At 39.8% G+C, this 233,179-nt stretch overlaps 11 protein-coding genes and 1 long non-coding RNA gene across 16 annotated transcripts; 7 read left to right on the top strand and 5 right to left on the bottom strand.

Moving 5' to 3' along the window:
* Positions 1-5,562: 5,562 nt before the first annotated feature.
* On the top strand, positions 5,563-14,818 carry LOC131332198 (uncharacterized). The gene is made up of 6 exons (XM_058366277.1): positions 5,563-5,834; positions 5,965-6,021; positions 9,605-9,758; positions 10,946-11,043; positions 11,139-11,204; positions 14,484-14,818. The coding sequence occupies exons 1-6, from the start codon at positions 5,709-5,711 to the stop codon at positions 14,520-14,522; spliced, it is 540 nt and encodes a 179-aa protein (XP_058222260.1). The 5' UTR covers positions 5,563-5,708; the 3' UTR covers positions 14,523-14,818.
* LOC131332201 (uncharacterized) lies at positions 14,744-15,388 on the bottom strand. The gene is made up of 2 exons (XR_009201615.1): positions 15,168-15,388; positions 14,744-14,897 (listed from the first exon to the last, which is right to left on the bottom strand). It is a non-coding gene; the product is annotated as an uncharacterized LOC131332201 (long non-coding RNA).
* Positions 15,389-22,462: 7,074 nt separating this feature from the next.
* Positions 22,463-26,494, top strand: LOC131332197 (ubiquitin C-terminal hydrolase 22). Its single transcript, XM_058366276.1, has 3 exons — positions 22,463-23,624; positions 24,568-24,686; positions 25,008-26,494. The coding sequence occupies exons 1-3, from the start codon at positions 22,837-22,839 to the stop codon at positions 25,730-25,732; spliced, it is 1,632 nt and encodes a 543-aa protein (XP_058222259.1). The 5' UTR covers positions 22,463-22,836; the 3' UTR covers positions 25,733-26,494.
* A 5,953-nt stretch (positions 26,495-32,447) lies between these two features.
* Positions 32,448-95,781, top strand: LOC131332199 (uncharacterized). Of its 2 annotated transcripts, none has more exons than XM_058366279.1 (5): positions 32,448-32,719; positions 34,750-34,833; positions 93,120-93,239; positions 94,787-94,838; positions 95,276-95,781. In XM_058366279.1, exons 3-5 carry the CDS (start codon positions 93,171-93,173, stop codon positions 95,494-95,496), a joined length of 342 nt encoding a protein of 113 aa, XP_058222262.1. In that variant the 5' UTR covers positions 32,448-32,719; positions 34,750-34,833; positions 93,120-93,170; the 3' UTR covers positions 95,497-95,781. The 2 variants fall into 2 exon arrangements, with proteins under 2 accessions (XP_058222262.1, XP_058222261.1); XM_058366278.1 differs by having other exon boundaries at positions 32,450-32,719; positions 34,633-34,833.
* A 13,119-nt stretch (positions 95,782-108,900) lies between these two features.
* Positions 108,901-111,422, bottom strand: LOC131332874 (uncharacterized). Its single transcript, XM_058367184.1, has 2 exons — positions 111,338-111,422; positions 108,901-110,168 (listed from the first exon to the last, which is right to left on the bottom strand). Exons 1-2 carry the CDS (start codon positions 111,420-111,422, stop codon positions 108,901-108,903), a joined length of 1,353 nt encoding a protein of 450 aa, XP_058223167.1.
* Positions 111,423-113,689: 2,267 nt separating this feature from the next.
* On the top strand, positions 113,690-124,234 carry LOC131332196 (uncharacterized). Of its 2 annotated transcripts, none has more exons than XM_058366275.1 (5): positions 113,690-114,961; positions 117,254-117,450; positions 122,007-122,117; positions 123,335-123,386; positions 123,717-124,234. In XM_058366275.1, the coding sequence occupies exons 1-5, from the start codon at positions 114,604-114,606 to the stop codon at positions 123,935-123,937; spliced, it is 939 nt and encodes a 312-aa protein (XP_058222258.1). In that variant the 5' UTR covers positions 113,690-114,603; the 3' UTR covers positions 123,938-124,234. The 2 variants fall into 2 exon arrangements, with proteins under 2 accessions (XP_058222258.1, XP_058222257.1); XM_058366274.1 differs by having other exon boundaries at positions 113,695-114,961; positions 121,917-122,117; positions 123,717-124,231.
* A 9,725-nt stretch (positions 124,235-133,959) lies between these two features.
* LOC131332873 (uncharacterized) lies at positions 133,960-137,338 on the top strand. Its single transcript, XM_058367182.1, has 3 exons — positions 133,960-135,309; positions 135,585-136,567; positions 137,294-137,338. The coding sequence occupies exons 1-3, from the start codon at positions 134,220-134,222 to the stop codon at positions 137,336-137,338; spliced, it is 2,118 nt and encodes a 705-aa protein (XP_058223165.1). The 5' UTR covers positions 133,960-134,219.
* Positions 137,339-140,858: 3,520 nt separating this feature from the next.
* LOC131332872 (uncharacterized) lies at positions 140,859-141,573 on the bottom strand. Its single transcript, XM_058367181.1, has 2 exons — positions 140,998-141,573; positions 140,859-140,927 (listed from the first exon to the last, which is right to left on the bottom strand). The coding sequence occupies exons 1-2, from the start codon at positions 141,571-141,573 to the stop codon at positions 140,859-140,861; spliced, it is 645 nt and encodes a 214-aa protein (XP_058223164.1).
* Positions 141,574-148,155: 6,582 nt separating this feature from the next.
* Positions 148,156-152,060, top strand: LOC131332195 (uncharacterized). The gene is made up of 5 exons (XM_058366273.1): positions 148,156-148,973; positions 149,572-149,768; positions 150,197-150,385; positions 150,901-150,952; positions 151,666-152,060. Exons 1-5 carry the CDS (start codon positions 148,355-148,357, stop codon positions 151,836-151,838), a joined length of 1,230 nt encoding a protein of 409 aa, XP_058222256.1. The 5' UTR covers positions 148,156-148,354; the 3' UTR covers positions 151,839-152,060.
* A 2,600-nt stretch (positions 152,061-154,660) lies between these two features.
* On the bottom strand, positions 154,661-161,315 carry LOC131332194 (probable folate-biopterin transporter 6). The gene is made up of 5 exons (XM_058366271.1): positions 160,963-161,315; positions 160,373-160,765; positions 159,980-160,087; positions 156,242-156,424; positions 154,661-155,398 (listed from the first exon to the last, which is right to left on the bottom strand). Exons 1-5 carry the CDS (start codon positions 161,254-161,256, stop codon positions 154,799-154,801), a joined length of 1,578 nt encoding a protein of 525 aa, XP_058222254.1. The 5' UTR covers positions 161,257-161,315; the 3' UTR covers positions 154,661-154,798.
* Positions 161,316-183,206: 21,891 nt separating this feature from the next.
* LOC131332193 (uncharacterized) lies at positions 183,207-189,505 on the top strand. Of its 3 annotated transcripts, none has more exons than XM_058366270.1 (5): positions 183,207-183,508; positions 183,610-184,079; positions 185,109-185,199; positions 185,319-185,800; positions 188,491-189,505. In XM_058366270.1, exons 1-5 carry the CDS (start codon positions 183,412-183,414, stop codon positions 189,175-189,177), a joined length of 1,827 nt encoding a protein of 608 aa, XP_058222253.1. In that variant the 5' UTR covers positions 183,207-183,411; the 3' UTR covers positions 189,178-189,505. The 3 variants fall into 3 exon arrangements, with proteins under 3 accessions (XP_058222253.1, XP_058222251.1, XP_058222252.1); XM_058366268.1 differs by having other exon boundaries at positions 183,209-183,508; positions 185,319-185,812; XM_058366269.1 differs by having other exon boundaries at positions 183,210-183,508; positions 183,610-184,067; positions 185,319-185,812.
* A 6,977-nt stretch (positions 189,506-196,482) lies between these two features.
* LOC131332191 (NADH dehydrogenase [ubiquinone] 1 alpha subcomplex subunit 2) lies at positions 196,483-202,785 on the bottom strand. Its single transcript, XM_058366267.1, has 3 exons — positions 202,470-202,785; positions 202,258-202,364; positions 196,483-196,812 (listed from the first exon to the last, which is right to left on the bottom strand). The coding sequence occupies exons 1-3, from the start codon at positions 202,553-202,555 to the stop codon at positions 196,709-196,711; spliced, it is 297 nt and encodes a 98-aa protein (XP_058222250.1). The 5' UTR covers positions 202,556-202,785; the 3' UTR covers positions 196,483-196,708.
* Between the last annotated feature and the right edge of the window lie 30,394 nt (positions 202,786-233,179).

Genomic DNA, 233,179 nt, shown 5'->3' with positions numbered 1-233,179 from the left:
GGTTTTCAATCACTTTCAACCCATTCTAATACCTCCCGAATGATTCTTAAACTCGATTACTCGTACCTAATGACTTCGTTGAACGTACCCATAGCCTTAATGTTCATTTGAACTTGATTTCACGAAAATCATTTTATAAATCATCGTTGGATGTGAAAGAGATGAACACATTGATAAAAGGATTTTGAAACTTGCAGACATGAGGAGAACATTTCAGGACATCCCGAATGGGTAAAGAGCCTGGCAGAGGACATCGGGGTCCTTTAATTGGCTCGGCACGAGCTATATGCTTGTATTTGATACTTTAGGGCATCCCGAATGGGTAAAGAGCCTGGCAGAGGACATTGGGGTCCTTTAATTGGCCCAGTAAGAGCTTCGGCTCATGACACATGTACGAGACACGTTTGACGTATGGGGTTTTCAAAGTTTGTTCAGTAAGACACATGATTGGTTTTGAAAATGAAAGATTGGATTTGATTACTATTGTTGCCCTTGTTCATCTCGTGACCGTCCCTGCTTTCCATCTGCATACATTGTTAGATTAGAGCTTTCTACTGGGTTAGTGTAGCTCAAACCTTACATTATATTTCAAGTATTAACCTTGGGCAGTAGTTGCATACTTGGAGTGCTTGGGCGTGGACACTCTTTTGAAAGCTAACTTGAAGAAATTATATACTCATCTTTGTAAATCACCTTTTGAAAGATGTATTTGTAACTTCATTTGATACTTTTGTTGATTTTGGGGGCGTTGAGCCGATGATGTACCTTTTGTAAACAGTTGGATGTTGAAGTGTAATTTATGAAAATGGGGATGTTAAATCCTTTTGGGTTGTGGTACGGATAATTGTGAGGTTTTATTTATGAAAATCCTTTATATTGGTGTTGAAAAATTGAGGGCGTGACAGAAAGAGAGAGATGGGAATTGCAGTGAGAGAAGGGTGGCATGGGTGGTGGCCAGCGGCGTGGTGGTTGCAGAGAGAAGGGTGGCGGCGGCGCGGTCGGTGGTGGTCTGGGATGCTGCTATGGTTTGCTGGGAGGAAGGAAGGATTGAGGGAAGAATGGAAACATGATTGAGGGTAATATTGGAACATTTTATTACTTTTGAAATAATTTCAGAAAAAAAATTAACAGAACTTGACGGAACTCTAACGGAAGGGGTGTACGGGACAAAAAAACTTTAATGAAGGGGTCTTGCCATAGCGAGAATTCGTGGAGGGGGTGTCCATAAAAAAACGGGTAAATGTGGAGGGATGTTACCCTTATTTGAATGGTATGTGAAGAATAATGTAAGCTTGAATGTGTGTAGCCAAGAGGCATCGGATAAAGTAGATTTGGATGGACTTGAAATGGACATTGGTAATCATAAATCTTTGAAATCTCCATTTAAGATGCACTTACAAAAGGAAACCAACATGGCAAGCAAATCGGAATTGGAAAAATATCTTGCAGAAGCTAGTGAAGATGATAGTGATGAGTTTGATATATTGCGTTGGTGGAAGTTAAACTCCTTTAAGTATCTAATTGTCTCTAAAATGGCACGAGATGTGCTAACTATTCTCGTGTCCACGTTTGCCTCCGAATCCGCTTTTAGCACGGGTGAATGTGTGATTGATCCATAACGAAGTTCTCTCTCTCCGAAGACTGTGGAGGCTCTTATTTGCACACAATAATGGATAAGGAAACCAACTAAAATCAATATTAAAGAACAACTTGATGAGTTGGAGCAATTAGATTCGGGTACTACTCTTACTTTTAGTTCTTGTTTTCTTTATGTTATGGTTCTAAATTCCTTTTATGTTGAATGTCTTAGATGTTTGTTTTTTTTCTTCTATGTTTTTAGTTATCTTGAAATCAACTGATAAGAACTAAGAAGTTGGTGCAATTGTTTATTTTATGGTTGAGGTAAATCCTAATCACATATCTATTTTGTTTGTTGTAATTTCTTATGAAATTACATACTCTGTTTTTGTTTTCTGAAAATTTTAAGTTGTTTTTCCTATTTATTTCAGGTCTTGTACGGTGGGGTGTTGGATGGATGGTACTGAAGTTGTTGGTTTTCATTTTGGAGACTTGTGGTTGATGCATAGACCTTTTGTGTCTATTTGTAATGTTTTCTATTTACTAGTTGGATTGTTGGCATTCGTATTTTGAACTTGGTAAACTTTGAAGTTGCTGGTCTTGTAATTCTCTGCAGTTTGAGACTTTGAGTATGGTTGGTAACTTGCTATGTACTTGTAATTCTTTGAGTATGTCTGTTAGTATCTTCTTTTGAATTGGTGTTTGAAAAAAAAATAGGTGGAAGAGTACTTGTTATTTCTTTTGAGTATGCTTGTTAATGTTTCTTTTTAAATTGGTGTATGAAAAAAAAAGGTGGAAGAGTACTTGTAATTCTTTGAGTATGCCTATTATTAGTGTTTTCTTTTGAATAGGTGTTTGAAAAAAATAAAAGCAAGTGGAAGAATTTTTTTTGTTCGGCAACAGGTGGAAGAATGGCCCAAAAATGGGTGATTGTTAAGGTTGAAAATGGCCCAATTATGAGTAAAAAAATGGCCCACAATCCACTGTTAGGTTTTAGAAATGGCCCAACTAAAAGGCCCATTTCGGGCGGACGAAAATGAGATAATGACCAGCCGATCCTGCTTTTCAAGTTCATAGCCTACTAAGACCCTTGCCCTGTAAGTACAATGCCTTATAAGTCCTGTGAGGTATAATTTTACAAATTTACCCTGATTTGATAACAACCAGCAAAACACCCTCTCTCTATCTCTTAAAAAGCTCAACCTCAACAGATAAGATTTGAGCACCACTGCCCCCGTCCCCTCCACCACCGCCGCCCTTTACTCATGAGCTCTCGACAAAAACCTCAATCATTGCTGCATCACTCATCCTCCTCACCATTATCCTTTCCTATCTCTACTTCTCCTCTTTGTAGACACCTCCTAAACGGGGCATCACCAGACAGATTAATCATTGCTTATTTGCTTTCCACTCCATAAACCAGGATCGTGGATATTCTCATGACTAGGAACATCACCACACGATAACGGTTATCATCAAAATAGAGTCGTCACCTAGTTTAAAAAAACTAGGAAAAGAGATAGAGATTCCGAGTATGGGAGCCAAAAGTACAATAAGTGGATGGTGTTAGGCACCCCTCTTTGCCCAGTCGTGAAACTGGCCCATAATTGTTCGACATATGATTAGTATTTGCTTTATTTAATTCTAAACACATAGTCTAGTTATTTAGCCTTTAACAGTTGATAGGGTGAACCAAAACAGTAATGAAAACATGCATCAAAATAGAAAACAAAACTGTCCCAGAGAATGGATCTCTCGGCTGGTGAATGGATGCCACGGTCGAGGAATCCTTCTGGATCGATGTACCGGCCAAAGGATTGAAGACCCAGCTGATGTTCTTCCTCACACCAGACTTCATCGATTAACAGAAATTAAAATACTATTATTAATGTACAAAAATGTAAAAAAGATCAATTCATAGGTCCCTGGGCCTCACCACCTTGATCCCTCAGTGCACAATTACTTCAGATTGAGGGTGATTGACTGAATTCTTTCTCGAAAAACCCTAGGGTTAGGGTTTGAATTTCGGGGTTTGGATCGTTGGATCGCGGCTGCCTTCGGAAGATTGAGGCTTTTGCAGAGGGGATTTGAGAGTGTATATTGACAGAGTTTCGTGGCTTGAGAGGTTGTGTTGGTATATTAATTTCGAAACCCAAGGGCTCCTTTATATAGGCATAGGGATGACACACCTCAACCAATCAAAATCGATCGATTGAATTGGAGTTATAAGGCAACATGAACTCCTCATGATAATCTCCTTATGTAGCCCGAACACATCAGGATTTGGCTGCTAGGGTTTTGTGAACGGATCAAACGATTGACAAAACATTCAAGAATCGGGTAAATAGACGATCTGGAGGCCGAGCAATAGATCTAGCGGCCGAGTGAACGATTAAGTGGCCGAAGGATAGACCTAGCGGCTGAAAGATCAATCTCTCAGGGAGATTTTCAAGCAACAAGTTTCACAGGTGAAGAAATGATGTTGAGGCCGTGAGATTGATGTTACGGCCGAAAGATGGATTTTCTTAGGATACTGTATTTCTGTCTGAAAGGCTATATGGCTCTAGATTGGGTTCTCTAAGTGGCTAGAAGTTCTCACCATAAGTCCTAAGGTTTACAAAAAGTCAATCAGCAATTACTGTATCCATATCATCATCGGGATGGTCCCCAATGTGGGACTTGAAATAATCGTTAGGCGAAATTGGGGTGTCTACACTCTTCCCCCCACAGGCGCCACCCCAATCTCCTCTGCTATCACAAATCCACTAAGCTCTTCCATCACCTCAAGTCCCAAACTCCCCCACGGCCATGTGTCCGTTATGCCTGTTGTACCACATGAGATTGTGTCCAAAGATGCCGCACAGTCCACAAACCAAATCCCGACGCCGTAGATCCTTCTCCCCACCACACTAGGATGTCATTCGTGATTTGCAGCTTGCCATATGTAACTTCTCTCTCTCTCTCTCCCTCCCTCTCTCTCTCTCTGACAGAAAAACGCAGAAGTTGAGTTTTGTTTTTCAGAACAGAGCACAAGTTGATTAGGATGAGAGACCACCTTGCTTGGTTCTCATTTTTGAAAGTTATTTTTTGATGTAATGAGTGGAGAGAGATAGAGAAAAGTGTATTGAGAAACGTGTAGAGAGAAAAAATGAGATGAGAACCAAATAAGGTGACGTGTTCATTGTGTACAAGTGTTCAATTTTCATGGTGTACAATTGTTCATGGTGTACTACTCTTTTGTGAGATTCGCTGTTTGAGTACTTGTAATTGTTTGGTGTTTAAATTTTAAATTAACAATTTAAACTAACATAATTAATTGTAAATTTTGACAAAAATTACTGTTAATTTACATTATTAACATTGTTAATTATTAAATTAAAATTGTTAATTTTAAAATTAGACAAAATTAACGCTGTTAATTACTAATTTAATACTGTTAATTAACATTTAGATATAAAAAAATTTGTATTCAATATTGATCTCATTAAAAAATAAGTATGTAGAATTAAAGATATGAATTTTAAAATTTATTAAAAATAAAAAAGAGGGAGGAGAGAGAGAGAATATGTAGTCAATGACAACCAAATAAATGAAGGGAGAGAGAGGGTGCCGAAAGGATAAGAGAGACAAGAGAAAGAGAGAGGAGAGAAGAAATGAGAAAAGAACATCAGTAGCGCATGGGCGCACACATTATATGCACGTCTTTTAAGGGCATTTTTGGAAGGAAATAATGAACAGGACCCAATGGGCTATGCGATTTTTTTGAAATTAGTTGCTAGGACTATTGGGTCATTGTTCACCTATATAGGACCGGCTCAGAAATAGTCCAATCGAAATCCTCGCGAAATCCCCACCTACACCAACTCACCCCGAATCGAATCGAACCAAAATCAACTATAGGTGGTATTGGTCTCAGAAATATATACCCGAACCGAATCGGCCTTCCAAAATTTCACCCCAAGCCGACACCCCTAGCTCCGTTTTTTTCTAAATGAATAGGGGGATATTTTCGGGTTGTATGTAGCAAATTCTTGGGTTTGCTCGGTTTATAGGTGGATGATTTTTTTGAGTTGTACGTAGCAAATTTCTAACTAAACCAGAGACAGAAGCACATCCATAAGAGTGTTCGAATGGAGAAAGGGAAAGGAGTGGCGATGGGTCGAAAATGGGCCGTCGATTTCACAGACAACTCAACGGCTTCTTCCTCTCGCGACATCCCTGATCCACCTGGTTTCTCTCGCACTTCCGCCGATCAGGTCTCTCTCTCTCTCTCTCTCTCTGTGTATGTTTCTGTGCATATATGTATGTGTGTATGTAAGCATGTTTGCGTTCTGGTTAAATTCGATTAGGTGATATTGCTCATCCGGTGTATTTGACTTGTCGTAGGACGATTCAACAGTTAGTCGCCAAAAGAAGGACGCTGAAGCTAATTGGAAATCTCAGGTAATTCCAGTCTTCCTGAACAGCCGCGGTTTAGGGTTTCATCGTGTATTTCCATTATGAATAGACTATAGTTATTCCCTTTTTTTTTTTTAGGTAAGTAGTTAGTTAGTACTTTTTGCTCTGAGGAAAGTATGAAAAAGGAGGAAAATAATTGAATCTTGTCCTATGGAATGTACAGTCATAACTCATAATTCTGTCATTGCGGCGTATGGTAAGATCTGATATTCCTTCCTGATGTTGCGTCTAGCATATTGATTTCCAATCTGTTACTGGCTTCGAGGTGGGGCAACACACGGAGTTGATTAGGGTCAAGGATTTTTTACTATGTTGATACTGCTTAGTTTATACGTAATCCTCTTCCTTAATTCATTGGCATTCTATTGAACTTTGGTGTTGTGTAAGGTATCCATACATGTAATAAAGCTCTTTATAGCTTGCTAAATTATACTGAGGCCGCTGGAATTTCGTATCGCATATTGACGCTTCCCAAATAAGATGTAGCTCCTCCACTTATTTTTTTTTTCATGTGCTTAAATATGTGTAGCTTTTTTCCCTCCGTAAGCTACAGGTTATTTGCTAATTAGAAGAAACCGAGATGCATAAGGATTCCTAGGACAAGAAGACCATCACGTGGTGGAAATTAAGAAAAATTTGTGGGGATTGTCACATTTCGAATTGCTAGAAGTAAAAACTGTAAAATAGTAGGAGAATCTTCACAAGAGAAATCCTTGAATCCTGAAAGGAAAGTTGTCCTTGTTATACTATTTCTTGTAGAAGTTGATCTGATGAGCTAGCTGTTGGAAGTAACGATGCATTCATGCTTGTTTGCTGTGCATTACTTCTATGTTTAGGTTATGGGAGACTTCACTCCACACCCTACCTTAGGCAATGTGTTCACTTTACATCACCTGATGTTTGTATGCTGGGGACATACACTCTATCCATTGGCACTTGGACTTTGTTTCGGTTTTGGACAGAACTCAACCCTAAAAGCTAGCTCTTAAGGGTGCTTTCATGCTGATATCACATGACTTTCGTGCCCATCAGATTTTGTTTTGCTTCAGACCCCCTGCCCCCCGGCAGTGTGCTCGCTGGACAGCGCCTTCCACATGTTGGCTAGGTATGCTCTAACATATCTGGAAGTGGTCATTTGCTCTGAAAGCTTCAGCTTTTAGGGTTTAGGGTATCAAACTACTTGACAGTCCCACATCGCTTTAATCTTGTTGACACTTTCGTAAAAGCTGTAGTGTTTCAGCAACATACCAATAATTTGCACAAAATGAACAACTTGAAAGTTCTCTAGTCTTGTATGAAATAAGAATCCTCCATGATAAACTTTTAAACAATTGCACGTACAAAGCCAAAATTACCCAGTCAATGTCCACCAACCTTAACAATTTGTACCATAGGTCCGTAAGGCCATTGATATAGGGCAATGCGAACATAGATGAATCCTAGATTCAAAAAAAAAAAAAAAAAAATACATCGATGAATCCTAGATGCAAAAAAGAAGAAGAAATACATCATTTGTGGGATATGGTGTTCTTCGCTTGCTCAAATGGAAATAAAACAAGATTCACTAGTCCTACCTTACTATAATCAATAATAAGGTTGTATTCACAATTACGTTTAAGCCAGTCTTTTTGACTTTAAAGCAACAAATAAGTTAAACTGCAGGGTTTCTCAAATATCCTACTAATTGCCTGAGCTTTTTAGCTTTCTTTTGTTCTACTTTCATCTAAAAAATGCAAACAATGAAATTTCTACTGGGCAACGCAGATTTAGATGAATCCTATATGCAATAAAACCTAGGAAGCAGGGGCGTGAATGCTCAATACGTGTACGACAATATGGTATATGTAGAAAACTAGCAAACAGATAGGACACGCTGGGGACACGTTATAATTATTGTAGTTTTACATTTTAGAGATCTAAGCCTGATTTTAATAAATATAACTTATTTATTTCTTTAATATTTACAGTAAGTGGGCAATGGTAAGGCTAGTGTTGCATGAAGAATGGATGTGAATTGGTAACATGTATGAATCTATGATACATGAAGGAGACATGCCAATTTTGTAAAGCTTGCTAAGGTAGTGTTGAGTTTTGTGATACCCGATTAGTATTGGTTCTACTGGACTAGGCCCTAGGGTCCATGACTTCGGTGATACAACTCAATGGTGGGTTCGCAAGGGGTTTTGGGGGACTAGCCTTGTGCTCGAAGGTGGGGTTCAAGGGCTTTGTTCCCGTCCCAAATTGTTGTAAGAGTACTAATGGTATTTTGGTTTTTGGTTGTGTGGATAACTCTAGCAGTGCATAATGAATTTAACCCCGGCTGCCTCGTACTATGGTTTTTGTCTACCTCCTGGCATAAGAACACAGTGAAATCTCGTGGGAGCCATGGACATAGCATTTCTTGCCGAACCACCTAAGTCCTTGTGTTGTCCTTTCGTGTTGTGATTGCTTGATTCTTCTTCATAGACTTCATGGTATTGTGTGTGTATGTTTGGTTGGATCTCTAACAAGTAGTACTATCTCATTCTGTCCTTGTTGCTTCTTCAGTAGCCTGTAGTTCAACAACATTCTCTAATTCTCTTTTAGTTCTTTGTTTTTATACGAAGAACTACTATTTACTCAAAGGTGTCTGGAGTCATCGTAAGAATCTAAGAGAGAATATTTCCCATGGGAAAACGTAGGAATTGGTGAATCATAAGTATTGCCTTCAGTCAGGTTATCCGGGATAATGTAGAGAGCATCCTGCTACGAAGCACAAACATTCATTTGATGGTGCCGTGTCCTTGTAGGAATACTTGAAGAAGTTACGATCCAATGTTGTAGTTGCATGATTGAAGTCTCATGGGAAAGTCAAGTGGTATATAACAAATCGCGAGTATCTACTGTATAACTTGAGGTTAACCTTTTAAGTCACGTGGTTAGGCTAAGAGTTAGCAGGTCAACTGGCACGGGTTGTTATAGTTCGTTTCAGAGTAGTCTACATGGTGGGGGCCACCTCTAAGATCTGGTACAAGCATGATGACGTGCTGTACAGAGAGCTAAGTGACACATCGTGACTACTAGGGGAAGGTTGATGGGCCAATGCAATGGGGATGATAAAAGGAAAATTGATTTGATAGACTCCCTCCGTCCCGATTTGTTTGTCCATTTTTTGGACTGGAGTTATTATAAGGGAGAGGAACTTTCCCATGGGAAAAACATTGAACAGAGAATTCCTACTATTACTTTCGTTAGGTGAAGAATGCTGTTAGCAGCCAGAAAGGCAATCTGCCATGTTGATGATAATCTAAGTGACGGGGTCTCTCAAAGTTTTCTTGTTTCTTTTCTATTTATCATTGTATTAGGTGTAGGTTAGTGGAGAGCAATCCAATTGAAGTGCACTGATATGGTTTAATTGAGGCCTGAGGGACAACATTTTTGTCTAATTGCACTCATTCCACAGGCTTGTTTCCCATGGAATTGTTTTCTTCTAACAATTACTTTTTGGTTCCATAATCCGGATTTACAACTGAGTCCTGGCAGATGTTCCTTTGAATTATTAACTTAATATTTGTTTCTATTTGAGCAGAAAGCTTGGGAAGTGGCGCAAGCCCCTTTCAAGAATTTGCTCATGATGGGTTTCATGATGTGGATGGCTGGAAGTACAGTGCATTTGTTCAGCATTGGTATCACATTTTCAGCTCTTTGGCAACCTTTAAGTGCTCTTCAAGGAGTAGGGAAAGGTAAGCTACGAGATTATCTATCTATAACTTCCTAGTTCTTCCATTTCGTTATGTGTTTGACAACACAGGTCTATTACTGTCAATGGGGTTGGGATGGGGGGTGGTTCATGTGGGTATATTAGAGAACTTAAGGCTGCCTGTTGAGGCCCTGGTTCCCCATGACTGAAAACCTCAATTTGTTTTCTTCTTGATATTAGTATGGACTTGTTGTCGGTACCAACCATGTGAAGGAAGAGAAAAAAACATGAAAGTGTATGCGGAAAAATTTAAGGTGCTGATCCAGTGGGCAAGTTGCTGCATTATTGCTGAGGCAGGGTACAAGAGGGTTATGCTTAATGGATGATAGTAGAATGGCAGGTGGTGCTTGCAAGGAAGAAGTGGAAACAAACTTTTGGTCCCACGTTTTTTTTTGTTTTTTTGGTTGGGGATTGAGGAGTGTACAGTGTACTTGCCCACAATAATGAAGTGAGTGTATTCCAAAAGAGTGCATTCTAGAAGTTTTTCATGGTTTATCTCCAGAAAGTTGATGAAACTGTATGGTTTTTCAGTAGTGAATAGCTCGTTCTCCCATATGTAGCTGGTCTGCATAAAACAATGTGATTTCCATGCATTCTATATGTCTACTACACTCCTGTCTTCGTTTTGCGCCTAAAAGTTATACCCTGGTCTGTATTAGTTGCCAGTTAGCAGAAATTACGAGGTTAAGGATGCTGACTTGCCTGTGTTTAGACATAACTAATCTATGTGCTATTGATGTAGAAGGGTAAGATATAATTGAGGATTATGCTTGGTAGTGAAAGATTGTGTTCAGATATGGGAAATCTGTAATTTGGTTTTTGAGTTCTAGTTCAATTAGGATGTTTAGATTTGTTAGGATTATTTTTTCATTTCCTTATTGGATTAGAGTGGTTTGGTTTGGTTTGCCTTTATATGTATAGCCATACGTAGTAAAGTGTTTTGGTCTGTATGTATTGAATTATAGGGATATTGATTAGAACTGTTCCTGTTCTCCTTCCTTTTCCTAAGTAAATTGATGCATAGACAGATTTCCCCTATCCAAACACAATGTTTTGTCGCCAAGCATAATCCGAGTTTTATCTCTCATTTGCATCAGCTATCCTTCACCTTGCGACAGTTGTCCTTGTTTTCTAAACAATGTCTGTTGACCATGAGTTTTTTCCCTGCAGTTTTTGCACCTTACAAGGACAGTAAAGTAGACCTTCTTGCGCCCAAGCTACTGTTCATCGCCCTTAATTTGGGGGGCTTAGCACTTGGTGTATGGAAGGTAAGATGCATTTTCTATTGTTAGCATAGGAGAGAATTTTTTAAAATCATCTTATGGTGTTTGTCACTTAATCAAACTCGGTTTGTAATTGACAGCTTAATACGTTGGGTCTTCTTCCAACCCATGCGTCAGACTGGGTTTCATCCTTACCTCCTGCTCAGGTTCAATCCTTGAACCCACTGGCGTGCACTATGTCCTAATTTTAGAAAAAGAATATGAATGCTTTTGGTGTATTTTCTACTCATCTTAATTAGTGGATTTAAAAAGATTTGACATGACTAGTGATTGAAGGATGTTTGCAATCTCCTTTATGTCCCCCTTTTTGTTGAATTCTACAGAAGATTGCAAATACAATTACTTCACGGGACCTTTAGAGCATCCGTAGTGCAATAACCAAAAGTGGATAGTCCAAAGCTGTCACATCATCTTTTGGTTATTCATTTAATGGGTTACTAAGGTTAGCAATGTAAAGGTTCACAATGGCATAATCAGAATTGAATAACAAAAACTTGCCACATCACCTTTTCAAACTATAAAAATCTAAAAATTTTGAACATAAAATTGTTTTCAAACTAATAAAAATAGGTTAATAGAAATGAAAATAGTTTTTTGGATTTTTTTTAAAAAAAAAAGTTTTCAGAAAAAATTTTAAAATCAAAACAATTTTTGAAAAAAAAAAAAGTTTTTGATAAAAGAACAGTGGAAAAAAAAACAGTTTTTGCAAAAAAAGAAACTGTTTTTTAAAAAAGAACAGTTTTTTGAAAAAATAAATAAAAACAGTTTCTTGGGAAAAAAAACCAGTTTTTGCAAAAAAATAAAAAACTATTTTTTAAAATATTTTTTTTAGAAACGTTGTTGAGAGAGAGAGAGAGAGAGAGAGAGAGAGAGAGTTGAAGAGAAAGAAGGTTTTTGTGTAATGATGAGTGTACTTGATTGAAAAAATGTGGGGATCATTATTTGGTTATTGGCAAAAGGTTGCTAGTTTTGAATATTCAAAGGCCAAATTTGGTGAGTTGCTAAGAGGTTGCTAAGTTTGATTATTCCAATGTGAGTTCTTTTTTGAGCAAATATTGCTAACCTTAGCAACCTTTTGGTTTTGATTATTCCACTCTGGATGCTCTAATGGTGTCACAGCTTTAATTTTGCGACAAAATTAGTATTTTGTGCCAGGTCAATCTGGTATCTCTTGCTTTTCTTCATTCTATTTCTTTTTTCGCCCAACAAATTTGTATGATGAGTGATTTGTTTCCATAACCCAAACTTCTTTGAAATCTAGTTCCATCTTTTGTCAAAACAGTTGCAGCATAGTCAAAAGATTGTCTTATATTTTCTATAAGAAAGTGCATGAAGCAAACTTTTGAAGGTGGATTTGTGTTCTATAATGATTCAAAGTTGAAGTGCTCATTTCTTGGTCTTCTAAAAAATGTTGTCGGCATAAAGAAAATACTATATATATTTTCCCCTTTGTTCAAGTTGGTCGAATTGTTATTCTGCATTTTTTAAGTTTCCATGGAAATTCAGGGCACTAGTACTCAGTATACACCATAAACCAAGTTCTACCGACCTCAATTGTGCACATTATGAATCGGTTATGCGCGGGAAAGTAGTAATAAATTGTTTGAGAAATTAGTTTCTGGTGACCCAAAAATTAGAAATCCTGTTACATAGAGTTGAGCGAGAAGAAGCTGTAATTCAGAAACAGATTTCATGGTTTCTTACCAATGGTGTTCGTATTTTGAGGTGAGAATATTTTTCCAATTTACAGGAATTATTATAATTTAAAAGTAGAAGGGAACTTGTGAATTAATGGTCCGCCTGGGGAGGTTCTGTTTTTAGTTGAATGCGGTACTTTCATATGCTATTTCCTTCTTGAGATGTACTCTGAATCTCTGATACCTGAGATAATGAGATTCATGCAATTAGAAGGATTGCAGCTATGGGCTTGTTATACTTCCCTAAGCAATTTACTGTCTTCTCATTATCATTTCTAAATTCTTAATTTGATTAACCGGTGGTTGAGTTTGTATCTACAAGACTTTAGTGTAACTATGCTAGGACTAAGCATGAGCTTCCTTTCCTTGCCTGGTAGTTGATCAAGCTACCTTCGAAACCTGGAATTAATACCCGGCCCGAATCGGATAGAAAATTCCTTACGGGATAACATCTGATAGGTGGATTCCGCTGCTCCAGTTCCTATTAGTGCATAAGCATCACCCGCATCAGTAGAGGTAGCTAAGGCATACACAGCCTCCAGCCCAGTCGTTTATGTTGGTTCATATCTCGGTCCTAACTAGAGCCTATAGCAGCATACCAAAGAGCACCGGTACCTTGTGTTGAAGCATCCTTTACAGTCCCTGGTTTCTACCCAACATAAGGAGTTAAAGGCCCTTATGAGTTCATATCCCATGCCAGTTTACCCAGTAGCTTATACGGTTTCACCCCAATACGTTAACTTGCTTTAGTCCAAACAATTACTTATATTATAAGTCTTTCTAACTCAATTTATTGGGAGAAACATCTGTCCCTAGTAGCAGAGGTTGTGACTCCTCTTACACATTTTAATGATAGCACCAACTTGATGTGGCTGCCCTAGCCCTCCAATGTAAATTGATTCTGTAATGGCCATTCTCTAGGTGTTTGGCATGGTGCATCTTGGCTCTCTGCTATTAAACTCAAATCAACTCCTTGCGTGAGTTATTCCAAATTTCCGAGTGATTCGGTGAAGTTCATTGATTCAGATCCTGTTCTAAACAGACCTTATTTATTTTCACCTTCTTGATTCTTAGTGCCTAAGTTGGAAGAGTTCTTGACACTAATTCCAAGGCATGAGTTGTTTCCTCTATATAATTTCATCTTTGTAGATCTATTTGTCTAAGTTGCATGTAGACATACCATAAGTTACTCCACATGGTTGGGTATAACTTTGGAGTCTTATGGTCCTGGCATGAATTCTACTATTCCCGGGGAGTAGTCATGACCTATGTTACTATCTAGAGAAGTGCTAAATACTGATGTTTACTTCTCTAAGTAATCTCTCTCTCTCTCTCTCTCTCTCTCACTGTCTTTGTATCTGTCTCTGTCATGGTCCCAAGTGGTTTGGGACTTGTATGAGTCTGTTCACGTGGTTGGGTTGAAACCCAGCCGCCCACTCCACATTGGGTTGTATCTGAAGATCTTGAATGTATCCACACGCACAACCCCCGCGTGCGACAACACAAATTTATGTATATACTTGCACCAACACAAACTTATGTATCTGAAGATCTTGAATGTAAATATGTGTGGATCAGAAACTTGTGTATTTCCAGGTGATGTATGAGACACATATTACTACATATATTTAAAGTTGCTGCTTTATAGTGTTCCTTTTGCATTCAAGAGCTTCTTCCATGTTCTTTCACTGGTCCAAATATTTGATGGCTTCCTTTACTTTTTTTCAGGAAGTTGAGTATTCAGGTGGGGGTGTGCCTTTGCGTTAAAGGATTTCTCAGCTCAACCGTCAGAGGAGGTAATGGAACGTCAAAATAATTGAATTATTTAACCAGAACGAAAGCTTCACTAGGTGGTTGGAGCTGACGACTCCAACGTGCGCATGACACGGCATGGTTTGATCATTATGAGTTCAGAAACAGTAGACCTGTGATAATATTTACATGTAATAGCTTGTAGCAGCTTCCAATTGCCTGTGGTTTATTGTTTATTTTATGTGTTTATACTTCTTAATCAACAATTCTTGGAGACAAGGTAATTCTGTTGTTTAAACCAACTTGAACTATGCGGGATTGTGTGTGAAAAACGTTTTGTTACTGGACAGGAAGTTTGGAAACACCAAGGATGGAAACATTATGTACTCCCTCCGTTCCTTTTTAAGTGTCCTGCTTTGTAACTCCAACTTATTAAAAAGACATCATCATTATACCTTTCACATCAACTTTTTCCTCCACTTTCTCTACTTACCCATTATCATTACTCTTTTACCCACTAACTTTTCAAAATGAAATCTACTTTTAGAGACAAAATAGACAATGCATCAATTTTTACCCATTAACTTTACAAAATGGACACTTATTAAGGAACAGCTCAAAATGGAATACTGGACAATAAATAAGGGACGGAGGGAGTACTATCTTGGGGTTCTTGTGGAGAAAAAATACTTATGAAAAAAAATCATACTCCGTATGTAGAATTATCACATTTTAAACCAGTCGAGGTCAATTGTGAACATACATAATTTTGATAAACTTTTGTGTTTTGTAATGAATGTCATTGTGGCATTGTAAGAAAACTAGGTTATGGAGTAGTTGATTAGGTGCCTCCTTTTCTTTGTCTCTCACTACAGGATTCATTGCGGTCTTCCTTCACTATTAAATCCTCTGACCTAGTTCCACAATGATGCGGATAAAAAAAAAAAGGTTCCACAATGACACCTTTAAACTGGTCCTGGGAAACCTGGACCAAGCTCCCATCCAGGGTTGTTACCCTCCATTAGATTTAAGTTCCAGCAACACTTGCACAGCGGAAAACCCGTCTGAATGATTATGGAGCACCGATACACACGTGACATATATAGGTACAACAATGATGCGCTGGCAAGTAAATTTCGGGAAAAAAAAAAAAATAGAGGACATGATACGCAGTGAACGCCGTTAGTTTTGTACGTATGTAATATTCATGAAATATAGAGATTTTAGTAAGACTTATTTATCGATAAAAGTTTAATTTTATCATAAGATAACTCTGCATTTTTACTAATACAGTGTTCCACATTTCGGGTTTCATCACTAAAGCGCGTCACAAAAACATTTCACATTTTCTACAAATATTCTCGTTGAAATAAGAGAATGAAAGAGAGACAATAGGAAGGAAGGAGAGAGAGAGAGAGAGAGAGAGAGAGAGAGAGAGAGAGAGAGAGTTGAACTACCATAGTAAATATTCACTGCACTTAAAACGCATTGCGGTTCTTATAATTTTAACCTAGTTCATTTTTTTTGAGTTGAACTACCATAGTAAATATTCACTGCACTTAAAACGCATTGCGGTTCTTATAATTTTAACCTAGTTCATTTTTTTTTATAATTTTATCCCAAAGTTGTGGTTCTTATTATCTTATCCCAATAAAAATACATTCATAATTTTGTCCCAAAGTGTCCAAAAAGTGTTTTGAACAAGTTGTTGGGGATATGAGGCAGGGGAGGCCCAAGCACTAGGCTATTAAGATTAGTACGTAGCGCCTATGACATCCAATTTTGAGAGACCACAGTTTCATATATATATATATATGTGTGTGTGTGTGTGTGTGTGTGTGTGTTTGAGTTTTCAAAAATCTTTTTAATTGATTGAAAAGCCTTGATCGAATCATTTTTCATGGTTTTTGCGACTTGCGGAAGAGCATAAGTTTAAGGTTTCTCTTCGTTGCTGTCTCCTGGGTACTACTTGATATGCTGCCCGTATGAAACTTTTTATTGGCCTTACTTATTCTTGCCCTATATATATATACACACACACTACTATGTATAACACCCACCATACTAGTTGAATTGTCTTTCAAATGATTTATGAACATTTGCATGAGTTTGTTCATGCATGTGCACAGTACTGTTCTTAATTGCGTTCTTTCTTCTATTATTTAATTAAAGTTTAAACCTTATCTTTTTTTTCCTGCTCACTGGACAGAATTTAATTAGTAAGTATTGGGTTCCCTTCCTATTCCTAATAAGAAGTTTAAAATATATTCGATCAGTTTCGTAAAGGCTTTATGTGCATATAAGATCGATATACTCCGGCCAGTAGTTTTCTCATGTGATATAAGCTGCTATATATGTTTATTAGGGCTTCAACTTGTCATACGAGTTTGAGATGATAAGCATTTTTCTGTCAAGTGCATGCATGAGTAAAGGGTACTGGACAAATTAAGGAGTAAACTAGCTAGCTAGGGCTAGGTGGTAATTTATGCCATTCAACAAGTACATGTGCTTCGAGTTTTTGCCAGTAGATCGACAACAAGCCAAACCCCCATGTCCTTAGTTCCGGGGGAAGAAAAAAGTGTTGGGAGGCAAGCGATCGAATTATTATTGAAATGAATTTGTGATTGTCGGTTGAAAAGGTGGCCAAATGTTAATCTGAAAGGACTACCCCGAATAGCTGCAGTTGTGTTTCAATTAAAGGAAAAAAAAAAACAAGTAAAATGCAGTCTGCGTTACGTGCTCTGGGGTTTTACTTCTCTAAAAGTTAAATTATACTTGAACCTTAGCTTGCTTTACCAAAATAATAATCAAGAGAAAAATGTTTAACATACTATAATTTGGGAGGGCGAACTTACACATTCTTTAATATTTTAACCAAGTTCTATAATATAACAGAGTCCGTTGAACCCTCCCTGCGCGTCCGTTCAACTATTTCGGCTAGCCAAATGCTCCTCTCTTTCCTTTACTTATTGGTTAAATCCATACGCTTGAGATGATATACTTAACCCCTCCATTTCACCGGAGATATTTACCACAGGTAAGGATCAGTTGAGGTTTCTAGAACTAGGCCGCGGAAAGGTTGTGAAACCCTAGGGGAGGGAGGAGAAGGAAGGCGGCAGCTACTGTTTTTTTCCCCTAGAGAGAGATGCTGAAGACTTAAGAGAGTTTTTTTTTTATATAATCTTTTAATAGGTTGAATGGTGCAATTTTGTTCATCCAACTTGAAACCTAGACGAACACCTGAAACCATAAAACGTAGTTAAGGACTATGTAATTCAAAAGCTAAGGTTTTTTCTTTTTTTTCTATTCAAAAGCCAAGTTATAGAGGCCCAAGATTGGCACTCAATACTTTACGTTCACGTCCCACTCTTGTGTTTCTTGTACACTATATGCACCATCGCATCTCCAATATGTATTTATTTTACCTGTCTAATCTGACAATAACAAACAAAGCCTGTGGGAGAAAGAAAGAAAGGAATCTATTGGCGTTATCACAACAGCAGTGCTACAGTCACCGACCGGGGTCGGTGACCGGCCACCGACCGCGTGTGGGGTCCACTCCGGGCCCCGCACGAATGATCCGAGCCGCTCAATAATTTAAAAAAAAAAAACCGAGTGGGCCACATGAAAAATAAGCTCAATCCGATGTGTGTACGTGCTCGTTCCAAACTTTTATTTTTGAACGGCTCAGATCATCTGATTTTGGAACGACTCGGATCGAGTACGTACACAGATCGGATTGAGCTTATTTCTCAATTGGCCCACTCAGTTTTTTTTTTAAAATTATTGAGCGGCTCAGATCATTCGTGCGGGGCCCGGAGTGGACCCCACACAGGGTCGGTGGCCGGTCACCGACCCTCCCGGTCGGTGACTGTAGTGTTGTGTGATCACAATCCACAAGAGACACACTTATGGATTATGGGTAATTAATCAATTCGGGAGTCAACTGGAGTAGTATTTATGGGTTATGCTAATCAATTCGGCTTTGAACGGCAATGAAAGAAGATTTGTTCACAAACTAGTGGTAACATTTTTTAGACTTCGCATTTCAATATCATATCCGTATTTCGTTAAGAAAAATTCTATCATTACGATTTATTTATTTTTAATTTGGTAATGGATGCATTTTATAACCAACTAACCAACCAAAATCAACATGGATAACCCTCTACACAAGTGAACTGTACAAAGCAAAACTACTACAGACTAAAAAAAGGATCAATTCCTCTAAGTAATAGTACTTCCCAAATCCTTGGAGAGAGATCTCAAAGATGGCAAGATCTTTGGTTCTCTGTTAAATTTGAGAGATGTCGCCAAGCGCAGATGCAAAAATGCCATCAGGACTCTTAGGCTGGGTTTCAGAACCCAAATAAGTTCTTAGTTTTTGTTTAATAATAAGGGTTGTTTCACAAAAATAAGAAGGTACTACCTTTCTCAGAATTTATATAGGTACTAATGGGCGTCGGGGAGGGAAATCGTACCGACGGCCGCGCCGGGCCGTCTTCAGCCACCGGACGGCTGATCCGAGCCGTTCAAAAATTCTATAAAAAAAACCAAGGGGGCCTACGCGAGAATCAACGGCATCCGAGGTGTGTAGGGTGTGTAGAGACCCGTAAATTCATTTTATAATTTTATTGTTTTATAAATGGAAAAGTGATGGATTAATGAGAATATTGTAGTTGGGGGTCAAAGTGTAAGGAGTTGAAAGTTATGGGTGCTAGTGTAATTTGTGCATGTGTGTGCCGTGTATATGCCTGGGAAATTTTTTTCCCTTTTCACTTTTTTTTTCATCTCTCTCCCAGCTCTCTCTCGGCTCTCTCCCTCTCTCTTGCCCTCTCACCAAATTTCACTCCAATAACCCAAAATCCACTCAACACAACCTTCAAACATTCATCCTCTACGCGTATTGTGGTCCGTATTTCGCCGGTTGGAGCTCGGTGGAGTCGTATAGCTCTCGGTTTCGATTTTCGGAAGCTAGGGCTTGAAATTCTTGTGGGTTTCGTTCTTCGGCCTCGAGGTAGGGATTCTACCTCTCAATATATGTAATAGAAGTGCTCTCCTTGCTTGAAATCGTGTCTATTGTTGTTGTTGTTGTTGTTGTTGTTGTTGTGGTTGGATTTCTTGAAATCTGCAGAAAATCTGCTCGAACACCCATTTGTATCGATACTGCTCTTCTCAGTATCGATACAGGAATCTCTGGAACGACTTAGGTTACTGTCGTATCGATACTGATTAAATCAGTATCGATACAATCGGTCTCTGGAAGTTTTTAAGGCCTGTTGTATAGATACTGAAATTCATAGTATCTATACTTCAATGCCTTAAGGCTAAGTTTTGTTTCTTGTTCCGACTCCATTGTCTTGACCCCCGATCGCTTCTAACTTGTTCCAAACGTCACCATATCACTCCATAACACTATCGATCATATTCGTTGAGTTCGTTGAGTATCTTTGCAACCCTCGCCCCTTGTTTGGTATAATTGGACGTTGATTTCCATATGGACTTTGATTAAATTGAAATGACACGTTATGTGAGTAAGAGATTTTTGGACACTTATCGACACAACGAGAACATTTGGGGCCCATCGACGGGTGGGTGCCTGGCAGGGGATATCAGGGTCCCATAATTAGCCTGGCAGGAGCTTATGCTCATAATGATCACTCAAGGCCTAACCTTCTCGGTGGGCGCTTGGCAGGGGATATCGGGGTCCCATAATTAGCCCGGCAGGAGCTTCGGCTCATGACACTTAACGTGAAGCGATATTGGATACATGGAGAGTGAAACGGTTAAAGATTGAGATGTATACCAAATTTCATACTGAGTTTGTCGGATTGTTAAGCCTTGGTTATTGCCTATTGTGTGGTCTGTATCTCGTTCTTCCTTGTGATCATCCTTGCATTTCTCTTGCATATAATGTTAGCGTAGAATTTCCTACTGGGCTAGTGTAGCTCAAGCCTATTATCATTTTAAGGTACTAACACAGGACAATAGCGTGCATGCTTGGAATGCTTGGATGTGATCATTATTTTGAAAGCTATCGATTGAGGAGTTACTTAGGCATCTTTGTAAATCTCTTTGAAGATGTATTTGTAACTTTATAGTAAATCTTTTGACTATGGAATATTGTAACCTTTAACTCTTGAATATTCAGTACTTGCGTTAATTTAGGCCTCGGAGCCAAAGATGTAATATTTTGGGAACGCTACTTCATTTTGGTTATCGTACAAATTATGGCGAGATTTTATTTATGGAAATCATTTATATTTATGTTAAAAATCGAGGGTGTGACAGGGTGCTTGATCCGAGCACCCCTTTTTCGTGTATATGAGATGCCGGAGATGGCCCGGCATGGCCGTCGGTATGATTTTCCTCTCCGGCGCCCATTACTCATAGCACAACTCCTTATTTTTAAAGAGAGCAGTGCTATGTGCACTGCAGCTTATACACAGCAGCTGTGCACAGATGCCATTTTCTCCCGGCTCGGGTCGCACAAAGATAATCGGAGCCGCTCATTTTGTTCTAAATATGTCGTTTAAGGTCTCTGTAAAAAATGAGCTTCGTTCGATATCGTTAGAGGCGTTAACAAAACACCCAAAGTCACTACAGAATTTAGGCATTTAGAACAAAATGAGCGGCTCCGATTATCTTTGTGCGACCCGAGCCGAGAGAAAATGGCATCTGTGCACAGCTGCTGTGTATAAGCTGCAGTGCACATAGCTTTTCTGTTTTAAAGAAGGCAATTTCAAACTAAAAAATCACGTGCTTACGCAAATAATTTTCTTATTAATTTGGATCTTGTTTGATAGATTTCATTGAGATCTTTAATACGGTGCAAAAAAAATTGAATTTTTTTTTCATTTACATTATTTTTGAGTTTGAAAATGTGAAATAAATTTTTTATTTGGGTTTTGTGGAATGATCATTCTAATTTTTTTTATAAAATTCAAAATAAGTATTTATTTTTTAAAAAGATTTTCGGAATGGGGCCTTAAGACTACCACCAAAAACTTTGGAATTTCTCCCAAGCCATATATAATATACCCCGCAGCAAATGACATCTTGAATAGAACAACTCTGAAAAAGTTGACCGAACACTCTCATTGACAAATAAATGAATCAAAACAATAGTTATTCATCTCAATTGTGCTCCAATTGAGAATCATAGGATATATATTCCACTAAAAATTAATTCAATAGAAAGTTTATTTGGAGTAACTCTTTTTAATCTCAAAAGGTTGGCCAAGTAATCTTAACTTAGGACTTAAGTTTCAGTTTTAATTCTTTTTGCTAATAATTTTTGGGCTCACCTTGCTCTCAGGTATATTTGCATATGAAATGGTTGTGAGAGAAATTGTAGAGACTAATCGAAGTTGCATGTAAGAGCATCCATAATGTAATAATCAAAACTAAAAGGTTGCTAAAGTTAGCAATATTTGCTTAAAAAAGTGCTCACATTGTAATAACCAAACTTAACAACCTCTTAGCAACTCATCAAATTTTGAACTTTGAATAACTAAACTTAACAACTTTTATCAATAACCAAAATTCAATAACCAAACCCAATAACCAAATTCAAAACTAAAAAATTAAAAAAAACCTCACATTAGAATCGTCTCATCAAAACGAATAATTTGGTGTGGTCGGGTTCGTGATTGGAACTCGTTTGCAATTGGACATAGATGCATTGCGTATTGTGAGGTTTTTTTTATAGGGATACAAAAATAACCAATGTGGAGATCAAGTTTATTAGGTTTGATTATGTTTTGATTATCGATTTTGATTATTCCCATTGCGGATGCTCTAAGTTAACACTTCAACCCTATATTAAAAAAAAAAAAAAAAGCAAAAGAAATTTATAGTATACACTGTTTATGTTTTGTACTGTTTCTCAAAGGTTGATTAATCATCCAGCCAGTCAGATCAAGATTGACGGTCCAGATCTCTTATTGAGAAAAGAAGTCTTCTGTCCCACACCACACAGGAACAGTGAGTCGGTCTCGTCTTGCTAAGCAAACTCGCCTCGTTCTTCCCTTCTCCAAGAAGCCTTCGTTTCCTTCTCTCCTCAAATCCAGAAAAAAACCTTTCAAAATTTATCTAAAAATTTCTGTTTATACGTCAAATCCTTCAAAACCAATCTGAAACCACTCCGATTATAATATACGGAGTATATATCTTCACTAACTTCATTTGTTTGTGATTACTGGTTTTTTTTTTGGGTTCGTATTGCTACTGCTATTACTGATATTGCTTTATTCTTTCTAACCAATATAAATCGGTTAGATTTGCAACAAACCCAGAAAAAAAAAGGCATCTTTCAATCCCTATCACCATGTCCTCAAGAAACCCCTCCTACACAAACCCAAAACCCTGCAAGCACCTCTCAGATTACAAGCGCAAGCACGGCCTCAACGGCTACAACCTGATCCAAAACCACATCAAGACCAGCCCCCACGGTAAAACAACGATCGACACGTGCGAATCCAAGGCACCCACGTGCAGTTTCTGTTCTGGGTACCAGGGTAGACTCTACATATGCCTGATCTGCTCCTCAGTGTCGTGTTTTTTGTCACCTGATTCGAACCCATGTGCCCTTTTCCACGCCCGATCTCATGTGGGTCATGAGATTTCTGTAGATATAGAAAGGGCCGAGCTTTATTGCTTCGTGTGCTGTGATCAGGTCTATGATCCTGATTTTGATAAAGCCGTGATGTGTAAACACGTCATGGGATTGGGGAGAAATGAGAATGGGGTGGTGGGTTATGGGTTGAGGTCGAGCAAGAGGAAGAGGTTGGGTTTTGTTGGGGGGATAGTAGATTTGGATTCGAAGAGCGCGAAACGGTTGGTTTCGATGAGGGATCGGGGGTCGAAATCGTGCTTTCCCTTGGGTTTGAGGGGATTGAACAATCTGGGGAACACTTGTTTTATGAATTCCGTGTTGCAAGCCTTGCTTCACGCACCCCCGTTGAGGAACTACTTCCTCAGTGATAACCACAACCACGAAACTTGCCGGAGAAGGTCTCCGGACCAGCTCTGTTTGCCTTGTGACATTGATGTGATCTTCTCTGCTGTGTTTTCGGGCGAACGGACCCCTTACAGTCCAGCTCAGTTTCTTTACAGGTTTGCCATTTTTGTCGAATTGGTCTTTTTTATCCAAGCATATGTTGGTTGATAGTGATTATTGACTTTGGTTCAGATGTGTTTGAACTAAGTAAAATGCAAGTGTATGCTGTTTCATTTGCTTGGTTTTCTTCAAAGATACGTACTTGTGGAGATTCTTTTGAAAGTAGATATGATCTTGAATTGCTGCGTAAGGCTCCACTATCGTGCCATAGAATGCAAAATGTTTCGGATTCATTTTTTGATGGGTTGGATTATGGGGATTAGTAGTCCGGTAACTATTGGCCCGTTTTGTATTATTGAAGCATATCTTGGTTCTAGTGGTCCTGGACTTTGGTTATTTATGTCATCTATGTGAATGCCTGTGTGCTATTTATTTCCAATGCTTCTGTTCAAAGATACAAATTTCTGGAAGTCACTTGTGGAATTGAAAACAGGGTTACATTGTAGACCCTCCTTAGGCTGTGGGGTCATGGATCAGTGAAGGGCTTTAAAGTGGGAAAGAAAATATACAGGAAATAGAAGGGTAGACATCGAAGTGAAGAAGATTTGTGCTTTTGTTTCCTCATCATCTTCCTTGCCTTGGCAATGGATCTGCGAATCTATTATCAAACTTAGCTTTAAACAATCCAAAATGGAATTCGAAAGAATCGAAACCCCAAGACCTAAAAGTAGCAAAGAATTTCATGGTACAAAATGTCATGCACTGGATAGACCTTGGACAGGTTTCGGATTATTTTGTTCTATTGTAGTCAGTAGGACTGTGTACTTGTATTCAATAGAAAGTTCAAAAGAATCTGTTGAATGATTGAACTGTTTTTGAGTTTGATAATTTAATTTGCTTTCCAAGTCCTTTCTTTTTCCGCCCTTAACAGATGTCATGGAATCATTGAACCGTAATCCGGAAAATTGAACTGATCAAGACTTCTGTCTCTATTTGCAGTTGGTGGCAGCATTCAGAGAACCTTGCTTGTTATGAGCAGCAGGATGCTCATGAATTCTTCATTGCAATGCTGGACAGGATCCATGAGAAAGAAGGAAAAGCATGGAACACTATCAGAGGTAACTAGATACTGGGTTTTGGTTTTATCTTGTTACAAGTTATGCAGCATCAGCAAGGGTGTTAAATAAAGTGATAATTCATGGTTTTCCCTCCCACGTGCTGGCCAATTGCACAGTGACAAGTTTCGGATTCTAGATTTGTTTTTCCGAGGATCACTTTGGATTTTTTGGGAATAAGTATTTAGCATTTCATGGCTATATAGGTAAATTCAAGGGAAAGTAGAGGAAAAGTAACATTTTATAATTTATGATATTGGGGAATCTCATGTTGGTGTCTACTAATTTTGGTTACTGATGCAAACAGCATTTTATTTTCTGCAGAAAATGGAGATTGTCAATGCATTGCTCATAGAGTATTTTCTGGGCTGTTGAGATCAGATGTCACTTGTATGTCGTGCGGATTTACCTCCACAACTTATGATCCTTGTGTGGATATTTCCCTTGACTTGAATTCAAATACTCCTTCTACTCTTGTGGGCTGTTTGGATCTCTTTACAAGACCAGAAAAGTTGGGTTCAGACCTGAAATTCTTTTGCCAAGATTGTCAAGAAAGGCGAGATTCCTTGAAGCAAATGTCAATAAGAAGGCTTCCGTCGGTATTGTGTTTGCATATAAAACGATTCGAACACTCTTCAATCAGAAAAATGTCAAGAAAAATCGATCGACATTTGCAGTTTCCTTTCTCCTTAGACATGAGCCCGTACTTATCGTCTTCAATTGTGAGGAAAAGGTTTGGAAACAGAATCTTTTCTTTTGAAGGCGATGAAACTGACATTTCTACGGATTTTGAGGTTTTCGCAGTGGTTACTCATTCAGGCATGCTGGAATCTGGGCATTACGTGACATATCTGCGTTTGAAAAACCAATGGTACAAGTGTGATGATGCATGGATTAATGAAGTTGATGAGGAGGTCGTGAGAGCATCACAGAGCTATTTGATATACTATGTGCAGAAAGTGCTTTCCCACAGAGTTAGTGAGGACCTAAGTTGTCTGCTAGTCTCCCCACGCGGCGACACATTTGTTCCAATTGCCGGATGTTGCTGAACCGAATTTCAAGATCTTGAACTGGTAGAATTGGCAAAATGCGAGTTTGGCTCTCTCTATGGAATTTGTGACCAGATATCAGGAGCCATTTCTGCATTAAGCCAAGAAGGACCTCAAAGTACTGGTTTGTGAAGGTTGACTTTACATCTGATATCAGGTCTCAGTCACATATGTTCCAACTGATCGAACTGGTGAATTTGTAGGTAAGAGGAACATTGGCTATGGACCGTGACATCTGAGATCCCTGAAATATATCGATGGCATACACTTCTTGTACATTGCAGGTCTTTTTATTTAAATGACCGGATGATTCATTTGAGGATCTCATCAATTACAACAGGCACAGGTTGTAGTTGTACAGTGTGAAGAGGCACATAGAGATCCACAAATCACTAAGGCAGCAAAGTGATGCCTTCGGTCACAAAGAGAGGGTGGCAGAGCAAAGGGGCAATTGACGAGGACGAGCTTGGATTTTGACATGACCATCCAGCTATATTGGGGTTCATATGTACGGCAACAATGATTGTGATTCCTAGGATGGTTGACTTGGATATACGAGTTTCATTCATTTTTAATTTACTATGTGGCTTTGCTGTACGGTTGTATCTGAATCAATCGACAGGCATCAAATTTGGAATTTTTGGAACTCTCGTAAACTTTTGGTGGACTGGTCATGCCAAGGATCCTTCTCGGTCCAACTCTTCAGCACCGCTCCTTGCCTTTGCTTGTGCAATAACTATATATTCTTCTGCATTAACTCCATCTCGTATGACCAACGACGTCGCTCTTGGTGCCGTTGTGGTTTGTGAAGCTCTCTGTGCTTCCTGGCCTCCCGTGTCTGTGGTTGAGTGTGACGGTTTGGGAGATCTTTTATGCACTAAATTGGTTTTATTCAAAATCCTGTTCAAGGCAAGTAAGTGTTTTTGGGAATCAACCCCACGATCCAGCAGTTACGCTTGCTTGCTTCTTATCGCTTATTTAATTGCTAGCAGTTTTTTATTTTTTTTGGCAAAAGCGTAGGAAATTCTATTAATGGAGAAAAGTACAACTGTGCTATCGCCGTAAGATAGAGGGTGCCGGTAACGGGCGAAGACCAAAATACAAAATACAAAGGCCTGAGGAACAGAGCAAGCTAAACACAAATCTATGCTATCGCTAGCAACAGAAGACCTTAGGAACAAAGCAGCGTGTGTGTGACAAAAACTAGAAATTCAACATAAACAAAAAACCTACAACAAATGCATCTGACTTTTTTTTTGGTTGATGGGCAAATGCATCTGACTAAGAATCACAGCCGTAAAGAAGGCTCTCGCCATTGAAGCCCAGAAACGCAGTCGAGGACAGCGTGAAATCCGCCAAACAACTTGCATCCAAAAAACTTTGAACACCCAACTCTAGCGTGAAAGGTAAACCTCTGCCAAACAACCTGCATCCAAAAAACTTCGAACACCCAACTCTAGAATGCGGCCACTCATGGGAAATTTCTGATTAGATTTGACGGGGAAGGGGAGTCGGATCCAGCTGGAAGGGGGAAGAAAAAGGAGACTGATTGGACGGGAAGGGGAAATCAGAAAGGGGGAGCCGATTGGAGCAATTGATCCAGCCGATCAGACTGGGAAAGGGGAGAACGGGGAGGGAGCCGATTGGCTGGGTGAAAGAGAAAGAACGGCCCTGCTGCTCGACGGGGAGGTGGGAAATGGAGGGGGAAGTCGAGCAAGCAAGGAAATATGGGTGCAAGGTCTTGGAGGAGTTTTTAGAGGCACAATTTGAGAATTGTCCGGGAGGAGTTTTTGTATTCTCATTTTGCATTATGAGTTTCCTTTAGGGGTAAGACCTAATTACCTCTTTCTTTTTATCATTATCTATTTTGACTACAATAAATAACCAAGGACGATATGGTAAAAAGTCAATTCATAATCTATTTTGACTATTATCCTTTAAAATATTACTTTGTTGCAAAATCTAGTTTGACCACAATTCAAAAATCTACAATTCACAATTCAAAATGCTAAACGCAAATTAGGCTCTCAAACGGGTCCAGGGCTACAATAATACAAAGGGAAGTTAAGGCTAAAATACACCCCCCTATTTTTTTTTCCGAGAAGAATAAGAAATTTCATTAACTTTAGTAAAGAGATATAACAAGCTAAAAAAAGAGAGAGAATATACCCTCATTTGGGTGTGCACAACATGCACCCCTTTAAATCACTTTGAAATTGCAAAATTTTGTATTGTAATTCACAATGATTTCTATTATCTTCTTTTTTTTTTTTAAAAAGAAACATGTTTTCTATAAAATTCATAACATTTGTGTAAAGTTTCATAACATTTGCATAGAAATTCATAATATTCAACATCAAGATGCAAATTCATAAAATAGAAATGTTCTGAATTGGTATACAAAAATTATGAATTAAATGCTAATGTTGTGGATTTTTTTTTATGAAAAATGTAAAATGTTTTGAATGTTAGGCACTTCAAGGGGTGCATACCTATAGACATTGTAACATTTTCCAAATACAAACATCAACTTTAAATTAGGCGCCATTGTTATCCTTATAAGAACGTTATAGGAAGGAATGCTAGTGGCGGTATGCATAAACTGACCCGGGCACCTTGAGATACCTACATAATAAGGGAGAATGGTTTTTGAATTTTATCTCTCTATAAATTCTAACCATTGATTTGCTCCATAAATCCTACGGCTCTCTCTCTCTCTCTCTCTCTCAAACAATATTAATTACACAATTGGCACTAATTAGATCTCACGTTGCGTCGTGCCTTCAGGCACGGGCAAACCTTAGTATATAGAAGTATAAAGAAAGACATTATAGGATAAGAGCGCTAGATTCAAATTTTGTTGACCTTCTCAACATATCATGAAAGCCGAATTTTGAGAGAGAGAGAGAGAGAGAGAGAGAGAGAGAGAGAGAGAGAGAAATTTGTGGATTTTACATGGGGTTATACCGAATACAAAAGGAACCAAATTGGGAACCCTCCAATAATTTGAGAGAGAGAGAGAGAGAGAGAGAGAGAGAGAGAGAGAGAGAGAGAGAGAGAGAAATTTGTGGATTTTACATGGGGTTATACCGAATACAAAAGGAACCAAATTGGGAACCCTCCAATAATTTTGATAAAGATAAACAACATGTAAAGAGAGGGGAAAAAATGGAGAACCGTGATTTTTTTAGTTGAACAAATACTTTCAAGAACCTAATTGCCTATGAGGAAACATTACGCTACACACGTCTACTTGGTGGTGTATGATGTACCTCTAAATTATCTTCAATTCATAATAGTTTACGAAAAAAATTTGATGTACATCAATCATGAATTCTTAACTTTAAATTTCATAATAGTAGCACGTAAGTTCAAAATATCAAGGGAGGCTTAATTATTCGTCCTAAAAGCCCTCCAGACTTATGGTTTCGTCCTCCCATTCTAATCTATTTATGATTTCGTCTTCCTACTGTTATTTATACCGTGAATGCCCTTTTATTGTTGGTATATATATATATATATATATAGCGTGGAAATAGGGGACGAAATCATAATCTCTTTCGTCCTCGCGAGAAACCCGTTGCCTCTGGCTACCAGTTCTGCATAATTCTCGTGTGCACATCCCGAGATTGTCGTTGTTGATACTAATCGTCCATATCCATCTTAAATGGAATCCATCAATTTGATTTTGGAGCTCAAAATTTTCCAAAAACCGTAGTCTGTATAAACCCAAACCAGTTGAAGAACCCAATCTCGTCCGTCATCCGTTTTTTTGAATACCGGCGGCACACAACGGCGAATGCATTCCCCCGTCCTTTCCGAATGAGGTTTTTTTGCAGAAAAGTTCGCGACACCCAAAATCAATCGTACGTGTTTGAAGCCACCAGCGGAGAAGAAAGTGACGAAACCGACATGGCCAGATTTTGTAAGTCTATCCCTTAAACCCCCTTATCTTCTTCCGTTTTTTTGTTTGGATTTGCCAGTTGGACCTAGGTTATGCGTATAAAACTGATTTGTTTATGCCCATTGTGCTAAATTTGTTGCTGTGTGTCGCAATAAGGCATGAAATCAGTGGGGTAATCGGCTGGATGTCATGATTGAGTGCGATTGAACCCAATATTCATCAAATCATGATTTTGTGTTCCTATTTTAGTTTTTTGCTGAGTGTTCTAATTAAGATTCATGCTGATATTCATGAATTCATGATTTCGTCATGAAGTAGATATGTCATGTTTTCCTAAAAATATCGATTCCTTTATTGTGCGTGTTACATTCCATGATTTCAATGTTATATTGTTTATGTCGTGTCTTTTTAAACTTGGTTCGATCTAGACTAGGAACGGTAATGTAACGTTGTAATTGTCATGGTAACTTAACCATTTAATGATGTAACAGTTTGAGTATGTTATTTTTTTGTAATGGTAATTTACTCATATTTGGTGAAACAATATACATGAAAAATATGACTTTTGGTTCCTTGATAGCAAATTTGTTCACCTACGTCCTCGCACACGTCATTCTTGTAATGGGTTTGAATTCTTAAATGAAAAATTATTGGTGAAGTTTTGGGTACCAGTAATTTGTCAGAGAAGCTAGGGTTGATGATAAAGTATGAGTTTTTATTGTACTAGAGACCAGGTTCGGTGGATTTGGTTTGGGATCTATGTTGGATATATTGTGTCCTGTTTGGCCTTCTTGGACAATAAAGAAAAGATGCAAACATGTGGTCATCTTATCATGTTATATTCATAAAAATATCGATTCTGAATGCTATATGGTCATGTTTTTTTTTTTACTCGGTTCGAATCCAGATTAGGAGCGGTAAAGTAGCGTTGTAATCGTCATGGTAATGTAACCATGTAACGCCATGGTAGTTTAACCACTTAACCATGTAGCAGTTTGATTATGTTATGTTATTTCTGATTTTGATGGTAATTTAACCATTTTTTTGAAAACAAAATCAATGGGAAATATGATTTTTTGTTGTATGGTTGACCAACTTGATCAATGAAGAAGTAATGCAAATATGTGATCACGGTATCATGTTATATTCACCAATGACATTTTGGATGCTAGATACACCGTGTTGCATGAAGTAAATTTGACAACATGAATTCATTGTCAAGTGATGCTAGGAGGTGATAAATTTGCCATTTTATATTGGTCAAGACCAGTCTACTTGAAAATTAGCCAATAATTATTTGTCAGTGTTTCATAATATATGGTCACTTTATCATGCACATTATAAACATGGTCACTGTATCATGTCTGGTTGGCAACGTAATCATTTATTTGCAAAATAATCCACGTTATAAGTTTGACCAATACCAGTTTTGAGTGTAAACATTCCATGTTTCATACATTATCCAGTCATGAAACCTTCATGAACAATCACCAAATTTACCTTGCTTTTTCTGACCTAATTGATTGTCCTACATTATTTCAGGAGTTACGCCCAGTAATGTGGAAGGAAGAGCTAGGTTGAAACAAAGAGAAATGGATATAGATGATGCAATAGTTGAAGATACGCCACCTTCGAAGATAAAAGGTATCAGACCACAAGAAAATCATGATGTGGAAGGGTCCTCAAAGATTCACACAAGATTTGAGAGTGTAGCACGAGAGATTAAGGCTAAATAGTCTCGAATTGATGTGGAAGAGTCCGCGCAAAAACGCACAAGGGAGAAATACGTGAGACAGCGTATCGGGCAAGTCTGCATGTTATTTTGATATTTTGCTTGTACCTAACTGGAGTGTCCATTAACTTTTGGATGGATACTTTTCAATTGGTATAATATAATATGTGCAGGTGGTTTTGTGTAGTTGTTTCATTACTATTTTGATTGGCATTAGGAATGCATTAATTTGATTGTGGGCATTTGAGATATGGGCAACTGATTATGAAATATGCTTGGCTCAGGACCATGTATTGGCCAACGTTTCATGGTTAATATACCACAAAAACTTGTAGGTAACAGGGTTAATTTACCATGTAGGTAACCTGGTTAACAATATTCTGCAATGATTGATAATGCTGAAATGTTTATGTACATATTCGATACATGTTGCACAGTGAAATCAACGGAATGATTCATGATGAACAGGGCTTTGGCCATCTGCTTTGTGAAATATAAATGGAACAAGAAATCAGTGAGATTTTTTTAATTTGTTGGAAATTTGAAAATTTGAAAATCCTCATCTTTTCCCCTGTTATATCTCACCTAATTCCATAGGTGCTTCCATATTCAACCCATTTGTTTCCCATAGATTTAGGAAACAGTTTTCAACCCCCCCTCCCCCTATAAATGTGTAAATGTATGTATATTTAATATATGTATATATAATAGAATAAATGGTAATAAAGGTAATTTACATATTGCAAGGATGAAAACATAAGCATGAAAAGGGGGGGGGGGGGGGGGGGGTGGGGAATTCTTACATAGCATGAAAAAAGAGGATGGATATTTAAATATTCCAAATATCAACGCTAAATTCGTAATATTTTAATGATTCGAGATTTTGTCTTGATATTAATTTTCCATATATTCTTAAGAAAATTTTATAAAATATTAAATAAGTGTTATGAATTGTTGTGCAAATAATCTTTATTTCTATGTAAGTGTCACGAATTTAGGCGATCAATTTAAAGGAGTACATATCATATAAACTCAAATAGGGGGTGTACGTACGGTAGCATTTCCCATGTCTATTTATAGAGAGGAATGACAGAATCATTGTGCCTAGGGATTTGGTTGCCGGGGGAAAAAATGGAGGCCCCTGCAACCAATGAGGTTCGACGGAGGAAGAAAAAGGTTAGAGAAAATTCATTTGAGAGCGAGAAAGAAATCCATCTGAGTGAGAGAGAAAAAGAAACCCCTCCTGATGCTAAGAGAGGGAGAGATACACCTCCTGATGATGATATCTGCCCCATTTGTTTTGGAAACTACAACATTCCATGCAAGACAAATTGCGGACATTGGTTTTGCGGTTCGTATTTTAATTTGAGTCAAATTAGTTTTGTATTTTGATTTTGATTCCTTTTTTTAATTGATGTGTATACGTTAATGTACTTCGTGAAAGCCAAACCCTAGAATTGGTTGCTCAGAATATGTGAAAAACAAGAACAAAACAAATTGTTAAACGTAGATTCTGAACTATGTGGCTGATATTTTCTTGTCCTCATTTTAAACACAAATTATGTTGAAATTCAAAACAACTCGTCGTTTTATGTCGATAACATTTTCATGAGAAAATATTGTTGGAAAGGCTGGAAAATAAGTACACAAAACATAAAGGAGAAAAAAATTGATACCAAGAGGATTTGCCCCTCTTTTTTTTTTTTTTTGTTTGGTAGTTGAGGGGTTTGGTCCCTTATTTGAAACTATGAAAAGTTTTACGTATTTTAAACAAAATATGACAAGTTTTCTCGTAAAACTACATTTCGTTTATAAAATTTGTTGAATCAATGATAAGTAAGGATATGCTTATCCATTTAAAATCCTTTCCAATTATTTTATCCCATAAATTATTGTAATTGTTGACTTGGGAAATGTTACAATACACCCCGTATTATAGTGTGTATGGTATGCACCATCTTGAGTCACTATAAACTTATACAGTAATATTTTCATTTTTGGTGTCGAAATTCCATATCTTTTTTGTATGAAAGCATAACATTTATATAAAGATTCATAACAATTGCGCATAAATCTATAACATTTGTTTTAAAATTCATAATACCAAAGAAAAAAAACTTAAAATATAAAAATATTATGAATTGTTATCCAAAAGTTATAAATCCAATGCTAATGATCTTGATTTTCATGAAAAATATTATGAATTTTTATGCGTAGTGTTATGAATCTTGATATAAATGTTATGCACGCTCTTCATTACCGGCGCAATTTAAAGGCAAAGACACCAGGGCTCCGCTTGTTTAGATATAAAATGTTTTACAATGTAAAATATTTTCTATGTAAAATATTATTTCAGAAAACAAACTTCAAACTTTTATTTTTTCGTCTTTGGTTGGCACTTGAAAATATAAGGGGGGGGGGGGGGGGGGGGGGGTTGTGCTTAAACGGTGAAGAGATAGGAGTTTATTGGAATTGAACGTAGGTCAGAACTGACGATCGAAGAAAATGAGCAGTGAGAATTGCAGTAGAAGATATCGAGTTCATTTAGGAAAATAACTTATAGAAGATTTAAGGGTAAGTCATTTTCATCCAATTAATGAAAAATATTTTATATGTAAAATGTTTTCCTCTTTTTTTACACAACCAAATACTAGAAAATAGGTAAAATATTTTACCAGAAAATATTTTACATCCAAACATATGGAGCCTAGGTTGAAAATTCGCCCCAATTTTTTCATCAAAAATGCTAGGGGTACATATGAAATGTACATATCAGTTTTGTGGGGCCCACCTCGGGTCCCACAAAGATGATTCAAACCACCCATTATTTTTCAATCATTTTTTTATGGAGCTCTGTAAAAAATCAGCATAACCTGATATCGGTAAGTATTTTTTCTTAATTTGTGGAGGCAAAATTACTCAACTGCTTAGTTTCGCCCCTACAAATTTAGAAAAAATCCTTACCGATATCGGATTGAACTGATTTTTTTACAGGGCTCTATAAAAAGATGTTTTAAAAATAATGAGCGGTTCGGATCATTTTTGTGGGACCCGAATTGAACCCCACAAAATCTATATGTACATATTTTATGTACCAATAAGAGCACTCTTTTTTCATTGTATTTCTAATACAACTGGGTGTGTACTTATATTTGGGGAGTTTTTTTTATCATTATATTTGGAGATTTTGGCTTCTCTATTATTTGTTAATATCTAGAAACAAATTAAATTTTGTATTTTCTTTTGTTTACTTATTTGGCACAGCAAATTGTTTTATCACATTTTGGGCCCATGGTAGCAAACTTGTGCATTGCAAGTGCCCCATTTGCTCTAAAACCATCAACAAATTGACTCCCGAGGCATCTCTGATCCTTTGTACAGACGATGAAGTTGTTGAGGTCTTAAAGAAAGTTCAGGGGTACATACAATCTTCTTTTTGAACCCGGCATCCATGGCTTGATTTTGGTAAGTTTATATTTTACACATCGTTTGACAGAAATGTTATTTTTTTTAATTATAAATATCCAGCCAATGGCCTTCCAATCCAATGGTTTTTTTAGGCTTTGCTTAGCTAATCTCTTTATTTTATCAAAAAAGTATGTAACAGGTTACACAAAAACGTAAGCTAAGGGAATTATCACTTTTTAACTTCTTGCAGTCCATTGTATTATGAAGGAAAAAAAGGATGGAAAGCAACAATCGGAGAACATGAAGTAAATTAAAAGACAAGAAAAATATAAAAAGGAGAGACTTATTTTCTTGTTGAAAGTGTATTCTAGGCATCTTTTTAATTAAGGCATAGATTAGGCGTATCTTTTTCTATATCCTTTCAAGGGTTAGGTTTTTCCCTATTTAAACGTTTGTTAACATTGTATTTTGCATCTCATCTCAACTATAGTAATACAATCGTTTTGTTTTCTTCTTTTTTGTAAAGTCACATGGTATCAGAGCCAGGTTAATTAACCTTGGTCGTACCTTAGTTCTCTGTCTCAGCATCTTTCTCTGCCATTAAACGCTTCTTTCAGCAAACCCTCTTTCCTCTTAGTCGTTCCCCCCACTTTTCAAACCACCATCGATATCGAAGCATAGCCAGATCGGATTGTGATTGATTTTCATTTGACCAGTCTTCTCTTCTCAATTGACCAGTTCTCTCCCCTCAGAAAACCCTTCTCATCTTCAGTCAACATCCACCTCCTCTATTTTTAGCAAAGACCAGTCTATATCTCAACAGACCCATCTCTCTCGATATCTCAAGTGTTCACCCACTCTTCGGCGACCTTCAATCTGCATCTGAACCAATCTGCATTTGTTCAAATCAGCGTCTACTCTACCCCAATCGACAACCATTCATGCACGTTACAACCAGTTTCCAACTCCAACAACCGTCGACTGATCCTTCCCTCATTTTGATGACCGTCACTATCCTTTGCCAGGACCTCGTCGACCTACAACCAAAGTTTGACAACTTCTCCCAATCTTCGACGACACTCCACAACCTACTAAAGACTTGTCGACGCCTTTCCGATAGCTTTCCAACATCATTCAACCTCACCAGAGACTTGCCGACCTTTGATGGAGCCTTTCCGACCTCCGTCGATCCTTCACGACCTCCGACAAAGCATCTAGGATCTCTGTTACTGCTCTGTGATTAGATCTGTTCATCTCCCTTGAGTAGATTTGTGGGTTTTTGAACCAGACTTGTATTAGATGCTGAAGTCCGACAACCCTTCTTTGCTCTCTGTTAGTGTGCTACCAGATCTGTTCATCTCCAGCAAACCCCTCTCTGCGTTAGACAACTTCTTGAAGTCCCTTAGTGTCACGCCCTCGATTTTCAACACAAATAAATAATCCTTTTCAATAAAAGAACTTCACATAATATAGATAGTCCCAAAGAGAGTTCCCATGTGATCACTTACAAAACCAAGTCCCCAAGTTCTAAGATCTACAATATTGGCACAAAGGCCCAAAATTTCATAGTTAGCCAATGACTGTAAATTTAAAGGGTACATGATATCTAAAGTTAAAAGAGTTCAAATAAATTTACAATTACATCTTTTCAAGAGATCAAACAAAAGATGATTGAACCACTTCTTAATGATGACTTTCGAAAAGATATAAGGTCAAGCATGCACACCATGCACTTTGCGTCAAGATTCTTGAGATGTACCTGAAATTGATAAAAGGTTGAGCTACACCAGCCTAATAGAGAAATCTATACTCAAGTTATATGAAAATGCGATGAAGCATGCAACTAGAGTGAATGAATTTCAACAAACGAACGTGAGATACAAGAGCTACCACTACGAATAGACGGACTAGGACTGGAGAATCCTGGACATCCTACAAATATTCCTAACCATTCATACGTCAACTAGAAGCAACATTTAAACTCATACCATTCACCATAGAGTCTCATTTCATAAAACTTTACATTTTGATTTCCAAAACAATTTAGAAAAAACTCAAGACCATTACAAGTCAAATTCCGCTGATTCGAGCTTGAATACCGGAGTTCGATGATTTGTGTCCAAATACCGGATCCATTGATTCGCTCAAGAATACTGGAGGATTTTTGATAAAAATCCTCTTTTCAAAATTCAAATTTATTTCTTTAATAAAACCTTGATAAAACCAACATTTCATTCTCTTTTTCGACAACCACAATCCCAAGCAACAAACAATCCCAACATCAACGTAGACTTCTAAAGTCAATCAAAATTCTCTTCATTATGCAAGACATTCGACTGTGTTACCACCCTTTGAGTCAAATTGAATTCTCTCCACTTGGATTTCCGCATTACCACACCTTGCGTTCCAGGACCCTCTATTCAAAATTCATAACTCACGTAAACACAAATGCATTATCAATCCGTATATAAGCAAACATCACTTTCCAAGTTTACATTCGTTCTTACATCATTAACAATGTACACAAACTCAGAAGCACTCCTCATTGTACATTGATAAATACCTTGAGTCCACGTTATTCCTTTAAGTCTATCATTACGCCCTACGTCACAAACCGAACCCACAACAACTCCACGACACATCACCGACTAGGCTCTAAACGAGAATCTTATAGAACGAATGCCAAGGGAACCTAGAGAGCTCAACAAGACGAGGCACGAGGATACGAGTCATTAGGACACAAGAAATCATACTCGAGAGTGACTTAAATACGTTCTAATTATATAGGGAGTCATAACACGGAACAAAAACAACTTAGGAATAGCCAGCAGACCTTGGTAGACCGATACACCTCCACTCAAATGATCATAACTTTCTGTGTACTAAGAGTTTTGAGTTGATTCTAGTGGAAAATGAAAGCTGACTTCAAGACCTTTGAATCGATATAAATTTTGCATGAAATGAATATCGAACGAAGAAGTTATGGCCATTTGAAGTTAGGTTGGGAACCAGAAAATGAGTTAAATTCCCAGATTTGATCGAAACACAAAACACAACCTCAAGCAGGAAACAAATCACAATCCAGGTACATAAACATCATATAAATGTATAACAAGAGTAAGAAATCCCTACCACAATGGGTTTTGAGTAAAACCCTAAGTACACCAAGTGCTACAAGCTTGAATCTACCAAAAACAAGCTCCTGATTCCAAACTTTACTACAAAAGCTAGAGTGTATATAACCCAAAAACAAAATAAACAAGCACGGATCAACAAGTGATTGAGAGGAGAGAGAGAAAAACATGATGAAGGGCCAAGGAATGAGAACAAGAACACAAAACTTACCATTTATTCACCAAATGTGAGAATCAAGTGAGCTTGAGGTAGAAAACCCTTGAATCTTGAAGATTTGAGGTAGAAATCAAAGGATTTGATTGACATTGGAGTGGTGTAGGTGATAGGGGATGTTTCTAGGTTTATTTTGTGGGTTTGGATGTGAAAAATGGTAAAAGGGTGTATTTATAGTAGTTTGAATTGCGTGTTGAAATTTCAAAATTTTTACAGGATGTACCGGTACAGGTACCCAGAAGATTCAATATTCGTTTCTGGTCGAGGTGTACCTGTACTGGGAAAAGCTGTACCTGTACACCATGGACAGATTTGAAGTTTTTTTGCCAACGTTTATCGAATCAAACCCCGATTGCTACTAACACTTCCAAACATCATTTCAACACCGAAACTCAAAGTTCAACTATTCTCTAAATGTCCGGTACACAATGGTAGGCATATCCGAATAGACTCATTAATGAACATATAATTTAATGTAAATACGATCTTTTACATATTAAACGATTAAAGAAAATAGAAAAAATTTACGGGTCTCTGTAGGGAGGTATTCCCGAACAGATAGAATTAAGGCACATGGTATGAGGCACCGTGGTAAAGATCTAAAAAGAGAAGTAACATGCGAAGTCATTGCTCCAAATAGTCTGTTCGGCCTAGAGTAGGGCCGAACAGACTAAGAGCCCATGAGAGCTCTTAATAAGGCAATGGTCCCAATAATTGATAAAGGACCAGTTACATGTGAAGTAACTGGTCCAGACAGTCTGTTCGGCAAGGAGACAGCCGAACAAGGAAAGAGCTCCAATCAGTTGCTAAGGCAAGAAGAACGCTCTGAAAAGGTCCAGAAGCTGTGTTATTCCGTTAAGGAATGAAATCCCGAGGAAATAGGATCTAGAATAGATACCCAATGAAAGTGGGATGTTTGGTCAAGCTATGGAAAAGAATCCTAAAAGGACTCTTTTATGTTAAACTGATAAGGGAATGAGAATCCAAGATATTCTGGTTTCCTATACGAGGTAGGAAACCTAGTGCAACACGGATACTTGGGCAACAAGCATCTATGAATCTATAAATATGAGGTAAACCTAGAGGAAAAGGTACGTAATATGTTGCATTCTCATATTCTCCTACTAATAATTAGGGTTTATTGATTAGTACATGATATTAACTTTGGCATCGGAGGGCCTTTGCCACGAGAGGCAGATGTGCACTCACCCCTTGTCTGTTGTGCAGATTAGGGTTCCGACGACGAATTAGGGTTCCGGTGAAAAGACATGAATAAGCCATTGCAAAACAATTGATCCAAAGCATCAATTGTATTCATCCCCCTACAATTGGCGCCGTCTGTGGGAAACGAACCCAATTTTCTTAAAAATAATCATGATGGAAGAAGATCCAGTTACACCGTTTAGTCCAAAGGACCAGTCGGGTGGGGGAAGAGATAAATCCCCACCAGGTGCTCCAAGGAAGACCACTGGTAGACATGACAGAGATAACTCCAAAGAAAAAGGAGACAAAACTGTCACTGGCTCCACGAGAAGGAGTAAGTCTCATCGAAGAGAGGAATCAGTCACCCATTCAAGAAGTATACACAATGACAGCGATGTCCTCGATAAAAAGAGAAGGGAAATCGAGGAGTACGCTCGTTTGATTAGAAAATGAGAGTACGAGATACAAGAATTACAACGGGTACGAGAGCACCCAGAAGATTCTGGACTTTCACGAAGGAATTCCCAGAAATACAGACGGACCTTGGTAGTCCATAAGCAGGCTCATTCACGAGGGAGAAATAGCAGGAGTCCTATCATAGGGCGATACGAAGCTTCTCCACGAAAAAGGAAAAGCAGAAGTAAAAGCCGAACACCAGAAAGACGAAGGGCTTCTTCACGAAAAAGAAGGAGCAGAAACCGAAGTTCCACCCCAGAAGAGGAGGAAACAAGGAAGCATCACCGGGACAGGTACGAGAGGCCTGATGCTAATTGGGTCAAGGCTACAACTCACAAGTCGAAGGAGCTTGAAGATGAAACCATAACTGCACGAGAAGCAGCACGGAAGGCCCTGAGTAATATAGCAGCCTCCCCATTTGCAAGAAGGCTACAAGAGGCTAGGTTGCCGAGCAGAGTGAAGCATGGTACGTTCGTACTTTACGAGACAAATACGAACCCCATGGCTCACATACAGCACTATTAGCAGGCTATGTTCATGCACGACGGGGATGATGCCATCTTGTGCAAAATGTTCCCTTTGAGTCTCAGAAAGGTGGCCCTATCTTGGTTCCATAAATTGGCCCCACGATCCATACGAGGATGGAGGCAGTTGGTCGAGGAATTCACTGCCCGGTTCTTGACAAGCAGAAGAGCCCCGAAGACGTTCGAAAGTCTTTCCACTATGAAACAAGCGGAAAGTGAGCCGATCAGAGATTACGCTAAAAAGTACCGGGAGACTTTCAACGAGATAGAGAGCTGTAGTGAAGAATATGCGATTGCAACCTTCAAGACAGGCTTGCCTGTTCGGGGAGAGTTGCGCCAGTCTTTGAATATGCATCCGGTAGCAACGTTGGCCAAACTAATGGAGCGAATTGAACAACACGCAAGAATGGAGGATGACATACTCTGGGAGGACGGCAGGGTTGTTGCCGAACAGACAAAGGCACCTATCTAGAAAATGGATAAAATAGAGCCTAAGACTTACAGAGAGAGAAAGGAGCACGGGCAGGCTAAAAGAGAGCCATATAAAGATAAGCAAGCTCCTGACCCTAAAACTTTCTTTTCTATCACTACGGTTTGGAAAGAACCAATTTATAGAATTCTTTATCGAATAAAGAATCAGCCATACTTCAAATGGCCCCCAAGTCTAGGCAGGGATAAAGACGCAAAACGTGCTACGAATCAGCACTGCAGCTACCATAAAGATTGGGGCCATATGACTGAAGATTGTGAGATGTACAATAGACACCTTGATAATTTGGTCTCTCGGGGCTATCTCAAGGAATTTATCCAAGAAGATCCCAAGGACAAAGGGAAAGCCATGGAATTGGGTTACGAGCAAAATCCTAAAGGGATAATCCATATGATACATGGGTTGGCCACACCTTATACGAGAAATGAGGTCAGGCTATTACAAAGGCAAGTCAGGCACAATCAGCACGTGATGCGATTGGGTAACAAGAGAGGGCGAGAGAATGATGTGTGCAATGAAAGCATAGCATTCACAGATGATGATCTGAAAGAAGTCCAAATACCCCACAACGATGCTTTGGTCATAACCCTACGAGTTGGGGAATACGACATTGAGAGGATTCTAGTGGACTTAGGGAGTTGTACAGAGGTAATGTACTACGATGCGTTCAAAAAGCTGGGGCTGGCCCAAACAGACTTAGAGCAGTCTACAACACCCATGATTGGGTTCGGTGCGGGAGCAGTCTGGCCTCTTAGAAAGGTAACACTACCTGTTCGAACTGGATCAGTGGTGTTGAGGACAAATTTCTTAATTGTTGATGTTCCTTCTTCCTATAATGCGATTATAGGGAGGACATGGATGCACAAAATGAGAGCTGTCTCCTCGACTTATCACCAGATGGTGAAATTCCCAGGATCGAATGGGGTTGAAGTAATTAGAGGCAATCAGAAAATGGCCCAACAGTGTCTAATCTCCATCATTAAAAGAACTCCAAAGGCCCACCACGTTCATACATTAGAAGTATCAGATCAACCAACTATTGAGGATGTTGGGAGAAGTCCGGCAGAAAAGGTGGTCGAAGGCCTGGAGAAAATTCAGATCAACGAGACTGATCCTGAAAGACATTTCTTAGTTGGAGAATCATTGCCAGCAGACAAAAAGGCTGAGTTGATAAGATTTCTGAAGGAATATGTTGATGTATTTGCATGGGTGCCAGAAGAAATGCCCGGAGTAGATGCAGGTGTGATTTGTCACCATCTAAATGTTGATCCTCAGCATAAGCCGGTCATTTAAAAAAAACGGAGAGCAGCCGTGCAGCATGTGGATGCTATAATTGAAGAGGTTGGTCGTTTGCTAGAGGCCAAAGCAATACGTGAAGTTTACTACCCAGAGTGGTTATCCAACACCGTGGTGGTAAAGAAAAAGAATGGGAAGTGGCGTGTCTGCGTAGACTTCACAGACCTAAACAAGGCGTGTCCAAAAGACAATTTTCCTCTTCCAAGGATAGACCAGTTGGTTGACGCAACTGCTGGTTACGAACGAATGAGTTTCCCCGACGCATATCGAGGATATCATCAGATTGCTATGTTTGGGCCTGATCAAGAGAAGACTTCTTTTCTCACACCACGAGGGTTGTACTGCTATAGCGTCATGCCATTTGGGCTAAGAAATGCTGGGGCAACGTACCAAAGACTCGCAACCATCATGTTCAAAAAGTTGCTTGGCAAGACTATGGAGATTTATATTGATGATATGGTGGTGAAAAGTGAAGATAAACAGGGACACATAGCAGATTTGAAAGAAGCTTTCGGTATCCTGAGAGAATATAAACTGAAGCTCGACGCCTCGAAATGTGCGTTTGGAGTTGGTTCAAGAAAGTTCCTGGGCCATTTGGTGACCATGAGAGGGATTGAGGCTAACCCTGATCAAATTGCAGCCTTACAAAGGCTACAAAGTCCCAAAACCACTAAAGAAGTCCAGAGGTTGACTGGAATGGCTGCAGCACTTAATAGATTTATCAACAGGTTAAGTGACAAGTGCAGACCATTTTTTCAATTATTGAAAAAGAGGGAGGGATTCAAATGGGGAGCAGAGTGCGAACAGGCCTTCCAGGACCTGAAGAAGTATCTGGCCGAGCCCCCACTTTTGTCAACTCTACAGCTAGGTGAGTCTTTAGTTTTGTACTTAGCTGTTTCTGAGCATGCAGTTAGTGCAATCCTATTAAGGGATTTGAGAATCGAGCAAATCCCTATTTATTATGTTAGCAAGACACTGCTAGATGCAGAGACGAGATATCTGCCCTTAGAGAAACTTGTCCTGGCACTTAGGACAGCCACAAGGAAATTGCCACACTACTTCCAAAGCCACAAGGTTGTGGTTTATATTGAGTTTCTGTGGGCACGCTACCCGAAAATCTTGTTTGTAAAATTGGGTGCGGCCCTTTTTATTGGAAGAGCGCGGCGAAACGCCTCGATTCAGAGTCGCCACTCGGGTTTTAGCGGTGAAAGCACCCAAGGAACCAAACTCGAAAACGTTTGCCACGTTTGTTTGAGTTTGAAAAAGGCATAGACCGGTCCGTCGTCACCTTCGATATCTGAGGTTCGGGAGCCAGGTTACGAGAGGGGAAGGGTTTTATGGCACCGCTCTCGCCCAATCCGGAGATCGGTCTCTACTCGGGCATCTTGTAAAAGTGCTTGCATTTTTCTCTCATTTGATCATTTTTTAACCAGTTAGGGCGGGGGAACAGTTAATGGGGGTTAAAACTTTAACAAGTTGTGATTTATGACAAAAATGCTTATGAATGGCTTGATTGCAATGCTAAAATATAGATTGAGAACAAGCACTGAGCAAACTGGACAAATTGCAGTACGCTGCCCCGCAAGGGTGTGAGCAAGTTCTACCAGCATGCACTGGCCGAGCCACTGCATGTTGATATGACCTGCACACGCCACAGGGAGACTGGTGTACTCCACTCATCTGGTTTCACAGTCCTTGTTTGCAACCCTCTGGGCTCTGGAAAAGGACCAGCGCACACCCAGGACAAACCATGCAGTTAAATAAGCAGGATATATACATTTACAGACAGATGAGATGGCTTGAAACCATGAAAATAGACAAGAAACCCCTTAAACAATGTGGGGACAGGAAGGAGGCCAAGACTGAACTAAGATGCAAAGGGCCAGCCACTGGATCCTAGCTTTAACTGCCGTACGCTAGTCATGGACTGTCGTACGCACGTTGGACCCTAATCCAGTGCTTGGCTTTTGCATCATCTGGGCTCTGGAGCATGACCAGAAGGATCCCAGGGGCCTTTTAAGCAGATAAGAAGCGAGTATTAACTACTACATCTAAACAGTTCTAAATATACAGAAAGCGGTAAACTGGTTATTTAGCATGCAAGGGTGACTGACAGCAAGATAAAACGACAGAAATGGTAGTCCATGTTCCCCACGCCAGTAGTGCTCGTTCTACCATGACTGGCGTACGACATATGGTTACTGGCGTGCGCCATATATCACCTCATACGTTTGTCGTATTTTGCCAGTTTGAGGCCAGGACTAGTATTACTTACTAGCCTGGGCCTCACTGGTTCCCCTCAGGGGCCAAAAACAGAAAGGGTCACAAAGGTGGTATACCTTTTTTGTTTGAGGATTGAAGGTGGTATTGAACTTTAAAGCTTGGAGATGGAAGCTTAGATGGTGACTGGATGTCAGCAAGGTGTGTGGAAGTGGGCTGTTTTCTTTTCTCTTTCAATGGAAGAAAATAGGATAGAGAGCAAGAAAGGAGGAAGGATAGAGTTTCTACTTCTTAATGAGGCCAACCCCTTGCAAATGAATGCAAGGGGGGTATTTATAGGGGGGGAAGACTGAGATCAGTTAGGTGCTAAGGCCTGTTTGGCTGGCTAAGGCAAGGTTGGAGCCTCCCATGCATAAAATGCATGGGACTTGCCTTGATGGGGGGTGTAGGAGAGAGAGGGAACGTCTCTGCCGAAAGTAATCATCAGGGACGCTGTAGCCGATGTCAGGGTGGCACAAAAGTCCCGCCCAAGTTGCTGAATAAAGTTGATTTGACTGGGTTTGACTAGCGTGCGCCAGTAAAAGATGGGCCACTGATCGATGACTGACACGTGGCAGATGACTGGCGTACGCCTTCAGGACGCTGGCGTATGCCAATTGGGTTTTGCTGGGGCTGTTTGGCTCTGGTTTGAAGGGTTTGAAAGGGGTTTTGAGAGAGGTTCGGGACGCTCAAAGCTCAACCACACCTTTGTCCTCAAACTGTTTTCGACTAAGATCATCATTGGGGAAATAAAAGATCGACAAATAATGCTATCTGGACAGTCCAGAATGGGGTGTCTACAGAAGCCCCCCTTTGACGGCACTTGATGCACCATTGACTGGAGACAAGTAACGTCAAAGGTTTCCTAGACACCCTCTTCAAGGCTATTCAGAATGCAAGAACTTTGAAGAACCTGTTTGATTCGACGTCGGGACGGATAGACCGCTGCTTTGCTGTCTTTTGATAGATCACAGAATGCGGGCTCTCCTGGGGAATGATCCTTTTGCCAAAAGCATCGACTCTGTTGGGGAAAGCAAATTTGTGGGACGGGTAGATCGTCTTTGATTTTGAAATTGGACGGGTGGACCGTCGCTGGTTTAAAATTGGACAGATGGATCGTCGTTGATTTGAAATTGGACGGATAGATCGTCTTTGATTTGAATTTGTATCGTCTTTGATTTGAATTTGTATCGTCTTTGATTTGAATTGGACGGATAGATCGTTGTTGATTTGAATTTGGACGGATAGATCGTCGTTGATTTGAATTTGGACGGATAGATCGATGCTGATTTGAAATTGGACGGATAGATCGTCTTTGATTTGAATTTGGACGGGCCTCTGCTTGGGGATGGGTCCAGAGCTTCCCAGAACAAGTCGGGCTTTCATTTGAGGACGAATTCTCAGTATGGGATATGGATTGGGCCTGAGGCCCACAATTTCCTGGCGTACGGTAGTAACAACTGGCGTGCGCCACTTATGGGAAAAGACCCGAACCCAGACCCGGCCCAGATCCGGCCCAACTGCTCCATACGTCGTATAAACTTCTGTATGGGTGCAGAAAACCGCTCTCAGTCGGTTTTGAAACTCTGAAATCCTCCCGAGTCTCCCAAAAACTCCTCAATCTCACTCAAACTTCGATTTCTTTCCAAAACCCACGATCTCTTACTCATCAATGGCAGAACCCAGTGGTGGAGGCGGCAATGGCGGTGACAGAGGCGGTGGTGACGAGGTTCGGCAAAGGGGCGAGCCCGAGAGCCCTCAAATCGACGATCAAACGCTAGGCGAAGCCCCGTCGGCGATCAGTGCAGAGGCTCCTGGGGGTTTGAGCGGTGGCGATGGCCATGCAGCGGAGGTTGGCGGTGGCGATGAGGGGCGTACGCCGGCTGTGGTGGTGCGTACGCCAGGTGTCCTGGGCACAGGGGGTCCACGGGTTGAGCGATTGGACGCACGAAGTGGAGTAGAGGGCGTCGTGATCACGGGTATAGGCTCGGTTGGGGCCGGCAGTAGCAGTAGGGGTAGTGGCGATGATGGTGAGCGGCCGGAGACGCCGGTGAGAGATCCGGCGAGGGGCAAGGGTCCCGTGGTTGAGGAGGGCGCATCCGGAGGGGTACCCGTGGAAGAGGTGGAGTTCAGGCCTGCAGTAGGGTCCTCGGTGCACGTACCCATCACTCGGGGTGACTTTGCGGAGTTCGTATCTGAGGAAGAACTCGGCCGGTTGCTCCGGGAGAACTCGGGGGTGGTGGCTGCAGTGCTGGCAGCAAGGGAGGATAGAGCCCGGCAAGTTGAGAGAGCGCAGGAGGAGGAGCGCTTGAGGGAAGAGGCCGAGGAGGGCCAGGGCCGAGGAGGAGGCCTTTGTGAGCGAGGCTGAGGCAGCCGAGGAGGCTCAGGGGGAGGTGTGGTCCTTTGAGCGGGCAGTGACGCTCGCAGAGTCCATACGGCTGGCACCCCGTGCTAAGTTTGACGCGGCCACCTATGCCTTGCCCGAGCCACACGTGTTCATTCCGTCTGGGGTTGATAGCCTGGCACCTTTGAGGGAGAGCTACGATGCAGAGCTTGTTCTGAGAGACCCTCAGAGACACCTGTCCGTGAACTGGGCGCAGGTATTCCTTTGAACTTTTTCTTTGATATGCATGTCTTGTCATTTGAATTCAAATGTAGCTTTGAACTGTCATAGCGTAGTTCGCAATGCCTGTTGACTATAACCCTGAACTGTAACTTGATAGAGAAAGTAGAACCTCGAATAGCGTACCTCGACTTTTTGAAACTTAACTTGAATGATAGAACACTCGAAGTAGTTGAATCGACTTGCAGGATGCCCAATGACTTCGACAAAATGGTTAGTGCTAAACTCGAATCGACCATAAGTGGCTTTGCCTTGATAGGGTTGTCTTTTGAACTTGAGCTCGATTGGATAAACTTGAGAAAAGAGAGGCCCTGTAGCTCGGAACCTGACTAAGAAGTACCTCTGAATTGGTTCGACTGATAGCAGAACTGGATAGGAGAATACAAGTGCTCGGTAGCTTTGTTCGACCTTTATGATACCTGTTTCGACTGTAGAATTACTCTTTGATATTCTGAATTCGACTAACCGTTTGGATTGCAATTACTGATGAAACTCTTTTCACTGCCTGTCTTTGTTGTGCAGAGGGGGGCGGCCAGCACTCGGGGCCACGGAGGTCCAGCGAGCTCGCTTGAGTTGTACAGGAGCTTGCCTGAGCGTGTCAGGGCTTTGGTTGACGCGGTAGGGTTCCGGCCGTTTATCCTTACTCTGACGGCCGTGAAGAGCGATCACGCTCTGCTGACAGCGTTGGCCGAGAGGTGGTGGGATTCCTCAAATACCTTCCACTTGCCGATTGGGGAGATGACGGTGACCCCGTCTGACTTTGCAGCGCTCACGGGCTTGAGGGTAGGTGGAGAGCCTATCCCGTTTGACTCAGAGATTTACAGGGATCCTGAGGCTCTGGCGTGGTTTTTGGGGCAGGCGCCGGCGGGTGAGGCGGAGACCGTCCATTATGACCAGTTTAAGCGGTATTTGCACGGGAGGGAGCCGGAGTCAGACTTGGAGGCGGAGCAGATGGCGAGGGCCTACTTGTTGTACTTGTTCGGGGCTACCTTGTACCCGAACAAACGATCCACGGTGCACCTGTCCTACTTACCGGCCCTCCATGATTTAGGCGCAGCTTCGAGGTTTGACTGGGGAGGAGCAGCTCTGGGTGCCTGCTATAGTTTCATGGGAGAGTTCTCGCGCGGAAAGAAGGCGACGGCCGGCTACTGGAGAGTGTGGGAGGTAGGAAACAAAGCTTGTCATTTACTTCCCGTTTTTCTATTTCTTGCACTTGTCTTTAATTTGCCTATGAACTGTATTCTGACGCTTTGATTGCCTGACCGTTTGCAGCTGTGGGCCTATGAAGTGCTGAAGATGTACCCGCCGGAGAATAAGTGCCCGAATCTGAGGATGCTCCCTCGTGCCATGATCTGGGGTCCCATGTATAGCGGCAAGAAGAAGTCGAGAGGGAGCCTCCTAGCCTTCCGATCGTACCTGGACGAGCTGTCGAGTACCCAGGTACGTAACATGCCAAACTGATTATCCTGCCTTTTAGAATTGCTTTAATGCTGTCGCTGATGCTTCAAAATCTGTGCCATTGTCCTGCAGGTAGATTGGAACCCGTGGAGTAGCACCGAGCCTGAGCCTGAGTACCTAGCACGGAGCAGGGTGGTGACAGCGAGCCGGGTGTTGTTGGAGTCTGCTTTCGGGTGGCGGTGGTACTTGGGTGACCGGGTGACACGGCAGTCACTGGGCTCTCTTGAGTACCAGGTGCCCGGGCCACTGCCTCTTCACGCTTCTCATACGGACAGGTACACGCTGGGCGAGCTGAGGCGTTTCACTGTTCCGGCCGGGCTTGCTACCTTCCTGAGGCCTGGGCGTGACTATGCTGTCTACCGAAGGCAGCGCTTGGCTAGGCCGCTTGGAGTGCTGGAGCATGTTGCCGTGCAGAGCGAGGCGCTTGAGGCTGGCGAGGAGAGGCGGAGCCGGGAGAGCAGGACAGCCCAGCCGAGAGAGAGAGGAGCGACTATGCTACAGCGACGGGGCTGCCTCGGCTTTCTTGGACCCTAGCTGTGTGGGACACGGCAGGAGAGGAGGGTGTAGTTTGGTTCGAGCCTGCCAGGACAGACCCAGCAGAGATCACAGGGCCGGTAAGACATTCCTTTACCCTTTTGTAGTTCCCGTATTTCGCTCTCAGTATGTACATTTGGCTTGCATTCTGATTCTGTCCCGAAATATGTCGCAGGCTCCGATAGAATGGGTACGGGAGGCAGCTCGCCTGATGAAGGCCATGGAGAAAGAGTTCCACAGGATAGCCGGCGGCGCCTCTTTGCAGTTGGAGTACCCACCACCAGCTCCAGCTCCCGTTGAGCAGCCTCAGGTATAATTTTTCCTTTTACTTTTGACCAGAATTGCTTTTGATGTTTCCTGCACTCAGTATTTCAATATATACAATATGCACAATGTATGTTAACTGAATTGAATGACTATGCAGGGACATGCTAGGGCGGCTCCTAAGAGGAAGAGCGTGCGGCCTCCCCCAGCAAAGAAAGCAGCTTCGAGCTCCTCCCGGCCAGCGGCAAGGGTGGAACAGGGAGTGCAAATCACTCCGGCCAGCGAGGAGCTCCAGTTCTGCCGGGAGCTGAGGAAGAGGCCTGCAGAGAAGAGGCCTGCCGAGGGACCCTCGCAGAAGAAAAGGAGAGAAGAGGAAGAGGCAGAGGAAGAAGAGGAAGAGGGGACGTCCCTTAGCAGCGGCTCTGACTCAGCGAGCGACCCCAGGTTCCGGATAGACCCTCGAGAGGTAGAGGACAGTGAGAACGACGACGACGAGGAGGACCTTTTTGACGACTGAGGGCCATCACCGAGCCTTAGTCTATTTTGCCGGTACTTTGATACTTGGAGACATTTGGATACTTTGGATGGGGCCTGCGTGCCTTTTGACCTTTGGGCGAGTGTGCCTTGATACATTTAGCTCTGCTCGGGCCGTTGTGCCGTTTTGATACTTGATACATTTCCACCGTTAGCTTTGACACAGTAGTATATAACATATGCATTTTCTGTTTTATCGCTTTCCCATTACTTTGGTGAGACTTGGTAAAGGAAAAGAACAAAACATCCGCTAATATCTAACATGCATTGATGAATACTTCGAGTCGACAACAGACACTTGTATACGCACATAATTGACTTAGCTCGAAGAAAATATGGGCAGAAGAGTCCTAGGATACGACACGTATCCCAGACACGCGGGGGATACGGGAGTTTTGGGCGCCGGTAGGCCAAACTCCAAGATTCTCCCCGGGGAAAGAAACTGACCCTTTTGAAAGGTAACATAGGTGTATAATGACTTGCACGAGCCATCAAAACCGGTAAAATTGCCCCGGTGCAAGGAAAAAAACTAAGAAAAAGCTAAAAATGCCGCAAAAATGGACATAAGACGCCAAAGATGACTCGTTATGGTCCCGGACTGAAACCGACACCCCCACACAGTCACACAAGGCCTATGTAACATGTATGGTATGACAAAACTTGGCAAAAGCCCCGGAAATGAGTTTTGACCTCCCGTATCCTTGATTTTAGCTTGAAACGGGCCACCGGGGGTCCAAGATCTTTATCGGGCATGGCTTTTAGAATCCGACGCACTGCCATAGCCTTAAATGATGTTTGTGACTTGTATGAATCCTCAAATGGCAAAAACCAAACCCCGGAATCAAAAACGAACATGCGGAGGCAGTAGCTGCTGCAAATTGGTTTCTGGTGAAACCTACTGGCGTACGCCAGGAGTTGAGGGCCGTACGCCAGTAAGTGGGGGACACGGACACGCCAGTTATAAACTGGCGTACGCCAGGTTCTTGAACGCCAGATCCACTTGACTAACCAACTGTCCTTTTTCAGGGGCCACTTTGTTTTTACTCCCACACGGTTTGCACATGGTTTCTGGGTTCTCAAGGGGCAGTGTCCTTTGCAGAGGGGAGGCTTGGAAGTTAGCATGATGCCTTGGTGGCTTATTGGTGATGAAAGAGCAAGGCTAAGGCCTATAAAGCAGAGGCATGAGTATTGTAGTTTTCAGGACTGCATTGCTTCCCCTTTTCCCCAGTATATTTCAGCATTTGCCATGGATAACCCCCTCCCCACTTTACTTAGGCCCTGGTTAGCGCAATTTCTAAGCGTTGACTGGCTCAATTTTCAATATCACGGCCTTGCCTCGTTCCGTTTTCTGCGGCATGTGCCACTCCGCCCAGCGCTCCTGCAGGCTGCTCTCAAATTCTGGGATCCGGACGTCCATGTCTTTCGCTTTGGCGACGACGAGATGTGCCCCATTGTTGAGGAATTCCAGGCGTATCTTCGGACCTTCTCGTCCCCTACGCTTGTAGTTCCGCCCTACCAAGCGAGCATGCCTAAACTGTTGGCCAATTCACTCAACATTTCCTGGGGCTTGGCGAATGCTATCCTCGAGGGCGGCCAATTGAATACCATGCGGCTGATCGAAATGTACAGCCCGGACGGCGATTTGGATAGTGATGACGCTCAGGCGCGCCGCCGCTTCGCCTTGGTAATTTGCTTACTGGCCGCCTATTTGCTCGTGCCGGCCCATGGGCAGGTCAGCCCTTCGCTTGTGAGCGTTGCTGCACAGATGGGGGCGCGAAGGAATGTGGTCCCTTTGGTCCTGGCCGAAACTCTCCTGGGTTTGGATTTGGTGTATACGGGCCAGTCGGCCGTTTTCAGCGGCAGCCCTCTCTTGCTTCAGGTAATCTCACTCAGCTCACCTTTTTCCGGTTTTTCTCACGTTCTCATTTTACCTCGACGCTCGGCTTAGGCTGCTCCCTAGCTCCTTACTTGTCTTTTCGCTCAGGTTTTATCTGGCTTCTTACTTGTCTTTTCCTCTCATGCAGTTGTGGCTGTCGGACAAATTGAATCTACTGCACCCTCCGGTGGCGGGTTGGAATCTCTTTCCGAAGAGGATTCATCAGAGGGAGATGCGCTACCCTGACATGGACACAGAAGGCTGGTACGAGTTCATGCGGCAAATGCAGCCTGACGAGGTTGCCTGGAGGTGCCCCTGGCTGGATCTCCCGGACATGGCCGCTTACTCCGATGGGTTCGACAGGGTGGTGATCGCGGGACTGTTGAGCTTTACTTTCTACATGCCCGGCCGTGTTCTTCGACAGTTGGGCGCTTCTCAAGAGAACCACCGCATCAGCATTGGGGACTTCCGTGTCCCGAATTTCAACGCTCAAACACTCAACGGTTACCAGCGGCGCTGGGGCTTTAGAGCCCTTCAGGCTGAGATGCCGGATTTTGTAACAGGGCTAAAGAGCCGCTATAGACAGTGGCTGAGAGCAGATGTGCAAGCAAGGGAAAATATTGACTGACTCCGGGTCACTCTGCTATGCTTAGAATAAACTGCGAGCCGTTATGCTTCTTAAGCATTTTGTTCTGTTTTTCATGCTCCAACTGTTTTTTTAAGGCTTTTATGCTCAGCTTATGTATTAGAAGTAGTAATTTTCAATAAAGTTGAAAGACAACGGGTTTCCCCCTTTTTGATTCGCTTCAGTGCTGCCTTTGACTTGTGATCGACCTCCTCAAACTGCGATGTGGACCCAAAAATGTCAAACCTGGATCGAAATTTTGATGGAATGTGACCGAATCTCAAGGTGAGATTGCCTACGTATCCCTTTTTCAGGGAATCAGGTCAGAACGTAGTTCAGGCAAAGGTTCACTCGTGTATTTTACCTCTCCTTTTACGCTCTAACTTTTGCCTAGCACCGCCTTTTCAGGTTTTCGGTCTAGCGAGCTTTCGACTCTTGCCTATTTATTTTTGCCTAGAACCGCCTCCTTAGGTTTTCGGTCTAGCAGGCTGCTCTAATTTTTGCTTGGAATCGCCCACCCTTGTGGTTTTCGACCCAACGAGCATCTCTCAGGGAAAATAACGTTTGAGCTGATCCAGGTTGATCAGGGTGTTGAATTCATTGCCGTCGAGGTCGATGAGCTTAGCAGCACCCCCGGATAGGATGGTCTTGATGATGTATGGCCCGGATCGCTTCGGCCTGAATTTCCCGCGGGGATCAAACACCGGAGCCCGGATCTCCTTTGTGACCATGTCTCCTTCGACCAAGCCCCTGGACTTCACCTTTTTGTTGAATGCTCGAGCAACTCGACGCTGATAACCTTGAACATGATACAAAGCCCGGAGTCTTCTCTCATCAAACAACATCAACTCGATAAACCTTCCGCTTAACCAGTCAGATTCCTCAAGACCGCTTTCGACCATGATTCTCAGCGACGGTACCTCAAGCTCGATGGGAAGTACTGCCTCCATCCCATAGACTAAAGAGAAAGGAGTTGCACCAGTTGAAGTGCGGATAGATGTTCGGTACCCCCAGAGGGCGAGAGGCAGCTGCTCGTGCCAATCCCTTGCAGACTCGGCAGTCTTCTTGATGATCATCTCGACATTCTTGTTCGCAGCTTCGACCGCCCCATTTGTTTGCGGGCGATAGGTCGTTGAATGGTGGATCTCGATGCCAAATTCCTCGAAGAGCTCCAGAACCCTCCCTTTGAAATAACTTCGGTTATCGGATACGAACGCCTGAGGAACTCCGTACCGGTAAATGATGTTCTTTCGAATGAACTGAGCAACCTGAACCGTTGTCAGTGTCTTGTAAGACTCAGCCTCGACCCATTTGGTGAAATAGTCTATCGCCACTAGTATGAACTTATGGCCGTTTGAAGCAGACGGTCTGATCATCCCGATAACATCGATACCCCAAACAGAGAACGGCCATGGTGAAGTCATGCCATACAGCTTAGATGGAGGGACATGTTGCAAGTTTGCGTGGATTTGGCATTTGTAACAGCGTCGGACATAGTCGATGCACTGCGTCTCCATTGTAGACCAGTAGTAACCCTGCCTGAGGATTTTCCTAGCGAGCATGACGCCACTCATGTGAGGCCCGCAGACTCCTTCGTGAACCTCCTCCATTATCCTTGTTGCCTCGACGCCGTTGACACAGAGCTTGTGCATCCCGCAATGCGACCTTCGATACAGCTTCCCCCCACAGATGATGTACTGAGAAGCCAACCTCTGCAAAGCAATCCGATCCTTTTTCGTGGCCTCAGTAGGAAACTCCCCACGCTCCACAAAGTTCCAAATGTCATGGTACCATGGTAGGCCATCATCGACATCATCAATGGCGTTGATATACTCGTAAGCGGGCAAGTCCCTCTGTTCAATCACGATTGGCCGCAACTTAACACCTATTGGAAGCTCGATCATTGAAGCCAAAGTCGCCAAGGCATCGGCGAACTGATTCTTCAAGCATGGGACATGGGTGAAAGTCACCTTATTGAAGCGAGGAATCAGTTCTTCCAAATCTTGGTGATACGGCTTCAGCTTTTCTTCACGAACCTTCCAATCCCCATTGGCTTGGGAAACCACCAAGTTCGAATCGCCAATTACTTCCAACTTCTCGACTCCTAAAGCGATAGCAGCTTCCATTCCGACGATGCAGGTCTCATACTCGGCTTGATTGTTGGTGACATCGAAATTCAGCTTGAAGGCGAGCGGAATGTGAGCACCGGCGGGCGTGATCAACAACACTCCAATCCCAAACCCCGTCTGGTTAGCAGCCCCATCAAAATAGAGCGTTCATACTTCCTCGACCACTGTTAGAACCTCTTCGTCGGGGAATGTGAAATCCACGTCTTCCGGGCCGTCGATCGGGTGATCGGCTAGAAATTCGGCCACAGCGCGCCCCTTTACAGACTTCCTCGTGACATGTTGGAGTTCGAACTCAGCCAGCAGAAGCAACCAACGTGCTAGCTTATGGGTGAGTGCAGGCTTCTCGAACAGATACTTGATAGGATCCATCCGAGAAATCAGTCTCACCGAATAGGCTAGCATGTAGTGTCTAAGCTTTCTCGTAGCCCAAACTAGCGCCCAACACATCTTTTCCAGAGGGGTATAGCGCTCCTCAGATCCGACCATCTTCTTGCTTAGGTAGTACACAGCCTTCTCGACCCCATTGCTTCCTTCCTGTGCTAGCAGACATCCCATGGCTGTTGAAGAAACAGACAGATAGAGAATCAGAGGCCGACCCGGCGTTGGCCGCATCAGTACCGGGGGGCTCTTCAAATACCTCTGAATAGACTCGAAAGCGGCCTGGCATTTTTCTGTCCATTCGAATGGGACCCCCTTTTTGAGCAAATGGAATAACGGCCCGCAGGTTAGAGTCAACTTGGAGATAAACCTGCTGATGAACTGGACCTTCCCTAGAAAACTTCGCACACCTTTTTCAGACTTGGGCGGCTCCATCTCAAGAATTGCTTTGATTTTGGAAGGATCCACTTCAATTCCCCTTGCGGTGATCAGGAACCCCAACATTTTTCCAGACGTGACCCCAAACGTGCACTTTTGTGGGTTCAGGCGCACATTATATTTGCGGAGCCTTTCGAGATATTGCCTGAGTGTCGGAAGATAGTCTTTTTCCTCCTTTGCCTTCACGATCATGTCATCGACGTAGATCTCGACGGTCTTATGGATAAAATCGTGAAACAAGGTTGTTTGAGCCCGTTGGAAAGTGCACCCGGCGTTCTTCAGTCCAAGCGGCATTTTTACATAGCAGTAAGTGCCCCATTTTGTGACAAACGTTGTTTTCTCTTGGTCCTCGGGTGCCACAGAGATCTGGTTGTATCCGGAGAATCCGTCGACAAAAGAGAGCAAAGCATGCCCCGCCGTGTTGTCCACAAGCACGTCAATGTGTGGCAAGGGAAAACTGTCTTTGGGGCTTGCCTTGTTTAAGTCCCGGAAGTCGACACAGACTCGGATCTTTCCATCCTTCTTAGGAACGGGCACGATGTTGGCCACCCATTTGGGGTATTCTGCAACCCTTATGAACCCTGCATCAATCTGTTTGGTAACCTCTTCCTTGATCTTCTGAACCCAATCCGGCCTCATCCTGCGGAGCTTCTGTTTGACGGGGACAGCCCCAGGTTCCAACGGGATCCGATGCTGCACTATTTCAGGATCGATGCCGGGCATATCCCTGTGAGACCACGCGAAAACCTCGGGAAATTCCTTGAGGAGCTCGATCGTTCCGGCATGATTTTCCGGGGATAGATTTGCACCGATTTGCATCATGCGGGGATCATCCTCGTCTTTCAAATTTACAAAAATTACTTCTTCCTTTAGAGGCTGAGCACGCCTTTCGTCTTCCTTTTCGATGAGGGAACGCAACTCAGCCGGGATGTCCCCGTCGAAGTCTGTTCCTTCATCGTCAGGGTCGACACAGTTTATATAGAAGCTAGCAAAGTAGTCAGAAGTAGGATCATGCATTTCATAAAACCCCACAGGGTTGCTAAGTACAACAGACTCGAACTCGAAGTAAAAGCTACGACGTGGAGGGCCAAGAGGCACAAACTCCGACTCTGAGCTAGACTTAGACTTGACAGACTCCGTGTCAGACTCAGACTCATCGTCAATGCATGTTAGACGCGGAGTGAAAATGCAGTTATTGAGACTTCCCTGTGCCTTCACGATGAGAGAGGTAGGATCCTCGAGAGCATCTGAGGAGTCGGGCCCGAGCATCAGCACTTCAGCCTCCTCGCCCTTGCCAACCAAACCTACTTGGGAGAACAGCATCTCCAGATCCCCTTGATCAAAAGCCTTCAGCCAGTCAAACTCTCCCTTGGTCTGACCCAACTGCTTCTCGAACTCCTGTTTGGCCAGTTTTTCTTCGGCCGTCTCCTCATCGGGCCAGGTGTCCGCAGCGAAGATTTCAAATCCTGGCAGCCAAGTGGAAGTCTCCGGATCCCAAAACGGCTCTATTTGTCCCGAATAAGCAGAGCCTCCTCCCTCTCGTACAAAGTAGCTGTCGGGGTTACCAAAAAGGGTTCGAGGTTTTCCCGTGTCTTTCCTCCTTTTGGCGTCTTTGGCCGGCGGAGTGTAACCGAGACCAAAACGACCTTTGTTGGAAGGAAAGACAGGGAACTAGGCGATCCCTTGTTGGTTGACCCCGAGTCCTAGGCCCGGCATGAATGACATCTTCCTCATCATTTCGAGGACAGTTGAGCTTATGGTGAAGTCATCATCCATGGCAATGGCGAGGACTGAGCCAGATGTGTCGAAAGAGAAACCCCCGAAGTCCGAGTCTTCTTCCCCGTGCATAATGCCCAAGACAGGTGTGCCGTCATCCGTGAGCGGGCGGATCCCAGAGTCCGCGCAGATTGTCAATGTTCCGGTAGGCAGCCCCAGCATGACTTTTTGGTGCAGGGTTGAAGGTACAGCCATAATGTCGGCCCTATGAAGCCAAGGCTTGCCCAGCAGCAGGTTAAAGGTGGCGGGGACGTCGACCACATGGAACTCTACATTCATTTCGAAGCCCTCAGCATCCAGTTTCAGCATCAGAGTTCCTTCCACCATGCGGCGAGTGCTGTCGTATGCCTTGACGGCCAGATTGGATGGTGTTAGGTCACTTTTGGAGAATCCCAAACGATAGGCAACCCTCATCGGGCAAACATTGATGGCCGAGCCGTTGTCAATCAGCACGGTTGGCACCCAATGTCCCCGGCACTTGACGGTGATGTGCAGTGGGTGGTTGTGAGCGGTTCCTTCGACGGGCAGATCCCTCTCGGTGAAAGTGACGGAGTGCTTAGAGAGAAGTGGCAGCACGAGAGCAATCATGGCCTCGGGGGTGATGTCGATTGGTACAGTGAGCCGGGCCAAAGCGGAGGATAGTTTCTCGCGATGCTCCTTTGATGACGAAATTAGGCCCCAGATAGAGACGGCGGCCGGGATCCGCTCGAGCTGTTTCAAAATGGCGTCTTCTTCTGGAACCCCGTTTGGAAAGAGCGGATCAGTCCTCTGAGCAGCGGAAACAGTGGCTTTCTGACCGGGCGGATTGGACGAGCTCCCAGCCTGGAGGTTGGACGGCTGAAACACTCGGCCACTCCTAGTGACGTTGGCCACATCCCACCAAGATGATGAGTCAATAGAATCCCACAGATCGGCCGGTACTTCTTCCAGCTTGTGCTTCCCTCTGTCCGTTGATGCCACCGTTGCAGACGTGTCTGTCCCCAGAGCAGTATCCCATTCCAAGTCCTCCATCACTAGGCCTTCCCAAAAGGCAGGATCCTGTGCAGCCTCTTCTTCAAATGGCGCTCCTGGGTTAGTGACGAATGGAACGTCCCAAAATCCTCCATCGACGAGAGCAGTATTGACGGTCCACACTTCGTTCCCCATGTTCAGGTCGACAATGTTGTCGACGTTCCAAATATCAGCGGGTGGTGAGGTCTTAACGGCCTCTCCCTCATCCCAGAGGTCGGCCGGAAGCGCGTCTAGAACCATGATTGAGCAGTCGTCCCCGGGAGCAGAAACAATAGGGCAAGGCTGTTCCACAGAGACGAAGTCGAGAGTAGGATCGAATTCATGGATGCGACGGTCAAGCGTGTCAGCAATAGCATTTACCAAGGGTAATATAGCGCCTAGTGGGCGACGAACGTTGGGCACAATCTCCCCCTCTTGGAACTGGTTCCAGTACTTCTCATCGAAGTCGTTTTGGTCCACATCAGTCTCGAGACCTTGACCCAATTGCCATCCACCAGGCTGTGGATCCCACACGTATTCCTCGGCTTCCACTTCGACTGGGTTTAATTCGGGCTGGTAAAAGAGCGCGAACAAAGAGAGACCATCCAGAGGGTCAGCCTGCGTCGCGTTCCATTCTACCTGCCACTGGTCTAGCCATATTTGATTGACCCGAGGGTGCGCGGGGAACCCCATGTTATACTGTTCAGTCCAATCACTGCAAAGCTCTTCCCATTCCTTGGCTCTGTCTTCCATGGCCCAACCGGCCGCCATCATGTTAATGCTTGGTTCGGAGGGAAAGGGTACAACTGGTCTTGGGTTGAAGGTTGAGGTAATATGGTCGGTGGGGTTGAATATGGTGGAGCTAAGGTTTATCTGGTTCACTTGAGGGTTAGGGTCATGTTTGGGCAAGGAGTTAGAGATGACATTGGGCTTTGTGGGCGGAGTCGGAAGGGTGCCATTGTCCACCAAATCCTGTATCGCATGACGGAGGCGATAGCAGGAATCGGTGTAATGGCCAGGCATTTGGTGATACGCACAGAAAGCGTTAGGGTTATGGCTAGGGGGTGGATTTTGAGGAAGCGGAGTTGGGGCTAGAGGCCTGAGGTGCCCGGTTTTGATTAGCTTCTCCAACACCGAGGAGAGAGGCGCCTCGAAGTTGGCGAAGCTACGAGGTTGGTTGCGGTTTCGGGGTCTTTGAGGGGTTTGAACTTGGTTAATGTCGGCAATGTGGTTAGAGCTTTGGGCAAAGGGGTTGTTGGCAGAGTTCGCGTTGGCGTAGCTGTTGCCACCGAACAAAGCAGTGCTGTTCCCGGTGTATGTACGGGGCTTTGATTTTGAGGCTGAGGTGGAGGAGGAATTGTCACTCCTAGGCAGAACGCCGGTTTGAAGGGCTTCTTCGATGGCCAGCCCGGAGTCATAGAAGGTTTCGAAGTTTGCGCCCTGAACCAACACGAGGTTTTTGGCGAAGTCGGGCTGCAGATTACGGGAGATGATGCGGATCTGATCCTTCTCGCTTGGGCGGTCGGGCATGAGAGCGGCCTTGGCTCTCCATCTTTGGATAAAGTCTGCAAAGGACTCCTTTGCAGTCATCTTGGTGGATTCCAACTCCCGAGTGGTCATTTTGAGTTGGGCGTTATAGCTATACTGGGCATTGAAGGCCGTGCCAATGTCCTCCCATGTCCGTCTCTTGGAGATGTCGAGCGACAGGAACCATTGGAAGGCGGGACCGGCAAGAGTTTGGGGAAATAGCTGAGCCATGGCATCCTCCTCGACGCCATGCAATTTCATGGCTCCATGATAGGCCAACAAGTGAGTTTTCGGATCTCCAGTACCGTCGAACTTTGCAAAGTCGGGCATTTTGAAACGGTCGGGCAGCCGGGCATTCGGAAATGGGCAGAGGCGGTCCATGTCTAGTACTCCCGACCCTTTTCTTTCAGATTTGGCGACGGCTTCTTCCAACTTGGCCATTTTGGCGACCAAAGCTGCCACTTCTGGGCTTGGAGCAGGATTCTCAACCAGCGGTTCCTCCTGGCCGGCGGCTCCCTGTTTATGCCTTTCACCTCCTTCCCCTCCTGCTACCAGGGGAAGTCGCTCCTCGATTAGGGTTTGAAGATTGGCCATAGAGGCGTCGGCCTGGTCGGCTCTTTGTTGCATGATGGCCAGGTTGCGCTGTAGATCGGCTAGGACGGTTGCAAGATTCGGAGGTGGGACATCCGCCATGGTTAGTACTTCTGTTTTAACAAGCTTGGGAGATGCTGGCGGAGATGGAGTAGACGGAGGAGACTCGTGCGGGGTAGTCGGTGGCGAATCCTCCCGTGACACAGTGCAGGCCAGAGCTTCCGTTGCGGTCGACTGAAAGACGAACCCCAAAACAGATCCTCAAACAGACTCGACGGACAGTCCCAAGTAGGTTCGGCTCTTGATGTCGGAATTCTGCTTTGACATCGGCATGACTAGACGGCAAAGTATAAGAGCTCAGTGACAGCCTGCAGTCATTTTATTTGAAAGAATAGACGGGAATTGAAAAATGATCATGCCAACGTCGTCGGTGTCCTCCTAGACTCTAGAACTAGGGGGAGTCTGCTTCACGCCACTCGGACAGTTGCCATGGAATCCTCGGATTTTCTTTTCGGCGGTGTATCCTTGATTGAATCGAATGTTACTAAGAGATGCCAAAACAGCCTAAGTCTTTGACTTTCTCCTTTCTCGAAGTTTCAAAGTTTGGTTTTGGAACAACTAGGTGTGGATGTCATGATACCGTAACCGAAATGGCGTAAGCAGCACTGTGCCGGAGCCTGGTGTAAGTGATTAGCACTTTTAACCTGAGTGGTGTAAGCATCATGCCATTTTCTCCGTTGTTCCTAGTTTTCGGTTTGAAACCTCGATGGGGTTTTAGACAAGGACTTAGGAAGTATCGATTTCCCGAAGTCTCATTGATTAAGGATTTGAAAATTCTGGTAACGTGCAACATCGAGATGCACGACTCGTCATCAGTCCAAGGCAAACGCCGAGTGGGCGCAAGACAGACTCGACAAAAGACATCCTAAAAGCCGCCCTAGCATGCTCCTACGCAAAACAATCATGGATGTATGTACAAGCATGCGATAGGAAAAGCGGTAACACATAAACAGGATATGGGGTTAGAAACAAGTAATCCTACCCTGCGGGTTCCTGTCTTATGTTGAAAGGTTCTAATGCATTGTACACGCTGTAGAGGCCGGTTTTGGCTTAAAGGGGTTCCTCTGACTAGGGCCGCGATATACCTCCCATTGCAACGCGTAGAGCAAAGCAATGGTCGAACGGTAGTACGACTCATCATCGTCCAAGGTTGTTGGGCGTTCGAGGACCCCGGGCTCCAGTAAACTGTGCCGGTTACCCAAAACACCTCAACGGGGCTGACCAACCATCGATACGAACGGAGAATGCCGGAGAATGATCAAATGAGAGAGAAATGCAACGCTTTTGAAAACAAATGCCTTTTGAAGCTTGGCCCACTTTTGTTAATTGATACTTGTAGAAAACTACACAAGAGAACAATAGTAAAAGCCCCAGTTCGAATTGGTCGGACGCTGAGATCCTGTTACGTTACCATTCCGTTCTTCAGTAGCGCGGAGCGTACTCTTTTGACAAGCTTTTGAAAATTGTTCAATTATGTATTAATCGCCAAATATCAATCAACGCAATAGATCCCCAACAGAGTCGCCACTGTGGGCACGCTACCCGAAAATCTTGTTTGTAAAATTGAGTGCGGCCCTTTTTATTGGAAGAGCGCGGCGAAACGCCTCGATTCAGAGTCGCCACTCGGGTTTTAGCGGTGAAAGCACCCAAGGAACCAAACTCGAAAACGTTTGCCACGTTTGTTTGAGTTTGAAAAAGGCATAGACCGGTCCGTCGTCACCTTCGATATCTGAGGTTCGGGAGCCAGGTTACGAGAGGGGAAGGGTTTTATGGCACCGCTCTCGCCCAATCCGAAGATCGGTCTCTACTCGGGCATCTTGTAAAAGCGCTTGCCTTTTTCTCTCATTTGATCATTTTTTAGCCAGTTAGGGCGGGGGAACAGTTAATGGGGGTTAAAACTTTAACAAGTTGTGATTTATGACAAAAATGCTTATGAATGGCTTGATTGCAATGCTAAAATATAGATTGAGAACAAGCACTGAGCAAACTGGACAAATTGCAGTACGCTGCCCCGCAAGGGTGTGAGCAAGTTCTACCAGCATGCACTGGCCGAGCCACTGCATGTTGATATGACCTGCGCACGCCACAGGGAGACTGGCGTACTCCACTCATCTGGTTTCATAGTCCTTGTTTGCAACCCTCTGGGCTCTGGAAAAGGACCAGCGCACACCCAGGACAAACCATGCAGTTAAATAAGCAGGATATATACATTTACAGACAGATGAGATGGCTTGAAACCATGAAAATAGACAAGAAACCCCTTAAACAATGTGGGGACAGGAAGGAGGCCAAGACTGAACTAAGATGCAAAGGGCCAGCCACTGGATCCTAGCTTTAACTGCCGTACGCCAGTCATGGACTGTCGTACGCACGTTGGACCCTAATCCAGTGCTTGGCTTTTGCATCATCTGGGCTCTGGAGCATGACCAGAAGGATCCCAGGGGCCTTTTAAGCAAATAAGAAGCAAGTATTAACTACTACATCTAAGCAGTTCTAAATATACAGAAAGCGGTAAACTGGTTATTTAGCATGCAAGGGTGACTGACAGCAAGATAAAACGACAGAAATGGTAGTCCATGATCCCCACGCCAGTAGTGCTCGTTCTACCATGACTGGCGTACGGCATATGGTTACTGGCGTGCGCCATATATCACCTCATACGTTTGTCGTATTTTGCCAGTTTGAGGCCAGGACTAGTATTACTTACTAGCCTGGGCCTCACTGGTTCCCCTCAGGGGCCAAAAACAAAAAGGGTCACAAAGGTGGTATACCGTTTTTGTTTGAGGATTGAAGGTGGTATTGAACTTTAAAGCTTGGAGATGGAAGCTTAGATGGTGACTGGATGTCAGCAGGGTGTGTGGAAGTGGGCTGTTTTCTTTTCTCTTTCAATGGAAGAAAAAATGATAGAGAGCAAGAAAGGAGGAAGGATAGAGTTTCTACTTCTTAATGAGGCCAACCCCTTGCAAATGAATGCAAGGGGGGTATTTATAGGGGGGGAAGACTGAGATCAGTTAGGTGCTAAGGCCTGTTTGGCTGGCTAAGGCAAGGTTGGAGCCTCCCATGCATTAAATGCATGGGACTTGCCTTGATGGGGGGTGTAGGAGAGAGAGGGAACGTCTCTGCCGAAAGTAATCATCAGGGACGCTGTAGCCGACGTCAGGGTGGCACAAAAGTCCCGCCCAAGTTGCTGAATAAAGTTGATTTGACTGGGTTTGACTGGCGTGCGCCATTATTAACTGGCGTGCGCCAGTAAAAGATGGGCCACTGGTCGATGACTGACACGTGGCAGATGACTGGCGTACGCCTTCAGGACGCTGGCGTATGCCAATTGGGTTTTGCTGGGGCTGTTTGGCTCTGGTTTGAAGGGTTTGAAAGGGGTTTTGAGAGAGGTTCGGGACGCTCAAAGCTCAACCACACCTTTGTCCTCAAACTGTTTTCGACTAAGATCATCATTGGGGAAATAAAAGATCGACAAATAATGCTATCTGGACAGTCCAGAATGGGGTGTCTACAGTTTCCATTGAAATTACCGCTACGAAAAGCAGACTTCTCGGGAAGGATCTCGACATGGTCCGTCGAATTAAGCCAGTACGATATCGATTATCAGCCGCGTACAGCAATTAAAGGCCAAGTGTTGGTTGATTTTGTGGCAGAGTTTTCTCCTGCAGTAGCCCCCCTGCCTCCTACGAGAAAGGAACAGGAGACTAAAACATTACCCACGAGGAAACAAGTTTCAGCTGAACATGAACCCACGGAATGGAAGTTGTTCGTTGACAGATCAGCATGTAATACTGGATCAGGAATCGGGGTAGTCCTTTTTCTTCTTGAAGGAGTAATGATCGAACTATCTGTTCGGCTTGGTTTTAGTGCGTCAAATAATGTGGCAGAGTACGAGGCACTCTTAACTGGCTTGAGAAGTGCAAAAACCCTAAAAGCAGAATGGGTTAGGGTGTATTGTGATTCACAGCTTGTGGTCAATCAACTGTCCGGGAAATACGAAACCCAGAGTGAAAAGATGGCAGCCTACGTACAGGCAGCCAAAGACCTGCTTGATACCTTCGAGAGGATATATATTGAACAGATAAGTTCTGGACAGAATGCCCATGCAGATTCATTAGCTTGGTTGGCTGCAGCAGTATCAGCTGAGTTTAAAAGGAAAGTGGCAGTAGAGTATCTGAGTGAGCCGAGCATTGGGCAAAGTGTGCAATTGGTCTTGGACGTGAACCAAGGACCAAGTTGGATGGACCCAATCGTAGAGTTTTTACGAGACGAAATACTCCCTTCTGACAAAAAGGAGGCTCATAAGATAAGGACCAAATCTACTAGGTTTTGGCTATCCCCAGAAAGAAAATTATACAGGAAGTTTTTTACAGGTCCCTATTTGCTTTGTGTGCATCTTGAGATGGTGCAAAAATTTCTTCACGAAATTCATGAGGGAACCTATGGAAGCCATGCTGGAGGCAGATCCATAGCCCACCGAGCAATTACCCAAGGTTATTGGTGGCCACAAATGCAAGAAGATGCCAAAGTTTATGTGAAAATTTGTGAGAAATGTCAAAAATTCTCACCAATGATTCGAACACCAGCCGAGGATCTAGTGCCGTTGACAAGTCCTTGGCCGTTTGCTCAATGGGGAATGGACATCGTGGGTCCACTACATAAAGCAACTGGAAATCGAAAATTCCTGCTAGTTGCAGCAGACTATTTTACTAAGTGGATTGAGGCAGAACCACTGGCCAAAATCACCGAACCTATGATAGAAAGGTTCGTGTGGAAGAGCATCATCACTCGCTTTGGAGTCCCTTATTCATCGATTACAGACAATGGATCCCAATTTCAGAAGAAATTCAAGGCTTTTTGTGTTCAGTACGGGATACGAAATTACTACTCAACCCCAGCCTACCCTCAGAGTAATGGGCAGGCAGAAGCTTCTAACAAAACCATTCTTGACGGGATCAAGAAAAGGTTGGATAAAGCAAAGGGAAAGTGACCAGATGAATTACCATTAGTACTATGGGCGCATCGAACGACGCCTAGGAGGTCTACGGGAGAGACCCCCTATTCGTTGGCATATGGGACAGAGGCAGTTATACCCCTAGAAGTTGGCCTTCCGACCAATAGAACTGCATTGGTTGAGAGTGGGGGCAATGACAGGGCACTTGAGATTGAGCTTGACCTTGCCGAAGAAAGAAGGGAAAGGGCTTTGGTTCATTTAGCCTCATATCAGGAGCAGCTGATGAAAAGCTACAACAAAAATGTCCACCCACGAGAGTTTGTTGTTGGAGACCTTGTACTTCGAAAAGTGCTCGGTAACACTAAGGTGGCCAACGAGGGCAAGTTAGGGGCCAATTGGGAAGGCCCGTATCGAGTGACCGAGGTTGTGGGCATAGGGGCTTACAGATTGACAGATTTGGAAGGAAATCCAATACCAAGGCATTGGAATGTCCATAATTTAAGGAAGTTTTTTATTTAAAGTCCTCTAGTCTTATAGGGCTGCATTTCATGATTGTGTGGGAGTTACGAGTAAAACTCTTATGTATTTATTACTTGTTAGTTGCAACGGGTACGAATAACGCCCTATTGAGTTTTACAGATTATGAATAAAATCACTTTTTGCAGTGTAAATATTGCGTTCTTGGTATTTGTCCTAAAAATACGAACTACGGGCTTGGTTTCCCTTATTCGTATTGGGGAGCAGGGAACAGGCACCAACAGGCATCTATACACTAAAGTACGTGAAACTTAACGAGTACAAGTATGAAACACTTGTATAGTTTTTAAGTATGTGAAACTTAACGAATACAAGTATGAAACACTTGTATGGTTTTTAAGTACGTGAAACTTAATGAGTACAAGTATGAAACACTTGTATGGTTTTTAAGTACGTAAAACTTAACGAGTACTAGTATGAAACACTTGTATGGTTTTTAAGTACGTGAAACTTAACGAATACAAGTATGAAACACTTGTATGTTTTTTTAAGTACGTAAAACTTAGAAAGAGGTTTAAAAGTAAAAAAATGATGTTTACAGGATTTGCTAAGTACTGAACACTTATACACAAGTAAACATGTGATTAAAGGATCAAAGTACGAAATACTTAGATAAATCTATTTGCATCCGAACACATACAAAAACGAGAAGAGCCGAGCAAATTGTATAGTTATGCCACAAAGGGCCGAATACCTGTATTACCAAAATATTACCAAAGTAGAGAAAGTACTGGTGCCACGCAGGGCTCGAATATCATGGTCACTTAGGACCAGCCAAAATGTTTTAAAGGTGTTTCACGCAACCTTACCAAGTTAATCCAGGTTCTGGACCTCTGGAGGTGTTTCATCTGGTACCTCTGCGCTGACTTCCATAGTAGTATCACCTTCGGTTGCATTCTCCTCCAGGTTGATGGGTTCAAGGGTTGTATCCCGAACAGGTGATTGAACAGGGTGCGCATCGGTAAGCGTATCTTCCTCAGCATCAGCAAATTCTTCGATCTGCTATTCAATATCATCCTTTGGATGCTCCGCTGGTTCCAGAATGCTCTGAGCACGGGTGCTTGGCAAATCGTTATCCTCCCAAAGGGGAGAATCTTCTGCAACCCCCACTTTTGTCAGGCACGCTTCCCAACACGTAGCCCATATTTGATCTTGAATTACAGGTGTAACAACTCCGATTTTCATTCAATAAAAATCTCGTTGTTATTCGAAATTTCGTAATTTCTCTTAACTGCTCGATAGTTTTACTTATTAAATTCTTAACGGTTGGTCTATATGCAATCGAACGCCTTATCATCTTACTCTTCGACTAGAAACCCTATTTACACTTTAGCCCTCAAGAATCGTTTCTTGACTTTTAAGCCCTACTTAGCAAGCCTAGTTAGCTTCTAACCGATTTGTTGGAGAACCAAACTAGGAAGTCACCTAGTTACTTTTCCCTAACCATAGATGGACCATTTTGCCCATCTTGAACCTTTTGAACCTTTTCAACCATAGACTAGAAATTGTTTAATTGTTTTCTTTTATTGTTTTAACTTTATTTCTTTATCCTTTGGACGATAAATGTTAGGGGAACTATTATCCATTGGATAATAGAAACCCAATTCTTTATAATAAAAGGATTTTTGAAAGATTTGAACAAAGTACTATGATAATTACTTTGAAAGTACTTTTTGATTATTTTACTAATAAAAGTACCCTTGTAGCTATGGACCATTGGACAATAACCATTAGGGTAATCTTTACCCATTGGACAAAAGCCTTTCCTTTATTTTATTTGGTAAGTACATATATATATATAAACACATGTGTAATGACAAAAGGACATGTAGTCTTTTTCAAAAACTTAGTTTAGTATTTAAAGTACTCGTACCTTATTATCCTTTGGTTAATAACCGTTAGGGGTTTTATTATCCATTGGGTAATAGGTTCATCTTCCAACTAAGTACTTAACCCATTAAAATAATATTTTGTTAAGATTTCTGGGAGTACAAAAGTACATTATTATATTAATTAAGTACTCGTACCTTTTTTATTTGTTTAAAGTAGTGAATCTTGACCCTTAAAGACTAAATTGACCCTTTTGGACAAAAGTACCTATTGTTTATTTGTATTCTTGCATTTTAGTACATACATATACATATGTATATAGCTAGTACATGAGAGAGATAGAGAGAGGAGAGAGGAAAGAGAGAGCCGTGAGAGAGAGAGAGATGAGAGAGGCCGAGATAGAGAAAGAGGGAAAGGGAGAGAGAGAGAGAGAGGGAAAGAGGAAGGAAGAAGAAGAAAGATTTGATGTGTACTTGACATTGGTCTTCCAAAAGTACTTCAAATCTTTGGTGATTTCTTTTCCTAAGCCAAATCTTAACCCCATTATCCTCCATTGTACAACTTTCAATTTGTTTAACCAAGAATCTTGTACCCATGTCTCCTCCTTTCCAACATATCTTTCAAAGATTAAATCCAAGGACCAAAGTAGCCATGCAAGCCTACCAAAATTAGCTTCCAACCTTTCAATCAACCTTGACATATGAAAGAAAGTGAGACTTAGAGAGAGAGAGAGGGGGGCCGGCCAAGAGAGGGAGAGCTTGGCCTATAAATAGAAGCCATTCCAAGCTTTGAACTCACACCTTCAACCATTGCTCTCACTTCTCTCTAGAAATTTCAAGAGTTCTTGCTTCCAAAGTTCTTGTTTTCTTATGTTCTTGAGTGTTCTTGAGAGAAACCACCAAACCACCTCCCAAAACCACCGTTAGATCTTTTAAAGTAGCTTAGTTGGTTAGAAAGTTGTTTTTAGGAAAAGAAAGTGCATCTTTTTTCCTTTCGAAGCAAACCGACGCCGTTACGCCGCCGAAATCCAAAACCGACGACCGAATCTTCGTAGCCGACCACTGCCAAGAAGAACGGTAGTTATCCATATCTTCCACCCTAAGTATAAAGTAGTTATCTTTACCTACTATCCCAAATATAAAGTAGTTTTGTATCATAACTCTAAAATAAGTTCATTAGAAAGTGTTGAATAATATATGCATGATAATTTGTTGAAAATTATATGCATTACTATTTATTATTTTGATGATTATTTTGATGAAGTTTTTATTTGGCAAAAGTAAAATTATCAAAAAGTCTTTTCACGGACTAAATATTTTCGTGACCTTGAAAAATAGCATAAAGTCTTGGATTCAATGATTAATAGTCACATAGACTTAGTGAGCTCAATACATGCTTTAACGGATTTATTTAGATGAAATTTTGAGCCACAGGTTGACAAACCGGCTGACAAGCCGGCTGTCTGAACAGAGAGTTGTGACATCTGGAGACCATCGGATGACCCACCGGATGACGGGCCGGTCGACCACCCGGACGATCACTCTGTCAACCGGCCAGTGTAAAATGGCCTCCAACGGCTAGTTCCAACGGCTCAAATCTCCAACGGTTCCATCACTTTACAAACGGCTAATAGGAGATTGAAAGGCTATATAAGGGTTCAAAAACTCATTGATGAGTGGGCATACAAGCTACAACATTCCATATTATTGCAAGAGCAATTTCTCGAAAAAGATCAAATCCAAAAATTCTCCTTGTTCTTCCACTTTCATATTTTTCTTGAGAGAAAATTTGTACAAGTCGTGAGCGATAATTTTCATACCTTCTTCACATACTTGTAATTCCTAAGCGAGTGTTTGAGTCAAACACTTGAAAGCTTAGAAGACCAAATTCGGGTTGGAATTTGGGTGTTATTGTTTTTGAGCGGTTTTCGGAGAAAACTCTTGCGGTTGCACTAGCTCCTCGGGAAAGCTAGGAGATAAGGTCGTTGTAAGCACCCGCAAGACTTACTGCTTGTAATCTTTTTGAAGATTAAAGGAACCTTCAAGTAGTTGCTTGAGGAGAAGTGGACTAGGCCGGACCGTGGACAAATCCGGACCGAACCACTATAATCGGATTCTATCTCTTTAACTCTCTCTCTTTTACCTGCTCATATTATCTTGGATATATTTGTTAGAGATTATTAAGCAACCCGATTCACCCCCCTCTAGGTTGCAATTTTTGGGTAACAGAAAGTAACTTTGATCATTATGTTTAAAGTAGATGAGGTTATCTTTTGTTGAGAATGTATGAGATGCATGATGTTGTTATTATGATTCAAGCATGTTATGTGGTCAAGAGTTGGATAATATTGTTGTATTCATTTTGGAAATTTATAAATACTCGTTTATGTGGAAAGTCCTGCACCACGGAGTCTATGCATGTAACATGACACGAAAACCAAGAGAATAGAGACATGGCACCTAGGGTGTGTTAACGAAGATGAAAAAGTGTGTATCCGAGGGAGGAAATATTTTGAAACTACATAATGACCAGTTTTGAGTGCATTATATGAGTTATGTGTGTGTATGCCAATGGGAACCCGGCGCGGCAGAACTATTGTGAGGATACTCGGGAGACCGGCGCGGCGGAACCGAGGTTGGGTGTGTGCTTGGTTATCCGCGGTACGGAGCCAATGCGGTTGTGTTCCAATGGGAACCAGGCGCGGCGGAACCATTGTGAGGATACTCGGGAGACCGGCGCGGCGGAACCGAGGTTGGGTGAGTTAAAAATGAGTTTTTGGGTAAAAAGGAAAGTGGAATAATAATACGGTCTACGATGAGTCTAAGAAAAAAACACAACGTTAGTTGAGTAAGGAATGTGGATTAGAATACTTGTTGGACTAAATGCATAATCTAAGTGGAATTGTTGTTATTATGTTCTTACGTTCATAAGTTAAGGGTTAGAGGGTTTGGATTATTCTATTGAGCGTTTAAGCTCACGGTGTTGCCTTTTTGGTGACCCTGGCCTATTATATTGGTGGCGACACCGGTATAATATGTCAGGCTTCATAGACGAACAGGGTGAACTATACACCTTGGAGGCCTTCGGAGCCGAGGAGCTAGTTGTGATGGAAGAACAAGCGGAGTTGTAGTTAGGAATCTTAGTTCCCTCCCGTTTGTAATAAAAGTACTACTTTTTAAGTCTTGATGTAATAAAGAGCCGAACTCAGCTTTTATTTCAATAAAATGTTTTATTTAACGTACCCAAAATTCGGGGCGTTACAACAGGCATTTGGTCAACATAGCTGGAGGTGGCAGCATCAAAGCCTTTCTGGTATCCATCTTCATAGGCTGCCTTTTTTGTACTATCAATTTCAGACAGTGCTTGGCTGAGACTCTCCTCAGCAGTTTCAAGTTTTTCCTTGGTTCCTGCTGTTTCCAGTTTTGCCTTGTCTCTCTCTCTCTCTCTCTCCAGCCTTGTCATTGTTTGAAGTTGCCTTGTGTTATCTCTCAAAAGCCTGTTGCACTCTTGCTCGATCTCTTGGAGTTTTTGGCCCAGTACGACCATCTTTTGAATAAACTAAGAAGTACCAAAAGAGTTAATGATCAAATATAGTACAAGAAAGGTTGAAGCTTGATTGAAAGAAAGTTTTTTGTTGTTACCTTAATACCACTGACGAGACCAGTAGCTACAAGACGATCAGGTGGGGATCTGGATTCTTTCTGCATATCGACTGGAAGCAGCAACCCCTGAGCCAGGGCAAGTGCTGTTTCTGACAAACTAGCACTGTCCCCGACGTGAATGGGGTAGTCTCCCCTTGTGAATGGGGGAGTCCAGGTTTGGGGAAGTACTTGAGTAGTTGGTGACGGGGGGCGATGGGATTCTGTATCAGCCAGAGAAGCAGTGCCAGTTGGGTCTTCAGATCTAGGCCTTTTATCTCGATGGGCGTCACGGACATCGCGAGCAGTATCCGCTCCTTGAGTAGATGAAGGGGAGCGGGTAGAACCTCCTCTGTTGCGACGAGGTGCAGGAGGAGCGTTCCCAGTAGAAGCCACCCGGCCAGTTCCACGTCCTCGAGATGTCACAGTCAAAAGAGAGCTCAGATCCATAGGTTGTCGAGTCATCGTACCAGATCTTGGAGGAGATGGGGAGTAACCGGATGAGGATGATTGACTAGTATCACAGTCAACAGCTATCTGTTCGGCTTGACGTTGGGAGGACCTTCTGAGAACAACGCGAGAGAGAGGGATGCCTTCAGAGATTGGAACTTCACCTGGCTGTCCGGCAAAAGTCACGTCGGCTCTGGATCTTGAGTTCCTCGGTTGGGGAGCAGTTGAGGTTGAGGCAGCGCTAGTGGTCGGATTGGCAAGTCTTCTGTAGATAACCCCTCTGTACGCGGGATTGTACCCTAATAGAACGTCCGCGTTGCGGCCCCGACCAGCTGTCGGGGTGCCGGGTTCACCTGTATACTTCAGAACCCTATTAATCTCTGCTGTTCGGACGTAGCTTGGTTCACGTCTTGGACGCCTGTTAGCATTGTCCGCTGCAAGTCAAAGCACAAACAGAAGTTAGAATGAGCAGAAATACAGTAACAAAGGAAAATGCAAGTTGCATAAATAGAAAATCAGGAGCATGCGTGGGTAGCCCCATATGTGGGGGCAATGGAGGCCCACCACTTGACCATCCTCCCCCAGTGGCTCGAAGCCTCCAGTGACGTAGAGAAAATCGATTTCATGATCTCGAGCAGAGTCTGGCAGGTTTAGCACGAGATGCTTTTCTGCCCTTCTACCTTTGAAGTAGTAAGTATTGTATTCAGGATTCAAAACAATACTATACCACCATTGAATGTCCCAAATCCCTAATTGAGTTCCCAGAATCCTGTTTAAAGCTATTACTCCCATTATAAGCCTGAGCACGTTTGTTGAAACTTGCATGGGAGTGAGACGGTACCAGTTTAGGACCTGGCGAAGTAGTGGGTGTAGGGGAAAACGAACCCCGCCTTCAGCAATGGCTACAATTGGGATACACATCCTATCCCATGAACCGCCATCCCTGTTTGCACCTAAAGGGGCGAGTTCGAGCCCCACGTTATTAGGGACGCTATACTCAGTTCTAAAGGCCGCCATGGTAGTTGGGGTTTCACAGAGTTTCCTAAACTTGCTGGGTTTTGGAAGGTTTTCATTATCATCAACCATGGATACGAAAGAAATGAGCAGGACAAAATCAGAAACTAGGTGCAATCGAAACCCTAAAAAGCCAAAATATGGATCGAATCTCATAATAAGACGCAAAAAGGAGCAAGAATAAGAAGTCTTACGAAGCTATTGCAGTGGTTGCCTGAAATGCAATCAAAGTTGTAAACGACGGCAATGGCGGATGAAAGACGGATGATTTTCGCCTGGTTTTAGAGAGAGAAAGGGAGGTTTCAAACTTTGGGTGGAAAACCCAAAAGTATCCCTTTTAGGGGTTTAAAGTGAAAGCAATGGAGACAAAACGTCTCCTTTTGCGCCGTTACATGAGAAGTAACGAGAAAAGACAAGTCTTAACGGATGGCCGTTCGACACCGTTTAAGAAACGTCAGACTGAGTTAAATGCAAAGCGTACGAAATACGCCACGTGGAGTTCCTACCTCGAGACGTCATGATGATTTAAACGCCAAAAAGAATTAATGGCATGTCTGCACAAGATCTAAGAAGCTGAAAGCTTAGTTCAAGGGATAAGTTTTAGTTTTACCAGCTGCCCCCGAATAGAGGCAAAATGGCAAAACTGGGGAGCAATTGTAGGGAGGTATTCCCGAACAGATAGAATTAAGGCACATGGTATGAGGCACCGTGGTAAAGATCTAATAAGAGAAGTAACATGCGAAGTCATTGCTCCAAATAGTCTGTTCGGCCTAGAGTAGGGCCGAACAGACTAAGAGCCCATGAGAGCTCTTAATAAGGCAATGGTCCCAATAATTGATAAAGGACCAGTTACATGTGAAGTAACTGGTCCAGACAGTCTGTTCGGCAATGAGACAGCCGAACAAGGAAAGAGCTCCAATCAGTTGCTAAGGCAAGAAGAACACTCTGGAAAGGTCCAGAAGCTGTGTTATTCCGTTAAGGAATGAAATCCCGAGGAAATAGGATCTAGAATAGATACCCAATGAAAGTGGGATGTTTGGTCAAGCTATGGAAAAGAATCCTAAAAGGACTCTTTTATGATAAACTTGATAAGGGAACGAGAATCCAAGATATTCTGGTTTTCTATACGAGGTAGGAAACCTAGTGCAACACGGATATTTGGGCAACAAGCATCCATGAATCTATAAATATGAGGTACACTTAGAGGAAAAAGTACGTAATATGTTGCATTCTCATATTCTCCTACTGATAATTAGGGTTTATTGATTAGTACGTGATATTAACTTTGGCATCGGAGGGCCTTTGCCACGAGAGGCAGAGGTGCACTCACCCCTTGTCTGTTTTGCAGATTAGGGTTCCGACGACGAATTAGGGTTCCGGTGAAAAGGCACGAATAAGCCGTTGCAAAACAATTGATCCGAAGCATCAATTGTTTTCATCCCCCTACAGTTTCTACATTCTATCATCCTTAAAAAAATTTCGTCCTCGAAATTTAATAAATCAAGTCCTATCATTCCAGGCAACATATTAACATACTCCAATCGTATTGCTATCCATCATACAACAATTCAATAACCGTCAAAACCTATGGCAAAGATTCATAGCAATCAATCCACAACAAACACGAGTACATCTTTCTAACTTCATCCTCCCTTCCCATGTAAACTCGCGCTAACAGCATCGGCTTACCTCTCGACACTTGACTTCACAAATTTAGAATACGTATCGGACTCTCACCATGGGACACGTCGGCTTCTAACTTACGTTCGGACCTTTCTAACTCATGCAATGGATTTGGCTCGTACCTCTTTATTATCCGCATATATATAACGCATATCAAATGCTCAAAAGTTTCGGTGGCACTTCCAAACGATACACTATTTTTAAGCTTCCCTTTATTACGAAATTTCCATATTATCTATCCATGGATAATGATCTTGCTCTAAATGTAACCCGATAGTCTAATTGACTTTCTGAGACTTCCATCTTGAAGGAGCAGTGATCAAGCACCTTTTCTAACTGGATTTCATCGGTTGTTGCTTGGGTATCCGAAAGACACATACCATACCCGACACTCACCCTATCTTTCTAGCGGTGAATGCTTCCCTTTCCGCCCGAAACGAGACAAACTCCAACATGGTAACACTTTATGAGACACACGATTTTCCTTCTGAATGACTATGGATGATGATGGCAGTCGGTGTAATCCTTTGGTCGGCCTCGTGCAGGTAGCAATCTTTAACAAATTAACCTTGCTCTTCGAGTCAAAAGAGTCAGCGATAACACATTGGCAAATGAAAATTTTCAATATTGAGGACAAGCACAGAGTAATGAGACAAATCCCTTGTAAACTAATTGATCGAGAATCACAGCTTTGTCCAATTCTTGAAATGAGTAAAACTTCCAACAAGTTGAGGCCAAGCGTTATAGAACGAATCATCATGTACCTTCAGGAGTGAGGAATCATAACAGAGTTGAACGTTACTAAGAGTAACTATAGCAGGTGATTTCAAATTGAACGGCACCAACCATTAGGTATCGATAGACATGCTACCACAAGATTTGACTCCAATTTCAATATAAGGATTTGAGTAGGGTAACAATTTCCAACAAATAGACTAGTAACTGCTATACTGATGTCCAAATCAATCGGATAGGTCTAGGCAAGCATACAGATACAAAACAAAAATAAGTTCAAATCATGTGACTTCATAGTTAAGAAGTTAGAATAAATGGTGACACCAAAGCATGCAACAATAGCAGCATGTCTTAATTTAATGGTACCTGAGAAGTTGTATATCATAAAGTATATGATCACAGATTGGGTTTTATAGGCCTAAGCTGCAACAGAAGAACTTGCATAGGATAACAGTTACAAGCAAATGACGAAACTGGTAGTCGCAACAGAAGGATCTAAATTGACCAACGAAACTTTATCTCAAGCCAAGTAATGTTAACAATAAGACTTCGAATGGAAAACGAGGAGCATTCGTCATCATCGATAGCCATTGAGTCATTGGATGCTTTGCCACAAGAATTTGATTGTTTTGAAGAAACGCTAAGCACGATTTTGTGATAGTTAACTCAAATGTCAAGAACTACAACAAGTCAACTGTACGACAGACTTATGAAAAATAGTTTTGATACAATTCCAATTAGGTTTCAGCTAGGTCAATGAAAGAAGACAAATAAGGAAGCAATTCTTACGAATTCACATTCAGAATATCATCTAGTGCTATGGATACCATCTATCCCTTTCCAAATCACATCAATCCTCGATATACGTAAACTACAGAGGCCTAAGATAACATATTAATACGAGGTGACTAACGAATAAGTCGAATGCCAAAGGAAAGAAGATACCTTAAACATAAACGTCTTCTGAGAACTAAAGAGTAGTAGGAGGTGGTAGCTTAACGGCGGAACTGCATCTGTTGTCGATTAGGTGTACGATTATACGACTGCATTGAACTCGACTCACCATACACTCCGGATCCCCGAGGACAGTTTCTCGCAAAGTGGCTAGGCTTGCGGCAAACATAACAAAGCCTATCAAGCTATGAGACTCCTCGATTCCCGGACAAAGTAGGCGGTCCAAGATTAATATGCTTTTGCGAAGGTTGATTTGGTTCCTTTTGCCTTTTCCTCTATTGACTTCGAAGATTCCCTGGCGACGTACTCACTCTAACGGTCGATTCCTTTTGTATATTCGGGGGTTGCGGCTGGCTAACAATCTGTGGACAGTTTTTCGTGAAATGGTCAAGCTTCCCACAAGTAAAACAAGATCTTTGACACCACGGACATTGAGCACGAATATGACTAGGCTGACCACAATGATGACACACAATCTGACATTTGAGGAGAACTCCCAGAGTCCCGGTTTGAGAAGGTGGCTTAAGGCCCTGCTGGCCTTGAATAGAGTGAATTGGTCCCCTCAGTTTCTTTCCTTCTGCACTTTGAACACTCCCTAAAGATGAGCTCGCGCTGACGACTTGATATCTAATGTCCCCCACATTGACACCCCTCTACGTACCCTCCAAAATTTCAACACCCTTCGCACACTCAACAATCTCAGGAAACATTGCCTCATCCCTAGTACACTGATTCACCTCATTCTCCCTGTATGCACTACACGACCTTGGTGATCATGATCTCGAGTCTCACCCCACCTAACTTCACGGCTCGATGACATCTTACTATAAGGGCATAAGAAAATACAATTATCGGCATTAATCGTATCGCTACATGATGCAAGTCTCCAACTATCCCAACATGGGTTAACAATTATACTCCATTCTACTGTAATATAAATGCAATGTCACATCAATGCACTAAACCATTCATGCAACACACATGTATTTTGAAAACAATGCAATGATTATTATTTTTGAACACATGAGACTAAAAGTCTCTCCACGGTCTTGAGGTATTCAAACCTAGACGCTCTGATACCAATTTGTCTCGCCATCGATTTTCAACAAAAATAAATAATCCTTTTCAATAAAAGAACTTCGCATAATATAGATAGTCCCAAAGAGAGTTCTCATGTGATCACTTACAAAATCAAGTCCCCAAGTTCTAAGATTTACAATATTGGCACGAAAGCCCAAAATTTCATAGTTAGCCAATGACGATAAATTTAAAGGGTACATGATATCCAAAGTTAAAAGAGTTCAAATAAATTTACAATTACATCTTTTCAAGAGATCAAACAAAAGATGATTGAACCACTTCTTGATGACGGCTTTCGAAAAGATATGAGGTCAAGCATGCACGCCATGCACTCTGCGTCAAGATTCTTGAGATGTACCTGAAATTGATAATAGGTTGAGCTACACTAGCCTAGTAGAGAAATCTATACTTAAGTTAAATGAAAATGCGATGAAGCATGCAATTAGAGTGAATGAATTTCAACAAACGAACGTGAGATACAAGAGCTACCACTACGAATAGACGGACTAAGACTGGAGAATCCTGGACGTCCTACGGATGTCCCTAACCATTCATACGTCAACTAGAAGCAACATTTAAACTCATACCATTCACCATAGAGTCTCATTTCATAAAACTTAACTTTTTGATTTCCAAATCAATTTAGAGAAAACTTAAGACTATTACAGGTCAAACTCTGTTGATTTGAGCTTGAATACCGGAGTCCATTGATTTGTGCCCAAATACCGGATCCGTTGATTCACTCAAGAATACATGAGACATTAATAAAACCTTGATAAAACTAACCTTTCATTTTCTTTTTCGACAACCACAATCCCAAGTAACAAACAATCCAAACATCAACATAGACTTCTAAAGTCAATCAAAATTCTCTTCATCATGTGAGACATTCAACTGTGTTACCAACCCTTGCATCATATTGAATTCTCTCCACCTGGGTTTTCGCATTACCACACCTTGCGTTGCGGGCCCTCTAGAGTCTCCGCATTACCACACATTGGGTTGCAGGACCCTCAATTCAAAATTCATAACTCATGTAAACACAAATGCATTATCAATCCATATATAAGCAAACATCGCTTTCCAAGTTCACATTCGTTCTTACATCATTAACAATGTATACAAACTCACAAACACACCCCATTGCAGATTGATAAACACCTTAAGTCCACATTATTCCTTTAAGTCTATCATTACGCCCTACGTCATGTACCGAACCCATAACGACTCCATGACACATCACCAACTAAGTTCTAAACGAGAATCTTATAGAACGAATGCCAAGGGAACCTAGCGAGCTCAACAAGACGAGGCACAAGGATACGAGTCATTTGGACACAAGCAATCATACTTGAGAGTAACTTAAATACGTTCTAATTATATAAGGAGTCATAACACGGAACGAAAACAACTTAGGAATAGCCAGCAGACCGACATACCTCCACTCAAATGATCATAACTTTCTGTGTACTAAGAGTTTTGGGGTGATTCTGGTGGCAAATAAAAGCTGATTTCAAATTGGGCTGGGACCCAGAAAACGAGTTAAATTCTCAGATTTGACCGAAACACAAAACCTGACCTCAAGCACTAAACAAATCACGACCCAGGTACACAAACATCATATAAATGTATAACAAGAGTAAGAAATCCCTACCACAATGGGTTTTGAGCAAAACCCTAAGTACACCAAGTGCTACAAGCTTGAATCTACCAAAAACAAGCTCCTCCTAAGCTTTGCTACAAAATCTAGAGTGTATATAACCCAAAAAACAAGATAAACAAGCATGGATCAACAAGTGATTGAGAGGAGAGAGAGAAAAACATGATTGAGGGCGAACGAGTGCGAACAAGAACACAAAACTTACTATTTGTTCACCAAATGTGAGAATCAAGTGAGCTTGAGGTAGAAAACCCTTGAATCTTGAAGATTTGAGGTAGAAATTAAAAGATTTGAGTGGGATTGGAGTGGTGTAGGTGAGAGGGGGTATTTCTTGGTTTATTTCGTGGGTTTGGATGTGAAAAATGGTAAATGGGTGTATTTATAGTGGTCTGAAATGCGTGCTGAAATTTCAGAATTTTTGCAGGGTGTACCGGTACTGGGAAATGACAGTATCGGTACAGGTACCCAAAAGATTCAGCATTCGTTTCTAGTCGAGGTGTACCTATACTGAGAAAAGCTTTATCTGTACACCATTGACAGATTTGAAGTTTTTTTGCTAACGTTCATCGAATCAAACCCCGATTTCTACCAACACTTCCAAACATCATTTCAACACCGAAACTCAAAGTTCAACTATTCTCCAAATGTCCGGTACACAACGGTAGGCATATTCGAATAACCTCATCAATAAACAAATAATTTAATGTAAATACGACCTTTTACATATTAAACGATTAAAGAAAATAGAAAAAATTTATGGGTCTCTACACTTAGTCTCTGGCTATACCTCCGGTGACCTTTGCAACCTCCGATAGTCTTGTTCATCGTCCATTAATTTAGGCAGCTCTTTGGCAGTCCGTTATTTGGCCGATTAGTGTACTCTGCCAAGGGTTTTGCACCTCTGTTCGGACTCCACTAACTTTTCAGCTCTGTTTTGGTCTATCTTTAGTCCCTTATTTGAGAAGTTTGAGCAACATCAAGTCTGAATGGCAACCATTCAGAAGGATTCATCGCAATTTTCTTCTTTGGTCACTACTCAGTCAGGTTTACATGATTCTTATACTACAAGTATCTTACCCATCACTTGGATTTTCGTTCTGGTTCCTCCCATCATATGACTTCATAATTTGTCTCTCCTTAGTAACTGCACTTCTCCTGCCTCCCCTATTAGTATTGCCACTGCAAATGGTTCTCCTATGAATGTTGTTTCCATTGGTTCCATTCTCCATACCTTTAACTCTTTCTCATCTATCTCATATGTTTTCTATGTTCCTCAATTGTCTTTAAGTCTTCTTTTTGTTATTTAATTGTCTGATTTTGGGTTTGATATCTTATTCTCCTTTTCTAGTTGTGTTGTGAAAGATCAGGTGTCCAAGAAATATTTTGGGACTGGGCATAAAGTTGGTGAACTCTACATTTTGGAGAGCTTGCACATTCCTTTAGAATCTATCCCCACAGCCATGTCGTCCTTTACCTTAGAGAGTAATTCCTTCTCTTTTTATGTTTGGCATTCTAAGTTAGGACATTTGTCCAGTGAGCGTCTAAAACTTTTGATTAACTTAAGTCTTTTGGAAAATATTTCTGTTAGTGACATCTCTGAGTGCTGTGGTTGTAAGTTTGCAAAAATGTCTGCATTGCCATTTAATAGAAGTGCTTCAACGGTATCTACTTCTCTTTTTTAGGTCGTTCATATTGATTTATGGGGTCCATCCTCAGTTGCCGCTAAAGGTGGTTGATCCATCCTCGGTTGCCACTAAAGGTTCTGTCTATTAGGTATCTTTTGTTGATGACTGTAGTTGGTATTTGTGCGTTTACTTGATGATGCACAAATCTGATTTCTTTCAAATTTATCGTAATTTTCATGCCATGGTTCAAACTCAATTTTCTGCCTCTATTAAAATTCTTCATTCTGATTTGGGTGGGGAATATTAACTCTCTAAGCTAGCTGCATTCTTAGATACATATGAGACCATTCATCAATCATCTTGTACTGACACTCCTTCCCAAAATGGTAGGGTTGAAAGAAAACATTGCATGTCACCTTCTTGATACTGCTATGTCTCTACTATTGTCATCCTCCGTGCCTTCTATTTTCTGGAGCGAAGTTGTAATTACTGCAGCCTATCTTCTGAATCGGATGTCCACTCCCCTTGTCTCTGGTAGTTCCCCTTATGAGCGGCTCTAAGGTCAGGTTTCTAACTATTCTCTCATTCATGTGTTTAGTTTTACTTGTTTTGTCCTCCTCCCTATGAAATATCACACAAAGCTAAGTGCCCGTTGCATCTTATGTTTCTTCTTCGGGTATGGCATTAATCAAAAAGACTATCGGTGTTATGATCCTGTGTCCAAAAAATTGTATGTCTCTACGCATGTCACCTTCTTAGAGCGTCTACCATACTGTACTCTTTCTCCCAGAGCTACTCTTATAGCCAAAGACGATTTGATTCATAGTGACCCATTCCCTATGGATCTACCCACATAAGAATATACCTACACACCTGAGGTGTCTGATATTTCTGCAGCTCCCTTAGTTTCACCTCGTTGGGCTCTTATTTCCCCGTTCCCCAAGGTCTACTCCCGTTGTGCCACTTCTCCACCTTCTTCTCCTAGCTTTCCTGCATCTCAATCTATTTTGGAGGATCCTGATTCACCTCCTTGTGGTATCCTATTCGTGAAAATTACCATCCACCAGTAAAATATGACTTTACTAATACTTATGTCTCATCTTCTTATCGTTCATTTATTTCTCAGATTCACACTTATTTTGAGCCTAGGTCCTATAAAGAAGTTTGTAATGATCCCAATTTGGTGGATGCCATGAATGCCGAGCTCACTACTCTTACTCAAAATCATACTTGGGAGTTGGTTCTGTTACCGGATGGTAATTATTGGTTGCAAATGAGTCTACAAGGTCAAGACTCATTCTGATAGTTCTTTAGAGTGGTATAAAGCCCGATTAGTTGTTAAAGGGTTTTCTCAGCAGTATGAGATTGATTACGAGGAGACCTTCGCTCCTATCTCCAAAATGACCACTGTTCGCACCTTGATCTCTGTTGCTATTATGAACCAGTGGCCTCTTTATCAGTTGGATGTAAAGAATGCTTTTTTCAATGGGTATCTATCTGAAGAGGTTTATATGCATCATCCTCCAGACTTTTCTCATCCTCCTGGTCTTGTTTGTCATTTGCAGTGTACTCTATATGGCTTGAAACAGTCCCTTCGTGCTTAGTATGCATGATTTCAGGATGTGGCTCTTTTCAGATCGATTTTTAGCCTAGTATGCATGACTCTGCTCTCTTTCTCCATCACACGTCTCATGGTCTAGTTCTTCTCTTATTGTATGTTGATGATATGATCATCACTGGTTTTGATCCTGCTACTATTAATGAGGTGAAATGTCATTTATTTTATGAGTTTGAGATGAAAGACTTGGGGCCTCTTTGATATTTTCTAGGCATTGAGGTTAGTTCCTCTTCTAAGGGGTATCTTCTAGGACAGTCTAAGTATGCTACTGATATACTTTACCATGCTCGTCTCACTGATACCAAACTGTCAAGACCTTTCTCGAACTTCATTCCAATTTCTTTACTTCTGATGGTGTTCCTCTTGAGGATCCTATAGAATACCATGAGTTGGTGGGTTGGTTGGTTTATCTTACGGTGACTTGACTTGATGTTGCCTATGCTATTCATATTGTTAGTCAATTTTTTTCTGCTTCTCAATCTACACATTAGGCAGCCTTGTTACGTATACTGTGTTATGTTCATGGAACTCTTCATTAGTATCTTTTGCTTTCTTCTACTTCGAGTTTGACTCTCTAGGCTTATGCTGATTGGGCCAGTGATATCAGTGATCGCAAATCCACCTTTAGCCTTTTTGTCTTTTTGGGAGATTCTTTTATTTTCTAGAAAAGCAAAAAGTAATCTGTTGTTACTCGCTCTACTGCTGAAGCTGAATATCATTTTATGGCTCACGCTACCTCCAAAATAGTGTGGCTTCATTGGCTTCTATTAGATATGGGTGTTTTTATTTCCCCTCCTACACATCTTTATTGTGATAACAAGAGTGCTATTCAAATTGCCCATAACTCGGTCTTCCATGATGCACAAAGCATATTGAAATTGATTGCCATTTTGTTTGTCAACATCTTCAGTCTGACACCATTACCTTACCCTTTGTTCCGTCTACGTTGCAGCTGGCTGACTTTTTTACGAAGACCCACACTGCTGTTTGTTTCCGCTTTATCCTAGATAAACTCTCGATACTCTCTGCTGTCGCATCCTGAGTTTGAGGGGGTGTGTGAAAGTATATTCTATGTATCTTTTTGTATATTTCTATTTAAGGCATAAATTAGGCGTATCTTTTTCTGTATCCATTCTAGGGTTAAATTTTCCTCCATCTAAACGTTTGTCAGCATTGTATTTTGCATTTCAATCATCAATAATATAGTCATTTTGTTCTCTTCTTTTCTGTAAAGTCATCTATAAAGTCATATAGTATATAGTTGACTAACATAGAACATTTAATTTGTAGTAAAGGTTTGCAAATTAAATAAGAATACATAATTTGAATTCAGGGAGAATCGATTTGCTCACTGATGAAGCGGTTTTTGGTCACCTCCAGAGGAGGTGCTCCTCAACTGTCCACCTAATCCTCTAGCGGATGAAACGGCTTCCGGCGTGCTCGATTAACGACCTGCAATACAAAACAGAAAAGCTATGGGCACCGGCGTGGCTGTCGCCATCACCCCTCCGATGCCTAAGTCAGTCGATCTGCTTTAGAAGAGAGTATGGACTGAGTATGAGTTCTGTAGTTTTTGCATTGCCTACCTTTGTGAGGTGGAGATGTGATCTTTATAGAGGCATTCTTGGAGGAATCCCTTGGGACCGGGACTCTTAAGTCTCATCCGCTTGTGGCGGGTATAGATAGGTGTTGGAGTGTCCTCCTTACCTTAGGACTCCCCTGATTCTTATCAGGTTTGAGGAGTCCTTTCACCTTTGGACTCTTATACCTGCTTATCAGGTTAAGAGTCCTTACGGTGCTGGGACCTCTTAGGGTTATCCGTACATGATGGAAATAGGTTAGTGATGAAGTGTCCTCCTCACCTTAGGACTCCCCTGATTCTTATCAGATTTGAGGAGTCCCTTCACCTTTGGACTCTTTTACCTGCTTATCAGGTTAAGAGTCCTTACGGAGCTGGGACTTCTTGAGCTTATCCGTACGTGACGGAAATAGGTTGGTGATGGAGTGTCCTCCTTACTTTAGGACTCTTCTGATCCTTATCAGGTTTGAGGAGTCCCTTCACCTTTGGACTCTGCAATTGTCATCAAGGTTAGGAGTCTTCATGGTGGATGAATCTATGTATTTATCCTCTAAGACTCGTGGCCTATTCTCTTGGGACGAGATAAAGTCCTGGTTGTTCTATGAGTCCCATAGGCTGTACGAACTTCTGCCGTGGAGTGTTTTATAAGTCTCTGGCTGCAGGTTTGTCATATTTGCCGAGCTCACCTGGTGAGCTAAGCTCGGTATCTTTCTATGAGCTGTGCTAGTGAGCTGGCCTCCGTCCTTGGACTGGTTAATGGATGCCAGCTCTTATAAGCTAGGTTCCATGTTCTTGGGACTCTAGTTTGAGCCCTTAGGGTTGTGCCCATGAGCTCTTTGGTATGGGCTGACCTTGGGATGACCTTTGCCCTTAGGCTGGTCCATTGAGCTCAGTTTTTCAAGCTAAGCTCTGCGTCACTCGGTCTTCTAAATGGCCCTTCGTGTTGTGTTGGGCTTCCTGGTCTGAGCTGACATTAGGAGGTTATTTTATACTTATCAGCTACTCCTCTGTTTTCGAGTGAGAACATAAGTGAAGATTTGGAAACATTATTTGCTCTGGAATCGACGACTATGCCTGCCTATCCTGTGTATCAAGCGCGATGTTCATTAGGTTATAGTGTACATAGCCATCACTTGGTTCAGGGAAGTTTTTGTGGATCCTTAGTCCTATGATCACGTTGTCGTGGTTGACTTTTTTGAACAGCTTCTCTGGCCGGCCTTGTTGAATAGCAAACCAATGAGAATTTTCAGGGGCCTAAATAGAGTGCACCTTTTTACTTTGATCTACGCCCATCTATAGTAGTTGTTTCAACCTTGGGGTATCTGGCCTTAGCCTTGCTGAGTAGCAATGCTTGTAGCTGAGTAAAGGAAAAAATATATTTTCGATGTTCGAAGGAGATAAGCTTTAGTAAAGCCTGCTCTTGCTCTAGAGCTTTACATTAGCTTTGTCCTTTGCTAGTTCCCTTAGGAATACCTTGGAATAGCTCAGATGTGAGGGTACTAATTTATTTCAGGTACTCCCCCAATCCTTTGAGCGTGGAGTTGTTGAAAAACAACTTGGTACTTGTGAGTTTGTGTCCTCTTAGGACTAATCTTGTGTTGATATTTTGCCTTAGAGTTTGGCACCTCAATAGCTTTTCGGCCGAGTGGGCTTGTAGGCCACTTCCCTCGGACTTGCTTTCAAAGCTTTTTGAGCTTTGGCCGAGTGGGCCTGTTGGCCACGTCCCTTGGACTTTTAGCATCTTGGGACTCTTTAATGCTTTTAATAAGCAATGGTGCGAGCGGCTTGTGGGCCACTTTTTGAATATTATAGTCTAGAGCTCTTTGAGCTTTGACTCTTCAAGGCTCATTTGATAAGCCCTGGAACGGCGAGCGGCCTCAGGATTGCTGAGTGTCAATGCTTGGCTTAGTGTAGTTATTCTACGCCTTAGCATGAGACTTGGAATAGCACCTCATGCCTTAGCATGAGGATTGCTCAACACCTCATGCCTTTAGCATGAGGTTTGCTCACGCCTTAGCATGAGACTTGGAATAGCACTTCATGCCTTTAGCATGAGGTTTGCTCACGCCTTAACATGAGGTTTGCTCAACACCTCATGCCTTTAGCATGAGGTTTGCTCACGTCTTAGCATGAGACTTAGAATAACATCTCATACCTTAGTATAAGGTTTGCTCATGCCTTAGCGTGAGACTTAGAATAACATCTCATGTCTTAGCATGAGGTTTGCTCACGCCTTAGCATGAGGTTTGCTCACGCCTTAGCATGAGACTTAGAATAACATCTCATGCCTTAGCATGAGATTTGCTCATGCCTTAGTATGAGGTTTGCTCACGCCTAGCATTAGACTTAGAATAACATCTCATGCCTTAGCATGGAACTTAGAATAGCACCTCATGCCTTTAGCGTGAGGATTGCTCAACACCTCATGCCTTTAGCATGAGGTTTATGTCAAAGCTCATCTCTTGCTTTTAGCACGAGGTTTATTTCGTAGCTCGTCTCATGCCTTTAGCATGAGGTCTGGAACAACATCTCATGCCTTTAGCCTGTGGTTTCCCATAGTCTTCATTTTTCAGGGTGTCCTTAGCTGGCCCATGATCTTTTAGATTTACCGGGTCAATGGCTGAGTCCGGGTCTTCACGTACTGAGCAGCTCTCAGCACCTTTTCGAGATTTTATTTCAACTCGGGTTTATTAGTCCACTAGGTGTCCTTGGCCGGCTTTAGAGGTATCGAGTTAGTAATTGAACTCGAGTTTATTAGTCCAGAGCTCTTTTGGTCTAGGTTCAGGAGGCTTGTAGGCTACACTCTCAGGTTTTTAGCCTGAACTCCGTAAGCTCAGGCTCTTCAGTGCCTACGTTGGGGCTGGATCAAGCGGACGTGTTAACACTTTTGAAATTATATGTCAGTCTGAGCTCTGTGAGCTTTGACTCTTTGATAATCAATATGTTGCATAGGCTTAGCTACGTTCTTGAGCTTGAAAATATTTCCTGAGCTCATTTTATTGCATAGTTGTGCTACGTCGTTTGAGCTTGGAAATTTTTCCTGAGCTCATTTTATTGCATAGCTGTGCTACGTCGTTTGAGATTGAAAATTTTTCCTGAGCTCCTTTTATTGCATAGATGTGCTACGTTGTTTGAGCTTGAAAATTTTCCTAAGCTCTTTTTATTGCATAGCCTTAGCTACATCTTTTGAGCTTGGAAATTTTTCCTGAGCTCCTTTTATTGCATAGCTGTGCTACGTCGTTTGAACTTGGAAATTTTTCTAAGCTCTTTTTATTGCATAGCCTTAGCTACGTCTTTTGAGCTTGGAAATTTTTCCTGAGCTCCTTTTATTGCATAGTTGTGCTACACAGAGCTGATACATCAACCCTTTGAGCTTAGCTCTTGTCAGAGCTGTGAGGTTCAAGCTATGTGAGGTTTTCTAAATTGGCTGGCTTTTTAAGAGGTTAGGTTTTTCGTATCTGTCCCCTCGTAGGGTCAACTTTTCTGGGAAGGAGATCCTCTGCTCAGAGGTTTCTCAATCTGACCAAGGTACTATGATACTTGGCCATTATCATCCCCTATTGCTTTAGGACTCTTAATCCCTTTAGGATAATGTCCATGATTAGCATATGGGTTATCTTGCTTATCTTGTAAAATCTTTTAAGCATAACTCGTAGGATTTTTCTGGGAAGTGACTTGTTTGAGTCTTTAGATACGTATATCAAGCTGGCCCTCTTGTGATCGAACTAGTTTAGTGTGCTGAGCTGTACCGTGGTGCTCGCCATGCTTGTCCCTTGGGATGAGCTGGTCTGGTTTATACTCAGCTTCAACTATTCCCCTGTTTCTTTAGACCTGGTCAGGTCAGGAAAAAGGAAACACTTGAGAGGGTGATTACTTTTTATGCTTTTATCTGGCACATCGAATGCGAGCAACATGGGTCATTTTTTGGGCATGTAGCCTTATTGCAACTATTGGTTGTAACCTTGGGCAACCCTGTCCCTTAGGATTGTCTTTACTTGAACTCTTTGTGTTGAGTCGTACAGGATGATCTGCTTGGCCTAACTAAGCTGTGCTTAAGGTGACCATGTCCTTTAGGACTTTTTGTTGAGCTCCTTTGTCATGTGTTATTGTGTTGGCCGAGCTGATTCCTTGAGATGAGCTGGCCTTAATTCTTATCCCTTGGGATTGTTGACGAGCTAGGCTTTGTTGTCCAATTGGGGTACTCTTATTGAGGTACTCTCCTTGTTTATCCCTTATGATATTTTATGTTTGTCACTTCCCGTAGGAGGTGTTTCAGCCACCTTAGACGATCAAGATCCTTTGTTGGAGTAACTTGGTGGTCCACATAGCTGGGCTGATGATGGTGCCATGTCAATCCTCGAAGATGATTAGACGATGTTGCCTTTCATGCGCAACTCTCTGAATGAGTCTGAGCTCTTATCTGCGTATTTCCTTAGAAATTTTCTTAGTTCTGTAGAAGTGAGTTACTCATTCACTATTATTGTCATGACAATTGCGCGCATTTGCTTTATGGAGAACATCACATGCTTTATCAACTATGTTCTTCTGAGCAGACATTGTTTGCTCAATGCTGAACTTTTTGCTTAGTCTAATTTTGGGACCTTGAGCTATGACCGAGTAGGCTTGCTAGTCACACTCAGGTTGCTTTTGATTTCTAGTTGAGGTGCGCGGGCCGTGCCCAATTTTTTTCAGGATTTAATTCCCTTGAGATTGGACTTTACTCATTGGTTGTTCAAGCTCCATAAGCTTTTTATGGCTGGGTAAGCTTTGTCGGTTAAGCTCAGGCTTGCTTCCAAAGCTCTTTGAGCTTTTGAGCTAGCCATACTTCGTACTCCCCCAAGTGTTAAGGTGTTAAAAAAATAGCTTTACACTTGTAGATTGTGTAATTGTTTCTTGTGGGCCGTTAGCCCTATGACTGTTTGCCCCTTTTACCATCGCCTCTTAAGGACTGTCGTCGTTCAGTGCACGTTTGGATTTGCCGTGGCGTTAGAGCGAGGAGTTGTCGAGAGCCGTGGCCCGTTTTTTCTTAGTCAAGCATGGGGAGTGCTATGTATTTGAGCTTTGAAGGCTATGTTATATCTGTGAACTTGGAAAACTCGTGTGCGCGCTTCCCCTTAGTGTGACAAAGGGAGCTTGGCACACGATCTCATCCGGTATTGCTTGGAGATGTGTTAGAGACTTATACGTCTTTGAATGATCCAATGGTCTGCGGTGCCATTGAATGTTTCATCTGTGGCATCTCGAACTCCCTTGGGAGCGGGGACCTTATTATTTTGGCCATGAAGGGAGAATCGATGATTTGGATTAATTTTTCCAAAACAGTGGTAGCTTTCCCTTTAACTTGTTTAATCAGCCCCTCGATTTGGGTTTACCTCCATAGAAGGGCTTCTTGGAAGAGATTTTCGATCTCTCTCAATGCGATTCGACCGCTTCTTTTCGAGATCGGTATTACCGTCCCTTTTTTTGTTCTTCAAGTGGACTGATGAATCAGCTTTGTCTTCTGCTCTGACCTGATCCTGCAAAACAAAGCAAGAGCTCGAGTCATCGGTGTGATGGCTTGCCAACCACCCTCTGATGCCCTTCATTTGAGTTCTAGTGTCGTATTTATAGGCATTTTGATTGGAGGTTGAGTCTTTGTAGGACTGTATCTCGTAGATTCCGAATTACCTCTTTGAGGAATATTGAGTCCTTGTAGGAATGTATCTCGTAGATTCTGAATTTTCTCTTTGAGGAATGAGGGGTCCTGTCTTAGCTAGGAATCCTCATGCGTCCCTGATTACGTATATAAGGGATGTTTCGTGCTTATCTTGTTTGATAGCATTCTTTATCCTTTAGGATTTGGGTCTTTCCTTATCCCGTTGGGATATCTTTATTGGAATGTATTTTCTTCAGATAATTTTAAGAATATTATCCTTCCCTTTATAGCTATGGATTAGAGCTGGTCCTTGGACCTTATGACATCTTCGTCTGAGGAGCGGAGGTGGCATACTCTGACTTTTGCTTTAGATGAGATGATCCAGAGAGGTCCAAGTAAGACTAGTTTCTACTCCCCAGGTCTGTGATTCTCGTAGTGCTGACCTCCTTAGGTATACCATGCTTATCATAGACTTTCGTCCAAATTGGTGTTATTTGTTTAACTCCCCATTCATTCGTGTCGCGTCCGTTAACCCTTGGGTTAAAACTTTCACTTGATGTTGCAAGGGTTCAATTCCTCCTTGCATAGTATCAGCTTGTTTCAGGCGGCGAATGATGCTAAATCCAGTCACCGTGGGGAGGTATCCTTCATCTGAACTTCTGAAGGAGATGGATCGCGACTCTTTGAAAGTGACTGAGTATCACTTTCTAAAGCCGTTAATCGAGTATCCATTGTGGAAACCGTTCACCGTGAAGGGTTGAGAATGATTTTTGTTTCCCACAGACGGCGCCAGCTGATGAAGCGATTTTTGGTCAGCTCCAGAGGAGGTGCTCCTCAACCGTCCACCTAATCCTCCAGCAGATGAAGCAGCTTCCGGCGTGCTCGATTAACGACCTGCAATACAAAAGAGAAAAGCTATATATGGGCACCGGCATGGCTGTCGCCATCATGATGAAGCGGTTTTTGGTCACCTCCAGAGGAGGTGCTCCTCAACCGTCCACCTAATCCTCCAGCAGATGAAGCGACTTCCGGCGTGCTCGATTAACGACCTGCAATACAAAAGAGAAAAGCTATGGGCACCGGCGTGGCTGTCGCCATCACCCCTCCGATGCCTAAGTCAGTCGATTTGCTTTAGAAGAGAGTATGGACTGAGTATGAGTTCTGTAGTTTTTGCATTGCCTACCTTTGTGAGGTGGAGATGTGATCTTTATATAGGCATTTTTGGAGGAATCCCTTAGGACCGGACTCTTAAGTCTCATCCGCTCGTGGCGGGTATAGATAGGTGTTGGAGTGTCCTCCTTACCTTAGGACTCCTCTGATTCTTGTCAGGTTTGAGGAGTCCCTTCACCTTTGGACTCTTATACCTGCTTATCAGGTTAAGAGTCCTTACGGTGCTGGGACCTCTTAGGGTTATCCGTACGTGACAAAAATAGGTTAGTGATGGAGTGTCCTCCTCACCTTAGGACTCCCCTGATTCTTATCAGGTTTGAGGAGTCCCTTCACCTTTGGACTTTTATACCTGCTTATCAGGTTAAGAGTCCTTACGGAGCTGGGACCTCTTGGGCTTATCCGTACGTGACGAAAATAAGTTGGTGATGGAGTGTCCTCCTCACCTTAGGACTCTCTTGATCCTTATTAGGTTTTAGGAGTCCTTTCACCTTTGGACTCTGCGATTGTCATCAAGGTTAGGAGTCTTCATGGTGGATGAATCTATGTATTTATCCTCTAAGACTCGTGGCCTATTCTCTTGGGACGAGATAAAGTCCTGGTTGTTCTATGAGTCCCATAGGCTGTACGAACTTCTGCCGTGGAGTGTTTTATAAGTCTCTGGCTGCAGGTTTGTCATATTTGCCGAGCTCACCTGGTAAGCTGAGCTCGGTATCTTTCTATGAGCTGTGCTCGTGAGCTGGCCTCTGTCCTTGGACTAGTTAATGGATGCCAGCTCTTATAAGCTAGGTTCCATGTTCTTGGGACTCTAGTTTGAGCCCTTAGGGTTGTGCCCGTGAGCTCTTTGGTATGGGCTGACCTTGGGATGACCTTTGCCCTTGGGCTGGTCCATTGAGCTCAGTTTTTCAAGCTAAGTTCTGCGTCACTCGGTCTTCTAAATGGCCTTTCGTGTTGTGCTGGACTTCTTGGTCTGCGCTAACCTTAGGAGGTTATTTTATACTTATCACTCACCGATATCAATATGTATAGAACTTCCTTAGAGTAAGTTGTTGGGAAAGAAAGAGAAAATTTCATTTGTTAAAAATGTCAAAAATTAAATAAAGAACAATAAAAACGAAAAGCATTGAGAGAGTTTCCAAGAGTACAAGGATAAAGGTTGTGTACTTTGTCAACTTTCATCACCCCGTAGGTTTCCCTAGCCAGTACAGCATCCGGAAATTTTGTTTAGAGTGAGCACACAAGGACATAAGAAACTAATATATTTATCGCCAAAGCGAAAAAGTGTGTTAAGTTCGTTGTCACTGGATTTTTAAGAAATGGATACAAAAGTCAAATATTCACCCCAAAATTCGTCATGAATACCTATACAATTGTCCCTCACAGATTTTTATATTTTAAAAGTCTTGTGTTATTGTCAATTTCTGTGGGTTTTGGGTTCAAAATAATGAAATGTGGCATGCTCGGAAAATCTTACAAATACCAAGTGATTTAAAAAAAAAATTAGGGGGCTCTGGTATAAATTCTTGGGAGTTAATTGAAAGATTTTATACCAAAAGAGGGTTACAATTGTGGTCGTTGAAGGTATAAATAATAAATGTTAACAATCTAATATGGTATCGAGCAGACAATAGATCCTATATTCGAACCTCACCACCACCTAATATGAAAATATTTACACGTGTTTAGCCCACTTATGCAGGAAGTCTGGCTATACGTGAAGGGACGTGTTGAAGGTATTACTCCGCAGTGGAATAATCAAAAGTTGCCACAACATCTTTTGGTTATCTATTTAAGGGGTTGCGAAGGTTAGCAATGTAGATGTCTACAATGGTACAATCAAAATTAAATAACCAAAACTTGCCACATCACTTTTTCAACTTATAAAAATCTAAAAATTGTGACATAGAAAGCAATTTTTTAAAAATAGTTTTCAAACTAATAAAAACTAGTTATTAGAAAAATAGAAAATAGTTTTTTGAAACTTTGATTTAAAAAAAAAAATTTGGGAATTTAAAAAAATATGATTTTTGAAAAAAAAAAGTTTGAGTAAAAAGATCAGCTTTTGAATTTTTTTTAATAAAAAACTGTTTTGAAATAAACTAGTTTTACAAAAAAAAAAACAGTTTTAATAAAAAAAATAGTTTTTACAAAAAAATAAAAAGTATTTTTCTTAAAAATATGTTGAAAATGGAAGAGAGAGAAGGTTTTTGTGTAATATTGATGTATTTGATTGAGGAAATGTGGGGACAACTAAATTTAGTTATTGACAAAATGTTGCTAGTTTCAATTATCTAAAGGCCAAAATTTGATGAGTTGCTAAGTTTAGTTATTCCAATATGAACTCTTTTTTGAGCAAATATTGCTAATCTTAGCAACGTTTTGATTTTAAATATACCACTATGGATGCTCTAAAAGGTTAACAATCTAATAGTGGTTATGAAATGTTTAGGGGTCACTTGCCCCCTCTAATTGTAAGCTAGATCCACCACTGTTTGCCATTGAAAGAGCTAACTAGCTGTTTGAGAGTGAAAAAGGATTGCAACAATTTATCTGTAGTAATTGTTGTTTGGAATCAAATTAACAATTACTAAAACTTTACCAAAAGGGTTACCTCGGGCGGAGGTAAACTGCCTTACAAGCTCAAGTCTCTTGTTAATTCGATTCCTTCTAAGAGTACAATACTTTGGATCATCCTCCCCGCAAGCAAAATTATGTGCTAAATAGGTGTCAAAGAAGGCTTCGATTCACACTAATTGTGATTTTTTGTTGACTCCTACGTGGATTTTTGTTTTGCTTTTTCAACAGAGACAACGTCAACTACCTCTGATCTCTCATCAAATACTGTGGTGGTTGAAGATGTTTTATATAGGATTGTATGATCCTGATAATCTCATACTCAACTTTGTCATTGCAAAGGCCATGGGAGTAAGTCCACTCCGTAGTTTAGCATTGCATCTCACGATATCTTCTTTATTATTTTAGTCTTAACGTTATTTCTTTTTCTGTAGAAGTTTACTCTTATGTTTTTTTTTTTTTGGTTATTTTCGTCTCCATTAGTTTTGATTTATGTTTGGATGAAAATTTCTTCTCTACTTTATTTGAACAAGAGGAGTTAGAAAACATGAAAATATGAACCAAATGTGAGGAAAAAATTGACTAATTACAGAAACAACCACGAATATTCATCTTTTTCTTTGAATTTCTTTTACTTTATCTACCATTGGGATTCTTCTCTTCAAGACAAGTTGATAATTTAAGATCTTTACCATGAGCTTAAAAAGTTCACGAATGTGAAATAAGCCGAGAGAAAGGACTAAATATTAAGACATGCCAACAACATGTTAAGTTTGTTTATTTATTCTGTTAATTACAAATTAATTTCATGTAGTTGTATGAATGATTTTTTCTATACCACATTTGTTTGACGATACCTTATGAAGTTAGCTGAAAATTTTCTCACGGTTGTTGATGGATTGGATTTTTTAACAGATCAATTTACAAAATTGGCGCATACTTAATTAACACTCACCAACCACCCCCCCTCCCGCTCTCTCTCTCTCTAAATGCAGAATCTTATAAAAGCCCAAACATTAAATACCTCCTAAACATAGGCATACCTCTAGATGACAAGAGCCTGCAAGGTAGGCCTATCCAAACTCAAGAGCAACAGCCAACATTCAGCAGCCTATGCAGAGCCGTCTTGATTTTTCAGGAGCCTAAAGCAAAATTTAAAAATTGGGTCTTTTTCTAGACCATTATAAAGGGTATAAGAAAAGAAAGGCCCCCTAAAATTTAAATTTTTTTTTGGAACCTAAAGCTGCCGCCTCTTCGTCTTTTAACTCCGGGCTGGCTCCGAGCCTAGGAACAAGGAACAAGGAACAAAACAAAACCCATTTACAGACAAGAAACAAAACAATCACCCCAACCACTTTCACTTTGACGTCATAATTTCCTTGTGATTTTCATTTTATGTTTTCTTAAAAGATTGTGTTTGCATCATAAATAGGAATTAATGTAAAGTGCGTACTTTCTTCATCTTGTTCTTCACTTTTTTGCTCTTCGTTCTCCATTAAATCCTGTTGCATACATGTACTTTGGCTGAATTGCGAGTGGATTTCGGGCAAAATGAATGGAAAATTACTGTTAAACGTATGAAGTTTCAGGATTGCATACTGTTAAATGAAGAACACCTTTGCTGGATTTTCCAAGTGGGTTGGACAGAATGGTTTATGAGGAAATCCAACCCCTTTTTCTTGTTTACGAAACGTACATTATGCATCTGAACATTTTTATTAATTTTATTTTATGGATACTACCAATCGATATAGCACTTGCAACCTAGCAGTTTTTTTTTTGGATAAGCATCAACCTAGCAGTTGCATGTGAAAAATTGAGTTTTGTTAAACAATTAATATTGCCTTAGTGAAGTTTATTGATCAGGAGATCGCTTTGCTTGTTTTCCTTCTTTGCAGTTGGTTCTGTCACTTGCCTATGAATTCTTGGGCTTCAAATTTCATTCTGGAAGTATGTTGTTTCAACTTACTGTGGTATAAGTATAAATCCAAGGACGTATATATATATATATATATATATATATATATATATATATATATATATATATATATATTAAGATGAAGAAGTGAAATCCTACCTACCTACCTACCATTATGACAAGTAATTATTCAGTGGTCTTGAGGTACTGCAAGTGGTGCATGCCCAACACCTTTTGCCACAAATTCATGTGGGGTACATACATTACGTATTAGGCTCAACATAAATATGAGGTGGAAAAAGGAGTTGGGACGCCACTTGTAGCCGTGCCCCAGGACCATCCAATAATCTTGCACGATTTTCTTATGTAGTAGTATATCACATCTTTGGCTTGCCAGTACTGAACTGAAGAAGCTCTTTTCATTTTCTTCCATGTCTACATTCAGAACTAGTAACTATCGTTTCTATAGGTTTCTTGATGACGCAAATTATCTGTCAAGTCTGCACTGTTGTTCCTGTGCTTGTTCTAGCTGCTACTGGTCTCTATTGCAAAATCGTCACCAATCGTCGCCGTCCTCGCCGTCGAAGGCCAAGACCCAATCCTGTTCCTGATGGGCCAAGAACCGATCCCGTCTCGGGGCCGACGGCCCCTCCCGTTCAGGGACAAGTACCTGCCATTCCTGGGCCTTAAATGTAGGCTACTAGGATCCTCTGTCTTCAAATATGCTTATCTCAGCGGCCCAACGTGTTGAAAATTGTACTACATGTTGGAAATTTCAAAACACGCGAATCAGAAGGGTGACAGATTACGTTTTGAACCCAAATAAACAATAGGGGACTCCCAAAGAGTTGGATATCTCTACTAACCAACCTGATACTTTTGATAAATTGCATTAATTAATGTTGTTTATTTATATGTTGAGATGAAAAAACTCACTCTCTCTGATCGTGTCATACCATATCAAACTGATTTTATTAAATCTGAAGTTAAATAGTAGTACTCCTTTAGAATATAGAAAAATAAGACCAGGTATCGTTTCTACAAGGATTGTTTGGCTAATTTACGACAATGAAAATAAGAAGTCGTTTCCAAACGGCAGAGGAGCCGCTTCCTTTTGTCTTTGCAAATGGGATTAATTTAGATTTCCTTGAAGAGTCCCTAGTGCCCAAGGGTTCTCACTTTTCTTCTCAAGTCACGTCCTTAAAGAAGGCTTGTGTTGGTATTGTGTTTTCATATAAAAGGATTTGAAACACTCTTCAATTAGTAAATGTCAAGAAAAAACTATCGACATTTTCAAATCCCTTCCTTCTTGGACACGAACCCGTACAAGTAAGTATTATACTACACACCCCTCTACTTAATTAGGCTCTCTCTCATGTCTATAGTTTATAAGTACCTAAATTAACACTCAAATGTCCCCTGTATAAAATATATATATAATCACTACCTTTAAAAACAACCTAACATTGGTCCCTAACACTCTCGTCCTGTGGCCCAAGTACCGAGTCCCAATAAATAAAAATGCACAAATGATCACACATATAACTGAATGTACGGGTAACAAACAACTATTTTACAACAGTTCAGTGTTTAATTACATGGAATCACAATTTAAAGCAATAAAATAATAAAAGTGAATTCCGGGTCTCTACACTAGGCGTTCCTTTTATAGTTCCAAGGAACCCTAGCACACTAAAACCATAAAAAAATGCGAAAATGGGCATCTATTTCGTGCCCGACAGTCCGAACGGTCCCGAGCGTAGTTCGGATGGGATTTTCAGAACCCAATGTTTTCGTGTTCCTTCAACAGCCATCCGGCCAGACATCACTCTTGTCTAGATGATAATTCATGTGCCTCCAAAATGTGTCTTCACAGCATAACAATAGGGACTACCACAATTTAGTCAAGGAGCGCGTAGTAGTTATTTTTTCTATTTGCCAAGAAAATTTTCTACATCGATAAAGATAACAAAATGAAATCAATACTATAGGAAAACAAACACATGAGAGAGCTTCAAAGACTAACATAGACTCTTCTAATATTGCTACCACTTGCAAAAACTCAACAAATCTGTCGACCTCTCATTTTCTTAAAGAAAACAAAACAACTCCACAAAACAAACTAACAACACTAAACAACATAGTTAACTAGTAGCCAACCAAATAAACATATAGTATAAACAAAGAAAGCTTGAGAGCATCTCCAATCCATGAGTCTCTATAACTCCATTTTAGAGACTCAAAATACTATTTTTAAATCAAAAAGTAAATTCAGAGCTTATTACTATTCATGCATACTCCAACCACAAATCTCCATTTCCATCTCTTTATTCAAAAAACTCATAATTTTTTCAATTTCCCTCCAAAACCTACCAACATTCTTTTAAAATTCAAATTCCTATTTTTTAAAATTCTCACCAAATTATATCTAATATTGGTGTCAAATTAATGACATTTTCATTATCTTTTCAATAGTACAAACTTTATAAGAAATAACATATATAATTTGAAAGTTATCCCATGTTAAAAGTGAAATGTACAAATGGAGACGAGTCTCTATTTTGGTGTTGAGTCTCTATATTTAAAGATCCAAAATGAGGTCTCTATTTTAGAGTTCTAAAATAGAGCTTGGTTGAAGTTTGTTAGAGCATTTCCAATCCAACACTCTCCAAATCTCTATTTAAGAGGATCAAATTAATCTATTTTATTTGAAAAGTAGATTTAGAGAATTGTACTATTTATCTCAACTCCAATTCAACATTGTATTTCTCAACTCCAACACATATTTGGAGGAGATCCTCTATTTTTTCCTTCATTATCTATATTTAGAGGATCAAAGTTCATCCTCCCAAATTGAGGAGAGTTTTAGAGGATGGATTGGAAAATATTTTTTCTCCAAAATGAAGAAATGAAGTATGGGTTGGAGATGCTCTTAGATCTCTATATCTCTCAAAATATAGAGATATAGAGCTTAGTAGGAGATGCTCTGAATCCCAAAAGAAATATCAAACACCAAAAATAAGTCTGTGTAAGCACCAGATTTTGCTTGGTTCTCAAGAGATCCAGTCCCAGCATTAGCACCGACATATGTTTGTGATTTGACATTCTTGATATATGAAAAATCAGGATTCCCTAATAATCACAAAAGACTTATGGATATCATATCCACTGTATAGGATGTTTGGTACATGTCCAACGCGCCTTCTCTCTCCTCTTTCCTCTTGGTTCTTTGCTTTCCTCTTCAATATTCTCATTGTTGCTTTCTCTTTTTGAAGGTCGTCCCGCTCGATCAACGGGAATCCAACTCACCGTTGCTTTCATTTTCCTTGTTTTCCTTTGAATTTCTGATTCCATTTGGGTTGGAGATTGTGAATCCATAGTTTGATTCTCTGTTTCCATTGAAGGATGAAAGAAGACAGAATAGCTAACAATGGTAGTAGGCGTGAATGAAGGGGAAAACAAGGGGACGAAACAGCGGGAAATTTTTTTGGGATGAAATAGGCTTGAATAATTTGGAGGGAAGGACAGCTGGCTTAGTTTTGATTATGGACAAAAAATAACCAGTGTGGGACTTAGCATTGTTAACTTTAACAATCTCTATAATAAATAACCAAAATCTGATGTGACATATTTTGATTATTAATTTTTGCTTATTCCACTGTGGATACTCTAAAGCTGTTTTGGAAACCCAAGAAGAAAAACAAGTCCATATATAGACTCTTTTTCACATTCCTTTTTGTTGAAACTTGGGTGTGTATTTGTAAGAACAGTCAATCCAACAATTTTTCATTAAAAAAATAGATTATGCTGATTGATAACCGGATTGATGTGTCCATTGATCTGTCATTGCCAAAAGCAAAAGTCGACCTTTTTCTTCTTCTTCTTCTTTTAATCCCAAACGCTCACTTTCAGTTACAAATAATAATAATACCTTCCACTCTAATCTTATATAGACTCACAAACTTATAAAAAATAACAAAATTATAGCTTGATATAAAATATGTGTTTTGTCATACAGAATTGCCAATACAAGTGACTCCGGAATTTAGTCCTTACAACATACGTGTTCAAGCCTCGTCAAGATTGAATGATATTTAACCATTGGATCATCCCCATACCTTTGCAGGCACTTGGAAAATAAGTCGATTTGCACACAGAAATATCAAAAATATACCTGCATTCATAAATCCTATCTTGAATAACACCAAACATCCTATACAATGGATATGATATCCATAAGTCTTTCGCCAAGTTTTGCGCGCAACAAAACTCGTTTGCATTAACGGATGCCCGCTTTGATCCAAAACTAGCAGCGTTTGTTGACATAGTTCAGTTTGAAGTCATAACATTTATATTTTACGAGACGTTGTCTAGATTTTATGAATTTTTGTGCAAATGATAAATATTATAAAACTACAATGAAATTTCTATAAAATGTTATCAATTCTTGTAAGAGCATCTCCAACAAGAGATGTCAAAGCTGAGGTGGACAATCAAACGGCTAGTTTTGACATTAAGTCACCATCCAACCATAATGCATTCTATCATGCCAAAAGTGACATGGCTTTGAAGGAAGGTGACGTGGCTTTGAAGGGAAGTCTCAAGTTGTCAACTTTGACATCAATCTTCTAGACTGCCAATTTTCAAAAATTGACCATAAGCTTTCAAAGTAATTTGACATAAGGGTTGGAGAGAGAGAGCTTGATATAAAATTAAAGATGTCAAATTGCCACATAAGCCTTCAATATAATTTGACATCTCCATTTTTGACCGCTGTGGTTGGAGATGCTCTAAGGATACTATGAATTCCAAAAAAAGAAAGATTCAAGAGGTTAGGAGATGCCTAAGAGCATCCACAATGGTATAATCAAAGGCAAAAGGTTGCTAATATTAGCAACATTTGCTTAAAAAATGGCTCACTTTGGAATAACCAAACTTAGCAACTCTTAACAAATCATCCAATTTTGGTCATTGGATAATCAAAACTAGCAATTTTTTGCCAATAATCAAATTTAGTTATCCCCATATTTCTCAATCAAGTACACCATCATTACACAAAAACTTTCTCTCTCTTCCATTTTTAACATGTTTTTAAGAAAAATACTTTTAAAAATAATTTTTATTTTTTTCAAAAAGAGTTTTTCCCAAAACAGTTTTTTTATTAAAACTTTTTTTTACAAAAACTGTTCTTTTGAAAAAAAAAATATTTTTTTCAAAAACATTTTTTATTCAAAAACTGTTTTTTTAAACTTATTCCCGAAGATTTTTTTTAAATTAAAGTTTTCAAAAAACTATTTTCTCTTTTTCTAATAACCTGTTTTTATTAGTTTGAAAACTATTTTTAAAAAATTATTTTCTACAGTATGTCACAATTTCTAGATTTTTATAAGTTGATTGTACCATTGTGGACATCTACATTGCTAACTTTTGCAACCCCTTAAATGGATAATCAAAAGATAATATGATAACTTTCAACAACTTTTGATTATCCACTTTTGATTATTCCATTGTGAATGCTCTAAGAGCATCAATAGTGAAATAAACAAAATTGAATAATCAAAACATGTCATATCAGATTTCGATTATCCATTTAGAGGTTGCTAAAATTAGCAATGTCAAGTCTCACATTGGTTATTCTTTGCTCATAATCAAAACTAATTGGTCCATTGCTTCCTTCCCTGAGTTTTCTCCAAACCTTTCCCCTTCATTTCACGTAAATCTTTTGAAAAACTATTTTTTTGAAAAACTAGTTTATGTTAAAAAAAGTTTTTATAAGAAAAAAAGTATTTGTTCTTGAAAAAAAAATAGTTTATTATTTTGGAAGAAAAAAACAGTTTAAGTTAAAAACAGTTGGATAAAAAAATAGTATATGGAAACAAATGCGTAAAAAAATAGTTTTGTGTAAATACAATTTTTTTTTTTAAAAATAGTTTTAAAAAATTGAAGAAACAGTTTTTATAAAAAAGTTCATATAAAGTCAGTTTTTTTTTTTTTTGAGAATTTTAGAAAAAGTTTATGTTAAAAACAGTTTTTATAAAAAAGAGTATTTGTTCTTGAAAAAAAACAGTTTATTATTTTGGAAGAAAAAAACAGTTTAAGTTAAAAACAGTTGGATAAAAAAAATAGTATATGGAAACAAATGTCTAAAAAAACAGTTTTGTGTAAATACAATTTTTTTAAAAAAATAGTTTTAAAAAATTGAAGAAACAGTTTTTATAAAAAAGTTCATATAAAGATAGTTTTTTTTTTGTTTTTGAGAATTTTAGAAAAAGTTTCTGAAAAGAATAGTAAGAAGAGTTTTTTATAATTATTTTTTGAATACATTGTTGAGAGAGAGAGAGAGAGAGAGAGGGAGTGAGAGAGAGAAGATTTTTGTGTAATAATGGGTGTACTGGATTGACAAAATGTGGTGATCACTAAATTTAGTTATAAGCAAAAGTTTGCTGGTTTAGATTATCCAAAAGCCAAAATTTGATGAATTGCTAAGAGGTTGTTAAGTTTGGTTATTCCAATGTGAACACTTTTTTAAGCAAATATTGCTAACTTTAGCAACATTTTGTTTTGCTTATTCTACTGTGGATGCTCTAAGGGTATTCATTGTAGCATGCAAATAGGTTGTCAGTGGTTTATGCTAATTAGTTTATTTTATTGCTTGTGGTTTCATAACACACTTTGTGGAGTTCTTTGACATGGTAAAGATAGAGAGAAATTTATTCATGAAGGGGCCGTGAATAGACAATGTAACGCTCCAAGGTTTAATCCTAACACGTATCACCAATGCACAAATATCGCGTTGAAAAGTCAAGTTCTCGTCAAACATTGAAAGAGTTGACCAAATAAAATAAAATAAAAAGTTGCTTATGTCGTAAAGATATTTCATCGATCATAACTCCATATTATTAAACCATATAGCTTCATTCTTATAAGTCACAAGAACATATTCCATAGTGCCAAATTAAGTTCCACAAACTATATCATGGGCTTCCCAAAAGATAATTACATAACCTCTAGTTTTACAGTTCCAAAATAATAACAAAAGTTTTTTTTTTTGGTTCCATGATCGTGCTACAAAAGACGTTATAGCAAATCTGGCCTTATGGCCGTACATGTTCTATTCCATAAGCTAAACAAACAATAGTACAAAAGAGACTCCATGTTGCTACATTTCACTTAGTCCGCGGCACCTCATTGTCACCTGAAATGGTTGAACAACATGAGCCGAAGCCCGTAGGAAACAAGACAATACCAAATAATGTGTTCAAATTTAACGTAAATGCCGTGAAACACATACAAGTTAAAAGTCCACATATAATTATCATGCGTCAATAAGTATCACTTAATAATGACCTCGTATGATTTCTCCATCCGATCACCCTTGCCCAAAACCATAACCAAGCGCTAGCTCTAAAATCTAACCGAGGGTAACCGGGTACAAGCACCACCCCTTGAACCGGGGTAATCAGGTACAAGTACCACCCTCACAAAACCAAGGGTAGTCGGGTACAAGTACCACCCCATGAGCCGAGGTAATCGGGTACAAGCACCACCCTTGCACCGGGGTAATCGGGTACGATGTACCACCCCATCAATTTTCGGTCTTTCACCGAGGAGCTCGCCAAGCCTAGCTTATTTTTCCTAAGTGCACCACCTATGTCTAAACTAACATAATCCGAGCACAATCATTTCAACCTTTCTCATCGAACGAGATAATTCATACACAAATCTCATTCGCATAATTCCCATCAAGCATCCTAGCCCCAAGTATTCACTAGACTTCAAACACACATGACCCACTTCAATATTACATGCAACTCCTACTCATTTAGCATCTTTACACCTCAATAACACTTAAATCTCAAGAATTTAACAAACATTAACAAAAACTCATATTCTCCATTTGAGACATTAAAACCCTAACACAAATTTCACATAATCTAAAAAAATTACTCATGCTCTACAAACAATCCACAATATTTACACTAAAAATGAACATATTAAGAAGATTAGTCATGTATCCTACCTCAATAATGCAAATACCAAGCTCTAGCTTTCAATCTCCGACAAACCCACTCCTAGCTCCAAAACTCTTGATTTCTAGGTAAGAAATTAGGCTTCCCCCAATTTAGATCCTCCAAAATCTACTTGATTTATGAGTTTGATTGTGTATGGAATGAGGGAGAGTGAAGGGATCAAGAGATAGAAGAAGGAGATGAAATAAAAAGAAAACCCAAAGTTGGGAAATCTGGGTGCCGATCTCTCCAGGTAAAGTATCTCATGTTTTTAAAACAATTACACTATAGGTCCTTCTAGTTACATAGCTACTCTAATTAATCTCCTAGGTTCGTGAATTAATGGTTCAATCCCCAAAACTCAAATTTTGCCTCAAACATACATCTAATTATACCAAAAAAAAAAGGTCTTAGGATACACACCTGGGTCCTACGTCACTCCGACACATGCACACGTGTCAATTGACAACGAATTAGAATAATAATAATTAAAATCGGGTCTTTACAACCTCCCCACGTTAGGAAATTTCGTCCCCGAAATTTGATACGTACCTCTAGACATAAATAACTCTGGATGCTTAGAACGAACTTCTGACTCTAGCTCCCATGTCGCCTCCTCAATGCCATGATGCTGCCAAAGTACTTTTACCAAAAAGATAATTTTTCCTCGAAGGACTTTCTCTTGAGAATCTATGACTTGGGTAGGTCTCTCCTCATATGTAACATTATCCTCAACACGAAGGTCTTTCCAATTAAGAACGCGAGATGGGTCTGGTTTATAGCTTCTCAACATGGAAACATGAAAAACATTATGAACTCCCTACAACGACGGCGGCAACGCAAGGCGGTACGCTACTTCCCCGAACCTCTCAAGGATCTCAAATGGTCCAATAAACCTTGGAGCTAACTTTCCACTGCATCCGAATCGCATCAAACCCTTCTTCGGAGAAACCTTCAAGAACACATGGTCACCAACCTCGAAGGAAAGTGGTTTTCGTCTTTTATCCGCACAACTCTTTTGGCGGCTTTGAGCTACTAGCAACCGCTTTCGAATTATTGCAACATTCTTCGTAGTTTCCTGCACTAATTCTGGACCTAAAATTGTCATTTCTTCCACCTCCGTCCAACATATAGGTGATCTACATGGTCTTCCATACAAGGCCTCAAATGGAGCCATCCAATACTCGCTTGGTAACTATAGTTGTAAGCAAACTCCGCCGTATCTAAATGGTCTTCCCATGAACCTTGGAAGTCTAACACGCAAGCCCGCAACATATCCTCCAAAATTTGAATGGTGCGCTCTGATTGCCCATCTGTTTGCGGATGAAAAGCCGTACTAAATAGCAAATCTGTGCCCAAGGCCGACTGTAAACTCTGCCAAAATCGTGCTGTGAATCGAGGATCACGATCTGGTACAATGGATACGGGAACACTGTGGAGTCTAACAACTTCCTTAACATATAATCTTCCAAGATAGTCAACTATAGTTGTTATAGAGATAGGAATAAAGTGTGCTGATTTCGTCAAACGATCAACTATGACCCAAACAACATCGTGACCCTTTGGTGATCTCGGAAGTCCCGTAACAAAATCCATAGTCACATGTTCCCATTTCCACTCTGCCACAGGTAATGGTTGTAATAGCCCCGACAGTTTTTGGTGTTCAACCTTAACTTGTTGGCATGTGAAACACCGGGAGACAAATTGAGCCACATCCCTTTTCATTCCATGTCACCAAAATTGACGACGCAAGTCATGATACATTTTGGTGCCTCCGGGGTGCACAGCAAGGCAAGAGTGGTGAAACTCTCGGAGAACATCTTCTCGACAAGGTTCTGGCACGAACACTTTTGTAGACACCCCAATCTGATTTCCCGATCGTTTTACTTTGTTTTTCGGTTTTTTGTTTCCCCGATGATGAATCAGGTCGAAAACAGTTTCGAGAATTTGGAAATTGGCTTGAGCTTGGCGTATGTGGAAACCCATCCTTAGCCCTAAAAACCCTTGAATCAAAACCTGGACCTTGCATTTGACAGTCGCGCGACACACTAGGACCCTCGCGCGATGATTCATTTGCCAGGTGGTGGTCAAAGTCAAAGTTTTGACTATTGACCCTCGCGGGGTTAGTTTGACCCTCGCGCGATGGTCTCACTGTCTCGCGCGATGGTCAACACCTGTCATTTTCACCCGAATTGCGTGGTGGTCAGGGGGCTACAGGCCTATGTGACCCCGTTTCGTCGACTGAACAGCGTTCTGGGGGGCTCCCCTTGCACCACCTCACCCCCCATTCTCCCATCACTTTTGCCACCCCACTTCTCCACCAAGCAATTGTGACCAGCCTTGTTGGCTGGTTACATGGCCTTGGCTAGCCACCAACCAACCCATTCTTCTATAAACCTCCCCCCCCCCCCCCCCCCCCCCCCTGCCCCCCCCACCCCCCCCCATGCTTCATTTCAAAGGGTTACCAATTTTTCTCCAATAAAGAAGAAGGAAAGCTCAAGCACAAACATCCCATATCACACTCACTCCTATATAATCACTCTCCAAGTCTCACCACCTCATTCAAACCATCTCCAAGGCACTCAAGCAAAGGTATAATACCTTTCTGTTCACTGTTCGAACCCCTGAGGGGGGCTGGTAGGGTCAAGGCTGGTAATCAATACCAGTTCTGGCCCTAAAGCTAGCAAGGTTTCAAGAGCCGTTACCGAGCAATCCCTCGCGCGATGGTCCCACACACTCGCGCGACAGTTCTGTCTGCATGAGATTGGACCACGTGGGGAAGGGATGCTGGTCTTTAAGCTTCTTGTTGTGTTCTTAGTCACTTTCAAGTCTTTTAAAAGTATTAGCTTGCTGCTTTGTATGCTAAAAATCACATTTTAACTTAGTTTATAACTTCTCTTGGTTTGGAATGCTCTTGGGACGCTCTTGAATATGTCTCAGAGCCCTAAGTGTGCGAAGCAATTCCTGGAAGTCCAGTCTGAACAATCGCGCGCCTGTATCACTCTGTCGCGCGATGGTTCTCTGTTTTCCAGGGACTGCCCTTGCATGAGCAGCTTGGCCTTGGCCTCTGTTTAGACACCCCCACTGTTTAGGGGTTGTGTTTTCACAATATTTCCATCCGTCTGTTGTAATATTGTTTACTTTCAAGTACTTATAAACTGCTTGGTTTGCACCTGGGTGAGCACTGGTCCTTCCAGAGCCCAGAAGGGGGTGAAATTCAAACCATTGGTGAAGCATCAACACTCGCGCGAGTGTATGGTATTGTCGCGCGACAGTTCGCTTGCATGCAGATGGATTCACGCATGCAAGCTGGCTGTTTGTCCGTGCCAAAATCATACACAGCACTGCCTTGATGTATGATCGACGTTTTGAACTTCATTCCGTTTATTACTTGTTATCTCACCCATCCATGCCATATCTTTTCACATCCTGCAAACTGTTACAGTTTTAATCCCCGATTAACTGTTCCCCCACCCTAATTGGCTAAAAATTGATTAATGAAACATAATCACAAACAAACATTTTTCGCTAATGCCTAAGTAGAGACCGATCTCCGGATCGGGCGAGAGGGGTGCCATAAAACCCTTCCCCTCTCGTAACCTGGCTCCCGAACCCAGATATGGTTATGACGGACTGGTTCCTTAACTTTTTCAAATCAAACAGCGTGACGAGTGCTTCGAAATACGGTTCCTTGGGTGTCGGACCTTTAAAACCCGAGTGGCGACTCTGTATTTTGCGAGCGCTTGCTTCCCCGCTCGCACTCCCTCGATCTGGGCCCTTGCGTCTCAGAATTCGGAAATTCCGACGGGCACGCTGCCCACAACTTTGCCTAGATACCTCAAGCCTTGATCAGGGTGAAGAATCCACCCTTCTACGCTCTCACCATTAAGTATGTGACCTCGGATTTCAAGCGCTTCTTCATCATGTTGTTGTGCTTCGATCACCTTGTTAAGAAGTGTCGGTTGCGCAATCATTGTAAATAAGGTTGTGTGGTCAGCTATCTCACTCAAATGTAAATCAAACTCTCCAATGGCGCCAAGCATTTCCCACTCGTGGATGGCTAAGCTCGCTAAATTTCCAAGGGATTTTCTACTTAAAGCATCGGCCACCACATTAGCCTTCCCAGGATGGTATTGCAAATCAAAGTCATAATCTTCCATGTATTCCATCCATCTTCTCTGACGTAGGTTGAGATCCCTCTGTGTGAACAAGTACCTCAAGCTCTTATGGTCTGAAAACACTTCAAATCGTTCACCGTATAAATAATGCCTTCAGCTCTTCAAGGCAAAAATAACTGCTACAAGCTCCAAGTCATGAGTTGGGTAATTCCGTTCATGATTCTTCAATTGACGAGATCCATAAGCTACTACCTTTTCTAGTTGCATTAATACACATCCCAAACCATCTCGTGAAGCATCACAATATACTGTGTATCCCAGGCCTCTCTCAGGTATCACCAAAATTGGTGCAGTTGTCAGCCTCCGTTTCAACTCTTGAAAAGCAAACTCACAAGCATCATTCCAAATGAACTTAACCCCTTTTCTCGTGAGACACGTCATAGGTGCTGCGAGTCGTGAGAAATCCTTTACAAATCTACGGTAATAACCCGCTAGGCCCAAAAAACTTCGAATCTCAAACACATTCTTCGGTCGCATCCAATCCATAACGGCTTCAACCTTTCCCGGGTCAACCGACACCCCATCCCTAGAGACAACATGTCCGAGAAACTTTACCTCCGATAGCCAAAATTCACACTTCTCATACTTAGCATACAATTTGTGCTCCCTTAAGAGCTGCAATACTATCCTTAAGTGTTCTCCATGCACTTCCTCTGATGGAGAATAAATAAGAATGTCATCCACAAACACCACTACAAATTGATCCAAGTATCGATGAAAAATTTGATTCATTAAATCCATAAAAGCCGCAGGTGCATTTGTCAAGCCAAATGGCATTACTAGAAACTCATAATGTCCATAACGTGTTCGAAAAGCTTTTTTTGCTATATCCTCCTCTTTGATCCTTAATTGATGGTAGCCAAATCTAAGATCTATCTTGGAAAAGCAAGTCGAACCCTTAAGCTGATCAAATAAGTCATCTATCCTTGGCAAAGGGTACTTATTCTTCACAGTCACTCGATTCAGTTTTCGATAGTCTATACATAAACGCAAGGAACCGTCTTTCTTTTTAGCAAATAATGCTGGTGCACCCCATGGTGACGTACTAGGACGTATAAACCCCTTGTCAAGCAATTCTTGAAGTTGTACTTTCAATTCTTGCAACTCACCAGGTGCGAATCGGTATGGTGTCATAGAGATTGGTGATGTTCCCGGTATGAGATCAATGGAGAAGTCAATTTCACGACGTGGTGGCAACTTAAACAAGTCTTCTGGAAACACATCTGGAAATTCACAAACTACCGGTGGCAATTCCCCGTGAACCACTCTACCTTCATCTGCTAGAGTGATTGCAAAGAGATGGCTCAATCCTCCGTTTGTTTGCAAGTCATACAAGGGTGGTATGAGGTAATCACCCTTATCGCCCAGAAAGTAAAAACAATCACCTTCAGACATGCACACTGTTACCCTTCGTTTATGACAATCAATATTGGCTCGGTAAGTAGTTAACCAATCCATTCCAAGGATGACATCAAATCCAGTCATGTCCAAAATAATAAAATCAAACACCAAACAACGATCAGCAATCTCTATCTCACAAGTTTACAAACCCTCCTCAAGACGGTTCTATCCCCTACTGGAGTTTCTATAAGCAATGGTGTATCTAATACATCTATGTTTAGGCCCAACATAGATGCGAATGAAAATGAGATAAATGAATGTGATGCACCAGTATCAATAAGAACACTAGCCCAAGAATTAAACACCAAGAAAGTACCTCTCACAACAGACGTATCAGGAGGTGTAAGATAGTCTGCTAATGCATTAGAAGTACCCGAAGTCACAACTGCATAGGCATGACCCTGAGAAGTCTGACCCTGATAGCCCCCTCTTTGAACTCCCTGTTGCCTCACTGATTGAGAAGACATAGCCCCTTGCTCGGTCCTAGAAGCCTGCGCTGATTGGGTCTACTGAGGTGGCCTATATGGTAGCTGTCCTGGAGCTGCCTGAACTGACTGAGTTTGTTGTGACCTCACTCCACTTTGACCACTACCCCTCCAAAGGCAAAATCGTTGGATGTGTCCGGCCTCCCCACATTGATGGCAAATGATCATGCTTCTATCTTGAACATGGCGTGACTCTTGAGTCTGTAATTGTCCTTGAAACCTCCCTTTTTGAGGACACTCTGACTTGCGATGCCTACGTTGTCCACACTGATAACATATAATGCCTCCTCCAGAAGACCGATTTGAAGTAACCATAAACTGTGCTGGAACTGAGCGAGACTGCTGAGGTGGTCCTTGAAAAGAAGAACTACCACCAGATATTTTATGTTTCTTTGCTTGATGCCCTTCAAACTGAGTGCTTGAACCACCATGTTGAGACCGAGATTCCCTAATCCTCTTTGACTCTAACAACGTATCCTCAATTGCCATGGCTGCCTCTACCAATGTTGAATACTGTTGTAGTCTCATTCCCACAACCCTTTCTTTAATGCCTAATCGAAGCCCATTCTCAAACCTTTTGGCCTTAAGTTCCTCGGTGCTCACTAACTCTGGTGCATAGCCGGATAAAGTTGTGAACCTAGCCTCGTATTGTGATACTGACATATTGCCCTGAATTAAGTTTTGAAACTCCCTCCTCAAAGCATCATTTGCCGTCTCTGGAATATATTTTGCTAAAAACGCTTTCTTGAAGTCATCCCATTTTTCCTCAACCGTAGCCTTCGCATACTTCCACCACTGGTGAGCGTTTTCTCGAAGTTGAAAAGTTGCAAGGTCTACCCTCAAGTCATCATCCTTGACATGAAGAGTATCAAGGAATCGAGTAACTTGCTCTAACCATTCGTTTGCAGCAATCGGATCTGGTTCACCACTATAAGTTGGTGGGCCAAGCCGTTGAAACTCCCTCATTGCTATTGAAGCCTTAGTATCCTCCGCCGACACTTGGTTTTGAGCTATCCTTTGCATCGCACTTAACATCTCTTTCATGAAGTCGGGTCCAAGTACAATCTTGGGATGCGCATTAGCAACTCCCACTTGGGATGCATTAGCAGCCCGTCCATTTACCTCTTGGTCTTCACCCTCCGCTTCCGCTTGGACTCCCAATGAATTATTTCCAACCTCATTTTGGGACTCAACATCGGCCCCCCCTACCGGTAACTCGACCTCGACCACGGCCCCTGCCTTGGTCTTGACCCCGACCTCGGCCTCGGCCTCGGCCTTGGCCCCTACGCCTTCGAGCCATCAATCTATATAAACGAATAACGATGAGCAATTAACAATAAAATTAACTAATTTACAATAACCAAAACTCTCTTAGCAGCAAAAATATCTAGCACACAAAGTATATATTATACATAACCATTACAGCACCTCACACAAGAAAATTTTCACATATGGGATTAACAAACACTGGCAAGCGAACAATTCAAAAGTTACCAAAGAATTCCAATAAAAAGAAACGTTGATCAGGCGTTCTTTGAATTGGATCTCAAAGGTACTCACTCGGTGTCCAAAAGTTGGATATTATCCCGCAACACAATTTACGATAGCACACTTTGCACATCATGTAAAATCATACAAATATATGAGATATAGACATGTTGCTATCAAACTACATCAGCTACTTATCGCATCCAATAACGAAGGCAAAACCATGTCCCACAGTCACTAGGTGTTCGAACCTAGAGCTTTGATACCATTCTGTAACGCCCCAAGGTTTAATCCTAACACGTATCACCAATGCACAAATATCGCATTGAAAAGTCAAGTTCTCGTCAAACATTGAAAGAGTTGACCAAATAAAATAAAATAAAATAAAAAGTTGCTTATGTCGTAAAGATATTTCATCGATCATAACTCCATATTATTAAACCATATAGCTTCATTCTTATAAGTCACAAGAACATATTCCATAGTGCCAAATTAAGTTCCACAAACTATATCATGGGCTTCCCAAAAAATAATTACATAACCTCTAGTTTTACAGTCCCAAAATAATAACATAAGTTTTTTTTTTTGGTTCCATGATCGTGCTACAAAAGACGTTATAGCAAATCTGGCCTTATGGCCGTACATGTTCTATTCCATAAGCTGAACAAACAATAGTACAAAAGAGACTCTATGTTGCTACATTTCACTTAGTCCGCGGTACCTCATTGTCACCTGAAATGGTTGAACAACATGAGCCGAAACCCGTAGGAAACAAGACAATACCAAATAATGTGTTCAAATTTAACGTAAATGCCGTAAAACACATACAAGTTAAAAGTCCACATATAATTATCATGCGTCAATAAGTATCACTTAATAATGACTTCGTATGGTTTCTCCATCCGATCACTCTTGCCCAAAACCATAACCAAGCGCTAGCTCTAAAATCTAACCGAGGGTAACCGGGTACAAGCACCACCCCTTGAACCGGGGTAATCAGGTACAAGTACCACCTTCACAAAACCAAGGGTAGTCGGGTACAAGTACCAGCCCATGAGCCGGGGTAATCGGGTACAAGCACCACCCTTGCACCGGGGTAATTGGGTACGATGTACCACCCCATCAATTTTCGGTCTTTCACCGAGGAGCTCGCCAAGCCTAGCTTATTTTTCTTAAGTGCACCACCTATGTCTAAACTAACATAATCCGAGCACAATCATTTCAACCTTTCTCATCGAACGAGATAATTCATACACAAATCTCATTCGCATAATTCCCATCAAGCATCCTATCCCCAAGTATTCACTAGACTTCAAACACACATGACCCACTTCAATATTACATGCAACTCCTACACATTTAGCATCTTTACACCTCAATAACACATAAATCTCAAGAATTTAACAAAGATCAACAAAAACTCATATTCTCCATTTGAGACATTAAAACCCTAACACAAATTTCACATAATCTAAAAAAATTACTCATGCTCTACAAACAATCCACAATATTTACACTAAAAATGAACATATTAAGAAGATTAGTCATGTATCCTACCTCAATAATGCAAATACCAAGCCCTAGCTTTCAATCTCCAACAAACCCACTCCTAGCTCCAAAACTCTTGATTTCTACGTAAGAAATTAGGCTTTCCCCAATTTAGATCCTCCAAAATCTACTTGATTTATGAGTTTGATTGTGTATAGAATGAGGGAGAGTGAAGGGATCAAGAGATAGAAGAAGGAGATGACAAAAAAAGAAAACCCAAAGTTGGGAAATCTGGGTGCCGATATCTCCAGGTAAAGTATCTCATTTTTTTTAAAAAAATTACACTATAGGTCCTTCTAGTTACATAGCTACTCTAATTAATCTCCTAGGTTCGTGAATTAATGGTTCGATCCCCAAAACTCAAATTTTGCCTCAAACATACATCTAATTATACCAAAAAAAAAAAGGTCTTAGGATACACACCTCGGTCCCACGTCACTCCGACACATGCACACGTGTCAATTGACAACCAATTAGAATAATAATAGTTAAAATCGGGTCTTTACAGGCAATCTCAGTCGTCTATTCGCGTAATTAATGGCTGAGATTCGTTGTCAATTTTGACAGATCACAATAAATTATTATCGGTCACAATTGATTTTCAATCCGGATCATCCAAAAATACTTTGAACGTGCGCAAATTAACCTCCATAAAACCTCCTTTATTGAATAGTCCGCAAATAAGATTTTCTGGGCCAGTAATGATATACTTATAATATGAAGTCCTTTTCACTGCATAGAGAATATTTATCATAAACAAGGAATCTTCTAGCACCATCTAGAATGAAATATAAAAACACAATTTATATATTTTGGTACTTATCATTAAATCTAGGTACATTTAAGATAACAACATTAGTCGAGGAGCGGGTAAGCTTATATATATATATATATATCAGTTCGGTTCCTATCCACACCTCTTCCGGTCCGCACCCGTCCGTCCTCCCCTTTCCCTATCGATTTTCGATGATCTGAACCACTCAATGTGTTCAGAACGTGATTTTAAGGGTACTCGCAAGAAATCGGCAAAAAAAAAAAAAACACCAGGAAGGACTTGATTTGAGCAGCTTTTTATTGAACCGTTCAATAAAATACAAACAAAAATTGTTCAGATGAAGCATTTTCCGATCATTTTTTTTTTCCGATTTCACGCTGGTACTCTTAAAATAATGTTCTGATCACATTGAGCGGTTCGGATCATCGAAATTCGATCAGATAAGTGGAGGTGCAGACGAGAAGGGGTGTGGACTTGATCAGACTGTGTATGTGTGTGTGTGTGTGTGTATATATATATATAGTATACACACAATGCGTTTTAGGTAAGGACACTTGCATTTTAGCCTAAAATGCGGACCACTCAGCTGTCGTTGGATCATGTTTTGAATGGTTCGGATTTTAATTAAACTTTTTCTGAAAGATCTTAATGAGATCTATCAAACAAAATCCATATTAGTAGAAAAATTATTTGCGTAAACATATAATTTTTGAGTTTGAAATTACCATGCTTTTTCTAAAAGTTCTTTTTCCAAGAAACCGGAACACCTCTTTAATTGTGACTGGTCATTAACCATCTGCGAATCGAGATCATTCAAAATACGATGCAACGGCCAACAACTAAGTTCGCATTTTACCTTAAGTTGCGGGGGTCCTTAGGGGAAAACCATTATGTGTGTGTGTGTGTGTGTCTATATATATATATATATATATATAGGATAATGACGGTGGTTTTGAGTTATGTAGACCTTCTCAACATCTGGAAGTTAAGTTGTGATAGAGAAAAACGAAGATGAGAAAATTGTGGATCCTAGACAGAGAGAGGATTGGGGGCATCTTGTTAATTATAAAATGATGAAAGTTTATTTCTTAGTCAACCATTGTATAAGATTCGTACAAAATTAAGGTATGTATTACTAACTACAAAAGTTTTTAAGGCATGCATTACTAATTACAAAAGTTTATAACGCGTACTTTCAGTTAAATAAGGTAAAAATAAGTACAAAATCTCAAACAAAAATTTTTAAGTTAGTTTTAAATGAACATCGACAAATTTTTGAATGATCAAGCTAGTTCTGTCAATGACTTTATTTTAAGATATTTCTCCCCAGACGGTTAAAAAAAAAAAATCAAGACAGAATAGCTCTAACTAGACAAATATCTAGCTCGTATAACAACACGTATAAATGCACCATACGATAAAATTTAAGCATAAAACTAATTCTATATGTGTATTTTCGAGATGTTTATATATAAGCACTTTTTCATAATTATGCTAATATATACAAAAATATAACAATTATTTTAGTCTCAAGTAGGGGCACGTGTCCCACATATGCCCCCACCTAAATCCGTCCTTACCTATGAGGAATTATGGTTTAATAACAGTTGAGCATAAATCCAAAATATCAACTTTGAATTCAACTTTTTGAATTTGTACTATGAGTTTTCATGATATTTTGAAAAAATAAGCCAAAGTTATCAAAGTTTACGAGCGATATGAAAATTTAAGTAAATGCATGTTATGAGTTTTTGTGAAAATAATACAGTATGTTTTATTATACAAAAATTATGAATTCGGGAGATTTTAAAAAGTGCGTGTCATAGAAACCCAAATAGTGGGTGTATCCTAGCATTTTCCATGTCTATTTAGATGAAGGAATGAGAGAATAGGCTAGGTGCCCATTTATTTTAATGGAGGGTAAAAAGATGGAGGCCCCTGCTATCAATGAGCTTCGACAGAGGAAGCAAAAGGACGAGAAGGAAAATTCTTTTGAGAAAGAGAAAGAAATCTCTTTTAATGATAGAGAATATCAGAAAGAAACCCTTTCTGATTCTGAGAGAGAGAAAGAAATCCCTTGTGGTGTAAGAGCCAAAGAAACTCCTCCCGATGTTGAGAGAGATAAAGAAATCGATTCGAATGAGAGAGAAAAGGAAATCTCTCCCAATGATAAGAGGGGGAAAGATAAACCTCCTGATGATGATATCTGCCCTATCTGTTTTGAAGACTTCAAAATTCCATGCCAGACAAATTGTGGACACTGGTTTTGCGGTTTGTATTTTAATTTGTGCAAATTAGTATTACTTTTTTATTTTGATTTTGATTTTGTTATTTTTAATTTTTTTTTTAATTTGTGTATGCAACATACATTCTCAAAGGCTAACCCTCCTCTAATTGGCTGATGAGAAAATGTGGAAAACAAGAAGAAAATGGTTCGTTAAATCAAGATTCTAAATTATTTGACTGGTATTGTCTTATCCTTATTTTTAAAAAAAGACAAGTACGTTGAAATTCGAAAATACTCGTTGTCTTATATCGATATCATTTTTATGAGAAAATTAAATATTGTTGGAAAATGCTGGAAACATTATTTTGGATATTTTTTAAAATCTAAGATGCGAACAGAAACATTTTTTGAAACATGTTGAATCAAGTTTTTGTATTTAATTTGCAAAGATGTTTATTGTGATAATTCAAAAATTAAGTAAAGAAACATGAAGGAGAAAAAACTTATACCAAATGCTATGAGGACTGCGATTATAATGGGATGGAGGATTGGGAATTGGATCAACTGGATTTTCTAGATGGATGATGCACTGACTGCTTGCTTTATTATTTCTACCCTGTTTAGTTAGCTTTGTTTTATTTTGCTAGTTTCTTGCCTTGTCTCGGGTCCTTGAGGCATATAATTGTTGAGAGCTAAGGTATCAACTTTGTTGGAATGTCAGTTTTACCTCGTTGTGATGCCATTATTCTTTAGATTCTTTTAATCGTTGTAACTTATTTCAATGATTAATGAAATTTTGTTTGCCGATAAAAAACCCAAATGCTATGAGAATTGATCTCCAAAGGTTTTTAATTGGTGTCCAAAAGTTATGAAATCAATGTGAATGTTTTAAATTTTTATGCAAAATATTACTACATATTTTTTAGGGAAAATGACCGCCCATGACTTGTTTTGATAATTAATACCCGTCAAGGACATGCTGAAAACATTTGTTAATAATGAAAACGTCATTGGTGGGTATTAATTATCAAACACGTCATTGGCCGTCATTTCCCCTATTTTTTATGCAAAATGTTAAGAATCTTCGTATACTCCATATTTTTATTTGAGATCTTCAATACCCGGGTTGAAGTGAAAAGCGAAGATATTAGTCTTAAAATTTCCCACTATTTTTTTATTAATTTTTGTTTATTTATTCAAGCAGTAGAAGAACACAAATATATAAATTACATGAAACGGGGCACAACCACAATCATACAAAGCCAGACTACCCCATATTTACAAATAGCTGAAAAATGAACCCCAATTTAGGAGAAGAAATTATCAATCTTGCTTTGGCAAGGATTGATCACTATCCTTTCCTATGGAAATGTACATGGGTGGCTGATTGATTTAACCCCAGTTGTTTTCATTTGTATCTAATCTAACTAGTACTATGCCCATTCGATACACAGGGCCAAAAAAAAGTATTAGTGTGAATTTTTCCCCTATTGCTTTATATGCATAAGTGGGTCAGCATGTATGACTCTTAATTGGAATTTACTCCCTCTTATATTTACTCCCCTCCCATTCTTGAAAGAATTAGTTTTCTTGATATTTTATATACATACATATATATATGTGTGTGGGGAAAGTCTTCAATACACACCCTTTTAAGGTGTGTACCATATGCACCTATTGTATGACTCATATTGTGCCACCTCATAAAAAAATTACTTGGAAGACCAATCATTCATAACATTTTATTTCGTATCGTAACTTTTATACTAAAAATTCATAACTTTTCATCATATGATTCGTAACTTTTGATTAATACATTCATAACATTTTGGAAATCATAACATTTTAGTGTATTTCAATGAGGGTGCATATGATACACACCCAAATAAGGGGTGTGTATTGTAGCACTTCCCATGTGTGCGTGTGTGTGTGTGTGTGTGTGATAGGTTTTAAGCAAAATAAAGTAGCATTTGTTATGTTGTTGATTGAACTTAGTTTCCTTTTCAACCGAAATTAAAGTATAGATTTTATGTTTTGCAAAAAGTATAGAATAATGAATAAAACGATGAAAAAAATTAGAAAAATCCATATAAGAGAGAGAATTAAGGAGAGAGTTTTTTTTTTATTTTAGGTAACTACATTTCTACAGTATATAGTATAGAAGTATAGATAGATAGATTACCGTGTGTAGTACTTATCTTCAGGCATTTTTCATAGTTTCTCAATCATTTGTTAAAATTCAGAGTACCTCTCCCGAAAATTTCAGAAACTTATTAAATTTTGTGTTTGGGCATGTAGTTAATTTAAAAGTAAGTTTATTTATTTATTTGGCACAGCGAATTGTGTTATCACGTTTTGGTCCCATGGTAGCAAACTTCTGCGTTGCAAGTGCCCCATTTGCTCTCAAAGCATCAGCAATTTGACTCCCGAGGCATCTCTGACCCTTAGTTTAGATGATGAAGTTGTTGAGGCCTTGGAGAAAGTTCAGGGGTACAATCGTCATTTTGAAGGCGGTGTTCGTTGCTTCATTTTGGTAAGTATGTATTTTACACATTTGTATAACAGAATTTTGATTTTTAAATATCCAGCCAATGGCATTTCCAGTAGTCTTTCGAATCCAATAGAGATATTAGAGAAGTTTCGGGGTCAAGTAGACATAGCATTATTTTATTGACAATCTTCCTAGTAATCTAACATGCTAGTGCTACCCGTAGAAATAACACAGGCATAACCTAGGCAACCAATAGGCAGCCAACGGGCTAATAAGCGCACTTCCTCACCTCTTTTGCATGAAAGGTGATGGTTCAATTTTTGCCATAAGTACGAGTGCTTGGTGTGGTGGTTAATGTCTTTTAGCTTGCCCCATCCATTTACCACCTAGCAGTGCTCCTCTTTCATACCCTTAACCTTAAGAGTAGGCTAGACATTTATTCAGTGATCACAAAAAAAAAAAAAACTAGGCAAGATGTATTTTTTTCCCCTCAATATTTGTTTTTCTAGTATTTGGCTAATCTCTTTGTTCTATTTACAAATGTTTCATGCTAATCTCTCCTTTTCATCTACTTTGCTGTAATTTTTTCTTCGTCAATGTTGGCTCCTTGCCAATCCTGTTTGATGCTTAGTTGCCAATTAACCTTGTGTGAATGTTTGTCCTTCATTTTGATGTCGTTGTGTCCATGTTTCCTTTAATCATTATAAAGACTTCGTCCATAAGATTAATATATTTCTTTTCTTTTTTTTGCTCAACTAAAGAAAAATATGGATCTTTGATAGTTATGAAGATTAAATTAGATCAAGAGGCACGATGACATCACACGCTTAACGAGAATGGCAACAAAGTTGGCCTAATCCAAACTAATGAGGCCCTTAAGCATCCCGGCACTTTACAGACTATTCCCCTGACTCATGCATTTCTGCATCCAACCCCCCTCCTAGATTCTGCTGCTGCAAATTTCAAAGTCATCCAAAATGTAGTATAACTCATCTAGCCATCTGTTGTTTTACCTCTCAGTTGCCTCAGTGTTGTCTGAAAACATAGCCAAAAAGAGAGCTGGCCAAAATCACCATCGTGCATTATCATCCCCTTAGCTGCCTCATTGTTGCCATAAGAAACAACTCCAAGCAGCTACAATAGCATCTTCACTTGCATAAACTGCATCTTAAATAATACAAATCCGAAAACAGCAGCAACAATTACATACCCACTACTGGGCATCATCACATGCAAATAAGAAACATCCTCACCATTATAGGAAACATAACTCAAACCATCTCTTTTTTTTTTCTTAGCTCCAAACCAGAATCAAATAGCGGATTAGGAACACACAGTTCCCCATTCTTCCCCTTCATTCTAAAAGTGTTCATCACTCATACATTGAGAGGCATTTCCTCTACATTGGATCCACACTAATCTTGATAAACTTTTCGCTTATCTGTTCCAAGGTTTCAATTAGAGAGAACCTATTTTTCCCCCTAAACTTTATCACCATAGCATTCCTGATCTCCTTATTTTGAAAGGTACTTCATGTCTAGACACCCATGTATTTAACACTAAAATCTTCCCTCACGTCATTTCTCAGAGCTTCCATTACCAATCTTGTAGTGGCCATGTCGTGTAGCTTTACAATGGCACTCCTAGTAAGCCAGGTGATCCCCCAAGGTCGAACTTTGATTGTCACTCTACAATCCACATCCTTATTACTTCCTACAATTGCTCAAATTTTCCAAGGATCTTGTTTCTATCTTAATTCTCCTCAACAAATGACTTTAGTGTTTAGATTTTTCATATCTCGGCAAAAAAAGACTTTATTAGTCAATGAATGAGTTAACATACAAAGATTAGAAAGAACATGAAAAAATGGCGTCACAATAAAAAAATAATCTCAACGAGTTTGGCATCTTACGCTTGGACAATCATATGCTGGACTGGAACGAAAGAGGGAGTGGGCAATCCAACCAAAAAAAAACTATAAAACCCCAACACTTCCAGAACTAGACCTTGCATGACCTCACAATTCAAGCACCAGCATATAGCCTCATGAAACTGCCTCAAATCCAGATATATAGGAAACTCCTTCTTTGTAAGTACTCTTCTGTTGATGTCCCTCCTGCTGAGTATGGGTCTTTTCATGACTTGCGAAGTTAACCTTCAATCCACGGTTCATTTGTCTTTCCAGTGGCCATATTGGCTGCCTCCCTACTCTCATATCTCACAAATTTGAACATGCATGCAGTCTTTTTGCTTCTTTCGCTAGAGATTAAAACATATCCAACTTGTCTATATATGGAAAAAAAAAAAAATTAAAAACCAGATGACTCCTACATCTTCCGGAAGACAATGCACAAACACATTTGTAACGACCTCCTATTGATGTGGGATTGACCATCAATGTTCGTTGACCACCGGTAGCCACCCTTCATTCTTCCCTTGATCTCTAGCTAGCATAAGCTCTCGCAATAATGTAAGCTAAGGGAATTATCGCTTGTTAACTTCTTGTGTGGTTACGAAGGAGGAAATTGAAATTATCTAATGCACTACAAAGTCCCAGAGGGGGGGTTGAATGGGACGACTGATTTAAAATTAATTCAGCCACCAACTTAAACAACTATCCAATCCCCATGCCATGCAATTCAATTCAACAATATAAGTAAAGAGCAATAAAACTAAAGAACACAAACACCGAGATATACGTGGAAACTACTTAGGGTCAAAAACACTCTAAGCATAAAACCACGGCCTAATCTACTCAAATTTCCATAAATCAAAAGGTTAGGCAAAATACAACAAGTTAGGAATTACCAACTTTTACCCCAAGTTACACCTAACTCCGCTTCTTGCCTAGCACCCCGTGCCCCTTCTTGATTCCATGGACTCCTCGAGCAACACCATCTCGATCTCCGCTCTAAAAAGGCTCCGGTATCATCCGGCCATGTAGATTCATAGGCATGAAAGTATGGATTTTGTAAAGTGAAGATTTTTATGCAAAAGAATCAACCTAGATAAAATACATGGATCAAGAAAGTATTTCTCTAGATTGAACAAAGATGATTGAATGCTAGATTCAAATCATCCAAAAGCAAATGAAGGCACAAGAGTGAAGAAGACAATGCTTTCTCTCTCTAAAGTGGGCTCTTGTATCTCTTGTTGCCCTAGAAAAATGAAAAACAAGCTTATATATGGCCAAGCAAGAAAAATTCTGGAGAGCCCTCTAAAGGCGCTCTTAGCATGCGTACAAGGGCCTTACACGGCTAAGGCACTACTAAGGCTCTCTTAACACGCGTGCAAGGGCCTTAGTCTGGTAAGGCGCTACTAAAGCGCAAGCACTTAAAAAGGCCTTAGACAAAATTTTCCTTCAAATAAAACAAGGCCAATAATATAAGGTTAGTGCATAAATGATATTTCATAAAAGATTAAGACACCGAATAGCTTTAATGATGCATGGAAAAATATTAAGCTAAATGCACATGAGATGCATATACGTTTCCAAGCAAAATGCACGGCATGGCCTTCGTGATCAACTCTTGAACCAACGGGCGGAGTATCTAATCTAGACAAAATAAAATCACCTCCCAACCCAAATGGAAAAAGAATAAATACAGACTCCAACGGTTTGTCGCATCCGGAAATCGCCAATAACATTAACAGAAATGATGGAAAATAAAAATTGAGAGCATGAAGTAGAATAAGGAAAATTAAGACGAGAGACTTATGGTCTTGTATGTAGTTGACCTAGCTAGCATGTAAAATTTGCAGTAACGGATTGAAAATTAGAACCATGTAATTTGAGTCCAAGAAAATTTTATTTGCTTACCAATATATAGCAGTATTTCATACATTCCAAGTAAAGGAACTTCCTTAGAGTAAGTTGTTGGGAAAGAGAAAGAGAAAATTTAATTATTAAAAGATGTAAAACGTAAATCAAGAGCAATAAAAAAGCAAAAAGCATTAAGAGCTAGCTAGAAAAGAGTATATATGCTTGTATACTTTTGCAAACTCCCAGTAGTTTTTCCCTAGCGTACGTAGGGCTGTGTACCAATTATTTGGCATTGAATGAGCTAGTTTAATTACTTTCTTGAGAGTAAGAAAGGATTGCAGCAGTTTCTTCTTTCTAGTACTAATTGCATGGAACCAAATAACTAAAACTTTATCGAAAGGGTTACCTTAATTAAGTGGAAAGGGGGCAGATCGAGGTAATTAAATTGCGTGACAAGCCCAAGACCGTATAGCTAATCCGACTCGTACAAGTAAAATACTACTTTAACTTGGGTCATATCTTCCCCGGCCGCTTGCAAAAACTTGTGCAAACTGGGTGCATGTGGATCGAAGGAGCTAGGCTCCGCTCTACAATGTCGCCACGCGACTTAACACAATTGGGATTGGTCAGATAATTTTAATTACCCAAAAATATAAATATATTACTAGTTAAATTTCATTCTTTTTTTATTTGTTGTTTAATTTGCTCCCGTATGAGCTAACTATTTTTCTTTTTCAACATACAGTTTCTACATCAACTGCTGTTTTACTTGCGAGTCATTTGGGCTGAAACGAATGCCCTTTTGCATAACAACCCACCTATGGATGCTATTCAGCTTTCTAAGTTGATCTATCATCGCATATTGTGGTTGTGGAAGATGTTTTATATAGGATTGTACGATCCTGATAAGCTTATATTCAACTATACCATTGCAAGGACCATAGCGGTAAGTTCACTCTACAGTAATTTAGCATTGCATTTCACCATATCTAATCTTCTTTATATTACTCTTAATCATGTCAATTTTTTGGTTCTTCCAAAAGTTCCTCTAATTTTTTGGTTATTTTTTGTCTCCATTAGATTTTGTCTAAAGTTTGGAACAAAAGTTTTTTCTTTTTTGTTTTGTAACAAGAGGAGTAGGAAAACTAGAAAACATGAACCAAATGTGAAGAAAAAGGAGCAATGAAAGGACAATCACCAATTTCAATCTTTTTTGTCCTTTCTGAATTCTTTTTTCAACTTACTTTGTCGGTCGATCCCCGGCCCCATTGAGACAAGTTGATAATTTTTAAAATCTTGATGATAAGCTTAAAAAGTTGACGAAGATGAAACTAGCTGAGAGAAAGGGCGAAATATAAAGACATGCATGCCAACTGCACAAACACTTTGTTTACGAATGCTATTTTGTAATTGCAAGTAGTTGTATATATGTAGTATTTTGGCTATACCACGTTGGGTTGAAATTTTTTACCACATCAAATGACAAACTAGCTAGCACATGCGTACGTAGCAGTACTCATGCACCGCTTTCACTTTGACATCGCTATTTCCTTTCAATTTTGATTTTATGATTTCTCAAAGATTGTGATGTCATGATAATAAAGTAGTGAAATAGTACGTAATTCATTAAGGGATGAGAAACAGATAGTAAAGTATAAAGTATAGTATATTCTTTCGATCTTCCTCTTGTACTCCAATATTTATCCCATAGCATAAATGTTCTTTGGATGAATAATGGCTAGTAGATATATTCAGGCGAAATGAATGGTAAATTATATGGTTAAGTACGGCATTAAGTTTCAGGATTAATTGCATATTACTATTAAACGAATAATTAGAACGTACACCTTAATTAGGGGGATTTTTCAAGTGGCCGGGTTGGAGAGACAGATTTTACGGAAATCCTACCCTTTAATTCCCTCCTCCTATTAGGAATTAACATATATTAATTATGCATCTGAACAAGCAAGTGTACGTTTTTTGCTACTCCAATATTCATCAAGATACATATATAGCACTTGCATGCATATGCAACCAAGCTAGCTACCTAGCACTTGTATGTATGTGTAGATTGAGTTAATTTCTAAAACTACTGTATTAATTTCTCCTATTCATGAAGTAATTTATTGATGAGGTGAATTTTGCTTGTTTTTCTTCTTCCAGTTGGTTATGACAGAAATTTATGTCTCCTGGGATTTGGACTTCATTCATGGAGGTATTTTGTTTCAACATGTGTATGCATGTTATGGTATAATCATAACAAACGTACGTGTATATATAAGCCCAAGGAAGAAATTACAGTATATAATTAACGAAGAAGTGATCGAAATGTTTAAGTTACTTATTTAAATTATTAAGAGTATCGATCTCATACCAAATCCTATATATATGACATTTCCATGATCAGAACAGAGCCGAAACGTACGGGTCCTATATATCTTCTGATCGATCTTTAATTTCTAGCAACGATACCATCTTTGGCATGCCACTAATTAAAGATGCTAGCTCTTACTATTTTCTATTCATCTACCTTCTTTATCTACAGGGATCTTGCGGGTAAATTGCATCTTCGAACGCTGCACTCTTGGTCCTGTAGTCCTTCTATGCGCTATTGGTGTCTATCGCAGATTTGTCGATAATCGCCGCCGCCCTCCTCGCCGTCGAAGACGAAGACCCAATCCTGTTCCAGGGCCAATAACCCATCCCATCCAGGGGTCGAGTTCCCCTCCCGTTGAGGGGCATGTACCTCCCGTTTTTGGACCTTAATTGCAAGCTAGGGTCCTCTGTCACCAAATATGTTTCTCTTTTTGCCCCGATGCATTAAATTGACTATTCTATTATATCTAGGAAATTTTCAAAACACACGGATCTGAAGGCATTCCGGTGGTGATGCTAATTCATTTAGATAGAGGGCAGATATATTGGAGAAGATCGAGTTGCTTTACCTGGTGACATAATGTAATCTATGCTTATTATCTTAGCTTTTGAACCAAAATAAACTGCACGGGACTCGTAGGAGTTGGATATATATTTATGAACACAACTTTCTTTCGTACTGAAATAACTGGAAAAAAGATATTCTCGTAGATTTTTTTTGCTGAGTCGCATAAATGTTGTTTGTTTGCATATTATTAGAAACTCTGTGTCTAGCTCCGTGGCAAAGTGTTTCCTAGTTTAAACAGCGGAAAGTATCTGAAACACGATGATATATTTTCTGCGAAAGTGGTTTGGTATGTTGCTCCAATATTTAGGTCCTACAAATTATACACATGGTTCATTCAAGGGAAGGTACAATTGTGTTACCTATGCATGCCTAAAATCAATGAATTCTGCCCATGTCACTGGATAAGTACTATGACTTTTGGTGTAGTATTGTCTCTGATGGGCAGATCTTTTTTTTTTGGCTCAGCAAACGAAACATTTTATATTGCTCCAAAGGTAACTGACCGCGTCGTTTCGTGTCAAAAATAAATTTATAAAAATCAAGAATTAACTACTACTCCGTAGAATAGTGGTTAAGACCGAGTATCGTTCCAACGGGAACTGAATGGCTAAGTTACGACAAATTCGATTGATTTTTAGATTAATTCGAAAAAGTAAAGATTGATTGGTTGATTTGTTTTGAAGAGCTAATTAAACTAAAGAACAATTGAATTAAAAGATTTAGAAACGATGGAGGAAAATATCTAGGGTTTCGAATCCACCCCGACCGCGTAACAACAATATGCATAGGCTAGGTTTATTTATTCGAATCAAAAGAAATTATCGCTAGGGCTTGCAAATCCTAACGATAATCATCAAGAAAATAATCAGGTTGTTAAAAGGCATAGACTATCCCATAGCACAGACCGTCTCTCAATAGCACGATCTGGCCACCTAACGGCACGATCCGTCTTACGAGCATAATCTATCTCAGAACTCCAACCACAATAAGTGAAAACCATTGCAAAACTAGGTATTTGAAATCTAGAATACAAATACTCAATCGATAGAAAGAATTAAAATCAATTCATTCAATTGAAACGAAAAGAATTCTGAGTTTTACAATCGATCCGAAAAACAAACCAAAACTTATGCATAAAAGAGGTTACTTGGCACGAAGTTTCATCTTCCCCCTGGACAAGGGGTTTAGCCAGCCATGGGAATGAGAACCATAAAGATATGGATTGAAGAAGTCATGGTCGGAATGCTAGAAAATCCAATGATCCAGTCGAAAGTCCCACGTCCTTGAGCTACCGCCTGATTACGTCGAAGAATAAATTCCGCCTGATTACGTCAGAGGAAAAAAATATCCCCCCCGATCAGTAGCATCCTGTATATACTTTAGGGCGCTGCTATTCGCAGCCCTCTATTTACTCCCATAGCCCGTTAAAAATTTCCAATTATACTCGACAGTTAGTTACCGAAATTGAGATATATTTTCAGCGTCCAATTACCGAAATATAATATTTTTTTCAACAGATGTTTACCGAAAATGCATGTTTGGCAGTTGTTTACCGAAAGTTGAACATATTTTCGACATGTAGTTACCGAAATATAATCTTGTTTTCAATAGCAATTTACCGAAATGTTATTTATGATTTTCAACAATCATTTACCGAAATTTAGTGGGCTACGGGAGTAAATAGAGGGTTGCGAATAGCGCCGCCCTATACTTTATAGTGTAGGGTTTTAACTTTTAAGCCCTAAATTACATTAAGCTCTTTTGGACTCTGGGAAATAATGGATTAATTATGCAACTTTTAGACAATCTGCACTATGACCCCAAGCTTCTTTTAATCTTCTTATTACTTAATCCAATTTGCACGTTTTCGCACTCATCAGTCTTTGAGGCCTGCAAACACCATAAAACACTAAAACGAATCAAGTAATAAGGTAAACGGATAAACAATGCGTAAATTAGAGGGAGTAAATGGGTGCTTTTTAGCACATATCAGGTACATTGAGAAAGGGCATCCTAGCATAAACATCTGATGGGCAGATCTTGAGCTAAATCATTCTCCGTGAATCATTTGACTTTTACTGTACTTCGTTTTTAGATTTTTGAACTTAGTTTTGATGACAAAACTTTGTGGGATCGAGAATGCTATTCTTGATCATGTTATTCTTACTTTTTCGAAAGAATAAAACAAGAAAGCAAATTATGATAACATGTTGAACTCGTTTGATTTAAATCCTTGAAAGAGGAGTGTTGATATAAAAAGATACTACTGTGTCGTTTCTTTTCCCAAAGATAATGATAGGTTTCCTAAATAACAATACGAAACGACATGACATCAAAAAAAGGCTATCATCACACACAAAAGAGTGTCGATAATCGAAATAAGTAGGTTGTCTTTACAAAGAGAAGACCCTGCTTCTCAACAATCTTGGCAGTTGGCATGTTGATCACCTCTAGCTAGCAAATCTCCCTGTGTTATAACCTCTGCCATGCATGTCCACATCCACAACCATCCAAATACCATTCCATAGCTGCATACGCGCTTTTGCTATCAATGCATGCACTTGAGCATCTCAATATATGTACGGCCTGATTTTTGGCATTACGAAGACATGATCATAACCGTACGTCTCTAGCAACATTAATTAATCCCGACGTCACAAGCAATTAACCTTCTCCTTCATTAATTAATGCTTCATCAACATTGAACTTGTGAATTAAACCACTCTTCCACCCGCACAATATTGGTAAGCAAGGTATTTGGCGATACCCTAAATCATTAGCACGGATATAACCTGTTGCATCCTTGACCAAACACTTGCGGAACAGCCTCATCAAGTCTTAGATCATATCCATCAAAATGGGCCTAGCTTGTTGAGACTTTTCCACAAATGCCATAGCACACACGCCGCAGTGGTTTGCTTCACTTCTTTATATATATATATATATATATATATATATATATATATATATATATATATATATATATAGCCCACATAGCATGACCGCTACAATTCCCAATCGAAAATATACATATATGTCGAGCATAAGTACACCATACATGTGAATAGATATTGGAGAGTACTTAGGCTAGGCTATTCACCAAATAGAGGGCATGTTCCATCTATATATATCCATCTTACACTGGCTTAACATCATTCTTTCAAGGATAATTTAGGGGCAACCTTCCAAATAAACTGTCAATTTTTTAGCAGAACCCTCATTTTTAATTTTATTCAAGGATGTACCTCTTCAAGAATCTATTGCTTTTTTTCTTGATATAAATAAGTATCAAGAAACCAATACGCAAGGAAATTTTATCCAAGGATGTACCTCTTCAAGAATCTATTGCTTTTTTTTCCTGATATAAATAAGTATCAAGAAACCAATACGCAAGGAAATTTCATTCAAGGATGTACCTCTTCAAGAATCTATTGCTTTTTTTTTTCCTTATATAAATACGGTAAATTGGGCTAGAGTCCGTTTTAAAGGTGTTTTTGGGTGTTTAGTCCAGCCCAATGTGTAAGAGTTGTGAAGGTCCATTACTGTAACATTTATTAGGTCTACAGTCCGTTTCTAGACCAAAATGCCCTGACTGGTGTGTATATATAATGTGTTATTTTTAAATTTTGTTCCCTGCTGCTTTCAACCCAACGCGCCATTACTGGATAGGGCTTTTGTCACACCCCAAATCCGGGCGCATGACCGGCCGTGTACCATGAAGCAATCATGGGACACGAAGCCTAATTAAAAATATTTTTAGCAACTTGAAACAAATAAAAAAAAACTGGATATTTTATTACAATAAATGTGCGACACGAAACCAATATTTTTCATAGCAAATGACACGATATCTCATATTTTCCAATCCCAAATTTCCTAATGAACTGCTAATAAATAAAAGTGCGGAAGCTAATAAATAAAAGTGCGGAAGCTTTTGACAATAGAAAAGAAATAAGAATGCAGACGTCCTAGAGGTCCAAACAGAAGATCCCAACAATGCCACAGAGTCCACTATAATGCTCCATGAACTAACCTGAAAAATAATGTGGAATAAATCCGTCAGCTGACGAGCTCAGTGAGTAGTTAAGCATGCTAAGGGTAATACAAAGTGGCATACTTTCAACGAAAGATTATTGTGGGCTTCAAAGAAATGGTTTCAAATTAATAATAGAGATCGATGGTTCAACGAATACTATCAACAAACCGAATATTGAACAAAGAGATCAACAACTCAACAAATAGTATCCACAAGATGAATAACGGATTAACGAATAGCAACAACAATAATCGAATCACCACAATAATTATATCAAACAATGAATCCAATAATATCCGAACGACGAACAACAATAACAGAAGTATGAACCAAAGTGAGAACCATAATTACTAATTTCCAAATGCCAAATATTTTCTCAGGGCTTTGCCTGTTGGATCCAACATCGTACTTAAAGTCACCACAGGATGGCGCCTGGGACCTTTTCCATAAGCCGATCCGGAATAGGGTCACAGGGTATTTCACAAGTCTTTTCCCTATCCGTTGAGCACTAGAGTCACAGGGTATTTCACAAGTCTTTTCCCTAGTGGCCAAAGTCACCACGATATCTCACGGGTCTTTTCCTTGGACTTTAATAAATATCAACACAGTCTATGGTCCCAAACACAAATAGAACAACGGCGAGCCGGAGGCACCTGCACCAGGATTATTCTCCGTGCCGTTGCAGAGTCACAATAATATTATGGAGCAACAAGAAAAATATGGGCAATCCAACAATCCTATTAATTTTAATCAATGAACCTTGTATGCCAAAGGGTACGACAATTGCCAATAATTATGAGAGCAACGAATAGGAATAATTATCATCGAATCACAACCAATAACGAACTGTAAAGAATCGATAGGCTCAAGAGGATTCCAAAAGAAGGGATCACATGCTTAACTACTCACTTTAAGTCTGAGAGAATGCAACCAATTGCAATGTTGATAACAATCCACTAGTCTGTATTGCAAACAGAAGAAACAAATAAATTTAAAAGTGTGTGAATGATCTACTGTACTGTAACTAGTCAATGCCTAAACTTATACGACTACTAATAATTAATTCCTAAACCTAAAATCAAGTGCCACCAATCAACAATACTCCAACGTGCAAATCACCAGAAACTTATTTTGCAATTGAATACCACCATTACTTCTCACCTTCACACACGGCATGCACACACGGCTGGCACATGCACGCACACCTCTCTCTCTCTCTCTCTCTCTCTCTCTCTCTCTCCCCCACCAATTCACTTCTCAAACAACAAAAACCCGTACCACCGATTCACTTCTCAAACAACAAAAACCCGTATTCCAATATATGATCGTAAAAGCCTAAAGGGTAAGTTACATAATATAATATCTAAGAGAAATTAATTAGAAGACTTACCTAAAAATCACAGCTCCGGTGAAAACCTTCCCACGCCACCGCACTATTTAGCTCTCACAATTCTCTAGAGAAACTAAAATAACCTAGGTCTCTCAACACTTATATATGCAGATAATGACCCACTCTCCCACAACCCTTAAAACTCTCTCACACGGATAAATAACTATACACATCTTATAAACTGACATTTAGTATAAAAACACATATTAGAAAAATAGCCCTGATATTATGAAATTTAAAATAGAAGTATTTTATTTTATTAAGAAGTTTGAAAAAGAGAAATGAAAGATTTAATTATTTGGGTCAAAAGTTTTTTTTTTACCGGAAAAAAAGTAGGATGTCACATCATTCCCCTCTTAAAAAGAATTTCGTCCTCGAAATTCAGAAAAATAGCTAAACCACAATTTAACACGGCCTACTAATGAATTAAACCATGATATTTCTACTAGATACGATAAAATGAATTGCACCTTGCCCCTCAGACGCATCAATATCATTACCTGCATCTTCCTTTCCCTTACAACGAGCAGCTACATGTCCAGGTTGTCCACAATTGTAACATAACTTAGGCGAGCCATCACAACTATAACCATAATGAGATTTCCCACAACGATTGCATAACCACTCAATCTGCTCACTCCTATCACCACTTGACTGCGCTGGCGTACAAGTCCTCTTGTTAGAGTTACTACCCTCACTGCTCTGTCCTAATTGCCACCATTCTCTAGATCTCTTAAACTGGCGCTCCTCACTCATCTTCTCCTCTTTCAAATCATTCTCTGCTGTCAATGCTTTAGTCACAAGTTTAGGTAGTGTCTTAACGTCAAGTAAAGAAACTCTCCCATGAATATCGAACCGAAGCCCCCTTTGAAAATGCCACACCTTATCTGTTTCCTTTTCCACCAAAACTCCTGCATACCTAGACAATTCATCGAACTTCTGCTGATACTCCGCCACTGACATATTTCCCTGCCTTAAAGCTAAAAACTCAGTCCGCATTTGGTCTTTAACTGCGGGTGGAATGTACTTCTCCTCAAAATCCTTTTTGAAACTGCTCCAAACCAATTCATCTTGTTTGTCTTTGTAATGTTGCTTTGCTGACCGCCACCAATGCTCAGCTCCCCCCTGTAGCTTATATGCCGCAAAAGACACCTTTTGGGCCTCAGAACAACCCAACACATCAAAGATCTTTTCCATTTGCAATAGCCAAGCCTCAGCATCCGATGGCTTATCAGTCCCCATAAAAGACGGTGGATTAGTCTTCAGAAATCTATCAAAAGTATTGCCTTTATCCAATGTCAGAGACCTTGATGCAGTTGCTGGTGCCACTTGGGCTTGATGCCCAACAAATAATCCCATAAAAGTCTGAAAGGCTTGAACAGCAGCTACTGGGTCAACAAAACCTGTGGGTGTACTAGAATTTGCAATAATTTCGGTAATTGGATCAGTTGGATTCGCAGTGGGGTCGGCTAGATTAGCATCATTTTCTGTTTCAACTGCATCATCAAAAACTTCAGCCTCATCATTAACTCGGCCACGACCTATTGGGTTGGTGCGGCCACGACCACGTGCTAAAGGAGTGCCCTGACCACGAACTATAGGAGTTGCCCGACCTCGGCCACGAACTGATGTACCCTCATTTGTCGACCTAGTATTATGACGTGGACGAACCATTTCCTAACCTTGAAAATATAATATTACAGTCAATAAGCTAAATGCAGAATTATACAAACAAAAGATGAACTCACAAGCCTATGGGACTCTGGGGACCTAGACCTCATCTAAGACAAGATGCGATGATGAATGCAAGTATAAAAATCGAAACTTAAGCTCTGATACCACTTTTGTCACACCCCAAATCCGGGCGCATGACCGGCCGTGTACCATGAAGCAATCATGGGACACGAAGCCTAATTAAAAATATTTTTAGCAACTTGAAACAAATAAAAAAAAACTGGATATTTTATTACAATAAATGTGCGACACGAAACCAATATTTTTCATAGCAAATGACACGATATCTCATATTTTCCAATCCCAAATTTCCTAATGAACTGCTAATAAATAAAAGTGCGGAAGCTAATAAATAAAAGTGCGGAAGCTTTTGACAATAGAAAAGAAATAAGAATGCAGACGTCCTAGAGGTCCAAACAGAAGATCCCAACAATGCCACAGAGTCCACTATAATGCTCCATGAACTAACCTGAAAAATAATGTGGAATAAATCCGTCAGCTGACGAGCTCAGTGAGTAGTTAAGCATGCTAAGGGTAATACAAAGTGGCATACTTTCAACGAAAGATTATTGTGGGCTTCAAAGAAATGGTTTCAAATTAATAATAGAGATCGATGGTTCAACGAATACTATCAACAAACCGAATATTGAACAAAGAGATCAACAACTCAACAAATAGTATCCACAAGATGAATAACGGATTAACGAATAGCAACAACAATAATCGAATCACCACAATAATTATATCAAACAATGAATCCAATAATATCCGAACGACGAACAACAATAACAGAAGTATGAACCAAAGTGAGAACCATAATTACTAATTTCCAAATGCCAAATATTTTCTCAGGGCTTTGCCTGTTGGATCCAACATCGTACTTAAAGTCACCACAGGATGGCGCCTGGGACCTTTTCCATAAGCCGATCCGGAATAGGGTCACAGGGTATTTCACAAGTCTTTTCCCTATCCGTTGAGCACTAGAGTCACAGGGTATTTCACAAGTCTTTTCCCTAGTGGCCAAAGTCACCACGATATCTCACGGGTCTTTTCCTTGGACTTTAATAAATATCAACACAGTCTATGGTCCCAAACACAAATAGAACAACGGCGAGCCGGAGGCACCTGCACCAGGATTATTCTCCGTGCCGTTGCAGAGTCACAATAATATTATGGAGCAACAAGAAAAATATGGGCAATCCAACAATCCTATTAATTTTAATCAATGAACCTTGTATGCCAAAGGGTACGACAATTGCCAATAATTATGAGAGCAACGAATAGGAATAATTATCATCGAATCACAACCAATAACGAACTGTAAAGAATCGATAGGCTCAAGAGGATTCCAAAAGAAGGGATCACATGCTTAACTACTCACTTTAAGTCTGAGAGAATGCAACCAATTGCAATGTTGATAACAATCCACTAGTCTGTATTGCAAACAGAAGAAACAAATAAATTTAAAAGTGTGTGAATGATCTACTGTACTGTAACTAGTCAATGCCTAAACTTATACGACTACTAATAATTAATTCCTAAACCTAAAATCAAGTGCCACCAATCAACAATACTCCAACGTGCAAATCACCAGAAACTTATTTTGCAATTGAATACCACCATTACTTCTCACCTTCACACACGGCATGCACACACGGCTGGCACATGCACGCACACCTCTCTCTCTCTCTCTCTCTCTCTCTCTCTCTCTCCCCCACCAATTCACTTCTCAAACAACAAAAACCCGTACCACCGATTCACTTCTCAAACAACAAAAACCCGTATTCCAATATATGATCGTAAAAGCCTAAAGGGTAAGTTACATAATATAATATCTAAGAGAAATTAATTAGAAGACTTACCTAAAAATCACAGCTCCGGTGAAAACCTTCCCACGCCACCGCACTATTTAGCTCTCACAATTCTCTAGAGAAACTAAAATAACCTAGGTCTCTCAACACTTATATATGCAGATAATGACCCACTCTCCCACAACCCTTAAAACTCTCTCACACGGATAAATAACTATACACATCTTATAAACTGACATTTAGTATAAAAACACATATTAGAAAAATAGCCCTGATATTATGAAATTTAAAATAGAAGTATTTTATTTTATTAAGAAGTTTGAAAAAGAGAAATGAAAGATTTAATTATTTGGGTCAAAAGTTTTTTTTTTACCGGAAAAAAAGTAGGATGTCACAGCACCATTTCTGGATCTCGAGCAGAATAATCACGAGATCGAGCTCGTTTTTGGTGCGCCTCTCTCTCTCTCTCTCTCTCTCTCTCTCTCTCTCTCTCTTCCCGCAATCACAGCTCAGTTCTCTCTTTCTCTTCCTACGATCACAGCTCTTTTCTGGATCACGATCACTTTCACAATTTCGTTTCTGTATTGCGATCACGATCTCGTTTCGCTTTGTGACGATCTCTCTCGAACAGGATCACGATCTTTTGTCTTCGGAGTGTTTTCTGTTCGCGATCTCTGTGCTGATGTTTCTCTGTCGCTATGTTCTTCTCTATCTCAGTATTTGTTTTGATTTTTGTCGTGTTCTTCTATTTTGTGTTTTATAGAATTTATTTGCTGAGATAGCGTTATCTATTGTTCTATTCTGGTAGATACTGAGATTGTTTTTTTGTTGAGATAACATTATCTATTGATTTATTCTGGTAGATACAGAAATTATTGTTGCTGAGATATGTGTATCACAGTGAACTGTATTTTCTGAGATACTGTTATCTCTTTCTATTTTTGTTTATTTGCTGAGATAGCATTATATCTATTTCTTTGTTCTGGTAGATACTGAGACTGTTTTTGTTGAGATAACATTATCTATTGCTTTGTTCTCATAGATAGACTACTTTTTTGAGATATGTGTATCTGATTTGTTTATTCTGATATAATGTTATCTGTTTGCAGACTGAACTGGTTTTTGAAGTTGAAATGTATTCTTCTATTCTTCTATTGTGCAAATATGGATCCTATAGTCTTGTTGTTAAGGTGACAGAAGGTTATCAATTTGAGGATCTTATTGGAAGTATTTCTAACAAGTGGAATGGTTTGGTATCAATGAGGTTGTTGTATTCTGTTTGTGATCATCGTAATATACTCCTTGAGAATGATGATGATTTTTGTAATATGATGGATTTAGCTGCTGCATATGGTGCTCGTTGTGTCGAGGTATCAGTTGAAGATGGTAATTGTAGAGTTAGTAGCCGTTTTGAAATCGGTGAAAGCAGTAGTAGCAATGGAAATGGTGGAGTAACTAGTAGTTCACATTCTGAAATTGTTGAGGATCCTCTTGAAAAGTTTTGTCCTCATCATAAGACAAAAAGACTTTCTGCTGATTGGGCGTATTTGATTAGTCATGTTGGTCAAGAATTTAGAGGTGGTGTTAAGGATTTTAGGTTATCTTTGTGTAAGTATGCAATTGAAGTTGGATTTAGGTTCAAGTATTTGAAGAATGACCAATCAAGAGTGACAGCTGAGTGTGCTTTTAAGGTAGATGGGTGTAAATGGTTTGTTCATACAATTCTAGACAAATCAAATCAATTTTTTTGCATTAAGGAGCTTGAAAAAGAACACAGATGTGGTGCTACAATTTGTAATTCAAAAAATTCTCGGATGTCTTCAAAGCTTGTTGCAGAAGAAGTTCTTGATGAAGTTCGTTCAAAGGCGTCGTATAAGCCTATAGATGCTGTTAGATTCTTCAGACAACGATACGGTACTACAATCGGTTATCACCATGCATGGTTAGGTGTTGAGATGGCGAACAATGATACTCAAGGTGATTATGCATTGTCATTTAACAAACTTCGATTGTATGCGGAGGTAGCGAAGGAGAAAAATCCCGGTAGTGTTGTGGACGTTGAATGCTGTGAAGATAATCGGTTTCGAAGGTTATTTGTGGCATTCGATGCATGCATCAAAGGATTCAACTACTGTCGGCCTTTTTTGTGTCTTGATGGTACTTTTTTGACAGGGAGATATAAGGGAACTGTGCTCGCAGCCGTTGGGAAGGATGCTGATAACGGTTAGTTTTTTTCTTTTTTTTCAAATTCAGAGAATGCTTATACTGAGATAGGGTTATCTCTCTTTCTAGTTTTGTGATTATTAGCTGAGATAGCATTATCTATTGCTTTATTATGGTAGATACAGAGACTATTTTTCCTGAGATACCGTTATCTCTTGCTTTATTTTGGTTTGTAGAGACTGTTTTTATTGAGATGTCATTATCTCTTGCTTTATTCTGGTAGCTACAGAGACTGTTATAGCTGAGACACTGTTATCTGTTGTTTTTTTGGGCAGGCTTGTTTCCGGTTGCTTATGGTGTTGTTGATTCCGAGACCGACGATAATTGGCTTTGGTTTTTGTTGAAGTTGAGATCTATTCTGTCAGCTCGTGAACTTACTTTCATAACAGATCGCCATACTGGTCTTGTGAAGCATGTGCCAGAGGTTTTCTCAAACGGATATCATTCTTATTGTCTGCAGCATTTGAAGAATAACTTGAGGGATAGGATGTCAGGAAGAGCACCTAATGGTTTCCGGGAACGAGTAGTGAGTCTCTTCAATGATTATGCTCTTGCACCTACAGTATTAGATTTTAAAAACTGTGTAAACGAATTGTTTGAGGTCGGTGGAGACAGAGCGAAGGAGTTTGTTGCTTCCATTCCGGTGTATAATTGGGCAAATGCATATTTCCCAAGTAAACGATATGGGGAAATGACCTCAAATGCTGTGGAGTCTTTCAACAACTGGATTGTTGAAGCTCGTAAGTTGCCAGTCCTTAAATGTGTTGATACGATCAGGGTTCAAATCATGACTCAAATGTGTGAAAGGAAACAGTTATCAAGAAAATTGAACAGTGTTTTGTGTCCTGAATATGATGCGAAATTGAGAGAGTTCTTTAATAAAGGACGGACATGGACTGTGTTTGGATCAAGTGATGAGGTTTTTGAAGTGTCTTCATTACCAGCTGTTGTGGTTGACATAAGAAACAGGACATGCACATGTTGTCGTTGGCAGCTCTATGGTTTCCCTTGTGTGCATGCATTCACAGCTCTTCAGAAGAATGGCATAGATGTATCCAATTATATTGATCCATTATACACTGCTGATGCTTTTCGATTCTGCTACGATTGTCCTATACATCCTGTTCCTATTTCTACTCTTGGAGTTGCACCAGTGTCTGAAAATTCTGCTATTATTCTTCCTTTTATTCTTCCTCCTAAGACTAGGAGGCCACGTGGTAGACCCAATGTTGCAAGAATCCGATCAAGGGGTGAGAAGGTGAGGCAAATAAGGTGTGGCAGGTGCAAGAAGTTAGGAAATCATAATAGGAAGAGATGTAAGGAAGCTTGTGATTGATTCATTGTGTTCTATTGTTGATTCATATTCATTGGACATTGAATGAAAGGTTGAACGTTGGCTGAGATATTGATATATCTTTTATTTTGTTTTTACAGAGCATGTTTAGGTTTTACAGTTTATGGGTTTAGGGTTCACAAAGAATGTTTTGTATAAGATAGCTTTATCTGTCATTCTATTTTGCGAAATGTATTGGCCGAGATACTGTTATCTCTTTTAATTTTTGTGTTGATACAGATTTTATTGGCTGAGATATCATTATCTCTAACTTTATTCTGGTAGATAGACTATTTCGCAGCATCAATTGTGTGTCAAGTGAAAAGATATAGAGTTGTTATCATAACAAAACGATGACCTGCTATTCCCATTGTTCGGAGCCGACTATGCATATGTATCGTTTTAAACAAAAGAACAATTACTGTAATTCAAAACAGAGCAGGCAAGACATTTCATATACAAGCCTTGGTACGGCGAATTCCAATTGTTCTGAGCCGACCATTCATATGTGTCAATTTTAACAAAAGAACAACTATTGAATGAAAGGTTCACAAAGAATGTTTTGTATGAGATAGCTTTATCTGTCATTCTATTTTGCGAAATGTATTGGCTGAGATACTTTTATCTCTTTTAAATTTTGTGTTGATACAGATTTTTCTCTCTGAGATAGCATTATCTCTAGCTGTATTCTGGTAGATAGACTATTTCGCAGCATCAGTTATATATCAAATGAAAAGATTCAGAATTGTTATCATAACAAAACGATGACCTGCTATTCCCATTGTTCGGAGCCGACTATGCATATGTATCGTTTTAAACAAAAGAACAATTACTGTAATTCAAAACAGAGCAGGTAAGACATTTCATATACAAGCCTTGGTACGGCGAATTCCAATTGTTTTGAGCCGACCATTCATATGTGTCAGTTTTAACAAAAGAGAATACCTATCGTACTTCTAACAGAGCAGCCAAGACATTTCATGTACAACCCTGGTATGGCGAATTCCAATTGTTCGGAGTCGACCATTCATATGTGTCAATTTTTAACAAAAGAACACCTATTCAGCAAAAGAATACCTATTCAACTTTCCAACACCTAGTCCTATTCAACTTTCCAACACCTAGTCAGTCTTCAAGTTTCGGTCTTTCCAAAGAGCTTCTGTCCATGTTCTTGGTTCATCATACAGGAACCTCATCAACAATAACACTCTGTATTCTCTGATTTCATCAGTTGTCAATGACTCAGGGATGCTTTCTTCGTGTGCAAGCTTGTCAATGATGTAGCAAACTATAATTCCACAGTCAACACTACAAAAGTTGTCATAATCAGAGTTTAGAAGGATAGAAATAGAGTGCACAGGAAATAACACAGTGCATAGTAGTATCGAAATAAGATGCTGAACAAGATTAATTGGCTTACGTTCCAGGTCTTTGTTGCGGAGATGCAGGTGAGATTATTAGAGCATCAAACTTTTGCTTTTCAAAGATTGTTTCGTTTTGTGATGAGAGGATGAATGTTGGGGTATGATTTTTCTTCACGAATCCTTCAACATACCTTTTTTGCATTTGCAAGGTTAAATATTTGTTTATTATTATTTTTGCGTCATTTAAGTATGGATTACAAGAAGTCTCAGTATTTTTACCATTAAACGAGCATTTTTAAGGTATGCATCTGCCTTTCTTCCAGTTGGTCTGATGGAGTTGTAATGCCTCCATTGCCCATCCTCAATGTCATAAACCAGGACAGTCCAATGGTATGGATCGTTGTCATTCTCTTTATTACCTCCTGAGGAATTCATGGGGAAAACCAAGTAGCGATAGGCATGCTGTTTTTGAATGAGTTCTAGCAGCTTGTCATCAAGGAACATCTTTCTAATCTCATTTTTCTGGTCCTTCAAAAGGCTCTGTCAGAAGGAAGTGTTTTACAAATTACATGCAACAAAATACATACCATATACCAGTTGAGATAACCATATCTCATGGTTTCTAATGGATAATTCAGAACATAGAATTCGTGAGATATTCTTATCTCTTGTTCTTTGTGCGCAAAAACAGTATATGAGAAGTAAGAGATAATAGTATCTCAGACACATAATATGTTTTTGATATTCTTATCTGTTGTTCTTTGTGAGAAAAAAACAGTGCATGTGAACAAGAGATAACAGTATTACAGAAAAATAACATGTATTTAAGCAATAGATACAGAGATCAAGTAGTCATGCGAGACTAGTGCTTTACTTACCCACAATATGGATTTGAAAAATAGTATTTTACTTTCATCTCCTTGCTCTCTTTCCAATATGAATGTAAACGAATCGATGAGCTGCACACATTATTTCATGTGAGACTTAAATGCACAAAAGATTGGTAACAGTCCTGAAGAAATATAGAGTATTGACAAAAATGAAGCGAGAGAAAACAGTATCTCAGATAAAAAGTGTTAGTATCTCACAAACTTAATAAAGAGATAATGTTATCTCATCCAAAGAATTTACTGGTAGTATAATGTATACACATGCAAATGTGGATAAAGCAAGAGAGTAATATCACAATGTAAATGTCAGCCAATTCAATTCCCAAATAAACCGAATAAACTAAGAGCTAAGAATTAATGGAAAGCGAGGGATTGATAAAGAGTACCGGAGGGGTACGGTTTGAGAAAGACAAGGAGCCTTTCTTACCGTGTTTTGTACATCTTTTTTATTCAAGATTTCTATGACTTCTTGCAAGCTTACTATACCATCAAAGAGGTCGTTATCCCAGATAGGAATTCTGCAAAGTTATAAGACAACAGCAGTACATCAGCAATGAATATGAATCAAGAGATAACAGTATTTCAGACAAATAACATCTATTTGAGCAAGCAAATTGGTGCATTTTTACTAACCTGATGTCTTTCTCATACTCAAATATGTGATTTAAGAAGATCTTGTCATTTTCTGGGACGAGATGTGCCAGCTTTGTTGTTTCAACATCCATATATAGTAGTTCTGGAGCTGCTTTCTCTGCTTGTTTCTCTGTGCTTTTCTTCCTCCAATAGACTTGAAAATCCTCCATGTTCTTCTCTTTCCTATCTTCCCTCTTACTCACTCTCTTTGTCAACGACGATGGGTCCACAGTATGACCTTTCCTCAATCTCTTCTTCGTTGTTTGTTGTGGTTCTGCTTGAATGCTTGAGATTGTGGACTTGATCATTTGGTCTATTTCTTCCTTAGTCACTTCTTCATCATGAATTGGAGATTCATGATGATGCACATTCTCGCTTTGTTTTTGTTCAGACAAGCTGTTTTTTTGTTTCTGCAACTCTTCAATTATCTTCTGATCTTTGTAATGTTGGGAAACACAATGTGCTGCAATGTCATGCAACTCTTCTGTCACCTTTTCAATTTTTTCTTCCGCTATGTCCTTCTCAACATACAACCCGCCTATTTCAACCTCATTTTCGATTATGTCTTCCTTCAACATCTCCACCTCAACATGCAGACTACAAGTTTCTTTTTCAATATCTGTATAATCTGCATTTTGTTTTCTATAACCTGAAAGCTCATGTTGAAGGGATTCTACATTCTGGCGTAACTCAACAATCAACAGATCCCTTTCTTGGATCTTCTTGTCCCTATCTTCAATTTCAACTTTCATGACATTGTTCTCTTCTTCAAGCACCTTAATTCGTTGTTCAAGCTCTAAAATCAAATTCTTAACATCCTGGTTCTCTTCTTGAGGGTTTTCTTCTTGGGTTAAAGGCTCTTGGTCCGTAAGGTTTTTCTCTTTGACTTCGGGTTCTTTGTGTGTACCTTTTTGTTCATGCAAGACTAGAGCTGCAAACAACCCTCTCTCCTGTTCAGTTAGCTCCAATTCTTCCTGTTTGACCTTTGAGAGTAGAAGGGAACAATGAAGTTAAGAGGTAAATTCAGATTATAGATTCATGAGATATAATGTTTCAACTAAGATAGAGTTATGTCTCATTTTATTTGCAAACTGTATTTGACTGAGATACTAGTATCTTTTTCTTTTTGTGTGTTTATATAGAGTTTATTGTTTGAGATAGCATTATCTCTTGATTTATTCTGGTAGATACACTATTTTTGATAAGATACCGTTTTCTAGTTTTGACCATAATACATAATAAAATCCAATAGGTAATGATGCTTACCATTCCCTCTGGAAGGCTGCTCAGTGGTGCCTCCAACAGTTTAGCAGCAAGCTCATTCATTTTTCATTTCATAAATCTTGAAAAAGTTTGTTGAGCTGGTTTCATAATGTGGGTATGTTCACAGAGCCAGTACTGTTTTCAATGAAAATATGTGTCAGATGTTGTTGATATTTTACTACAAGAAAGGGTAGAAGATTTTTACCAGGAGTGCAGTGGTGCAACCACCAACAATCGCCGGATTCTTGGAGTTGAGTTCGTTAACAAGATTATTGGTGATGAACATTGACCAATTGTAATTTGCACTATTTTCCAAATCCTCAACAAGCTTCAGGTAGGACCAATTCAGGTTTGGACCTGTTGTTGGGAAAAACAGTGTTCCAATGGTGTACAATGTCAGAAGACGTGCCAAATCTTTTGCAGCTTCTATCTCTGATACTTGCTTTTGCTTCTTCTTCTGCTTTTTCTTGACGGGAGGTTTCAAAATATTTTCAATTGTCACCCTCATTGTTGGAAAGTGCATGGTGCTTGCCCCAGCAAAGACTCGATTGGCAAATTCTGTGTCTGGCCTTCGCCCGTGGGTTGCGATGTGGATCTTCACCGGTCCAGATGTTATTCCAAAAATGACACCAATGTCATGATCAGTCAGAGGAATATCTTTTCCTGCTAGGGAAAACTTTGCTTGACCTCTCTTATATGTCTCTATCAACTTGATAAGGACAGGATCAGATTTCTTCACCATTTGCTCATCAATACTGCCTTGAGTAATTGCAAACAACATGTTCGCAAAAGGTGATTTCTGAATTTGTTCGGATTGTACTTCATTGAACTTTACATCATGTAGAAGGCTTACAATGCTGTAAAGATTCGACCTACAATAAAAGTTACAAGACAATAGCAGCATATCAGCAAAAATGAGGCAAGAGATAATAGTATCTCAAAAAAATAACACCTTCAGGTTATTGTATAGAATGGCACGCCAAGTAGTTACCTGTATTGCAAACGTTTTGGTTTAACCTCTTCTTCCTTCACCTCTTCTATGTCTGGTTCCTCCTTTTTTTCTTGTCTTTTTTGTCTTTTTGTTTTGCTCTTGAGTTTATCTTCTCTCTCTTCCTCTTCAATTTGTGGTTCTGTCTCTTCCTCTTTCCTTTTCTTTGTTGTTTGACTCCTTGTTTTTATGCTTTTTTCTTCTTGATGTTGTGGTTTCTTTGTAGTCTTCTTCCGGGCTATCATTTTGAATCTTTTATATGTTCTAGGTTTTTCAGAATTTTCAGGAGGGTTTTCAGGGTTTTGTATCATTTTGAATCTTTTTCCTGTTAAAACAGATGAGAAAACAGTATCTTAGCAAAAATGAGCAAGAGATAACAGTATTTCAGATAAATAGTGTTGGTATCTCATAAACTTAATAAAGAGATTATGTTATCTCATCGAAAACGTTTTCTGGTTGTATTTTACAACAAGGGATAAAGTAGGAGATATTAATATCACAAATAACTCTATCTGCCAGAAATATAGTGTATTGACAAAAATGAGCAAGAGATAATAGTATCTCAGATAAATAGTGTTGGTATCTCACAAACTTAATAAAGAGATAATGTTATCTCATCGAAAATATTTTCTGGTTGTATTTTACAACAAGGGATAAAGTAGGAGATATTAATATCACAAATAACTCTATCTGCCAGAAATATAGTGTATTGGCAAAAATGAGCAAGAGATAACAGTATGTCAGATAAATAGTGTTGGTATCTCATAAACTTAATAAAGAGATTATGTTATATATCTCATCGAAAACGTTTTCTGGTTGTATTTTACAACAAGGAATAAAGTAGGAGATATTAATATCACAAATAACTCTATCTGCCAGAAATATAGTGTATTGGCAAAAATGAGCAAGAGATAACAGTATCTCAGATAAATAGTGTTGGTATCTCACAAACTTAATAAAGAGATAATGTTATTTCATCGAAAACTTTTTCTGGTTGTATTTTACAACAAGGGATAAAGTAGGAGATACGAATATCACAATGTAAACACATGCAAATACTCCATTACACAATATTTAACATATTGATGAGCCCTAACATAAAGAAAGTGACAAAACCAGTAAATGACGCTAAAACCCTAGGAAAGTGACGACGATCGGAATGACGCTGTTCACGATGACGATAGCAACGAATACAAAAGTTAAATTACCTGTTGAAATGGTCGAAAACCAGCGAAGATGATGACAGCGATGGTGAAAGGAACGCCTACAATAACGATGATGGCAGCGACGATGAAAAGATCGACGATGACGACCGTGAAAGGATCGACGAGAAAGACCGCGATTAGGTTTTTTTGTCTCTGAAATGTTTTTGAAAACGCGTGTAATATGGGTAATTTTAGAACGCGTGTGATAAAAAGGACTGGAGCCGCTATAAATTCTTTAGATGGACTAATTGCCTGTTAAACCCTATAGTATGTCCTTATAAACAAGGAGCCCATATAAATAAGTATCAAGAAACCAATACGCAAGGAACCAAATGAAACCAAAAACTTCGCCAATGTGATCCAACATAGATATCACTACTACAATAATAAATAAAAGGCACACTAAGGAGGTTCACAAAGACCACGGTCTTAGTGAAAGCGTGATAAAAAGTGGTGCTTAATATTTTCTATCTCAATTTAAGTCCAAAGCTGAGATAAAAAATAGTGCTTAATATTTTTTATCTTGGTTTTAGCCATGGAAAAGAGAGAGATAAAAGATCTCATTCTTACGACGAGATAAAAGAAAAAAGAGCTCACTCTTACAATGTGATAGAAGACTTTAGCGCGGAATAGAGCAAGACAAAAGACCTCGCTCGTGCGATAAGATAGAAGACTTTACCGCGGAATAGAGCAAGGCAAAAGACCTCGCTCGTGCGGTGAGAAAAAAAAAACCCCACTCTTGCGATGTGACAAAAGACTTTAGCACGAAAAATAGTGAGATAAAAGATCTCGTTCTTGAGCGGAGATAAAAGATCTCACTCTTGAACCGAGATAAAAGACAATGATAAAAAATGGAAGCATCTGAATTTTTGCGCGGGCAAGCTACTTCTCATTTAGGCGCGCTTTGAAAAGTAATTGAAAGGTTATGTGGCACAAAACGACGGCATTTCAAGAGATTGACTCTTGCGGCAAGATAAAAGACTAAGCCTAAAAATGACCTCACTCTTACGGCGTGATAAAGATTGAACCTTGCGGCGAGATAAAAGATTGAAGCCTAAATTTTAGATACTTTGAGCTTAGCAAAAAAAAATATTAGATACTTTGAAGTTTCTAATTTTTGTTAACAGCTAGTCTAAGAGAGATATAAAACTGTGATGAACTTATATGTCAATTGCTTTACTCTCTCTTTTCACGGGTCTATTGTTTTACTCACCTTTTAAGTTTGGGAAATTTTCAAAATGGCACCTGAACTTTGCACCAAATGTCACAGAGACATCTGAACTTAAATTTATTTCAATTAAACACCTGTACTAACAAAATTCCTAAATTTAGACACCTGAACTTAAGTTTATTTCAATTAAACACCTATACTAACAAAATCCTCAAAGTTAGACCCCTGCCGTTATATTTCGTCCCAAAAATTACTGACATGGCATCTCCAACCCGTTTAAGTTGCCCCATTGCACATGTTTCTAACAAGGAACGATGCACCCAAGCGAAACCCATAGGCAAACTTCATCGCCCCCTGTTGAAAACAGTGCAATGGGGCAACTTAAACAGGTTGGAGATGCCATGTCAGCAATTTTTGGGACGAAATATATCGGCGGAGGTTTAAATTTGGGGATTTTGTTAGTACATATGTTTAATTGAAAAAATTTTAAGTTCAGGTGTCTAAATTTGGGGATTTTGTTAGTACAGGTGTCTAATTGAAATAAATTTAAGTTCAGGTGTCTCTGTGACATTTGGTGCAAAGTTCAGGTGCCATTTTGAAATTTTCTCTTTAAGTTTCTTGGGGAAACTTACGTGTGTCCCCATTTGGTTGGGTGTGCTATTTGAATAATAGTACACAAATTACACTTGTCGGAAATCGAGGGTTAATTAAGTTGAAACCTAACTTTTAGATATTGAATTCTGTGTTTAGATGATAGAAATTGTTCTTGTGTATGCTAGAAACTAAGTTATTTCGGATATCTTCCAAGTGTTTGACACATTCGGTAAAAAATCAATTATATTATTATGGTTTAGCCTTGCCTGAAAAGGATTAAAATCCAATTGGGAAGCCACCATTGAAATTGAAATTGAAATTCAATATAAACACAAAATCCATGTGAAATGGTTAGTTTATAAAAAAAAAAATCTAAAGTTTGTCCATAATGTTACAATCTGTAGGTTGTGATAATTTTCATAAAAATACAAAGCATACACTACAATAAAAAACACTATTATCTAATAAATTTACTGGCTAAAATTAAATTTTTCTTCCCAAGAAAATCATTTGGTGACCAACAACTAATTTTGATTGGCAAAAGATATGTTGTCATATTTTTAAAATTTTTTAAACAATGTTTATATATGTATTTTTTATATATTTTAATATCATGTTAATTGCATTTCAAAAAATTTTAAGGAAAAAAAAAGGGTTCTCACTTTAGGAAGTAAGTATAAATATTTTTGTTTTTCTAATGTAACAGAAGTTGTTGGCTAGCTTAGTAGATGGAAAGAAAAGATCAGATGCAATGTTTTTCATCTTAGATTTTTTTATTTATTTTGAAAGGTGAAAAATTTGTTAATCTTTGGAAACAGATTACAAAAATTAAAAGAATCCAAGATAGCTTCAAGCTAGAGACGAGAAAACCCACAAAGGGAAACAACAACTCTAGCAATTATAAGCCAATCCGGACCCAAGGGGAGAGAATAACAGCCCAAGGTTGGCAAGAAACCATCAAAGGTACCACTCCCAAATAGACATCTAACACCTAAGACTCAAAGCAAAACCCAACTAGGAAACACCAAACCTGGCAAACCACAACCAAAACAAAGCAGCAAAAACATACAATCACTAGGGGATGTATCTTCATGTATTGGCACAATCATCCAAGAAGGGTTTAGCTTACAGATCCACTTCGGTTTGGAGATTTCATTCTAGAATCATGTTTGGCTAGGGGATACAACTCTTAGAGAGGATTACCATCAGTTGTACTTAATATCTTCTAAAAAAGAAGCAGTGGTCAATGCGATGAGGGGTAGAACTGAGGGGGGCAGGTGGAATCTAAATTTTAGCAGACTTACGTGAGTGGGAAATCGGTCAAGTGGAGGAATTACAACAGAGGTTGCAACTTGTATCTTTGGATTCGGCCAGACCAGATTCTGCGATTTGGAAATGGTCATTTGGAAATGGTCCTTTGATCTACGTTTCTCGGTAAAATCAGTGTATATCCAGTGGGAAAACGGAGGCCTCTCAAGAAGTCCGGTGATGGAAGCTCTATGGAAGAATCTCTGCCCCCCAAAGGTGGAAATTTTTGTGTGGATAGCTATTCAATCCAAGGTGGCTACTAGATTCGTGCTCTTGGAAAGAAATATGATTATTGAGGGACAATTTGTCCTCTGCCCGTTTTGTTCACTGCACTTGGAAACACCTTAACATCTATTCATGCATTGCCATTTTTCTTGGGATGTTTGGTCGAGGATATTGGATTGGTGGCATATAAGTTGGGTATGCCCTGCATCTTTGGAGGACCAGTTCATTTGGTGGGGCGATAGTAGATTCAGGAGATGGGAGAAACACTTGTGGGAAGCTACCTTTTACGCAACAGTGTGGTCCTTATGGTTGGTAAGAAATGCTTATGTTTTCAACAATGCGACAACAAGTTTTGGAGAAGTGGGCGATTTGATCAAAACTAGAGTTGCAATGTGGATAAAGGCGAAATTCGACATCAAGATGTATTCGGTGGAGGATTTTAGGATTTTTTTGGATGGAGTCAAGTTGTTGAAGCTGTAAATTAGTCTGATTATTTTGAAGTGTTTGTCTTCCAATTTTTTGTTGGAAGGTTCTGATTAGCTTTTCTTTTTTCTTCTATGTTGCTCGAGTAAGTGTCATCTTACCTTGCTCGAGCCTCCTCGATGTATCCTTTCGAGTTTTTTATAAAAGTTTCGTTTGCCGAGCAAAAAAAAAAACATACAATCACGTTTATGGTGTGATTATTTTGAACTTTCAATCATGATTTATAACCATGATCTAAATGTAGAAGACTTATGATTTCACCTATAAAGATCACGTTTTACGACTGTGATTAATGACATACGATCACACTTAACAAGTGTGATCATTTTGAACTTTTAATCACACACGAAAGATCACGGTTTTAAAACTGTGATTAAAAATATATAATCACGGTTAATAACTATGATCATTATCGTTTATTGTGGTAGTGTATCAAATTTCGATTTTATTTGATTTTCTTTATATTATAACTGATAGGAATATATACATATTAAAAAAAAATGTTTGGTACAGCCGGAATTACTAACTTTATTCATGCTCCCTCTATCCTGTATTTTTTTTTTCCAGTAATTCGAACTTCTCAAAACATCATGGATGATTTTTATTTCTTTATCAACTGATTTTGCAAACCTTGCGTATAACGGTATAAGAACTAGTTGAGATCTATTGGTTTTGTTAAAAAAATATAAAGTATTTTTCTGTGATTATAAGGTAAATGAACTCAGATGACGACCAACGTTTAGAGCAAGACCTTATCAATATCTCCGAGGTGAATTTGTCAAGCACTTGCACGGGCACACACATGTACACACACACAAACATGTGTGTTTATATATATATATATATATATATATATATATATATATATATATATATATATATACAGTTATTTTCAAATGAGGAGGTCAAAATAAGGACCTTCCTATTTTTTCCATTTTTCGATCGAATTTCGATGATCCGAGCCGCTCAATGTGTTCAGAACGTGATTTTAATGGTACTCGCGAGAAATCGGCAAAAAAAATGACCAGGAATGGCTTTGATTTGAGCAGTTTTTATTTGAACCGTTTGATAAAAAATAACAAAAACTGTTTGGATGAAGCCCTTCCCAGTTTTTTTTTTTGCTGATTTTTAATGAATACCCTTAAAATCACGTTCTGAACACATTGAGCGGCTTGGATCATCAAAATTGGATCGGAAAAGAAATATCCTTATTTTATTAAAATAAAGTGGTCCATAGAAGAAGGAAACTATATATATATATATATATATATATAGAGAGAGAGAGAGAGAGAGAGAGAGAGAGAGAGAGAGATGGCACCACAAATTTTTTTATGGATATTATCTATGCATATACATATATAGATAGAAATACCTGGCAAGGTCAAGATTGAATCCAATTGAAACAAGAGTCAAAGCCCTAATACTATTTTGATAAAGAACAACCAAATGGGGAAGCTTGAGTTTCTGGTTGGAGGGAGGACCGACGATGACTTTCAAAACCTTGGTTGTGTATATAAAGAGATGAAGGAGGGAATGAAGGTGCTCGGTAATCCAGAAAGAGAGAATTGGAAAAGAGACAAACGTAGCAATGGAGGGTTCTGCTACAAATGAGGTTAAACAGGGAAAGAAAAAAAATAAAGAGAGAGAAAGTCCTTGTGAGAAGGAGAAAGAAATTCCTATTCCTTTTGATGCTGAGAGAGAGAAAGAAATCCTCTCTGATTTACTCCTCAGAGACGGAAACACAGAAATGGAGAACGTTGAGGTTAGGCAGCAAGAGAGAAAGAGCAAAGACAAGGAAAAAGAAACCCCTCCTGGTTTCCTTGGTGAGAGAACCACAAAAACGGAGGCCCATGCTAATGTTGAGGTTATAAGAGAGAGCGAGACAAAAGGCGAGGAGAGGGAAATAGAAGCCCTTCCTAACGTTGAGACAGAGAAAAACAGCCCTCTTGATTTTATTAGAGAGAGAGAAACGGAAATGGAGGCCCTTGCGGACAATGAGGTTAGAGGGAGTAAGAAAAAGGGCGAGGAAAGGGAAAATCATTGTGAGAGAAAGAAAGATATCCGTCCGAGTGAGAGAGAGAAAGAAAAAAAAACCTCTCCTGGTGCCGAGATGGAGAACGATGCACCTCCTAATGATGATATCTGCCCCATTTGCTTTGAAAACTACAACATTCCATGCAAGACGAATTGTGGACATTGGTATTGCGGTGAGTTTCTGTTATGTGAATCTACTTGTTTGATTTTCAATTTTCTTTGGTTGATGTGGGACCAATTTGAAGCCCTAGCTAACCCGGAACTTGGTTCAAGGAAAATGTGGGAGACGGGAAAAATACACAACAAATTTTGTATTAAAAAAAAAAAAAAAAACTGTTTTGGTTTTTCCACTTTCATTTTCCATGCTTGCAAATGCAACTTAACAAAAAAAAATGAAATTTCAGAAATTTTGATAACATCTTTTAATTGGTAGTTTCACAAAGAAAACTGTTAAAAAAATAATTTATAAATACCTTTCTGAACAATTAAGGTTACTTACATGTATCCAAAAAATAAGCATGGAAATGAGAAAACAGAAAGACAGAAAACGCGTTTCCTCTCTTCTTAGAGATGTAACAACTTTCTTGCGTTCTACATTTCCATATCAATGGAGAAAGTAAAGAAAAGGCGCCATTAGGTTAAAAAAATTCTCGTAAATTTTCACAAACCATTCATTATTCAATTTTCCCAATTTCATTGCAAATATTAATAGTACTAGCTTGTTGGCTTTAAAAAATAAAAATCAAAACAGTGTATTATTTTTCTGTGCAGCGAATTGTATTATTACGTTCTGGCTCTATAAAAGCCTTTTTCTACGTTGCAAATGCCCATTGTGCAATCAACCCATCAAAATAATGACGCCTGATCCATCTCTATCCCTTCGTACTGAGAATGAAGTTGTTGAGGCCTTGTTTATAATTCAGGCCTATAATCGTCTTTCTGGAGGTGGAGTCCACAGCCTCATCTTGGTAAGTTTTTTTTTTTTTTTTTTACCCATGTATGACTGTGTGTGTAGATATGATATAAGCAATATAAAAATATAATTCCAGAATTTATTTTTGAGTATTACCTAGTTTTATTTATTTTTATCTGATTTCCCATTGCAACACAAATCCATTAATTATATTAATGCATACATATTAATAGTGCTGAATTTTTATGCAAAATATTACTACTATTTAAGGTGCATTCAATGGGTGCATATATACCTCTCATAACCAGATAGAGGCTTTCGGGCAAAGTGTTCATTTACTCGTCGAACAACGAACCAGATAGAGTAGGCAAAATATTACTACTACTACTATTTAGCATTGCAACTATGCATGCGTGTTGCCATTTAAATATGACCTCTCTAATAACTGACATGAACTTTCTGCCTTATACTAATTTTCTACAGAAAATGCGGCTGCTATCGCGTCTGGCACCAATGTACTTGAAGAGACTCCTTCCCTATCTGTTACCTGCGATTTTGGTGGTGCTAATTGTGATTGGAGTTATTATGTTCCTGATGTTGAAGAGATATTCTAGAGGACTCTTGGATCCTGATAAACTTATACTCAACTTTGCCATTGCCCGCATCGTTGCTGTAAGTAGTCCTCCAACTCTTCTTGTTAATTCCATCATTGAGGACATGCATGCATGATGGCTAGCTAGCTAGGATGGGATTCTAATTTTGTTAGGATGCTAATTCTCTAGTGCATATATGATGCTTATGATCTTCCTCTCCTTAATGTACATGCCCTTTATCGAGTTCCCAATATATTTCTTTTGCCGATAAAAAAAAAAAGGGTCCTCCTACACTGACCATCATTTTAGTTTGATAATTGGGGTATCTAGGTCAGCTTTACGCATCTCAACCAAACAAACCTCTAGTTGCCGGCCGGCCCAAGATTTGGAGTGTTCGGCCACCATGAGATTCTACCTTGTGACCTCTTAGAAGGCAAACCATTTAATTTGATTGTTATCTTATATCCACTTGGCTTTGCTCTCAGGTTTATTAAATGTAGATACAATATAATTAACTTTGTTTCTCTAATCAAATCAATTAGTTCATACCATTAGAGATGCTCTTAATTAACTTTGTTTCTCTACTTTTTGCAGTTAGCTTTGTCACTTTCCTACAACTACTATGGCTTTGGATTTCTTCCTGGAGGTATTTTGTACTATATATATATAAACTTATACAGAATAAATTTAATTGCTATTAGACTTATAACTTCATTTTTCTTTTGGAAGCTGTAAAATTCTGTTTGGCATTGGGTATATCTTCATTTTCATGCTTTTTGTTTTTGTTTTGGATAAGAAAGTATTAACCTAAACCAAAAATCTCATTGGGTATAGTGAGGGAGTATTAATTTGCGAAAGAATTTAGTTGGTGGATTATAGATTCTGGCTCATAAATTATGATTTCCGAATTATGAGATACACGAAAATAAGAATCTATCAAAGCATTTTCGATATATGTGTAAGTTAAATCATGCATCCGATTCGTATTCGATATATGAAAGCATTTTCGTACTTTATGACTACGATCGAACTCCCTAAAATTGTATTTAGACCATGAACTCGTGAAGAAACCTAATTTATTTATTCTTGGCGAACTCTCTCTTCGTAAAATTTGACTTGGCCGGATCCCGGATCCTTCCTCTAGACTAGACTGCATCTAGCACCAAGTTTTTCCACTAGTAAATTATATCATTCCCTTGGAGCTAAACTAGAGTTTTTCTCTTTCTTTATTTCCTGTTTCTACAATTTACCTTCTTTTTTTTTTTGCAACAACTGTTAGGGCATGCCTTTGAAAATGCTCTTGTGATGTATTGAGTACTCATCTTCTACCTAATAAACAACAAACTATTATATCGACAGGGTTCTGGGGGGTCAGTACAATCTTTGAATGTTGTACAGTGGGTCTTGTACTCGTCCTCGCTGCAGTTGGTCTCTTTCGCAGAATCACCAATAATCGTCTTCAACCTCATCGTCGAAGTCGAAGAGTACTCCCTCCCGTCGTTGAGCCACTACCTCCTGTTCCTGGGCCTTAATTGCAGGCTAGCTAGGGATCGATCCTGCCACCAAATATCCATATCCTTTTGAACCGACAGTTGCACGATATGAAAAGGATCACAAAACTCGCAAATCTCAAGGCATGCATGATTGTGTTGCCGCCAATGTATTAGACTAAAATACATGTATAATGGGGAAGATAAGTCCATACTTGGTAGCGCGGTGCAATTTATACTAATTCTCTCGCATCAAAGTAAACAGAAGATCGATGACTCTTGAAGGATGGATATATCGATGTGGATATCGATAGACGTTGGTGTCTTCAGCATTCAAAAAACCAAAAGTAACAATATTCTCGCCTGAGAAATTGCCAAAAGATTACGAACAAATAAATGAAGAGAACTCCCTGATCTTCTCTCTTTCCTCTGTATGGAATTGCTGAAACACGGGAATGTATTTCTACGGCACTAGCTACTTCGGCTATCTATTTTATTCTTGTCGTCAAGACTTGATCATCATATTATACGCGCAGTTGCACATTTCATTGATATACTTTAATTCCTTTTCGTTGACGTAATCTCTTTGTTGGCCGGGGTATTTTGGTGTTTTATTGCAATATGTTGTCATGCTACATTGTTGAGTTCTACACCGTTTGTTAAGAGGTGCTCCAATTCAATTGTTACGTTACCTATTTCTCATGCATCTTCATTGTCTTCGATGATATCTCCACATGAGTTTTTGCATTCCTAGTCTACTTAATTTTGTAATTAAGAAAAAAGGAATGTTGAAAACCTGATCAGTAAAAATAACAAGAAGTAGGTTGCCGGCCACATACTCTAAATCCCAACCGACCAGAAGAAGAAACCAAAATACAAACTACCAATCTAAAATGCAACAAAAAAATACAGATACGACGACAGCTTCAAAAATCGCTGCTAGCATATATACGCTTGACCATCCATTTAGTGCACATATTTGAGTACTACTGGAAACTCACGAGAAGCCCAACATAAGCATCCAACTGGGCACCCACACCAAATCAGACTTGTCACTAGTAGAGTACTTATGGACCAGCCAGCGAGATCCAGCCAGCGAGATCGGGATAGATACATGCGGTCACACCCAATTCTTCACACCTACATACCAGTTTTCTTTTGCTAGCTTCCACCTATTCTATGTTTATGGATATACGAACGTACCCCTCTAGCGCATCTGGCAAAATTGATAAATAGGCATCCAATGCTGAATTTGCAAAACTCAAATGCCTAGCTAGCTCGCTGCACTTGAAAGCCATAGCGTAAGATTACTTCCATGATTTCTAGCTAGGAACGCATTGAACGCTGGCGTGCATATATACTAGCTACCATATGTGCTCTGCTGCGACAGATTCAATTCATTTCTCAACCCAATAGTACTCGATCCTAATTGCTTTGGTAACCCGGCCCCATAGACACCACGTCACCACAGACCTAGAAATTCCAAATCCTTGACCTTAAAAAAATTTAGTTATTCCATATACAAGCCAAACTGCCAGGAAAAACCTTCAGTTTTCGCCAAAAGTCCAGACTGCAACTCTCAAAACCCAAGCATTAAAAATTGACCTTTCTTCTATTATCACCCTCTTGATTGATTTCCTAATACTCCCTACCGATAAACAGTACAATCACCACCCCACTAAGAACTGCCCTGTCAAGATTGAGACAATACGTACGGATTTCCCACAAGAATCTCTATTTGTGAATTTGGAAAAATGACTAATAATGTCATCCTCTTCCCAATCAAAAACCACATCCATTTACTTTCCAACTTCATAGGCTCCTTCTGCATCCTTCACGATGATCCTGTTTTGATTGTGAATAATGGACATCACCCGAGGAGATTGATATATCCCAAATCTGCAGTTTCGAATAATTTTGAACTTCTTTGATCCTTTCTTAATTACTTCTGTACTACCATGCTTCAAATTGACATTCTTCATATTCTTGGATTTCTCTTTTGTTTTCAGAGTGGCAATATTAGGCATAGTTATATTGGCATTAGACATAGGTGTAGTGTTTTTGGGACTTCAATGCAAATTTCAAACATCAAATGGCTCGTCTCTTCGTTAGTTTATTGTGATTAATTGTGAGGGTTGTTAAGGTACCAGAACGAAGTTTAAAGAGAGAATAGTATTTTTGTAACTTCACGTCATGGATCAAAAAAGGAGTGCAAATGGATAAACGTCTGAGTGCCAAAATTCTCTTACCACTACAAATATGTGTATAGGCCTACAAATAAGTGTTTGGGAAGGCCTATGTCCAAGAAACAAGGACAAAAAAAAGAGAAAAAAGGCAGAGCAACGGCCGGCATAAGTTGGGGCCAAAAGAAAGCTCTTCTATTGGCCTCGAAAACCAAATGTTTGTCAAGAATATGGTGAGCATGAAATACTCAATTGAGAGATTGCGAAAGGAGCGCCTCGTTTCGTTTCGAAGAACCCAAAAAAGAATGGAATCCCGCCATGTTCAAGGACAAAAGATGAGGTAGTAGTGTCTATTGGAATATTTATATATGTTCTGCAATGTTTCGAATCATAGCTGCGGAAAAACCTGCTACAAAATTAGGAGGAGTGAAAATACAGTAAGCTGATAAATAATTTCATCCACAAAAATATCTAACAATAACATAGCGTTCTATGATTCTGTCTGGATGAAATCCTGTTCGACTTTAGAGTTGCCGGCTTTCAGATATGGTAACTTTTAAAATCATGTTTATTCATCTTTTCACCAATACGAATAATTTTTTCTCATTTCTGTTGATCATATATACTTGAATTTGGGTATTGGGTTCTGTTAAGGGGTGTGTACCAACAGTACCATAGGCCTTCCCAAACACTTATCCATACTTCCCAAGATAAAATGAACCAGTATAAATGACCATTTACGTGGCAAAAAAAAAACAAATAAATGAAAATTTGTAACGAAACTTCGTTACAATATATGTATTTATACAACCAATTGAACTAAACTTCATCTTCCTCATTGAAGGGAACAAGTTGCAAGTTATCAGCATCCTCATCCTCACCGGATTTTATTGTGTTCCCCAAAAGATCAGCAGGGATTATGGTTTCTGATGGATCAACATTGGGGATAAGGAAAATGAAAGACAGAGTTGCAAGTCTCAAAATGTTTCTTATGAGCACCACCAGCCATAGGTTGCTGAAATCAGTTCTTGTGACATGGAATATGTGAAGAACCATTCCTCCGCCCCACTTGTTGGTGAGTGAACCAAAACTGTCTATGCACATTAAAAGCGCGAAAAATGTGCCCTCGATTCCCAGAGGACAAAGCCGTGTGCTCAACACAATCATGGGAATCCATCGGATTCTGGTCACGATTCTGGAAATGCATTCCTCCGTGATAACAAAGAAGGAATCTGGAACTCCCACTCTTTTGTTCAACCGTAAAATGAAAATGAGATCGAGCATTCCGGTGAGGCCAAAGAGGAGCTGGGCAAAGAAAAGTAGCTTTCTGAATGGGTAGTCTTTTAGAAGTTTGTGGTAGATTAGCACTCCAACTATAGAAGCCAATGCACCTATTGCATAGATCATTCCAACGAATTCCTGCATTAAAGAGAAGAATATATAATCGATGTAGACAAAATTATAAGTTTCTTGGGTTCAGATCCACCCCGGTCCAAAATTTGGACCGGAGGAAACAGTCCTAATCTGGGCTGTACATTGAAAAAATTAATGGTTCAGATTTACTCACAAATTCTAAAACTTTGAACAAATCCGAACGATTGATTGAAGATTTTGACTATCCGCTCCAGTCCAGTCCAAAACTTGGACCGGAGAGAATCCACTTCCTTCTTGAAGTTATTAAACTGTCAGTAAGTTCACACCCAACAGCAATTTATCATAATTTCATCCTCAATTAGCAAACCAAGCCAATAATCAACACTGCTTTGTTTGAAATCGACAGAAATTCATCATATCTACGAATTTCAAGTGTCAAGAAGTGTCCGTGATGTTTTAAATTGCGACAAGTTGTTTGGGTTGTATTTGATCTAACTTGTATTCCTTCCGTCTCTTATTGTTGGTCCTTTTTAGAGATTTGAGTCAACAGTCAACTACAAAATACCATATTGTTGAAAATAATTTGTCCAACTTTTAAAAATAAGGAAATTGATATTCGCGCTCCACTTTTTAGTGTCCACTTTTAACGTGAAGTTACTAATAACTTTATGAACAAAATGGAGCGCCATCAGTAAATAATAGAGCGCGAATATCAATTTCCTAAAAATAATTTCTTTTGAATTGTGCGAAAAAATCCACAAAATTTTTTACAACTTTGTATTATATTTTGTCAGAAACTTGGACACTTTTTCTCGGAAAGGACATGGTTTAATATTTGGTGTTTTTTTGAAGGATTATATAAAGAAAGAGAGCCGAGAGACAGATTACCTGGGAGAATGCGGGACCATCAGCTAATTTAGGATTAGTGTACCAATAGAACTGTCCTTCATGAGTGCTTATACTGAGTGCCAACGACAAGTACATGTAGAGTGATGGCTTCCACACCTGCGGGATTTGGATGGTTTGGTACATCCCCTTTATTGCTCCCCCAAGTTTCTGCACTGCCTGCACCTACACAAGACAAAACCAAGAAAATTGCACCCTAGGTATACGTCAATATTTTATTGAAAACAGATCGACCCATGAAGGTCCGGGTGCGATTCCGCTAAACTAAATGGACCGCAAGCTAGTGGTTATAGTCAAATTGTTTCCGCTAAATGAGAGTATTTTAGTCAATATATACGAGGAGAATGGTATTTTAGTCCATTTAGTTTAACGAAAATACACCCGAAAATTTCTTGCATAAGCTCCACTACGACAACCTCAAAGTTCAAACTTGTGCTTGGGAAAGCCGCCAAAATAGAAGAGTAAATATGTTTCTCTATTTTTATTTTAGTTGAAAATTTAATACCCACGTACGGTGAATGTTCCTGTTGCTTTTTCAAAACCTCTATTCTGAACCTGAAAGGAGTTGAGGCCCGAGAGTTCTCTAAGTCTCATGTTCGAAATATGTTAGGCGCTATCTATTTGTAAAGTCTAATCATATGGACTACTTTTATGTCGACTTTAAATGGGTCTCCGCTAGTAGTCGATGGAATTAGTCCTTTAGAAATTAGATGAGTTACGTTGCATATAATCTTATCCAGATACAAGTTCATATGACAAATAGCTATTTTTTAGTTTTCTCAATACATTCTAGCCCGTAAAATATGGTGCCTTTAGATTTGTGTTTTCGAGATGCCCACCGATAAATAAGTCCAATGTAGTTCCATGCCTTGTGCTAGCATGAGAATGGTGATAGGAAATCAAGGCAGCCCAACTATTAACCTAAAAAAAAACGAGACACTTGACCAGGGCCCTCAATTTTCACAAAGGTCCCAAATGCAATAATCTTCTTAATCTATTCTATCCTAGAGGAAAGACGAGTGGAGGGTGGGGAAAAAAAACCAAGACACTTGTCCAGGGCCCTCAATTTTCACAAGGCCCCCCAAAATGTAATTTTAATCTATCCTATCCTAAAGGAAAGACGAGTGGAGGGTGGGGATTGAACGTTCGCCAAAGGAACTGCCCCATTACAATCCCAACCAACTAGGCTTAGGAATCAACTTCTGCTCTCTTTGATATTGGCCCGCAGAACAAACTCGCCTGTCCGAATGGATTAAGCCACTGGCGGCTGTACACCAAGGCCTGGCCCCGATTGTTTTGGGATTTGGATTTGGATTTATAGATAATGAGTGTAGAAATAAATAGAGTAATGATGGAAAATAAAGTAATAATTGGCGAGAGATAGAGAGAAAAATAAAAGTAATAATTGAAGAGAAATAAGATAATTATTAGAATCCAAAATCCAAAACCCCAAAACGAACGGGGTGTTTTTTGTTTGAATTTTACTAGTAGTAATTTTAATTAGTTTACATTTTATTTGAACACTCAACCAATACATTATGAAAACCCGTAAATATAGGTAATCCACAAACGAACACCTAACACATTATCTTGAGCAAATGTCACGCTAATATTGAAAGAGATTCGTAAAAATGCGAGCAAAAGAAAAAAATTATTGGTGTGGGTATTGTGATCCATGTCTATTGCCGATGGGCTAAATGTATTAATTTCGTATTCATAAATTAACTGCATTAAATTTATTTGTTTGTTTAGCTTGTGGAATTATGGACAAATTTTTTAAAAATTCAACTATGTAGCAAAACCCTGTTAACTAGAAAAATATTGCTTCGAATCCAAGACTGATCAGATAGAAACCTTGTCCAACAAACTTTAAATTTATCTTCCCCATTTCAAAAAGATTGTCAACTATATATATATGCAATGCGGCGAGAACTTAAAAGTTAAACCAATTATAAAGTGTAGAAAATAATAATAATTTCCTATACTTTATTACTCAAGAGTACTCCACCACTGATAATACTATTCTGTTTCTGTAACTTTATGTGCAGACAGGGTTTGAACAGCTATAACCTTAATCAAGTGGAGCTGTCTCAAAAGGTACGTAGCACGTGGTTGTTGATTTTTGGGTTTACAGGGCCAGCTGGAAAATATAATACTATTGTTTTTGTTGGTAGCTAAAATAGAAATGAATATTTTCACAACTTTCTTCTTGTTTGCATAGCACAATAGACATCACTCTATTTTGTTCTTTTACCCTCCTCTATGAGGATTCCTCCCTATGAGGATTTTCATACAATCCGCACCATCCAAGGAGGCAATCAATGATCCAAATTAAAAACGAACTCTTCTAAGAAAAAGTTAACTGTTCTCTAACTCATTAATTTTTAAAAAAGTTCGTTTTCAATCCGGAACATTAATTGTCGGGATGAACGATTTGGATGAAAACTCTCACATGATCCTCACAGAGGATTCAGATCCTATATATATATATGATAGTATAAGCAAACTATTAAAAAAGGCAGCGGTGGTTGAATTAACAGCACATTTGGACGTGGTAGTCTAGAGCTAGCCTTGTGGAGAAAACCTAATTCCAAAAGAGGCCATCCAAATATCTCCATTTTTATTTTTTGATGATAACTTAGGTGTTCGAAACAATTTACACGCAGTGATATAAATTTGTTCGTTTGTCACGTCATTGCTTACGCTCTCAAGTTTTATAGTGACAAATTTTATTCTAATTTAGTTGGAAAGTTAATCATAAAGACAAAAAAGAGACTTAATTTCTATATGCGTATTCAAATTAAACTTCTATCTGCGAGCTCATTTGTCTCCTCAGACGGCTACAGAGTATCCTCTCGAGTCTCGAACAAAAATAAATAAATAAAATCCGATTATAGAAGAATGAAGTCTAACTAAACCTTGACTAATTTAAGAATAAAATGGGAGCTAGTGGAGGAGCCCATCCTTCAAATGGATTGGAGAATACAATTTCAGCCCAGAAATTATTCCTTCCAGACTCGCCTCTGGGGCCCTTCGTTGTGTTTAACTCGTAATTGAGAGTATATATCAAGCAAATCAAAATTCAAGTTAATTAGATATATATAATTTGATATATTCATTTTGGAAACACATTTATCTAGCAAAAATAAGATTGCATCACTTGATCAAAACCTACTTCATCCAATTTTGCAATACAAATGTGTTTCGAAATTGAATCAAAAGATTTGCAATCAACTGGATTTTTGGCATCTTAAAAATATGAACAGTCTCATCATTTTTTTTTTCCGGAACAGTCTCATGATCATTGAAATGAGCTAAAAAAAATAACCTTCTTCGGGCTAAAATTGTGCTCTCAAATCCAACCTAGAAATGATTTATTCCAGACTCACTTCAATGATCGGAACTGTTCATTTTGTTTAGCTCATTGAGAACATCAAGTATACTAAAAATCGACTTGTTCCAATTTGTCTATTCCTTAGACAATAGACACGCTAGAAATTACATACATCCACTCATGAGTAGTAGGGACAAGTTTCACGTTATTTGATTTTTATTCATAACTAATATGTCTGGGACCAGTTTGCGTGCACCTCGACTAATTTAGGATCTTCAAAACTACTTTTCTTGTATTTAATAATAACTATCATAAAGCAATGTCACAAAAACAACGCAAATTAACTTCAATTGGAAGGAGAAGTACGTACGTAGGAAAGTTGTTACCTTAATATTCTTGTCCGAACTAACAACAGCATTTGTTTTGAGTTCATAGATCACTAAACCCAGCCCTATCACTGATGCTGGTGGGATCGCCAAAAGTCCTAATGCTCCCTGCACCCACATTTAATTACCAACATTTAATTTCAGGGATCGTTCGCTGAGTTATTAATTACAGTAATTTGATAATAGTACTAATTTGGGTTTAATTTTAAAAATTTTGGAGAATAATTTGAGAATCGATTACGTATTTACAAGTAAAACCATAGTTTATGGAGAGTTGAGATTAGGCCCATGGTGGGTCCACACATTAATGGTAGCATCACTATTTCCTATCAATTGTCAACGCGTTTAGAGAGAGAGAGAGAGAGAGAGAGAGAGAGAGAGAGAGAGGCAGACCTGAGCTCCAAGATGATGAATAAACAATCCGCTAGTAGAATACCCAACAAGAGCACCAACAGAAGTACAAAACCCACAAAGGCTTTGCATGTCCGGCGCCAATGACCGGAACTCAATACTATTCCTAGCAATACAAGCATCAATCGTCACATCAGCGATCGCCATCGCCGCAGTTATACCCACCAAGCAAACCAACGCCACCCCCACCGCCAGCTTACCGCTTAGCGCCACAACCAAGGCTGCCACAGTCCCCAGAACCCCGGCCAACACAAAGTAGGGCCGCCGGTGGTAACCCCTCACCGGGAAAACATCTGTCAAGAGGCCCCACACGGGCTTCATCACCCATGGAATATAGTAAAGGCCCATATAAAGTTGTACTTCCGATGGTTGCACCTGTTGCAAAAAGAAAAAAATTGTTACTTGTTTCTCAGCTCAAGATTTGAGGCGAATTTGCGATTAGCAATATGGTATCAGAATATGCAATAGTTGGTTCATGTTTGAACCGTTAAATTAATTCTCGTTATAATAGCTTGAGATTTTAGATCGATTAATCGGTAGGCAACAGCTTAATATATACTATGTAGTAGTACCTTTTGAACGTCCTTCCAGTAGTAATCGGTGACGACTCTAAAGAAAGATCCCGAAAAGCCCTGGCTGAGGCCATAAACGAGGAAAATACCGACGACGAAGCTGGTGTTGAGTTGGTGTGAGAGCATTTGGAGCCATTGGAACGGTTGGAGGAGGAGAGACAAAGGGGTGGTTTTCTCGTAGTCCTTGTGAGGGTGGAGGAGGCTTTTCCGATCCGGCTGTGTGGTGGCCGGGGATTCGTGGTCGGCTGCGAGAGGCTCTGTGTCGGAGGAGTCTTGTGCATCCGGCCTGCGCATGTTTAAGACTCTCGATATATCAGATTTACAAGTTGTGGAATGAGATGTTGAATATTTGATGGAGATCGAGGGTGTGGCCGGGTGTTGACTTTCTTGGAATTGAGGTAGATTTATAGATGGAAATTAAGCAAAGTTAAAAACAGTGCTGGTGCATTTCTTTAGTTTAGTTTAGTTTTCGATCGGTAATTAATTGCTTCGAATATAAAAAGTTAATTGTGTCTAAATAATAGTATTAGTATATAGAAGTTGTTTAAGTGATCATGCTCCGAGGAATCTCCCGTGTTGTTATGAGTTTAAAATGAAGAATGCATGCCGACACACAGATTTTAGGAGCACTAGCTAGGTTAGAATGCATTTTACAATATAAAATTTATGTATCGCTAGCTCCTGTTGCTAGCTAACACTCATAATCTCTCTCTCTCTCTATAGATATACTTATTTATGGAGGATGTGTTATTTACAGCATTAACCAATCATAGCCGACTGTCCAAAATGCTTTTGAACGGTCACAATTAAAAAATTGATGAATGGCATATTTAGTATCAATTACCAATAATCACTTTCTTAAATTTTTTAACTTATTTGACCACAAAAATGAGATTATTCGAAGCTCAAATTTTTAATTTTGATTGAGGGGGGGTTTTGATTAAAAAGTAGTAAAGTGACCCTTTTTTTTGTCTTCATTTAAATTTTTTTTCGCATTTGTTAATTTTGTGACTTATTGATTTATCTTGATGAGAGAAACTGAAAAGATAAAAAAAAAATTGATCAAAACTCATAATTTTTTTTGAAAAAGAGAAAAACTAAAACACAACTTTTTACTTATTTTTTGTCTTTTTCAAAAAATTATGAGTTTTGATAAAAAAAAAATTACATTTTTTCGGTTCCTCTGGTTGAGTTGAATCAATAGGTGATAGAAGTTTCACACAAAAATGACAAATGCAAAAATAAAATAAAAATGTCACAGTGAGGTAGAAAGGAGTTAGATGACATGCAGAAGCTAAAAAATTAAATAAAACTTTGAACTTCCCTTTTCTTTTGCGTTTCCTCGATCGACAAATCTAGGATCCCTAAGAAACATAAAAAGTAGGAGTAGAAGAAAAGAAAAAAGGTATACGAGTAGCAGGAAATGTAAAAAGAATAACAAGACACAGTGAGGTAGAAAGCCGAAGGAGTTGGACGACAGAAGCTAAACAAGCAAATTTTGGTCTTTTAATTCTAGCTAGTAGTTCATATTGAATTCATTTTTTAACTCACCTGAACTCATATAAATATGGGTTGATATAGCTTCAACTCATATAATATGGGCGGGTTGGGTTAGGTTATAAGTCGACAGATTTGGGCGGGTTAGAAAATTTGAGTTGGGATTGCTACCTTTAGGTGGAGTATTTCGTTTGTTGATTTCTTTTTCACAAATTGAAGGAAAATACATAGGCCCGTTTTGTTTTTGCTTTATTTGTTGCTTAAAAATAAGCCATAATGCGGTTTTGTTTTGGCTAAATGACTAGGGAGGATTATTTTTTAGTTTTCATTCAATTTTTTTTCACATTTGTCAGTTTTTTGTTAAAGTTGTATGAACTATTGATTCTTCTCGATGAGAGAAATTTAAAAAGTAAAAAATTGTGTTCAAAATATTTTTTAAATAAAGAAAAATATAATCTGAAGGTCGTTCTATTTTGAATTTTTTTTGTCTTTATATTAAAAAAAATCGAACAAAATTTTACTTTTTATATTTCTCCCGTCGAAACGAATCAATAACTTTCGAACATTTTGGTGGATTTTCAGTATTCCCGAAGTATGTCCCAGTTTTTCCTCCTTAAGGACTTGTTCTTTTTCTAGTATATAATAATACGGAGTATAAAATAATAACTCACCAAAGGGAAAAATATTTTAAAAAGTAGTAATAAGCAATATTAGACTCGTTCAAAAAGCAGTTATTGCTGTACTCCAGTAATTTTCGTTAGTTTTTTAAGCAATAAGTAATAAACAAATGAACAATGCGAACCAAATGCTGAGTGGTCTTTTTCTCGGAGGGAACAGGGGTTGACTTGACCCAAATCCTGACGTGGCATTAATACTAGTTCCATGTACAATTGAGAAGATTGTTATTTTCCTTTTAATTTCTGCCCCGGTTGTTCAGGCCGGTTTACCAACAATCATATAACTCAACTAATTCCCTTTTTAATTCGGTCAAAGGTAAGTCATCAATGCCGAAACTAGAAAATTCATACTATAAAAAATTTCTTTCTTGCGTGATTCCAAAAATTGAAACCTTGATAAATTGTATAGGAGCAAATTTACCAATACTTACCCAAAAAAATTCATCAACCAACCAAACTAACCATTGGGCCTGTAATCTTCCTACTTACCCGTCGGACTGGATCATCTAGTTTACAATTTTAAAGTCTACCACATGGCCTCTTGGTCTCAAGAGTTCATCTTGTAAGACCCGGCCCTTTTTTTTATTAGCAAATTTTTTTATGAACCTTTAAAAAAGCGGGGCGGTTTCGGGAACATTTAAAAAAATATCTCATAATTTCCGATCAAATTTTAATGATCCAAGCCGCTCAATGTGATCAGAACGTCCATGATAAATCGGTAAAAAAAATAATCGAAAAAGGCTTCATCTGAACAATTCCAAACAGTTTTTTTATTGAACGGTTTACATAAAAAATGCTCAAAAAAAGTACTTTCTGGTCATATTTTTTGGTAATTTCCGCCAAGCACTCCTAAAATCACATTCTACACACATTGAACAGTTCGGATCATAAAAATTTAATCAGGAACTATGAGATTGAGATTTGGGGTGTTTTTTAAGATGTTTTTATATATAGGTGTCTCTGAAACTGCCCTATTAAAAAAGATTACAAAGATTTAACAGATCACGAGCACACCGACGAAAACGCCACCAGAGAAGACCCGACCCTTTGACCAGAATAATCTCCTCATTATTCTAAATTGTTGTGTCAAAATCTATTTTCTGAGGATAACTTCTATTTCAATTTTCCTCAAAGGCGATATTAGAAATTGACCTTCTTTTTTTTTTTTGCCAAAACGATAACAGATGATATTATAGATCTAAGAACCAGAACATCAGAAGGAAACTTCATCCCTAAACAAGAGATCAAGAAACCAAATAGGAGAGGACTCTCAATCCAAAGACACCCTACTCCACCTAAACCCACTGCTCCAAGTAGACAGAGCACTGCAAAAAAAAAACCAGAAACACCCACACAAAGGTGATAGAAACCCCACAAACGGGGAGAAATCCCACACAGAGAACTAGAAAAAAGAAGAAGAGAAAAACTGGTAATGAAACCGAAGCAGACTTCATCCACTTACCCAAATCTCCCACTCCGGCGGACTATATGGTGTAGGGAGGTATTTCCGAACAGGTACAAAACGAGCCCGAGCACAGTCAAAGAAAAGGTCAACGCGCTATGGACCAGTGACATGAGAAGTCAATGGTCCAGAGAGGTTGTACGATTCTCGGTGCAATAACACGAGACGTTATTGGACCAAATACAAGAAAAATGACATGAGATGCCACTGTTCAAGAAACTTGTTCGGCAAGAAAGAGCCGAACAGGAGGAGAGCTCCTTAGAAAGGAAATGGTCCAAATTGCTTCCTTAGGACCAGTTACATGTGAAGTAACTGGTCCAGGCCGTCTGTTCGGCCATGAGATGGCCGAACAAAGAGAGAAGTCCTATTAGAGGGAACATTCTAGAAGGGTCCAGAATCACTGGTATTCTGTTAAGGGATGAGATCCCAAGAATATAGGATCTAAGAAAGATACCCAACGAGTATGGGATGTTCGGCTTGTTATGGAAAGAGTCCTACAAGGATTAAGGAAATAAACTGATAAGGGAACGAGAATCCAAGAGATCCTAGTTTTCCTATACAAGATAGGAAACCTAGGGCAATATGGATACTTGGGCAGCAAGCATCCATAAATCTATAAATAAGAGGTAAACCTAGAGGTAAAAGGTACGCAATACATTGCATTATTCGATATTCACCTACTGATAATTAGGGTTTTCTTTAGTACGAAATACTAACAAAGGCATCGGAGGGCCTTTGCCACGAGAGGCAAAGGTGCACTCACTGCTTGTTTGTTTTGCAGGATAAGGGTTTCGTTGACAAACTAGGGTTCCGGTCAAGAGGCACGTGAAGCCGTTGCATTCCAGTGCTGTTCAGAGCACTACTTGAATTTGTCCACCTACAATTGGCGCCGTCTGTGGGAAACGAAAGAGTTCCCTTTGAAATACAACCATGGTGGAAGTAGATCCAGCAACACCACACGACCCAAAAGATGTGTTAGTTGGAGGAGGGGATAAATCTCCACCCGGGGCTCCGAGAAAGCCCGAGGGAGGACACAAGAGGACCACGAGTAAGGGCCGCCCCCTTGCCATCCACGGCAACTCCAAAAATAGAGATGGAGAGACGGCATCGAAATCCACGAGAAGGACTAAATCCCATCGAGGGGACGAATCGATTGCACACTCCAGGAGTGTGTATCGTAGCGAAGACATTCTTAACAAAAAGAGGCAAGAGATCGAGGAGTATGCTCGTTTGATCAAAAAATGAGAATATGAGATCAGAGAACTAGAGAGGATTAGGGAACATCCGGAGGATTCCGAACTATCTCGAAGAAATTCAAGAGGCAGTGAATATGCTTTGGTACAATACAAAAAGGCTCCTTCACGAGAAAGAAGGAGCAGAAGCAGAAGTCTGACCCCGAGGCGACATAAAGCTTCCCCACGAAAGGGAAAGAACAAGACCCGAACACCTGAGCGAAGGAGGGTTTCTCCGAGAAAGAGGAGAAGCAGAGGTCGAAGCTCTACCCCAGAGGAGGAAGGGAGTAGGAAACAGCATAGGGACAGGTACGAGAGACCTGATTCCGACTGGGAAAGAACTAGATCCAAGAAAGGACCAGAGGATGAAACCATGACTGCACGGGAAGCAGCACAGAAAGCACTTCAGAATATAGCATCCTCCCCTTTTGCAAAAAAGTTACAGGAGGCTAGATTGCCGACCAGGGTAAAACACGGAACGTTCATCCTCTACGAGACAGATGCTGATCCCGTGGCCCATATACAGCAATACCAGCAGGCAATGTTTATGCATGAAGGAGATGATGCAATCATGTGCAAGATGTTCCCGTCGAGTTTAGGGAAGGTTGCTTTGTCTTGGTTTCACAGATTGGGCTCACGCTCCATCCGAACATGGGTGCAGTTGGCCGAGGAATTCACTGCACGATTTTTGACGAGCAAGAAAGCTCCCAAAACCTTTGAGAGTCTTTCTTTTATGAAGCAAGGAGAGGACGAGCCGATCAGGACATATGCAAAGAAGTACTGGGAAACCTTCAACGAGATTGAAGGTTGTAGCGAAGAATACGCAATAGCCACGTTCAAAACAGGCTTACCTGTTCGGGGGGAACTGCGTAAGTCCCTAAACATGAGTCCCGTGCAGACATTGGCAAAACTGATGGAGAGAATTGAGCAGCACGCCAGGAACGAGGATGACATTCTACGGGAGGATGGTAAGCTGGCCGCCGAGCAAGTAAAGGGGCCTATAAAGAAAGCAGACAAGCCAGAGCCCAAAACTTATCGTGAAAGAAAATATTATGGACAGGCGAAGAAAGAGCAGTACAAGGATAAACAAGCCCCGGATCCCAAGTCTTTCTTTTCAATAAACACGGTTTGGAAAGAGCCCATCTACAGGATTCTTTATCGAATAAAGAATCATCCTTATTTCAAATGGCCCCCAACTCTTGGTGGGAATAAAGATGCAAAACGTGCTACGAATCAGCACTGCAGTTACCATAAGGATTGGGGCCATATGACTGAGGACTGTGAGATGTTTAAACAGCATCTTGATGATTTGGTTTCGCGAGGTTATCTCAAAGAATTTATCCAAGAAGATCCTAAGGATAAAGACAAAGCAATGGAGTTGGATTACGAACAAAATTCAAAAGGGGTAATCCATATGATACATGGATGAGCCGAACCTTATACGAGAAATGAGGTGAGATTGCTTCAGAGACAAGTGAAACATGACCAACATGTGATGCAGTTGGGGAAGAAAAGAGGGCGTAACGAAGGGGCAGGCAACGAGGGCATAGTTTTTACGGATGAAGATATGGGAGGAGTCCAGGTACCTCACAATGATGCTTTGGTCATAACCCTACGAGTTGGGGAATATGATATGGAAAGAATCCTGGTGGATTCAGGGAGTTGCACCGAAGTGCTATACTACGATGCATTCAAGAAACTGGGGCTCACTCAAGAAGATTTGGTACAATCAGTAAGTCCTTTGGTCGGATTTGGAGCAGGAGCAGTTTGGCCGTTAGGCAAGGTAACTCTGCCTGTTCGGGCTGGGACAGTGGTGCTACGAACCGACTTCCTAGTGGTGGATGTACCGTCTTCCTATAACGTGATTATAGGGAGAACATGGTTACACAAGATGAGGGCAGTCTCTTCAACTTTCCATCAGATGGTAAAGTTCCCAGGGTCTAATGGGATTGAGCACATCAAAGGTAACCAAAAGGTAGCTCAACAATGTTTAGTATCCATCGTAAAACGCATCCAAAATGCCCACCATATCAATTCAGTAGAAATCCCCGATCAGCCGACCATCGAGGATATCGGAAGGGACCCAGCCGAGAGGGTAGTTGAGGGTTTAAAGAAAATACAGATCAACGAGATTGATCCTGACAGGTATTTTTTAATTGGGGAATCATTGCCAGCAGACGAAGAGGCTGAATTGATAAGTTTCCTAAAGACTTATGTCGACGTATTTGCCTGGACACCAGAAGAAATGCCTGGGGTAAGTGCAGACGTAATTTGCCACCATTTAAACGTTGATCCTGAGCATAAGCCAATCGTTCAGAAAAAACGGAGGACAGCCGTGCAGCATGTGGATGCAGTTATCGAGGAAGTCGATCGTTTGTTGGAGGCCAAAGCAATACGTGAAGTCTACTACCCAGAATGGTTATCCAACACTGTTGTAGTAAAGAAAAAGAATGGAAAGTGGCGAGTCTGCGTAGACTTCACAGACCTGAACAAAGCCTGCCCAAAGGATAGCTTTCCACTTCCAAGGATAAACCAACTCATAGATGCCACTGCTGGATATGAGCGAATGAGTTTTCTCGATGCATATCGAGGATATCATCAAATTGCCGTGTTTGGGCCAGATCAGGAGAAAACTTCTTTTATTACACCACGAGGGTTGTACTGCTACAATGTCATGCCCTTTGGATTGAAGAATGCAGGGGCAACATATCAGAGATTGGCAACCATCATGTTCAGAAAATTACTCGGCAAAACTATGGAGGTTTACATAGATGACATGGTGGTGAAAAGTAAAGCTGGGCAAGGCCATATTGCAGATTTGAGAGAGGCATTTGAGATTTTGAGGAAATACAAGTTGAAACTCAACGCCTCGAAGTGTGCGTTTGGAGTCGGTTCTGGAAAGTTTTTGGGCCATCTTGTAACTCTAAGGGGGATAGAGGCGAATCTCAACCAAATAAAGGCCTTACAGAATCTGCAGAGTCCTCGGACAACGAAAGAAGTCCAACAGTTGACTGGGATGGCAACAGCTCTTAATCGATTTATTAGCCGATCAAGTGACAAGTGCAGACCTTTCTTTTAGCTGTTAAAGAAAATGGAAGGGTTCAAATGGGGAGCAGAATGTGAACAGGCCTTCCAGGATCTGAAGGGATATTTGGCCTCACCTCCCCTTCTTTCGACTCCAGAACCAGGTGAGTCTCTAGTTTTATACTTAGCTGTTTCTGAGCATGCTGTGAGTGCAGTACTTTTGAGAAATAAGGGATCCGAGCAAATCCCAGTTTATTATGTGAGCAAAACTTTGTTAGATGCCGAAACAAGGTATTTGCCCCTCGAGAAATTAGTCCTGGCATTAAGGACAGCAACCAAAAAATTGCCACATTATTTCCAGAGTCATAAAGTTGTGGTTTACACTGAGTTCCTGTTAAAATCACTGCTACGAAAGGCAGACTTCTCGGGAAGGATCTCAACTTGGTCCGTAGAGTTAAGCCAATACAACATTGATTATCAGTCGCGCACAGCAATCAAAAGTCAAGTGCTGGCTGATTTTGTGGCAGAATTCTCACCCACAGTAGCACCTTTGCCTCCTACGAGAAAGGAGCATGAAGCAACGCCACCTGTAACGAAGAAACAGGAATCAGCCGAACAAGATCCTCTGGAATGGAAGCTGTTTGTTGATGGGTCAGCTTGCAACACCGGTTCAGGAACTGGAGTTGTGCTTTTACCCCTGAAAGGTCAATGTTGGAACTATCTGTTCGGCTAGGGTTCAGTGCATCAAATAACGTGGCAGAGTACGAGGCACTCTTAGCTGGTTTGAGAAGTGCAAAAACCCTAAAAGCTGAACGTATTAGGGTGTATTCTGATTCAGAACTCGTAGTCCATCAACTGTCCGGGCAATATGAAACCCGGAGCGAGAAGATGGCGGCCTATGTACAAGTGACCAGAGATCTGCTCGATGCCTTCGAAAGGGTGTATATTGAGCAGATAAGTTCTGGAAAGAATGCTCGTGCAGATTCATTGGCATGGTTAGCCGCAGCTGTACCATCTGAGTTTAAAAGAAAAATAGCCATGGAATATCTGACTGAGCCGAGCATTGGGAGAAGCGTGGAGATGGTCTTGGACGTGAACCAAGGACCAAGTTGGATGGACCCAATAGTGGAGTTTTTACGAGATGAAACACTCCCTTTGGACAAAAAGGAGGCTCATAAAATCAGGACCAAATCTGCTCGATTCTGGTTATCCCCAGAGGGAAAATTGTATAGAAAATCTTTTACAGGGCCTTACTTGCTTTGTGTGCATCCTGAAATGGTGCAAAAATTCCTCCACGAAATTCATGAGGGAACTTGTGGAAGCCATGCTGGGGGCCGGTCCATCGCCCACCGAGCAATCACCCAAGGATACTGGTGGCCGTACATGCAAGAAGACGCTAAGGTGTACGTTAAAATTTGTGAGAAGTGTCAGAAGTTTTCACCAATGATTCGAACACCAGCCGAGGATCTGGTGCCTTTGACGAGTCCTTGGCCATTTGCTCAATGGGGAATGGACATAGTGGGTCCATTGCACAAAGCAACTGGGAACCGAAAATTCCTGCTAGTTGCAACAGACTATTTCACTAAGTGGATTGAGGCAGAACCATTGGCCAAGATCACTGAACCTATGATAGAAAGGTTCGTGTGGAAGAGCATCATTACTCGTTTTAGGGTCCCATACTCATTGATTACAGACAATGGATCCCAGTTTCAGAAGAAGTTCAAAACTTTCTGTGCCCAGTATGGGATAAGAAATTACTACTCAACTCCGGCCTACCCTCAAAGTAATGGACAGGCAGAAGCTTCTAACAAAACAATTCTTGATGGAATTAAGAAGAGGTTGGATAAAGCAAAGGGGAAATGGCCTGATGAATTGCCATTGGTACTTTGGGCATACCGAACAACGCCTAGGAGGTCTACGGGAGAGACCCCCTATTCATTAGCATATGGAACAGAGGCTGTTATTCCATTGGAAATAGGTTTGCCGACCAACAGGACCACTTTGGTTGAAAGTGGAAGAAATGATAGAGCCTTGGAGATTGAATTAGACCTTGCCGAGGAACGACGAGAGCGGGCCCTGGTGCACTTGGCCTCATACCAAGAGCAGCTCATCAAAAGTTACAACAAGAATGTACACCCACGAGAGTTTGGTGTTGGAGACCTTGTGCTATGGAAGGTGCTCGGCAATACTAAAGTGGCTAATGAGGGAAAGTTAGGGGCAAATTGGGAAGGCTCATATCGAGTTACAGAAATCGCGGGCATTGGGGCTTATCGATTGGCAGACTTGGACGGGAACCCAGTCCCCAGACCTTGGAATGTCCATAATCTGAGAAAGTTTTTTATATGAATAAACTTTTCTTTATGCATATCGTGATTGTGTGAGAGTTACGAATAAAACTCTCTTGTGTTCTAGTTTTGTTATTCTAGTTGCAAGGGGTACGAATAACGCCCTCTTGAGTTTTGCAGATTATGAATAAAGTTACTTTTTTAGTATAACTGTTGTGTTCTTGGTAGTTGTACTAAATACGAACTATGAGATTAGTTTCCCTCATTCGTATTGGGGAGCAGGGTATACATTTAAAGTATGTGCAACACAACGTATGAAACACTTGTGTGATTTTGAAATTTGAAACTTTGTGATTTTGAAACTTTTAAGTACACACTTGTGTGATGTTCTAAGTACGTGAAACTTAACGAATACGAGTATGAAAACACTTGTATGAAATTTAAGTACGAGAAACTTGGACAGACATGCATAAACTTTAACGAGTATATGTTAGCCACGAAATATTCAAGTACGAGAAACTTAAACCCTTGAGATGCATACGAATACATGCATAGAGCATACGAGAATATGCACAAACAGTTCAAAGCATACGAGCATACGAATATATGCATAAGTACGTGAAACTTCAAACGATGAAAAGTACGGGAAACTTACAAATCAAAGACAAGTACGAAATACTAAAAGAGTTTTCACCACAGAATTCTGACATCACAAACCCACAGATGGCAAAACAGATTGTCAAATACAAAAACGATTGAATTTATTCGCCTTCTGTGAGATCTTGAACAGTTGTAGGAGCAATTGAAGGAGCTACTGGTGCAATTACGTCTTCTGTGGTATTTTCATCTCCAAGTTGACCACCACTGACTTCCTTTTGGCCAGGGTTGGTCATATCATTATGAAGCTCCACTTCAGAAACAGGTTGCTCAGACATGTTCACTGCCTGTTCTTCATCTCTCTCCTCTGAAATATCTTCCTCACAGCTAACAGCAGCACTTGGTAATTCAATGTTGGTCCAAAGGGGGGATGATTCAGAAATCTCCGCTTTTGTAAGGCAGGCTATCCAGGAAGCCACCCAAACTTGGTCCTGAATTCCAGTCTGGCTTGTGTAGCTTTCAGTAGCAACTTTGATTCCTTCGTTGTATCCTTTTTCCAATGCAGCTTTGGCTTCATTCTGGCTAGCTTCAAGTTCTTTCAGCGTCTGATTCAGACTGTCCTCAGCCCCCTTCAGTTGACCCTTGAATCCTTCAGCTACCCCCAGGGCTTGGTTTCTTTCTTTCTCAAGCCTGATAATGGTACGTTGTAGCTTGGTGTTCTCACTAACAAGTTTGGCACGTTGGGGCTCAGACTGACTGAGCTTTTGAGCCATGGCCACCATCTTTTGCATCACCTGGAATGGTCAAAACAGCTGTGATAAACATAAATACCAGACGATATGGCACGATGTGGTTTTTAAAGGAATAATTTACCTTGGCATTATGGGACATAAAAGTACTCAGGAGATTGTCTGGAGACATTGCAACTTCTTTCTGCATATCTCCAGGCAATAAGAAGGCCTGGGATAATGCAAGTGCAGTCCCATCAGTCTCAACAGTGTCCCGAGCAGTGATAGCTCGGTTCCCATGAGAGAAAGAGGGAGCCCAAGCAGGAGCAGGAGATGAGGAGGATGGTGGGGGTCTTTCTTGGGATTCCTCCACCCGTTGACGTTTTTCTCTGTGGATGGCTTCAATTTCTTCTAGAGAAAATCCAGGAGGAGCATCAGTTTGAGTCTGGATACGACGGCCACGACCTTGACCACCTTGGCCCCGAACAGTACCACGACCCCGACCAGGAATGGTGAGGAGGCTGCCTAAGTCAATTGGCCGGTTCATCTCTGGAGGTGAGACGGTATGGCCGCTGGAAGACGAGTTGGATGTGGAACTGGAAGCTTCCTTAGCAAGAGGGATTGGTTCGTCAGAGATCGGAGGAGTCCGGGAACGCCTCTCTTCTTGTTCGGGGATTGGTCTTGAAGGACCAGCTACTGAAGGGTTGTCAGCTGCATGGGTACGCCGATCAATAAAACCCCCGTATGATGCTTTGTAGCTGAGTAGTACCTGAGCCGTTCTTGCTCGGCCAGCAAGGTATGTCCCTTCACCGTTGAAAGCAAGTGCTCGTCTGATATCAGCTATGTGCACTTGAGGGGTTATGATATTATAACCTCGGTTAATGTTTGATGCTGAAACAAAGCAAAGCACAAATAATTAGAAGCACGAAAAAGCTTTTCCTATGAAAAAGGACAAAACATATGAATTAAGGGGAAAGCACTAACGTGGGCTCCCGAATATGTGAGGGGCATGGAAACCAATCACTTGGCCGTCCTCATTTCTGGGTTCGAAGTTGCCCGTAACGATCAGAAAGTCGTCGTCATCCCCTCGAGCAGAGTCAGGGAGTTCAAGGACTAGCTTCTTTCTAGAATCCCTACTTTTCAAATAATATGTAAGGGCATCCCCGGTTTTGGAAATACTATATAAATGGTGAATGTCGTATAAACCTAGAGAAGTCCCTAACATATGGTTTAAGGCATTTATGCCCATAACTACTCGAAAGAAATTAGCAGAAACCTGCATTGGGGAAAGCCTATAATATGCTAAGACTTGGCGGAGCAGAGGGGCCAAGGGAAACCTAACTCCGCCTTCAACGACGGCTACTACTGGAATGTGAAGGGTGTCGAAATCGAAGCTTTCACGAATGGCATCCTCAGGAGCCAAAACAGTAGCTACGTTGTCAGGAATCCCATATCGAGATCTGAAACTAGCCATGGTTTGAGGAGTATTACAGTGTCTCCGAAATCTTCCCATTACCAGAAAGGTTTTTGGGGTTCTTTGAAGTATAAAGAAAAGGGGACGATGAAACCCTAAAAAGTGATTGTAAACAATCCACCAGAGAAATGGAACAGTAAGAAGAAGAATGATGACTTACGAAAATAGTCGATGGAATCCCTAAAGAGCAGAAAGGAGGAGGCCTTGAGATGATGAACAGAGCTTCAATGGTGGGTAAAAAGCTTGAACTGTCTTTTTCTGCAGAGGGAGTCTAAGAGAGAGATTGGGGTTTTGAAAATGGGACGAAAACCCAAAAATACCCTAAAAGTGGGTGGCGTACGTGAAACGTCACCCCAGACGCCGTTTGAGCGTTCCGTTCCCCAAAACACGTCTGTCTGCATTTAATGTAAAGCAATACAATGATCGACACGTGTAAAGATTAGGGCTAAAAAGCCTGTGACGGCTAAATGAAAAGATGTTTTCGCCTTGGTAAAATGATGAAACATTGCACCAATATATGAAATAGGGTGCAGGGACAAAATGAATCTGCTCGGTAAAAGAGCTTTACTCGTCATCTAAGTAAATTATAAATGAGTAAGGCTGGGGAGCAATTGTAGGGAGGTATTCCCGAACAGGTACAAAACGAGCCCGAGCACAGTCAAAGAAAAGGTCAACGCGCTATGGACCAGTGACATGAGAAGTCAATGGTCCAGAGAGGTTGTACGATTCTCAGTGCAATAACACGAGACGTTATTGGACCAAATACAAGGAAAATGACATGAGATGCCACTGTTCAAGAAACTTGTTCGGCAAGAGAGAGCCGAACAGGAGGAGAGCTCCTTAGAAAGGAAATGGTCCAAATTGCTTCCTTAGGACCAGTTATATGTGAAGTAACTGGTCCAGGCCGTCTGTTCGGCCATGAGATGGCCGAACAAAGAGAGAAGTCCTATTAGAGGGAACATTCTAGAAGGGTCCAGAATCATTGGTATTCCGTTAAGGGATGAGATCCCAAGAATATAGGATCTAAGAAAGATACCCAACGAGTATGGGATGTTCGGCTTGTTATGGAAAGAGTCCTACAAGGATTAAGGAAATAGAAATCCTATTGGTACCGACGGTACCCATAGGGAAAATGCACCGACGGCCACCGGACGGCCGTCTCCGGTCACCGGACGGCCGATCCGAGCCGTCCAAAAATTTTAAAAAATAAAACCGAGGGGCCCCACGCGAGAATCAATGGCATCCAAGGTGTATAGGGTACTTGATCCGAGCACCCATTTTTCGTGTATATTTGTATATACGTGTATATACACGAAAAAGGGGTACTCGGATCAAGTACTCTACACATCTCGGATGCCATTGATTCTCGCGTAGGGCCCCTCGGTTTTATTTTTTAAAATTTTTGGACGGCTCGGATCGGTCGTCCGGTGACCGGAGACGGCCGTCCGGTGGCCGTCGGTGCATTTTCCCTATGGGTACCGTCGGTACCCATAGCAGTACTCTTAAGGAAATAAACTGATAAGGGAACGAGAATCCAAGAGATCCTAGTTTTCCTATACGAGATAGGAAACCTAGGGCAATATGGATACTTGGGCAGCAAGCATCCATAAATCTATAAATAAGAGGTAAACCTAGAGGTAAAAGGTACGCAATACATTGCATTATTCGATATTCACCTACTGATAATTAGGGTTTTCTTTAGTACGAAATACTAACAAAGGCATCGGAGGGCCTTTGCCACGAGAGGCAAAGGTGCACTCACTGCTTGTTTGTTTTGCAGGATAAGGGTTTCGTTGACAAACTAGGGTTCCGGTCAAGAGGCACGTGAAGCCGTTGCATTCCAGTGCTGTTCAGAGCACTACTTGAATTTGTCCACCTACATATGGTGGAAGTGGCGGAGGAGGGGCGGCGAATGGTGGTTTGGGGAGGAGAATGATAGAGGTGACGGGGGAACGAGAGAAAATCTTCGAAATCTAAGATCGGGATATGAAAAAACCCCACAAGGAGGATAAATCCCTCCCCTCCCGTCATCCATTGGGGTGTAAAACCCTGTGAGGGAGGGAAAGGAGGGAGATGGGCGGCGGCGGCTTCTTTAGGGTTAGAGAGGGAGAGAGCAGAGAAAGATCCCTTGGATTGGGTAGAAATTGACTTCGATTCTTCCATTTTTTAGGAACGTTATTAACAAATTTAAGACATAAATCTCGGGAAATCTTTGATACGTGGACTTGGACGCGGAAATGGATCGATTACTTTTGGTGCTATAAAGCAAAATTTAATTGCGATTTGGGCATACAGAACCCTACAAAACTTGGTACTATAAAAGCAAAACTGATCCTATATTTCTATTTGCTGGTTCATTTGGAAGGCAAGAAATCAAGTGTATTTTGATGGCCTTGGCTGGGATGGTACTATGATTTTGGAAAAGGCTTCTGCTCTTTGTTCCGAATTTAAGGTTGTCATGGTTGATCATCATTCTCTCCAAAGCCCTGCTGTTTTTGGGAGCGTTCCTATGTGGCGTCCACCTCTTGTTGATGTGATAAAACTAAATGTTGATGGGGCCGTTCAAAGGGCAAATGGCTCAGTTGGGGTCGGCATTGTGGCTCGAGATCATTGGGGGCAGATTGTGGGCATGGTGGCCATCCCTTTTATTGAACTTTTCTCCCCTAGAGCTGTTGAGGCCATGGCCTTCCGGGAAGCTTTGGCCTTTGCAGCCAATAGAGGCCTTTCAAAGATTGTTCTGGAGGGTGATTCTCTCCAAGTTGTTCAAGCACTTACTCAAGCAGGAAAATCTTTTGCAGATTGTAGCTCTATTCTCTTGGATTGCTTAGTTCTTCTGCCTCTATTTTCCTCTTGTACTTTCGTGCATGTTAATCGTTCTTGTAATAGGGTAGCCCATTCGTTGGCTAAGCATTCCCTATTAGGGGTTAGACTAGAAAATTGGGGGGGTCCTGTCCCCTATTGGCTAGCTAATCTTGCTTTGGATGATGTCCGGTCCTTTGACGGGTTTCTTCGTTAATAAATTCTTCTCTCTTTCCGTTGAAAAAATAAATAAAATTATTGAGGTGTTATTTAATTACCTCCTACCGTCTAAATCCGTCAAATTGGTCACAGGTTTTCTGGGTCATCCCGTATTTGACCTCTCTTTTTTTTCTTCAAAAGGATAACTAGTACTATTGATAATCACTAGAAAAACAAACAAATTAAGAACACATCTATCTTTTATCAAAGGCATGGACAATTACAACGGTAGATAGGCTTTCAAGTAGAAACACTTATTCTTCGAAATGCTTGCAAGTACTCAAGCAGTGAATCACACAATTACCAACACGTCTGACAAATCTAAATTCACACACACACACGAAAATAACACGTCAATCCACCATCGGAAAACAGCCACAAAGGGGAGAACACGCCTGGGTCATCTTATTTGACTTGCATCTGAGAATTTCTTCAAACTCTCTTTTTATATTTTGGTTTTCGTACTCGTCTGGTTTTGAGTTTCTTTCTTTCAAAGAAGCTACGATAGATTCGTCAAAAGATTAAACATGGAAGGAAATATACAAGAGCCACCACCCTCTGTTGATTGGAAAGAATGTACAGGGCCGGGCCTTCCAATATGTTACTATCATCCAAAAAGTCAACCATGGTAAGGTGGAGCAAAAATAGATATAGAAACTACTCTTAGATTTCTAATTTTGCTCTGACCGAGGAATGGGTAATCCATGATTTTAGGCCAATTGGATGGGCCACTTGAAATTTTGATTGATTCAAATTATATTCATCTGATAGGATCTATGATGGATCATCATATATTTCTAAATGTTAGTATAATTCTGTCACCTCCCATGATCAAGGATGGAGCCAGGGGCCTACGATTCTAAAAGATACTACTATATATTACATTGAAAAAAATTATCATCAAAATAATTAGTTTCGCCCCCGTTTCAAAAATATAGCTCGCCCTCCCTTACGCGAAAATCCTAACTCCGTCTCTACCCATGGGTGAGCCTAGCATTGTTATTAATCTTGATTTGATGATAGTTATTCTTAAAAAAAAAAAAATTATAGTATATTTTAATAATTTAATTAAATAATGGTCGACACATGATTGGATCATGTTTGTTAGAAAGTAATTAATAATTTCAATACAAACCGTCAATAGTTTTGAAGACAAATCTTAAGGGATCATGTAATTCCGTTTAGATCGTCTATATAGATTGGATCTAGTAATGATTTTTAAGGCGTGACTATAACGGGTATAAGGCCACTGCTTTGTCACTATAGTACCTTTTTTTGGGATGACCCAAACTCATTCTGTGGTAGGCTCGGAAAAAAATGGGCACTTGCTAGAGCTGAAATATTTTCATTTGGGCACGACATGAGTACTACTATATATTTTCGTCTCGAAATATTTGTTCAATCTGCAAAATGAGAATTTAAAAATGGCTTCTGTTAAAATGTGCCCCTAAGGCACATGATAATGTTCATTAAATGAAATCAATTAAAAATGTGGGTGGTGTCTCAGATGGTCAAACTCCCTTTGTCCCATTCGTTTGGCTTGTGTTCAATTCATTAGATCTATCAAACAAGATTTATATTAGATATAAAATTCATTACTAATTTAAAGATATAACTCATTTTTTATCCGGTCAAGATTGAACTACGGACTATTATATCCGGACGGAAGGAGTATTTTTTTTAGCCTAAAATCGTAGGACTTGAAACACCTAGAAAAATGAAAGGCAGTTGAAAAGATAGCATGGAGGAAAAAGTAAAAAGAAGTTTTTCTCGTAGTCTAATATTGCCTAACCCATTTATTAACCTTACAAGTTCCTTGGGTATAGTTGGCATTCTTTCTTTCTTTTTTGTTAAAGTGAGAAATTGTATTAATAAACGTTCAATTGCACTTACAAATGGAGATTATTACAAAGAATTTAGACAAAGCCAAACTAATTATCTAACAAATACAAAACTAGTAAATCACAAGACAATCGATATCTTTCATCGTAACCTAGGCATGACCTGAAGCAATAACGACACTTTTAAACTGCTTACCAACTAATTAGGAGTCTCAAATGAGAAAAAGTGCAAAGTTAAGGACAAAAGACACCAAATACCCAGACGATCAGATGCACTCCAATCAAGGATGAATGCACCAATGAAGTCCCAAAACTACAAATCTGTTAAGTCGCCACGAGTTGCCTTGCCTCGCCTCGCCACGAGTTACCCAGACTAATTAGTTGGCATTCATTAAATAGTGTCACTACAAGAAATTACACCATTACCGACTAACAGTTTAGTCAACAAAAGGTAGGAATTTAATCGACAATAGTATTTCCTGACTAAAATTTTTGGCCAGCGATTTAGTCGGGGAATTGCGGTCGGCAAAGGTAATTACCGACTAAAACATATTTATTCGACATATGTTTTCTTTTCCCGACTAATTATTTAGTTGGCTAATTTGAATTATTATCGACAAAGTATTTAGTTGAGAAAATTATTTAGTCGGTACGTAATTGATTAAATATTTACCGACTAAATAATAGTCTGTAATTTATTTAACATTTACCGACCAAATAATGAGTAGGTAATTTATTTAACATTTACCGACTAAATAAAAATGTTAAATAAATTACCGACTAAATATTTCGTCGGTGATGTAACATTTACTGTTAACATTACAGCTTTTACCAACTAAGTATTTAGTCGGGAAATATAATATTACATATTTTAATACTTTTTTTTTTGGTTATTCAAAATAAATTAAATTAAGCAACATCTATTCACCAATCTACTGTAATCAAGTATTGAAATTCAAAAACAATTTATTCATAACTTTCATAAATGAAGGGTGTTCACCAAATACTTAATAAACAGTATCCGAATTCGCGGAGTACAAAATAACAAAAAATCGTACCACGAAAAGTGTACATAGCATCAAACGTATCATATCCAAGCCCTAGAGCACAAAATAATAGGAAAGTTCAACTGCGAGAAAACTAGATTATGGTAGAATCCACGGCAAAAATTCAATTTCTTCATATATATAGTCCTTAACGAGATGTCAGATACTTCAATATCTGTGGAAAGAACAAAACACAATAATAAGACCCAAGATATTGGTAATAAATGACAAGGATACATCAAGGGAAGAAAAGAAACCTAACACCATGATATTGATACATGCACATACAACAACATTTCTCCAGTATGGGTATAAGAATGAAGAGAGTCATCTAATTTGTAAGTTCAACAACTATATACGTTAATCTTGTTATTTTATTCTTCCACCAGAAGTAAACAAATGTTTGTTTTATTATATCAAAATATTGTCATGCTCAATTATACTACTTTTTTTAAATGTATGAAGATGTTTTCTACTCTTATGTTCCCAAAAAAAACCCTTGCACTTGCCCACCCCATGCCCCTTCCCAACCGACACAAAGTAACACTCCAACATTAACGATACAAACCCCACACCCATTTCCAACCGACACAATGCAACACTCCAACGTAAACAATACAAAACAACAATGCCTCCCCTGGCCTCCAAAAAAAAGCATTACAGCCTCCCTCCGTCAGCCCGTTCTCCTCAACTGCCTAACTCCGCCAGTCGACAACCAAGGCTCCAACTACAAAAGCATAATGGACACAACTCAAGTGCATTCCAACAGAGGCCAAGACAGGTAAGGCATGTATTCAACTTTCCTCCTTCCTTTGATTACAAACACTTACCCCTTCCCCCTTCCCCCTTCCCCCTTCCCCCTTCCAATGACATTGACCACCAATTTCGACAACTCTGTAGATCATAATTTCACAATCGGAGGAGAGAGGAGCTGGAATGGTGGTGGTCGATTGAGAGGGAGACGAACTGATTGATGATGTGAGAGAGATGGGGGAAGCCGAAAGCGTATAACTGGATGAGTTTTGCTAAGGTAAATACAAACAAAAAATACTATTTTTCTAATGAATTCACATCTCGATAAAGGGACATGATAAACCTGATCGAGCCGCAAATTTACGAGAATGAATAATTCAACAAGTGCAACAAAATCAACGATCTTGATCTTCAAGATTGTCTCGCGATCTTGTGGCTACTGCAACAAGAAGTTCAACATAAGACTTAGTTGACTATCAAATAAATCAAACATATATATAGTTAAGGTAACTGCCAAGTCATTTTTTATAATGATCGATCTGAACCGTTAGAATTTAACGTTTTACTTATTATAGAATTGTCATTAAAATCGGAGATCATTTGGTATTGGCGACCACATTATCAAAAGACATTTAATGCGTTTAGAGACGTTTAAGTGTTATAGTGAACTAACCGAGCCCTGCCTGAGGTATTTTTTCACGAACGAAATCATCTATCTTTGACGTAATACGAATTTGAACATTCGTACCAATAATGAAGTTAACCGCATATGGATAGACAATGAATTGGACAACAAAATTCTTTACATTTAAGAATTTTTGTGCCGATAAAGGGGTTTCCTTGGCGCGATCGAGCCAAAATTTTATGAGAATCTTATGATTAAGAAGGAAAAAAAATGAGCGGTAGTAATCGGAAAGGTTGCATCGTGATCAATGTAATTGGAACAAATATTTCCTTTCATTGAAATTTTTAAAAAGGAGGAAAAGTTGATATTCCAAGACTAAATCTATTAGTTGGGAAATCTGTTTGATTTTTTAATTTGGATCAAATGACATTACCGGTCATAAACCAAACAACTATTAACCCATTGATTGTCATATTAATCAATGTCATGTCTTTATCGTAGCCTGAAGTACGGAAGGGTTTAATTTTTTAGATCCCAAATCCTAATTGTACTCCAAAATCAAGTTTCATAAACACCCACAGCCTTAGTGGACTCCAAATTAAAATTAATGAATACCCACACAAAATTAATCAAGACACAAAATGGAGCAAGCAATACGGTAACTCTATTATGATTATCCCAAATCTCAGTAGTACTATTAATCAAGAAAATTCAAAATATGAATACCCACGTGGAGATAATCAAGAAACTAAATGGAGCAAGCCAAATCCAAATATTTAAACTAAGAAATCTTAATTGACCCTATTATTGTTTTGTATCGATGGGAATGGATTGAAAATGTAATTAAATTGTGACCCAAACTCAAAATTTTTTGAACAAAGATAAAAATTAGTTAAAAAGAGTGGCTCTTTTTTGTCCTTACTTAAAATATATTTTAGTTTGGATCACAACTTTTTATTTTTGATTCCTTTCGTCGAAACGAATCAATAACTCACAAAAGGATCGACGCAAACTAACAAATGCAAAAATAAATAAATAAATAAATAAATAATATTGATTATTAGCCAAAACACGCCTTAATAAAGCCAGTTGGATTTTTTTTTTGTATTTCTTCAAAAAAAAATTACATTAGTTAATTTTGAGTCAATTTGTTTTGAATTCTGATTATTTTATTGTCTTTATTTAATTTTTTTTCATTTGTTAGTTTTGCGTCAATCTTTTCGTGGATTATTGATTTTTCTAGATTAGAAGAATTGAAAAGGTAAAATATTATATGAAGACAAATTATTTTTTGAATAAAGATAAATATAATAAAAAAAATAGTCTGTTTTGAATTTTTTATATTCAAAAAAAGTTTAGTTTTCAACTTAAATTTTTACTTTTTAGATCACTTTCGTTGAAACGAACAAATAATCCGCAAAAAAATTCATGCAAAATTAACAAATGTAAAGAATTTTAAATAAGGCAAAAAATATTATAGAGAATTATTTAGCCAAAATAGGCTAACCCAAACTCCCTTCAGTCTTTTGGCAAAATAAGCTAATAAGCTTCTTCTTTTTTGTCTTTATTCAATTTTTTTGGCACTTGTTAGTTTCGCGTCAATTTTTTTGTAGACTATTGATTCGACTCAATAAGAAGAATGAAAAAAGTAAAAAATTATGGTATGAGCATAATTTTTTTTAAATAAAGACGAAAAAATTGACTTATTTTTCTTTTTATTTAAAAAAATTAGATTTTGATCTTAATTTTTTACTTTTTAAATTTCTTTTGTCATAAGACGAAGCAATAATTCACAAATAAATTGATGAAAAACTAACAATTACCAAAAAAAAATGAAAAAGAACAACAAAAAAAAAAAAAGCCAATTACGGAGTAATTTATTTAGCCAAACAACCCTCCCAAGCTTGATCTACCGTTCGGTTCAAATAACTAGCCGAACAGCCTAGAACTCCAACATGTCGGAAAAGCGAAGTTCGCCACCTCTATGTTGTGTTGAGTCAGAAGCGAAGCACCGGAATAGCAAGGGGAGGCTTTTTGAAAGGACTGGTTCTGATTCAATTTCCAGAAGAAGAAAGCTCAATGCTACTTTTACCAAACAATACTACTCATTATGTTGCTTCTGCTCAAACCCAGTTCATTCACTAGAATCACTACACATCTCTCTCTCTCTCTCTCTCTCTCTCTCTCTCTATGCAGCTCAAGTTCGGAGCCGAGGACGATGTGAACGCCCCCAACATTCCGGCCTCTTCAGGCCACAAAAACTTCTACACTGACCAAGCAATGCACGGTTTGAACAAAACCCCTAGACCCTTTATCTCTCTATTTGTATTACACAAATGTATGCACCTAATGGGCCTCTGTTTGATTTGATTTTTGTTCTTTCCTCAGTTGCTCTGCTCGGTAATCGACAAAACGCCCATCGGAGTGACATTGCGAGGTACCCACTTGATTTAACGGAGTGTATGATTGGGAGGGAAATAGATAACAGGAGGATAAGGGAAGAGATTTTGAACCTAGAGGTGTTTCGCCAGCGAAAGCTCGAGGAGGAGGTGATCAGGGAAACGTTGATAGAAAGGGAGATGATTTCGATGCCGCGGGTGGGGTCTTTGGTGGATTCTCTGCTGCGGCGGGATGTGCCGGGAGCTCCATTGCTTAGTAGAGGAGATGGGTTTAGGACTGGGATAGGATTTGGGACCGAATTGGAGGGTGGGATTGAAGGGAGGTTGTCGTTGGCGGGTCCGATGGACGACGGGGGTTTCAGAGGTTTTCATCTTCAGGGGCAACCGAGATCGGTTACGGTAAGTCGTGGTGTTATTAAACCCACCATTGACTTAGGAGAGGAACAGGTAGTCTCAATGGTGACTCCCTAATCATTTTCATTCTGTTTTGAGTTGGATTACAAGTTTCTTTTACTTGTGTTTGCTGGTTATGTTTTAGCTTCACTAATTGATGATGAGTCTGGTGCCATTTCTTTTTAATAGTCTTCTTGTAAGAGGCTTTGTCGTGAATTGAAGATTGAGCTATTTTATAGGATATTTCATTTCATATACAATATGGACCTAGTTTGTTAGATATAGAACAAAATTACAAAATATCGATGATTTTTTGGGAGGTTCATATAGTGATGAAAACTGAAAATAGACATTCTTTGTGGGACAAAGGAGAGAGTACTTTTTTGATTGTTTCTTAGAGCACATTTGATTGCTGCATTATATTATTTAGAAGGATTGGAAAATATGGGATTAATGATGGGATAAAAGGAGACATGTGGGTCTTATGTATAATAGTTGAGATTATATGTAGTACATGATTAGTTTTACTTATGTTTGATTTGAGTGGGATTAAGGTGGGATAAGGTGTGGAGAATCATTTTTGACCATTGAATGAAGAAAGAAATAATCTCAGAGTTCTGGATTAAGTAATACCACCCCCAGGTAGTATTGGATGGTCCCTGGTATAGGATATTAAGTAGGCAGCTCTCCTCTAATTCAGTCTTCTCTTTAGTCCCATTCGACAGACGTAGGACTAGCTAATCCCGGGGAACATGTGATCCCTTATGTTCCCTTGTAGATGGAGGATTACAATTCTGGCATCAAACATGCACTTGAGGTATCCAGATTTTTTGCAAACATTTGGTATTAGGAAACCGAAGTTTGCCACCTCTGTGTTGTGAGTTTGGTCTAGAGTTTCAATACAAGTTCCATAGTAGGGAAAGAAAAGGCTTTTGAAATGCTTCTGATTCATTTTCCAGAAGAGGGAAGGGGAGGACTTTTACGGAACACTAATGCTGCTCCTGCTCAAACCCAGTTCATACACGTCTTCCCTTACTAATTTCTCTCTCTCTCTCTCTCTCTCTCTCTCTCTCTCTCATCATCATCATCATGTAGGTCAATGTTGGAGCCAAGGACGATGGAAACTGCCTCAACAGTCTGGCCTCTTCAGGCAACAAAACCTTCTACACCGATCAACCAATGCACGGTTTGAACAAAACAAACCCTTCACCTATTTGTTCCAAAGCCTTTATTGATTAGTTAATATCAAACATATATATGTGCTCCATGGGCTTTTGTTTGATTTGATTTTTGTTGTTTTGTTAGTTGCTCTGCCGGGTATTCGTCAAAACGCCCATCGAAGTGACATAATGAGGTACCGGTCTGATTTGACTGGGTTTCTGATTGGGAGGGAAATAAAAAACAGGACGACAAGGGAAGAGATGGAGAAATTAGAGGTTTTCCGCCAACGAAAGCTTGAGGAGGAGGTGATTAGGGAAATGAGGATGAGAAGGGAGATTTCTATGCCGCAGGTGGGATTAGGGTTGTCTTTGGTGGATTCTCTGCTGCAGCCAGATGTACCGGGAGTTCCATTGCTTAGAAGAAAAGATGGGTTGGGGACTGGTAAAGGATTAGGGACTGGGATAGGATTTGGGACTGAATTGGAGCATGGGATTGATGGTAGGTTGTTGTTGGCGGGTTCAATGGACAATGGGGGTTTCGGAGATTTTCCTCTACAGGGGCAGCCGAGATCGGCAGTTCATAATGATGTTGCACTTAAACCCATCATCAACTTAAGAAAGGAACAGGTAGTCCCAATGGTGAGTGCCTAATTTTTTCCGTACTGTTTGAATTGGATTACAGGTTTCTTTAACTTTTGTTTGCTGGTTATGTTTTACCTTGACTAATTGAGGAGGAGTCTGGTGCAATTTCTTTTAATTGTCTTCTTGTAAGAAGATCGAGCTATTTTACTGTTTGTAATGCGGGGAAAATATTTTACATTTCAACCTTGGTGACTAATAAAGATTGAATCCTAATAAGATGATATAAAGCATTCACTTGATTGTTGGGTTAGAGCACGTTTGTTTACACATTTCCTTCGTTTTAGTTTGCTTGTTATATTTGGCTTCACCATGTCAGTCTAGAATAGTCTCATTGCTGAGCGACTAATCATTTTCATGTTAGTTAGTTTTTTTTTTTTTTTTTTTTTTTTTTTTTTGGGTAAGGTAAAATTTTATAACAACAAACCACATTACACAAGACAGGGCATACCACATTACTAATCATTTTCATTCTCATTTTCATGTTGGTTGTGTTGCATTAGATTATTTGTCTCATATGAGTTTTCTTGTTATGTTTTTTTATCTTCACTGTTTGTATTTACTTTATTTGTGGGCAGTCTTTCTGTAAGAGGCTTCTTTTTCATTAAACTATTGAGCTATTTTTACACCTATATAACATGTTTTTGTGACAAGTGAACAAATTATAGCCATGATGACCGTTTGCGAAGCCTTAGATGGTGATATGGAGCTAGCATGGGCATCTACAGCTATGTCACGTATAGATCTGAATGGGACTCATACGGTTCATCATCTTTGGAAACAAAGATACTGCTAAACCTGCGGTGGACCAAAGGCTAGCATTGTTTAAAGTAGTTATCTTTTAAATAGCTTCCTTTTCACGTTGATGAAGAGAGAAATCAGTTAAATTCCGTTTTTCCCCTTACATCATGGTTATGTAATCCTTTGTGATTTTGCATTTGCCCCATAAGTTAATTTTGCTAACATTGGTCTATTTTTACTTTCCCTGATTGAGATTTTGTCTAAATATATATTGGAAAATTTCAGTATTTCGAAGAATTTCTGTGTCACTTCCAATTTTTTGACGCTTAGTAGCGATGTTTCAAAAATGGGTGCGCTACCAAGATGGGAGCTCCAATCGGCACTCGCAAGATGGGAGCTTGACGAGAGCTGAAGCTCGCTCCCAAGTAAGATGGGAGCTTATCGGGCCGTTAAAGCAGTTATTCTGTTACTTTCAAGGGAGTTATGCCATTGTGGAAATAAGAAAATGAAAATCATATCAGTCAAGAATTTTCGCAAACTAAAAATATCGAACTTCCAGGAATTACCCTTTTAAGATCGGGAAAATTCTCAATAAGTATTACTTTTCCTTCAATGGTTAAGTATTTAAATATATTTTATATGCATATTTGTATATAATCTATATAGGCGCTCACAACTTTAGGAGCCTCTAGGTGTCTCCGCTCTCCCGTACCCGCTCTCGTCCCCGCCCCCGCTTCGTGCTACTAATTTTTGACACAATACCCCATTTGCAATTCAAGGTCATATTTTTTCCTCCAGGCAGGCCGGAGAACTAATGTGTGATCATCCACGTAATAGGATTATAGTACAACTTTGATTTTATCCTCTCACTGAGGAATCTCTTTCTCCTACACAATTAAGTCTTGATGTTTTTTCTTTAAACATTCCTGTTGTTAACTGCAAGGGGAATAGTAGTCATTTTTTATTTCTATGAATTTCTTTTTACATATGGAGATTAAGTCTACCTTAAAGTTGAGATACATTACTAATAGGGGTGTGGTGATCCATTTTTCATGCGCCCAATTTGTATGATGATTGACACCGACGAGTAGTGAATGGAATGCATGGTGGTCGGCACGGATGAGTAGTAAATTGTATTTGTCACTAAATATGTATCTTTTAAATTTTTTTATTCCTTAATTTAGCAACTGGGAGCTGACTCACACCTGTATTATATAGGATTCTTGGCATTTCTAGTTGCGGGATTGGTAATCATGGAAGCATTTATTGTTTTCATACCTTAAGTTCCAGAGCTTGGAATACACAGCTCTTCATTTCGTCCAAGGCGGAAAAAGTATCATAATTCTCATTAATTGGTTGCGAAGGAAAACAAGTTATCTTCTGGCTTTCTATGTTGCTATTTGTTTTCTTATTGTTCACAAACAAATCCAAGAAGGGGTGGTTAATTTGGTAGAGGGGATGCAACCTAGGCATTTAATATGTGAAGGCGGACCCTCGAGTGTAATCCGGACTCTGATTAGGGGTTTCTTGTTACATGTTTGAATGCTCTGAATTTTGACATATTTCGGCTTTCAATGTTATGGTGAATAGATTGGAATTTTGTGACTCCACTGATGTTTTGTTTTGGTCTCATAGGAAATAGAAACTTTTCCTTCCTTTCGATGAACACGGAAAGAAATTTTGTTACTTGGTTGTGTTATTTTTATCCTAGTTAATCAAGAGTAGAGCGTGGAAGATTTAGGTTGTTTGAAGGCAGCTGTTTAACTGTGCTTTAGAAACTAGGCATGTCTTTTACATCATATCATGGTGTGTGCAACCCACCAATCTTATCAGATGACTTAAACCACATCATGGCCTTAACTGTCGTCATCGTCATCGTCATTGTATCATCGGTATTTCGGCTGGTTGGTAACAGTATCTGTACTTATTCGATGCAGGTTAACCCTTCCCACTCAAGTGTTGCTGGGACAAAGAGGAGATTTGAAGAACCAATACCTCAAGTTGTAGAGGATGATGCTCCTTTGGTTAATTTGAGGAAGAAGGCACGGAAGGAGTTGAAATGTCCTCTCTGTCAGGTGACTGTCTCGTGCGAGCAGACTATGGAGACTCACTTAAACGGAAAGAAGCACAAGGCAAAGGAGAGGATGTTACAGGGAGCCAGTAAAGATTCGCAGGATTGTGAGGATGTGGATGTTGGAGTGGTGGAACTCACAGAGATATTGGACAAAACAGATGCCCGTGCTCAAGACGTGAAAGAAAGACCAAAGGAGTTCAATGCTGATTCCAAGTCATTGGTTGATGAAAGTAAAAATTCACAGGATTGTGGGGATGATGTGGATTTTGGAGTGCTGGAACACACAGAGATATTGGAGGAAACAAGTGCCAGCACTCATGACGTGAAAGAAAGACCAAAGGAGTCGAATGCTGATTCCCAATTCTACTGCAGAATGTGCAATTTTGGGACTATGAGCGAAGAACTCATGGAAGACCACCGGATGGGAGAGAAGCACTGGAATTTGTTGCAGCAAAATGGTGGTTGTGTCATTACCATAAAAACCATGCCTGATAACATGCAGTATGCCAGGGAAATCAAGGATACAGCATCCAGAGTAATATTCGAGTGATTCTTACCTTTTAACATTTGAAGCACAGAAATATTCTATCAAGGAGTAGGTTTTCTGAATCAACTAGAGATGTTCGATACCAAAAAAGAAAAAAATGGACTCTCAAAAGAATGGGATGTAGTTTTTGGACCTTTTATATATATTTATATTTGGAGGGTAGTATTTTGTAAACTCTGCTCGGCCTCTTCTTTTTCCCACTTAACCCCAGTGTCTTACTTAAGTACTTATAGCGACTTAGGCCGGAGGAAATATGTTGACTCACGGTCTCACTCTGTTTATGTCCTGTAAAGTCTGCCTTTATATTTTTATGAAGGAGAATATTTCGTAATGTTTTAGGCTTTTAGCGATTGCTCCACCTCGCATTGTTTATTTACCGATGGTGATGAAAGAAATGCAGCTTGCTTCAGTGAATGTATTAGGTATCTTCGGTGTTACATGTTCTATTTTTTTTGTTATTTGCCTAGAGTTGATGCCCTTTTATGTTTTTGTTTGTCCTGTATTTCTGGAAATGAAGGCTAAGATGTTTTATATTGGAGAAGAGGCTAAGATGTTCTATCTTGATCATGTCACTAACAAAGTGGCAAATTAACCTGATACCGACATCCTCTTCTTGCGGGTGATTGTAGCTGCTTTTCATCTAGTTGGTCGACATTCCTCTCCTTGCGTGTGATATATACGCTGGTGTTCGTCTAGGGAGCCGCATCAAGTTCTGTGGTCCATCACTCGAGTGTGGTATATCATCGTCCAGGCTAACCGGTTTTGTAGCCAAACCTGGTGTTGTCTTGGGGTAAAACACAAACTAGCCCCTTATCTTTCGAAACTTCCATAATAAAAGTAGTTAAAGACTTGGAGTCCCACTTAGAGCTAGCTAAAATGCTACCTACTGTATTGTGAGCCATGATTAGGAGCTATATATCCTTTGGGAGTTTGTCTAGAGAGGCCATTAAAGACCAAAATTAAACAAATAGTTTGCTAAATATTTGAAGCTAGCCTCACGTAGGAGTCATTTTAGGAGCCCATTGGAGATGCTCAGTCAATAGCGACTAGTCTCTTTTCGCTTTGGATGCGGGAATCGAGACGATCAATGAAAACTAACATCTAAAAAAACCTTCTAAATAAGCATCATAGACCAAAGGGAAAAGAAAATACCAAATGTATACTTGATTTGCTTTCTTATTACCTCTATTATTTTTTCTTTGCTACCTTGTGAGTCTATATATATCTTCGGGGGACATTCGGAGAAGGAATAAAGTCGTACTATTAAAAGATGCAAAAATCAGTTGTTGATGCTGGCAAATCTGTGGGACTGTGTTTTCATAACAACGAAGAGTTTTGGGTGAACAAGCTAGCTTGTTGAGATGCAAATTCAAGATGACGAGTCGGTTGCCGGTGTTGACAAGGCCTGGATAATGGCGAAGAGAAGGTTTTGAGGTAGTTTATTTTCATTTCTATTTGGTTGGTTTTGGCTTTCTCAATATTGTCTTCAATCCCATGGTTTGCTCGTGATGAATGGCCAGGGATCAAGGTTTTTGGTCTGCCTGCCTCCTTTTTTCATTCATTGAAGGTGTTTGATTATCAAGGCTGATCGAGATATGTCGTCTGTGGTGAGATGCCAAGATGTAGGTGGTCTTTTCTTCTAGGTGTTTTAGGCTCTACTAATTCTTTGTTTTCGATGTGGTGCTTTTTTGGTGTTGCTGTTTGTTGGTATCTTACCAACTTTCCTCTTTCGGGTGTTAGCAGCTCTTTTTATTTTATTTTATTTTTGATCCGCAAAATCGCCTCGAGGGCAGCTAGGCTCTTGTTTGCTTGGTGGTATTTGCCAATTTTTGTTGGTTATACCTCTCTCGTCTCGATGTTTTTTGCTAATATCCGTTTAACTTGAAACTACGAATTTTTGTATTTCGAGTGACTATTAGATTTCTTTTTTGCCATTTGAAAAATAAACTACTTACGAGACAATCTTCTTGTTCCAGATTAAACATTTTAATTACACCACGAAAGTCTTCAAATGAGGGCGGTTTTTTCGTCTGTAATATGTATTTCAGGATTTTTTTTTTTTGCACTGTATGCTTTGGGCATTTTATGCTTTCGGCCCACAAAACCTCAGGGCTAGCACAATTTGGTCAATATAAAATAATTATCCCAATTTGGGCCCTTTTAATACACATTATAGTATATACTAGCACAAGAAGTTAAAGTATATTTCATTCAGTACTCACTGAAATATTGTCTGATAATCTTACTTATAGTGTGTCCAATTTCATCTAAGACTTTGAAAAAAAAAAAACATTGTATTCTGCAACAATAGGTTATACACTATGCAGAATAAAACAAACACACATGCATAGTATTGAATAAATTATATCATGCAAATGTTACCCGAAATGACCTCCTTTAAAAAAAAAATTTATGCCCAATTACAAATACCATAAAAACTACCTAGTTCCATTGTATCAAAGCATGGCTTTTAATATGAGTTTCCAACATAATGTTCTCGCCCTGTTCAGTTAGACAAAAAAAGTTACAGAATTCACAACTTCAACTTTCCTTCTAAAAGCACTTTCCTTCAAAATAGATTCTACAAAATAAGTGATTTTAATTTTCTTGCAACTTTTTTTGTCAATTAAACACGTGCATGAAATAAGTTTCCTTTGGCTTTTACCTGTAGACTTCACTTCATTTTTCTTGAGACTGCACTTTTTGCACAACATTCCCAATAACTGAACGAAACATAAAATACAGATAGTCTACACACACACTTTTTGCACAACATTCCCAATAACTGAACGAAACATAAAATACAGATAGTCTACACACACAGACAATTAGTGCACAGATTTTAATGTGGGGCCCACCACGGATCCCACACAAATTATCCAAGCCGTTCATTAAACGTAAAACATTTTTTTAAGGGTTCCCGCAAAAAATCAGCTCAATCCGATATCTATAAATGCTCGATTCAATTGTCGAACTTTTCATTCAAATTGAAGAATAATGAAAAGCTAGACGATTGGATCGAGCATTTATAGGTATCGAATTGAGCTAATTTTTTTCGGGAACCCTCAAAAACTTGTTTTACATTTAATGAACGACTCGGATTATTTGTGTAGGACCCGTGGTGGGTCCCATAACGGAATCTGTGCACAGACTGCTGTGTGTGTAGCAGGGCTCCATAAAATATGCCTTATTCCAATCATCTGCGGGTCAAGAAAACCCCCAATAAAATATCCTTCTTCCAAACAGATCGTGTATCTTAAGATGATCATCTCGCAAGAAATATGGGGATTCTTTGATTGGGACCAAAGTAGAGGATAAACACCTATCCCAGCCTCACAAGAAAAGCACATAAAAAGAAGAAACCACAAGGTGTGAAGAAAGAATTTGATGCCCGCAATGGTGCATTGGATAAAGAGAAAAAAGGCAAATGACATTCCAAGACTACAGCCCCAGCTTTGGATTCCTTCTCCCACGAAAATGACAACATTCATCAAAACATGGCTCCAACCCCAAAGTGATAATAAAGAAATAAATGTCCACTAATAAGCGTGCTGTCATTACCGTTTGAAATTCCAAGTTGTGTGATATGCTCCAAATCACTGACCAGACTTCCACCCATAAGGTCACGACCAGGCTTTAAATCACTCTACGGAAAACCATAATGGCATTGGTAGTACGACCATTTATCGGTTGTTATCAGATTGTATCGGTTAATACTTCAGTAAATAACTGTATCGGAGGTCCAAAATCCTTACGTACCGGCTGATAAAATACGTAACGACCTCTATTTAATACGCAGATCACAACTAATTAGATTGATCTTATTAGCTCAAATTTTAAATTTGGAGGTAGTCTAGGTAGGACCCATTGTCCCAAAACTGAGAGAAATATGTCAAAACGTCCCCATTTTATCGTACCATGTCACTTATATCATACTTGACAGAGGTGCTAAATAGGCATCCTCTACTAGCCCTCATGTGGAATCGTCATTTCTTGCATCTGAGACTCAACAAAAGAGGGTGACGACTGAATTTTTACTTCACAAAATTAATCTCACAAGTTCAATGCATTTTTCTTTTGGTAATGCAGGGTATCCCGAGCTAGGCTTTCGCACGCCTCAGAAGTTTCATGCATTTTGTGTTGTCCTTTGTGTTTTAAACTAATTCACATATCATTATCATCATAATTCGAAAAAACTCAGACCCAAATCATTCTGGTCAGAGTAAAATTCTTTCTTTTTTAAGCTCACATTGAATAAGAAACCTTATTTTTTGGTAAAGCACAGTTTCGGCTTCCAAAGTCCATTTACAGTTAAAATAAGAAGCCATAAAAACTGGCGAAATGTTAGCAACTCACAGAGTAAACAAAATGGGTGGATGTCTTTATCCTTCTTTGCAGAAAGTACCACACTCATTTTTCCACCTTTCGTAGTAGAAGCGTCTAGATCAAACTTTTCCAAAGGAGCCACACACACACATGAAGGGAAAATTATTTGGTGTAGGTGCAAACGAGCCAAACTTTGTGTTGTTCTAGCTCAGCCCGTTTACCAAACGAGCCTAAACTCAAGCTCGACTGTCGAGCCGAACCAAGCCTTTAATGAGCCGAGCCTCGAGCTGCTCGGCCCTATATTTGGTGGTAAAGGCATCTCTTTCTAGGTCCATTCTGCCTGAACAGTGCCTATAAATTGACAAAGCACCACAGGATAACAAAATTTCGTGTCACAGAGGCAAACTATAACAACTTCATTCTTTGAAAGCTTATGCACCTAAAATTTAGAAATCCCGAATGGGTTATTCCAAGAGTCTATCACTTTCTCCAAGAGGGAAATGGCTTGTGTTGCTGTTGAGGCTACATGTCATGTTTTGTGGAGTAAAATCTGAGGGTCAAGCACAAACAACAGCCAGTAATCCAGCACCAGGGTTGCTCTGTATTAGTGAATGTTACACTTGTCCTGAAATATGTTCACCCCCACCAGCACCGCCGCAATGGAAGCCACCGATAGTATCGCCTCCGGTTCACTCCTCGCCGCCGCCACAGTCATACTTTTACAAATCACCACCACCACCGCAGTTGTACGTTTACGAATCACCACCACCACCTCGACAATCCCCGCCACCACCACCTTCACAACCTTATATTTCATGGGGCTCCAATCCTCCACCTCCTCCTCCTGGTTACACGAACATTCCAACAGTCCAGGCCCCTCCAAATGGGGGAAACCGCAACTACACCTATCCTTATTACTATTTCTACGCATCGAAAGCGAATTCCGTTTCTCCTCTGTTATCGTTAGTCGGTATGGTGTTACTCTCCTTTTCTATGGTATTGGTGTATTGGCAAGAGGGAAAGTGAAACGGTTGCAGATTAAGGTGTTACAAATGGTAGCTAGAGTTCTAAAAAAATTAAGAAAAGAAACCTTTAGTACTGTTGAATTTCGTTCAATTGTTTTCTGTGTTCTGATGATAAAGCAGTTGTTCATATTGGTGTATATTGGATACATGTTTATGTTTTGTTGTTACTTTAGAGTTTAGATCAAGGGTGCAGTCTCTCCCTCCCTGACTGAGTTCCCTTCCAGTTGTTCTATTGTCCAGTTCCCTCCAGTTTTCAATTTTTTTGTGTCCATCCCGGACCCAAAAAAAAAAAAAGTCAAAATCATTCATTTAGTGAATATCGCCGAGAAGAATATTCACACCAAAAAACAGTTTGATCAGATTTCGTTTGATGTATGGATTAATCGTGTCTGTGCAAGGAAAAAAAATAGACATTGGAAGTTTTAAACTGTATTTTGCTTTCTTTTTTTCCTCCCACAAATGCGGTTGGTTCAGTTATCAAACGACGTCTGATCAAACTGATTTTTAGTAGACTTGTCAAACAATTTCGATCACTTTTTCCTAGTCCGGAATGAATCCAATAAGTTAAAAATTGGAGGGGGCTGAAAAATAGAAAAACTGGAGGGGAACTCAGTTCCTCTCTCCCTTGGTCTTTAGCAGAGAAGAAAGCGTCTTTAGTTGATGAGATAGTAGAAATATTTTTCTTTATTTGATTACTCAAAGTGTCCAGGTTTCGCGCCCTTCAATGAATCTTTGAAGAACCAATTCTACCGTCCACTAGACCCAATTAAAACAAAGAATGAGATGGTAGATGTAGTGGAGGCAAGCAACTGCACACTGCCTGCCCCCCTTCCTCATTCGGCTAGAAAAAGCAAGTACCACCTGCATTTTCTTTCCTTGAGCTGCTAATTGAGTCATTTTAGTAGGTTGGAGGAGAGCCGTTGGAAGTATTGAAAGCTATTTATGCAAGCAAGGATCTGGACCTACTCGAAATCCCGTCTGGACAGTGGTCAAGTCAATCCGGACATTCAGGAAGCAAAACTTCTGTCCCGAGGGTGATTATATACGTCTAAACGTCCAGGAATGGAACTAAGATTTCACATATGAGGAGGCCACAACATGAACACCGAGATTTTAAAATGCAAGGTTCAAGAATCTAAACATTCAAATGTCTAAATAATACCCAGATAAAACACAATACCTAGGAAGCAAGAAGAGAAGATACAAGCCTAAACTTCGAGGGCAAATGCCAAAGATAGCAACAACAGGCACCAGAGCAACAAACAACAGCATAAACAGCACCAAAAAGCAATAGAAACAGCAACGGAAACGGCGGCAAAAACATCAGCACTTAGATGTTAAAATAAAAACTAGATTATTATAGGGATTTTCCATGGCGAGGCCTTCGCCCCCATAAGTCCCAAGGTGGTTCGGTCTTTGTAAATGCCCGCAGCCTATATCTATTGTCTTAAAAATCGTTTAGGGTTTTCTAAGCTTATTTTGGTGAGAGAGACTCAAAAAAAACAAAGAGGCACAATTATGATGAGATTGGAAAACTAGTCATCCTTATTTATTATATAGTGGATTGACCCTCACTTCCCCCACAAAGAAAATACACGACCTGCGTGTCGAACCACGCAAGTCTTGTGCGATTATTTCTTGTTTACCTTGATTTCGCTTATCTTTATTGTTCATGTTAACTGATATTCACAAGTCACAACAAAGTGATATCATAGTCAGGTTCGGGCTTCAATCTTGGCTACGGTAAAAGAAGGGGGACGCCAAATATGACATGGAGAAGTTCAATGGGAGGACTAACATCTCTATTTGGCAACGGCGGAGGAAAGATTTGTTGATCCAACAAGGGGTCTCAAAGACTCTACTTTGGAAGGCAAAGATGCCTGAGAAGATGAAAGAAGATGATCGGGAAGATGAAAAAGATGAAAGACTAACGATTAGGATGAACGTATCGAAAGGCTTGCCACCAAACAAGGACTAGTCATAAAACATCACAATAACTAAACAAGATCCATGAACACCCCAAGCTAGTTCATGTGTCAATCGAATTTAAGATGCAGAAAACAGAGCAACCTGAAAGTTATTCATCACAGAAAGACAGACATCGATTCCATCCAATAGAGGGATTCCATAGAAACTTCTTTATTTAATTTCTGCGAGGCCAAACAACATTAGCAGCAGCAGCATCAAGATTTAAGAGCTGCACCAACTTTAACAAGGTCCTCCAGTGATTTCAAGATCTGTGCCTCTGTCATGCCTTCCAAACGAATCCCCCTCTCAACACCCATATCTGTCAATAAATTGAATGTATCATAATGAATTTGACAACAACAAAATCTCAATACAACTTGCAGATCTATGGTACAAAAGCGGCAGTTTGTACAGAAACAGACTGGATCATAAACAGGATCACATTTGTAGATTACGAATAAAAGTAACTGTCTTTCTTGGGGGAAAAAGAAAATGATCTACTTATATATACACCAATAACCATGTCACCAATACATGACGAGGACGGGCTGCTGAATAAGTAATAGCATCTGCAATCTACCCGTTAGGCTGCATAAGAACAACAAAGTAAAGCAACATTTATATACAAAGCCCAACCAATGACAATAGGTAATATCCGTGACATATTATGTCTTCTGGTCTACTTCACTATTAACAAACTGCTAGGGTAAGAATTTGCAGATTCTCTTTGTTACTAAAAAGGCATGTCTAAAATGCTTAAACGCTGTAATTGCCATAACTCACAAACATGTGTCTGGACATAAAACAGCACCCCAACATAAAAGAAAAAACAAATACAGCGCAAGGGGTTGGAAAAGAAAAAATAAATCTAAGTGTGTCGTTGATATGGATGACCATCGATCAATGACTGCCAGAACAAGAACAGAACACGGAAACACAAGGAAGGATGAGAAATCTTGAAGGTAGAGGTGACCTCAGAAGGCTGTAGCTAACCTCATTAGCCTCGCTAACAATCCAACCACCGTACGCATAAAGAGAGGAAAACAAAACTAAGATTTCTCCAAAGTAGTCCACGGTGCAGATAACCTATAGCCTAGGCATCAGAAGTTATCCCAAAAAAAGTTCACCTTTAACCAACCATTAACATAAAAATCAAGAAGATGGTTTCAAATGGAACCTTAAAAAAAGTTCTTAAGAAAAAAAAAAATACATACAACAAAACATATCACAGTTTTCTAGCGGTCAGTACTTAACGTCATCTTTGTTAAGGTGTGCATGTATCCATCACATACAATTCAGCACTACTACACTATAATCTATTCTATTTCTATGCATTAACATTTCAATTAAGCACACAAACTGATTATCATATTTCATCACCTAACCGAAAAGGTTGAATATATCCTCACCGCTATAAAAATTAAAGCGTCAGACCATCTCTATGAATCAGATTACCATGAAAATGTTGCAGAAAACACTAAAAATGAGAATCAAAAACTACAAAGCTGTACATCCAAATACACCCTGATTTAGTAGTAATTCCACCAAGCACTTTATCCTAAAGCTACTTTCCACCAACCCCCCAAGACACTGAGGCCAGGTCTGATAGACGTTAATCCTGTGAAGACCAGCATGGGACCTGCGTGTTTTTTGTAATGTTTCTTCTTGTTCCGTAAAATCATTTTTGTCTTGCCAATGGGAGTGAAATTCAAATTCCCTCACACACAAACACATATGTTAGTGATAATTCCATCTCATGGGATTAGCCACATCATCTCATCCAAGGGTCCAACTTTATGTTCTCCTCACTTACCAAAAAAAAAAACTTTATGTTCTCCTTTAGACATAGTACAAGTACTCCTGAAAATGTTACTACCTCTTCAGAATTAATGTCAAGGTATTCTAATTTAGTCAAATCCCCAAACCTATACCTGTTTCAAAAGTTGGCCTAAATTTAATCGAAGTCTGATGGAGGACAGAGGACTCAGAGAGAAGCAACCATACCACTCCCAACACAATCACAATGTAGCAAAGACACCGTTGCTGAAGCATGTGTTAAAGTAGAATAAAAATGGCGTATGCCTCTTCCAAGGAATTATAATGCACCAATTTACTAGGTACCCTATTTCACAAAGGAACAAAAGGGCTACCACGGTATATGAAAGCAATAAATAATGAACTACTTTGGTCAATGTGAATGACATCAGACGCGAAAGAAGCAAATTATAACAATGAAGATGTAGATGACGAAGGACAACCCACTAAAGTATCACCTATCAAAACCACAATTAGTAGCAAATGAACTGTCGAAGTTTTTGACAAATTAACACCCTGCCCAGAATGTTCAATGCCTAGAGTAATATCAACTTCATTCAAAGTTGATAATTTACAACAAACTTTGTTATCAACACATTATATTTAATTCTCATTAAGGCAAATTGTTCAAATTTGAGTTATAATATATCAGTCAATTTACTAGGTACCCTATTTCACAAAGGAACAAAAGGGCTACCACGGTATATGAAAGCAATAAATAATGAATTACTTTGGTCAATGTGAATGACATCAGACGTGAAAGAAGCAAATTATAACAACGAAGATGTAGAATGACGAAGGACAACCCACTAAAGTATCACCTATCAAAACCACAATTAGTAGCAAATGAACTGTCGAAGTTTTTGACAAATTAACGCCCTGCCCAGAATGTTCAATACCTAGAGTAATATCAACTTCATTCAAAGTTGATAATTTACAACAAACTTTGTTACCAACACATTATATTTAATTCTCATTAAGGCAAATTGTTCAAATTTGAGTAATAATATATCAGTCAATCTGCCTTCTGTATGTACTGCTTTTATCAATACTAGGAAAACAATGGTTGTGTACCATATAAAGAATCAAAAACAGTAAGACCATGTCAAAGTACTTAAGCATATAATGACTAATGAGCAAATATGAAGTTCATCAAGTGTTGGTGTCATCATCCTTGCCAAGGTGTTGCTCGTGGAACATGTCAACATCATGCAATTTAGCAATAGTTGCTGAGAGAGCACGGGCGAGGGAGCCCTTTGTCCATGGAGAATCTTCTGGTGAGGGCAAGCCCTAAGGTTGTGCCAATGAGGTATGTGGTAGGACTTAGCCATTTGGCAATGTTTTGACCCTTAGTTGGAAGGGTGGAGTTCTTGGAAATGTTTTGTGTTTCACCTCATTAGGCTGCCACGTGGAGCTTCTTTATTATTGACCTAGCAGCTATGTGGGCCTTTTTTGCTAGCGACCGAACGGCCACGTCTTACCGAGTGGCCAGGTCTCATCCAACAAGAGGTAACCTAGGAGCCATGTGGACGTGCCACGTGGTGGGGTTCCAATGGCATAGAGGCAGCCTGACTGCCACATGGCAGGTGCAGTTCCATGGTGACTGACCAAGTAGCTAAACGGCAGAATCAAACTACTTACCAACATTATTCTCCATCAACACATGTCCTCATGTACATATTGGTGCACGGCTGCACGTGCATATCACTTGCACATGTGCCTGTACTGAGGAGTCACATCAGGCGGCAGTTTAGGTGCCAATTTCACAAAGTTTTTTATACTCCATAAGGCTAGGTGTCCTTGAGGCGAGGAGCCTCTTCATTGCATCACTTCTCAAGGAAAACAAAGAAATGGAAAAACGTCACAAAGAAAAGTCCTGACGATTGCCAAACAAATTTTTTAGGAGGTTGCTTCCCATAGTTGACACAGCATGCCCCCATGGCCCATCCGATGATTATGTAGCTTAGCCTCCTTCCTTCCCCATTTGCATTGAAGGATATTGATGGGGAGAGAAAAAAAATTCCCGTCCTTGTAATCCTTTTTCTTGACATTCTTTCACCGTCATTTTGTCAAAACACAAGTTATCTTCCAACAACAACAAACAAAAAAAAAAAAAAAGGGCCATAAAGTCCCACTAACTGAGTAACTGGTAGGAGATAGAGTGAAATCCATTCTATTCCGAGCTTTTGGAAGCTTTGATTTAGCTTTGTGTGACGCATGAAACCATGCCTAATTACACAATAAGCAGAAAACCTAATCCACATTTTTCCTTGGACAAAAAAGGAAACAGAAAAATCAGTACCGTCCGACTTACAAAACATGCACTTGACCAAGACGCCCCTTAATACTCTCCCATTCCTCGTCTATATGTCTCAAGAAGTAACAAAAAAAAAAGAAAAGAATGGGCCAGTACTAGTAGGTAAAGTTTGGAGCTAGTAATGAAAAACCAACCACCAAAAAAATCTACAAGGGTTACATTAACTTGCACTGACCACAACCTCAACACTTTTAGACCTTCTGGGGTTTTTGCAAAATGGTATCATATCCTAGCAATTAGAGATCATAAATCTAATGAAAGATGTTTATCGGGCTATAAACTTCCAATTACAACTTGCAACACGAGTGTCCCCGATGTGGCCCCAGTGTGTCCCCTTCTTAAAAAGAACTTACGACAAGTGGCATGTCGCATGCCTGTCCTCATGTGTCCCCATCATGGTGTGAAATATCGGTGATACATATCGGTATGGGTAGGTACCGAGTCCCGATATCAACCGATATTGCGGTATGAAGAAAAATAGCATACATATCAGTGATACGTAACGGTATCGGCTGATACATGGTATTGGTCCGTTTCGGCCAATACGGGCCGATACGTAACGGTACCTGTGATATGCTGTGCGAAATTTTAAAAAATTCACACCTTCGGTCACCAATATGGTGATACCATTACGCTACGACTGATATGCCCGAAACCGCTACATCGCAACCGATACCATTATGAAGGCCGATACCGACATTTTGAACAATGGTCCCCATCGTGTCACGTGTCCCCAGAGTGTCCGACAAAAAACCGCAAGCAGGTAGGAGTGTTGGTTCTTCATAAAATTTCATGCAAGTTTGGTACAAAAATTTGTAATCTGAGATGAAGCCCAAAGTAGCTATATATCCCACCACTTGCTAATACTTCAGACTCTAGTATGGTTATTAAACAGGTTGCATAGAGTATCAGAAATCTAACAACACATAAATATAGGATTGTGTATGCACACGACCACAAGATTTCATGTGAAAATTTTTGCAGACTGGTGATTATTGTTATTCCTCAGGTTTTGGCAACTAAAATAGTAATGTTTTCATCTTTGACACCCACTTGCGTGTTGGGGAACAAAGCAATGTGTTGCCCCCCTGTCACAGTTTGAGACAGTCTGAAATTGAATGGTTAGGCTACAATTAGTCCCCATCAAGTATTTGCTAAATGACTGGCAACCTAAGGAGCTACACGACTCCCTCCACACATTGTTTTTACAAGCCATTAGGCGTGAGTGATTTTCTGAGATTTTGCGAGAAATTGGATTATAAATGAGGTCGAAAATGATGAGATTTGGAGAGAAAGTGAACTCTCTAGTCAAGCCAGTTTTGTTTCTTACAAAAGATACCGAGTCCATGAAAATTGAATGGTTTCGTCATTTTGAAATACCTAGATTAACCATCAAAATACAAATGAAGAAAAAGAAAAGTCACTCATGGGCCCAAATCTCCTCAAGTCCCATGCTTTGGTTTTCTATTGTTTCATGTCTTTCGGCCTCTATATCTTCCCTTTAACCATAACCAACAGTCATACATATGAATACAATAGCATTTCTTCCTACATTGAACGAGATTTAACAAAAAGAACGCAATTTACGATTGAGAGTTCTGTATGAAAATGAATGAAGGTGAGATTTCGTACCATATCTGGCCCACAGCTGAGGCTCAGTTCCAGTGCATTCACGGATGAGTATTGGCAATTTGGGGTTTAACGTCTTCAGATCCTTGTAATTATTCTCCACAAATGCTCTGCCACAAAGGGGGAAAGGTCATGACGAATCTAAGTAGGCTCAAGAACACTAACGCGAGAGAGAGAGAGAGAGAGAGAGAGAGAGAGAGAGAGAGAGAGAGAACCTGGTAGATGAGCTGGCAGGCGAGGTTTGGCAAAAGAGGATTCGAAGCTCCTTGAGATTACGAGATAGATTACTCCTCCATGCCATTGCTTTCTGGCAAACCCTAAAAATGGTTGCTTTATCCTCTCCCGGTTTCCCTGCCAGAATTCAGTAGTAGTATATCTCAACAACTGGAAATAGGGCTCGTAGAACTACCTCGCAAGACGAATCGCCCTTCAAAACTGATTTCAGTTGGATCCGGATCCGGATCCTCTGCGAATAATCCAAGGATCTTTGGAAGAGTAATTCTCTCTTCGGACCATATTGTCGAGATGGACAGTGTTTTCCTCCGGGGCATTGATTGTTGAAATCAACGGTTCGGATTTCATAAAAGTTCTCATACCATCCTCATTCGGAAAATACTTATGGAGGATCCGGATTCCTCTTTCTAACCTGCCCAAAAACCAAGAAAAATAAAAATAAAAAATAGAGAGTGATTTTCGCATCTTTTTTTAAGCATCTCAATGCACCCTTCTTAATCAACTGAAACTAGCTCGGTTAAATAAAATTCTTGCATTTTACTAAAAGATTAGAAGTTCAAATCTTCTCTCTTCTATCGATTGATAAAAAAAAATGCACTCTTTACAAAATTTGCTCCTAAATTGAATCTTAAACTATACACATAAGCATAAGTGGGCTCAATGGATTAACAAAGGCATTCTCTATTTTTGTGAAAAAGACCTTTTATCTTTTGAAAATTTCATAATAAAGAAATATTTAAAGACTTGGGTCCCGCTAGTTGCAATGCTACCTAAATTTAACAAATGTGTTAGGAGTCATCCTTGGGAGCTTGATTGGAGAGCCCAATGAAAGCCACAATTAAGCAAATGATTTGCTAAATATTAGGAGTCCCACATAGGAGTCATTTTAATAGCGCATTGAGAATGCTCTTAATTGCACTCATTATTGTTTTTATTCATGTAAAATTTGTAACGCCTCTAATTTTGAAAATGTTAAATAGACATTTTTATGAAAAATTTTCAAAATGACACCTGAACTTTACACCAAATGTCACGTAGACAACTGAACTTAAATTTATTTTAATTAAACACATGTACTAACAAAATCCCCAAATTTAGACACCTGAACTTAAGTTTATTTCAATTAAACACCTATACTAACAAAATTCCCAAATTTAGACCCCCGTCGTTATACTCCGTCCCAAAAATTGCTAATATGGCATCTCCAACCCGTTTAAGTTGTCTCATTGCACATGTTTCTAATAATGGACGATGCACCCAAGCGAAACCTATAGGCAGACTTCAGGTCTAGGGTTGAAGTGAGGGAAATAGTGGAACAATAGGCAGACTTCTGGAGAGAGAAATGGAGGGAAATCAATTAGGTTAAGGTCATTTTTTCTCCAAACCATGTTTTTTTGCCCAAACCCAATTCTTCTTTCTGCTCGGCATACTTCTAATGATGGGTTTCGCTTGGGTGCATCGTCCCCCTGTCAGAAATACGTGCAATGGAGCAATTTAAACGGATTGGAGATGCCATATCAGCAATTTTGGGGACAAAGTATAATGGCGGGGGTCTAAATTTGGAAATTTTGTTAATACATGTGTTTAATTGAAATAAACTTAAGTTCAGGTGTCTAAATTTGGGGGTTTTGTTAGTACAAGTGTTTAATTGAAATAAACTTAAGTTCAGGTGTCTTTGTGACATTTGGTACAAAGTTCAAGTGCCATTTTGAAATTTTTCCCATTTTTATTGGTAATCTAAATAGAGTCTGGCTCATTATTACAGCATAATTCTCACAATAGTACATTTATTCAACAATGGAGGAAAACTAGGATTCCTAACTATTGTTCCACCTGCTCCTACATCCTAACCAGCTCCTCAGCTTCGAAAGCTTCCAAGGTGTAGAGTTCACCCTGCTTATCTACAAAGTTTGACACATTATATTAGCGTTGTCCTTAATGTAATATGTCAGGGTCACCAAAGGTAACACCATGAGCTACATGAGCTCAATAGAATAATCCATACCCATTAGCCGTTAACTTACAAACAATAGATCATAAAATTAACGATTATCACATAATACATGCATATTTAACAAAATAGTTAACAATGACACATCCACATTCACTATCCAAACTAACATTAGTGTCCATAATTTCCTGAGTTTCTCCTACACAACTTGTCGTAGACCGTGTCACCATTTTTCATATACCAAATCAATATTTCCAAAATCGTTTTTACACACCCAACCTCGGTTCCGCTGCTCTGAGTTCCCATTGGCACACAATTTGCATTGCCTTCTCTCCACGGATAACCAAGCTACACACCCAACATCGGTTCCGCCGCTTTGGGTTTCCATTGGCACACAATCTTCATTGGCTCCTTTTCACGGATAACCAAGCTACACACCCAACTTCGGTTCCGCCGCTCCGGGTTTCCGAGTATCTTCACAATGGTTCTCCCGCTCCGGGTTTCCATTGGCACACACATACACACATCATACAACGGGCTACCACGTCCGGCCACATTGTGGTTTTCGAACCATTTCTCTTTTTCAAAACACATCTTTTTATTTACCACACCCTAGGTGCCATGTTTCTATTTTTTCAATTTTTGTGTCTCGTTTTCATGCAAAGATTCTGCGGTAGAACTTTTCTCATATGAAATCATAAATCATTCATTGTAATCTTAAAACTAAACTAGCAAGATCATCCAACTTTATATTACTTATCATGTTCATTTTATCACATAGTCATGCTCAAACATCTAGCACACGATATAAAGCATAGTGTCACATGGACGGACACCTTTGGAGTGGAAAACCACTTATGCTCTATCACTCATCAAACAAGTAATCTAAGTAATCACATATACATGCTCATAACCATCCTAAAGATCAAAATACGAATACTTTTGATCAAGCTTACATTTCGAAAATCCGTTCTTTCCTTCTTTTAGGGAAGTTCAAAACAAAATATGTTTTTCCGGAAAATAAAGCCGATATATTCAACATAGTCATATTTCTTTTCAAGCCTTTAGTAAAACACTTTTCAAGTTATCATGCATTTCAACATACCAACAATACACGTATTTCTATTATACTTAGAATTAGGGAGTAAGGACAATCTACCGTTCTTTTTGGCGGTAAGGCGGCTACGATCAAGTAAAGTGGCGATCGAACGGAGTAACTTCCTACGGAAAGCTTCGGTAGCTTCGAAAGAGAAAAGGTTTCTCTCGAAGCTAGTTCTTGACTAAACTACTAAACTTTTTGGATCGAATGGGTGGTCTAGTGGCAGTCTTGGATGAGTTTCTTGAAGAATTTCAAGAACAACTCAAGAACAAGAAGAACGAAGAACAAGCTCAAGAATTCTAGAGAGAGAAGTTGAAAGGTTTCAATGTGTGAGTTGAATGGCAAGTGAGGGGTCTTATTTATAGCAAAATTTTGGCTCCCCCTCTCCCCTTCTTGGCCGGCCCCCCCTCTCCCTCTCTTTCTCTCATTTTTTTGCTCCATGGTCTTGTCCAATCAAGCCTTTCAAGCATGCCATGACTTGTCAATCCAATTTAGGTTCAAAGTCTAGGTTATTATGAAGGGTTTTTGCCTTGTTTTGTCCTAGAATGGATTACTTGCAAGAAAGAAGAACATGATTGGTGTCACGCCCTCGATTTTAAACAAAATAATAAATGAATTTCCATAATAAAAATCTCACAAATATCCGTACCATAACCCCAAAAGGATCTAGCAAGCCCATTTCCATAAATTACACCTCAACATCCAAATGTTTACAAAGTACATCATCGGCTCAACGGCGCCAAATTCAACAAAAGCGTCAAGTGTTCAAAAGTTAGAGTTTACAACATTCTTAAGACAAATAATGCCAAATGAAGTTACAAATACATCTCTCAAGAGATTTACAAAGATGACTAAGTAAACTTTTCAATGTTAGCTTCCAAAAGAGTGTCCACATCCATGCACTCCAAATATGAACTATTGCCCGGGATTAGTACCTGAAATTGATGTAAGGTTTGAGCTACACCAGCCCAGTAGAAAGCTCTAATCTAACAATATATGCAGATGAAAAGCAGGGACGGTCACGAGATGAACAAGGGCAACAATAGTAATCCAATCCAATCTTTCATTTTCAAAACCAATCATGTGTCTTACTGAACGAACTTTGAAAACCCCATACGTCAAACGTGTCTCGTACATGTGTCATGAGCCAAAGCTCTTACTGGGTCAATTAAAGGACCCCAATGTCCTCTGCCAGATTCTTTGCCCATTCGGGATGTCCTGAAGTATCAAATACGAGCATATAGCTCATGCCGGGCCAATTAAAGGACCCCAATGTCCTCTGCCAGGCTCTTTACCCATTCGGGATGTCTTGATATGTTCTCGTCATGTCCGCAAGTTTCAAAATCCTTGTATCAACGCGTTCATCTCTTTCAAATCCAACAATGATTTATAAAATGATTTTCGTGAAATCAAGTTTAAATGAACATTAAGGCTATGGGTACGTTCGACGAAGTCATTAGGTACGAGTAATCGAGTTTAGGAATCATTCGAGAGGTATTAGAATGGGTTGGAAGTGATTGAAAACCAAAATGGTGAAGTACGAACCAAAAAAGCAAAAGCTGGAGATAAGCAACAGGTATCGATACCAAGAAAAAAAGGTATCGATACCTTTGGACTAAAAGTCTTTTAGATGCAAGGGTATCGATAACAGTAGCTAAAGGTATCAATAATAATAGGTTTTCTGGGTTTTAGAGTTCAAAGGTATCGATACCATTTGCAATGGGTTTTCTGGGCGTTGGAACATGGTGTTATCGATAACAAAGAAAATGTTATCAATAACAATGGCCTTCAAGCAGATTTTTAACAGATTCTCATGGGTTTTTCTGCAACAATAATTTCAACAACAACAACAATGAACAATGGCAAGAATCAAGAACCAAGAAACAGATCATAAACATATATTGTAAGTTAGAACTCCCTACCTCAAAGATTAAAGACCAAAACCAAATGATTTTCAAGCCCTAGCTTCAAAACTTGAAACCGAATGGAATACGCCTCCACCGAGCTCAAACCAACGCAATACGGACTACAATACACGAGGGAATGAAGGATTGGAGGTTGGGTTTTGTGGGTTTGAGGTGATTTGGTGGAAAAATGGGTGGGAGTGAGTGAGAGAGGGAGAGACCGAGAGAAGAGGGGAGAGCCGAGAGATGGAAAAAAGGGAAAAATGAATTCCCTGCCTCTCACCTCACACACTTATATGCACACCTCATACATTTACCCCTCAAATGCAACATTTTATCACATTAGCCCCAATTCTCAATAACTCAAATCAATTTCCTCCTTTTATTTCTTATAAAATATTTAAATAGATTTTATAAATTTACGGGTCTTTACAATTAGCTAGGTTTATGCTTAAAGAAGTCTAAAAATGGGTTGTAAAGTAGTTCTAGGCCTTGAGTGTGAAGTTGGCTTAGAAAGTAGCTTGTTGAAGTGTACATAACATATGCGCACACCCACTCCTCTCTCTCCCTCTCTCGGCCTCCCTCTCTCTCTTTCCTCTCGGCCTCTCTCTCTCTCTCTCTCTCCCCCCATCTCTCTAGTACAATATGTGTGTGTGTGTGTATATATATATATATACACACACATACACACACACAGTCCGGATCCAATGAGGGATCCCGCACGGTGCTACCCTGCGGGACTCCCCTTTTTCAATCGAATTGCGACGATCTGAGCTGCTCAAAGTGATCAAAACGTGATTTTAAGGGTACCCGCAAGAAATCAACAACAAAAATGATTGGAAAGGGCTGATCCGAGCAGTTTTTTACTGAACCGTTCAATAAAAAACTGTTCGGATTAAGCCCTTTCCGATCATTTTTTTTACTGATTTCTCGCGGGTACCTTTAAAATCATGTTCTGCACACTTTGAGCGGCTCGAATCGTCGCAATTTGATTAGGAAAGGAGAGTCCCGCACCGTAAGACCGTAAGGGATCCCTTATGGGATCCGGACTGTATATATATATCTAGAGAAAATCTAGGAAAGTAAGCATTGGATGATAACTATTAGGTTCAAGGCTATTAGACCTAAGTTTGCATACACGGCAAGGCTAAGTTTACTTCTTTTAGAAGCAAAATGATGAAGGGTTCTAATGATTGACTTGTCAAATCCATATACTCATTGGCAAGTCTTATTTCTATTACTCAAGGGATAAAAATTTCACTGTGAACTATTATCCAATGGGCAAAACTTAATGATGATAAGTAAGGTCTTGAAATGACTAGTCATTGCTTCTTTTGCTCCGATATATGGAATAATGCCCCAAGCGTAGGGTTTAATACGTCAGTTGAAGCATAATAATCCGAAAGACCGGGATCGTACCCAAGGGAATAATTAATACGGCTTTGTTGGATTTGTAGATGCAAGCAAGGGCTTTCAGCTTTTAGACAGCCAACTTGGTTTTACGTGTGTAGTGGAAATTAAAATAGGCTAAACTGAAAAGCGAATAAACTAAGATAAAAGGCAGGTTAGGTCTAGGAATTGCTAACACTCACGACTCAAGTTAAACTGCATTTCTCACCCAAATACGCGGTTTAGGATACACAATCAAGGTTCCCAAATCGGAAAATAGAATGGTTCGATTACCAAGCTAGCTCTAGAATTTATTTAGCAAATGCCTCGTGCATCAGAGCTCCAAGTATCATGTGTGGTAGGTAGGCAATGCTCCTACCTACACATGATCAAGGAGATTAACACCTTAGCGATTTGACAAATAAACTCGAACCCCACATCGATTCTCGAACCAAAAGTTTAGACTTTATGGTGAAAAACGCAATTCTACTTGAGCCATGAGGTGTTAATCACCCCATGACCTAACCTTGGTAAACTACTCGCATATATCTATTGAGATAGCAGCAAGCGAAAATCTACTTAACATAATTGAATTAACAACACTAGAAGAAAATTGGATTGAAAGATAGATCGGAAGATTCACTACAACTTTAATAAAGAAGATAATACCAAAAAACTAATTAATGAAAACAGAAAATAAAGATTCAAGACTGGAAAATGAAGAACATTCAAGAACAAAAATAAATCTAGATCTAGATCTACAATGATGTAAGCAATAAATCTATCCTACTTTGTACGCGCCCCAACATTCTTCAGGAGATGCTTTGAAATCACCCTCCTAACAGCCTCGGCATCGACGGAGAAGGGCTTAGGCTGCTGTGCTAAAGGCTTCGGCATCGATGTAAACTAATTTCTCCCATCGATGCCGAGCAGCTTAGGCCAGTATTTCACTAATTGGTTTGGCAGCGATGGAATGTGGTTTCTCCTATCGATGCCGAGCAGCTTAAGCTCCATCTGCTGAGCTTTGCCTTGGCCTTGCCGTCGGGTCACCATCAAGCCATTCCTGCCTAGGCTTTGGACTTTAAAACTCCCTTATTTGGATGATTTCCTACAAAACAGAAATAGCAAACTCTATGAGCAAAAATAGTTAAAGATAACCAATTTAGCAATGAAATTAGACTAAACTAAAGACCTAGCGCACCCTATATTGTAATATCGGGTGCTTATCACACCCCCCAACTTGAGGTTTGCTAGTCCCTAGCAAATAAAATATAGAAAATTTGAAAACCAACAGCCTTGCAATCCATTCCGCTATCATGACTTAGAACATGCTCAACATAGTAAACTAGCGAGAGTTCAATCAATCCGGCTTTTTATTTCATTTCTCCAATTTACAATTTCAGCATCCAACTAAACAGGCCAAGCGTTAAGCAAGTCTAAGAGCAAGCATAGAAAGGTTTGTGTTCTCGAACAATGGGAGGATACGGGACACAAAATTTGCGAATTCAAACTAAACCATATCCACCAACGAAGTGCTAGACTAACAGGCAATAGCGAACAAGAATTATTATGCCTCAAACAACTAAAGCACTTTATTCAACATATTTGACAAACTTGCAGATGATAATTGGATAATCGAAAGGAAAGCATGCCATACTACTAACTATGCAAATATTAGAAAATCAATCATAAAGGAATCCATGCGCGCAAAGGATCAACTAAGGACTTTTTTAGCTTTTAACGACCTTGGTTACAAAGAACAGGTTAGCCAAAATGGGCGACGGTCTATTTCTATCTTGGTTAACTACCCAAACGATCGCCGCCAACACAGAATAAACCAAGTCAAGGGCCAAACCGGCCAAACCAATAAACCAACTACTAATAATGTGCAATACTAAATTACGAAATGAAAAGCAACAACTCAAAATAAAGGATAGGATAGTTGGCATGTCAACCAACCTAGACCCCGACCAAGTAAGGGGATTTTCTAGAGCCGCCGACTCTCTAACTCATCACATCATCGCACCACATCGCACCACATCGCATAGTCACCAAATCACCCTATCAGTCAGCCAACTCCTCACTTTCGTACCCTGCAAAGTCATCACTCACTTCCCTCTCATCAACCGGCTCGGGGACATACTTCACCCCGTGCTGCTACTCCAGAATCGATGTCTGCCAGGCTATCTCTCTCCTCTGCCTCTCTTGTTCCCTCATCATCTGTCTTCTTTCGGTCTTCTCCTTCCTTTGAGAGTTAATGATTGAAACCCCCTGGTAGAAAAGCTTCTTAATCCATGACCCCTGTTTTTCCTTCTTCGATGGCATCGTAGTCAAATAATCCCCTTTTTTCGCCTGTTTACCCTTAGCAGTGTGAATCTGAGATGAGCTCTTCACATCAAATGTATCATCCAATGGTACCGGGGAAAGTTCCTCCAATTTCTCGTAAGCCGCCCCCCTAACTCCTTTCTCTTTACACAAACCGGTGATCATACAAGGAAAAGGCATACTGGCAGTAGGCAAAGTGTTAGCCCTGAAATCTCGCAGCTGAGTAAAAATAAACAACACCCAATCTACAACCAAATCATAGCAGTGAATGCAAACATAATTTCTTCACTTTTCCTTGTTGGTCTGCTCTCTGAGCCTCGGGGGTAGAGATTAAAATGAATCACTTTGTTCAGGAACCTAAAGCTTGCTTTAAAATTTTTGGGCACATGGGGTAACGAAGCCAACGCGGGATCACTATAAAGTGTCTCATTCACAACCTGCAAATCAATCAATTCATCCTTCCTAGGGTAATTCACAGACTCAGGAGGGGGCGCTGAATTTTCAAATACTTGGCAATATCATCCGGAGTAATCTCAATATTAATGCCTCCTACCCTTGAAACAATTTTCACAGTCGGATCACTCAACCAATCACCTTCCGGAATTATCATAAACTTATAAAATTCAATCACAGCATTCTTATTATACCCAAGTAATTGCTCAATCCAGAAATTCAAACCTTTACGCATGATGTATCGAAGCCCCGTATGATCATCGGGCAATGCCCCAGCATCCACTTGCCGCTCGTTTTTGAACTTCCTGCCTATAAAACTATCCTCTCAATTCCTCCTTTTGTCTACTGCAATCTTGGTAGGAGTCCGTCTCCTCCTCTTACCCTGAGACCCCGAATCCTCCGCGAGTTGATTTTCCTCCTCACTTTCGGCCATAAAATCATCATTCTCCTCGATTTCTGACTGAGAAGGAGGACCACAGTGCGCGGTTTGCTTGATTCTCGGTATTGGAGGTTGAAAAGGTTTTGGGTTTATTAGTTTTTGTATTTTCGGATTTTTGGGTAGGATTGATCTAGGGTTTTGATTTTTGGTGTAAAAATGAGAATGTAGGGTAAAATATGGTGGGAATTGGTATATGAGGGAAAAATAGGAAGAAAGCAAGGATTTTTATGGAGAAATAGAGAAAATTTTGGATTAAAAGAGAGAAGAGTGGGTTTACCTCTTTTTGGCTTGACAATCCCGAAATTGGTGGAGAATACTTGAAGATTGTTGAAGGGGATGGAGAATATGGGTGTTTTGTGGAAAGATATGGGAGATTTGGTTGGTTTTTGAAGGTTTAGGGTTAGGGTTTTGAGGTTTCATGGAGGAATGGAGAGAGGGTCAGTCGGATTTGGGAAAATGAAATTGGGTTTTGGTTGAATTGCCATTGGTCTGCCCAACTGATCTGTTGTTGAAAGCTGCTCGGCATCGATGTAAACTTTCTTATCCCATCAATGCCGAAGCTGATAGCTAACTCCTGATGAAACTCTCTCGGCATCGATGTAAACTTTCTTATCCCATCGATGCCGAGCATCTTAACGATCCCCTGTGGAACCACCTCGGCATCGATGTATCTCCTTACTTTCTATCGATGCCGAGGTACATAACTCAGTGACTTTTTTGCCCTTTCTTCAATTTAAAACCCAGAACTTTCAACAATTTATCCAACACTCCCAAAACACCTTTTTGAAACTTGAACACTCCTACCAACATCCCTCCAAACAACTGGTCGCCTAGGTTAAGCAAAGAACGGGAAAGTAAACCAGGATGCGAAGTAGGACTAGGTGACACATATGTGGTATGATCATGCAAAGAATGCCTTGTATCCTTTCCTAAGTGCGCTTTGGATTCCAAAATGATTGAAAATCTACATTCAAACACAATTAGAGATGGACATGCGATTATTCTCCTAACTACAAGTATTTTTATTGAATGATGGGGATATGGGCCAAGACTTGCTCAAAAACTTACTCAAAACCTAAACCTTTCAATTTTCAACTAAGCATGCAAATTGAGAAGCACAAAAATTCTTAGGATTTCTACAAACTCTTGCCAACTAACAATTATTGAGCATGCAACAAGTTATGAAAAAAAACAAAAACTATGATAAAAGGAAGGATTGCAAGTAAAAACCCTTTTATTTATTTTTGAAAATTTTCCAATTTTCTCATTTTTCTGGATTTTTAATTTTCAATTGTTTTTGAATTTTCAAAATTTTTCACAAAAATGCAAACAAATAGCACATAAGCTAACCTCTCCCCCCAACTTAAAGCGATGTTATGCCCTCATAGCATTAAGAACAAGAGCAAAGAGAGGAAGAGTGTGCGAATGTACCGTCCAAAGGGAATGTCAACCCCTAAATACCTCGACCAAGTTGGAGAATTTCATGTCAATGCTTTGCTCCAGCCAGATTAGATGCTTCCAGGGTTTACTCCTTCGGTTCTTCCAACTCGGAACCATAGCTAGTCACACTGGGTCATATCCAAAGCTTTATCGGACTAACAACCATGGCGCTTAGCCGCACCCATGTTTAGGGCTCCTGAACGCCTCACTCACTCCGGCTTTAGACCCAAACTACCAAGGCTGGTGTGGTAGCAAATAAACCCTGCAGAAGACTTAAGAGAACGACTTTCCACAAAACAAATGACATTAGAACCACCGGTCTGTGTTATCCGGCTTCCAAATAAAACAAAAAGTGAAAAGATAGAAAATAAAGAAAACATGAAGAAAACACACAAAGCAATTAAACACGATATGCAAAACAGAATGAAATGCAATGCACCACCCGATCATCACGCGATCTCACGAGTCATACTTTTCTTCCCATCTCTTACCGTTGGGGTAAGAAATGGGTGGCTATACTAAACCGTCGAAAATTTGTTATGCTAGCGCCCGTAATAAAATTTATCGCCAAACAACTAAGTTCAGCGTCCCCTAGGATAAAAAACAAAGTAAGATGCAATACAACCTAGCGTGCACTCTAGGTAATATCAAACCTCACTCTCAGACCTAAGTTGCCTCCGATTAGGGGCAATCGCGGAGAGCATGGATCATTAACGATAAACTATTACCAAGAAGAACTAATGAAAGCCCTTTTTACACTAACACATTGATGAAATCTTTTGCATGTGAGGTGTCTCCAAGACTTTATTCAAAACAAGAAAAACATAACATAACCAAACAAAATATGCATATGAAACTAAATATGGCAAAACAAAAAGAAAAACAAATATGTACAATATATACAATTTAATATCAGAACTCGGAGCGTCAAAGTCACAGCTAGACTCCGCCAAACAATGAAGTCCAGCGTCCCCTAAGATCGTAACCAGGCAAGCAAACAAGATAGAGCCAAGTGCGTTAGCACGGGAATATCAAGGCCTAACCTATGGATCTATACCGCCCCCATTGGGGCTAATCTGGAAGACGTGAGTGTTTTACTGTGAATTACTCCTATCAGAAAAGCTAATTAAAGCCCTATGTCACTGATTAAATGATTTGCCCTTCGAACCGGAGCTGGGCACACGATCCTTCTTTTAGTAACGGCGTGCGAAGCTACATATACCCAAGTCAATGGAGGGTACCCCCTACTTGGGGGTCGGCTCCGACAAACAGTGAAGTTCAGCGGTTACACTTTCGCTCCCCGTGCAAAAATAGTGAAACCAAACTAGATCAATGGATCAACCGTGTAAACTGGATCAATCAACTCCTCATCTGGTTCTCCAACCTCAAAAATACCAAGAAACGATTTAAGCTTTTGGCCATTAACTTTAAAAGATTTACATTAATTGGATTCAAAACATCAACAGCACCATGAGGATAAACATGCTCAACAATATAAGGGCCAGCCCAATGAGAACGTAATTTACTAGGAAACAAATGAAGCTTAGAGTTGTATCGAAGTACCTTTTGGCCAACCTTAAACTCTTTCCGGTGAATTCACTTGTCCTGGAAAGCCTTGACTTTTGCTTTGTAAATAGCGGTGTTGTCATAAGCATCTCTCCGAATTTCTTCAAGCTCGTTGAGTTGAAGCTTTCTGTGTGCTCCGGCGGCCGGTAAACGATAATTCAGTGTCTTGATTGCCCAATATGCTTTGTGCTCGAGCTCTACTGGAAGATGACATGCTTTTCCAAAAACCAAACGATACGGCGAAGCTCCCAAGATGGTCTTGTATGCTGTGCGATAAGCCCAAAGTGCATCGGTCAAACGAAGACTCCAATCTTTCCGGTTCGGGTTCACCGTCTTTTCCAAGATATGCTTGATTTCCCTATTTGCCAACTCAGCTTGCCCATTTGTCTGTGGATGATAAGCAGTGGAGACTTTATGGGTGATACTGTACTTCTTCATCAAGGCCCTAAAAACGCGATTGCAAAAATGAGTTCCTTGATCGCTTATAATTGCTCTCGGCATCCCAAAACGTGAAAGAATGTTGTCCTTGAGAAATTCCACCACTACCTTGGCATCATTGGTACGTGTTGCGATGGCTTCTATCCATTTTGAAACATAATCAACCGCCAATAAGATGTACAAGTTGCCGAGAGAAACGGGGAACAGTCCCATGAAGTCTATGCCCCAGCAGTCAAAGATCTCAACCACCATAATGTTAGTCAATGGCATTTCGTCCCTCCGAGACACACTCCCAAGCTTTTGACAACGTTCACATGCGACACAAAAGTGATGAGCATCCCTGTGCAATGTTGGCCAATAAAATCCACATTATAGCACATTGGCAGAAGTCTTCTTAGAAGAGAAATGGCCTCCACAAGCTTCTGAGTGACAAAACTCAAGAATTCTTCGTTGATCTGAATTTGGGACACAACGGCGCACTATTTGATCTTGACAATACTTGAAAAGATAAGGGTCATCATAAGAGAACATTCGTACTTCATGAAGGAACCGACGATGTTCTTGAGGAGACCAATGTGGCGGTAAGAGTCTCGTAGCCAAATAATTCACTATGTCCGCAAACCATGGGGTACTCGAAACAGCAAACAATTGTTCGTCCGGGAACGTGTCCACAATAGGTAAACTCGGAGTAGGATCCTCGAACTGTAACCTTGATAAATGATCGGCTACCACATTCTCGACACCCTTTTTGTCCTTGATAGTCAAATTGAACTCTTGGAGAAGTAGAATCCATCGTATCAAACAAGCTTTGGCGTCTTGCTTGGTAAGTAGGTATTTGAGAGCAGAGTGGTCCGTGTACACAACAATAGGGGTGCCACCAATGAGATAAGACCGGAATTTATCAATAGCAAACACTACCGCAAGTAACTCTTTCTCCGTGGTAGTGTAATTTGTCTACGCATCATTCAATGTCTTGCTTGCATAATGGATCACATAAGGATGCTTGTCCTTCTGTTGTCCCAAGACAGCACCTACAGCAGAATCACTTGCATCACACATAAGCTCGAACGGGAGGCTCCAATCCGGTGGTTGCACAATAGGAGGAGTGGTGAGACTATCCTTTAACTTTACAAATGCTTGCTCACACGCGGGGGTCCATTCAAACTGTACATCCTTGGCAAGAAGATGGCACAAGGGTTGAAAGATAGCACTAAAATCTTTGATGAACCGACGATAGAATCCGGCATGCCCGAGAAGTGAACGAATATCCTTCACGCATTTTGGAGTCAGGAGATTGGAAATAAGATCGATCTTGGCCTTATCTACCACGATACCATCCAACGATATAATATGCCCCAAGACAATCCCTTGAGTGACCATGAAGTGACACTTTTCCCAATTCAGAACCAAATTTTTCTCTTCACACCTTGTTAAAACTTTCTCCAAATTGGCCAAGCATGAATCGAATGAATCGCCAAAAATAGAGAAATCATCCATGAAAACCTCTACTATCTTCTCAACCATATCACTAAAAATCCCCATCATGCATCATGAAAAAGTCCCCGGAGCATTGCACAAACCAAAAGGCATACGACGATAAGCGAACGTTCCGAAGGGGCAAGTGAATGTCGTTTTCTCTTGATCCTCTAGAGCAACTTCAATTTGATTGTAACCGGAATAACCATCTAAGAAACAATAGAATGCATGGCCGGCTATCCTTTCCAAAATCTGATCAATAAATGGTAAAGGAAAGTGATCATTTCTGGTACTTGCGTTGAGCTTCCGATAATCGATACAAACTCTCCATCATGTCTGAACACGAGTAGGCACAAGCTCATTTTCCTCATTTCGCACAACTGTCACTCCGGATTTCTTTGGTACAACTTGAATCGGGCTCACCCATTTACTATCAGCGATAGGATAAATGATTCCCACATCCAAAAGCTTCAAAACTTTAGCACGAACTACATCCTTCATAATAAGGTTCAAGCGACGTTGAGGTTGGCGAGATGGCTTGACATTATCCTCCAAAGCAATATGGTGAGAGCAAAGAGTAGCATCAATCGCTTTGATATCAACAATTGTCCACCCAATAGCCTTCATATGCCTTCTTAATGAATTGATTAACTTCATCTCTTGGAGATTCCCAATAGAGGAAGAAATAACCACAGGATAAGTCTCGTTGTCTCTAAGGAATGCATACTTTAAAGTATCGGGTAAAGGTTTCAACTCCAATTTTGGTGGCTCAACACTAGATAGGAGAACCTTCTTCTCAATTGGTGGTAGCTCCTCAAACTCTTCAAACTTTGGAGTCCAAGAATTTATAGCGCAAGCTTCATCTTCCTCACCAAGCAATGAACACAAATAACTCACTTCAGAAGACTCGAGAAATTCAACCTCTTCGGCTGTAAGAGCAACTTCCAAAGGATCACTGAAAAGCAACTCATCCACGTGTTTTTCAACGAGGGTATCGATAAGGCTCACTTCATTCACGTTCTCGTCATCTCCCATTTGACTACCCACATTAAAAATATTGACCTCCATTTTCATGTTTCCCAAGGTCATATTGAGAAGTCCATTTCGACAGTTGATAACTGCATCCGCCGTGGCTAAGAAGGGTCTTCCAAGAATTACCGGAGTAGAGGCCGCAGAAGAGTCGGTCGGATTTGTATCGAGAATCACAAAATCCACCGGATAGACAAACTGATCAACTTGGACTAGAACATCTTCCACTACTCCCCTTGGTACACGAACACTTCGATCTGTTAATTGGAGTGTAACACGAATAGGTTTCATCTCTCCCAACCCAAGCTCTTGATAAATAGAGTATGGAAGTAGATTAACGCTAGCACCAAGATCAAGTAAGGCTTGTTCAATACGCTTTCCTCCAATTGTGACAGCGATAGTAGGGCTCCCCGGATCCTTGTACTTAGGTGCGATATTCGTTTGAATGATAGAACTCACTTGCTTAGTAAGGAATATCTTCTTTTGAACATTAAGCTAGCGCTTCCGAGTACACAAATCCTTAAAAAACTTGGCATATGGGGGAATTTGCTTGACTGCATCCATGAGGGGAATGTTGATCTTCACCTGATTAAATAATTCATGCAACTCCGCATTGTAATTCAATTTCGCCAAAGCCTTCAAACGATTAGGATACGGAGCCGGTGTTGGAATAACTTGAGGTTCCAATACACTTTCCTTGTCCTTGCCTTTATCCTTTTCCTCTAAAATCTCCTTGCTTGCCTCCTTGGGAGATTTCCCAAAGATTGGAATTGAACATTCGATAGGAGAAGGTAACAAGGTAGGTTCCGGAGGCACCACTACTTGGTTATCCACCGTCTTGCCACTTCGAAGAGAAATAATAGCCTTTGCTTGCTCGGGAAAAGTCATCGAAGAGCTAGCAAAGTAAAGACCTTGAAAAGTCGGATTAGAATTCAGTTGCGGATTAGGTTGAGTAGGAAACTTCCCTTTCTCTTATTGTAACAAACCCACCGTCGTTGTCAACTTCCCCAACTGATTTCTGATATCATTCATCATCTGAGTTTATTGCTCATTGATAGCAGTTTGACCTTGCAAAAGAGCACTGAATTAATCTTCCCAATAACGCTTTGGTGGTTGTTGGTGAAACTGGGCAGGTGGCTGTTGAAATTGGTTTGCATGTGGGAATGGAGCAAAGGAAGCAAATCCTGGCGGACCTTGAGCTTGAGGGAAACGGAAAGCAGTCTGATGTTGCTTCCAAGGTAGTTAAGGAGCAGGGGGTGGAACTTGAGAAGAATTCCCTTCATTAGATTGATTCCAATGGAAAACTGGATGTTGCCTTGTCCCCGGATTATAAGATTGAGAATAAGGGTCAAAACGTTGCATTGCATGTACTTCTTCTGGAGCAATCCCATTAATCACGTTCTTAAGAGCAGGAATGTTGGGGCACGCTTTGGTAGAATGGCCTACAATATCACAAATAACACAAACTTCCTCCACTTGGCGTACTGCTTTCATTTCTTGAGATTGAGCACTCTTCAATTCCAACTTGTCAAGTTTCCGAGCAATCTCCTCCAATCGAGTTTCAAAAGCTGTATGCTCCGCAATAGAGAATTTTCTTAAACCTATAGGACCTTGATTGTACATTGCTCTATCTCCTGGATCTGCAAATTGCCAAGACTGGGTCTTCTCAGCTAGCGACTCATAGTAATCCTAAGCATCCTCCAGTGTCTTCCCCATAAAATCACCTCCACCCATAGTATCCAAAAGTTGTTTACTCTCTTGAGAACACCCTGTGTAGAAATAGTTGACTCTAAGATACAACGGAAGGTTGTGATGAGGAACCGACATAAGCAAGTCCTTGTATCGCTCCCAATACTTGTGGTAAGTCTCTCCATCCCTTTGCTTGAAACATTGAATCTGATCGATAAGTAACTTCGTCTTGCTGGCTGGAAAGAATTTAGTGGTGAAAGCATCCTAAACATTTCCCCAGTTACGCAAAGATTGTGGCTTCAAAGAATTGAACCATTGTTTCGCCTTGTCTTTGAGAGTAAATGGGAACAACTTTAGGCGGGCTTGATCAAGTTGCCCTGGAACTGTAACGAACTGTAGACACCCCATTCTGGACCGTCCGGATAATGTCATTTGTCGATCTTTTATTTCCCCAATGATGATTATAGTCGAAAACAGATCAAGGACAAGGGTGTGCTTAAGCCTTGAGCGCCCAAAACCCATTTCAAACCCTTCAAACCAGAGCCAAACGGCCCCAGCAAAACCCAACTGGCATACGCCAGTGTCTTGGTGACGTACGCCAGTAAGATGCCACGTGTCAATCATCGACCAGTGGTCCAGCTTATACTGGCGCACGCCAGTAAGAAATGGCGCACGCCAGTCAAACCCAGTCAAATCAACTTTATTCAGCCACTTGGGCGGGACTTTTGTGCCACCCTGACGTCGGCCACAGTGTCCCTGATGATAGCTTTCGGCAGGGGCGTCCCCTCTCTCTCCTACACCCCCCATCAACTAGTCCCATGCATTTAATGCATGGAAGGCCTCTTTTGTTCCTAAGACCAGCCAAACAAGGCCTGGCCTTAACTGATCTCAGTCCATTTCCCTCTTTAAATACCCCCCCTTGCATTCATTTGCAAGGGGTTAGCCACATTAAGAAGGTGCCATCTCTCTTCTTCTCCTTTCTTCAAGCCTTCTATTTCCCTTCATCCATTGAAGGAGAAAAAAAGGTCACACACTTCCACACATCCTGCTGGAACCCAGTCATCATATAAGCCACCATCTTCAACCCTCAAGTTCAAAAACAACCACCAAACCACAATACTAAGAGGTATACCACCTTTGTGTTCTTTTTCGTTTTCAACTTCTGAGGGGGGTCAGTAAGGTCCATGCTAGTAGATAATACTAGTCCTGGCCTTAAATGGATAAAATACAGCTATCGTGTGTGATGATACATGGCGCACGCCAGTTTACAAACGCCGTACGCCAGTCATGGCAGTATGGGCATAACTGGCGTGGGGATCATGGAACGTCATTCCTTTTGTTTTATCTTTCTGTCGATCACCTTAGCATGCTAATAACCAGTTTACTGCTTTCCATATTTAGAACTGTTTAGTGGTGGCATCCTATCTTGTTCATTTCTGTCATGAAAAGGCCTCTGGGATCCTTCTGGTCATGTTCCAGAACCCAGCTGATGCAAAGCCAAACACTGGAATCAAAGGCAAAGTGGCGTACGGCAGTAATATACTGGCGTACGGCAGTAGGCTTCTGGGTCCAGTGACTGGCCCTTGCATCTGAAGCGTAAGATAGGCCTATCTTCTGTCCCACACTGTTTTGGGGTGTTCTGCTTTCTTTCATGGCCTAAAGCCATTCATTTTGCCTGTGACTGTGTATATTCTGCTATATTAAACTGCGTGGTTTGCCCTGGGTGTGCGCTGGTCCTTTTCCAGAGCCCAGAGGGTTGCAAACAAAGACTGAGAGATCCAACAAGTGGAGTACGCCAGTTTATATGTGGCGTGCGCAGGTTATATCACCATGTAGTGGCTCGACCAGTGCATGCTGGCAGAATCTGCTCACGTCACCTTGTGACGGCGTACTGCAGTTTGCTCGGGATGCTCAGTGCTTGTTCTCAATCTATACTTAGCATCGCAATCAAATCATCCATAAGCATTTTGTCACATAAACTGCAATTTATTACCGCTTTCGTCCCCATTAACTGTTTCCCCGCCCTAACTGGCTAAAAAATGATCAAATGAGAGAGAAATGCAAACGTTTTATAAAATGCCCGAGTAGAGACCGATCTCCGGATCGGGCGAGAGGGGTGCCATAAAACCCTTCCCCTCTTGTAACATGGCTCCCGAACCTCAGATATCGAAGGTGACGACGGTCCAGTCTACAAGCCTTTTCAAAATCAAACAAACGTGGCAAAACGTTTTCGAGTTCGGTTCCTTGGGTGTTCCTACCGCTAAAACCCGAGTGGCGACTCTGAATCGAAGCGTTTCGCCGCGCTCCTCCAAACAAAAAGGGCCGCACCCATTTTCACAAGCAAAATTTCCGGGGGCGCGTGCCCACACGAACGAATGCAGAATATTCTCGAACTCCCGGATATGCAAATAAGGATCCTCCAATTCTCGCCCCCGAAATTATGGAATTATCCGAAAATACTCAGCTTTGAATTCAAATGCATTCCCAGTGGTCGGAGTCGGAATAACGATAGGAGATACTTGAGGAGCCCGTTCTGGATCCAGATAATCACGTAGAGTACGAACTGGAACTTCTTCGGCCATTGGGCCTTTGCGATTGCGATTTAATTTGCGAGGCGGAGAGTGGGCAGGATACGCCCTGGCAATGCTACGGATTCTTGGCAGCGAAGAAGAACGATGAAGCCGATTGGAAATTGGGCTTCGATAAACAGGCATAAACTAGCACAAATACTAACTAACTACCAACAAACTACCAGACATGAGGGGCTATGCCGCCACCTCAACTCAACAAACAGAATATGTGAGGGGTTATGCCACCACCTCGGCTAAGCAATGCAATCAAATTTAAGCTAACTAACTAAATTAACTAACTACACTAACTAAGAACAAACTCGATATTTAGCTTGGCTTCGTTACACCTCAAGTTTAGTACAACCAAGTTAGAGGTATCCACCAAACTAAATACGAACTACTAACACATAAACTACTAAACTACTACTAGACGAAAGCGGGATACTTACAGTGGTTTGTCGAACCTCCAAGAAAGCCATAATAAGAAATCCCCGGCAACGGTGCCAAAAATGCTTCATTTGCTCCGATATATGGAATAATGCCCCAAGCGTAGGGCTTAATACGTCAGTTGAAGCATAATAATCCGGAAGACTGGGATCGTACCTAAGGGAATAATTAATACGGCTTTGCTGGATTTGTAGATGCAAGCAAGGGCTTTCGGCTTTTAGACAACCAACTTGGTTTTACATGTGTAGTGGAAATTAAAATAGGCTAAACTGAAAATCGAATAAACTAAGATAAAAGGCAGGTTAGGTCTAAGAAATGCTAACACTCACGACTCAAGTTAAACTGCATTTCTCACCCAAATACGCGGTTTAGGATACACAATCAAGGTTCCCAAATCGGGAAATAGAATGGTTCGATTACCAAGCTAGCTCTAGAATTTATTTAGCAAATGCCTCGTGCATCAGAGCTCCAAGTATCATGTGTGGTAGGTAGGCAATGCTCCTACCTACACATGATCAAGGAGATTAACACCTTAGCGATTTGACAAATAAACCCGAACCCCACATCGATTCTCGAACCAAAGGTTTAGACTTTATGGTGAAAAACGCAATTCTACTTGTGCCATGAGGTGTTAATCACCCCATGACCTAACCTTGGTAAACTACTCGCACATATCTATTGAGATAGCAGCAAGCGAAAATCTACTTAACATAATTGAATTAACAACACTAGAAGAAAATTGGATTGAAAGATAGATCGGAAGATTCACTACAACTTTAATAAAGAAGATAATACCAAAAAACTAATTAATGAAAATAGAAAATAAAGATTCAAGACTGGAAAATGAAGAACATTCAAGAACAAAAACAAATCTAGATCTAGATCTAGATCTACAATGATGTAAGCAATAAATCTATCCTACTTCGTACGCGCCCCAACATTCTTCAGGAGATGCTTTGAAATCACCCTCCTAACAGCCTCGGCATCGATGGAGAAGGGCTTAGGCTGCTGTGCTAAAGGCTTCGGCATCGATGTAAACTAATTTCTCCCATCGATGCCGAGCAGCTTAGGCCAGTATTTCACTAATTGGTTCGGCATCGATGGAATGTGGTTTCTCCTATCGATGCCGAGAAGCTTAAGCTCCATCCGCTGAGCTTTGCCTCAGCCTTGCCGTCGGGTCACCATCAAGCCATTCCTGCCTAGGCTTTGGACTTTAAAACTCCCTTATTTGGATGATTTCCTACAAAACAGAAATAGCAAACTCTACGAGCAAAAGCAGTTAAAGATAACCAATTTAGCAATGAAATTAGACTAAACTAAAGACCTAGCGCACCATATATTGTAATATCGGGTGCTTATCAGTCATGAAGTATAATAATTACTTCCCTGGGTCTAAAAGGTTCAATTAGGGTTTGGAAAGGTTCATAAGGTTCAAGGATGGTTAAAAGGTTCATTTAATGTAACTAGGTTGAATTGGTACTTAGGTTTCTCTAACTAATAGTTGGAAGCTAATTCTACTTGCCAAGTAGAATTTCTAGCCAATAAATATAATTTAAAGATTTTATTTTACTCATTAGGAAAATATACAAGTGCGTCTATGTAACGCCTCGCTATTTTCTAAAAATAAACTCCAAAATACACTGTTTCAAACACTTCTAGGCCCCTATTTTCTCCATAAATAAATCACATCACCAAAATAATCTTCTAGATGCTCCAAAGTTATCAACTCTTCCAAGACCTCTCCAAATTAATTCTTATATGCTCTTATTCAATTTTCACTAATTCGGCTCCACACCTGAAAAAGAAATTATCCGGGAAGTATATGATACAACATAATAACAAAACTCATGTTCAAGTGGAATCAATAAGCGATAATCGACAATCAAGTCGAAGCAACAATCTCAAGGAACCTCATACCATGTTCTCCTCAGACATGACCAGTGACACTCCCCCAATACCTCCTCACCGAGTCATTCTCGACCCCATCCTAGATATTGGATAGGCTATTGGTGCATGATTTCACTCGATCCCTATACTAAACAGTTTTATAGTACTCAGCCAACAACATTATATTCGATACCAATTATTCCACTTTCCAATGATATCCACAAGATTGAACAAATATCACGAGATAATTAAAATGAGTACAAAAATGAGAGTGAAGAAAGGATTCAGAAAGTGGGAAGCATATCGTATACTCTCCGAATTACCTCAAATATGACCGGCTATTTTGTCCACGAATCAATGCCTTAAAAATATTTTTCCATACCAATATCCACCCTTCAAAACATCACTAACTATTTATAAACTTTCAAGATTTTTTCCTCTTCTCTTTCTCCCCTTCTATTCTCTCTTCCTTTTTCATCTGGAGGGGAGGGGTGGAGCCTATTTATACTCATGGAAGAATAATCTAGATTATATCTAGAAAATCAAATCAAATCTAGATCATAATCTTATAGTATCTAAACATAATATTATATTATCTAATAATATCTAGCAAAATCTATATAATATCTAATAAAATCTAATCGAATCTTTATAAAATCTAGGGATATCTAGGAAAAATCTATATCAAATCTCTCTCTCAATCTCCTATAATAAACTCCTTAGATTTGAGGGAATCACAATCTTAGATTGTATATCATATCTAGATTTTTCTAGGATCCTAACTAGATTTTGCATATCATAGCTAGATTTTTCTAGGATTCCTTAAGATAAAAAATTATGACTCTCTCCTAATTTATACACTATGATTATACTTGGATATAAATCTCTCCCAAATCTCTCCTAGATTTATCAAATCTTTTCCTAGAAATCTCTCACTCTATATATATATATATATATATATATATATATATATATATTAGGGGTGTGCACGGGTTGGATGGGTCGGGTTCGGCCCCGAACCCGACCCGACTGGTCGGGTATTGAATTTTGGGCCCCGAACCCGAACCCGAACCGAAGGAGTGGGGGTAACCATCCGCGTGCCCGATTTTTTTGGTCGGGTCGGGTCAGGTCCGACCAAAACCGAAGTAAACTATATGAATTCATTGCCTTTTGGTCGGGTCGGGCCGGGTAAGAAAAAATAACACCCCGAGCCCCGAACCGAAAACTGATTTTTTTGGAAACATGTACCCGTACCCGACCGAACCACATGTTCGACCCCGCGCGAAACCCTTCGGGTCGGGTCCATCGGGGCTCGGTTTTTTTGCACACCCCTAATATATATATATCTCAAGATCTCTCCTAAATTCATCCATATTTTCCCTATATTGTTAGGACCATGAACCTAAGGCTAGGGTTCTATAATAGTTGGGTACAAGGATATCAAGGTTCAAGATATGGAAAAAATCCTATGATATCAAAGGGTTTTTAATGGCTAGCTCCTAGAGTTAAATTATAATAATACAATCACTTTAATAAATGATAAAAGAATTTTTAGTAAAAGAATTATAATAAAATATTTAATTTAATTTTAAAAAAATTGACGTGCAAATTCGGGTCGTTACATTCTATAAGCATACTTGTCTTTAGGAAAAGAACTAAATTGTTCGGTGCGAAAAAATATAATTTATAAGTCTCAAATCTAATTATGATAGATTATTAGAAATTAAAAGGAATCTTAAAAGCAAATTCCCAGTAATTAAAATAAAATTCAAATATTTAACGAAATTTTTTATTTACCAAAAATCAAGGTCGTTACAAAATTACAACAATGCCCTTTAATAATCTCACTTTTGGCATATTTAAGGACAGTATTACATTTTTACATAGCTAAAAAGGCAACAAGAGGAGTGCGGTTATTAAAAAAAGAGACATCCGAAAATTACTTTGTAAAACTAAAAAGAATATATATAAACATGCATGTTAAATATTAAAACAAAAATAAAAAAGAGGAACTGTATAACATTGAATTACAAAATTAGAGTAAAGTCTATGCAATAAACGAAATTTTTCATAGTCTTATAGAGTTAAGAAAAAGGTAATTTTTTCACTATAGTCACACATCTGGAATTGTGTTAATACTATTTTATGTTGCTAAAAACATCTATTATAAAAATCGAGTGTTGCTATATGTACCGACCACGGGGAGGGAAAACGTACCGACGGCCGCCGGCGGGCCGTCTCCGGCCACCGGACGGTCGATCCGAGCCGTTCAAAAATTCTAAAAAATAAAACCGAGGGGGTCAACGCGGGAATCAAGGGCATCCGAGGTGTTTAGGGTGCTTGATCAAAGCACCCTTTTTTCGTGTATATATGTGTGTGTACATATATACACGAAAAAAGGGTGCTTTGATCAAGCACCCTAAACACCTCGGATGCCCTTGATTCCCGCGATGACCCCCTCGGTTTTATTTTTTAGAATTTTTGAACGGCTCGGATCGGCCGTCCGGTGGCCGGAGACGGCCCGCCGGCGGCCGTCGGTACGTTTTCTCTCCCCCAATGGTCGGTACTCATAGATTTTTCGATAAAAATCAGACTCAAAACTTTTACAAGTGTCTTTCTTAATGTATGTGAAAAAAGATTAAAGAAACTTGCCAAAAAATCCACCGTCTATCCTATTGCGCAATTTAAATGGATATTCTCATATTCTTTAAATTACTGGTTTTGTAGATGATATAGATATCATCGCACAAATATGTTTTATTTATTGAAACATGAAAAATTCATAAAAAGCTAATTTTATTAAGTGATACCAATACTAAAAAATACAATAGACAGTAACAAATAACAATTACTAGGATGGAGCTAAAAAGAGGCAAGCGGTTGCGGTTGCCACTGCGTTGATTCTAAGAAATGTAACCTATTGTGATAGTACAAGTTTTTTTATGGAAAGCCTATGATACACACTTAAAAAAAGGTGTGTGTACACCTCTAAAATATTTTGATTCATAGAGAAAATATTATGAATCATATTTTGAAGAGTTACGATGTTAATAAAAGTTATGAGACGTACCAAAGTGTTGTGATCCTAGTGAACACGTCACAAATCCTAAGCGTTATAAATTCTATTGCTGAAAATGATAAGCACCCGATTATGCAATGTAGGGTGCCATAGTTATCTAGTTTAGTTAATCTTATTTGTTTAATTAGTTGTTTTTAATTGTCTTTTCTCGTAAGGTATTTGAGTTCCGTGGTGTAGAAAAAATGTTTAATTCAGGAATGGTAAAGCCCAAAGCTTGTTAAGATTATTCAAGGTGCAAAGATGATCAAGAACGGAATAATCAAGTCCTAAAACTTAGGCTGAAAAGACCCGATGATGACCCGACGGCTTGCCAAGGCAAGGCAAGGCAAAGCATAAAATTGCTGAAGATAGTTGCTCGGTATCGATACTATGGGTTTTAATCCATCAGTACCGAGTGGTTTAATGAAGGTAGCCCCTAAATACTCGGTATCGGTACCACCTTTTTACGTCTACCGGTACCAAGGTCCTTATCACAACAACTTAAGTCATTTGCTATCGATACCGAGGACTTCGGAGGGGATCTTTGGAGCACCTTTTGAGATATTCTATGCGCATACCTTGGAGAATATAAAAAGGCGTGATGTCACTTGTATAAACAACTTTTGAATTGCATAATTTAGATCTAACCTAGATTTACTTGCTTTTTAAATTGTTCTTCATTTTTCAACACTTTAATTCTAATTTTCTGCTTTATTTAATTAGTTTTTGCTACTTTTGTCTTCATTAAAGTTGTAGCCACTACTCCGATCTATTGTTTAATTTAATTTTCTTCTAGCGTTGTTATTTCAATTATGCTAAGTAGATTTTTGCTTCCTTTTATCTTCATAGATATGTGTGAGTAGTTTTCTAAGGTTAGGTTGTGGAGTAATTAGCGCTTCATGATTCAAGTAAAATTTCATTTTTTACCATAAAGTTTAAAACTTTGGTTCAAAAATTGATGTGGGGTTCGGGTTTATATGTCAAATTGCTAAGGTATTAACATCCTTGATCATGTGTAGGTAAGAGTATTACCTACTTACCACACATGATGCTTGGAGCTCTATCGCTCGAGGTGTTTGTTAAATAAATTCTGGAGCTAGCTTGGTAATCGAACCATTCTATTTTCCGGATTAAGAACCTTAATTGAGTATCTTAAACCGCGTAGTAGGGTGAAAATGTAATTTAACTTGAGTCATGGGTGTTAGTAATTTCTAGACCTAACCTACTTTTTATCTTAGTTTATTCGCTTTTAATTTAGCCTTTTTACTTTCCACCGCAAACGTAAAACAAAGTTGGCTGCCTAAAAGCCGAAAGCCCTTGTTTACATCTACAAATCCAACCAAGCCGTATTAATTTTTCCCTTGGGTACGATCTCGGTCTTCCGGATTATTATGCTTCAATTGGATGCTTATACTGTAACGCCCCGATTTTTCAAGGAATTTCGGAAACGTTAATCCTAAAATACATTGAATTTTACAAACTATTAGGCCCCGATTTATCCTTATACAAAAATTACAATTTCAAAATAATACAAAAATCTATGTACATTTATTTAACAAAAGCAACTTCAGAGCAACTCTAGTTTTGATACGAATTCAAAGCAACGTTGGCCTAGACTCTGTTTCAGGGGTCCCACCTGTATCAATTGCTCCACTGTGGAATCCTTCACACTCTGGCAAATTTAACGCCGAAGCAAACGATTTGTTAGGATACAAACGTATCCTGAGTGATAATTCACCAAGTAGAAATCCTAAAACCCAATACCACAATATGCAGATCAACAATATAATAATTCATAATACATAGAAGGTACAGAATAATAACACATCGTCTTTTTTTTTACTATCCATCATCTTACATGTAATCTAAGGATCCTCTCCATGAGATCATTTCCTCTCACATCCACTAACTACAATCGTCTCATGGGTCCACCCTTCCTCGTGCTTATCTTGCACCAGGGTCTTAGGTGAGCGCACCTAAGTTATGTACCGAGCATGTTCTCATTTAAGACCATAACAGGAGGATCGAGTCATCCCATGACGTATCGTACATTAGGGTCGGACATCCACTACCCCACGCTAACTATAACCGTCTCATGGGACCCATTCTCTTCCCCAAAGAGAAACTTCCCATGACGTATCACACATTAATGTCTTACTAATTATAACCGTCTCATGGGACCCATTCTCTTCCTCGAAGAGAAACTTCCCATGACGTATTTGCTTCGTTTGCTCCGATATATGGAATAACGCCCCAATCGTAGGGCCTAATACGTCAGTTGAAGCATGATAATTTGGAAATCCGGGATCGTACCCAATGGAATAATTAATACGGCTTTGCTGGATTTGTAGATGCAAGCAAGGGCTTTCGGCTTTTAGACAGCCAACTTGGTTTTACGTGTGTAGTGGGAATTAAAAGGGGCTAAATTGAAAATCGAATAAACTAAGATAAAAAGCAGGTTAGGTCTAGGAATTACTAACACTCACGACTCAAGTTAAACTGCATTTCTTACCCGATTACACAATATAGGATACACAGTTAAGGTTCCCAAATCGAAAAATAGAATGGTTCGATTACCAAGCTAGCTCTAGAATTTATTTGGCAAATGCCTCGTGCATCAGAGCTCCAAGTATCATGTGCGGTAGGTAGGCGATGCTCCTACCTACACATGATCAAGGAGATTAACACCTTAGCGATTTGACAAATTAATTCGAACCCCACATCGATTCTTGAACCAAAGGTTTAAATTTTATGGTGAAAACCGCAATTCTACTTGAGCCATGAGGTGCTAATCACCCCATGACCTAACCTTGGAAAACTACTCACACATATCTATTGAGATAGGAGCAAACAAAAATCTACTTAACATAATTGAATTAAAACACTAGAAGAAAATTGGATTAAAAGATAGATCGGAAGATTCACTACAACTTTTATAAAGACGACAATATCAAAATCTAACTAATTAAGACAGAAAATAAAGATTCAAGACTGAAAATTTGAAGAACATTCAAGAACAATTCAAAATCTAGATCTAGATCTAAAATGATGTAAGCAAAAATCCATTCTACTTGTTTGTACAATGACATCACTCGCTTTTATACTCCAAGGTTTGCGCACGGAATATTCTTAAGAGATGCTCTGAAAGTGCCTCCGAAGCCCTCGGTATCGATGGAGAAGGCCTTACGCTGGTCTGTTAATGAACTCGGTACCGATAGGATGAATTACTTGGTATCGATACCGAGTGGCTTATCTGCTGTCGCTGGAAGGGGCTCGGTACCGATAGAAGAAATAGTATGGTATCGGTACCGAGCTGCTTATCTCCAGCACTTGACTTTTGGTCCACACCTTGGCCTTTCGTGCCGTCGGGTCCTCTCCGAGTCTTTCCGGCTTTAGCATTTGGGGCTCGGCTACCCTCAAGGGTCATCCATAGCGTTAACAACAACTTATGTGCACAAGTTTTCCTGAAATATCTTAAAAACACCTTACGTGCAAATATAAAAGAAAACAACTAATTTAACGACATAATTAAACTAAACTAAGGACTTAGCGCACCCTTAATGGCATTGTCGGGTGCTTATCAGTATCATACGTTAGCGTCTCACTAACTATAACCGTCTCATGGGACCCATTCTCTTCCTCGAAGAGAAACTTCCCATGACGTATTTGCTTCGTTTGCTCCGATATATGGAATAACGCCCCAATCGTAGGGCCTAATACGTCAGTTGAAGCATGATAATTTGGAAATCCGGGATCGTACCCAATGGAATAATTAATACGGCTTTGCTGGATTTGTAGATGCAAGCAAGGGCTTTCGGCTTTTAGACAGCCAACTTGGTTTTACGTGTGTAGTGGGAATTAAAAGGGGCTAAATTGAAAATCGAATAAACTAAGATAAAAAGCAGGTTAGGTCTAGGAATTACTAACACTCACGACTCAAGTTAAACTGCATTTCTTACCCGATTACACAATTTAGGATACACAGTTAAGGTTCCCAAATCGAAAAATAGAATGGTTCGATTACCAAGCTAGCTCTAGAATTTATTTGGCAAATGCCTCGTGCATCAGAGCTCCAAGTATCATGTGCGGTAGGTAGGCGATGCTCCTACCTACACATGATCAAGGAGATTAACACCTTAGCGATTTGACAAATAAATTCGAACCCCACATCGATTCTTGAACCAAAGGTTTAAATTTTATGGTGAAAACCGCAATTCTACTTGAGCCATGAGGTGCTAATCACCCCATGACCTAACCTTGGAAAACTACTCACACATATCTATTGAGATAGGAGCAAACAAAAATCTACTTAACATAATTGAATTAATAACACTAGAAGAAAATTGGATTAAAAGATAGATCGGAAGATTCACTACAACTTTTATAAAGACGACAATATCAAAATCTAACTAATTAAGACAGAAAATAAAGATTCAAGACTGGAAATTTGAAGAACATTCAAGAACAATTCAAAATCTAGATCTAGATCTAAAATGATGTAAGCAAAAATCCATTCTACTTGTTTGTACAATGACATCACTCGCTTTTATACTCCAAGGTTTGCGCACGGAATATTCTTAAGAGATGCTCTGAAAGTGCCTCCGAAGCCCTCGGTATCGATGGAGAAGGCCTTACGCTGGTCTGCTAATGAACTCGGTACCGATAGGATGAATTACTTGGTATCGATACCGAGTGGCTTATCTGCTGTCGCTGGAAGGGGCTCGGTACCGATAGAAGAAATAGTATGGTATCGGTACCGAGCTGCTTATCTCCAGCACTTGACTTTTGGTCCACACCTTGGCCTTTCGTGCCGTCGGGTCCTCTCCGAGTCTTTCCGGCTTTAGCATTTGGGGCTCGGCTACCCTCAAGGGTCATCCATAGCGTTAACAACAACTTATTTGCACAAGTTTTCCTGAAATATCTTAAAAACACCTTACGTGCAAATATAAAAGAAAACAACTAATTTAACGAGATAATTAAACTAAACTAAGGACTTAGCGCACCCTTAATGGCATTGTCGGGTGCTTATCAGTATCATACGTTAGCGTCTCACTAACTATAACCGTCTCATGGGACCCATTCTCTTCCTCGAAGAGAAACTTCCCATGTCGTATCATACGTTAGTGTCACAACCATGGGCCCCGCAGGTAACCCATTTCAACACAGTGCCCCATAGATTACCCTTGCCATCGTCGTGGCTCAATTCACAATCCACACAGTACTCACACTTTCAACACTTTACCACTTCCCATTTACTTATCATCGTCTATATGATTCACTACTCGTAACCATCCTAGGAACCTATTTGTCCAATCTACAACCACAACAAAATACCACACGGTTCAACATTTCAACTAAAAGTACTAACATGCTAACAACACATAACCATGAGATAAAATTTATCCTGCCATAGAATTAATCATGCGACTAACAAAATAATATTTAGTCAAACAATTAATTACTACACTTAAAATTAAGTCTATTTCTCTCGTTTAGAAATTTTATAAAATATTTCTACTATTTACATATTT

Source organism: Rhododendron vialii, chromosome 7a (genome assembly GCF_030253575.1).
Source record: "Rhododendron vialii isolate Sample 1 chromosome 7a, ASM3025357v1".
Lineage (NCBI taxonomy): Eukaryota > Viridiplantae > Streptophyta > Magnoliopsida > Ericales > Ericaceae > Rhododendron > Rhododendron vialii.
Note: the sequence above shows the minus strand (reverse complement) of the source record. Positions and strands in the feature narration are given on the sequence as shown.

Excerpts from the sequence above, each read along its gene's own strand:
- LOC131332198 (XM_058366277.1), top strand. The coding sequence starts at position 5,709 with ATGGAGAAAGGGAAAGGAGTGGCGATGGGTCGAAAATGGGCCGTCGAT. Across the intron at positions 5,835-5,964 it reads CTCGCACTTCCGCCGATCAG|GACGATTCAACAGTTAGTCG; the intron begins GTCTCTCTCTCT and ends GACTTGTCGTAG. Across the intron at positions 11,044-11,138 it reads TAGCACTTGGTGTATGGAAG|CTTAATACGTTGGGTCTTCT; the intron begins GTAAGATGCATT and ends TGTAATTGACAG.
- LOC131332197 (XM_058366276.1), top strand. The coding sequence starts at position 22,837 with ATGTCCTCAAGAAACCCCTCCTACACAAACCCAAAACCCTGCAAGCAC. Across the intron at positions 23,625-24,567 it reads CCAGCTCAGTTTCTTTACAG|TTGGTGGCAGCATTCAGAGA; the intron begins GTTTGCCATTTT and ends CTCTATTTGCAG. Across the intron at positions 24,687-25,007 it reads AGCATGGAACACTATCAGAG|AAAATGGAGATTGTCAATGC; the intron begins GTAACTAGATAC and ends TATTTTCTGCAG.
- LOC131332199 (XM_058366279.1), top strand. The coding sequence starts at position 93,171 with ATGTTTTATATAGGATTGTATGATCCTGATAATCTCATACTCAACTTT. Across the intron at positions 93,240-94,786 it reads TCATTGCAAAGGCCATGGGA|TTGGTTCTGTCACTTGCCTA; the intron begins GTAAGTCCACTC and ends CCTTCTTTGCAG. Across the intron at positions 94,839-95,275 it reads CTTCAAATTTCATTCTGGAA|GTTTCTTGATGACGCAAATT; the intron begins GTATGTTGTTTC and ends TCGTTTCTATAG.
- LOC131332874 (XM_058367184.1), bottom strand. The coding sequence starts at position 111,422 with ATGGGCTGGTACTTGTACCCGACTACCCTTGGTTTTGTGAAGGTGGTA. Across the intron at positions 110,169-111,337 it reads CGGTTCAAGGGGTGGTGCTT|GCGTAGGGGCCAAGGCCGAG; the intron begins GTACCCGGTTAC and ends GATGGCTCGAAG.
- LOC131332196 (XM_058366274.1), top strand. The coding sequence starts at position 114,604 with ATGGAGGGTAAAAAGATGGAGGCCCCTGCTATCAATGAGCTTCGACAG. Across the intron at positions 114,962-117,253 it reads TTGTGGACACTGGTTTTGCG|CGAATTGTGTTATCACGTTT; the intron begins GTTTGTATTTTA and ends TATTTGGCACAG. Across the intron at positions 123,387-123,716 it reads TTTGGACTTCATTCATGGAG|GGATCTTGCGGGTAAATTGC; the intron begins GTATTTTGTTTC and ends CTTTATCTACAG.
- LOC131332873 (XM_058367182.1), top strand. The coding sequence starts at position 134,220 with ATGTATTCTTCTATTCTTCTATTGTGCAAATATGGATCCTATAGTCTT. Across the intron at positions 135,310-135,584 it reads TGGGAAGGATGCTGATAACG|GCTTGTTTCCGGTTGCTTAT; the intron begins GTTAGTTTTTTT and ends TTTTTTGGGCAG. Across the intron at positions 136,568-137,293 it reads TCCGATCAAGGGGTGAGAAG|ATTTTTCTCTCTGAGATAGC; the intron begins GTGAGGCAAATA and ends GTGTTGATACAG.
- LOC131332872 (XM_058367181.1), bottom strand. The coding sequence starts at position 141,573 with ATGTTGTTTGCAATTACTCAAGGCAGTATTGATGAGCAAATGGTGAAG. Across the intron at positions 140,928-140,997 it reads GTTGCACCACTGCACTCCTG|TACTGGCTCTGTGAACATAC; the intron begins GTAAAAATCTTC and ends CATTGAAAACAG.
- LOC131332195 (XM_058366273.1), top strand. The coding sequence starts at position 148,355 with ATGGAGGGTTCTGCTACAAATGAGGTTAAACAGGGAAAGAAAAAAAAT. Across the intron at positions 150,386-150,900 it reads CCATTGCCCGCATCGTTGCT|TTAGCTTTGTCACTTTCCTA; the intron begins GTAAGTAGTCCT and ends TACTTTTTGCAG. Across the intron at positions 150,953-151,665 it reads CTTTGGATTTCTTCCTGGAG|GGTTCTGGGGGGTCAGTACA; the intron begins GTATTTTGTACT and ends TTATATCGACAG.
- LOC131332194 (XM_058366271.1), bottom strand. The coding sequence starts at position 161,256 with ATGCGCAGGCCGGATGCACAAGACTCCTCCGACACAGAGCCTCTCGCA. Across the intron at positions 156,425-159,979 it reads GTTCGGACAAGAATATTAAG|GTGCAGGCAGTGCAGAAACT; the intron begins GTAACAACTTTC and ends TGTCTTGTGTAG. Across the intron at positions 155,399-156,241 it reads ATGGTCCCGCATTCTCCCAG|GAATTCGTTGGAATGATCTA; the intron begins GTAATCTGTCTC and ends TCTTTAATGCAG.
- LOC131332193 (XM_058366268.1), top strand. The coding sequence starts at position 183,412 with ATGCAGCTCAAGTTCGGAGCCGAGGACGATGTGAACGCCCCCAACATT. Across the intron at positions 183,509-183,609 it reads CACTGACCAAGCAATGCACG|TTGCTCTGCTCGGTAATCGA; the intron begins GTTTGAACAAAA and ends TTCTTTCCTCAG. Across the intron at positions 184,080-185,108 it reads AGGAACAGGTAGTCTCAATG|GTCAATGTTGGAGCCAAGGA; the intron begins GTGACTCCCTAA and ends ATCATCATGTAG.
- LOC131332191 (XM_058366267.1), bottom strand. The coding sequence starts at position 202,555 with ATGGCATGGAGGAGTAATCTATCTCGTAATCTCAAGGAGCTTCGAATC. Across the intron at positions 202,365-202,469 it reads CCTGCCAGCTCATCTACCAG|AGCATTTGTGGAGAATAATT; the intron begins GTTCTCTCTCTC and ends CCTTTGTGGCAG. Across the intron at positions 196,813-202,257 it reads TCAGCTGTGGGCCAGATATG|ATATGGGTGTTGAGAGGGGG; the intron begins GTACGAAATCTC and ends ATTTATTGACAG.